The sequence below is a fragment of the Epinephelus lanceolatus genome, chromosome 17, assembly GCF_041903045.1.
Source record: "Epinephelus lanceolatus isolate andai-2023 chromosome 17, ASM4190304v1, whole genome shotgun sequence".
Taxonomy (NCBI): Eukaryota; Metazoa; Chordata; class Actinopteri; order Perciformes; family Serranidae; genus Epinephelus; species Epinephelus lanceolatus.
Genome location: NC_135750.1, coordinates 39050958 through 39312500, shown reverse-complemented (window position 1 = coordinate 39312500; position 261543 = coordinate 39050958). Strand labels below are relative to the sequence as shown.

Below are 261543 nucleotides of genomic sequence, written 5' to 3'. Positions count from 1 at the left end.
CCAGGCTAATATAAATATAAACATGGCAGGGATTGTGAAGGAGAGGTAAGAAACCCAAAGCAGCTTATAGTGAAAACCTCTCCTCCTTGGATTTCTAATCTTTTCTAATACAAATAGTATTTCTCTCCTAAACATGAGAATACAATAGACAAAAAAGAAGCAATAATAACCATAAATGAAAGAGACACATACACATGAACACAACTAATACATTTACAATGGAGCATTAGTTATATATATATATATATATATATATATATATATATATATATATATATATATATATATATATATATATATATATATACAGTACAGGCCAAAAGTTTGGACACACCTTCTCATTCAATGCGTTTTCTTTATTTTCATGACTATTTACATTGTCACTGAAGGCATCAAAACTATGAATGAACACATGTGGAGTTATGTACTTAACAAAAAAAGGTGAAATAACTGAAAACATGTTTTATATTCTAGTTTCTTCAAAATAGCCACCCTTTGCTCTGATTACTGCTTTGCACACTCTTGGCATTCTCTCCATGAGCTTCAAGAGGTAGTCACCTGAAATGGTTTTCCAACAGTCTTGAAGGAGTTCCCAGAGGTGTTTAGCACTTGTTGGCCCCTTTGCCTTCACTCTGCGGTCCAGCTCACCCCAAACCATCTCGATTGGGTTCAGGTCCGGTGACTGTGGAGGCCAGGTCATCTGCCGCAGCACTCCATCACTCTCCTTCTTGGTCAAATAGCCCTTACACAGCCTGGAGGTGTGTTTGGGGTCATTGTCCTGTTGAAAAATAAATGATGGTCCAACTAAACGCAAACCGGATGGGATGGCATGTCGCTGCAGGATGCTGTGGTAGCCATGCTGGTTCAGTGTGCCTTCAATTTTGAATAAATCCCCAACAGTGTCACCAGCAAAACACCCCCACACCATCACACCTCCTCCTCCATGCTTCACAGTGGGAACCAGGCATGTGGAATCCATCCGTTCACCTTTTCTGCGTCTCACAAAGACACGGCGGTTGGAACCAAAGATCTCAAATTTGGACTCATCAGACCAAAGCACAGATTTCCACTGGTCTAATGTCCATTCCTTGTGTTTCTTGGCCCAAACAAATCTCTTCTGCTTGTTGCCTCTCCTTAGCAGTGGTTTCCTAGCAGCTATTTGACCATGAAGGCTTGATTGGCGCAGTCTCCTCTTAACAGTTGTTCTAGAGATGGGTCTGCTGCTACAACTCTGTGTGGCATTCATCTGGTCTCTGATCTGAGCTGCTGTTAACTTGCGATTTCTGAGGCTGGTGACTCGGATGAACTTATCCTCAGAAGCAGAGGTGACTCTTGGTCTTCCTTTCCTGGGTCGGTCCTCATGTGTGCCAGTTTTGTTGTAGCGCTTGATGGTTTTTGCGACTCCACTTGGGGACACATTTAAAGTTTTTGCAATTTTCCGGACTGACTGACCTTCATTTCTTAAAGTAATGATGGCCACTCGTTTTTCTTTAGTTAGCTGATTGGTTCTTGCCATAATATGAATTTTAACAGTTGTCCAATAGGGCTGTCGGCTGTGTATTAACCTGACTTCTGCACAACACAACTGATGGTCCCAACCCCATTGATAAAGCAAGAAATTCCACTAATTAACCCTGATAAGGCACACCTGTGAAGTGGAAACCATTTCAGGTGACTACCTCTTGAAGCTCATGGAGAGAATGCCAAGAGTGTGCAAAGCAGTAATCAGACCTGGCCTCCACAGTCACCGGACCTGAACCCAATCGAGATGGTTTGGGGTGAGCTGGACCGCAGAGTGAAGGCAAAGGGGCCAACAAGTGCTAAACACCTCTGGGAACTCCTTCAAGACTGTTGGAAAACCATTTCAGGTGACTACCTCTTGAAGCTCATGGAGAGAATGCCAAGAGTGTGCAAAGCAGTAATCAGAGCAAAGGGTGGCTATTTTGAAGAAACTAGAATATAAAACATGTTTTCAGTTATTTCACCTTTTTTTGTTAAGTACATAACTCCACATGTGTTCATTCATAGTTTTGATGCCTTCAGTGAGAATCTACAATGTAAATAGTCATGAAAATAAAGAAAACGCATTGAATGAGAAGGTGTGTCCAAACTTTTGGCCTGTACTGTATATATATGTATGTATATTTATATTTTTATTAAGTGAGAGTAATCATGTTGTTCCAGAGTAATGGTCCTTTGTATTTCAAAGCATACTGTCCAAGTGCTGTGCTGTAATAGGGAAGATAAATACTGGACATCATAATTCATCAAGAGAAAGTTGGGAAATACATAATAATGTGTTTAATAAATGTTAATATTGAAAATGAACAGCAGATTTAATTTGTTGAACAGATGGGCCAATGATTCCCAACAATTTGCTGCAGTTGCCAATCAGACGAATTTCTTTTGGATTAAAATTACTTTTTGCAGGGAAGAAAGATATGTAGCCTACTGGCCCAAACGATGTTATGTATAACGTTTATGGATACATTCAACTACAGTAGAGTGCTGGATGGAGATCCCACTGAATCAAGTCTAGCAAACGCGGACGCCTGCGTGTCATACATCTATCCATCTATGTATCCGTCCATCCATCCATCGACATCAGTTTATCACCTTGTAAAGTTTTATCCACAGATGTTCAGCTGAAAGCGTGTAACGTTAACGTTACAGCCCGGTATCAGGTGCTACAGGCTGCTGAATGAGTCATATCAGCAAACCGTCGGAAGAACCCCGGTATTCACTCAGTATTTCTTCATCACTTACCTCCTTTGTTGGGTTTGCGATTAGCTACAGCATCTTTCAGAGACAGAGCTCTGTTGGGTTTCAGGACTGGTTTCTTCCCTTCGTGTCTGCTTAGCAGCTTGCTGACCTTCTGCTGGAACACGATGCCTCCCTGCGCCGCCATTTCGCTTCACTTCACACTGTGCTGTTACTCTCTAACTGTTAATCGAGTCTTAGCTAAGCGGAGAGCTGCTGTATGGACCTCAAAGCAGAGAAAGAAAGCGAACTGTCTTGCCTTTAACGCCTGTCAGTTGTCTCATTCCTTCACTAAGCTCTGCGCAGCGCCATGTTTTGCCGTATGATGCAGTGTCGTAAAAAGATCAACCAGCTACAGCCGTAAATGCTGTCGTAACTTTTTTTTTTTTTATCTAGCTGTGTTGACATTAGAATGTAAAAATAACATGTGTTCCATATTATGTGCCATTAACAGGGCCATGTTTACGCTTCACTATGCCAACATTAAAACACACCAGATTGCAGACATTGTCATCAAGTGCATTTTAATAATAAATGATCAAATGTTCAACAAATCAGGCTCAGCTGATTTTTTAAAACTCAGTAGCATTTAGTAAATACATTGATCTTTAAATATCTAACAGTCATCAAGTGTATTTTGATAAAGAGAAATTATGTACAGATCGTATAAATCTTCAATCTGGATTTGCAGACTTTATAGAACTATAGTGCAAATATGGCTAAATTAGGGTGACCATGTTTTGATTTCCAAAAAAGAGGACACTCGGCCCGCCACGAGATAGCCTACTTAAATGACACTCGCAGTTTACTCAAAGATGCCTTATAATTTTAATATATTTAAAGTTTATATGTATGGATAGAAAATTCAGTTACAAAATAATATTTCTCAAAGACAGAAATTCAGATAGGCCCCTATAGATAGGGGACACATACACACACTAGAGTGTGGCTACCCGATCCGAGCCCAACGGGTCCCGACGGTAGGCCTACCCAACGGGTCGGCCGGGTTCAGTCAAAAATGTATAAATTGTATTTGGGCTCGGGTCGGATTCGGTCAGCTTTCAGTGAAAATGTAGTGTAAAATAAATAAAATCCTATTGTCTGTCCTGTTTATTGCTTGGGCTCTGTTATTTACGTGACAACACCTGAACAGAACACACACAGACACACATTGGCTGTTTGTTTCTACCTCTCCCCTCGCTGGAAGCCTCGGACCTCCCGCCGCCAGCCTCCGCCTTGATTAAACGCTGAAAATAAAATAAAAGAGGGAGACAGGTTTTTCCTATTTTATCTTATTTTGTTATATTTCTCCCTCTCCCCTCGCTGGAAGCCTCGGACCTCCCGCCGCCTGCTCCCGTCTCAAACACGGAGGTCTCCATCTCCGCGGAGCACCCACGGCGCACGCCCGGCCTGTTAAATAGCCTGTAACCATAACAATTGTGTGACACAAACTCAGTGCTTTAGTAATTAAATAATGTCGGGCTCAGTTCGGTTTCGGACATAACAAAACCGAATGACTGTCGGGTTTGAACAGAAATATGCGGCCGTGCCGCACTCTAGCACACACACACACACACACACACACACACACACACAAGGATAACCGGACATTATCATCAATTTATAAACAACCCCAAACGCCCCGGACAGGACGTGAAAAGTGGACATGTCCGGGCAAAAGAGGAGGTTTGGTCAGCCTATCTAAATAAACCACTGTCTTGCCAAAGCTACTCACTCACATTTCACATTATTTAAGTCAGATTTATGCTGATATGTTAAATACCTACTGAGCACATCAGCATAAATCTAGCAAAATGCAAAAATCACGCTTTGTTGATTGATTTGATAGAACTGAGTACAGAGGCATATAGTAAATATGTCCAGTCCTTCAATATCTAACCAAGGCCGGTTCCAGAAAATAATGACTAGAGGTGCATCTAAGATCAGAGGGGGTGCACTTGCCCGGCACGTTATTCAACACTAAATTATACATTTTCCAGTCATTTCAAGTTGGATGATACCAGCCAAGCAAGAATATTTAAAGTGTCTTTCAAGTGCTTTATTGCAGCAATATTGTAGCAGAACAAAGAAAAGGCTACATTTAGTCTGGGCTACCTCACCCATCAGTCCATCTAGCAGCAGATGTTTCTTACCCTGAAAATAAAACATAGAAATTCAAACTAGGAATTCTATCTATAACAATCAGTGTTGTCAGCTCAAAACCATCACTGATTGTCATAGATAGAATTCCTAGTTTTAAATTTTATTTTTTATAGTACAACAGTATAATGTGGTAGGACATAGAAAAATTCTTAACTTCTTCCTACCCCTTTGAACATGACACATACCATCTAACTTACTCAACAACTAATTTATTGTATTGTTTATATGCAATATTTTTGTTATTTGTTTTTCTGTGTCTTTTTTTAAACATGTTTAGTAAAGTTGAATTTAAAAAAAAAAAAGCTCAAATAAAATAAAAATAACCTGTGTGGTCCATTTCATCTGGCAGAAACCGCCATACCACAGCAAAAGGTACAGGTCTTACAGAGTCCTATGGCTCCTCTTTGCCTAGGTCGTCGGGTGGCGGTGCTTTGGATGAGCCGGGCGCCTGCTCTGGGGCTGGAGGTGAAGGCAGCGGCTCGGGCGGGAGTGAGCAGGACCAGGCTGCTGCTTGCAGGGAACTTACATGTACTTTCCCGGGAGTTAGAGCATAATTCCTCCCGGTCACTTACCACATACTTTCCCAGGAGTTAGAGTATCCCTCACAGTCACTTAGCACATACTTTCCCGGGAGTTAGAGAATAACTCCTCCCGGTCACTTACCACATACTTTCCAGGGAGTTAGTGTATAACGACACGGTCACTTGGCATATACTTCCCCAGGAGTTAGAGTATCCCTCACGGTCACTTAGCACATACTTTCCCGGGAGTTAGAGTATAACTCGTCACTTATGTAATTTCCCAAAACTTATGGTTTAATTTCCTTATATGAATCTGTATATGTATGAAGTGCAATAAAAACAAATGCTTTTGCCCTTTGCTCGTGGCAGTTGATTCAGTCACTTTTATGTAGCCTATGTGTCATCAGGCAATTTCACCCACACTCCAGGGTTTTAATATTTATGTTTTGTTTACATTTCATTGAATGAGTTTGAATATGAATATGTCAAGAAATGGGTCTATATTCTGCAAATTGCCTAATTAACGGGCAGGCTGGAGTACAAAGCAAACTTACCTCTCTCAAGTGCACATCTCTGGAAGTCTTGTAGTGCCATCCGAGGATGAAACACAAACAATACAGTAATGTAATAATATAGCCTACATATATCTTAAAATAGACAATAATGAATCATGAAAAGTTATAAAATGTTTTTATTATTTAATTACACAGAAACCACATGGTAAGTGCTGTTCTCACATCTACAGCGTACTTTCACCAAAACTTACAGGGAAACTAGGCAGTACTTTCCACCCAAGTATATACTAACAAAAGAGACCAGGCTGGATTATGAAGTCTGCACTGTTCGCCTGTCCTTAGTCTGAAAGTACTGGGTAATTTCCCCAAAACTTACAGGGAAGCTAGGCAGTACTTTCCACCTAAGTATATACCAACAAAAGAGACCGGGCTGGATTATGAAGTTTGCACTATTTGCCTGTCCTTAGTCTGTAGCGTGGCACTCAGATGTTAACCCTTTAAAAACAGTTAGTTCAATGCTTCACAAGGTAACAATATTACCAGAAAATAATACAAAGATGAATCAAAGTGTCCCTGACAAAAAATAACAGAGTTCCACGGGTTGTCTTATTCAAGTTCAGTTTTGTTCCTTCTGTTACAAACTGTTCAGTTTAGTTTTAATCCTTTATTGTGACAAATGCACTTTTTAAGTCACAAGTCAAGTGGAAAAGCTTGTTGTGATACTACTACCACACTGGAGTGTGATGCTCAAGTGATGGAGATAGAAGAATGGATGGGCTCCTGCAGATAATAGGTGATCTTGATCCAACTCCTTGGGTCAAGGCAGAGATCAGGTTCATGGGTGGCTTGCCATCTCTCTCGTCAGGTAGAATCTCAAATCCACATGTAATTTTCCATAGGATCTCAAAAACCTCACCTGTGTGGAAACAGAACTATGACTATTTTGCATCATCAACTTCAATTGTTTTATGGCCATAATCAATATCACATAAATACATCACAGTAACACAAAGTGAGCAGATGAATAACTTTTAACTGTACAGTTTTTCTCAGCATGGAATACTTTATCCTGTCTTTACATTTCACATCATGAATTATTAGCCTATTAATCCATAATTTGTGATTATTAAGCATATTAATCAATTACAAATAATACGTATTTCCTTTGAACTACAAAGTTAATGTTTTTAACCATTTGATTAACATTTTCAACTTAACTATGAATAACAAAATCATTATTAACACACATATTTCGAAACTGTGGGCTACACCAGTACATACACTGTGTTACGCTTGACTATTCATCGTTAATAACATCCATAACCAACTGTAATAGTGCAAATGTATACAGTACACTACTAACACAAATACAAACGGCAACGACCTCGAGGCAAAACAACTGTAGCACTTTGCTATTAGGAGTAGGTCGCAACACCAAGTTAGTGTGGTATAACAGTTGGAGGGAAGCACACACTTTACACGGCAGCGGGCGCCGATATCATCTGCAGCACGAGCTAATATCGCTAGCTGCGTTAGCATTAACTCACCAAGACATTGATAAACGCGGTAAAACTCCCATCGCACAGGTCCTCGGTTCCTCCCTCACGAGTATCTCGGAGTGTTAGCTTTGTGTTTACAATACACAAATCAGGCTTAGTTGATTCTACAGAACTCACTACAGTAACATACCATAAATACCATGGTGCTGGAATTAATGGCACTGCTCTGAACTGGTTCACATCCTACCTCAACAATAGAACCTTATACGTAAACATAGGCAGACTCTCCTCTCCCCCAGCTACTCTCTCCTGCGGGGTCCCGCAAGGTTCAGTCTTAGATCCCATTCTTTTCACCATCTACATGCTTCCCCTCAGTCAAATCATTCAAAAATATGACATCTCTTTCCACTGCTATGCTGATGACACCCAGCTCTGTCTTCCCCTCAATCCAAACGACCAATCCAAACTCACCAATATCTTCAACTGCATCAATGAAATAAAGTCCTGGATGACAGTAAACTTCCTTCAACTAAATGAAGCTAAATCTGAAATTATTCTCTTTGGCCCCTCTGACAACATCAACCTGATATCCAACAGTCTTGGCAACCTGTCCACTCTTATCAAACCTCACATCAAAAACCTCGGTGTCATTTTCAGTTCTTTCTGTTTCTTTTGTTCTGTTGCTTTGATTTCAATCTATTCTATTTTATTTTTTATGTTACAATGATGCATTGATATGTATTGTAATTGTATGCATGTGTCGGACCCCAGGAAGAATAGCGGCAGCATTTGCTGCACTTAATAGGGATCCTAATAAACTAAACTAAACCTACTCCACATTTAACTACATTTACAAAGGTAGTAGTCCAGTCTGATAGATATTTGTACATGACAGGATGGCAAACTTCAGATGTACCTACTTTTATACAGGTAATAGTCCATTTTAATAAAAATTTGTACCTGAGCTGAAGACCTTCCCCACAAGTATGCAGCAAGTAGTCCATTCTGATGCATATTTGTATCTGCTAGAATGATCTACTCAACATTTATAAAGATAGTTGACCATTCTGATAGATTTACAGTACAGGCCAAAAGTTTGGACACACCTTCTCATTCAATGCGTTTTCTTTATTTTCATAACTATTTACATTGTAGATTCTCACTGAAGGCATCAAAACTATGAATGAACACATGTGGAGTTATGTACTTAACAAAAAAGGTCAAATAACTGAAAACATGTTTTATATTCTAGTTTCTTCAAAATAGCCACCCTTTGCTCTGATTACTGCTTTGCACACTCTTGGCATTCTCTCAATGAGCTTCAAGAGGTAGTCACCTGAAATGGTTTTCCAACAGTCTTGAAGGAGTTCCCAGAGGTGTTTAGCACTTGTTGGCCCCTTTGCCTTCACTCTGCGGTCCAGCTCACCCCAAACCATCCCGATTGGGTTCAGGTCCGGTGACTGTGGAGGCCAGGTCATCTGCCGCAGCACTCCATCACTCTCCTTCTTGGTCAAATAGCCCTTACACAGCCTGGAGGTGTGTTTGGGGTCATTGTCCTGTTGAAAAATAAATGATGGTCCAACTAAACGCAAACCGGATGGGATGGCATGTCGCTGCAGGATGCTGTGGTAGCCATGCTGGTTCAGTGTGCCTTCAATTTTGAATAAATCCCCAACAGTGTCACCAGCAAAACACCCCCACACCATCACACCTCCTCCTCCATGCTTCACAGTGGGAACCAGGCATGTGGAATCCATCCGTTCACCTTTTCTGCGTCTCACAAAGACACGGCGGTTGGAACCAAAGATCTCAAATTTGGACTCATCAGACCAAAGCACAGATTTCCACTGGTCTAATGTCCATTCCTTGTGTTTCTTGGCCCAAACAAATCTCTTCTGCTTGTTGCCTCTCCTTAGCAGTGGTTTCCTAGCAGCTATTTGACCATGAAGGCCTGATTGGCGCAGTCTCCTCTTAACACTTGTTCTAGAGATGGGTCTGCTGCTACAACTCTGTGTGGCATTCATCTGGTCTCTGATCTGAGCTGCTGTTAACTTGCGATTTCTGAGGCTGGTGACTCGGATGAACTTATCCTCAGAAGCAGAGGTGACTCTTGGTCTTCCTTTCCTGGGTCGGTCCTCATGTGTGCCAGTTTCGTTGTAGCGCTTGATGGTTTTTGCGACTCCACTTGGGGACACATTTAAAGTTTTTGCAATTTTCCGGACTGACTGACCTTCATTTCTTAAAGTAATGATGGCCACTCGTTTTTCTTTAGTTAGCTGATTGGTTCTTGCCATAATATGAATTTTAACAGTTGTCCAATAGGGCTGTCGGCTGTGTATTAACCTGACTTCTGCACAACACAACTGATGGTCCCAACCCCATTGATAAAGCAAGAAATTCCACTAATTAACCCTGATAAGGCACACCTGTGAAGTAGAAACCATTTCAGGTGACTACCTCTTGAAGCTCATCGAGAGAATGCCAAGAGTGTGCAAAGCAGTAATCAGAGCAAAGGGTGGCTATTTTGAAGAAACTAGAATATAAAACATGTTTTCAGTTATTTCACCTTTTTTTGTTAAGTACATAACTCCACATGTGTTCATTCATAGTTTTGATGCCTTCAGTGAGAATCTACAATGTAAATAGTCATGAAAATAAAGAAAACGCATTGAATGAGAAGGTGTGTCCAAACTTTTGGTCTGTACTGTACGTACCTGACAGGATGACCTTCCCCACATTTATGCAGGTAGTAATCCATTCTTATTGAAATGTGGAGAGAATGGCATCTTTGACATTTATACATATAGTAGTTCATTTTGATGGATATTTATACCTGATAGAGTGACCTGACCTACTCCACATTTATAGAGACAGTAAACCATTCTGAAAGGAATTTGTACCGGATGAACTACTTCACATTTATACAGGTAGTCATCCATTCTGATAGATAGTTGTACTTGACAGGATGGCCCTCTTCACATTTATTAATGTGAAATCCATTCTGATACAAATATGTGCCTGACAGGATGACCTTATTCACATTTACACAGGCAGTGTTACATTCTGATAGACATTTGTTCCTAACAGAATAGACATTTGTTCTTGACAGAATGACCTACTACACATTTATACAGATAGTAGTCCATTCTGATAAATATTTGGACCTGAGAGGATGATCATGAGGATGATCATGATGATATACAATTCAATTCAATTCAATTTTATTTATAAAGCTCAATATCACAAATCACAATTTGCCTCACAGGGCTTTACAGCATACGACATCCCTCTGTCCTTAAGACCCTCACAGCGGATAAGGAAAAACTCCCCAAAAAAAACCCCTTTAACGGGGAAAAAAAAAAACGGTAGAAACCTCAGGAAGAGCAACTGAGGAGGGATCCCTCTTCCAGGACGGACAGACGTGCAATAGATGTCGTACAGAACAGATCAGCATAATAAATAATATACAGGTAGGTGTCTATTCTGATTGATATACAGTACAGGCCAAAAGTTTGGACACACCTTCTCATTCAATGCGTTTTCTTTATTTTCATGACTATTTACATTGTAGATTCTCACTGAAGGCATCAAAACTATGAATGAACACATGTGGAGTTATGTACTTAACAAAAAAAGGTGAAATAACTGAAAACATGTTTTATATTCTAGTTTCTTCAAAATAGCCACCCTTTGCTCTGATTACTGCTTTGCACACTCTTGGCATTCTCTCCATGAGCTTCAAGAGGTAGTCACCTGAAATGGTTTTCCAACAGTCTTGAAGGAGTTCCCAGAGGTGTTTAGCACTTGTTGGCCCCTTTGCCTTCACTCTGCGGTCCAGCTCACCCCAAACCATCTCGATTGGGTTCAGGTCCGGTGACTGTGGAGGCCAGGTCATCTGCCGCAGCACTCCATCACTCTCCTTCTTGGTCAAATAGCCCTTACACAGCCTGGAGGTGTGTTTGGGGTCATTGTCCTGTTGAAAAATAAATGATGGTCCAACTAAACGCAAACCGGATGGGATGGCATGTCGCTGCAGGATGCTGTGGTAGCCATGCTGGTTCAGTGTGCCTTCAATTTTGAATAAATCCCCAACAGTGTCACCAGCAAAACACCCCCACACCATCACACCTCCTCCTCCATGCTTCACAGTGGGAACCAGGCATGTGGAATCCATCCGTTCACCTTTTCTGCGTCTCACAAAGACACGGCGGTTGGAACCAAAGATCTCAAATTTGGACTCATCAGACCAAAGCACAGATTTTCACTGGATTAATGTCCATTCCTTGTGTTTCTTGGCCCAAACAAATCTCTTCTGCTTGTTGCCTCTCCTTAGCAGTGGTTTCCTAGCAGCTATTTGACCATGAAGGCCTGATTGGCGCAGTCTCCTCTTAACACTTGTTCTAGAGATGGGTCTGCTGCTAGAACTCTGTGTGGCATTCATCTGGTCTCTGATCTGAGCTGCTGTTAACTTGCGATTTCTGAGGCTGGTGACTCGGATGAACTTATCCTCAGAAGCAGAGGTGACTCTTGGTCTTCCTTTCCTGGGTCGGTCCTCATGTGTGCCAGTTTTGTTGTAGTGCTTGATGGTTTTTGCGACTCCACTTGGGGACACATTTAAAGTTTTTGCAATTTTCCGGACTGACTGACCTTCATTTCTTAAAGTAATGATGGCCACTCGTTTTTCTTTAGTTAGCTGATTGGTTCTTGCCATAATATGAATTTTAACAGTTGTCCAATAGGGCTGTCGGCTGTGTATTAACCTGACTTCTGCACAACACAACTGATGGTCCCAACCCCATTGATAAAGCAAGAAATTCCACTAATTAACCCTGATAAGGCACACCTGTGAAGTGGAAACCATTTCAGGTGACTACTTCTTGAAGCTCATGGAGAGAATGCCAAGAGTGTGCAAAGCAGTAATCAGAGCAAAGGGTGGCTATTTTGAAGAAACTAGAATATAAAACATGTTTTCAGTTATTTCACCTTTTTTTGTTAAGTACATAACTCCACATGTGTTCATTCATAGTTTTGATGCCTTGAGTGAGAATCTACAATGTAAATAGTCATGAAAATAAAGAAAACGCATTGAATGAGAAGGTGTGTCCAAACTTTTGGCCTGTACTGTATGTGCCTGACAGGATGACCTGCTCCATATGGATACAGAAAGCAGTCCTTTCGGATACGCATTTGTACCTGATAGAGTGACCTACTTCACTTGTATACAGATAGTAGTTCATTCTGATAGATATTCGTAGCTGACAGGATGACTTACTCACATTTATAAAGATAATAGATCATTTTGATAGATATCTATACCTAATAGGATGACTTATTCAACATGTAATTACATTTAAACATGTAGAAGTCCATTTTGCTGGATATTTATAACCGACAAGAAGACCTACTCCACATTTATACAGATAGTCAGCTATACAGATAGATATCTGTACCTGACACAATAACCTACTCCACATTTACCTACTCCACATTCATACAGGTAATAGTTCCTTTCAATAGATATTCAATTCAATTCAATTCAATAGAACTTTATTTATCTTGAAGGAAGTTCTTGTGCCAGAGAATGCTTCAAATTACAGTAACACTAAGTACAGTGATCACAATTTTAACAATTCATAACCAGTAACAACTTGACAACCAGTGGGTTTCCCAGGTCAGTCACTTACTGTGTCCAGTTTTATAACAAGAGTGTTAATAATAATAATAAACTTTATTTCTATAGCACCTTTCAAAACCAGGGTTAAATATCTGGCAGAATATTAAAATATACAGGATAGAAGTGTTTTCTAGGAGCAAATGCAAAAACCAGTGCCTAATAGAGTAACAATAGGAGTATGATAAGTACAAGAGTTACTAAAATGAACTAATATGGTAGAAAAAACAGGCTGCACCTGCTAATCAATGATATATTGAATCTGATATAACAACGAGAAGTAGTATTGCACATGACTGAGAAAATGATATCGCACTACACTGACAAGTGATCATGATATTGAAGAATAATATTGCACATGATGTTGTGAAAAATATTGAATATTGAAAGATATAAGCAGTAATGTGTATCATATGAAGTAATAGCGCACCTAATGTAAGTGAATATTGTTGTCAGTGTCCTTGTATCAGCTCTCCTCCCCACAGAGGAAGGAGGAGTTATACAGTTTAATGGCCACAGGTAGAAATGATCTCCTGTGGCGTTTCGTAGTGCTCCTTGGTGGTCTCTATAGCTGAATGTGCTCTGATATGACTCCAGAGTGGCATGTGAGAGGTGTTGTCCAGAATACTGAGTAGTTTTCTCAGCATCCTCTCTGAGACCTCCACTAAAGACTTCAGTTCCACTCCAAGGACAGAACCAGCTTTCCTGATGAGCTTATTAAGTCTGTTATCATCAGCTGTCTTTACCCTACTGCCCCAGCACATTAACAGCATAGTTCCATTTATGCTGACCGGCCTGAGGCGGGTCCTCTGCCTCCTAAAATCCACCACCAACTCCTTTGTCTTTGTGACATTGAGTTGAAGGTGGTTTCTTCCTCACAACGGCAGCATCATCTGAAAACTTCTGCAGATGGGAGGACTTTGAGCAATATCTGAAGTCCATGGTGTAGAGTGTTTGTACCTAACAGGATGACCTTCTCCACATTTATGAAGATAATAGTCTGTTTTGATAGATATTTGTACCTGACAGGATGACCTACCTGACAGGATGAGGTGCTCCAAATTTATACAGATAGCAGTCCATTCTGTAGTCTGATTCTTATATTTGACAGGATGACTTACTCCACGTTGGTGGATCATTTATTCTGATAGATATTTGTACTTGACAGGATGACCTAGTTCACACTTACGCAAGTAGTAGTCCATTCTGATAGATATATGTATCTGACAGGATTCCCTAATCCCTAATCACATACTTCTTTAAATGCCAAAGCAATCTAAGAAACATATCATATTGTTTAATCTCTTGAAGAAATAACAGTGACTCTGTAACTGAATCAGAGGAAGAGTAGAATTTATAATAGAATTAATGACTTTATTCAGAAATTAGTTTGCTTATCCTTCATCGTTATCAGTTTCAAATGTTTGTCCCTCCTCTGGGAATATATTAAAACATATGGCCTCCAGATCGATTGCTGCCTTTAGAAAAGAGAACATTGTCTACTCATGGGTTCTTCTAAAATGTAGTGTCCTATTCACATGAGTAAGTCTCTTGCAGATGTATGCAGCGATTATATGCATACCATTCTGGAGCTGGTGCACCACAATGGTGCTGCTTGAGTTTTGTTATACTGAATCAGATTCAAATGCTGTATGTTATGGGTTCTTTTAACTTGTTCTAATGCTCTGTTCCTACAGTATTTTTATTGGCTTGAGGACACTCCTGTCCACCATGGTACCAGTTTTCTATTCATCCTTTTTTTGTACTTTTTTGTACTACTTTGTTACCCAACTGTTCATTTCACCTATATCTCCATAAATGTCAGTCTTTGTCACTGTTTCCTCACTCAACTTATGGAACTTTTCCCAATCTGCTTTTCCAAAGACCCACTTTGGGATTCTACCACCTAACTTGTTGTTCCTGTGGCTGCTTGGAGATTGCCTGCTTTGTTGCAACAGTGTGAGTTTTGTCCTTACAACCTGTGACTTCCTGTTAAGCAGAGACTCTTGATGTGTTGCCACACTGGTCTCGGTGTGTATGCTGCGTGAATTTTTACCTCCTGGATTATTCCTCTGCATTTCCCTGTGTCTGCTGCAAGCTTCATTTAAGTCATTACCAACTGTCTGCCTGCCTCTGAGTGCTGCATTTGGGTACTATCACACCCTGTGACAAATAAGTCATTTTCAGTGTTTAAAAAGACACTGTAATCATATTTTGGGTTATTAAAAATGAACTCGCAATCAAAATATCAATAATAAATAGACCTAAATCATTTAAAAGCATTCTGTACCTCTGAGCAGGACACAATAAAAATGCAGAACACAGGTTGTTTTTCATGTGCAGGTGTGTATTAAATGGAGAGAAAACACTGCACTACACACACACACACACACACACACACACACACACACACACACACACACACACACACTCTAATTGAAATGAAATCTCTCTGTTGGAAACAGTTTTGTGTTCAACTTCTGTCCTCAGGTTTCCAGAGGTGAACATTCACACATTCCTGCCACTGTCTGCCTGGAAGCTGTGTGGTATTCTCTGTGTCTCTGCATGTTCACCTGGAGAAAATGTGCTGTACACAGCTGTCTCTGCACTGGAAGAAATATGGTCTTGATTCTGTGCCAGGATCAGTTCATCCACATTGATCTGACACTTCTATCTCAGTCTTCACACCCAGGGAGGAGTACACCACAGGTATGAGGTATATGTGCATGGGACAGCAAAGCTTCAATGAGTGTCAAAGCTTTTATTTTAATATGCTCACACCGGGTAAAAAGGAGGACAGAGGCCTGAGTTGAACTTACACACCAGACACAGACACAGCCACACATTGTCTTAAAGAACCTTTTGCGAGGATTCAAGTGGACTGATAAATCACACAAACAGTGTTTGAGCATTCTTTCAAATGTGCCAATCAAGCAGTTTGCCCTTTCCTGTTAACCCCCAGCAGACAAATACACACTGTCACGTTTTACACGTTACTGGACTAAAACTGCAGACAAACTGAAACACACTAAAATAAAACCATTTTGTTTTTGTTTCTTTTAGGTAAGATTCAAAATGAGTCACACAATGAGCCTCGACTCTCATTAATCTCTTATACTGTTTAACATGGCCAAAATAAGAACCTATTGTAACGTCAAACAAACCCAAAGATCTAACTTCAGCTCTGATGATCTGAGAAGCCACATTATATGATATCTGACTTTTCCCTAAAAACATTAGCCAGAAGTTTATCGTTAAAGAATTATGACCTGATCCATGAAACCAGCTGCTGATGGGTCGGGTTTCAACACATTCAAAATATATCTTTATAATTACAACATAGTTTTGATAATCTTTATGTAAACAGGGAAAGTGATGTGCCTGCCAGTGTGTCAGTTGCCAGTCACCACAGAACTATTCTTCTCCTTTTACTGCAGAGCATGAAAAACAAGCAGGCAGACACAGTCAGAGCTTGTTGTGGGTTAACAACAGTCATAATGGGGATGGTAAATCATTTGTCATTTCTTTGCAACAGAGAGGCATGCTGGCTGACTGGAGTTGTCAGGTCCTGATGCGGTCAGGACCGGGACGCTTGCACCGATTTGTTACTTTAACAGCTGCAAGGAAAAGCCTATCATGAGCATTTCATTTTTTTAAGGATATGTTTTGGGGAATTTTTGCCTTTAATTGACAGGTGAGCTAAATGTGGGGGGGGGGATGACATGCAGCAAAGGGCCATAGGCTGGAATCGAACCCGTGCCGTTGCAGCAACAGCCTTGTGCATAGGGCGTTTGCTCTATCCACTAAGCTGCCGATGCCCCTGATAACTTGTTTTTAAGATATCCCGGTTACCAGTTTTTAGTTGGCTTTTTGCTAATTAGCTGTTCAGGTGTATTAAAATGAAGAATAAAAGTTTCAGATTTACTAGTTTAATAAATGTTTTGTTGGGATTTTAGCCCATATAAATGAACACATATAGAGCATGTGTGTGTCCAGTCTGTACCAGAACAACAGCAGCAGACATGGCAGTTATTTTTTTAGTGATGAGCAAGGTGTGCTGTTACGCTGATTTATGCATATTCTAAATGCCTTGTTGACCAATCAGATTGCTTGGTCGGAACTAATTGTTGTATAATAGCATATCATAACTATTAGTCTCTATGGAGTTCCAAAAGAACTACTGCAATAGGCCAGGAATCCTCATACAGTCAGTACGTTTACATGCACAGTTAAGTGGAGCTACGGTTTTAGCCCAACTAGGCCATTAATTGGATTGCTGTCCTTGTCCCGGTATACTAGCACCAGAGGGGAATTGATTTATTGACCGAAGTACAGTACAGGCCAAAAGTTTGGACACACCTTCTCATTCAATGCGTTTTCTTTATTTTCATGACTATTTACATTGTAGATTCTCACTGAAGGCATCAAAACTATGAATGAACACATGTGGAGTTATGTACTTAACAAAAAAAGGTCAAATAACTGAAAACATGTTTTATATTCTAGTTTCTTCAAAATAGCCACCCTTTGCTCTGATTACTGCTTTGCACACTCTTGGCATTCTCTCCATGAGCTTCAAGAGGTAGTCACCTGAAATGGTTTTCCAACAGTCTTGAAGGAGTTCCCAGAGGTGTTTAGCACTTGTTGGCCCCTTTGCCTTCACTCTGCGGTCCAGCTCACCCCAAACCATCTCGATTGGGTTCAGGTCCGGTGACTGTGGAGGTCAGGTCATCTGCCGCAGCACTCCATCACTCTCCTTCTTGGTCAAATAGCCCTTACACAGCCTGGAGGTGTGTTTGGGGTCATTGTCCTGTTGAAAAATAAATGATGGTCCAACTAAACGCAAACCGGATGGGATGGCATGTCGCTGCAGGATGCTGTGGTAGCCATGCTGGTTCAGTGTGCCTTCAATTTTGAATAAATCCCCAACAGTGTCACCAGCAAAACACCCCCACACCATCACACCTCCTCCTCCATGCTTCACAGTGGGAACCAGGCATGTGGAATCCATCCGTTCACCTTTTCTGCGTCTCACAAAGACACGGCGGTTGGAACCAAAGATCTCAAATTTGGACTCATCAGACCAAAGCACAGATTTCCACTGGTCTAATGTCCATTCCTTGTGTTTCTTGGCCCAAACAAATCTCTTCTGCTTGTTGCCTCTCCTTAGCAGTGGTTTCCTAGCAGCTATTTGACCATGAAGGCCTGATTGGCGCAGTCTCCTCTTAACACTTGTTCTAGAGATGGGTCTGCTGCTAGAACTCTGTGTGGCATTCATCTGGTCTCTGATCTGAGCTGCTGTTAACTTGCCATTTCTGAGGCTGGTGACTCGGATGAACTTATCCTCAGAAGCAGAGGTGACTCTTGGTCTTCCTTTCCTGGGTCGGTCCTCATGTGTGCCAGTTTCGTTGTAGCGCTTGATGGTTTTTGCGACTCCACTTGGGGACACATTTAAAGTTTTTGCAATGTTCCGGACTGACTGACCTTCATTTCTTAAAGTAATGATGGCCACTCGTTTTTCTTTAGTTAGCTGATTGGTTCTTGCCATAATATGAATTTTAACAGCTGTCCAATAGGGCTGTCAGCTGTGTATTAACCTGACTTCTGCACAACACAACTGATGGTCCCAACCCCATTGATAAAGCAAGAAATTCCACTAATTAACCCTGATAAGGCACACCTGTGAAGTGGAAACCATTTCAGGTGACTACCTCTTGAAGCTCATGGAGAGAATGCCAAGAGTGTGCAAAGCAGTAATCAGAGCAAAGGGTGGCTATTTTGAAGAAACTAGAATATAAAACATGTTTTCAGTTATTTCACCTTTTTTGTTAAGTACATAACTCCACATGTGTTCATTCATAGTTTTGATGCCTTGAGTGAGAATCTACAATGTAAATAGTCATGAAAATAAAGAAAACGCATTGAATGAGAAGGTGTGTCCAAACTTTTGGCCTGTACTGTATGTCGGACTACGTTACGATAGGTGGTGATATTCCCCCTTTCAGCTTGTTAGTATTGGACTAACCTTTTTCAATCAATCAATCAATTCAATTTTATTTATAAAGCCCAATATCACAAATCACAGTTTGCCTCACAGGGCTTTACAGCATACGACATCCCTCTGTCCTTTGGACCCTCGCAGCGGATAAGGGAAAAACTCCCCAAAAAACCCTTTAACGGCGGAAAAAAACGGTAGAAACCTCAGGAAGAGCAACTGAGGAGGGATCCCTCTTCCAGGATGGACAGACGTGCAATAGATGTCGTACAGAACAGATCAATATGATAAATTAACAGTAATCCATATGACACAATGAGACAGAGAGAGAGACAGAGAGAGAGAGAGATGCAGGAAAGATGGTAATGACAATAGCTTACAACAACATTAATGAAAATATAATTATAATTCTGGCTGTTGTGGTACAATATGTTGAAAGTATATATTAATATCTGATAGTGTACATGTGACAATAATCAGGTTGACCTATTACGTCACAGACCAAACAATCGATAAACAAGTAAGCTACAGTTAGCTAGCAGCAAACTGGTACCATGGTGGACAACTTTACAGCTCTGTACATTTTTTTTTAAAGATAGTTTTTGGGCAGTTTTGCCTTTAATTGATAGGAAAGTCAAGTTTGAAGGGGGGAGAGAGAGAGAGGGAATGACTGGCTGCTGTGGCAACAGCCTTGTACATGGGTCGCCTGCTCTATCCACTATGCCACCAACGCCCCTCAGCTCTGTACATTTTGCCCATCCAAAAATGCATGGCTCTGGATCTAGATTTTGCTATGCTGTTACTGGCTTCTTCTTGTGAATGCTATTTGGGTCAAAGCCCTGGTGGGAAACTGTGGAGTATGCTCAGAGAGCCTAAGCCAGTTTGGGTCTGATTGACTGTATACTGTACATGCAGGAAGAATTTAACTCACAATTGCATTATCTGGATTTGTTAGTCTGACTCTGAGAAATTCCAACTAATATTATGCACCGAATGGTTTGTATAATACCCTACAAATTAGCGCTCCACAAATGAATGATGTTACATCTTTACAGTAAAGTTATGTAATTAATGTAAAGTTACAGAGGTTAGATTTAAGCAAATAGAGTTACTGTGGTTAGGTAAAGGAATAGAGAAATGGTGAAGACATACCTTACAATGACTCAAAGTGCATATGGTTCCAAACACCACTGTGTTGGGGAATGTCTTGTGATTTGTGACCTTTCTACCACCCCAACCTTCCTCCTTACTGGACCGCTGATGACCGCTTCCTCCTTTACTCCTGCCAGCGTTAACATAGGCTTTTGTTTTGTAAATCTGTGTCACTGTCAAACAGCAGCTGGCAGATGGCAAGCAGCCAAGAGAAAGACAATGAGGATAAGGCTATTTACTCTGCAATAAATCAGCCGTGTTGAAATATTTTGGATTTCAGAGAAAACACAACAGACAGAGCACATGCCATACATAAACAATGATGCTCAAATATAAAACACAACGTTATGTTACCTGCCTGGACAAGTGTCTCAGTTAGCTAATTTCTTGATTTAGCTGCTCTGTTTTAACAATGTACGGCTGAAATAACAATGCAGGCTGAAATTCATCCCTACTGTTCTGTCGGGAGATGCAGTGACTTCAACCACCGGTGACTAAGAAAAATAATAACGTTACATGCAGTTTGGTAAGCTGTGAGAAGAGGGAAAATGTCCACTAGCCGCTAGGCTAATTATGGAGTGTAAACATGCTAAAGCTAATAATGAGTGATTAGGAAAAAAACAACTGCTTTGTCTCTGAACCTTGACAGTTACTAATGAGCTGAATGTTAAACTTTTGTTGAATCATCTTGTTGTTAATCTGTGTTTTATGGCTGTTTGGAGAAGTTTTCCCTCAGGGTTTTAAGCAAGATAAACCTGAAGTTTTATGAAAAAGATATTGGTTTGGGTTGAAATGAAAAGATTTTTTCCAGAAAGGTCTCTGACAGAAAGCCTTGATGGTTAATGTATCCCATTTGCTGTTTTATTGGTGTTAGTGGAGTCAGTTTAAAGTGAACTGTACTTATTATTTATGTTGTTTATGTGTTTTATGGCCAAAAGCAAAAACAAAGGGGTGGTAGCGTCCTCTGTAACAGACTGTGTTAAATGGGCATTTAATATTGCGTAATATCGATCACAGACCCCTGAATCGTACCGAATCTAAATCGTATCGTGGCAGACTTTGTAATATGCAAAAATATGGTATTGTGATGAAACTGGTGATTTACACCCCTACTTTTTAATATACGTTGTATGGAAAATGTACAACCAATCAATCAATCAATCAATCAATCCATCAATTTTATTTATAAGCCCAATATCACAAATCACAATTTGCCTCACAGAGCTTTACAGCATACAACATCCCTCTGTCCTTATGACCCTCGCAGCTGATAAGGAAAAACTCCCTCAAAAAAAACCTTTAACTGGGGGAAAAAAAATGGTAGAAACCTCAGGAAGAGGTCCAGGATGGACAGACATGCAAAAGATGTCGTACAGGACAGCCTTCAGCCGAGGTCTCTAATTAACAGTAATAAAGACATAATGGGACAGAAAGAGAGACAGAGACAGAGAGAGATGCAGGACAAACGGTAATGACAGTCGCTTACAACAACATTAATGAAAGTAATAAAATTATAATTATAGTTACGGCTATTGTGATACAATAAGTTGAAAGTATATGTCACAGAGTGACAAGGAGAGAACTGTTTGTGGGTGGGATTTCATTGTATTTTCAGTTTGCAGTGTGTGTGTTTTCTCTTTTGTTGACTCAGTTGAAATCCACCAGAGCAAATCATGCCTCCTGGGCCTAGAGGACCTCCCCCTGCAATTTAGTGCACCTGCAGATAATCACTAATCAGGAGAGGCTGCTTAAAATCACCTGCACCAAGACGGCGCGAGAGCCTGGCAGAGCAGAGGAACGGCAGGAGGAAGTGGACGCTGCACGGTGTGATTGGCGGAGGAAACAGGAAGATGATTCCACAGGAAAAGGGCCTGATAGCTAAAGGCTCTGGCTCCTGATCTACTTTTGGAGACTTTAGGGACCACGAGTAACCCTGCATTCTCAGAGCGCAGTGTTCTGGTGGGATAATATGGCACTATGAGCTCTAAGATTTGATGGAGCCTGACCATTTAGAGCTTTATAAGTTAACAGTAGGATTTTAAATTCACTTCTGGATTTTACAGGGAGCCAGTGCAGAGAAGCTAAAACAGAAGAAATATGATCTTGTTTCTTAGTTCCTGTTAGTACACGTGCTGCTGCATTCTGAATTAGCTGGAGAGTTTTTAAAGACTTATTAGAGCAACCTGATAATAGAGAGTTACAGTAATCCAGCCTAGAGGTAACAAAAGCGTGGACCACTTTTTCTGCATCTTTTCGGGTCAGGATGGGCCTAATTTTCGCAATTTTACGCAGATGAAAAAATTCAGTCCGTGAGATTTGTTTTAAATGAGAATTAAAAGACAAATCTTGGTCAAATATTACTCTGAGGTTTCTTACGATAGTGCTAGAGGCCAGAGCAATGCCATCTAGAGAAACTATGTCATCAGATAAAGAGTCTGAGTTTTGAGGCCAAGAACAATAACTTCAGTTTTGTCTGAATTTAACATCAGGAAATTGGTGCTCATCCAGGTTTTTATGTCTTTAAGGCAGTTATGGAGTTTAGTTAATTGATTACTTTTTCTGGCTTCATCGATAAATACAACTGTGTATCATCTGCATAACAATGGAAATTTACAGAGTGATTTCTAATGATGTTACCTAAAGGAAGCATATATAGAGTAAATAGGATTGGTCCGAGCACAGAACCTTGTGAAACTCCAAAACAAACTTTAGTACGTAAGGATGATTCATCGTGAACATGAACAAACTGAAAACGATCAGATAAATAAGATTTAAACCAGCTTAGTGCAGAACTTTTTAGCCCAATTAAATGTTCCAGTCTCTGTAACAGAATTTGATGGTCAATTGTGTCAAATGCCGCACTAAGATCTAATAAAACAAGTACAGAGATTAGTCCTTTGTCTGAAGCAATCAGAAGATGATTTGTAATTTTAACTAGTGCTGTCTCAGTGCTATGATACACTTTAAATCCTGACTGAAATTCTTAAAATAAATTATTATCATGGAGAAAATCACACAGCTGGTCTGCAATTACTTTCTCAAGGATCTTTGAAAGAAAGGGAAGATTAGATATTGGTCTATAGTTGGCTAACACCTCTGGATCCAGGGTGGGCTTTTTTAGTAGAGGTTTAATTACAGCTACCTTAAAACACTGAGGTACATAGCCTGTTAATAAAGATATATTGATCATGTCTAATAAGTGAGTGTTAACTAAAGGTAAGACTTCTTTAAGTAGTCTATTTGGGATGGGGTCTAAGAGACACGATGATTTAGATGAAGAAATCACTGCGGTCAATTGTTGAGAAATCGGGGAGAAGCAATCTAAATATATATTAGAGCTTACAGCTGTGTTTAAGGGCAGATAGGTACTATCTGAGGACAGGAGGTCATGAATTTTGCCTCTAATAGTTAGAATTTTGGGTAACACTTTATATTAAGGTACTGTAATAAGCATTAATTAATGCTTAATAAGCACCAATTAACCAGTTAATGAGCACTTATAAGAAGAATAAGATGTTTATTGCCATTAATAAGACTATATAAGTGTTAATTATAGCATAATTAACAGTTATTATTGCATATAGGAGCATTATAAGCACTTAATAGAAACTTGATAACAGTTTATAAAGCTATCCTAAATATTAATAAATAAGATGTCTCTTTACATTAATTATGATTTATAAGGTTTAATTATAGAACAATAACCACATTTATTATGGGTTTATAAGACACTATAAGACCCTATCAATTTAAATTAATAAGGTGTTATTAATTGTTCATAATGATCCTTTGCAGCTACCGAATCTAAAGTGGGAACAGTGTCATATAAAGGTTAATAAATTATGGTCTCATGACTCAAAACTAACGGTGTTCCGACGTCCCGGGGACTATAAAAATTGCTACTGGGACACAAAGATGATGTGTCTGGGACAACTGCGGGACAGCAAAAAAAAAAAAAAAAGCCAAAGCAATATCGAAATGGGTGTTATTTACAACGTCATTACTTGAACGCCGCTTTTGTCGCTTGCATAATTTCAATAAAAACTTATGAGCAGCAAAAATACAATGGCTTTTGCTGCACCTAATCTGGCTCCACACGTGCTCACAAGCACACACAACTCGGAACTCAACTGGCTCGCCACTCCACATCAGAGCACAGAACCTAGCAATGCTGAGATGGTTGAAACAACTGATACAAGCTCCTCCAGTGCCGCTCCAGTTGGAGTAGGATGCGACACTTGGCTTCGGGACTCTGAAGGCGTTGTTTCATCTGTTTCTGCCCCTGTGGTAAGTTAGTTTGTTAAAGTAAGCTATAGGCTAACGTTAGCTTGTTGATTTTTAGCTAGTTCTAGTTCTTTGCGATAGCTAACACTAGCAACTCAGCTAATCATGTACATGATGGCCTTACAAAGTTATAAAATGTGACTGTGTGTTCTAAATTTTGATGTTTATCATAATGACGGTAACGTTATCAGAAGAGGTGTACTCGGTTCATTCAGTCAGTAATAATTAGGCTAGCAGATTTAGCTACAGAGATGAAGGTCACGCTTGAACTAACGTTAGCAGCCAGTCATGTTTCTAAATTTCCTACAGGTAAGCTGAGTATAATGAACACCCAGATAACAGTAGTATGTGTTAGCAGAACTTTAGTGTGTAACTGTGACACTCAGAGACATTGGGCCTCATTCACAAACAGTGCGTACGTGTTGCACACTTGAGCACAAAGGAAGACTCTCAGGCGTGCATGAGTTTAAGATCCTTTACTTCTGTAAACACAGAAACACAAGCACATCAGCACGACCACATCGCGACATGCAGGCTGTCTGGGGGGTCCACTGATTAATTAGCGCTAGCTTGCACCTCACTTAAGTCCCAGTCCCGTTCCTGACAAACTGACATTAAACAAAATATGCGCTTGTGCTTAAACACTTAGCTAATACACTGATAACATTTGGCACACTTACACAACTCATATTTCAGTAGGTTACGCTTTTGATGTTGTGATTCGCCATTTACTCCTGTTAGGTGAAGCACGTTTTCATCGGACTTTTTACTCAACTTGCAAAACGCTGAACAGCAACACACATTTGCATTACAGTCTCTTATTATTACACACTCTGTATGCTCACATGTCACAACATAATATTCAACATATTTCCATACTTTCAGCTCACCTGTAAACACAGAAACACAAGCACATCAGCACGACCACATCGCAACATGCAGGCTGGCTGGGGGGTCCACTGATTAATTAGCGCTAGCTTGCACCTCACTTAAAGGACCCTTAGGCTGCCTCAAAGTGCCTGTGAAGAGCTTTACTCATTTTATACACATTCTAACCCACTGCAAATATTAGCTGATCTTGTGCACAAATATCAGATTACAAATAAATACAAATAATGACAGCCAAATAATGAGAAAATAGTACACACATAATACAAACTAAGAATGGGGGGTGTCCGCTTGGGGGGGTGTCCGCTTATATTGCCCACATTACTATGAGTCCCACATACGCACAAACTTAAACTGTGCGTATGATCGTTTGACGCACAAATCCGGGATTCATCATTATTTTCATTACCCGAATTTGTTCTTACTCTGCGAACAAATTTAGAACTGCCTCAGACCATGCGTACGCACAAATGAGGATGGCCGAACTGACTTAGAAAATGCAAACACATACCTTTTAAGTATATGCAGAGTCTAAAAAACCACATTCATTAAAAAGAGATTTAACATTTTTTTAAAATCATTAATTTACTAATATATTGGCCAAATGTATTAAATAACCATGAAATTGACACACGTTCACCCTCATCATTGTGACAATTAAAATATTAACAACAACATGAACAGAAAAAACTATCACTCCATCAACATGCAGATGATCTGTAATGCCGACTGCCATATCCTTAAGGCTGTGGCCCGCTGGCCAGGAGGCACCCACGACTCATTTATTTTGCAAAACAGTACAGTGGGAATGTGTTTGGAGGCAGGGGCTGTGAGAAGTGGATGGCATGTTGGTGAGCATCTTTTGTTCTGGTCTTTTATTTCAATTGTTTTTAGTTAGTATTTTTAGTAAGTCTCTATTCCGTTAATGCTAAAATGTTATATTGTTTGGGTGACCGGGCATATGGCCTTAAAACATGGCTGATGACACCATACGCAAACCCTGAAACCCCTCAAGAGGTGCGCTATAATAACATACATGCCCACACACGCGCCGTAGAGCGCACTTTTGGCGTGCTTAAGGGCCGTTGGATGTGTTTAGATCGGATCCAGCCGGTGGCAAACTACTTTATACCCCTGAGAAGGTGTGCAAGATCATTCTGGCATGCTGTTTCCTCCACAATCTTGCAATGATCCATGGCATTCCTGTAAGACCCGGCGCCATCGCTTCTAACAAACTGTGAAATTTACTACTTCTCTCCTCGCGTAACCGCTTCCTTCATTCATGAATCAACTCTAGGCAAGCGGTTTCCTTATATGGAGAAATGGGGGCGTGGTAGTATGCTAATCACAAATTGCGAGCACACGCCTGTCAATTTAGAATGATTCTGATTCACAAACATACGCAAGGTTGTGAGAACAAAACTGGCCGGTGCGCAGGTGTCATGAATCCCACGGTGACTTATTTTGTGCGCAAAGTAAGAACATTTCCACGCACGTATTAGTGAATGAGGCCCATTGACTTTGACCGCGATTAAAGGGTGTGTGTGTGTGTGTGTGTCGCGGCTCGTGGAGAGTGCTGCTAGAAATAGCTTCGGTAGCTAAGTGCATCGCTAATGACGTTCTAAGTGAGTGAAATGTGTGTGAAGATGCATATGGTTGAGATACAAGAGTGACAGTAAATTGTGTGAAGCAGGATGAGCAGAGTGAATGTGTTAGGAGCATCGATGAGCTGTGTGTTATGTTGAGCAGGCTAATGGATATAGGCTGCGTCATATTCATGCTAACTCCTGCTGATTTGCTAACGCCATAGCCTGACTTCATTCCTCTCCGTCAGTAAGGTTAAAGGAGCATTTCATACATTTTGGCAATTGAAGTTTGTATCAGGCCCAGTGTGTATGTGTTTTATTATCACTCTTGTGAAACCATTGTGAGAGTAATTCAGTACTAGGCTGTGGATTAAAAACAAGGGAAGTTAGATTAAATGTGTTTATGGGTTTAATTCTGAGCCTTCTCTTTCAGGAGGATGGGCTGACATTGCAGATGGTGTCAGATGGACTGCAGAAGATGACCCTGGCTCTTGTAGCCATGCAGGTAAACAAAATAAACTCCCTAGAGAGGAATTAATATGCTACGGTGTATGTTTAGCAATAGTGACAGTAAAAGTTTTTTTCTTCTGTATTTCAGACAGTCCCAGGTCAGCATCTGAAGCAGTTCCTGGATGAAGTGGGAGCTTTTCCCGGAAACTCCTTCTCTGGTGTAAAACTCAACAGGAAACAAGTGGATGATGATGACTTCCACAAAGTGAAAGATAAACTAATCAATGGCTTCTGTGACAACCTCACCACACGGCTTGGCAGTCTTGATATGGGTGTCTTGAAGGCTGCTGCCACCATGTTTGACCTAAGCAACTGGTCTGAGGACATCACTGACCTGGCCACCTTTGGCCTGGCCGATGTTGAGACTTTTGTCACCCACTTTCCGAAAACTGATGGGTTACAGGGAGCTTTGTGGAACACTGTATTCACGAACAGTCAATCTAAGTAACAAAACTTTTGAAAAAGCCAAATGAACTCAGATCTGTCATTTTTTTAGAACTCAACTATTAGGACTTCCAATCCTTTTTTCCTGTTTTTGACAATGGTGGTTGCATTAAAAATCAATATGAAAAGGAAATATGTCCTTATGTTGTGTTTTCACCACCATTGGTAGGCTGAAGTCTCATCACGAGTGGATAAAGCAGCTAAGTCTGAATCAATCTGCTCAAATGTTTAAGTTCAAATAACTCATGTTTGTCTTAGTATGCCATTTTGAGGAAATGAGATTCCCATAATCCTTTGCTAAAGAAAATAATAACAAACTAGAGTGAAAAGAAGGCATCAGAATTCTTTAATGTTGAAATAATGATTGATATCTGGATGTTGCAATAGGTGCATAATTAACAGAATTATTAACTTCAGTGAGTGCATAATATGTTTATGAATGTCAACAAGACACTGTTCCCACTTTAGATCCAGTAGCTGCAAAGATGCATTATGAGTTGTTAATAAGTGCATATTAATAATTTATTAACGTTTATATGACACTGTTCCTACTTTAGATCCAGTAGCTGTAAAGACGCATTATGAGCTGTTAATAAGTGCATATTAATAGTTTATTAACCTTTATACGACACTGTTCCCACTTTAGATCCGGTAGCTGCAAAGGATCATTATTTACTATTAACAAGTGCATAATTAAGCATTTATTAAGCGTAATATGGCATTTATATTAACTTCTTATAGTCTCATTAATGTTAATAAACACCTTATTAATTTCATCTTATAGGGTCTTATAGTGTCTTATAAACTACTAATAAAAGTGTTTATTATTCTGTAATTAACCCTTATAAATTATAATTAATGTAAATAGACAGCTTATTAATATTTAGTATAGGTTTATAAACTGTTACCAAAGTTTCTATTAAGTGCGTATAATGCTCCTATAAGCAATAATAACTCAGTCAGTTATGCTATAATAAACACTTAGTCTAGTCTTATTAATGTTAATAAGAATCTTATACCGTCTAATAAGTGCTCATTAACTGTTAATTAACTGCTTATTAAGCACTAATTAGCGCTTATTACGGTACATTAATATAAAGTGTTACCGCAGAATTTATAATAACTTTGGTATTATTACCCAATAGAAGTTACATTAGTCTCATCATAGATAAGCCTGCTTAGAAAAAAAGGAGTTAGACTTTACACCACTGCAGCTAACAGCTGAGTGCTGCTGCTAGTGTCTCCACGTTATGTAGTAATTGACTATATTGTTAGAAACCTTTTGTACTCTGCAGCTGACGTTTCCAACTTCATTCAGTCAGAGGACAGACATACAGTTGTTACCATAACATCAGATAAGTTACAGTTATCATGTTACAGCTGACATATAAGATGGCTACAAAATAAAAACTTACCACTGTGAAAAGTCCTGCTCCAGTCTTTGTTGCAAAGCTGCTTCAGAGTATAGCGGCTCGTGTTTCTTCATTCAACTTGATAATGGCGGACGGTCGCCATTGTTAGCTCAGCCACAGCTCGTTTGTGGGAGCCTCGGGAGGTGAATTCAGATAAGGTATGAGGCGTGACGTTTCCAATACACGCTCTAAGTGTTGCACCAATCACAACAGACTGAGCGAGCTGACCAATCAGAGCAGACTAGGTTGATGGAGAGGAGGGACATAAGTCCAAACACAGCGTTTCAGACAGAGGTGCTGCACTAACGAGCCAAATAATGTGTGTTTTGAACATTAAATTACATAAATCTATTCCACTAGACCCCGATATTACATATTTATATCAATATGACCCTTAAAATAAGCATAATAGGTCGACTTTAAAAACAATACTTCACATATTGAGACATTATTTGATCACATTTAGCAATGCACTGTGGACTTATTGGATGGATGATTGAGTGTTTAAAATAAAAACAAAAGGATGCCGTTCAGGCTCAGCCTTTGAACATGTATCTATAGTATATGCCTCACAGCCCAAAGACCTTAGAAAAATTATTTCTAATCTGATAGTTTTGAATATGATAAATGTAAGGTATGAAGTTAAAAGATACTCAGGTATCCCCAACTCCCTAACCTGTTATAGTCCCATTTGGTGCAATGTTCGGATGCAGTAAGACTATAGCAGACTTATAATGTATAATCACCTGAAAATAAATATTGTGGTTTTATTACCTTAGAATGAGCTGTTTTTTATCTACATATAGAACAGAGCAGGTCCCCATTTACAGAGATTGCCATGTTGCACCACCATGTTTCTACAGTAGCCCAGAATGGACAAACCAAACATCGGCTCTTGATAAGGACACTTTGGTTTTCGCATCAGCCACCTGTCACAAAAAACTTTTTTATAAATGGGAAACTGCTTTTTCAGCATTTTAACAGGTTTTAATCACTTGTTTGTCCGTTTATTTTGGAGAGGAAGGGACCTCTGCAGATAAAGGTGCTGACACACCAAACCGACATCAAAGAACTAGCTCCAACGAAGGCCAACCGTCTACGTCGCCTCATGTCGCCCTGTGTCAGTTGCATTTGAGCACACTACAAAGACTACATCCAACGGCAAAGTAGCACATACGTTCTGCACCTGTGTGAAAGAGAGAGATAGAGCGGAGTGAGAGAGCTGTACATCCTTTCAGCCGAGGGGTTTCCTTTCTGTGCAGCCGAGCACTGCAGCACCTCCACGGACTATTACATCCAGGCGGTCCCAGGCTCCACTTCACTCAGCTGCCCGACAAACCCACTGCTTCTTCCCACTTTAACCAGAATAACAAACCAGGGCTCGGTGCTCCAGTTGGATCCAAACAGAGAGCCGGGGCTAGCTGGGAAGCTAGCGGAGGCTAACTGGCTGTGCTTCCCTCCGGTCATGCTGCGGCTAACGCTCCGCTAGCCTCACAGCTAGCCCCGGTTTGTTATTCAGGTTAAAGTGAGAAGAAGCAGCGGGTCTGTCGGGCAGCTGAGTGAAGTGGCGCCTGAGCAAGAAGCATCAGTTAGCCCCGGTTTCACTACAGGCAGATTCACTCACTACAGGGGCGAGGAAATAAAACCTGAACAGCCAATCAGAGTGATCTCTCTCACCGAAAAGCTCCTCCGCCAATTCAACATGCTCAATCGGCCGAAAAGCTGCCGACGCCGAAGGTGCCAACGGTGCAGGACACACTGCAAAAACTAGGGCGACAGACGTTCACTGACGGCCTGACTTTGACCGACGGCCGACCGTTGGCTTGGTGTGTCAGGGCCTTTACACGGCTGCCAGTTAAAACCTCTTGAACCTCTGGATCAACCTCTTGAACCTCAGCATGGAGGAGACCTCTGCAGATAATTTGGCTCCCGGTTAAAACCTTCAAAACATCTGGATTAGAAAAAGGATGAGCTCATATAGCAGGTGCTGGACAAAACAGCGAAGATGAAACATTGAGTTGTAATGTGAAACTGCTTTATTCAGTGTTTTTATTGGTTTAAATCACCTCTGTGGGTAATTTGGCTCCCAGTTAAAACTTCCTGAACAATGAACACTAAAGGAATTCTAACTGGGAAAAGTTTCAGGTGGTTGTAATCTGCAGTTCTCACAGCTAGATGCCACTAAATCTCCCTAAATCCTACTAATTGCTCCATTAAATACCTACAAAAATTCATTTTTATATCCAATTATCTTGATATGCCTTCTCTATCTATCATGAAAAAGAAGTGGTAAAAGATTGTTATAGTTGAGGCTTCATTTTGTTGTTGTAGGGTCACAAGATTGCTCACTCTTGATTAGAAGCATTGAGAAAAAATGTAAATGAGGATATTCATGTCAGTGACTAAATGGAAGCATGTAAGAAAGCTCAGACCCAAATAGTGAATACACAACTGAAATGATTACAATACAAGTTGTTAATATGCACTTATATAACCCCAGTAACACTGCACAAATACAATGAAAAAATTCCACTAACACCTTATTTGGACTGTCTGCACTGTAATGAATTTCACTGTAAAATAACAGTAAAATACTGGTGTCCCTGCTGCCAGTATTTTCAGTTTTACAGTCCATCTACTGTAATTTATTTTAACAGTATATTACCGTATTTTGGATTACAATATATGACCGTAGGATAATGGTTGGTGTTGTGGTTAATTTATAGCACATCTACCGTAATTTATTTAACAGTATAATACCATTTTTTGGATTACAGTACATGATGGTAGGATAACTGGGTTATGGTAATTTTACAGCGCATCTACCGTAATTTAATTAACAGTATATTACCGTATTTTGGATTACACTACATGACAGTAGGATAACTGTGGGTTATGGTAATTTTACAGTATATGCCAGTGTGTTATAAAATCTGCTATTTTTGCATTTAATTCGTAAAAATCCTCACCAATTAAAAAAAAGTATGCAGGGCTTCTCAAATTCCCAGCTACCTCATATTCATGGCCAGTCAACATCCAAAAGTCCTACAATAAACACACAGCTTGACTTTTCTAGTATTTTACTAAGGTCTTGCCTTCCAGTGCTTATACCTTGAGCGGATCAGAAACACATTCAGCAACAACACGTATTCACCACTGTTCACCTGTCTGTGCTCAACTGAAGAAAAGTAGCAGGTCAAGCTAGCGGAGGACACGGAAGACTAGAGTAGCACAGAGTGGACAGTACAACGAGCACTCACTCTGACCCTGTTTTCAAGAACCAAGAACCACAACTGACAGAGTAGAGCACTCACTCTAACACACGCTAAATTAAAATACCATCAAGAACAGTGTAACACTGAATCAAAATACCATCAAGAACAGTGTAACACTGCATTAAAATACCATCTAGAACAGTGTAACAGAACAGACCAGCTTGAAAACAAGTCTTTTGCATGTGAACAATAAAAGTGAATGTGGAGAAAGAGAAGAGGGGGAGAAAGAAAGAGCGAACAGTGAGAGTACTTGACTGCACCATTTGGCTGGTATCCTCAGTCACCGATGACGAGAGCCTGTAAAACAAAACAAAAAACAAAAAAATGAGCAACACAATGTCTCTGGTAAAATATAAAAATATGAAAGACTAATGGAGGGAGAGAAAGAAACATAAGAATGAGGGGAGAGAAATGGGCCAGAGCAATAAACTGTTCAAGGGAGAGAGAAAATGGTTAAAGACAGGACAACAAGTGCAAAGAAGAGAGAACAGCAAGCGACAGAAAGGAGAGAGGGTGGTTAGTTGGTTGTTATAGTTTAGGGAGGGAGGTTATCTCATAAGTGGGCTCATAAGTCAGTAGAGTAGCATGTTGTTGGAATGTTATGAAGGGCTAGTGGGAGGAATGGAGTCAAGCAGAAACTAGAAACGTCTACATTTTCAGAAGACAAATTGTGTGCTTGCTTCCAATTTGAAAAAGTAGATAGTTTTAAGCATTTTAAGCAGTACTTGATGTAGTTGAGCCATTAGTTGAACAAGCTGATGCAGGCAAAACAATGCGCTCATTTGAAATCTGGCAAGACCTCATGCATGCATGTAGTCAGAGCGGTTCAGACGCTGCAGTCATTTTAATTTGGGTATGCCATTTTAGGTGTTTTTGCTACAAAATGGGGGTGGAGGGCAAGGGGTTAATAGACTGGCCTGTATTTGTAAGTTAAATTAATAAATGATAAGATAATGACACAAACTTTGCAATAAAACAAACTTTATGAAGGTCAGCAACACCTATGGCTAATTGAGCTCAAGCTAGCAACAGAGCTTGCTTCGCTTAGCCCTATTTAGCAACCTGAACCAATAAAACAGACCTAATGAAACATCTGAAATGTCAACAGTTCAATAATCATGCAGACAAAACAACAATGGACACTACCAATTTCAGGAGATAAGCATAACTTTACTTTATCTGCTCTGTTGAACTCCGCATGGACTTCTCTGGCTGGAATGATGACGAAGCTGTGCTCTCCAAAGTCAAGTTCAGGAATAGCTAATTAGGTTAGCCTACATCTTGTCACTCAAAAATGAGTAGTTTGAGGAGTTTGACCAGTAAAGAAGTGCTATCATCAAAATAGAAACATAAGACTGCAATCATCAGTAAGATGCTGATGGATAGTGACTGGACTTGAGAAGGGATGTTAGCACATGTCTCCACTGCTTGACAGAAAATACTGTATGATGTTAAATTACAGATTCTTATTGTTAACTGAGCATTAACTGTTAATTTACATGTAAGCATGAATATTTAACAGTAGTTTACAATTATTATAAAATACAGTAAAATACTGTTGTAATCCACCGTAAATTTACAGTAATTCATAACAAATACTGTTTAATGCTGTTAAATTACAGTCATCTACTGTTATTGTTAATTGACCAATTTAACTGTTAATTTACATGTGAGGGATGAATATTTAACAGTATTTTACAATTATTATAAAATACAGTAGGATACTGTTGTAAATCCACCGTAAATACACAGCAATTCGTTACAGTGTGCCTATGGATAGTTTAAAGTGTATTGTAAAATTTCAACAGCTTGTAAACTTAGATTCAGCTGTTTTACTGTTTCACTTTATTCTATAGTCGCTGAGCTGTGACCAATCTATGTACCAGTGGGGTTCACTGGTTCGAAATTATACAGATGAGTGAGAAATTAAAGGAAAAGCCTGAATAAATGAGTGTACTGTAGATGACTTCATACAGGGTACAATACCACACAAAATAGCTGATGAATATGAAAATTAATTACATGCTAAGTATAGTCACCACATCTCGACCCAACTAAACCAAGGGAGATTTTTCCACCACCATCATCAAAATACCCTATAAGGTAAGATCTTTTGGAAGAATGCTGTTCATCTATCAGCTCACCACACTTGTAACAAGGAGCACTGAAGCTGTTCTGGGGTCTGCTGGTGAGAACAGTGCCTTACTAATACAGGTCTGTATGTTAGGCATTTCTGTACTGCAATTTATTGTTACCTATCTGACTGACATTGGCAGAGGTACACGTGAGACAAGCTCAAATCAAATGATTATATTGTCCATCTAGCCCAGAGGTCTGCAACCTTTGCCATTAAAAGAGCCATTTTTGACCAAAAATAATTTGAAAAAATCTGTGTGGAGCCACAAAACATGTTTGAGCCTTATAATCAAGGTAAATAGCCTATTAAGTCTAAATTAGCGTATACTTATGGTCTAAATAAACATTTGTTAATATGTTTTACCACAAGGTGGACACTGTGCAGGGCACTATTAATAATTATCTGGTACTTAAATTTTGCAGAGCTGGCAGTGAGAGCAAACAAATCTGTCCACGCACTACTACATTCTCTATTTTATTCAATTTACTTTTTTGGATTTGGCATCCATAGCTAACCAGCCACTGCTATCGAGGTTCAGCAACATTTCCATAGACTTCTTTTCTCAAAGGCTCAAGGAGCCGCTGGACAGGGGCTAAAGAGCCACATGTGGCTCCGGAGCCACAGGTTGCCTACCCCTGATCTAGCCTATCAGTTGGCCTCTAGCTCTAATCATGAGAGTGTTAGGTTACTGATGTACCATTCTCGGAACCCATCGGCTGTATTCGGTGTCTGATTTCCGGCAGATGGCGATACAGCCTCTGGGGGCAGACCCCCGATTTTTTGGCATTCCGGTTTGATTTGGGCGGAGGAGGCGAATTTCTGTTTCCGACTTCTGTTTATATATAAGTAAATATGCTGAACCATTGCGATGGATTCAGAGTTTGCAGTGACGCCAATTATGTTCTGTCTCGTTAGTTCACTGCACAGACCGTTTAACCTGGCAACAACTGCAGCCGGCTCAAACGTGATTGGTCAGTATCACGCGGACTACAAACAGCCTACAACGGGAAACCAGGGCTCTTCTGCTCTTCTTCCGGAGGCAAGATCTCTATTCACTGAATGTAGAGTCTGTATATCCACCTTATTTTTCACGGAAACACGGAGGCAAAACAGAACGCAGCCAGCTTCCGTTTTTTTGTGCAACACTTCCGGTCCAGCACTCTTAGCACTGTGTAAATGGGAATCGCCTTGTTGTTTACCTTGCTGAGTCTAGCTATATATATGTATATATCACATTTTTCACGTCACTATATCACCGTTTAGACTAATCTGATGTTTGTAAAGTCTATAAACACAATGACTGAACAAACAGTATTTTCTCTGTGTGTAATTAATAACATGGTTATCGTAGATTAGCTGGGCTAACCGTTAGCTGTTAGCCGTTAGCCGTGTCTGTAATAACTCACTAAACTCACAAAGTGGCCCGTGAAAAAAATATTTTCTCCAGCGGATGTCTTAGTTACAACATGGTTGAGCTAATTGGAGTAGTTTCATGTCGTATCCGACAACGGGAGGCTTTTAACGGATGACGATCCTGATGTTAGCTTTGCTGCTATTGTTAGCTGTCCCTGTCAGCTGCAGCCACTGATGCTTTCTTGACATCGTGATTTCCCAAAACCGAATAAATACAACACATAGCAACACAAAACTGCTTTGCTAGCTCAGTCATGTTGTAACGGCTGGATGGTTGATGCGTACATGCTGATTCAGGTGCTATCAGAGCCGATCCGCGCATCACTATGGCTTAATGATCAACTCAGTCAATTAAAACAACCTGTCCTGTGTTAGGAGTGTATGTCGCTGACAGAAAGAAAGAAGGAAATAAAGAAAGAAAGAAAGAAAGAAAAGGGAAAAAAAGATAGATAAGCAGTGTACACCTCCCATCTTTATTTCTCACAGTTACGCACACGTTTGGCTGGCATGCAGAAGCACCGTCTGTGTGTCGAGGGTGCGAGCCGCAGCTTCAGCTGCTCAGGCAGAGAGGCTGTGTAGCCCGGTGTGTTTTTTTGCTGATTCGGTTCTGCAGGTTCTCTGCTGGTACACTGGAGACGGGGATCAAGCAGTTTGTCTCACTCGGAATAGATTGTGCTTTTTTGGTTCATAGTTTATGATTGACGTGCGATTTATTTGCGTTTAGAGGGAATAAATTTCCGTTATAACAGAAACGTGGGCACAGTTATCTATACAAAATACACAGACTAACTAACTAACTGATTGACTAACATAAACAATTGAAAAAAATTAGCTTGCACCGTTAGCTCCGGTAAGGGAAAGCATGAGGGAAAGCGGCTGACCGGAAGTCACGCACAAAAAAACGGAAGTTGATCACTATTTACTTCCATGTTTGAAAATAAGGTGGATAGAGACTACTGATGTACCCAACCTGATCTCACAGAAATACGTGAAATGACCACGACCTCTTAACACCGCATTCCGTGGTGGCAGCATGTAATGGGTTGAAATTACGTGCTGCCACCACGAAAACAATGCCAATGTAAAGTCAATTAGAGTCCTCTCCCGTGGTGGACACACGGATTCCCTGATTCAATCACGTCACGTCAACCTCGTTTTCCTCAATGATATCTTTAACATTCCTGTATACACACAAAAACGCGGAAGTGTTCTTGATATTAAAACGGCAAATACATTCCCCTGTTATAATTTCCCACCAATAATAATAATAATGATAATAACGTGATAGTTCAGCTGTTCTAGATATTTGTTATAGCCTATTCAAATATTCAATCACAAAAACGCCGTTTCTGGAGAACTTGCTAAAATATCTGAAATGAACCATCATGCCTACTTTTTCTTAACATATTTCATCTAGGTGCAGTGTCATTACTAGTTCAGCTTTACTAGACATTTGATATACTCAGTAGATGTATCTTTTTACGACCCTGTTTTACAACAAGCCGCAAAAAACCTACCGTCCCAAAAACGCCGTTTTTAGAGTACTATCTAAAATAACTACGATTAGCCAATATCCTTGCTTTTTTTCTTAACATAGTCCATCTAGGTGCAGTGTAATAACTACTTCGGCTTTACTAGATATTAGATTTATTCAGTAGATCTAGCTTTTTACAACCCTATTTTACATGCCACAAATGAACCTACTGTCCCAAAAACGCCGTTTCTAGTGTATTAGCTAAAATATCGAAAATTAGCGGACATCTTTACTTTTTCTTACCATAGTTCATCTAGGTGGAGTGTAATAACTAGTTCGGCTTTACTTGATATTAGATATATTCAGTAGATATATCTTTTTACAACCCTATTTAGAGCCCTACTTTGCAAATCAGAAGAACTACAACTATGTTGCTGATATGTATCAAACTGCATGGCGTGGTCCCAGGGAATTGTAGTTTTTTAAAAATCTAAGTGTTTTTCCCAGATTTGGAAGTTGTAAATATTGAATTGAGAGTACACTGTGGACTTTAAGGGGATGGTAAACACATTTGTGAAATCAGATTTTAAATATCTAATTTCTAAATGGGTGAAAATTAATTTTATCCATATTTTATCCATATCTGACAGCACCCACAGTTGTTGACTACACTCACATGATAGCTGAGGTCAAGAGCTCTCTATAACAGTTGGTCCCATGTCTGTACCCCCTTTCGTTGCTGAGTTATAAGCCCTCAAACATGCACTGAGGTCAAGGTTCAAAGGTCAATGGCTGAAAGCAGGAGCCATGTAGAATCTTCATACTGACACATGTCACTCTCCAGGTTGAGACCTTTCCAATGATGTATTTGGTTTAGCTCTACGACAAAGTTTAGATTTTTTTCATTTTTTGGACACAAGCCATGCCAGGTGTAGTTTCAGAGAGCACTTTGAAGGCCCTGTGTATAAAATGAGTTTTGTTTGTTTCTTTGCTTGTTTTTTTCTTTTTTTACTGTAGATAGTTAGTAAAATGAGTCATCCTCAGACAATACAATACTACTAAAAAGTAAAACCAATAATAACAATAATGAAATAAGCAAAAATAATATTAAAATCATATTGAAATGTTAAAATCTATTTACAGAGTGAAATGGTAGCCTAATAGATAACTTAGATAATATTTATTATTGTTTAGACACTTTATTATTGCTTAGATACTATTTAGCCTATTATTGTATTTACTTTTAGCATGTTCTACTTTTGAGTAATTTCCGAGAAGTTATGATAAAAAAAATTAAAAATTACAGACTATAGGAGACAACCTCTTCAATGTCTCACGTCAATTAATTAACAAGATTTGTCGGCTTTTTATAATGCCTTTTTTTTTTTTTTTTTTTTTGCTGCTGTCTCCAGTTGAGAGTGGTGATTTGCTAAATACATTCTACAATAATAATTAGATTAACATTTGGTCTATAATATTGTTGGCTATATTACGGATTTTAATTAAAAAAACGGAAGAATAAAAGAAATAAACACCGAAATAATTACTTATTATTATACTAATACTTATTATACATATTATACTAATTATTGATACTCCTCTCTGACACACACACACACACACACACACACACATTGAACACGCGAATGAATGAATGAATGAATGAATGAATGAACATTGGAAGTGGTTCAGCCGCAGTTCCGCCGGCTGGCTCACATTGAGATTACATTTGTTTTTTATTACTAACAAAATATTTTATATTGACTGTATGAATGGTTTCGTTTTCAAATAAATATTTGGAAACGAAAATATGCTTTGGTGTACTTTTACAGAGTTTTGCAATATGTATATAGCCTACCTGTATCAAAATGTATAATTTTCAGCAGCGGTTTGTGTGACAGCTGCCACGGTCGGAGGTATAACCAGCGGGGCAGCCGTTCTGTGGCACTGGCTTGGGGTCCACTCTCCCCTGGTTGAGTGGAGGGTGGCCGGGTTGCCAGGGGCAGACGGCTCCATGTGATGGTGTTTCCTCTCTGGTTCTTCCGTGCTCAGCCTTATTATTATCTTCTTATTTATTTATTTATTACTGGCGTTTGGATTCAGTTACGGCAGACGGATGGCAATCTGAAATGGAATGAAGCCCACAGACGGCAGACAGCAGCTACAAAACAGTAGTGGAACGCGCCCCATCCGCCCACAGCACAATGCTCTTAAAGCCCTACGCTATCAAAAGCTGGCAAAATACATTTATTTTATTTCATGGCCTTGACATTAACCTGTCATATTGTTGAGTTATCAAGGACACTTGATAACGCGTTTTTGTGTGTATACAGGAATGTTAAAGATATCATTGAGGAAAACGAGGTTGACGTGACGTGCTGCCACCACGGAATGCGGTGTTAATAGGTCGTGGTCATTTCACGTATTTCTGTGAGATCAGGTTGGATGTACCAACCTGTGAGCAGTATTTAAAGGGATAGTTCGACATTTTGGCAAATTCGCCTATTGCTGTAATCCCTATAGTCATATGAGTAGGTACATTACCTTTAATTGTCAGTGCGTGCTGTTCTGAGATCGGTGGGGCAGAGCTGCCCACTGAAATGGAGGTGAACAGTACAGGGCCCTCTCTCCCTCAAAACTAATCAAATACACCATCAAATAACTCCAAAACGCTCTTGTGGACAACTTGTAGCTTACACATTCACCACGCTATGAAATAATAATGTAATATTACGAGACAGAGTTGTTTTGAAGCCAAATGCAGAGCCGGAACTACATTCCGGACATACAGTACTTGCTGGGCGGAGTGATTTCAAACAGCGTATGTTTAGTGCAGTTACTCCCATCATCAAAACAACAAGTTTGTTGAGAAGAAGCCAGAATATACAGAGGAAAAGTTACAGGTTTTGGAAGAAGAGAGAGCAAGAGGAGAGGCTGAGGCTGCCAAGCAACCAGGGGCTGAGGGGAGACCCAGAGCCGGTGGTGTAAATGTGGGGCTTCATTTATTTGATGGCGTATTTGATTAGTTTTGAGGGAGAGAGGGACCTGTACCGTTCACCTCCATTTCAGCGGGCAGCTCTGTCCCACTGATCTCAGAACAGCACGCATTGACAATTAAAGGTAATGTACCTAATCATATGACTATAGGGATTACGGCAATAGGCGAATTTGCCAAAATGTTGAACTATCCCTTTAATGTTGTAGCGGTCCAGGTGGTCCAGCTAGTGGAATTTTACTCAAGGTTCAAGGTTTCTTTATTAGTACCCGAAGGTAAATTTGTTCTGCAGACAGGAACTCAGCAATCCCAATATAAAATCACAGCCACCCAACAGACATCATGACAGTCAAATCGATCACACAATAGAAAAACAATACAATCATACCAAGATACATGTAAACATAGAAGAGTGCTTCAACATCTCCATGGATCCAACTAAAGTTAATATGAACAAGATTGTTCACATTGTGGCCTTACTATTCAGCATTACAATTGCTGTGGGTACAAAGCTCTTTCTGTACTGTTTTGTCCTACCCTTAGGGACCACAAAACGACAGCCAGAACGAAGGAGCTGGAACTCACCATGCAAAGGATGTGAGCAGTCATTAAGTATAGAGCTGGCTTTATGCTGCAGCTGTGTGCCATAAAGGGCTGACATAAGCCCTTTTTAGATAGGAATTGTGCAAATTTGCAGGAAAGCCCAATCAGTCTTTTTTCAGCATTGGCAGTATAAAAACAAAATCGGGGAGTGCAGCAAATTGCCACTTACCTACTTTTGTTTATACAGAACACGCCTTTTTCGGGGAATTGGGGGGTGTGAGCAAGTAACAAAACGTGTGGCTCAGCGTGTGATGTAAACAGTGACGTGGGAGGGAAGCCGCGGCTAGTCAGGCGGTGATAGTCAGGTGGCAATTCTCTCATAAATCGGCCCGTTCTTCACCGTCCCCGTCATCTGACGGTTAATGGCCTCTTCGTTTGCGAGGACAAAGAGGGCGCGCAATTCCTTGACTCCCCAGTTGCTCATCTTTACAGTGTCTGTCAGGTTTGCATTTCCCTCTTGTTACTAGCTGCTCACTAATTCCTGCTATCAGCTGTTTCCTGTTTATCCACCGCCAGTGGCTCGCACATGAGGCGTTATCAACAGCTCCTCCCACAGGTCTTCAAGAGCCCCTCCCATTGCAGAAGGCCGCCTCGGTCTGTTTAAACTAAAAGGGTTCCACCAATATGACTACCCTACGAGGCGGAAAATTGGGCGCCTCGGATCAACTCGCCTTTCCGCCTCTGTGTGTATAAACGCTCGCGGCTTGCCGGCAAAACGTCCCAACATTCGCAGAAAATCTGGCAGTGTAAAAGGGGCTATAGTGAGTTGAGGCTCACCAATTAGCCGACCAGCTATGGAGCTACATTAGGGTCAAAAGTTTTGTACTTGAAAAAATAAAATTTGAAACTGAAAATTCATGTGTTGATCTTGAATCTTGAAAAATACAACAATGTATTCAAAATAAAAATAGTGTATGAAACATTTTTTCAGGTTAAATATAATTTTGATTCACTTTGGTAATTCTTTTGAATGAATAATTTATTTTCACGTTTCACTTCCATATATATTTTGACATTTGAGGTCTTATTTTTTTCAGTTGCATGTTTTATCTTTTCAGATTCAGATCTTATCTTTTACAGTTTCAAATCATATTTTTTCACTTTCAAATCTTTTTTTCACTTTCAGATCTTTTTCTTTTCACTTTCAAATCTGTTTTTTGAGTTTCAGACTTTTGACCCTGATGTGGCGTGGGGGGTGTGGCATCAACTGAGAGGAGTGTGGAATCATGAGTGGAACGTAGGAACTAAAAAAAATTCTGACTTAACACTTATATACACCATATTCATGTGACTGACGCAACGTAGTGTCCGCTTCGCCTGCGATGATGGCATCGGGTCAGTCAGGTAAATCTGCTGGAGCCCATACATTCACACATCCACATCATGACACATCCACATCACATTCAAAAGAATTACCAAAGTGAATCAAAATTATATTTAACCTGAAAAAACGTTTCATACACTTATTTTTATTTTGAATACATTGTTGTATTTTTCAAAATTCAAGATCAACACATGAATTTTCAGTTTCAAATTTTATTTTTTCAAGTACAAAACTTTTGACCCTAATGTAGCTCCATAACCAGCCCACCTGATGATTTGGTTCAGGGAATTTTTGTCTTGTAGTGACAGATTACCAAACCAGGACACCAGGGCGAAAGATAATAATGACTTGATAAAAGCTCGATAAAATAGGGTCAGCATAGCTAAAAAACGGAACAGTTACTCATTAAGATAGTTGAAAGGTACACTGCCTGCATTAGTTTCAAGCTAATGTCACCAAATGTCTGTGTTACTCCTCTGGGTCAGGCCCTGTTTAGTGCTAACACCAGACTAAACTGGGGGATTGAGGAATGTCTCTCAGCAACTTAGCTTTGCCTTGTTTGTGTTTCCGCCTCTCCAGCTGTCGCATAACCTTTGAACCCTTCTGTCTTTCGTTCAGTGCAGCAAAGTCTGACTCAGCCCTGAAAGCCCCTTGGCCTGCAGATCTGCAAATTTACCACCGCAGTGTGTGGTAGGCCAGGCTGGGTCACTGTTGCTTTGTTAGATCTGTCTTTTCCTATAGAAGCCACAGAGCTACTGCAGACACAGATCTCACACAAGATCTGTCTACACCAAACTAGAAACAAAAAGCAACTGTTTCATTTCATAATTTAAATATTTTTCTGACAATTATAGTCTGTAGGAACAAAACACATCATTTTATAGCTTCTGCTTGTGTTTCCACTCTCCACTCTCTGCCCATATTGAGGTAAAGTTACATCACACCCACTGCGGTGCGTTGCGGTCGGCCTGCAGGTCCTGATTTGACAAGCAGTCTCAGCAAAGGCAAAAGACAACAGCACGAGAGGTTAAATGCATATTTTAATATATTTTAAAACCAAACAAGGAAAATATATTCATGCGGTGCTCCACTCTAATAATAAGTCAGTGGGTCTTATTCATGAAACATGAGCAGTAGGAATTTGTGTGTAAACTCTTTGCAGAAGGAAATTTACATGTATTTCAGCATTCATCAATTTGTTAACAACTGCAATCTTTTCATAGGTACTAACAAAATCTGCACCTGCCTCTGACTGCTCGTAGTGCTTGTGTAAATAAGATACTGCATATAAATATTGCTTGTCATTATTAGAAATTACAATTACTGTGTTCTGTTATGTTCACAATGTCCAGATTCCTTTGAAACCTGTAAGTTAAACATGACAAAAGATTAGAAATATAACATTCAGCTAAATTAGTAGGCAATTAGCAGATTTAAGCTTCAGATTAGGTTACTTAAAAATGTGAATGAGTTATTTAAAGGATAACTTAGGTATTTTTCAACCTGGGCCCTATTTCCCCATGTGTATGTGTGCGTATGATTCATAGGTACAACTCGTTTTAAAACTGGTTCAGTATTGAGGGAGGCAGATGCAGCCGGCAGCCGCGAGGTAGATATGGGGGCAAATGCGTCCTGTATAAGTTTGCACATTAAAAGTGCTTTTTTTTTTGCCATTGACTGGTTCAGATCGCTAGTGCTATCTCTGTAAATAGCATGCTAAGCGTTTCCCTTACCTCTGGGCTGTGTGTGACGTCATCTCGCGAGAGCTTTGCTTGTTGCCGGAAGAAAACAGAGGAGCCATGCTGAGCGCCGCTCAGAGTACAATTGAGAGTTTTACTGCATCGATTGAAAACAATGGTTCGTGTTTGTGCTTATCCGAATTGCAAGAACAGGATGTCGCGCAACACCCCGTAAGTTACAGCTTTCATAGGCTGCCTTTGTCGGACGGTGAGATGCTGAAGTTGTGGCTAGTTGTGCTACAAATGGACGCTAACACTCCTGTCCAGACACTGCGCCTTGCAGACCATCGGGTCTGCAGTGCTCACTTCTCCCAAGATGACTACTGCCAGCCGAAGAAGAGAAGACATCCAATCCCGAAACACCTCTTCTTCAAGAAAACGGCTGTCCCGCGAGTAGAGAGAGCTACAGACACAGTGGAGCAAAGCTCTCACGAGATGACGTCACACAGCCCAGAGGTAAGGGAAAAGCTTAGTATGCTATTTACAGAGATAGCACTGGCGATCTGAACTGGTCAGTGGCGAAAAAAGCACTTTTAATGCGCAAACTTATACGGGACACATTTGCCCCCGTTACCATTTTAGCTCGTTTCGCGGCTCCCAGTTGCATCCGCCTCCCTCAATACTGAACCAATTTTAAAACGAGTTGTACCTATGAATCATACGCACACATACACATGGGGAAATAGGGCCCAGGTTGAAAAATACCGAAGTTGTCCTTTAAATCGACATAATACATGTTTTTTTCTCCATTTCTGACATCCCGTTCCCACTTGATTCAATCATATGAGAGAACTCCACAAATTTCTCTTCAGTTTGAGTGACGAGACTGTGGGACCCACGTTACTGACTAAACACTAAGCTATCAGTGATGGCTGTCAGAATGTACAGCAATATAACACTTAATATAACACATACATCACCTTACCTTCTGAGGTTGCTGATGACTGCTCCAGTGGAGCCATTTTGCTGTCTCTCCTGACAGAGAAGTCTCTCCGGTGATGCAAGCAATACATTCATCTGCAGCAGAAAGCTGTCACTGGGATGAGCCTCCTCCTGTAGCTGTTGTGGTTTTTCTGTGTGCACTTGTGCGGTTTTTTTTGCATCAAGTTTCTTATCGAACCATTTTCGTTTAACTTTTTTGATGGTTCTTTCAACAGAGGACAGAGTTAACAGCATCTGTTACCTCCTTCTAGGCCTTTACCTGTCCCTGTCACACCACTGCTAACAGAAAAAAATAAATAAATTCTCAACTCCACTTCACCCAAAATAACTTCAGTCGCAGCGTCAGCAAAGTCTTTCTTCCTCTCTCTTTCTTAGTTTGCTCCATGGTCACAGGTTGACAGGATGCACCTATTCGTAGCATTTATCACTTCCTTATATGGTGGCCACTGGCTATTCATGGGTAGGGATGTAGGCTATGCTAATTGCTAGTGGGAGTGCACTGTCAATTTACGATTGATTGGCATTCATGAACATACAACGTTTTGAGGATGTGCCTTAAATTCAGTCAAAGTTAACTCAAAGTTCTCCTGGGGAAAGTCCTATGTTTTGTTGCCCATCCACTATCCCAACCTGCCTCCCAATGTACTGCTTCGGACCACTTCCCTCTTTACTTCTGTCAGCACATTGGTCATGTGATCCAAATGCGTTCCAAAAAATGTGCATTATGCACAAATTACTGGCTCATTATTAAGTTGAATATGTACGAATTTTGGTGCATTACTTTTCGCGGCGAATACCATTCTTTCATTCATGCTTGTTGCCAGCGTACATCAGCATAAGAAATGAAGTGGAATGAAGCCATGTTTTTAAGTGCCACTATCCCAGTTGATAAGCATTTGTAGTTGTTTGACGGACCTCCAGTATGACTGACTGATTTTTGGTCTACATTCACTCTCTCTGCTACTCATGCCACTTAAAATTTGGAAACAAGCCAAAACTGATGCTAGGAGGAGTATATTTATAGGCCCTCGCCTTACACATGTCCACACTATACAATATAAGTTCAAATTATGATTCATGGATTATAAGTGGGCCTGATACATGGAGCTGACCATGCCTACTTATTGATTTAATAGCATGAATCCCTCATGACAGGCTCGTGTGGGCTGACTGCATGAGTCAGCTGGGCTGCATAAAGAGAGAGTTCCCTGCTGTGTATGATTGTGAGTGAGTGAGTGAGTGAGTAAGTGAGACAGAGAGACACAGAGAGAGAGAGAGAGAGAGAGAGTGGTTGCCTGTCTTTTAGAACTGAATAATTAATGGAGGCACAGGGTCTGGGGAAAGCAACAGCTGGTATAGTGTGGCGAGGGAAACAAGGGTGTGTGTGTGTGTGTGTGTTTGTGTGTTTGCCCCTTGTTGAGTGCTGGTCCACGACCGCAGCTGTTAGTTACAGAGATAATGAATGGAGTAGTATGACCCACTCTCAGTGTGTGGTGGTGTATTTATCTGCAGAGACTCTTTCCTATTTTCTGTGTTTGGATGTTTATGTACCCCCACACAAATTTGTAAATCTTATGATAGCAATGGAATAGCCCGCCTTACTCTGCCTCTGATTGGCTTACACAGACATCCTTACCCTAATCCTTACAAACCCCTCTTCTCTTTCTTCAACCTAACCAACCCAACCAACAAAGGCAACAAATACAACCCAGTCATAGGTAGAATAGGTCAGGTCAATCCTTTGCTATCCTAGATTCGCAAATTTGCTACCCCCAACGTGCTCAGGTGAGGTCAAGGCTTTACTAAAAAGCAGCGACCAGGTGCCAGACCATAAACAGCAGGCATCCATGATACACAGCACCCAAAACATGCAAATATAGTGAGGAGAAATGCCAAACGAGTGAATCTGCGATAGCTTTTACTTTCTTTTTCACTGTCAAACGTGTTTACAAGCAATAACTGACAATCCTGCATAGCACATCTTTAAGGTGACAACACATGTTGAGCTGTGAGAGCAGTCTAAGCTGTGTGACAAGTCAGTGCTGAGAGCACAGCCCAACATTAATACAGCAGTATAATCAGATGGTAGGTGACTGTATTATTACTCAATCAAAGACAACCAAGCAGACTACACTTAGTTATTTTAACTCTAAAAAACTGAAGGTATTGAAAGAAATGAAAATAATTCAAATTCTCTTTCAAATGCAAGATAAATTATCATAACTGATAAAAATGTAACAGCTGTAAAAAAAAAAAAAAGGCCCAAATTATAATAATTGTAATTATCTTTCAGTGATTGAAGTATTAATGTGGAGAGTAAACTGATATTAATAGTATTTGTAGGGCTGTCACTGCTCTCTGACTAGCTATTCATTGTCTGAGTTAGGAATGTACCCATCTGATCTCAAAGATCGGGATTGTGGCCGATCAAGCATTTTTTTTAACTGTTCGTGTTTTTTTTTGTTTTTATTAACTTTCTTGCACAGCAATACAGTGAGTGCAGCCGTCATCAACTCTCAAACTCTCCATTACTCCTCTATCCTCTCTCTCCCTCTCTCTCTCTCCTCCACTCTGTTGAGCTCCCATGCTTGAGCAGGGGTTGTGCACCACCCACGGCGAAACAGTACACACCATAATTGAGAGCAAAATGCAGAAGGAGACTGTTTGTTCATGTTATTTAGCAAAGTTGTGAGCAGTCATTTCATTTCAGCTCAGTGTGATAAACTGCTTGTTTGTCATCTATGGCACATGGTGTTTCACTTCCCTGCTCAGGGGAGAGGTGACAACAACCACATACACCAAACTCAACAAAAGCCCCACAAGCTAAAGGTAAAGGCCAGTAAAAGTTTTTTTTTTTAATTTATCCAAGTAATTTATTTATTTTTCTGTTTTTTGGTATAATTTTTTCTGTTTTTGTGAGTAATTTTTTCCCTGTTTTTCGTGGTAATTTTTTCTCTGTTTTTCGGGGTATTTTTTTTTCCTGAACAAGGAGACGAGATAATCTCGCAAGAAGCTCCCATCTGGCACCTGCAAGTGACCCCTGCATCCATGGTGACTCCTGCTCATGGATGTATTTTGCATCTGTGCTCCTGCTCCTAGACAATTTCAACTACGGGATCAATAAGGGTAAGGCACGTAATTAGTTACACACAGGGTATGATAATCTAGCTATGTTTTCGACTGCATCCTTCTAGTGTAGGCCTATCGCTCAATGTAACAGGTTAGGTTAGTAACAGGTTGTAACAACGTTAGCTGACAAACGTGTATGGGCGTGATTTCAGTTGTCAGGTTGTCAGTTGTCCTAACCTTAATTTAAGAAGTCTAGGTGATGAGAATAAACACTCAGCTGATTCAGGTGGCTCAGACTCAGGCTGCACCAAAGCAACAAACACTGGAGAATACTCTCCTAAAGGGGCTCCCACAAGACAGCAACAAGGCAGAAAAAAAGATTAAAGGGAGGATTTGCTGCTTAATACTTTATTCTGTAAAAAAAACAAAAATAAAACATTAAAAAAAAAACCCTGATCAGGACATCTCTATTTACGGTATTTAATTAACAGGTCATATGATGAGCAGCTCCTGCTGAAATTAAGTCTGATACATTTAACGCTTTCTGTCGCAGGCCAAAAAGTGCGTTACTTCCTTTCCCTCAGACTACTTCCTTTTCCACTCAAAGGCTCTTATACAGCTTTTCTCATCAAAATTAGTGTGTATACACCATTTTTTTAAACATGGGTAAACCTGCTAAAATATAGACTCCTTTCCCATTGCCAGTAGATCAGCGCTGTGTACATGGCTCTGTAGCAGACAAGTATGCCTTTCTGTGTGTGTGTTGTTGTTTTTTTGTTTGTTTGTTTGTTTTTTTGGTGTGTCAGGTTCAACATCACGGACAGGCCAGGTCAGTAAACAGTAGGAGCACAGAGACCAGTGAAAATGTTAGTTACTTCTTTTTATATATCTCTAAATTATTTGGTCTCTCTTAAACTCAGTGCTGACTGCTTTGGATCAACATTTCAGTACTGCTTGGATAGAGACAGACCTTATTTTGTGAAGGCGCATCATTGCGTCTTGCCAGTAAAGGAGCTCAAATTAACATGTTCAGCCAGGTATTGTGTTCTCATCAATGCTGATCAGAGCCAGAGGGGATAAATACCCATGAATACTGCAGAGTCATTTGACCCGGGTGTAAATGCTGATTAAAACCATTCCCACTGCATTAAAAAGACAGATGTTAGCTGAGTTTTTGTGCAGTGGGAAAGGGTGTTTAGCTTCAAATATGGATGTACTGCACATTTCTTTTTGAAAGTGAAGATTTATTTAATGTGAATAGTTACATTTAAAATCATGAGCAATACATAATGGATAAGACTGATACAATTGAAATGAAATGAAAAAGTAGCATAAAGCCTTTCATGTCTCCAGAGGGAGCTGTGTGAAGTCTGATCAGAGTCAGTGGGGTCTGAGGGTGGAGATGGAGTTGTAAGGAAGTGATCTTACCCAACCTGTTCTCATTCCTAACTTGTCAAATACCACCGCTTTGTCAGTGATCTCGGCATCAGGCACCGGCCTTTTGCAGCAGTATGATACATACCAGGTGGCAACAGTTGTTGATGCAGTGGGAAACAACTGAACAACTGTCAAACACTGCCATTTTGTCAGTGGACTTCAAACAAACTCCAGACTTTCACCCAGGAACCCACCGTTCATTTCCCGTGTAAAACCAAAAGTCAGTTTAGTTACTTTAGTAACAACGTAATGTGCTAGTATGTGTAGCATGCAACACAAGTGACATGTGACACATATTAGATTGTAAAGCCAAACCCTGTTTTTTTTTTTCCTAAACCCAACCACGTGTATCGGTTGGCCTAACATAACCACATGCGTTTGTTGTTGATGGAACAAAAAAAGGTCAACTGGCAGTGTTGTACTGACATAGGGTGTTTATTTTGAAAGAGATTGTATGCAAACTGTACGTTTCCTGTGAAAATGGAAGTGTATTTTGAAAACAGACAATGCATGTGTGGCAAAAGGGAGGGTGTGAGTGGCAGATGGAATTACAATATGCTCACAAATAATATTTTAAAAATTAAATGTTATGAGGTTGCTCGACAACGCCACCTGAGGGGGTGAAATTTCATCCCCAGGAAATTATTTATAAGGGCACAGTTCCCCAACCACAAAAGTGAAATACTAACAAATACAATTTCACAATTACTAGTTTGCTACAGGAAAACATCCAAACCACCTCAACACTGCACTAACCCAAATGAATACAGCAGTACACTGGGACAGAATTAATATTTATTCAACACAAGCCACAGTTGATCCAAAGAAACACAATGTTGAAAGAAATAGAAACAAAAGAAATTAACAAGAAAGGAAAAATTTCAGCGAAACAAATCTTTGAAATAAACAAACCAAAGCAAGCAATAAACTAAAACATTATTAACAAATCAATTTTAAAGAAAGAAAACACACGCCAGTACAATATTATATGTGTCACTGTGGCACATGTGAACCGGGCCCGGGCCTGAACACTGTAGTGTAGACAAACACAGGAGAAGCTCAGTTTCAGGCAATAATCATTGAAAGGCAGTGAAAACCTGTGGAGACGGGTCAGGAGACAAACCAGCAGAGGTTGCCAAGTTGCAGAGAGCCAATTATAGGCAGAAGCCAGAGACAATAGTATCTTTTAGAGACAAAACAGCACTAGTGTCAGACAGTTATCACTGTTAAAAGACCATAAAGAGTTACATTAAGCGAGGAGACCAGATTAAAGCTGCTCGAAATTTTAAAATGAGCCGCCCTACCTCCATAAGTGAAGCTGCATGATGCGAACAACTCCGGTCCCCATGCCAAGACCAGCAGACAGCCATGCTGCAAGGCAGAGGGGCAGAATTGGGATAATAATGTGTTGGCTTATCAGACGTCTATAGTTGCTGCCGACTAGAGGCACCAGGATACATAAGCTGCTGCTAGCATAACACGCCTAAATTTTTGACCACATTGTCAGCTTTAAAGTTGCATGGTGGGTCACGTAGGCACCAAGTTTAGTGTGTGGATAAAAAAAGACAATATCCCTGGTTCTGTTGTGTTGATTTGAATCCCTTTTTTATGCGTCCAACAATGTTACAGTGCAATGCTAAATGTTGTCACATGATTGCTTAATATGCAAATACGTTAGGGTCTAGATAACTGATTTTATTTCTGATGTGGGTATTGGTGGTGTTTTTTGAGAATCCTTGCTCTGTCAAGAAGACATTTTCTGTCAATCACAGTTAGTTATGGTAAAACATCAGGGCAAGTAACTCAAGTCTACTACAGCTTTCCAAATAAACCTCACAAATCATTTTAAATGCTTTTCTCTATATCTGACCTACAGTAAATATATGAAGTAACTCACTGGATTAGCTATTGTAGCTAACTGCATAGGGATGAATGAGTGAATCTGAATTGAGAGCAAGACCAAATAATCACAACATAAGAAAGTAAGAAACACAGAAAGAAAGAAAACAGGAGTCAGTGCTTTTGGGGAAGTGAGTTGAAGCCAAAGGGAAGTGAAGGACAGCGTGGTGGGAAAGCATCAGACTGTTTGTGGCTGTCTGGCAGACAGAATTGAGTATCCAGACAAGACCATTAGCTAATGAAGTACGTGTCTGTCTGGAGAATACTGGTGTTTTCCTCTGAGAAATTATCATCCTCCTTAGTCACGCAGGAGCAGCAAGATTACCCAACCTCATTCATGTGCAGATATAAGTGGCCACAAAGGAACAAATTGGGACAGATGGAGTGAACTCGCATTAAATCAATGAAGTTCCCTCCAATGTCTGCCTTGATGTCCAGTTAATGAATTTGTCAGCTATTTTTTTCTTAATCCAGTGCAATATTACCTTTTAATCTAGTACATACAGTTTAACATAAGGTACATACATCTCAAAATCTAATTGACTAATCGATTTGTGGCTTTCCATGGTCATTCATGCTCTGCAGAGGATGTTTTGACGACCACTTTAAATTCTTTCTTTTAGTACACTGTTTCCAAGAATAAGGAAGTTAGCAGTATGTCTTGTCATGTGGGGTTTATCAATCAATCAATCAATCAATCAATCATTCAATCAAACTTTATTCATATAGCACATTTTCATACAATAAATTGTAACACAAAGTGCTTCACAGAATAAAAAGACAAAAAAAAAAAGTTCAATATATAGATGAGAAGTAAGTAAATAAATAAGAACTAGTCCATACCCGGGGATGTGTTATGTATAGAGGAATAAGAAATCAAAAACAGTATATTAGAGGAGATGCAAAATCAGAGCACTGTAAATGCACTATGTAATAAATACTGATGTAAGACAAACAATGCACACTGTATTTAGAAACATGCTTTACGGCAAAATACATGGAGCATAGTTTTGGCTGACGGCACGGAGGCACGCGTGTGTGTGGGGCCGTGCGCGGGCGCACAGGTACAAATGCAACACGAAGAAAGAATGAAAGAAACAGTGCGAAGTGCACAGCGCAATGTTTAGTTTCTAATGTTTGTAGGCTAATGTCAGTAAAGTGAAAATACGTAACCGCTGGCTCGCACACACAGACACAGATGCGCGGACACAGACACAGATGCGCGTTCGTTCTGTAAAATAATTACCTTAGTCTTCAGCAAGTGTTGGTGCTTGAAATTGCATGTCCCAGCCATAAACTGTGGTCCGAGCGCAGGTGTTTTCCAAGTGGTTTTGATCCACAAGTGTTGGAGATAAAGGCTTCCCAGCCAAACTGTGGTCCCAGCACAGGTGTTTTCCAAGCTCGCGCTGCTAATGGTGCTGTATGAATGGTAAGAATGGGTAGTGGAAAAAAACGCGAATATAAACAGTAGAAATGTGGGAAAAATGCAAAAACGGCATCGTGGCTGTCTGGACATGACCAAGATGAAAGCCTATGTGCAAGTTCAGAGAAATAGGTCAAAGCAGTGAGGAGGAAAACGGATGATGACAGACGGACTGAGGGACAGAGGTTTCTCCATTTAATAGTAGGATAAATAGATCAGTAAAAATAAACTAAAAGCCAAACTAAAAAGGTGGGTCTTGAGTTTGCCTTTAAAAATATCCACACTCTCTGCTGCCCTCAGATCCTCTGGTAGGCTGTTCCACAGACATGGGCTCTAATAAGAAAAGGACGCCTCACCGTGGGTTTTAGTTCTAACTTCTGGAATAATTAACAGTCTACTACCAGAGGACCTGAGGGTCCTAGAGGGCTGATAGGTTAAAAGCAAATCCAATAAATACGAAGGACCAAGACCATTAAGAACTTTAAAAACTAATAAAAGAATCTTAAAATCAATTCTGAAGCTAACTGGAAGCCAGTACAGAGACTCTACAATGGGAGTAATGTGTGCTTTCTTTCTGATCCTTGTCAGAACTTGAGCGGCTGCATTTTGAACTTGTTGTAATGGTATAATGGTCTTCTTAGGAATAATAATACAATAATCAATTCTACAGGTGATAAAAGCATGTACTAGAGTCTCTGCATTGGCATTAGAGAGAAACGGAATAAACCAAGACAGTCAGTGTGCCACCAGCCATAATTGGCTATTTATAATCAGTCAATCAATCAAGCAATCAAGCAATCAATCTATCACCATTTCTTTTTCACATGGAAATAATTCATGGCACAACTCTAGTGAAATGTGATCCCATCACCCCCTTAACTTATGATTCCAGATGTTTTTTTATTATCCATAGTTTGTGGTTGTGGATTGATTTAACTGCAGTGCTGCTCTTTCTTAAAAAGTTAAAAACCAGAGGTGACAGAGCTTTTTCAGTTGTTGGTCCGAAACTGTGGAACAGTCTGCCACAAACAGTTAGATCCTCACCCTCTATAAATATATTCAAAGCCTGGCTAAAAACCCATCTCTTTGCCTTAGCTTTTGGTGATTCATCATGAGAACATTTGATATTCATCTTTTTCATTGAATTTGCTCAAGGCGAACTCTGCTGTCTTGGTTGATTATTTTTCTTGGTTGTGCATAATTGTATCCATTGTAAAGCACTTTGGTCAGCGATTGTTGTTTTTAAATGTGCTCTATAAATAAAGTTGACTTGACTTGACTTGACTAAACATGGCAGCACCGCACTGCAGTTGCTTCTGCACAGTGAGATGTTACAGCAGTTATCCACAGATGGATCAGGAGCCCCTCACATTACCACCAACACACCAGTGCTTATTCACCGTACTTATTTTCTAGCCAGTTCTCTGCTCCGTTACTCTAGCATATGGAAAAAGAGTCACCTGGTTGAATGGCACTGTGCAGGATTTAGCCAGGTTTCGGTGAATCAAGGGACATTACAGTTCCTGACAAATGTCTGTACAATGGCTAGCAGGATGCTAGTTCAGCTGGTGCCCATTCTCCTCCATCTTTTTCTTGATGTTTATTGATGTTTTACATTTGAAAACATCGATCTGCTTAGCTAGCAGCCAGCTAACAAAAGTCGGCAGGAGGAGAGAGCTGAGATTGGTGAGCTGATTTTCTCATCCTGATGATAACCTGCAGCCACACGCCCAAGAAAGGATGGCAGAGGAGATACCAGCACACCAATACAGCTGGAGTCACACGCCACCACCGCCCAAGACAAAGAAAGCACCACCAAGACCTGTAAAACAGATGGGAGAGGGCAAATTTAGCACAAATTTTATGGCACTGACAGAGAGGCAGCTGGAAGCATCTGCGTCTTTGCAGTTCTTCATTAAAAACATATAGGCCTACCAAAACTCTAAGAGTGGAAAAGGAGACGACACAGTTGTACCACAGCAGGGAAGCCAACCACCTACTGATAAAGCACTGAGGATATTCTACCTTTGAAAGAGATAAAACAAACCAAGATCCACACTTCAAATAAAAATACCACACTAATAAAAAGTGCCACCACAAACCATATCACCATCAAAAGTGAGGGGACTCCCAGCACACTGACCACACCCATGACTGGAGTGTAACACCAGCTGCAACACTGAGAGAGACAGAATTAAAACCCTATAATATGTCAAATCAAACCTAACACAACACTAAACACCTCCACATCAGTGGCCTGCATTGTACCTGCTGACAGTCAGATTCAGGACAGGCAGTTCAAAATTTTAGTTCAGTTTAAAATCCATGCAGTAAAACAAACAACAAAACCTTGTGCCCACATTACCCCCAGGGTAGGGGGTGGTCTGAGTTTGGTTCGCTTTAAGCCCACAGTGCAGTTCATTTAACCTGTGCCTTGTGAACACAAAGCACTCCAGGTTCGCTTTGCTCTTTGCCATTGTATTTAGCCCTCTGTATCACATGCTATTGTACTGGGACACAGACAAAACCACGTCAGCCTGTAATGCTTGCAAGGACGTAGCACGAGGAGTAGTTTGGTCCACAGAAGATACTGCACGTCTCCAGGTATGGAATGCAGAATATATCAAATGGCAACAGTTTACAGCACAAAGAACACTAAGGTTTTCCGCCAATTTTAAGTTCATCTGAAAGTGAGGGGCTTGTAGTGGCACTGTAGTGCCACGTCAAAGTAAAGAAAATAAACTATGTCAATATATACTATAAATAGGCTATAGTGTGAACTGAAAGAGGAATGAGGCTGGATCAGAGCTGAAGTTAACCAAAAAAGGAACAGAGTCCTCTTTCAAATGAACTGGCAATGTGAACACAAAAAGAACTGGGTCCTATTTCTGTCAGTCCACTTTTTGGTCCACTTTAAGAGGACTGAGTTCGGTTCATTTAATAAATTAATAAATTTATTTATAGAGCACTTTACATCAAAGTGCTGTACAGGTGAATTTAGTAAAAACATACACAACACTAGTAAAAATACAAACACAATTTAAAACAGGACACCATAAAAAAGAAAGAAAGAAGCAAGCTACCTAAGACTCAATACGCAGCAATAAACAAGTGGGTCTTTTCTGCTGAAAAGGACAAAGCGTTAAATGTTTTGTTCAGTAAGATGATCTTCACAAATGAACACCACTTTTATGATTTTTTAAGCCTAAATTCAATTGCCAGAAGTTAAAAGTTAACATTAGGCTATAAATGAACTACATATGGTGGCATGACTTAACACTGCCACCACAACACAGCTGTAAAGTCGTGCTCAACGTGATGATTAGGGTTGGGTCAGTATGAAAAAAAAAAAAAACGGTCCGCATCAAGTCGGTAATACCAGATTTTTGCCACTTGGGGGCGCAATTGACTCATTTAAAATAAAAAACGACCATATGACAACAGAGTGACAGTAACATGTTGTGTCTTTTATTCCTTACATATAAATTTGCAGGTTTAGCTTACTCAATCAGTGCAAACAAGGGTTGCCTCCTTTGTCTGGCTCAAAGCCAAAGTGTTGCCATATTGGCACATTCTTTGATTTCTTCGAGACTAAATTGTCCGCCATTATCGACTCCCCGTCACTGTTAAACAAACGCCAGGCTACAGTAGAGGCCTCGGCGCATGTGCACTCGCACCACCTAGCTCAGTCCCCGCCCCACCCCCACACCCCTCTCTCTCCTGCTCACTGTGCGCTTGACGAAGAGGCAGATAAATGACATATGCGGTCCGGTCGGTCTCAAAAAAAACAAAAAACCCGGTCCAAGACGGAGTACCGAACCGAACTGGTATTACCAAGAACCGACCCAACCCTAGTGATGATGTACTGCAGTCTCATTTAGCCACTGGTTGCCATTCAGCAAACACCTTTTCTAAGACACATAAAAGCCTCAAAATTCACAGTAGGGTACAAATCGTTAAAGTCTCTTAAGTTTGTATTAACCTTATTTAAAGCAACTTACCAAAAGACAATTGACTTTGAGACAAGGGAACCAGGAGTGCTAAAATGCTAACACACACATCCTAATTTTGGCCATTTCAAGGCTATTCAAAGGAGGCTGGGATACACTTTTTGACCCCATGGGAACTATAGGGTATGACACAAGCACAGTGTAACTGGAGCTGAAATGTCGGAGTTTTACAGCAGACAGTGCTAGAAATAAAGGGATGGTGTCGGCTCAGGTGCTCCTTGGGTGTGCTCGGCCTGATAGAACTTTTGGGTACACTTGTGTTGGCCAGGACCACACAAAGTAACAGCCAGAAGTGGTAATATTGTTCACACACTCACCTCACTACTTTGTTAAGTACACTGGTTAATTTTGTTTGCAGGCAACCACCCCCAAACAATTCATATCCAAATTTAAATCCACACTTCACAGTTTATTTGATTTATAATCTTCTTATTTACTATCAGCCATATACTGTTTGAATGGAGTGCACACATTTTCACAGTGTAAGGTTAGAATAAGTAATTTTGTTATATTAATAATTTTTGTCCTTACTTGTTTGAGTTACCGTGCTGGTGGGAGGTCTCTTCCAGGAGAAGCAAAGGTGTGGCTAAGGGCAGAGAGCTGCTTAATTCTGTGGCCAGCTCATTAAGCAAAACCATCTACTACCATGTCAGAGGAGGGATTTTGGTTTAGTTAGTTTTCCCCTTTGTATTTAGTTCTAGTTAAATATCCATTTTGTTTTCCCCTTTTTGTGTTAGATGGATTGGCCAAGGCACTATATATGTTCCCTCATGTTTCATTTTGTGAGGTCAGTTTGTTCAGTTAATGCCTTCTTTTGCTGGTTATTTTGAATATAGTTCTACTTTGTTGACCTCTTTTATAGGCCTAGTTATTAAGTTCTCGGTTTGTATTGTTTTTGCATCTCTAGGGTAAATCCCTAAAACCCCTATTTTTCAAACAAAGTCCTGTCTTCCTCATTGCCTCACTGCTTGGTCCCTGACAACACTCGATAGGCAGCTGATATACAATTGAATGTTGCCACATAGAAAGCATTTGTTTCTTTTATTATGAATTATTTCCAATAATTACAGAATTGTAATTATCACCCATATCTTTGTTTTTTCTACAAAAATATTCCAACCCAATTAAGGTAGTGAAATTAGTCGATCTTCCCCTATGTTCTATGATGTGCACCAGCTATTGAGCAGGTAGGCTACTGTAAGTGCAGACCAGATTTCACTGTGCATGTTTTGTACCCCAGCGCTACGTTATACGACACCATGACAGATACAGAAAAACTTTATTTATCCCCGAAGGGTAATTCAGTTCCTACAGTCCACTGACAACACATAAAACATTCACACAACATGATTTACAGTAGGTGTCAGAGGGAGCATGACATGAAGGAACCCTAACCCCAGACTTCTTCTCTTTTAACCTCCTTTGTTTTATGACTCATTCCTGGGACACTCTTTTGCAATGTGTTATGCTAGCAGTGGCTAATATATCCTGGCGCCTCTAACTTGCAGCAGAGAAAACTCAAGTGACATCACTCAAGGGCATTTATAAAACTTCATACTCAGCTCCCTCTGAAGACACCTAAAGGCCCGAACATACTCGGGCGTACTATAAGCAGAGCGGACTCCGCGAGGAATGTCTGCAGTCATTCGGGCTTCCATAGTCGAGCACACTTTCGCGTTGTAGCTTGGAGCTTTACACTACTTCTTCACATAATGCAGTACTAGTACTCCCAAGCACCTACAAACAGACTTTGATGTGTAAAGTCTGTGGATATCCCCTTTGAGAATGGCTTCTTATTGCATTACATAGAGTCAATCAAACATATCAGTCCAAGGGCTCATTCCCACTAAACAGATCCCCAATGCCTTAGATTACTCAACCTAGAATGGTAACTGTGAGTACAAAGTGATGTATCAAAGGAGCTTTTCAGCCCATATAGTATACTTATGAAACCTGAGCACAATTAGATTGTCTGCTGTAGTAATCTTATTAGCCAGAAGTCTAAGAAAAAATGTTCAGTCTCAGCTGCATTTCATTGGGTTTAGACTGTTTAAACTGCCAACTAAATGTTTGATATCCATTGAAAAATTTATTTCTACACGTAGTCAAAGGTAAAGTCCACTTTTTACAAGTCAACTGCACTTCTACTGTGGTGCTGTTTCTTCATACATGCCCATGTAAGCTGTTTAGAATGAATACTTGTGTAGTTCGGGACTGATGTGTGTGGATGGGTGCTGCTGATGCAGACTGCAGTCTAGTGTGCAGTATGCTAAACCGTGGGTTAAGAAGTATTAGGATTAAAATACCAAAACAACAGTGTTACAGCATCTTAGACCTGATGATGGTCCATAAAGATCCACACATGACCTCATGAACTAACGTCAGGGTCTACTAAATTAAAGTCTTAACTTATGCCCTAATTACATTTCCCCACATTCTCACTGCTCTCAGTCAAACGACTAGCATTCTTAAGCAAATAAAGACAAAACATAAGCAGTAAAGCTAATTATGGACATTCTAAAAGGTCATGAAGTCACATTTAACACCATTGACAGTTCAGTCAGTTCAGTGGCTTTTCTTTTTGTTACATCTGTAGATTTCATCCAACCTATTCTATTCTATTCTATTTACTGGGTCTTCCAATACCGACCCATCGTCACACCCCTCGGCATCTCATAGTGACGAACAGTACACCATTTAATATATCTATGAGATGCACAGCTGAAATACATTGTAATGTGGTTAATGTTGAGAAACAGTTAGGTTTAGACAACTACTTGGATAGGTTTAAAAAAATATATTTTGGATTAAAATAAGTATGTTTAACGTAAAATGACATAAATATGTCACGAGAACATCAGTGCACAAGCTGTTCATGCACTGTTTGTACATTTTCCTATGAAAAGTAAGGCACCACAATTTGTACATATCCCACATAATCATGAGCCAGTAATTTGTGCATAACCCAGGTATTTTGGAAGGCTGTGATCATGTGACCAATGCACTGATAAGGGTAAAGATGGAAGCGGCCCTATACGGTCCAGTAAGGAAGCAGGTTAGGATGGTGGAAGAGTTCCAAAACACAGGACTTTCCTCTAGGACTTTCCCCTGAAAACTGGTGTCCAGAAACGTGTGGACTTTGAGTCATTTTAAGGTATGTCCTTACCATGTTTCTTTTCCTACACCTAACCACGGTAACTTAACATGCCTAAACCTACCATCCGTATATTTACGTTTATTATGTAACTTCATGTTTAGGACGTAACGTCATTTGTGGAGCATTAATTTGCAGGATATCATTCAAACATTTGTGAGTGCATTTTCATAGAATTTCAAACAAACCCTTGAATGAGGATACGTTGAAGTGCACAGCGGTTATGTAACCTTATAGCATGAACTGTGGTCTTCTTGGTTTAAGTCTTATTTTGTTTATCTCATCCACCTCTATGTGGCCTTTATCGTTCTTTGAACTATGTCATTTGCTTTCAGTGTCAAATATTGCCATGATTGGGTTTACATTAGAGTTAGTTGAAAGCCCAGTGCCTCAATTAAAAAAACTCATTAAAGGGTGCCCTTGGCGTTGATATCACACAAAGTGTGTGACAAAGCGTTGGTGTTTGACGATATAAGGGTGACAATGGGCTGACACATCAAATATATCAAAATGAGATAAAATCCAGTTTGTTTTATACCACTGATAAGTGTCAGGTTGTGTTGTTCTTGTAGTGGCATATTCTAAAAGTCAAACATTTTTTTACATTTTTTGCCATGTTCAGCTGTTTCCACAGTGAGCCTTTTTAGAACGTCCAGCTCCCAACAATTCCAGATATTTCACATGGTGGGCTTTGATTATTTTGATGACTTCACCTGCTATCCTGGTGATGCATTACCTCATCCAAACTTTTCTGTGTTCATTTAAAAGGAGCTGCAGGGTTACATCATGCCTTGGCATCATAGTGATTTGCTGATAATGAAACTGGATGTAAGCCCAGTGCTGGGGTGGGGTTGGGGTTTGTGGACCACCACAGGGAGAAGCACTCCTGCTTACTGCCCTCTATGAGCAGATAAAGGTACAATCACTCCCTCTGCTGTTTAGAGAGCAAAAACAACAGAAATCCAGCCACTAACTTCCCTCTCTTTTACCTTTCCCAGCTGTAGGTTTGGCCTCCCCTGACAATGAGTATACAGTGCTGCAGAACATCAGTTTTTTATTTAATATTTTTTCTCAATTGCTGTGATGTATTTCTGTGGGTCCATACCTCAACTTCTCAGTAGACACTCTACAGCAAATTTTCATGGTTTCTATACAAATAAGATTACATAAAGCATTTTTGAAAAGTAGAACTTCTGCATGAAAGAGGTTCAGGATTTTTTGAAGACAACAGTGTTTGTTTGTTTATCATTTATGTACATTTAACAGTCTTTAGTGCCAGCAACCCATTCAAAAGTGCAATCAGTGAGGAGTGTTATTGACCACAAGACCCATAAGTCATCGACCTAATTGCTGGCTACTGATTGGCTCTGTAACCAAGGAAGTGAGGCAAGCCCTTCATTTCAACACAGGGGATGTTTCTCAAAGTCCAGGATCTTTCCTTGGTAGGATGAGTCCTTCCAAGGAAGGATCCTCCGGGGGGAAGGCAAGAGTCCTTCCTAACATTCAGTGAACACACATTGGAACAGGCTAACAAGTGTCCCCACGTGATCATTAACCCTCAGCAGACTGAGGGGGTGCAGTTACTGTGATAATTTTTGCACTCTCTAATGTTGTTGGACAGTTTTAAACACATGTATCAGTATCAGAATCACGAGACTTTTAGGGAGAATATATTTCTGGATCATATTTAAGAGTAAGTGGAGTAGCTTAATGAAGTAAAGACAACAGCTAAAAAAGTTCTAATTGATCAGTATAAACACAGACTTACTCTGTCATTTCACAGTGATCCATATTTTATGTGTGTATAACCACACACTGCGCTACAGTAATATGAACAGATCTGATCTGATGAGCTGCGCCCACGGAGGATCCACACATGCATCCTTTGAATTTCTCTGAAAGGACTCAGGGTACGTCCCAAGTCCCTTAAAATTACTGCTAACCACCTAACCTAGCCACCTTACCTAACTGTTTAGTCCCTCCCACTTAGGAAAACATGCAAGGAGTCAGGAGTTAGGAGTGAGGAGCGAGGATTGCTGATTAAGGCTGCGGTCGGAAAGTCTTTTTTGCTTAGGAAGGTTCCTAGCTGAGTGAAATGACCCGGAAGTATTTTAGTGGCCGCCATGATAAGAGCTGTTCGAATTCTCTAAACACTAAGGAAAGGAGGTTCAATGCTTCCTTTCAGATCTCCTTTAGCATAGGATACATTGGACCTTCCTAAGCGATAGGAAAGGAGATAATTTAATCCCACAATGCTTTGCGGGAGCAATATTTAAAGCGACCGACTGTTCACGGAGACCAACGAATAAACCCGAAGAAGAGGAAGAACGAAAGAAGTGACGAAAAGAAAAGAAAAAGAACAACTGTCTCTCAACATGACTGAAAAGTCATGGAGATCACCATGTAAGTCACCGTTACATGAAGCTTTGCCCATCTCATGCCATAACTTGATAATATGCGTAACGTTATATGTTCCAAACTCTCAACAATATGTTAAACCCATGCAAACTATAAACGTTACGCTACTTTTATAACATTACCCAATTCAAGTTAATATTTGAGTGTAAGATATGCTCAGTGTGCATTAATCATGTCACTATTTGAGCGTTGTTGAATCGCCAGCTTTCAGCAATATCATTCATTCATTTTTCTTCAGTCACAGATGCTGACATCTCTGCACTCATACGGGCACGTGTGCGGCTGGAGCACCTCTTCAGCGGGAGGAGGAATGCGGCCAAAGCTGGCTGGGAGTAAGTAATCATACTTGTGGGTCAAAATGTTGATATAGCCTAATGAATGGTGGCAAATTAAGCTAATCCTGACCTACAGGCAGGTGGTGAAAGAAATAGGGTTGGAGGGGCAGGTGTCACCCATGCAGGCGGCAAAAAATGGGATAACTTAAAGACAAAATACAAGGTAAAGCAAATCAGGTGGCTGGGAACTGTGGTGGGCCAGTGTCTGTGGGTATTATGTTGCACAATAAATTGCATTTCTTGTACATTTTGTATAGTATTTTGTTCACATTTCTTAGCTATATTGTAAGCCCATATTCTTTACATTTCTACCTCTTACTATTTCTCACTGTTTCCATATTCATTTATTGTTCATTGCTGCCACAACAACTGACATCTCTGTCGTGGGGCTAATAAGGGAATCTTTATTTCTTTAATGGCCAGTAACAGTTAGATTATTCCATTACTGGTCACTATACGTTTTGCCCCAACTGCCCTTTCACTAACATTGTGTTAATCATGTTAATAGGAGCTGAAAAACCCACCCACAGGCACGGGCACAAACAGGGGTGAGGCAACAGCAGCTACCTGGCCATGGTTCAGTGACATGCATGAGGCACTTGGGGGAGGCCATCCATTCAGCCTCCCACCCTTGTTGCCTCATGCTCAATGCCACACCATGGCCAGGCTGCTGCTGGAGCCTCATACCCTGTCTGTGCAGAGGCCTTGCCAGCCTCCCTCCCCCCTGAGACGGACAGTGAAGAGGAGGAGGCGTCTCCACCACCATCCACATCCACCTGCTCCCAGCCACCAACCAAGAGGCCAAAGAGGTGTGGGGGTGTATTGGTCTTCCTGAGGGAGCAGGCCCTCAAACATGAGGCGAGAGACCAGGCTCTCTATGAGCAAAATGAAAGATTCCTCGCAGCCCTGAAAGACATGCATAATAATAAAGACAAATAAAAGAAAAGTAAATTATGAATTATGTCATGGCGTATACTGATTTGGAGAGACTTCAGTTTTCATTGTATCCTCTTAATATCAACTTTGTTTTATTTGATTTATTCCCTGTGAAGAAATTTGATATGTGGGGATATGAGTTCTATGTATGTATACTCCTCAAGCTGGTGATCAAAATATGGAAAATATAAGAAAAAAATAGACTATGGCAGAGTTGTATTGGTTTGCACAGGTGTACCTGATAAAGTCACAGAAAGATCTACTATAATATGACAAACACTGTGTGAAAAAAAACTGAAGATGGGTTCATTGGGATGGATAGTACTCAGCTGGGAAGATGGGTGATTGCCCAGAACTGAATGCAGTGGTGTTGGGCCCTTAATTGCCTGATAGTAGCCTAATATCTTTGGGGAATCAACTGTCACATTACATATCCACAGTCTGTATCAACCATAATAACTTCAAGGCACAATCATGTCAACATTTCAAGGTGTTTACTGAGTTTTGTGGTTGTTTTTAAACTATTGTAAGCAAATGACAGATGATGATTGATTGGCATATTAACACAGAAGTTTGTGTTTCAAGAAAAAGGGATATGAAATGTTTTTATTTAGATTATGTTTTTAATTCAACATGTTTGCAACTTAAGAATGATATGTACAGTAGAAGATTTGTAAGCCTAACATATTTGCCTCTCTTGCATACACTTGAACATTTGTCATAAATAATCACAATGATTCAGGAGGGTGAGTGTGAGCAACCATTTTCAGCGTTTCAGTTTTGTGACTGCCTATCTATCTTTTTTAATTCAATTCAGACGTTGGTAATTAAGTCATATTTTTCACTGTGTTGTCCACGTTTATATAGCCTGCATGAAGCAACATGGTAAGTAGGCACGGGGCGGAGTATCTGAGATGCGCTTTTTGTAGTCCATCTTTGGTAAACTGTAGTTTCACCACGGTCGACCTACGTCACTGACATCCGCCGTCGCATGATGACGTAGCCCAGTGTTATTGCAGACGATATAGGAGCCAAAGGCTGCGGTTGGAAAGTCCCTCCTATCGTCTATTCCTAATCACTATTCCTTGACCTTGGTGGGAAACGTCACGAGGTCAAGGAAAGATGAGTAGGAGAATTCATAAGGACTTAGGAAAAGAGAACCGCGGAGCTGAGAGAATCCGACCACACTTACGCTGGGCTACGTCATCATGCGACGGTGGATGTCAGTGACGTAGGTCGAACGTGGTGAAACTACAGTTTACCGAAGATGGACTACAAAAAGCGCATCTCAGATACTCCGCCCCGTGTCTACCTACCATGTTGCTTCATACAGGCTATATAAACACCCCGTGTCTCAGCCTTCTCTTGAATAGCCTTGGGTATCCATGCTCTTTGCTATTCAAGAGAAGGCTGAGGCAGAGATATCGGATGAAGCGAGATACCCAACTCAGCTCACTTCCTGATTCAGTGACATCAGCACCACGCCCCCGTAGGAGACTTGCGGCAGCTCTGAATGTATTGTCGTCAATGAGGAAAATGAACGTGATCATAATTTATGGTCAATAATTGAGCCCTGTAGTCACTAAAGTAAATATTGGGTTCGTTTTGGGTTGCATTTTTCATCCGCACAGATCAAGAGAAAGTTAACTTTATTTGAGCCCTATCCATCTCAGAAAACAAGTTCTCGCGAGATCTCGTGATCTTGATAAACAGACGGTAAAATCACAGTTAGCTTACAAACAGTTATTTACCGCTAGTAATAAATAAAAAATGCCCAAGCTTTGTGCAACAATAGGCTGCAATAATAGGAAGAATGTATTTTCATTCCACCTGCTAACCACACCCACTTAGGAGACAGGAAGAGTAACCGTTTTCTTGACATTGGATAAGTCTACAGTTGGGTATCTCCCTTCATCCAGTATCTCTGGCTGAGGCACGGGGTCAAACATGGGGGGATTGCACATGCGCAGTGTAACTTGAGCTGCGATGCTGGAGGGTGACAGCAGGGGCGCTAGATAAAAAGCGCAGGATCTGCTCAGGCGATCAAGGAGTGCGCTTGGTGCGGTCTGCTTGGACTTTTGGACGGCGGCTGCCTGAAGTTGTCGGAATTGCATCTCTGTCATTCTCACCCACAACGCAGGCCACCAGTGACAGTCCAGTAATAAGCTGTAAAAATGACATGCATGCACATATCCCAGAACCAACAAAATGGAGCTAGATCAAATATACCTCTTATTTTGCTGTGTGATGTTTCCAGCACAAAGCTCTTCCTCAGACTTTTAGTTCATTTGTTATTTGTGTGGTGACTGTTTGTGTGTGAAAACGAAAAATAAATCATTTTTGTCCTGCAATTGTTCCTGTGTTTTGTGGTGTGTGACATCAAGACAATAATGAAACATATGAAATATTTGAATACTGGAATATGTCAAAATGTGTCAATAAGCTCTTTTTTCAATATCATTTTAATTTGTTTTTCTTCCTTAATAAAGTAGCTAACCTTAACTAATACCTCTGGTAAAGAACTAGGGCTGTTGTCATTGGTTTTGAATCTGAGAATCATCCTTCAGTGTAACACTAGATATTATCACAATATATTTTGCTGTAAAGAAAATTCTTGTCAACTTTGTTGAAATGAATATAAACATCTGGAATTGAAACAAGTGCACTGATCAAATAAATGACTGGATGTTACACAAACAGACTTTTGTCAGTATTTTTATATTCATCTGTACTTTTATTGATGGGTAAATTGCCTCCATAATTAACCAGTCAAACAGAAGAGTTATGTCCCCCAAAGCAGTGCTCTAAGAAAACCATCCAGCTTGTCATCCTGGTACTCCTTGTTTTGAATGCAATTCTGAGCCCCTTGAACTTTTTTCGTTCCTGCACTATAACTGCATTTACTATTGAATATATGTGTTGCTATCATTGTGCAAATAACACACCTTTGCCTTTTAATATACTTTGTTCACCGTTGTCTTTGTTCTCTATAGACTTTAAGGCAGCCAGACTACAGCACAAATTTAACAGGAGGTCGGGCGCTTTGGCTGCACATCTGGAGCGCGCGCTAAAACAGTAGTGGCTGTTTCTGTTGCGACGAGTTTCTATGTTGTTTTTTTGGCAAATATAAGTTGACAGACATGTAACGCTACTGAGCCTACAAGTGCACACTTGTACACTTGTTTTGTTACGCACTGATATTCAAATTGAGCGACGTTTTGAAACCCAAGACCCAGCGGTGAATAACACCTTGCGACCCAGGACCGACTGCGGGCACTTCAGTGACATGAAACAAACATCCCCCTTATTCCGCGGTCTCACGCCATCTACTGAGCCTTTGAGGAAGTGCAGACCAGATTTTACTGCGCATGTGCAATCCCCCCATGTTTGACCCCGTGTCTCAGCCTTCTCTTGAATAGCCTTGGTCATTTCACTCAGCTAGGAACCTTCCTAAGCTAAAAAAGACTTTCCGACCGCAGCCTAAGAGACATGAGACCGTGAGACGGCCTTACCATAGACATATATATACATAGATGCCGCACCCTGGCTTGTGGGCTGCATCAATACCGCCGCCATCTTGCCTAGGTGCTCTGACCAGTTCAGACCCGTGTCAGACTCAGCAAAAATGCCACATTTTTGCTCTGCATTTGGGTGTACGAACGAAAGAAGTGTTAAAACCAAGCAGAAGGGAATAACATTCAACAGGTAAGAAGTTGTTTTACAATATTTTACTGTTAGGAACATGTTTAATGAGATATATATCTCAAAAAGTGATCCTTCTTTTAAGCTAATCAAGTAAAGTAACTGTCCTGATCTGGTCCTAATGCCAAATTAAGCTAACGCTATGTCACACAACTTAAAGAAAAAATGTTAACATTTATATAATATTACTTATAAAATTATGATGCTTTGTCAAACAGCTATGTCGGTGTATGTGTTATTCCAAATTGTCAACTATCTGTTTCATGGCACCAACATGACATAACGCAGTATAACGTTAGTAGTTAACTTGTGGCCTGAATGGTAACTTCAAATTATGTGCAACTGCGTTTTTCTGACACACTTATTTTGTGTGTAGTTTCCCAAAAAACACAGATAGGAGACGGGCATGGGTAGCAGCAGTGAGGAGAAAGGACTTTGTCCCGAGTTACTCCTCAGTCATCTGCAGCTGTCACTTCAGACCTGAGGACTTCGACAGGACTGGGCAGACTGTCCGTTCAAGGGACGGAGTGACTCCCTCTGTATTCAATTTTCCCGAGCATCTCTGCAAGGACTCCTAAAAATACTACTACTGTACACTGTATATATTTTTGTAAATTCGACCTAATAATGTAAACAGTTCTGTGTCCAGGCTTCCATGAGCACTGTGGTGTTATACATATGAGATTAAAGCAAAATTTTGTGTAAACATGCAGCTGTAAGTCATTTATTTTCACTTGTACAAAACCAACATTTGTTAATCAGAATGTGTAACTACACTGCAGCTCAGCACAACCCTGCTGATACACTATTTTTTGCACATTGTGTGACTTAAAATGTGACCAAACATTTATAATCAAAATTAATAATTAAATGACATCATGGTGGGCATTGTACATCTAGTAAGAAAAAAGAATATTTATTACATGGTGAAAGTTTAAATGTGTTGTAGAACTAGATCAAATATTTTGGTATGAAAAGCTGCATTTTTTATTTAACCAAGTATCCTGTATCATAACTACATGTCTGTCTGACAAACCGCATGAAAATCGGTTGAGAATTCAGCGAGTAATGATGATTTTAATCATAAATAGTCTCCTGCCTCAATGCATTAACAAAGAGCATGGATACCAAGAGGCGAAGCTCCGTTGAATTTTTGCCAACAGCCACTAGGGGCACTGCGGTAGCGCTGCCGCCATTTTGGACTGTTGAGCTTGGACTGTTGCGCCCAGACAACATGCAAGATGTCAAGGAGAGAGGATGAAAAAAGTAAAAGAAAACAGTGTAGTGCAATTAACAGCAACAACTATCAGTGGAACACCCCGCACCTGGCCTTCCACCGTTTCCCTAAGGATCCCGACAGGTAAGAACTCCTGAGGTGTAAGTTTTAAGGTGTTTTAATCTCAATTTAATATGCCAGTTTTGGAGAGAAGAATATCAGAACTGATTACTGCTTTAGCATTAAAATATATTAAAATAGCCTATATATATTATTATTATTATTATTTCGGTCCCCTTACTGTACAAACTGTAAATAAATCTTTATTCCTGACTATGTGACGTCGCCATTAATATGTTTATAGTTAAAATACTGTTTTGTTTTGGTTTTTTTTTGTAGATTGGCTTATGGGTGATTTTGAAAGAGTAATTAAGTTAATCTTCTCATCAGTGGATGTAATATGTAGAGATGCCATCTCGGCTGATTTTCTTCGTTTTTTTTTTTTTTTAAAGTCTATATTTTGCTTTACAAAAACGTGAAAAAGCAGCTGTGACCAAGCTATCACGAGTTGAGTAGCATTGTAAGCATAATTAATAGCGATATACTTAAGTTTGTCTGTGTGTTTTTGTATGCAAGCGGGTCTGTTGCGGTCTGCTGACAGTCCAAAATGGCGGCGGTAGGACGAAACCATGGGCGAGTCTGTTGCTATGGGGCGTTATATTGAGCTTCGCCTCTTGGTATCCATGCTCTTTGGCATTAGGCAGCGCGGCTCCACCTGGGCAAGATGGCGGCCGTGTTTACGTATCGCTCTAATGAGGAGCGCCGTTGAATGCGGCATCTACGGCTGCATCCCAAGTCTCTTAATTACTGCTAACCACCTTATTTAGCCACCTTATCTAACTGTTTAGTCCCCCCCATCTAGGAAAACAGAGTGACAGCAAGCGCAAATCGTGGCAGAGGCAGCTAGCCGTGGCACTTCCGGTGGCAACCTCAGGTGCCGCGGCAGTTGTCGCTGTTTGCTGTGGCAACTTCCGGTGGCATCCTCAGGTCTCACGGACTTGCTGCGGCAGCTGAGGCTGTTTGAGGCACTTGCCGCTTGCCACTGATTTTTCGTGTTGTTGATCGATCTCCATCGATAGAGTACACAGTTTTTTGTGTGTGATATTAAACAATTCTATAGAGTCCGGGAAAATTTGTTGGCAGCTCTGGTTTGATCATATATTTTCACAAACTTGTATTTTAATTGTCACTCTGCTCAGGCAACTTGCGGGATAACTCTAGCTGATGAACCAATCAGATTGTAGTTTAGAGAATATCAACCAATGGCAGACGGCCTTAGGACCCGAAAATGTAAACAGGGAAAACTGACAGCTCCGTCTTTTTTTGACTCATTATTGTGTCAAAATGAACAATTTAATGTAGGTATATAATCACCATCATTAATATATGTATGTAACATGATTGTATAATCTTAGGGTCTACACAAATCCCTTTGCAGGTGCTAAAAATGGCCAGTGTTGTGATTTATTTTTCTATGTATGCCCCCGTTAACTTTTTTATATTGCTGATAATAGCGACAGCCTACAGTCTCTGCGTTGTGTTGTGATAATGATGGTGGACTAACGGCTAACAGTTAGTAACGTCAGTTGACTCCAACGAAGACACAGGAGCTCCGATGTCGATTCCATGATGACTGTTTGTTGCTTACAAGTACTTCGGGGTCTGGGAGATACAAGCCCGGTCTCAGTAAAACTATTTAATATAAATAAAATCGTAATCAAAGGAAACTTACAATACTAATAAATGATGTCAACATGACGAAGCTTAATAACCGTTAAATAACAAATTACATGGTCAACGGTCTAACTTTGACCAGGATCAAAGATCATACCTCTCAAGTTTTGGATCTGAAAATAAGGGAAATTTTCCGGCGCCCGCCGCGAGCCGTCCCACCACCCCAACCAAGCTCCAGTATCCCTTACATTTTAAGACAGGTGTACAGGAAATCTAAAATAACCACTTGTCAACCACTTACTAACTACAATTAGGTGATCAGAATCTGATAGGCCTACCTTTGTTGACATTGAAATGCTGTGAACATTCGTACGTTATAATACAGGGTTATTATGTTATTATAATACGGGAGATTTACAGGAAAATACTAATACGGGAGACGGCGGGAAAGAGGGGTAAAATACGGTAGTTTCCTGGCCAAAACGGGAGACCTGACAGCTATGTCAAAGACTTACTATATTACAAATTACATAAAAGACACTATTGATACAGATGAACCAGTACACATTGATAATCACTCTGAATGTCAATATAGTTATAATTAGTAATAAAGTCTCTCTCAGATCAGCTATACATTAATATTTACAGGTTTCCATTTAACAGTCACACACTCACCTGGGGGAAAGAAGCCCGGTCTGACTTGTTCCCCCGGTGATGGGTGATCGTTACCTTGGATTCTGTGTAGCCAAGTATTAAATTTGTAATATAAGATAACAGCATAAAAATATGAAAATAACACAAATATGTACACCTTACAACTATTAAATAAAGGTAAAATTACTGGCAAAATTATATTCTATATTACAAGATTTTGCTATTCGACAGTGACCATTTAAAGCTCAACTGATGTATTTAATGTAACATGCAAGAGGCATATGTTACATCTGCTTCTCATATTGTTCTAATACTATACAAAAGAGTAATTTTAATATATGTATATATTTCTTAATAATAGACCCTAAACTGACTAGTTTATAAGCTTCTAGAGTCTAATGAATGACCTAATAAACTACAATATACAAGTGATGAGTCTGAGTCGTTTTCTCCACTTGATTTGATTTTTTTTAAAAATGTCATCTCATTTGCATCAACCCAAACACGTTTACCTTAGCTAGCACATCTGCAGCTAAGGATGCATCCTGGAAAATATGGAGTGCTGTATGCACGTAGCAGGCAGCACAACTCCTAATAGGCTATCATATGGTTTTCAGCCGAAAGTTGGGCAGCATTTGTAAGAAGTTCTCTGGAGTGGGTCAGTTTTGATACTAAAGAAAGCCAAGTTGCAGCAATAGCTGTAGAAAAATATGAGTTAAAGGAAAATGTCTTTGTGTGCCAGCTAATGTTGGCTACCACCGAGAATGTTATATGCAATATGCCAACAGAAGAAACATTGAGAGAGCTCACAAGAGTAAAGAGAGGGCAATACAGCAGATTGGTTTGTACAACATTGTGGTTTTGACTTTGGCCAGTACATTCAATTTCAATTTTCATATCATAAATATTCATATATCATACAGTGGTGAAGTATTCAGATCCTTTTGTTCAGTAAAAGTGCTAATACCATAGTCATCACATAGTTTGATAGTTAGATAGTTTGCGTCTGATTTCCTGTCAACTCCATGGTCTCTCGAACCAGCAGGCGAGGATCAAGATGTCACACGTGTCCAGACGATGTGTAACAGCCTTTCAGTCATTCATTCAGTCAGTGGCGAAGATGAAGACGGCCCGTCGATGTCGTCCATGACAGCGGGGCCCGAGCAGTGCAGTCAGGATACTCTGAGCGTTAGCTGGGTTACTCACAGCACAGTCCGTTTATTCCTCAGGTTCTCCTCATCGGAAACTATGAACTGCAGCCTCATTAGTAAGCTGAGTTAGCTGTACTCATAGAGGCTGTACTGCGGCTAAAAGTCCGTTCACTTTGCTAGTGATGAATGCTAACAACACATCGGTGGCTAATGAGCTAATACACAACGTGAATAACTGTTCAAAACACTTCAACTAAGTTAACGTTAGAAACGTCCTAAGCTTCTCACGGAAGATATGCAGAAAATGTCCAGGTGAATACTGTCGGTTAGATAGCATAAAGACCATGAATAAAGACACAGACTACATACTTTTTACGGTTAACTCCGGTGTTGTGTCCCTACTGGTTTCCAGTTTAACTGGTTTCCTTACCGAACAGCTGCAGATGTGCTGCGCCTCCGTCAGCAGATTCGTCACAAATTCACAAACATACACAACATATTACTGGCGATCTTAAAGTCGCAGCCCACATCTACCACAGCGGATATGCTTCTGTAAGTGAGCACTAGGTACCAGCGACATTAAAAAAAGAAAGGAAAGAAAATATGATATACACAAATTTGCGTCAAGCTGGACTCGATTTCACGTCAACAAAAGACAATATAGCACAAACCGCACGTCTACCTGTGTGAGCCACTGAGACTCGAGCGCACGGCTTTCCTCAGGTAGCTATTAGTAAATTACGTCAGCATCCAGGTAACATTTTGATCTGGGCTGACCTGAGACAACTGGTTACCCTCGGCTTGCCTTGAAAGTACCCACACATATAATGTTTCGTGTTCTTTTTCCACGAGTCTACAAACATATTCAGTGCCACGTTACAGTCTGCACAACACTGCACACTGACAAAGCCTGTCATGTTTAAAAACTAACGATTGGTAGATGTGGGCTGCGACTTTAAGATCGCCAGTAATATGTTGTGTATATTTGTGAATTTGTGACGAATCTGCTGACGGAGGCGCAGCACATCTGCAGCTGTTCGGTAAGGAAACCAGTTAAATTGGAAACCAGTAGGGACACAACACCGGTCAATTCCGGTCAACTCCTCTGAGCCGTGTTTACTTCCTATTTGGGCGAATATCATTGGCACACTTCAAGTCAGATGACGCTGGAACTTGTTGTTGATTGGTGTGCGGTATAGTACGCCATAGCGTTTGCCTGATTAGTTTATCAAACATAAGTTTAGTTTTCATAAAAATATGATCGAATTGAGACTGCCGACAAACGGAAACTTGTTCAGAAAAAATATATTAAATTAATGTTAAAAAAACAGCTACTCTATGGCTGAGGATCGATCATTTCAAAAACAAAAGCAGATAGCGACCTTCGGCCCACCGCCTATACCACGGCATTTACCGACCTGCCACGGCAACTACAGCTGTTTGAAGCAGCTGCCACAGGATGAAGTGACTGTGGGGCTGTTAAATGATAGTTTTTAATAAAAAAATGATGATAATAAAAAGTGATTTAACCATTAAGACTTGGCACAAAAGAATGTAGTAGTAGTAGTAGTCTGTCTCTCTCTCTCTGTCTCTCTCTCTCTCCTGCCACGGACTTGCCACTGTCTGTAGGGATACCCAGTGCGGATTTTACGGACCTGCCACGACAACTACAGCTGATTGAGGCAGTTGCCACTCACCCGCCACGGCTTTTACTGACCTGCTAATCACTGTATCTGAAATCAATAGACAGACAAGAGTTTCAACCTTGTTCTATTTATTTATTTTTTATCATCATACATAATATGATATAGGCTACATGTTTTTCACTGTATTAAGTACAAAAAATACAATAAAAATAATTTCTCTATGGTTTATTTTTTTTTATACTGTCACTGTTAATTTGTCTTTATCTTTCTGTTTTTGTGTAATGCCAACCAACACCCATTACCTGATATTTGCTGATGCATATACCGAGATAATAGCGAGTTACTAATCAACGGCCTCATTTTGAGTCTGTCTCACCCTGCTGATTTTGGCATTCATAAATTCTAACAATATTTACAGCTCTGATTGTGCTACATTTGCACGAAGTCTTGATTAAATCAAATTTCACAATTTTATTATCATTATTTTTTATTAAAAACTATCATTTAACAACCCCACAGTCATTTCATCCTGTGGCAGCTGCTTCAAACAGCTGTAGTTGCCGTGGCAAGTCGGTAAATGCCGCGGCAAGTCAGTGGCAAGTGCCTCAAACAGCCTCAGCTGCCGCGGTAAGTCAGTGGCACCTGAGTACTATGCCACCGGAAGTGCCACAGCTGCCTCTGCCACGATTTGCGTTTGCCCTAAAGGAGTCAGGAGTTAGGAGTGAGGAGCGAGGATTGCAGATTAAGAGACATGAGACAGCCTTAGCGTCACGTAAAGCGAAGTCCTTTTCTGATGACGGCGCGACAGCTGGATCTGCTGCATAACGGAGCCATGTTAGCCGTAACCCCCACCCCCCACCGTCATGACTCTGGTCACACACTTTTGTATGTATTACCATTGTTATTGAGTCATTTGCCGAAGTTTGTCGCAATTAAAGAACGGTCCGTAGCCCTGCTATTCCACTGTCACTGTGATGAGCATCATTATCATTATTATTATTATCACTATTATTAAATCCACTCCCCATCATTCAACAAGTCAGCTGCTGAGTGAATAAGACATATCAGACCTGTCAGTCTACCTCAATCAATTCAGTTTTATTTATAAAGCCCAATATCACAAATCACAATTTGCCTCACAGGGCTTTACAGCATACGACATCCCTCTGTCCTTATGACCCTCGCAGCTGATCAGGAAAAACTCAAAAAAAAAAAAAAAAACCTTTAACGGGGAAAAAACGGTAGAAACCTCAGGAAGAGCAACTGAGGAGGGATCCCTCTTCCAGGACGGACAGACGTGCAATAGATGTCGTACAGAACAGATCAGCATAATAAATTAACAGTAATCCGTATGACACAATGAGACAGAGAGAGAGAGAGAGAGAGAGACAGAGAGAGAGAGAGAGATGCAGGACAGACGGTAATGACAGTAGCTTACAACAACATTAATGAAAGTAATAATATTAATTAATATTAATATTAATAATTAATATTACCTACAAGCTATTAAACATTATTCCACTCACATGACATGCAGGACAATTAATGATGGGCAAATGTGTTTGTGTGTGTGTGTGTGTTTGTGTGCGTGCGTGGTGTTATATCAACACGTGTGGTTCTGGACATGAGCAGCTACACATTTAACAGCCACACATCACCGACAGTCCGCTGAACAACGCAATGGGTTGTGAATGAAATAAACTTAATTACAACGTGACAGTCTTGCACGAAATATCATTAACGTTACTCTTTGTAGTCACGTAGGCATATGAATTACAACGTTTCATTGCAAAGAATGCATGTAACGGGTACACTTATACGTATTTATACGTCAGGGCCTCAAGATGAAAAAGACTTCCTGTTAGGAACCTCTCGTGTTACCTTACTCATCGCGCCTAACGCCTAACGCTAACTCCTTACTGGCAGGAATAAGAGACATGAGACGGCCTTAAAGAATGGCGGACCTCGAACGATTTCTGGTTCAAGTCAGGAGTTAGGCCTTTTCTGATGAAAAGCGGCACAGCGGCACAGCTGATCTGCTGCATAACGGAGCCAGCGTTTGGCGTACATCCCAAGTCATATTATATTCGCTGATCAAAGCCATAACCCCCACCCCCTGCCGTCATGACTTTGGTCACACACTTTTGCATGTATTACCATTGTTATTGAGTCATTTGCCGAAGTTTGTCGCAATTAAAGAACAGTCTGTAGCCCTGCCACTGTCACTTATTATTATCATCATCATTATTATCACTATTATTAAATCCACTCGCCATCATTCAACAAGTTAGCTGCTGAGTGCAATCAGGTGTGGTCTGCTGCAATGCCAGCTGAATCCAGTCAACTCATTAAATGTCAGGTACCAGGGCTATATAAGGGTCAGTCAATGTTTGACCAAAGTTATATCCACAACAACACCAAAAAAAAAAACAACAAAATGGACAGAAGAGCCAAAATGAGGTTCCTGCTCCAAGCCCATGAAACACTGAATGTGCTGGAGGAGCTGGAAGAGAGGCTGGAAGAGGAGGAATCCAGCAGAGCCAGGAGAGCTCAGCGGCGTGCAGCCATGTACTTACTACAGGTAATCATCAAACATAATGCTTCAATGAATAGTATGTAAAATTATATCATAAAGACAGCAAACACACTGATAGCTGTAGGTTGTGTAATCAGATATCATAGCACAAGCCCAGACACAAAATGTGTAATGTATATCAGCCAGGAAAATAAAAAATCCTTATAATAGGCCCACATGATTAAAAAAAAAACACTTCAAATTTTGTTATTTCATGAAGAAATGAAACATGGGAAGTAACAGTTTTCTTTATTTTGCAGATGGAAGGTGCAGGGTCACCAATACATGCACGCCTCAACCCTCATTGTGCCAGTCCTTGCTGTGTACTTTGATGGCGGGGACATTGGTGTGGTTCCACCTCGTCCAGTGAGGGGGGGAACGATGCCGACATGGCCAGTGGGACCGACCGGTAGGGCTGCTCTCCGCTCCTCGTGTCCAGCCTGTCCTTGGGGACATGAAGGCCTGGGACACGGGCCACCACACTGTATGATAGGGCATGTGCCTTAAGATCTTTTGTTCACTTCAGTTATGTATGTTCAGTTCACTTATGTATATTCCTAATTTAAATTTAGATAAATAAAGTTCTTGTTATTCTTATTATTCTTGAGTTGTCTGTATATTCCTATGTTCCCTCTAAGTTTGTGTTGTGCCAAACTCCTTTGCACATTAGGAGTTATTCTGAAAAGGACTGGCAGCCCCAGCTCCAGGGGATGATGGGCCTCCAGAGGACACAGCAGCTACATCTAGCGGGTTGCACGAGTCCATCAGGACAGGCGGCTCGACGGCGCGCCATGCCCCGATAGCCTCGTGCATCTGGGCATAGAATGGCCACGTGACTGCTGTCTCCTCCCCTCTGTCTGTCCCTGTGCCTCAGCTTCTGGAAGATATCAAAAGGGATGTGTCAGTGTGATGTAGAAATATGACATTATGTATAACCAACAGTCACAAATGCTTTATATGAGTGTGAACTGAGCTCATAATGAGTACAAAATCTCACCTTGTACTGGATTTTTAGATTGTCCCACTTTTTGGACACTTGAATGGGGGTCACCCTGTCCCCCATGTCCAGCAACCGTGTGATTTCTCTGTGAAGAATGAAACATGTACTGAGTGTACTCACAATAGGCAAGATGCATGACAATTACAGCAAACACTGTATGTATTTATTTAAAATAGGGACAATACATATTGATGAACATTTAACATGTGAATATGCAAGATTATGGCCAGCAGCTAATTTCCATCTCTAGTCCCTTTGGCAGGTTGATGTTAACTACAGGAAAACAATAAGACAACAGTGACAACAAGTACAAAGAACAAAATCTACACAATAAGCAAACAGATGACAATAAACAATGTTGCTCATGACAGGCCAGAATCTGAGGGCATGTGAATTACAGTGTTTCATTGCAAAGAATGCATGTAATGGGTACACTTGCGCTGTTTCTCCGCCATCTCGTTCAAATGAGCCAGATGTAGGGAGCGGGTATTTATACGTCAGGGCCTCAAGCTGAAAAAGACTTCCTGTTAGGAACCTCTGGTTTTACCTTAGTCATTGCACCTAACAGATCCCTCCTAACTCCTAAAGCTAACTCCTTACTGGCAGCAATAAGAGACATGAGACGGCCTTAAAGATGGCGGACCTTGAACGACTTCCGGTTCAAGTAAGGAGTTAGGAGTATAAAATTAAGAGACTTGGGACATACCCCCTGGGACGCCCTTGCTACTCTACCGGAAGAAGGAAGCAGATGTAACCATGGATACCGACAGACACTTTGGGAAAGCAAAATAGAGCAACATGCTATTAAAAAAAAAACATTTAAATATGAATTAAAATTAGTTAAATGAAAAATAAACCTGAACAAGTCAGATAAGAGTTACAGTGCAGTGTAATCAAAGTAATTCACTTGTTCATATTTCCTAGACACAGTTTACACATTCACACATGAACTTCATTCATTAATCTGGGCAATCTTACTCCCATCCCTGCTTTGCAGCATTCCGCTTTTTACTGAAGAGACTCTCATTTTTAATTCATAGAATTGCTTTGTTTTTTCTTCTGTACCTGTGAACACATAATTATATTTCTTTTTAAAAACCATGAGAATGGGATGAGGGAGTTTTAATACAGTTTTAAATAGTTTATTTAAGCATATCGACATGTAGGTTTTCATCTTTTGACACTAAACATTCTGTGAGTTTGTTTGAGACTGTAGAGTCAGTGTGAGGAAACAAATGTGTGTTTGATCTAAAATATTTTACAAAGTAGAAAGACGTAACTCTTTTATTTGTACGTTGTTTCCTCCATTGTGATGTTGCGCTTCCTGCTGGGCTCATCAGAAGCCTGCACTGATGCACACTTGCTATCTAAGGGCTGAGCAGTCCACTCGCACTCAGCAATAATTGGTTTGGGACGGCCCTTAATATGGCGCAGCTCCGCATGACCGTGCAAACGGAGGGGGAGTGGATAGGGCGAGGGGATAAGGGCCGGTTTGGGATTGGGCCTATATGCAAACAGGAGTTTTTGCATACAGTAAGAAGAGAAATATGAACATCTGAAATGATGTAATGGCAGTTTGTTTATCTGTGGTTGTAATAATGTTAATATTAAGCTAGATTTAGATAGTCTGGATCTTTTGGAGTCTAGGGGAACTGTATGAGAGCTGTTTTGTTGAAAGAAGCGTTTATTGACCCTGCTGAGGTAATTGTATATTTTTTGAATTTTTTATTTAACCAGAGGAAAAAAAAAAAAAAAGAACCTCGAGATTAAAAATCTCTTTTTCAAGAGTGCCCTGACCAAGATGGGCATCAATGTAAGCTACAGATGGATAACATAGAACAAAAATACAAAATAAAAAATATGTAGCTCTAAAACAAACAATATAAAACACAAAATGAGATTCGTAAAAGAAAAGCCAAGAAAAAAAAGGACAACTACACACGATTACAAAGACAAGCTAAAATCTAAAATACACCCTGACATTGGTATATAGACTATTGCATACAAAAATCCTGCAACAGTGCTTTGAAACAGCCGAGAGGAACCAGTGAGTGCACCTTTAAGTCCTTCTGCAGCAGATCCACATAATAAGGAGCTGCATTTATACATGATCTTGTGCCAAACTCTATATGTACCCCGAGTATAGAAAGTAACGGAAAGAAAAATTCAAGTGTGAAGTTCTGAGAATCACACAAAGTGCAGTTTTATTGAAAAGACATTGTTGAAAGACAAAACTGTACTAAAGGTCTACAACAAGTATCACACACAAGTATTTACAGAATGATAATTCACAATGGGTATGAATGTGTTTTTATGTGAGGTCAGAATGGGTTTTAGATTTTGTTGATGCTGGCAGCAGGCAGGGTGGATTTGTCTAGGTCATCGAAGTAGGGGTGAGTCATGGCCTCACGTGCTGAGATCCTCTTGGGGGGATTGTAGGTCAACATTTTCTACAGCAGAGAAACAAGACAGGGAAGAAAAGGAGATGGTCACTCAGTTATCACGAAGGCTAAATGTGTAGTACTAGACAAGTATTTGCATTGGGAAAGTGGATCTGATTTGATTTTTTATCACATATTATTAGCTTTCTTGTGATGCAGACTATTGTAGCACAAAAACATTGACGTGTTTTAAATAAACATTTTTGAGTGTCCCACTGAATCCAAACAGACTCCTGAATAGGGTTCAGTCCAGTCAGTTGTAGAGTACATAAGGTAATTGCTATAACTGCTGCTGTACACCGACACTTGTTGGCCTTTTGTACAACAGAATCAGTGATGTGGTTCTAGTGACAGATGCGATAAAAATAAAGAAATAAATCTTTGATTGTTGCAGTGGTTAGCTGGTTTATCAGTGAAGTGTGTAGACTACACAGGACACTGGGTTCACCACTACAATGACAAACAATGATGGCTTACTCATACAACCCTGATTTCACAAAGCTGGGATGCTGTGTAAAATGTAAATAAAAACAGAATGCAATGATTTACAAATCTGAGGCCAAGTTAACTTTTTTACATTTGGGTGTAATTTATTATCATGCTGCAGTGTCTCCTCCCACTTTTACGCACACACACAAACACAGTGCAGAGATGCTGCAGTGAAGACAGAAGTAAAGATAACTTCAGCGGACGACAAAAACGCCTGTTACTGTGAGTGCAATAAAACCTCCTTGAGGAAAAAGCCAATACTTTATTAATACAGTTGTTGAGCAACATGCAGAAAAGCAATATTACAGTCTGCTCTGTCCGCAGTCTGTCATCTACCACCGCCAATATTATGTAATAAACAAGCACAAAGCGCTTTCCGGCTAATGGCAAATTGTTATTAACAAGCTAAAACAACAACTGTTTAGCTCAGTCTGTCTCGAATCTTAAAACTTGCAGTGAATCTCTTCAGTAGGAGAGGGAGGAGCAGAGAGGACAGCAGGACTGATACTGACTGATTTCTGTGTTCTTTATTCTTTCTAAACTTCACTCAGTATTGTGATGTCAGGAATATGATTTATTTTATTTACTTTTTTATTTTGTTTCCAGTGAGATATTAAGTTTATATTGTGACTTTGCTGTTACTGTTGCTGCTCTAGAAACATTTAGTTATAAAATATTCTGTTTTATTCCTGTTGTGATTTTATTCTTTTTAAAAAATAATTCCTTGTAAATGTTACACTATTAGTTCTCTGAGAATCTTTTTCACATACTAGCAAAAATTGGTATTGTAACTGAAAAATCTCCAGTTGAATCATCATCGGATCAAATTGGGACCCTCTGAATCGAAATCAAATCGATTCAGGAAATCAGTGGCAATACCCAGCCCTAATCCCTTTATCTGGTTCTTGTCATGTAAGATAAAACAAAGAATTTCTATTTAATCTTTAATAGTAGCCAGAATGGAGTTGTTAAATACGTTAGCCCTAGTCCTTACCGCCAGTAGATCCAGGCCATTCTTATCCAGGTTTTTCACCATTGATGACAGGTTGCCAGACTTCCATTTAGGGAAGGTGTTTTTGTAGTCAGGCAGGCTCTCTACATCAGGCCACACTTCATTGTTTGGGGTTCCCAGAGTCCTGAAAAGAACACAAACAGACAGATGGATTCAAAGAGGGAATTGCAGGGAAGGCTAGATACACAACAGGAAGTCCCCCGAGGACCAAGACCCTCAGGATCTAAACCTGTGGGGATCCAGGGACTTAACTTTTATAACTTTATAGTTACAGTTCCAGTGTCAAAAAAGTCTCTGTCTTGAGGAACTTTCTGAAAGTTCAGGAACTTTCAGAGCTTAATGATGCCGATTGATCAAACAAAGACGCTGCTGCATGTATGACTTGTGTAGCGCTTTATTCACAGACTAAGGAAATAACCTACAGGGCAATACAGTTATTAATATGGTGATGTTTATTAAAGTTAAAAACAAAGTTAGGCTACCTGACTTGTTTAAAAGAAAAGAGAGTCCGTCCACCATTGTCTGCTTTCTCACTTTTGGATATGATGTCACATTAGGGCTGCATAATTTTGATCAATATCGAGATCACAAATCATTGTTTTCAGCAATATTTTTGTTGCCCTTCCACATTATAATAGAGAGCACTGCTTTCACTTCCATGTTGTGCTACATTCCTGCTAATGTACTAGTGCTGCACAATTTGGTAAAAAATTAGTGCTGCACGATTAATCTAATCGCAATCGCAATGTCAGGCTGTGCGATTACATAACCGCATTAAAGGCTGTGATTTGCAATTTAAAGTAAATAAATGTTAACGTGTGTGCCTGTGAACGTGACTACCTCTCCTGTAGTCGCCCCACAAGCTATTCTGGTGTGTGCTGCACGTATGGTCAGGTGACCACCCGGCATGCAGCAGTGACCAACATAGACGATGAAGAAGAGCATGAGCACGACCATGAACAGGCTGAGTTGGTGGCGAAGATAACGCAACGTCTATTACATGGCGATACTTTGGATTCTGGTACGGTGACGTTTAACAGAAAGACGTGCTGTGTAAAACTTTAAAAGTTAAAGTCGCCACGTCCCGCGGCAACACAACCAATCTATATCAGCACTTGAGACAGCACAGCACAGAGAAAAGCAGGAAGAATGCATGTGAGAGAAAGCCAAGCCATGTAACATTAAAAACAAAGAGACAACTGAAAGCCGCCAGAGCCTCATAAAACAACAACAAAGCACAATTACGCAAACATCTCTAAGTGTCATGGGGAAATCACGGGCTCCATAACAAACTACATAATAACAAATGAAAAATTAAGCAATTTTGCTCAGTTTCGGCCCACTTGACATGCTGCTGTGTTGTGCTATGGCGTGCTGGAATTTGTCATTTACGTGACAACGTGGGAGCCCAACACAGGCTCACTCCACTGTGTGTACAGTGCTGTGCTGCACTGCTGTGTGAGCAGTGTGTTTGACTGTACCCAAATCCAAAGTATCGCCATATAATAGACGCTGGTGTTTTTCTTCGCTAACTCGGCTTGTTTTGGGTCGCACTCATGCTCCTCTGCAGCGTTCATGTTAGTCACTGCTGCACGCCGAGTAATCAGGTGACCATACGTGCTGCACACACCAGGATAGCTTGTGGGCGTAATGACAACACACTCCACACACTATAGGAGAGGTAGTCACGTTCACAGGCGCACACGTTAACATTTATTTACATTAAATCGCAGCCTTTTATGCGGTTATGTAATCGCACAGCCTGACACTGCAATTGCAACTGCGATTAGATTAATCGTGCAGCACTATAATGTACTAAATGTTTGCATCAAAATAAAGCCGTTCCCAAGCCAATTTTGGTCTTTTTTCTTTCTGCTGGTTTAACAACACATTGTGTTACTGTGCGGCGCAGACATGAGTCCCATGCGCTCTTTGCACATGTATTGTTCTCTCCTAGATGTGAAATACTTCAAACAATGGATGATGATTGTTGATTCACAGATTATTTTTGTTTTTCCCCCGTTAAAGGGGTTTTTTTGGGGAGTTTTTCCTTATCCGCTGTGAGTGTCCAAAGGACAGAGGGATGTCGTATGCTGTAAAGCCCTGTGAGGCAAACTGTGATTTGTGATATTGGGCTTTATAAATAAAATTGATTGATTGATTGATTCTGTCCTTCTGCAGTCACAACATTCAGAAATTGTTTTTACAGGCTGCCGCTGCAGAGTGCAAGCATAGCAGCATGACAGCTATCCAAAAGCTATCCAAAAATTTATTCCCTCTAAACGCGAATAAATCGCACGTCAATCATAAACTATGAACCAAAAAAGCACAATCTATCCCGAGTGAGACAAACTGCTTGATCCCCGTCTCCAGTGTACCAGCAGAGAACCTGCAGAACCGAATCAGCAAAAAAACACACCGGGCTACACAGCCTCTACCTGAGCAGCTGAAGCTGCGGCTCGCACCCTCGACACACAGACACACAGACGGTGCTTCTGCATGCCAGCCAAACGTGTGCGCAACTGTGAGAAATAAATATGTGAGGTGTACGCTGCTTTTCTATCTTTTTTTCCCTTTTCTTTCTTTCTGTCAGCAACATACACTCCTAACACAGGACGGGTTGTTTTAATTGACTGAGTTGATCGTTAAGCCATAGTGATGCGCGGATCGGCTCTGATAGCACCCGAATCAGCATATACGCATCAACCATCCAGCTGTTACAACATGATTGAGCTAGCAAAGCAGTTTTGTGTTGCTATGTGTGGTATTCATTCAGTTTTGGGAAATCACGATGTCTAGAAAGCATCAGTGGCTGCAGCTGACAGGGACAGCTAACATTAACACTAGCAGCAAAGCTAACATCAGGATCGTCATCCATTAAAAGCCTCCCGTTGTCGGATACGACATGAAACTACTCCAATTAGCTCAATCATGTTGTAACTAAGACATCCGCTGGAGAAAATATTTTTTTCACGGGCCACTTTGTGAGTTTAGTGAGTTATTACAGACACGTCTAACGGCTAACAGCTAACGGTTAGCCCAGCTAATCTACGATAACCATGTTATTAATTACACACAGAGAAAATACTATTGTTTGTTCAGTCATTGTGTTTATAGACTTTACAAACATCAGATTAGTCTAAACGGTGATATAGTGACGTGAATGTGATATATACATATATATAGCTAAACTCAGCAAGGTAAACAACAAGGGGATTCCCATTTACACAGTGGTAAGAGTGCTGGACCGGAAGTGTCGCACAAAAAAACGGAAGCTGGCTGCGTTCTGTTTTGCCTCCGTGTTTCCGTGAAAAATAAGGTGGATACAGAATCTGTTTGTAGAGGTTAATTGCAATATCAGCATCATACAAGTGAAAATAAATACAGTGGTTGTAAATAGTGCAGCACCTTAGAAATAAAATGATAATATTAGGAATACCTTGCTGTTGACATCTGGTAAACATTCTTTTAGTTTAGCCATTTTTAATCAGAAAACACAGGCCTACCTACTTCAGTGCTTCACGTTTTAGTTCACAGCTGGAGGAACAGTTGATTATGGTTCTACTTAATGCATGTAGGTATGCTTGCGTGTGTCTACCTGAAGATCCTAAAGAGCTGGTCTATCTCTGAGTCTCCATGAAACAGAGGCTTTTTAGTGGCAAGCTCAGCAAAGATGGTCCCAGTGCTCCAAACGTCAACAGGGGTTGAATATCGGGGTGAACCTAGGAGGACCTCTGGAGCCCGGTACCAAAGAGTTACAACCTGGAAACAGACAGGGGTTCATTCAGCTCAGTGGTCATTTTAGAGACTTGGGGTTTGTTGGTGTTTGTTATTAAATATGCCCCTATACAGTGTTCATTCAATGCTGGTGATGCTCTACCTCTGAACATGTGTCAGTCGCAGCAGTGTGGGAATGGTAAATTCTAGAATGTACCCACCAAATGGAGTGTTTGGCCTAATCCTGCCCTGCTGTGTCGTGACTACGTGCAGTGATCTGCGCGTCAAGGTCGGAGGTGGTTTGGGCGAGAGCAGGGCAGGACTGGCGTAAATTGAATCAACACTGTAGCCTGATGTGCACCTTCCCAGAAATGTAACTACACATTCCTGTGACACAGACCTCCTGTTTTTTTTTTTGTAAACTGAAAACCATTTCCCACAACAAAGCTTTTATTAACTTTTATTTCGCAGATAACAAACAATCAATTACAAAGACAATAGAGCCCCCACAAAAATTCATTTTAAGTCTTGAGTGATTTTTCCTGGCTTCATATGAGTAGAGTAGGGTTGGGTCGGTATGAGAGGAAAAAAAAAAAAAAGGTCCGGTTTTTATAAAAAAAACAAAACAAAAAACAAAACAAAACAAAAAAAAAAAAACGCATCAAGTCGGTAATACCGGATTTTCGCCACTTGGGGGCGCAATTGACTCATTTAAAATAAAAAACGACCTAAGGACAACAGAGTGACAGTAACAAGTAGGGATGCACCGAATATTTGGTAACGTAATATATTCGGCCGAATATTGCAAAAACACACACATTCGGTATTCGGTGGAATAAGTTAAAAGCAAGGCCGAATAATAGCGGCGTTTTGATAATGCAATCAAACGGCGTGCCGTGACGGGCAGAATAAAATGTCGGTAGTGTGGCGATCTGTCCGTCACCACACTCGCATTTGCGACTAAAAATAGTTTTGAGCGAGCAAAATAGGCTTAAATCATTCAGCACGCTGTGCGAGCAGCCTACAGACCAGCAGCAGAAACTAAAGGCGAATCCCACCGACTGTGGGTTGAACGGGGGTCACAGACACAGACAGTAACGTTAATGTATACCTGAACAGCCGAGCCAGCCGAGCACAGGTATGTGATGTGTCAGAGGAGAAACGAGCCTTTCACATTTCTCTCTTTCTGGCAGTAACGGCCCACAAACCTCACCTCACTTTAGGGACTGTTCATTACTTATGAAGGGACTGTCAGGGGAGGAGGGTGGCTGGTTGATTTTTATTTTATTTATTTATTTTATTTTGATCCCCCCTATGTTAATCACTTATTGATGCTGTTTTTGAAGTATGAATAAGTCAATAAGTAATTTATTCCATTGAAATATCATTGATGTATTATAGAAAAGTGATTTATCTTTTCATAAATGACAAAAGGCACATCTGCCTCATTAGGCCCGTTTCCACCGCAGGAACTTCGGGGTAATTTTACGGGGCCGGGGCCGTTGGTGCGTGTCTCCACCACAGGAACCACCCCCGAAGGACAGAGTTCCGGAACTTTTACAGGGGCTAAACAAGTCCCTGCCTCGGGGTAGGTACTCAGAACGGCCCGAAAGACTCCTGGCTGGGGCTTGGGGTTTACTTGGTGCTGATTCGATATACTCAAGGAGGGATGTGACGACAACAGAAAGCAACAAAATAGCCGGCATTTTAAAAACTCAGCAGACGAGGGTTAGCTCGTTCATATAGCTTCCGCCGCCCGTGAAAAAAATATTTTTTCCAGCGGATATCTTAGTTACAACATGATTGAGCTAGCAAAGCAGTTTTGTGTTGATATGTGTGGTATTTATTCAGTTATGGGAAATCACGATGTCTAGAAAGCATCAGCTGACAGGGACAGCTAACAGCAGCAGCAAAGCTAACATCAGGACGTCATCTGTTAAAAGCCTCCCATTGTCGGATACGACATGAAACTACTCCAGTGAGCTCAATCATGTTGTAACTAAGACATCCGCTGGAAAAAATATTTTTTTCACGGGCCATTTAGTGAGTTATTACAGACACCGCTATCGGCGTCCCTACGTCGCCCCGGTCAAAATGATCGCGCAACGATTACGTCACGTCCAGAGCCTGTAACTTTACAGGAACCTTCCTCGTACTCCGCTCTCTCAGTGGAGACGCGGCAGTTGAGAGGGCCGAGCGAGAGGACGTTCCTATAGTAGTTCCTGCCCCCCAGATAGTACCAGGAACTTCTTCAGTGGAAACGGGCCTATTTTCGCTGTGGTATCGTGATACTACTCAGAACCATGATATTTTCATTGGTATCGCACAGAGGGTCCCAATTTTGATACCGTGACAACACTAATCTGGAGGGGGTTCATCTGCAAAGACTAATGAACAACTAAACGATGATATTCGGTATTCAGCCAAGCGTTTAATAATATTCGGCTTCGGCCGCAAATTTTCATTTCGGTGCATCCCTAGTAACAAGTTGTTTCTTTTATTCCTTACAAATAAATGTTGCAGCTCACTCAATCAGTGCAAACAAAGGTTGCCTCCTTCGTCTGGCTCAAAGCCAAAGTGTTGCCATAGGGGCGCATTCCTTGATTTCGTCGAGACTAAACTGTTCGCCATTATCGTCTCCCCGTCACTATTAAAACAAACTCCAGGCTACAGCAGAGGCGCATGCGCACTCGCACCTCCTAGCTCAGTCCCCGCTCCACCCCCCTCTCTCTCCTGCTTGCTGTGCGCTTGGTGAAGAGGCAGACACAGGTGCTCACAGACTTGGGCTTACTATAAGTGGAGCGGACTATGTGTAAAAATGTCCGTGAAAAATCCCCACGATGTGAAAAATACATGCCGAACAGTCTTCTGTGTGACACTGGTGCGCGGAGCGAAGTCTGGGCGGTTGTGCTCTGTGTGCACAGGGCTTGCGGACGTCCACTTTTACTGGGCGGACCTCCGCGGCATCCGCTCCGCGTACGTTCTGCCCGAGTATGCGGTCCGGTCGGTCTCAAAAAATAAAACCCGGTCTGAGATGGAGTACCGGACCGAATTGGTATTACCGAGAACCGACCCAACCCTAGAGTAGAGGAAAGTCTGCAAGTCACTAGGCTAATTTATGCATTGTAAAATTTTGTAAGGTAATGCTAGTAACATTAACATATTGTATATGTGGGGAAAACGTGTCTCATATAAGACAAGTGTTTTGTCTGTGAACCTTGTGAGTTATAATTAGGGATGCACACGATTAGACGTCTAAACGATTAAACATCAAATATTAGTCAGTTAAACCTATTCAGGGTTCCCACTCTTTTCTAGACATTATTTTCCAGGACTTTGCGAGGACGTTTTCAGCTGCTACAGTTTGAGTCAAGTTATCACACCGTTGAGTGTTTTATCAGATTGCTGTGTTTATTCCTCTCCCGCCTCCAGAGGTCTGATTTAAAAGATGTGCAGTCTATGGCTATAACATATCGATAATAATTTGGAATTTGGACTGTCTTCCTGACATTGTCCCTACTCCTGTAATTAGAGGACAACACACATTTGAAACAATCTATTGATGCTCATACTGACTGTTTACACAGTAAATTACTGTTCATACCTTAGCTTTTTCATATCTTTCATATCCTATGTATTATACATACTGTACACACCACATGGCACACACTTTTGGTTAGATGCTAAACTGCATTTTATTGTTCCAGTACAGTCATTTTAGGTTACTCTAGTCCTCTAAGAAACAAGATTAAGGGTTGATGACCAATATCTCTAGCTAGCACCACCGTATCATATTGAACCTAAAATACATTTATTTCTAATTCTCAGACATAAACATTGTTTGCTAGCTATCTTTTTAGTCTGGTTTTTATGTAGTGTCTTACTATTATACATTTATGGTTTATACTTATTCTATTTATCAATTTTTCATCTTTATTTGCTCTGCTTCATCTATTTTATTGTTTATATTTAAATAAATGATATTTTTATAATTAGATTTTATTGATTTACTGTTCAAGTATCCTAAATTTTATTTTGCCATATTTTATTATTTCTTTTTATCACCATTGTGGTGTTTAATATTGACTGATTGATAGCTTTAATGCTAATTTAGCCATGTTGAATCCCATTAATTTATGCTAACAACATTAGCAATAAGAACTGCCAGTGGTTCAAATGAACATGTAAGTCTTTAGTTTTCACTGCCTACCCTCCCTCTCATTTAAGGGGTGCCTCTTCCCTGTGGTCTGTGTGCATCTCACTTGGGTGCTGACAACTACTTTCATTGGAAAGTAGCTAGCTAAAAACTGCATGAAAAGTCGCTAATCTCTTCTCTCCAATTTCTTCTCTCCTCTCCGTTCACATAAGTTATACAGTATTTTAATAAAGCTGAATTCCTAATGAAGTTTTTCTCATTCACATATTTTCTGTTTCTGCTGTCAGACGATGGAACAAGTATGAAATACTGAGTGAAACGTGGCCCAGTGAGACTACCGGTTAACTGCTGCTATCTCGAAGCTGTCGCTCTCATGGTCGCTGCGGCTCTACTGAAATCAGAGATGTTTCATCTCACAGCGCACAGCCAACAGTATTAAACGGCACGACCACTACAGGTCTCTGCTGCTCCTCTGTCTGTCACTCAACAGAGGAGACAGAGAAAGGAGAGAAAAACTTCACACTCGATAAACAGCAATACAGCAACACTCCTGAACTGAAAGTCGCTAGTTTTTGGCGCTTCTTTGGAAAAAATAAGTCCTTACTGGAGTCTGAAAAGTCAATAAATCTAGCGACAAAGTCAAATGGAAACACTGGGTAGCGGGACTGCTCTGAGGGAATATGCAAATTTGATTGGCTGGTAGCGTCATGTGGGGCGCTGTGCCGGCTAGAAGCAGAAAAGCTCTGCAGCTCAATTTTGACAGCTGAGAACAGTTATGTATGCGCAAACTTTTTAACCCGTTTGCGTTCACTCACAAGGTAGAGAGAAGCAGAGGGAGGAGAAATCATTTTCCAAGACAACTCAAGCTTCTCCAGGACATTTTACTTTTTTTTCCTCATTTTCCATATCTTTTCCATGACTGGAAAATTGGTCAATTATTTTCCAGGACGCGTGGGAACCCTGCTATTAGTGTTTTATTCATGTACAATGCAGCTTAACTGTCATGCATCCGCCCACCACTAGTGGGTGCTACAGAGCTGTCAGACAGCAGTCCCCCTCCCAGTTAACCTGGAAATCCAGACGCCCCGCCCCTAGCAAATTCGAATTTGCACTGCATGGGAATCTGGCCCCAACGAGCGGAGCCCGCTGAATCGCCAATTGGACCAATCAGATCAGTCTATCTGTAAGGCTCTGGGCAGCCGTAACATGATGATGACAGTGCTGTGCCATAGGAGTCAAAAAGTAAACAGCTAAGATGGCAGCTGCCGAAGGACGGCGTCCATTCAATTTAGCTGTGGAAGAAACGCTAAGCCAGAGACTGCCCTAGAAGCCTTCGTTTCCAGGAGGGACGTTTTTGCTGTTTTGCCGACAGGATACGGCAAAAGCATAATAAATCAGTTAGCCCCACTGTTGGGCAAACAAATAGGGCTTAGTGCAATGAATACTTCACCTTGTTTTTTTGCTCTGATTGGCCATCATGCTATCCAGTTGCATGCGGCGGCATTTGAAATGCCTCAGTTAGTGCCGCCCCTCGGGTAGGAAGGGTCTATCTGTGAGGGCCAGACTCAAAATCTTTCTAGATTTGAGTCTGGATTTCCAGGCTACCTCCCAGTGGTAATGCTTGACTAATCTGGAGTTTTAAAACAGCACAGTGGGAAAATGGAGAGATGTCCTCGTGCAAAACCAGCATGGTTTGGCAGTACTTTGATCTAGAAAATGAATTCAGCAGCAATTAATCTTTTTTGAGATGTTATATTATTTGTTACCTTTAAGTGAGGTTTTGTAAGATAATGTGCAGGGTTACCTTCATACTGCACGATGCAAAATGCCTCTCATTTCAGCTGAACTTTAATTATAAATTAGACGTTGTTTTATTAACTTTAAAGAGAATTAAAATTTCTGTCAGATAATCCACAAGGTTCAATGTGCCCCACATTTCAGAGGCAATTTATTTATATTAGATGTATTTTAGTGGTTAAATTTTGACTGAGTTGCCTTCATGTTCACATTCGTACCACACGGCACAAAGTGTCTCGTACTTCAGTGGCATTTAAAATCTGACATGGTTGTGGAAGACTATGATTAAAGGCTTCAAAGGGCTCTTAAAGCTCCAGTAGGCAACACTGTTTTGGTATAATTGAGTAAAAATTTTATAATATCCTCTAAGCATAATGTAAATCAAGTGGTCTGAGACAAACAATAGGTTTCTGCACCTCACCATGGCTCTGTGTTCAGCCTCTAAAGCCGGCAGAAGGGGAGAGCAAGCGGCAATGGTGAACAGTGCACCAGGTAAAATAGCTATTCCAGCATTGGCTACAACTGCCTATACGGCTAAACAACCCAAAAAAAAAAAAAGGAAGACAGAACTCGGTTCCCCGGAGCCCCAGAGGGAGGGGAAGGGTGAGGTGGGGCCGGGCCCGGCTGGAGGGCGCGAGGGAGGGATGGGGCGGGCTGCTGCGTGGTGAGGGAGAGCCGAGGCTCCCAGAGAAGGAGAAATAGAACCAAGTAGGATAAAATACTCGCGTGCTTGTCTGGAAGGAGGGGCTCAGGGTGGAGACGAACCAAACCTAACTCAGATGAGACTCAAAAATCAACCATTTTCAGGCTTTCTACCTACTGCAGCTTTAATGCACACAATATTTTTTGGGACAATGTTTCAAATACTTAACAATAAATTGTGCTAAATTTTGTTTTCTGAGTGTTTTCCCTTTTTTAGACTAGTTGACTGGTCTCAATTAAAATTTTTGTTTAGTAGACAGGGAAATTAGTCGCCAGGAACATCCCTAGTTATAATGTAAACTAATTTTGTAACGTTACTTTTATCTACTGTTGCTGTTGTTCCTGGCTTCAAATTAGTATAGGAAAACTTTGCTTCCGCTGGGCTAATTTATACAGTGTAAAATGTCATAGGCTTATACTAATAATGTTAGCATATTGTATATGCGGGGAAAGCATGTCTAGTATAAGACAAGTGTTTTGTCTGTGAACCTTGTGAGTTATAATGGAAATTAATTTTGTAATGTTACTGTTGTTTCTGGCTTCAAATCAGTAGAGGGAAACTCTGCTTGCTGCTAGGCTAATTTATACAGTGTAAAATGTCATAGGCTTATGCTAATAATGTTTGTGTAGTTGTGTTTGATATTGTTGCTATTAAGCCATGTTTAATGTGTGTTTTGAATGAATCAATCTTAACAGCACTTCACAGAAACCCACGGTTGACTAGTGTTTTGGAGGTGGGACTGCAGAGCGACACAGACACACCCCCACAAAAGTATAAATGCAATGCACAACAATAAAGCCGCCTTATTTATTTAGCAGGGACAGTGCACATCTACCTAGCTGCAACAGAGTTAGCTATAAGCTAATTTTCATCCATAGTCCCTGGGCAGGAAACAGAGAATAATTTCCCTGCTTAACACTGTCATTCTGTGGATACATTCTAGCATCTAAAACAGTAGAAAAAAAAACCAAACATGCACATCCAACGTCAATACTTGACCATCCGGAGAAACGCTCCAGAGTAGAAAACAAATAAGTCTGCACGCCAAGCAGCTCTCATTTAGAGGGATTTTAATGCAGAGTGATATTTTGAGCCTACCGCTCTTCCTCAGACTTCAAAGACTTATTTGTTATTCTATATTCAGGCTTTTGCCTATGTGGATGGATTCTCACCTCATGGGTGTAGACCCTGACAGGAACACCAAAGGCCCGAGCCAGGCCAAAGTCTGCCAGTTTGATGACTCCCTTGTTGTCGATGAGGAGGTTCTGAGGTTTCAGGTCTCTGTGGAGGACTCGACGACAGTGACAAAAGTAAATGCCTTCCAAGATCTGGTAAAGGTAGCTCTATAAGGTGGCGAAGAAAGATGAACATGGAGATGGAAATATGTTTAGAGTTGTGAAACTGAATGGGCAGAACAAGACAAATGGCATGTTAATCTGTTTTAAACCTCGGCACAGAAGACAAAGCATTTTTTTCATGACATTGCCCCTTTATTATAGGTGGCTCATTAAGATGGTGAAATAAAAACACTAGTCAGTTCTCTGACTTTTTTTGCATTACATTTTGATTTAATGGCAGCATGGTGGTACAGTGGTTAGCACTGTCGTCTCATAGCAAGAGGGTTTCCGGTTCGAACCCAGGGTGGGCAATAGGGGTGGGCAATATGGCTGAAAAGTATATCACGATATAGCTGGTTCATATTGATCGATAACGATAATTATTGATAATTTTTTATAACCTATTTAAAATAAGGACCAGGAGAAAATAAATACATTTTAACACATTTATTTTAAACTCATTAGCTTTCTTCTGATTTCAATCACAGTCATCAGTCAAGGCACATGGAGGAAAATGTAATGTCAACACAACCATTAGAAAACACTCAATAAACGAACATACACGAGATGGTATAAAAATTACTACTCGACTATTTCCTCGATATCCGCACTCATTCTTGCTACTCACTCCACGCTTCTCCTGAAAGGGACAATAAACCTATCTATCTCTATCTATCTTTCTATCTCTCTATCTATCCATCCATCCATCTGTGTTGTGTTCAGTGTTGCCAAATCTTGGGAGAAAAACAAGCAACCAGGACCAGCAACCAAAATTACTTTATAAATACATTATATTTACTGCCCTTGAACTCTACCAAACCAACTAGCCAATTAAAAACGTGGAAAGAATAAATTAATGAATGAAAATGAAAACAAAGTAGTTGCATATAACGAGCCATTTTACTTTCACTGTAACAGTGCTGGCATGCTGAACAAGATCTGGATGATGAGTAATTATTTCACACAGAATCGGAATCTACTAGGGCTGTCAAAATTGCTCAAAAATGACGTTCAAATATTCCTTCTAAAAATAACTTATAGGTCCGAACCATTCAAATTTTTTTTTTTCGCATTATGTCCACAAGAGGGCAAACTAACACAAGGAAACATACTTGTATATGTATTAATACAAGGAAACATAACTACCTGTAGGTATTTTTATTTCAACACAAACATCTTTGAAAACATTTACATACCTACACATTAAAACACATAAAACAATTATCTATAACATTACGTTATAAACGACCGCGGACCTCTCGCTCGCCCCCCCCTCTCTGACCCATGGCCACACCGCCCATGTTAACCGATTGTGTCATCCACACCGGCAGCGCAGCGCAGCTCTGTTTCGGCGTCTGGTCTATTTTCTGCGCAAGCTGCGAGCAAATGTGTCAAGCCGTGGGGTGACGGAGACAACAGCTGGGAGCAGAACCTCTTGTCGACCAGCAGCACTTCCACGGGTGGTGTGGCCCTGGCGTTTATGCAGTGCGTTCAGTGCAGCGGCCCAGGCCAATGCACACTCACAAAGAGGACAGCTGCGGTGGTGTTTTTTTTTCTCTCCACAATCGAATATCAATTTTCACATTCGAAGGTCCATTTTTTTTTCAAATTTGAATTTAAATTCGAATTTAGAATATTCGTTGACAGCCCTAGAATCTGCACACTGCCTTTCAATCGCCCCCCTCTTGAAGTAGAATCCTCTCTTTCTATATTTCGCCCACTTGTTAGTGAAATGGTTAAAGGAACACTTACCTTTCTGGAAATTTTACACTTTTCTTTGTTTAGGTTAAAATGCTATTAATAAACTGATGGCACACTAAAATGTAAGTGAATTCCACCAGAAATAAAACTCATAATTAAACCATTCTCATATGGTTCTAAGAAAACTCCAACCAACCATTGCATTTGGACAGAATGCAATGATTGGCCAAGCGTCCTGTCTGTCTTCCCCAAGTGGAGGCCTCTGGCCGACGTAACCACTCACATAACATCAACAGACTCCGGTGTTGAGCTAACGGGGCTAACATTACATAGAGCAGACAGGGAGGCTGCATCATCTGGTAAGCTCCGTGGTGGCGGTGTGGCAATATACACAAACAAATCATGGTGCCGTGATGTGAAGAGGATTTCCCAGTTCTGCTCTCAGGATGTGGAGTTTTTGACTGAAATGTCGACCCTTTTCATCTTACTATTGCACTGTCTGTTCTTTTTTATATGTTGCACAAATTGCTTTTAAATGTTTTGTTTCTTTTTGCTTGGGGTATGCGAAATGTCATTTCGTATTTGTGCTGCGCATTAAAATGACAAATAAAGAAGTTCAGTTCAGTTCATAACGTTATATGACAACACAGCATCCAGTGCTAATGGCTAACGTTAGCCTACTGTAGCGTAGCCTCTGAAACATTGTTATCTTCCTTGTGCGTTTCCACTTACTAGTAACGTTAATGCTACTATCTAACGTTAGCACTGTAACTTTATTCTAAAACTCATCAGTCTCTAGGCTATCGTTTTATCGCCCACCACTAGCGGGGGAGCCCTTCTGTGCGGAGTTGGCATTTCTCCCCGTGTCAGCGTGGGTTTTCTCTGGGTACTCCGGCTCCCACAATCCAAAGACATGCAGATTAGGTTAACTGGCGTCTCTAAATTGACCATAGATGTGAATGTAAGTGTGAATGGTTGTCTGTCTCTATGCGTTTGCTCTGGGATAGTCTGGCGACCCGTCCAGGATGTATCCTGCCTCTCGCCCCAATGTCAGCTGAAATAGGAATAAAACCAGCTGGACAGGAAAGAGATGAACAACCTCAAAGCAACAAAAGAGCCCAGAAATTCAGAGCACATGACTATTGTTACCATCCAAGTATTTTAGGTCAACTGCAGTAACACATAAACAGTCCTAAGATCCCTAAGATAAACTGCTTAGAGAGTTTAATCATCACAATCACAGTTACCTTGACCAGCATAGGGTCCATGTATTGGCCAGAGGGGATGGAGTCCAGGTACTTTTTCAGGTCCATGGACAGGAACTCAAAGATGAGGTAAAGACGAGACTCTTGCATCAGGACATCCAGGAGTCTGGGAAACACACACAATTTATATATTGCTCTTGTTTTGTACGGTTTACTTATTACATCAACCTGTGTTTTTCTTTTTACTGATACGTACTTATATAGTGCCTTGTGTGTTTTTTCTACTGAGGCTTCATGTTTGCACTATTCCTCTGCTGCTGTATTGTTGCAAATTTCCCCACTGTGGGACGAAGAAAGGATTATCTTATCCTATGTCTTGTTTGCTCACATACCCTATGTTGAGGGTTTGGCTGCATATTTATACTGGAAGCAGTCGTCTTCAGTGAAAGTTGAAAACAATATAGGGGCGGGAATGTTTGTCTCAAAATACCATTATAAATGAAGCATTGTGACACTACAGAGATGCCCCAGCCTACAAATCACATCCCAGATGCAAGGAAACATTCTTGTTTGGTACAGACCCCAGCAAAAACTCACATCATCATCTTTTTTTTTCCTCAGTGAAAATGAAATGCAAAAATTACCATTTCCCCTTAAGTCAAGACTCATTTAACAATCACAATATCTGTCAAAATAACAACAAGCATGGCTGACAACGAAATTATTACGGACTCCATGGTGGTTCTAAAAAGAGGAGCAGCTTCAGTAGTGTGGATTAAACTGTGGCGTCCTGAATGTGAACAGCAACTTCTCAGACACTTCTGGCAACTTACCGCTCAGAGGGAACTCATTCAGCGGCTCCTTATCACTTATTTTGTTGCAATTCTATGTTGTTAAAATTAATGATACATTTTTTATTTTTCAGTTTCACTGAGATAATTTAACATACCATACCATTTCATCAGCTGGAAATTCTTATTTGACTTCTCAAACCCTTTAATCCCATTCTGCAACCCTCGATACTCAACACAAAGTCAGCGCACCTTACAACGTTGGGATGATTGAGCTCTTGAAGCAGAGACACTTCTCTGACAGCAGTACTGGGAACCCCCTCCTCCTCACTCTCCAGACGGATCTTCTTCATGGCCACAACTTGCCCTGTGGCCTTGTGCCTGCCCTTATACACCACCCCATAGGTACCTGCAACAAGTTAGCAAATGATTGGTTATCACATTAAGCACAGCCAAACAGTCACTGAATAACATCACAGTCATGACCTTGTTGAATAAAGTACAAACAATGACAATGGATGGGTGCTGAGACAATGACAATGCAATTTTATTTCTATTAAAGGGGAACTACATCTATTTTCAAAATTCATACATATTACTTCTATGGTCTAAGACAGTTCATAAGTATTAGTAAAGAACTCTCTCCCAAATCTAAAAATTAAAGTTCTAAAACTCAAATTGGTGATGTCAAAGGGTATAAAGTCTGGAGCTTCTCCATAGACAATGACTTGGGAAAGATGTTCTCGATAACACTAGCCTCTTTTACAATGCCTGTTTAAGGTGGGAATATTGCGCTGTTATGCTGCCTCACCGTGCTGTATATAAGGTACAGGGCTGTACAGTGCAACATATATGTTGCACATGCTGCACAAAAAAAATCGGTCCATGATATGAAAGAAACTATCACCACAGCACCCATGCTATACAGCTTTGCCCTGCGTGTGTGAGACAGAGTTGCTTGCTTGTTTAAGATGAGTGTTTGCGTGTGAGGTGAATCGATCGTGCATTACTATTCTACTACTTTACGAACATCTGGCTGTTTAATGCAACAGGAACGGTAGTCACTGGTATTTATCGCCTCCGGCTCCAATTGGCATTGATGGGAACAGGACACCTGGGTAAACACGCTAATTTTAGCACCTTTAATGGCAAGATGCAGTGATGCACCATCACAAAATACCGTCCATCTTCACTAGGGCTGGGTACCGAAGTTCGGTTCTTTTATAGCACCGCACTGCTTCGGTGCTAATGAGTATCGAAAAATGCCTTGTCTTTCGGTGCCAAGCTCCGGTACCTAGGAGTCACGTGATCGGAGTCACTTGATCTGAGTCACATGACTCCTAGTGATCAAGGTCTGATATGCTGCCGGTGATTGGCTGTAATGTTACATGTAGAGGCAGGGATGCGTATGTGGTCAGTGTTGCCAACTTAGCGACTTTGTTGCTATATTTAGTGACTTTTCAGACCCCTCTGGCGACTTTTTCAAAACAGTGACTAGCGACAAATCTAGCAACTTTTTCTGATGTTATTGGAGACTTTTGGAGACTGACATAAAAGCACGTATTGTTCTTATTCTTCTCAACGAGCAGCGGATGCTGCCATGGTGCCCTTCCCTCGCCCCAAAGCACTCATAGGCGGCCGAGTCCTCCTTCCCAGCTGCAGTCAGAGCAGGAGATGGCGCATGCGCAGAACCGCCATTGGCTGATCCCGACCTGTCTTACAGTCAGGGCAGGATGTAAATGTAAAATTTTCTTTGTATAATATAAATCACTAAAAGAAGGTTCATTTGTAGTTCTAAACATATTCAGGATGTTTTTTTTTTATTCAGTTTTTGTCTCTCCCACGAACCGGTATCGAAATCAAGGTATCGATATCGAAATTTTTTGAACGATACCCAGCCCTAATCTTCACCCAAGCAGCGTTCAAACTAGGGATGGGCATCAATTTTCGATTATCGATGACTGATTGTTAAGGCTTTTGATCAATCACAAATAATTTTGATCGATAGTCGCAGTGTTTCCCCTACAATGCCTGGCATAGGTCCAACGAGCCAGCGTGCCCACGAGACCCCCCGCCCAGCGAGTCGCTGTGCCAACGAGATAATAATAATAATAAAAAAATAAAAAAAAAATCAGAAACAGACGGAGGCTCTCATCGCTCTCCAAAGCCTCGGCGGCTTCCCTTGAGGCCTCTGAAAACACTATGCCATTGAAAGACGGAGGTTTTGCTGAAAACTGAAGCCTGTAACTCTCGCTGGCAAAGGTTGTAAACACCCAGGGGTGAACTGCGCATGCGTGCCATTCTTCCTCTTTGGCCTGGGGGACTGAAGCTCAAAACTGGGGCAGCTGCGCTCTCTTGCGGCGACAGTCTGCACTGCACTCTTTTGTCTTCTCTCTTTTGAAATACTCGCTTATCAATTAATCGATAATTGATCGTTAATTTTTTTGATGATCGAATAATGAATTTTGATCGTTTGCCCATCCCTAGTTCAAACATTGATCCAAATTAGTTTGCACTAAGTTGGAAAGAAAGACTAAGTAAGTGAGAGATAAAAAAGAAGTAGCCACTGTAAAGTTTTATTTCCCCTGTGCTGCTGTCTCAATAGTGCTGTCTTGTTTACCTGTTCTCTGGACTGTCCGTGATGTTGATGTGACACACCAAAAAGAAAAACCCACACACAGAAAGGTTTACTCATCTGCAGCAGTCATGTGCACAGCTCTGGTCTCCTTGCAATGGGAAAGCTGACTATAACCTATTTTAGCGGGTTTACCTATGTTTTCAAAACCCAAGTTACACGTGCAATAATTTTGGTGGAACCAGGGTATCAGTCCACCATGTGAAAGTGAAATGGTGCCTGGATGTAAACAGGTTTGTTTACAAAAATGCAGCAGCGCTGTGATGATACAGACATTTCATACACCAGAGGGGTATTCCAGGTAGGAGGTTCAACAAACTCTGAGTCTAACCCTGAACTCTGAGTTGATTTACCCTGAGATGTGAAACTCTGAGTTACCGGTTCCAGAACAGCTGATTTGAGTTAGTTCAGTCAACTGAGTATGTGCACTCTGAGTTAAGCCGACAATAAAAAGCCATTATCAATGGAGTTCCGACTCAACGATTCACCGTGGCAACGGGTAAATAAAAGACAGCGCCTCCATTTTAATCCAGTGGATGCAGAGATATTAATGCATGTGTAGCAGACGGTGCACATTTATCTTAAAAGAAGAGCCTGAGTCAGAGCAAGGAAAGTGTAAGATAACCATAAAGTTAATAAAAGTTTTATTCAGTGTTGTCCGTTTATTCATCATTTATCAGACTTACATAATTCTTAATGAAGATAAAGTGGTGGAATCTGACTGTGTATCAGGCTGTAGATACATAGGCTACATTATATTAATTATATACAATAATATATTTGTTCAGATTTAATCTGATGGGAAAAAACACAGGAGGCAGCAACTGAAAAATAGGAAGATTTAAAACATATAGGCTAGGCTATAGATCAAAGACATAAAGACATGACTGTAAAATCACAGTCTGACCCAGTAATAATACATTTGGTGATTTGCACTTGAAAAGACGTTGAGGTTAAAATACAGTAGATTTTAAAATGTTGCACATCTATTTGTATTTTGACTCAACAGCATTCAGTGACTTTATTTCAGCTACAAATGTAGTAAATTTAAAGACACTGAAATGCTGCACCATTGCTCACTCAGAAATATTAACATATAATCCCCAATATTAGGCTATAGGAATTATGTTCCATCAGTGCGACCAATGACATCAGTGATAGAGATCATTAGTCACTGATACTACGTGTCTAAATCTTCATTCCGATTTTTAAAATTTAAATAATTAGACCTACACATTATGTGCAATAAACATTTTGGAGCTGCTCTAACAGACTGACAGTCTGATCCTTGTGCACAGTGTTATAAAAAATAATGAATATAAAAAGGACAGAGGTTTGATTCTGAGCTGAGGGTGAATTCTCGCTGTGTAATATTTGAATGTAAAGACAAAAACCGATGTCCAAAGAAATGATTGATGTGCATAAATTCAGTAACTTAAGACAGTCCTGAGTAACAAACTAATATCCAGCAGGATTTAGACTGTGACAGATGGTAAATCTCCGCTAATTAATGCGCTTCGATACAAGCTTTGACACGGACTGAATGAATGAGGAAATGAAACAGCGTGCAAGAGGGAGGAGACAGAGAAAAACTCAGGGTTTATTGAAGAAAACCTGTCAGCGTGCAAGTTATGTTCACAGAGTCTGTTACCATGGTGACTAACTCAGAGTTTCAGTTACCTCTCTTTCTGGAATGGATAACTCAGAGTTTCCCTCATCTCAGGGTTAACTTACTCTGAGTTTTCACATAACCCACTTTCTGGAATACCCCCAGACCTGTAACCTTATATAACACTGTAAAGTGTAAAGAGAAAACACTATAGTTTTAACAGTACGTTTAAACTCTTTTTAAAAAATTGATGTTATTTAATAATACCTGGTTTTAGGGGATGCTGCAGCCCCCTCAGCACCCCAACTTCCTGCCTTCATTCTATGTGCATAAACAATATTAATAATAATTTATAAATAGCCTAAGCATAATTAAAACAATGTCTGCATTTTTTCAGTACTATACTCATTTGAAAGGTCATAGAAAATTACTTTTAAACTCCCCATAACACTGACTTTGAATAGTCTCAAACTACAATGGACTTACTTGATACTTTTGTACCTGTGTTACAATTTTGTGGCCTGTGCCACAAAACTTTCAACCTCTGTGACACCAGGGGTATATGCAAAAAAAGTGAATGGTACAGCCCTGAGGTACGATCGTGGAATGGTAAGTTAGAGTTGTCTTGTCTTTTAGTCACCACAGGAGGTAGTGACAGCGCTGAAACGATGTCTGTATGAACGAAAAGGCAGCAGGGTGGGACCAAGGGCAGGACGGGTGTGATGTTTTGTGTTGTGTGTGTGAACCAACAGGGAAGATTTATAAAGTAGGTGTTAGTGGCTAACTCAAAAACAGAAGAACAGCAGCTGTTAATGTCTGCAAATTGGAAAAACAATGACATTCAGGAGCTCCTTACCCTCTAAGCAAAGGACGAGATCAGCCGCAATATGACAGAGATGATAAATGTTTGTTATTGCCACTGTTACTGTTTATAAAGCACTGCAGATGCGTGTTTTATATCACACTAGAGGCTGACACTGTTATGTTATATGTTACGCCCATCACACCTCTATTGCTTCCTTGATGCCGGCATGCTTTCCAATATCACACACTGGAGCAGCATGATGCCACTGTTGTTTGTCCTGTGTAAAAATGCAATGGAGGCATAAAGAAGGGACTTTGTGGCTGCTCCGTAACACGATCTCTGTGTGAAAAGGACTACTTAGAGCAGCAAAGGGAATATTCTGAATATATGAGTACATGCTGTTTGAGAACTGAGAACACAACAATAGAATAAAGCTCATTCGAGTATAAAAAAAGAAAACGAACATTCAGTGGGTCCACAAAATCAGGCTCCCATTCATTGTCTATGGAGCAGCTCCAGACTTCATACCCTTACATCTCTTTGAGAGTAGTTCATATTTATACAAGTTGAACTATAATTAAGCAATATCACACTCGAGCTCGTGATGATGTACTGTGATATCGTCACGGCTGTGATTCAGTCGTAGGCACGAGCGGCCTCGTGCCGTGACGATATCACCGTACAACATCACGAGCTCGAGTGTGATATTGCTTTTATACAACAGTTCAACAGTTGAAATAACCGTGATGTTGTACTCCAATATTATCACGGTTTTACTGTCTCTCGACCAATAAGATTGCAGGGCCGGAACTAACTGTTGTATAACATAACATAACATAACATAACATAACATAACATATTGGAATTCTTAATTTTAGTGGTGTTCTCTTTGAAGCCGAAACCTTCCATACTTTAGCGTACAGTTGGTGCATTTTTTTTAAATAACTGAGATAAAGACAAGAAAACAAACAGACAAACCTTCTCCAATTTTCTCTATCTTCAGGTAGTCTTCCATTATTGCCTGAAAAACAAACAATCAACAACAATACTGTCATGTCAAGTGTTCTGTTTCAACAGCTGTCATTACTTTACAGTAACATTAATAGTTACCTTTTCATTTCAAACTTAGATTTTATTAACCTACTGTCACATTTTAGCTAATGACATTAAGTTGAAGTCACTGTTTTACTTACAATGTAAAATGTGGCCTAGCAAGGCTGTGAAAAGCGAACAGTATGAATTAGGCACATCATGTTCACTATAAATTTAACTAATACTGTTTAGCTACAGCAATGAATCACGGCAAATTAACGTTTAAGTTACGATGCCTAAATAATGCTGTTACGCTACTTAAAATATAACAGTAACGTTATCCTAGATTCATGGCGAGCTCATGATGTTAACTTACCTCCTCTAACACTGAGTTTTAGCATCAGCTGTGGACAGTTCATTAACGTTAGTGTAACTTAAGACTGTAACTTAAACCTGGAAAGATGAAAATGATATAAAGTCAGCGTTGCCGTTATTTCCTTGCTAACGTTAAGCGAACAGGTTAAGATCACTGATGTTAGCTTTACGTTAGCTCATGCTAAATCCACAAGGCTACTTTCTGTTGATTTTCTAGTTGCAGCTGACTCGCCGTCTGTCTGGATCAATGGGTCAAAGTGTTCAACTGACCTGACAAATCACTTAATTCAGTTTTCAGTCTGTAGAAAGTAAAATAATACGTTACTCACCTGGCTTTGCCTCCTTTCGTATCGTGCCTAACGTTACTGTGGTGCACTGACTGCCGCTGGAATGCTGACAGACTCTTTTGAATTGACCGCAGTTGAACAGCGGTTCAAAGACAGACCAATGAGTTTTCGTAATGTGTTTCAAAACCGCCAATCAGGGAACGGGATGCTGTCACATGGACTGAGCGGGAGAGAACGCGCCGTCGTAGCCAGGAACAGTTATGCCCCGAGTGTCGTCTCCCAGGCAGAGACCATCGTCTTCTCTATCAGTCCTGTAAGCATCTATTGGATCAGTCTTGTGTGTTTTTAAGCTGGTAGAAAGTGTTGCGGAGGGACAGCATGGCATGTTAGTATTTAAACATCCATAATCTTGCGTCTGCATCTGGTTTTTCTTTATTAAAATGATGCTTACACTCCATAAATGGTCTTTACTCAATCTGGTTGTAGAATTCCATCATTGGAGAATATGGATAGAAAGGCACAGCAGCATGTTTTTTTTAGGTTTGTAAAGACCATTTAAGAAACACTGTGGACCAGGCTAGTGGAACAGATTCAAAGACTGAATGACACCCAAGCAGATGATGGTTAGTAGATCCGCTTTAAACCACACAGCTGAAGTACAGATGGTGGACAAGTGAAATTACTCTTTGAAAGGTCCTACATGTCAAAGTTGTTGGTAGTACAGACAGAGCCTTAACATATAGTTGCTCTGTGCATAAAATGATGAGGTCTAAGTACACACAGATTCCACTGAGTGTTGTGGAATAAAAGATTTTTTTTTCTTGTAACATGATTAAATAACTGGATATTCACTGTGAAAATACGTCATATTCATGGATGAATTACTGAGCGGGCATACTGGGAATAGGCCCAGGGGCCCAATGTCAGGGGGCACTTGCAAAATGTCACTCAAATGAACACCAATCAACCACGAAGAGACCACAAGAAGACACAAAAAGACCCCAAAGAGATGCTAAGGAACTGCAAGGAGAATCAATATAACTACAAAAATGGGCAAAAAATGGGACACAAAACAACCACATGGAGACACAAATCCACCACAAAGGGACACAAAACAACCACAAAGAGACACCAAATGACTACTACACGGCGTAAAATGATCAAAAAGACACAAAATGACCCAAAAGAGACCCAAGCAACTGCAAAAACACACAAAATGATTAAAAAAAAGACTAAACTAAAAAAAAAGATTCCTAAAGACTACCAAGAGATGCAAAACATTACAGTCAGTGGGTCTTGCCCTTACGTAGGAGAGGAGGTAGCAAGGTATGCAAGTACAGTATAATACAGTGTTAAAACCTAACAATAAATTAAATTCAAACCTTCACGTGTCTGATATCCATATACTATACTGTGATCAGGTTAGCCCATGTTTCCCACAGGTTCACAATGTATTTGTATTGGTCGACCACAGTGGGTTCAGGTTTACATGTACTGATGGGACAGGAAAGTATGACATTTATTACAACAATTATTACATTTAAGAAACTTGACTGCATTTTAGCTAGTCAATGCATAATTTAAATGCTAATTTAATAAACCATTTACAATAGCACATTCATTGATTATTTGGTATTAAAAATCTATAATTATAACAGTAGCACTCCAGACTTGATAGGAAAGAACACTGAATTCATAAGAAAACTCCTGATAAATAATTAAAAAAAAAAACTCCCTTAGAATGAAAAATATAATTTTAACACCTAAGTATTTCTTTATGTTGGTTAGTGTCAAACTAGAATTACCACTCTGTGCTTGTATGCCTTGGTGAGTCAAGTCAAGTTGCAGTAACTTTGCATCTATATCTGTGGACACCTGGACACTTGACACACATCTGACCCCCAGCAGTACAGAAGATCTATACAATCAACACAGTTTCAAGGTGGACACCCAAGATAAGTGTCACCAATTTAGTATCTGACCAAATGTCTCCCCTTCTGTTCTTGAAATATGACAAAGGATAATTGACAGAAAAGTGTTTGTGCAGAATATTATGATGCCACAGTGAAGTTGACCTTTGACCTTTTGGATACAAAATGAACCTCAGATTTGCAGATTCTTAAGTCCAAGGGGACACTTGTGATAGAGATACTGCATTTAGGAGAATGTGACAGAGGCAAGGTCACAGTAAACTTGACCTTTGACCACCAAAATCAGATCATTTCGTTGTTGAGTCTGAGTGAACATTTGTGCCAAATTTGAAAGAAAAAAATACCCTTCAGACAGATGAGGTCATGGTGACCTTAACCTTTGACCACAAAAGTCTAATCAGTTTATTGTTGAATCCAAGTGGAAGTTGTGCCAAATTTGAAGAAATTCCCTAAAGGCATTCTTAAGATATTGTGGTTAGTGAGAATGGGACGGACATATGGACAACCTGAAAACATAATGCCTCCAGCCATGAATATTATTGGTGTGGAGGCAAAAAGTCCTTAATCATTTTCACTGAGGTTAAAAGTATGAACAAGGTTATCCTGCTTATGTGAAAATAATAAATGAAGACGAGTGAGAGACAGCTGAGTTGAGCTGTGTGTAGCTGACCTTACAGCTCCAAACCTTAATTTATTCAATTTCAACATGTACATATAAGTTACACCCACAGAGATTCTTAAATGAATGGAACACTATTGTTTGAAGTGTTTTGTTAGTGATTATAGACTACTAACAACAATAAGCTTTTACAGCCTCAAAATGATGAGAAACCTGTGGATTTGTCTCATACTGTCAGTCCTGTGATGAAAAACTCAATCAGCTTCAGAGTAACAACAGCCGTCATTTATCAATCCCTCATTAAGTGCTTCAAAAACTTAAAAAGGAAGAAATAAAACCTTCTTAGAAATACAGTAAGATTCAATTTCTGCAAGAGACATACAAACAACACCAAAATGATCAATAATTTAACTAAGTGAGATTGATTTGTCAAAAACTTTTCACACCTTTTCATTAATTACACATTATGTACAAAAAGCATGCCTTATTCACAAGTGTGATGGATCTCTGCGTACTTAAAGAAAGGCTTGGAGTGATAAAATCTGCATGTTCAACATGAAAAACAGGATGGACTGGAGACAATGTGCTTTTTGTTACTGTGCCCAAACATCTGCTCTGATTTTAGGTGGCCTATCTATTCACATATTTTATGCAAAATCCACCAAAAATAATCTTGTATGAGCATCAGATTATAAAATAAGGCATGCAAGAAAAAAAGTTTAATATGACAAAGCAAAAGGTCCTTTAACATTATGTAATTCGTTATTTTACATGCGTAGTGCAAATAGGTATATATTTGATATTGAAATGAGCATAAGCTTTTTCCGCACAAAGTATTTTAAAGGTACAACAAAGAATTGATACAGACTGTTTGAAGCTAGGATCAGCCTATTCTTATGGAAGGTGTGCATTAAAATCACAGCCAAACTGGAGAGCTGCTTGGCTCTACTTTGACATACGTGTACTGGTCTTACAGTAGTTGTGCACTTGATTGTAAAAAGCAGTGCATAATGTGTAATAGATGGTGCATTACCCTTGCATTACCACCGGACTAAAACCTGTCTTGTGTTAAGTTGCACTATGGACTCAAATGTAATGATAAGCACAGCAGTGCTCAAATCCCAGCAGGTATGCTGATTACTAAATATTCCGGACAGAATCGATGGCCCAAACTTTAGAAGATTCCTTAAAATGGGCCCTTGAACTTGGTAGAAAACAACGTGTCTTCAGTGGTGACCTCATGTTGCACTAGTGAGTGTGTTGAGTCCAACCAATAAAGCCATCCCAGATTTGAAAATCCAGCCTTTCTGTTCATCCTATCAGTATATTGGTATATCCATTGGTTTACGTTTATAGATTGACCTGTCACTATGTTTCGAGAATAAAGAAGAAATACACATGAAGGATATAATGATAAGAGGCAGCTTTAAAGTATTGACTGAAATAACCTGGCACCAAGTCGTACTGAAACGTGTTCAGTCAAACGATACCTGCTTTGGATCCTTTTGTGCCGGGGATCTGATCCCACACTGGGCCAACTTCCCACTGAACAGTGTTGGGCAGTGACCTGTTGCTGGTAATGTATAACAGTAATAATATTACTTTTTTTCAGTAATGAGTAGTGTAACTAATTACTATAAAATTTCAGTAATAATATTACAGTTACCCCAAACCAAACAACTTGCAACATTACTTTTGTTATCACATCACTACAGACTTTAAATACAACATCAGCGGACTCATTTTAGTAATCGTCGGGCTGCACAGGCACGTCACAAAGCAGCAAGCTAGTTGAAAACGCTTACCTTAGCGGCTGTAAATAATCCCATTACTTTGATTTTGTCAGGAAGAAAGATGACAAGAATACTGTTGCTGCAGGTAGTCTTACTAAAAGTAGCAAGTAGCGCTACACTGGCTAAACAACCAAAACTTGGTTTTAATCATGGGTAGCTGCAGCTACAAGTAGTGTGGCAAATTACTGTTGGCACAGAGTAATAAGTAAAATCTTATTACTTTTGAAAAGAGTAACGCGTAATGAGTAATATCTTACATTTTTAGAGTAACGAGTCCAGCACTGCTGCCGATTAAGCAAACTTTGTGTTGCTGTGTCTCCAGAGCTGCTCTGCTCGGCCCAGTAAGCCGTTTCTGAAGCAGCTGTCCCCTTGCGAATCTTAAGTTCAAAGTCTACCTGGTTAGCACAAACTAACACAGCAGCAGTAGCTAACATCCAATACAGAGCTGTTAAACAGTCCCAACAGACTCACACTGACATTGAAACGGCTCGACTCTGTTGTTAAGCCTGTGAAGTAATGTTAGCAGTGTGATACTAACAATTAGCCCTGTCACTGTGTGTGTGTAGGTGGACTCTCTGTACCTGGCATGGAGCTCACACTCCCACAGCAGCAGCTAATGTTTACAATCCATACAAGTCTGTGGTGTGGTGAAGTCGAATGCAGTGTATTTGACTGAGTTGGCAGTTCAGCGTACCGAGGTGCCACCAAAACGATCAGAAGTATGGCTATACTCCACTCCACTCCATTGATGTCATGGGTACCGAATGAAGTACTCTATCGGTATCAATTTAAGAGTACCGGTAGTGGTACTGGTATCATAATTTTTTATGAGTCACACTTTAATATTAACTAGGGGTGGGGGGAAAATTGATACAGCATAATACTACGATATTTTTGCGTGAAAATATCTCATTGACACACAACGCCAAGTAGTATTGATTTTCTTATAATGTAAATTAATAATATTGAAAATACAAATGAAACTCTTTGTAGCCTACTAAGATAATAGAATGAGTTGCTTCATCAGTCCATTAGATACATTTTGCTGCAGTATAAATGACTGAAGTGAGATGGACATACTGAAAACTTTTTATCCTATTAGATCAAACAGATGTTGTTAAGGTAGATAAAAGGTAATAATTTGCAATGCATTTCAATATATGTTATTGCAATACTCAGCAACATGTTTAAAATCACAATAAAATTGTACAGTGGCTCAAGTATGGTGATAATATTGTATTGTGGGGCCTCTGGTGATTCCCACCCATAATATTAACAGGTTGATGAGTTAGATCAAATATTCATACCATCCATATATATATGGACTATATTTAGGCACAGGCAAAATCTGGTCTCAGGCCCATTACTTCTCTAACATGGTTTTTGGCTCAGCACATATTAGGATCAATATTGAGGGAGGAAATCAAGCTGAGCTCATGCTCAGATTCTGATGCCTGACTTGCCATGAAGACATGGTGCTTTCACTTTAGGTTTTAAACAAACACATGTCCACCAGTGGGATCTTAACAGTAATCACTGAAGTTCCAGCACCTCTAATATGTCAATAAGCCACCTGTTGATTTGTGAAATGGCTCAGGATGGAGTCAGAAAATGATTCATTTCCATGTGAACAGCAAATGATGCTGCAAAAGGAGCACATACAAGAGGAAGTGACAGGAAGCAGCTGACTGAGACCCTAAGAACTTAAACCCACCAACATTTATCTGCATTCTATTTAATGGAAATCCAGCATCTAAACTGTACAATGGGAAGAGCAGGGCCACCGACACTGCTGCAATTCTACTCCAGTCCACAAATTCAATTGCCTTCCACCTTTAAAACCAAGCCTCAGGCTGCTGCTCTGATTGCAGTGAACTGGCACAGTTGATGACTGCACTCAGTAATACCATATGTCATCAGTGTGTTTGGCGTGGTCACTCTGTTGTGGCCTGTTGTGTTATAAATGCGTAATTCTACTGACAATTTTTAACTTAACTTATGCATACATGTACAAACATAATGCACAGACCCATGGGCAAAATCAAATTCAAACAGTCACTGTAATATTACAATGATACCATGTGAGTTAAATACTCCTGCAGCACATACGAGAGATAAAAAATATAAGATTGTATATACACAATACTGAGTGACAAAGAGCTATCACAAGTTTTCAGCCTATGGCATTTTTTAAAATATTGAAGTGACACTATTTAAATCCATTCTAAATATGTTCAGGTCACAGCAAAAACAGAAAATCACAACCTTATTCCATTATTTTAGACAATAATGGAAGACATGATAATGAAATACTCAGATTAATATAATGAGTTTTTTTCTAGAGGCTGATGAAACTTTTGTGAGATAGCATTATGTTGAGATAAATGTTAGTAGTTTACATAGCCAGTGCATGGACTACCTACACTGCTCATTGTTTATACATATTAGCTCAACCTGGTCAGTGCAATAAGTGTGCCTTGACATCTCTCTTTGGTACTACCAGTAACATGTAGTGCCTCTGCCATCCAACTAGAAACCTCAAACCCTGCTCACAGCCCCATGAGGCTGTCATTTCATGACACCCCACAACTTACAAGACAGAATAAAAAAAAAACACAGTAATAACTTAATTATTCTTAGAGCTTTACAAGAAGTGTGGCTGAAAATGTAAAACTTCTCCTGAGGGTGTTGCTAGAGAAAAGGCCGTAGAAGCAATAAAAAAAGGGTCATCTCAGGAATATGAATGTGAATAGGCAACTTTCATAACAATCAGCAGAAATATCGTATACAAAGTTGATTTTCTGGCCTGAGGTGGCGCTAAAGGGAAGAACAAAAATGTAAAGAAGTTATCTTCTGAGGAGAATTAATGTGCTCTGTGAATGTCATGACAATCTGCCTATTAGAGTTTGATATTTCTTATGTTCAGGTTAAACATTTGGTGAAGGTGGGAATGATGAGAGTATGGCTTTAAGAAATAGCAGTAATATTTGAAAAAAGATAAGAATTCATCCTCTTGCAAACATGAATATTCATGCCTGCCTATATTTTTCAGATAGGGGAGACTGGGGGTTGGTTGGCACACTTTTCACTGTCTTCCATATTTCTCTGGCATAATTTAGGTAAGAATATTCTAACCAGCAGCGAATGAAAGGTTAAGGTCTCAGTTGTAAATATATATGATTTAATGTCCACTAATGTTTTCCAACATTAGGGAATCTGTGATTAAAGTAATTTTGTGTGTTTGTGCTAACCAGCCCAGTAAGGGGGCACACGTTATGGGATCAGTTGGCATAATGTTAAAATGCTATAGTTACAACAAAACATTATGTTATGGTACAAGTGGTCCACATGATGGTGAAAAGGAATGTTTGTTGTATCTTTTCTTTTTTTTTTTTTAAAAAAAAAAAAATACCAATATCTGAACTAGCGGACTGTTTCTATTGCAGTTTATCAGTAATTTATCAAGAACTGTCAATTACTTTTGCCATTGACCATTCAAAATACACTACTACTACTACTACTACTACTACTAATAATAATAATAAGAAACCTTGCTCACATTTGACCTAACTTTGTGATGTTAGCCAAATTTATACAACGGTTAGTTCCGACCGAGTAATTTGATTGGACGAGAGGCATTCCGTGAGTGCTGATATAGAGTGCATCACTGGGACTTGTAACAGTAAAATCACTCCGCTCACAGGTGTTATAAATATAAATACAACCGTTAATTAACCAACTGTCACACTCGCTACATTGACGCAAACTGACACTATAGCGTTACATTATATATACTGAATTATCAATGATCATCTGATGAGGTACTGATGAGGATGAGGGAGAGTGGAAGCTGAATCCGGCTGTGCCAACATCCAGGTTTGCCAACGTTTCATCAGCCGAACTGGACGAAGTTACACAGTTGCAGATCAATGTAAATACTAAGTAGGCTAGCTTGTGAGTTCCTGGCGTGTGTGCTGCGTTGCCTGGCAACAGACTGGGGGAACTGTTTTTTTTTCGCGGAGCTACATAACATACTTAAATAACTGATTTCATCACCTTTTGTTAACATTTCCTTACTCTGTTGAACTGTTGTTCAACAACAGCTACTTAAGCAATATCACACTCGAGGTCGTGACATTGTACTATATATCGTCACAGCTGTAAATGTCTTCGGCACTTGGCCTGCGGCCTGTGCCTTCGACCAAATCACAGCCGTGACGATATACAGTACAACATCACTGCCTCTCATGTGATATTGCTTAAGTAGCTGATTCCTTTGTCTATTAACCAAAAGTAACACTTTTCCAATATCTATATCTAACACAGTTTTATATTATGTTTAGTCCACAGACCAGTGTATTAGTGACTTTTAGATGTATCATCGTAGTAGATCGGTGCAGTGAAGAGAGCAAACATTTTTGTTTCTGTGACTTTTAAAGGACCAGAAAATATCTGTGTGCCAACCAACCCAAGTCAGCCCTGCCATGTCAGGTCGAAGTGTTGGCTGAGAATTCTGACCTCATGCTGGTGGTAGAGGTAAAGTCAGGTCAGAGGGTCACCAAAACCTTTGGAGTCTTCCTCTGGGGACCATGAACATCCACAGCAAACTTAACAGCTGCTCGGTGGTTGAGCTATCTCACTCTCGGCCAAACAGTGGGGAGAGACACCTTTGTCCCACGGCTTCACTGCTGCCAGGGTAAAATGTTCATGTAGCACTAATGAACCCTAAATGAGAACTTGTTCAATGGCAATGCAAAATAACACACTGTATTCATCTGCTTTTAAACATTAAAATATGGTTTAAGTCGCCATGTGCAAAAATGATGATGACATCCAGTTTGTACAGTAAATTTCTCAGAGTGTCTGTCTGTCTGTCAGTCATTCCATTCAAGACTTCTGGGACAAACACATGAGCAGTGTCCTCCAGACATCCCATATAACAATATAAACATATAATTTGAGTATTTTAGACGGTCACTAGTCTGTCAGCTTGTTGAACTTTATCGGATGGAGGGGTGATGGGTGTGTGTTTGATGTTCAGTTTGGAGAAAGTGACAGTGTCTTCTCTCTCTCCTGAGTGCTTTCCTTCCCATCTTTATCTCCTTAAAGGCCACATCTCTCTCTGATTCTCTTCCTCTTTTATATATGTCTCCTCCTCATGTCTGTCTGCCATGGTCCCTCTCCGTCTCTCAGGTCAGAGGTCAGCCTTCATCAGGCTCAGCAGCCTCTTCTTGTGCTCTGCAACCTTTTATAGATGAGACGAGGTGGAGAAACACAGTTTCAGGGTGTATGGGTTGGACCCATCTGTAACCAAACACACACACACACACACACACACACACACACACACACACACACACACACACAAACATAGTTAGTATTAGAGGCTGTATTATAGCCATTAGCCCACTCTGTCACAGATATAGGGGTATTAGAAATGAGAAATGATAGCAGGGAGTGCAGTAAAGAGATTTTATACAGCTAAAACAAGTGTTCATTGAACTAAAATGGGAGGAGTCTTTATCTGTATGTCTGTCCTCTGATTTTCTTGACATCCGATCATCTGATTGTCTTCAACATTTGGCGGGTGTATTCCTGAGAACTCAAGGACCCTTTAGATGGATTAAATTATACCAGAAGCATGAAAAAAGAAAAAAGCGATCCGCACACCAAAAGAGCTCCCGTATGCAATTTTTTATTTTGCGTGACGTTTCGAGCTTGAAACTATGCAAAAAAAATTGCATACGGGAGCTCTTTTGGTGTGCGGAACGCTTTTTTCTTTTTTCATGCTTTTGATACTTTGTGATCCAGCACCCAACCCAGTGGACTTTGGGGATGTGCGTGTCCTATTTTTTACTTAAATTATACCAGCACAAAAATTCACTCAGATGGGGGGCTGTGCTAATATCATCGTAGTATGTTGCATCAATAGATGTCTGACCAAAACGGGCTTGCAAGTAAGCCCGGTTCTAGGCAGGCATATATGAGGGGGCAGTCATAAATGTGAAGGGGGCATCATGCTCCAGCACATTTTTGCCATAGGTAGAGCTGACAAATAAAGGTCACTCACTCACTCACTCACTCACTCACTCGCAGGATGTGGGGACGCTGTGTGAGTGCCCTATAGAGGGTGTTAAAGCACCGTGGTCTCAAATGTGCTTGCTGCTTGTTTTGTTGTTGATAACAGTGTTTTCTACATGGAATTGGGTTGTTGTTAGCTGTGTGTCCAACCCCCAACCTAAAGAAATGGATTGCACTTTGTCAGACCTCTACCCTAAGACCTGTCCAACTTGGGTGTCCCACCTGAAGACTAAGCTCCTGCTGGTATAGCTCTTAGGGTCACTGAGGCACGCAAACCCCCTAACCACGATAAGGTGGCAATCCCTCAGGGAGGAAAACTGAAAAATAAAATAAACAAAAAATAAAATAAAAATTAAGAAAAAATAAAATAAAAATATCCTTCATCCAGGCACAACCAACATCTTAACATTTATCTTATTGGATGGCCATTAGGCATCTAGACATATGAAATAAATTTGAACATAATAATCACAATAATCTCACTATAGCCAATATTTACCAAAGCTAGTCTTATAAAAAAAAACTTCTCAAACTAACAGAACTAACAAACACAACAGATATAGGCCAGAGCAGAACATTTTATATTTTTTTGTTTTGTTTTGTTTTTTTGTCATTTTTTTTCCCTTCACTCCACTCTCCTTTGAGCTGCTGAAAGATGCAGGAGTGAAACGATAATAAAAGCTTTGTAAAAATCGCTGTGCAGAACTAGAGGCTGGGCGGGGCTTTATGTATGGGTCTGGCACACACAGGGCATTTGTCCTCAGTATGTGACATGCAGCAGGCACTCATCTCTCGCTGTGCTTGTGTGATTGAAGAAACGTTCGCACTGACAGGCTCACACTCTATGCTCACACAGCTATATTTACTTGTTTTTTGTTGTTAACTATATATTAAGTATCTCACGACACGAGACGCTACGACGAGTTTAACGGAGCTTCACATTACTGCTGCATTCTGCGTCACTGAGACGAGAAACCTGACGCCAATGCATCTTGGCTCATTTGCATACTAAACAGTGATTGGGTGTTTACTGGGGAGAGGGTCTCTGCCGACTGCAGACAGTAACATTAGATCACACACAGCCGGCACACAGCGTGGAGTGGAGACAGATGAGAAAACTTTTCCGTTTTGTGGCTTTTTCGGCGGATTTGATTTGAAGGGGCAAGATATTTGTTTAAGGGGGCATTGCCCCCTCTTGCCCCTGCGCAGAACTGGCCTCGCTTGCAAGACACACTAGCAGTTTCCATGTGTGTGAGACCACATATAATTATAGAAAACATGAACAGTATATTCTGTATTCACACTTGCCATGCATCACATAAACTGATCCCATATTGTATGTGTGTATTATTCAGTCTAGTTTACCTAATTTTCCAAGTTTTAGAAATAAATTAGAAAAAGTATGCCTCCACCAACCAGTCAAGTTGCAGTAAGAGTTTACATCCATGTCTGTCCAAACTCATATGTAGCCATGACAGTTGATAATGCTTCAAATATGGACGTTGCTGAAAAGAAGCTACATACTCATACAAACATGGATGCTTCACATGAACCCAAGATTAATATCACCCATTCAGTGTCTAACCAAATGTCTCCCCTTCTGTTCCTGAGCTATGACAATGAATAATGGCCAGAAGTGTTTTTGAAGAATATTATGATGTCACAGTGAAATTGACCTTTGACCTTTGGCATATAAAATGTCATCACTTCATCATTTTATTCTAATAGACATTTGTGTGAGGTTACAGTGACCTTGACCTTTGACCAACAAAATTTTGATCACTTCATTCATTGTTGAGTCTAAGTGGAAGTTTGTGAAAGTTCTCTAAAGGGCAGCCATAGCTGTCGCTGGTGCAGAGCCATAACTAGCCCATACTTTGCCACTCACTCCAACTTCTCAGTTTCATAAAAACAAATTAATTCATGATTTTTGCCCTGCCTCCTTACAAAGGTGCATGCTGGTATCCCATTATGAAAATGAACTCCGAGCACAGGCTAAGGCGGTGCTACGTCCTACAAAACCTCAGGCATCCAGGAGAAAAACTACATGTTTAGAGAGTCCCTCCCGAAAATAGCCTGCTCCCATGGCTAGCTGTTAGCAAATGTCGGGTACCATGTCATGGGAAGTTGTTTGGATGAGTGGTTCTCGAAAAAGCTGTTCTGAACAGGCATGTTTTCAAAGGGTACCGCACAATTAAAGATGAATCATTCATTGGTTACAAGTAAGTGAAACTGTAAGATATTCATTCAACCTTCAGGATACAGGTGCTGCCTTTATTTAATGATGATAAGAGTAAATGTAGCATATTGTAGTTCTGATTCAAATGCTAATTCTAGTGTAGTATATTCTAGTCTTGTTGTTTGTAGTTGTTTTTAATACTAATTTAATTTCTAGTAAAGTTTAAAGTTCAAGAAAACCTTATATTTGTTGTTAGTGTAATGTTTACTTAGCAGCTGTGCACTGTCAGTTTGGTACAAATCCTGTTCCCAATTCTTTAATAACCAATTTAAGGGACACTTATCAAAATGTTTTTATATGTTATGTGAAATGTAAAACACTTAATAAAATAGATAGCATATATTGTGGTATTATAGTCGGGTATCACTGAGGAAATTGGTCATACTGTATCTGTATAAACCACTGCTCATGTTTGACATATGACACTCTGCCACTTTGGACATTGAGTAAATGAATGGTTGTTGGATAGAAAATGTCTTTCAGACAGACTTACTGGGTATCCTGATCTGGTAGTGGTTAAGAACAGTAAGGACCTCCACAGCCTCCGTCTTACTGTCAAACTCCAACAAGCCAGAGATGGTCTTAGACGAGGCTAAGAGACAGATACACAGTGTGAGATCAAAAGAGAGCGGTAGATAAATTGAGAAGGACAGACAAAGTAGGAGTAGGAGGAGGGAGTAACATGTAATTAACACAATTGCTTTCAAATTCATCAGTTAACACAGAGCAGTAAAGAATCCTTTCACAGACTACAAAAGGAGAATGTGTACTTAATAAACATTAATAAGAACCTGAGTTCAAATTTTACTTACGTTTGGCATCAAACATCTTGAATTTGACGAAGCCAGGCACATCATGCTCCGTACACAGCTGCCACAAAAACACACAGCAGCTGATAAATAAGTAAAGCTCTGTTACTCTGTTAGGTTAGATGTAAAACTTCAGTTATCATGTACAGGAGGGTTTCATCACAGACAAGTCTCCATCTGTCCTCAGCAAGCAGCAACATATTCAAGACATTTACACACCGCTCCTGTCTAGATCATGACATTTCTCATCTCAGTGCATCTAAATATGAAATATTACTATCCTCATTTGGTTTGATGTTGAACCTGCAAAACATGGCAGTTTTTCAGGATGATATGTAAAAAAATGAAGAAAAGAAATATGTGAAAATATATGAACTGGCCAGTGTGAGCATGCAGGGCACTGCTGTCGGCCGAGCAGTCTCATTGAGGGGGAAGTAACCGGTATGCAAGAGTCGGGGTTGAGCAGGTATCTTTATTATCTTTAAATCTTTGCTTTTCTTTATTTTTGTATGATGCTGTGACATTGTGACCTGAGGTTAATGGGGTGTGATTCCTTTTAATTGCACAGGATGACGCGAGTTACCAGATCCAGGTCCTGTGTCGTCTGTTGAAGTGTCTACAATTAGTGCAGCGTAGGGAGGTGAGTGTGCACTGTAGCTGCGATTTATGTAAATGCATTTTTGTATTTGTTATCATAATTAATGGTATGATTTACTGTATAATCATTTGTCTGGTGTTGACAGTGACCCTTGAGTTGGAGCAAGTAATCTGCTCCAGTCCACTGTAGTGCATTTATTCTGAATTTAGTAGCCCTGTGAACCACACAGCATAGTTGTACTTTATACATCTTGTGCAATAGTGTCTATAATTGAAACGTTGTTGAAGATCCAGTTGGTTTCCTTTCTATATTTACTTCTTGTATTTTATCTATTTTTCTGTTTGGATAAATTGTAATGTAAGATTATTTTCATTTTCATAACTTTACAGCCTGCCTGCTGATTCTTCAGAAGTATAGAGTTACTGCAAGTAATCTTATCACAAGGTTAAAGTTTGGTGCTGTGAGCAGGGTCTACTTTGTAGAATACAGCAGCCTGAGTGGTAAAAGAGACAAGCTGGGTTTTGCATGGTGCTTGGGGTGTATGTGTTAGGGGTGAAAGTGGACTGGAGCAGTGCCGGTGTTGGAGTCATCACAGCAGGAGAAGCAAGATCAGCCATCACAGCAGCCTCCACCATTGTAACAGGTGTTTGTCTGCCTGCCCGGTGCGTCTGATAGGTAACAATGTCGGATGAGTTACAACAAAAGGTAAAAGCCCTTAAAGCCAGAGCACAGCTGGATAAGGAAACTATAGCTAAGCTGAAGGATGTCAATGACACTTTAAGAGAAGAATTAAGGGCTATGAATAACGCTCTTAACGGGCAGGCGGCAGATACTGGGAGCACATCGGCTATCTGCAGAGAGCGTATTAAGTATCTGCCTAAAGAAAAGAAATGTACAACTTTCACTGGTGGTACAAGTGCTACATTTTATGAGTGGTTGGATGAGTTAAATGCTACTCTGAGTTATCGCCCCTTTACTGGTGCCAAAAAGGCAGCATTCATTCATGAACAGCTGGGGGGAGAAGCTAGGCAGGAAATAAAGCATCAACCCCAAGCGGTACGGTACGGTCAGATCCAGACCAGGTGTTAGAAATTCTTAAAGAGATATATGGGCAGCCTCCATCGCTCACTAAGTTACAAAAACAGTTCTTTGACAGAAGGCAAAAAGAGGGTGAGTCACTGCGTGAGTACTCTCATGCGTTAATGGCTATCATTGGAGGAATTATGGAAGTAAAGTAAGTAAGGCGTGGGCTGGAGTGTTAGCTCTGCGGGACCAATTTGCTGAGAACATGTGTGATATTAGCCTTCGTAGGGAGCTTAAGACAGCAATTAGACAACAGCCTACTATATCTTTTTGTGATCTCCTTAAGGAAGCTCTCCTGTGGGAGGAGGAGGTTGAGCTTGGGGCAGAGCGACAGAAGAAAACGGTTCACTCCTGCAAGACAGAAGCTTCAGCAGGGGGGCCAAGCATCGTGACCGCTGCAATGGAGGTTAAACCTGACCCCACCCTTGCCAGGGTTTTAGGTATGTTAGGTATGGGGGGTGAAGTTCAAATGTTTGTTGGATACAGGGTCAAATATCTCCTCTGTTACTGCAAGCTTTTAACAACCAACATCTGAAACCAAAATTAGAAAAGGGGCTAGATGACTGTAGCTGGTTGCATGCCCAGGGGTTGGACATTCCATACATTGGTTACTTTGAAACTGACATCGAGGCAGTGGCACTGGGCAAGACTATACCAGGGAGAGGTATAGTAGTGGTAGAAGATCTGGTTGGCGAAATTGCACAGCAGCACAAGCGAATGGTGCCAGGCCTAATTGGTATGAATGTGATTAAGAAGTGTTATGAGCTCATGCTCTGTGGTAAAAGTTCTGGCCCACTGCTATCCTCGGTGTCTGGTATGGACTGGGAGTACGCTTTCGCAGCATGCCTGAATGAGCAGGCAGTATCTTTTGAGAGTAAGTGTTAAGCGTCTGCTGCCTCCCCACCCTTGTTCCCGCTGGTTCAGTGTGTTTTGTCTCAGCGTCTGCACCCAATAGCAAGTTCTCCTCCCGGTCTTCTATGTTAGTCGAGCCTTTGGGGTTTGAGGAGGGGAGCTTGCCCAGAGGCATAGTGGTCTCCAGTGCATATGTGGAGGTTAGCAATGGCCATTTGGCTGTCCCAGTTATTAATGTTGGGAGCACTGACGTAAGGTTGAAAGCTTATACGCGCCTTGCGTCACTGCAAGCTGCTGAAGTTATAGCTGGGGAAGACATTTCAGTTTGTTTTGAGCGGGTGGAACCACAGCAAGAGCAAGTTATGATCAGGGAGCAGCAAGAAGCCACAGGGGTTCGAGAAGTGCCCCTGGAGATAGCCAAATTGTGCTTCCCTGGGCTTTCTGACAGTCAGGCAGAACAAGCTAGACAACTCTTTCACATGTTTTTGCTTCTTCTGATAGTGACTTGGGGTGCACCAATCTTATCCAACATGAAATCCCTGTGGTTGACGAAGCACCTGTGTGTGAGAGATATCGGAGAATCGCCCCTAGCCAGTATGAAGAGGTGAAAAATCATATCAAGAAGCTTTTAGCGCAGGGACTGATAAGACAAAGTAGTAGCCCATACTCTTCCCCCCTGGTGATAGTTCAGAAAAAAGATGGGTCCATCCGTTTGTGTGTCGACTACAGACGGTTGAATGCGAAGACTCGAAAGGATGGGTATCCACTTCCACACATTGAAGAATCCTTGGACTCCCTGAGTGGCACGAGGTTGTTTTCTACACTGGATTTGGCAAGCGGACATAACCAGGTGGAGGTGGCGGAGAAAGATCGGCAGAAGACAGCATTCTGCATACTGTTCGAGTTGTACAAATTCAACAGAATGCTGTTCGGTTTGTGCAACGCACCAGGGACGTTTCAGCAGCGTATGGAGCGTATCTTGGGAGATCAGCGGTTTCAAGCCTTGCTGCTCTATTTGGATGATGTTGTTGTTTTCTCTTCAACATCTGAGCAACACCTGCAGCGATTAGATCTGGTCCTCTCACAGGTCGAGCAGTTCAACCTAAAGGTGAAGCTCGGCAAGTGCTCATTCTTCCAGTCAGAGGTGTTGTATCTGGGTCACATAATTTCGGCACAGGGGTTGGCAACTGACCCAGAGAAGATTAAGGTGGTGGCAGAGTGGAGAAGCCCTCGTTATGGGGCTGAGTTGCAGTCTTCCTTGGCTTCGCAAGCTTCTATAGACAGTTTGTGAGGGACTTCGCAAGCATAGCTGCTCCCCTTCACGCCCTCTCTGCCTTGGGCTTATTCAAGAAAAACCAGCAGTGGCAGCCCCTACCGGCATGCCTATTCGAGCAGCACTGGCGCCCTGCGTGTGAAATGGCATTTCAGACCCTCAAGCAGAGACTAGTGTCCGCCCAGGTGTTGGCGTATGCAGATTCTTCCAAACCCTTTACCTTAGAGATTGATACCAGTCACCAGGGGCTGGGAACTGTCCTGTCTCAGGAGGTCGACGGACAGAGGAGGCCAATAGCATACACAAGCAGGGGGTTCCGGGGAGCAGAGAGGAATATGGAAAATTACAGTGCCATGAAGCTGGAGATGCTGGGCCTTAATTGGGCTGTTACAGACAAATTTCGAGATTATTGTATTGGCAAGAAATTCACCATTCTGACTGATAACAATCCACTGAGCCATCTGCAGACTGCAAAATTAGGAGCTGTGGAGTAGTGGTGGGTCTCAGAGTTGGCCCGATTTGACTATGAGATAGTGTACCACCCTGGCCGGCAGAATGCAGCAGCTGATGCTTTGTCCAGGGAGTACTCAGAGCCACTCTCGGATGAGGGGGACCCCCACTCAGACAACTACTCTGCCCTACTCGCCCTCCAGCTTATCAAGTGTGATGAACAGGCAGCAGGGCCCTCCACCCCAGTACTTGAGGAAAGTGGCCACTTCAGGATCAGCCTGTTGTAGTCTGGCTAGAGACTGTGCACTACAGAGCAGGAAACTGGTGGCTTTCCTCAAGTACTGGGTAGAGCAGAAAAACCCAACCATGGAGAGCGGCTGGGCGAATCGTCAAGAACATTAGAGCTGTTGCACCAGTGGGAGAGGGTGGTAGAGTGTGATGGGGTCCTGTATCACCAACAAGAAAAGCCAGGGGAGGGCCCACAGAGATTAGCCCACATTATTGGCCAGGAATGTACAGAGATGTTAAGGAATTTTGTAAATCCTGCGAGAGGTGCATTGTCTCTAAGGCGCCCCAACCCAAGGTTGTGACATCTATGGGCAGCTTGTTGGCGTCCCAGCCGCTGGAAGTGGTGGCAATGGACTTCACAGTGTTGGAACCCTCTTCGGATGGGAGGGAGAATGTTTTCATTTTGACCAACGTGTTTTCCAAATTCACAATGGCCATTCCAACCCGAGATCAGCGGGCCACCACCGTGGCCAAGTGCCTGGTTAAGGGGTGGATTTAACCCTATGGCATGCCAGCCCAATTGCACTCAGACCAAGGCAGATGTTTTGAAGCAGAGGTGGTGCAGTTGCTCTGTAAGTTGTATGGAATGTGGAAGAGTCGAACAACTCCCTACCACCTGCAGGGAAACGGCCAGTGCGAGAGGTTTAATGGAACACTCCACGACCTGCTACGTGCTCTCCCTCATGAGAAGAAAAGGAGGTGGGCCGAGTATCTCCCAGAAGTGGTATATGCATACAACACGACACAGCATCAAAGCACGGGATATTGCCCTTACTTTCTCCTGTTCGGGCGGGCACCCTGCACACCTCTAGATATCACTCTGGGCTGAGGAGAGGAGCAATTTGGCGGAGGAGTTAAGGAATGTATATACAGTACAGGCCAAAAGTTTGGACACACCTTCTCATTCAATGCGTTTTCTTTATTTTCATGACTATTTACATTGTAGATTCTCACTGAAGGCATCAAAACTATGAATGAACACATGTGGAGTTATGTACTTAACAAAAAAAGGTGAAATAACTGAAAACATGTTTTATATTCTAGTTTCTTCAAAATAGCCACCCTTTGCTGATTACTGCTTTGCACACTCTTGGCATTCTCTCGATGAGCTTCAAGAGGTAGTCACCTGAAATGGTTTCCACTTCACAGGTGTGCCTTATCAGGGTTAATTAGTGGAATTTCTTGCTTTATCAATGGGGTTGGGACCATCAGTTGTGTTGTGCAGAAGTCAGGTTAATACACAGCCGACAGCCCTATTGGACAACTGTTAAAATTCATATTATGGCAAGAACCAATCAGCTAACTAAAGAAAAACGAGTGGCCATCATTACTTTAAGAAATGAAGGTCAGTCAGTCCGGAAAATTGCAAAAACTTTAAATGTGTCCCCAAGTGGAGTCACAAAAACCATCAAGTGCTACAACGAAACTGGCACACATGAGGACCGACCCAGGAAAGGAAGACCAAGAGTCACCTCTGCTTCTGAGGATAAGTTCATCCGAGTCACCAGCCTCAGAAATCGCAAGTTAACAGCAGCTCAGATCAGAGACCAGATGAATGCCACACAGAGTTCTAGCAGCAGACCCATCTCTAGAACAACTGTTAAGAGGAGACTGCGCGAATCAGGCCTTCGTGGTCAAATAGCTGCTAGGAAACCACTGCTAAGGAGAGGCAACAAGCAGAAGAGATTTGTTTGGGCCAAGAAACACAAGGAATGGACATTAGACCAGTGGAAATCTGTGCTTTGGTCTGATGAGTCCAAATTTGAGATCTTTGGTTCCAACCGCCGTGTCTTTGTGAGACGCAGAAAAGGTGAACGGATGGATTCCACATGCCTGGTTCCCACTGTGAAGCATGGAGGAGGAGGTGTGATGGTGTGGGGGTGTTTTGCTGGTGACACTGTTGGGGATTTATTCAAAATTGAAGGCACAATGAACCAGCATGGCTACCACAGCATCCTGCAGCGACATGCCATCCCATCCGGTTTGCGTTTAGTTGGACCATCATTTATTTTTCAACAGGACAATGACCCCAAACACACCTCCAGGCTGTGTAAGGGCTATTTGACCAAGAAGGAGAGTGATGGAGTGCTGCGGCAGATGACCTGGCCTCCACAGTCACCGGACCTGAACCCAATCGAGATGGTTTGGGGTGAGCTGGACCGCAGAGTGAAGGCAAAGGGGCTAACAAGTGCTAAACACCTCTGGGAACTCCTTCAAGACTGTTGGAAAACCATTTCAGGTGACTACCTCTTGAAGCTCATCGAGAGAATGCCAAGAGTGTGCAAAGCAGTAATCAGAGCAAAGGGTGGCTATTTTGAAGAAACTAGAATATAAAACATGTTTTCAGTTATTTCACCTTTTTTTGTTAAGTACATAACTCCACGTGTTCATTCATAGTTTTGATGCCTTCAGTGAGAATCTACAATATAAATAGTCATGAAAATAAAGAAAACGCATTGAATGAGAAGGTGTGTCCAAACTTTTGGCCTGTACTGTATATATATATATATATATATACACACATTAGGGCTGGGCGATATGGCTGAAAAATGTATCACGATATAAGTGTTTCATATCAGTCGATATCGATAATTATTGAATTTTTTAAAACCTATTTGAAATAAGGACCAGAAGAAAAAAATGTTAAATTTGAACACTCTTATTTTAAATATAACCTTTCCTCAGTAATGAACAAACGAACACAGGGGAAAAAGAGGTCAACATAACCATGAAAAACAGTCAAATAAATAAATATATTGGTTAATTATAAAATCCGAAGTTCTGCCAAACTGGCGAACTGACCTTTCCTAGACAGAGTCTACTGTATATTAACATTTAAAATAACGTGTACAGATGTGAAGCCCTGGCTGTATCTGACTGACCCTTAATGAAAGCTGTTGTCTTGTATTTTTTTTCCTCTGAAAATATGAACCTTATAGTCAAACACAGTGTATTCAGCCTGTGTAGTTGAGGGGACAGGTCAAACTGATATGATGCTGATTTACAGGAGAATTCATGTCAAATGGAGGTTAAACCATGAACATAAACTACAGATCACCTGTAAAGCATTTTAATAAATTAATCTATCATAATTAAAACAACTGGAGACTGAAAACAAACTGACATACGGGTCTGATCACTTTTTTAATGAATTGACATCATTCCAGACAGGATGTTAGTGTGTCTGTGACTTCCTGTACGGACCGAAGGCTGCTGGAAACTGTCAGGAAACTGTCCGACTTCACCGCGGCTTTTTGTCACCTCCCCCCGATGCGGCCGCTTGCTCTCGTCTACTTGAAGTGGATACTATTTATTACAGTTATAGCTTTGCTTAAGAGATGCAAAGAGATGTCACAAGCTAGCCTTGATCTAGCAAATCAACCTTTTCTTAATGTGAAGAGAGCAATGCAGAACTTAAAACTGTAAAACCTAAGAGCTGTTTAAGTTTAGTTGCAAAGGGAGAGGGGCTGGCAACTTGGAGGCAAAGTATTTTTTCCTTACAGAAAAACAGGACATTTATCAGACAGAAGCTGCATACCCTCAATAAATGGTCCTGTGATATGCATGGAGGAACGTTGTAGTAGTGTAGCACTGCAGATGGAGGCTGGATGATGTTTTTGGAGGCCTGTCCGGCACTGCTGAAGCGGTTGTTCCTGGTCATGGCAAAGTCCTTATAGCTGCTGCTGCCGTCCTCTAATTCAAACACCTGACTGGGGATGACTGCATGCTGCTTAGACACACTGCACACAACACAACACCTGTGTTACCACATCCAACTCAAGTCAAATACATGAATTTTACATTGCAGAGCTGAAATACTAACTAAACCTGAAGAGCATGTTACACACATGCAGAAAAAAGTGATTGGGTTAATTTCTAATAATTAAATACCCAATAAAGTTTACTGTTTCAGTGCACTAATGTCATTTATGACAATTTGTGACCTGGCTGCCATGTTGAATACCGTTAACAGGTGTACTAAGCACTTCCCACCAGTCAGACCAACTTTTACATTTTCCAGCTAAATAGTCACTAAAAAAGTTTCTGAAAACATCTGGAGAGAAATAGGCAATGCAGTAACAGAATCTTGATTCATATTTGATCAGCGCTGCCTAGTTTGAGTGCAGTATATTCATTCATTCAGTAATTGACATGATTGACAGCTGTGTTAGCGACTGCTCTGCTTTGATTGGTTGTTGCTGCCCCACTGAAGTCTGATTTTAGTGAATGCCATTAGAGGTGGTATGAAAAAGGACATGATTTTTTTTTCCACAGACTATCTGTGTCATGTACTACTTTCAGAATATAGTGCCAATTTCAGCAAATATGACACAAAGTTATTTTCATAAGAGTTACTAACTGGAGCTTTAAGGGCAGAATAACGAATTAAAAAAATAATGAAGAGACTGACAAATCTATAAAAACAAAGGTCCTATATGTAAGACTTTAAGTCGTGCAGTAGATCATTTCTGGCCTTTCAGTTTGCCAGATAATCAGTAACTTTCTCTCTATTTCTAACACTGATTAATGTGAAATATTCAGCACATTTACATTTGACACACATGGTGAAAGATATGGAACTTTAGAAATCATAGAACAATGTGTGTGCATAGATGTACTTCTCACCAGACATTGAGTCTCTTGCCAAACACCTTGATGCTGTTGAGGTGTGTGATGGCTCTGTCCACAGCATACTCATCCCCCATCTCAACCAGCGCTGTGCCAGGAACACTCTTCATAAACTTTACCTACAGACACACACACACACACACACACACACACACACACACACACAGGGACACACTTAACACTTAACCTAACAGCTGTCTTACATAAGCAACATACATTAGTCACCTTTACAAATGTAACACTTGTAAACACTGAATGGGTTCACAAAGTTTGTCTGGTACCCAAATGGACACTGAAACAGGTTTGGCTTGCGGTAATTATTCCTTTATACTGGACTTTAAAAGAATATTTCACCCCCTAAATGATCATTTGTATGTCAATGACTCATCACGTTACATTGAATGTGGAAAGAAAACTCTTTTTCTCGCATGCCTCGATGAACAGTGAACAAGAAATCCAATAAAGGCGAACATTCTTGATGAATTTAAGTCACAGGGATCCACATTTATCAAAAGCAAAACTATATCCAAACATCAGTTTACAAAATCTCACACAATTCCCGCAGTACAATCTAAATCTTATTTATCCAGTCTTATGCTCAGTACTTCCCATAAACAATCTCACTCACAGACAAGCAGCACAGACGTAGCATACCACAGAATAAATGAGACTTGGACTATACTGCAGGGGTTGTGTGAAAGTTTGTAAACTGATTTTGAAATAGTTTTGCTGTTGTTAATCATGGACCCCTTTGACTTCAGTTCATCAAGAAATGTTTGCCCTTTTTGGATTCCTTGGAGACATGCAAGACAAACAAGGTTTTCTTCCTGAATTCAATGAAACACAGTGTGAGTGATGAAAAATGAGTATTCCTTTAAGAGCAGTGTTGGGGGTAAAGCATTACAAAAGTAAGGCGTTACAGTAATACATTACGTTTTAGCATTAATGAAGTAATATAGTGCGTTACCAACAGGATTTCAGGTAATAATATTACATTTACAAAGTCATGTAACGCGTTGAAATATAACAGTTTATTGGAATCAACTGTTAATTGTTTTCATTTTTCATTTATCCACAATGATCCATCCGCCAGTGCACCACCAAAATTAAAATAATACCCCGAACGTTGTTGTGTGTTGTTATGTGCTACAAGAAGGGTGCTGCCGGTGATCGGCACATTTGGGTCATGCTGTGGCGTACTGTGTGTTATCATATTCAGTGTGTTTCAGATACCTGCAACATCTACAATGTACCCTGTTCTGTTTCTGTGTCCTACGGCCGCCTGAAAGCAGCAGGGATGAGGAGCTGGCCTACGTTTGTTTTTTCCTCGTCCCAGTGATTGGCACATCTAGGTGATGTTAGTGTATGTTGAATGTTAACTTTCACATCCCCTACAACTGCAGAGCAACACCGGCACAAAGTCCCGTTCTTATGCATAACTCTCTGGTGCTGCTGTAGCAGACCAGCACACCAGGAACCGGCAGGTGGGTCTTCCAGCTCCGTTGTATTAACTTGCGCTCCTCATGGTGATTTACTCACGCACCATTCCGTTTGCTGCGCTACCCTCAACATTTGTTTATTGTGTTTCATATGATAGGCCCACACATACAGTACAGGCCAAAAGTTTGGACACACCTTCTCATTCAATGCGTTTTCTTTATTTTCATGACTATTTACATTGTAGATTCTCACTGAAGGCATCAAAACTATGAATGAACACATGTGGAGTTATGTACTTAACAAAAAAAGGTGAAATAACTGAAAACATGTTTTATATTCTAGTTTCTTCAAAATAGCCACCCTTTGCTCTGATTACTGCTTTGCACACTCTTGGCATTCTCTCCATGAGCTTCAAGAGGTAGTCACCTGAAATGGTTTCCACTTCACAGGTGTGCCTTATCAGGGTTAATTAGTGGAATTTCTTGCTTTATCAATGGGGTTGGGACCATCAGTTGTGTTGTGCAGAAGTCAGGTTAATACACAGCCGACAGCCCTATTGGACAACTGTTAAAATTCATATTATGGCAAGAACCAATCAGCTAACTAAAGAAAAACGAGTGGCCATCATTACTTTAAGAAATGAAGGTCAGTCAGTCCGGAAAATTGCAAAAACTTTAAATGTGTCCCCAAGTGGAGTCGCAAAAACCATCAAGCGCTACAACGAAACTGGCACACATGAGGACCGACCCAGGAAAGGAAGACCAAGAGTCACCTCTGCTTCTGAGGATAAGTTCATCCGAGTCACCAGCCTCAGAAATCGCAAGTTAACAGCAGCTCAGATCAGAGACCAGATGAATGCCACACAGAGTTCTAGCAGCAGACCCATCTCTAGAACAACTGTTAAGAGGAGACTGCGCCAATCAGGCCTTCATGGTCAAATAGCTGCTAGGAAACCACTGCTAAGGAGAGGCAACAAGCAGAAGAGATTTGTTTGGGCCAAGAAACACAAGGAATGGACATTAGACCAGTGGAAATCTGTGCTTTGGTCTGATGAGTCCAAATTTGAGATCTTTGGTTCCAACCGCCGTGTCTTTGTGAGACGCAGAAAAGGTGAACGGATGGATTCCACATGCCTGGTTCCCACTGTGAAGCATGGAGGAGGAGGTGTGATGGTGTGGGGGTGTTTTGCTGGTGACACTGTTGGGGATTTATTCAAAATTGAAGGCACACTGAACCAGCATGGCTACCACAGCATCCTGCAGCGACATGCCATCCCATCCGGTTTGCGTTTAGTTGGACCATCATTTATTTTTCAACAGGACAATGACCCCAAACACACCTCCAGGCTGTGTAAGGGCTATTTGACCAAGAAGGAGAGTGATGGAGTGCTGCGGCAGATGACCTGGCCTCCACAGTCACCGGACCTGAACCCAATCGAGATGGTTTGGGGTGAGCTGGACCGCAGAGTGAAGGCAAAGGGGCCAACAAGTGCTAAACACCTCTGGGAACTCCTTCAAGACTGTTGGAAAACCATTTCAGGTGACTACCTCTTGAAGCTCATCGAGAGAATGCCAAGAGTGTGCAAAGCAGTAATCAGAGCAAAGGGTGGCTATTTTGAAGAAACTAGAATATAAAACATGTTTTCAGTTATTTCACCTTTTTTTGTTAAGTACATAACTCCACGTGTTCATTCATAGTTTTGATGCCTTCAGTGAGAATCTACAATGTAAATAGTCATGAAAATAAAGAAAACGCATTGAATGAGAAGGTGTGTCCAAACTTTTGGCCTGTACTGTATTTATCCATATCTCAGAATTATGAGACTTTGATCTCTACTGACCCTTCCTGTTTTCAAGGCTATTCATTTATTTAAAAAGGTCTAGGCTATTCAATCGTTCTTTATCATTTTTTTCACGTTAATACAAAGTGGTAACCACTGTATGTGAATGCATGAATGGATCAGACCTGCGCCGCACTGGATTTGGAATGAACTGTAATAAACTAGAGCTTATTTGATTAGCTGCTGTGAAACAACATGACCCTCATCCATTTAAAATAAACATTAGATCTTCTAAGCTCATTTTGGTTAAAGTAACGCAAAAGTAGTGTAGTAAGTAACTTATTACTCTATGCAGAGAGTAATATTGTAAAGTATTATTATTACTTCCAAATGAAAGTAACTAGTAATATGTAATATATTACATTTTGAAAGTAACTTGCCCAACACTGTTTAAGAAATCACTTCCTACTGTGCTTCCAATGTACGTGATGTGGACAAAATCCACAGTCCTGGTTCTGTGTAAAAACTATATTGGATTGAGGATGTCCCCAAAAATGACATAAAGCTCCAGTCTGGATTTGACAGGTGAAATAGTCCTTTCAGTGAAGTGACAGAGTCTACTCATATACAGTATTCTGATAACAATGTAGGGAAGTCGAGAACATAATGGACATGAAACAGCAAAAGTTGTTAAAGACACACTTTAAAGTAGGGGTGTCACGATATATATAATAAATATATAAATATATATACATATATACATATATAAATGACATACTGATATCAAGTTAATAATACATATATGGGGGCGTCGGTACCGTAGTGGATAGTGCCGGCGCCCCATGTGTAGAGGCGATGCCTTGCTGCAGCGGTTGCCAGTTCGACTCCGGCTTGCAACCCTTTGCTGCATGTCGTCCCCCCACTCTCTCCCTCTCCCCCATCTTTCACACTGTCCTGTCCATTAAAGGCAAAACGTCCCAAAAAAAAATCTTTAAAAAAATAATAATAATACACATATGATAATATTCTGTAAATAATCCAGTACCTCTTAAATAACCTCTGTTGCTTTCCATTCTCACTTTGTCTCCCTCTCCACCTCCCTACACTAGTATTTTAAGCACAATTCATTTGCCAAAAAATAGTCAAATGCACAATAAACAACGTTAAAGATAAATCTGACTGATGGCATTTTGTAATCCTAGGTATTTAGGGTCCGGGCAGCTAAACTGCCAGGACACTATTGTAATCCCAGGTATTCTTTGTCTTTCTTCTTTCTTCTTCCGAGGAAATCATACTTCCCATGGGTTTTCACCCATGTCTTTGAGGTTGTGAGTTCAAGCCTCAGCTGATGCAAAAGGCAGATTATGTTGCTAAATTCCTAAATGTCTTCCAATTCTTCTGCTTGTTGCTCAGAATTGCCTAAAAATGCCCGGACCCGACCCATCGCTGCGCAGCAGCTATAATTAGGGTCCGGGCAGCTAAGCTGCCAGGACACTATTGCAATCCTAGGTATTCTTCTTCTTCTTTCTTCTTTCTTCTTCCGAGGAAATCATACTTCCCATGGGTGAATACTCATCAAACTTTGCACAAAGGTCCAGTCTCACTCAAAATTCTAGAGTCATGGTAGATGATGTGTGGCAAATTTCAGAATTTTATCTCAAAAATGAATGAATTTTTGACAGCATTTTGAATTTTTGACAGCATTTTGAATTTTGCTCTAATGTGAACAATTGGAGTCAATGTAAAAATGGCAATTTTAAACATTAGTTTTTCACTTATGGAGCAAATCAATCATTGTTACAAACAAATTACCAACATCTCCATGCTGTCTAGATGCAATATGTGTATTTTCAGATTTTTGTCTTAATAACTGAATTTTTTACAGTGGTTTCAAATCTGCCTTTCCATGCATGGATGGCTGCTTTCCTATACAACAGTGAATGGTTTACTCAATTTGTGAAGCCACTGTTGAGTTGCTACTTGCCAATTAGCTCAGAGCGGTAGATGACCGTTTTAGGTTCCAGAGGTTGCGGGTTCGAGCCTCAACTGGTGCAGAATCCACATTGTAATGTAATCATCTTCTTGTGCTCCAGCTTATTGCTTAAAATTGCCTGAGCCTGACTCATCGATGTTCAGCATCTACAAGTCTTCTTCCTGCTAGAAAATCTGCCTTCTCATGCTTGAAAATAAACCAAACTTTGCACAAAGATCCAGTGTCAACACTTCAGTGTGAAACCATCTGAGGCTTCTCACTTTGCACATAGCTCAACTAGTTAAACATCAGTTTTTCACTTATGAAGCAAATCAATCATTGTTAAAATAAATTATCAACATCTCCATGCTGTCTAGATGCAATATGTGTATTTTCAGATTTTTAACTGAATTTTTTACAGTGGTTTGAAATCTGCTTTTCCATGCATGGACGGCTGCTAAACCTGCACGTCTGGCTTAGTCAATTTGTGAAGCTACACATGAATTGTCACTGACTAATTAGCTCAGTGAGATAGAAATTGATTCTTAGTCTCAGAGGTTGTGAGTTCAAGGCTCAGCTGATGCAAAAGGCAGATTGTGTTGCTAAATTCCTAAATGTCTTCCAATTCTTCTGCTTGTTGCTCAGAATTGCCTAAAAATGCCCGGACCAACCCATCGCTGAGCAGCAGCTATAATTATTATTGTATTTTCTCTAGATATAATTATAGTACTCTCTTTAATTTTTTTTTGGTCCAGGATAATCATTCAATGAAGATCTGATATCATTCCATACCTACTTAAAGATTTACTATGCAGGAATTGTTGGATACCAAGCACATGCACAGATAGACCCCAGGTGGTGCTCAAGCACCTGCCCCTTTGCCCTCTGACTAGACAAGAACCTTTTTTGCAAGACATGTTTTTTCTGTTTCTTTCACTAATTCTATATTTTAAATTTTAAATTTGGCCCATGGTATCAATTCTCAAATACTGCTTATTATATGCTCAACAACTGCATTTGATTTCTAAGTCTGCCAGACTTCAAAACCCCCTTCCCCTTCCTCTTCAACGTCCCTTGTAATTACCGCCAAGTTAATGCGTGCAAATCAAGCACCCTGCAGAGCAGCATCATGTCTCTCTGACCTGCCTTCATTAACAGCTGAAGTTAAAAGTCTCTGCGTTATTTTGGACAGCACCCTCTCATTCACATCCCACATCAATAACATCTCACGCACAGCCTTTTTCCATCTCGCAATATCTCCAGACTTCGTCCCTCCCTAACCCAGCACTCCACTGAAGTCCTCATAAATGCTCTAGTCACTTCTCGCCTGGATTACCACATAAACTCATTCACCGTCTACAATCCATCCAGAACTCTGCTGCCAGAATCATCACTCGTACAAAGTCCTCGGACCACATCACACCATTCAACTCCACTGGCTCCCTGTCCAACAACGGATACAATACAAGCTCCTGTTAACATTCAAAGCTCTCCATAACCAGGCTCCCCCATATCTCTCTAATATGTTACACCCTTACATCCCACCCCGTTAACTCCGTTCCTCATCTGCTGCTCTGCTTTCTACACCTCCATTCACACTCAGTTCAATGGGTGCTTGGGCTTTTAGCTGCTCAGCACCTAGACTCTGGAACTCACTCCCACTACACATCCACATTCTGAACTCTACTGACACCTTCAAGTCCCACCTCAAAACACACCTTTTTAAAATGTCCTACTCCCTATAATACTCTGTCCCCCAACTGTTTTATCCTCCTTATCTATTCATTTAGCCACATTGTATTTTCTTTGTTTTTTTTAAAAATATATCTCTTGTGCTATTGTATTTTATGTCTATTTTTGCTATTGTTTTTCTCTGTAAGGTGACCTTGGGTGTTGTGAAAGGCACCAACAAATAAAATGTATTATTATTATTATTATTATTATTATTATTATTATCATCACCATTATCACTACAGCCAGGTAACGATAGTGTTTGCCTTAAGCCTCAGCATCATTTGTCGCTGTTATGTGATTAGACTACTATTAAAATATCTCAATACAGCCAGCCTTATTCAGGCAATAACCCACCATTAAGATTATCTAGTAGCAGTAAGTAAGCTAGTCTGGCATAAAATCACACCGTCTCCCTCAAGCTCTGGCTGATTCCAGTTCACTGCCTGGTGTGAGCGGAGACAGACGCCAAATTTCTTTCATGCTTCCATTTATCTTTAAAAACAACCTTAACTTGAAAAAAGGTTTAAGTTTTCCGCTCCTGATATTTCATTTAAACAAATCTGAAATGTGGTTTGGTGCTGCACATGCTGTGTGCCCTGAGCACAGAGGAGGAGCTGCAGCTGCTGCCGGCATCTGTTCTCCGGAATTCTTAAAGAATATTAAAAGTGTTTTCAGAACACAATTATAAGAATTAGTGTTAACTAATTCTTAGGCGGTGGACTGAATTTTAAAAACGTGAATTTAATTTTATTTCTAAACCAACTGGAAATAAAGCAACATTTGACTGGGTCAGAGTTAAATTAAAGAGTTCTGCAAGGAAAGTAAGAACAAAAGAAAAAAAAAGAAAAACAAGCCCTTCAACAAGGCATGTAGAAAAGAAACATGTTTGTAGGGGGCTGAATTTAATGTGAATGAACCAAACTTTGCCCAAAAAAGTTTATCTTAAGCACTCTGTGGATTTCATGTCTAGCTGAAGAACTCTGAGACAGAACTCATCCTCGGTGTGTCTGTGTGTCAGAGCAGCTTTTACTCTGTACATCCAGAGCCATTTCAATCTCACTGCAGAACACAGTCACAGTAAAACATGTGTTGACTCAGCAGGAATAACAGTAAATTTGAAAAGTTGATCTATTGGAGAATAAACATCTGAAAGCAATACAGAATGCCTGAGAGTCTCAAACGACTGCATTATATTCCGTCATATGTTTATTTTGAATTGTCACCTGCAGCCTGAATTTTGTTTTCCTTTACACAAATTAATACATTTCCACTATAAATTAATGCAGAAAAATTCACCAGAATGCAGGAAATGAAGTGTCTGAGGCTCAAAATTTCCTGGGGAGGACCCCCAGACCCCCCAACTTAATATCTGACCCCTACAATTTTTAAACAAAATTACACCCTTGTCTGCATCACGGCATGGGTATTGAAATAAATTAATATATATATGTAAGTCAGTAAAAGATGTGGTACTGTGTGTAACTTTATGTGTTTTGTTTATCATCATGAGAGGGGGCGCTTTTTTTTTTTTTTTTTTTTTTTTTTTTGCTTGAGCACCTGCCCCCAAAAATGTCTGTGTACGGCACTATTGGATACTGTTTATAAAAACTATCATTTACATTAAAGTAAAAGCCAACCTCACATTAACTCTGGTTTTGAAACAAACTTTGTCTGCTTGGCATCTCCCCTTGCTATCTTTGTGTTTTTTGGAGCTGTGTCCACCATTTCCATAGCTTCCTCATGGATGCCTGCTGCTTACAGTCTCACACCTGATCTCTACCTTTTTAAACGGTCCTAACCTCACCTACACGCTGTGCCCAGGGACGTCCCCAACACAGCACAAAATAAGAAAATACAGGCAGGTTCAGAGTCTCTGCAGATAAATACATCACCACACACTGAGAGTGGGTCAGTGATTGAGAGGGATTACTTCTGTACGAGCCCATACATTGTTTTATATGAAACTCCTGCACAGTATGCCTTTAAGAAAACAAATATACCTACCTTCTCAATGTTGCCGTAGAGGCAGAAAAGGTTGAAGATGCGGGTGCAATTCATCTTGGAAGAATGGAGGCCGCTCACCATGGCAACAGAGCTGGGGGCATGGCCCGAGTATGAGGAGGATGACTGGGGCAGAGGGTATGACACCATGTCCGGAACATCCACTGAGGTGAGCTTGTACCTGCTGTTGCCAGGCAGAGGCAGCAGGGGGCAGGGTGGACCTGAGGAGGCAGAGACAACAGAAGCTGAAATGAATGCCAAGAGTACAATACTGCCTCTGTCTGTTTTTATTGTTAGATGTGTTAACTTAACTTAACTCTTCTATTATATTATTTACGGTTCTCATCCCTGTGCCACTCTAGAGGAAAAATGGTTCTCCTCCATGCGGACGGGACGCATGCGCAGTGGGAGTTAGTGAAACGAATGTAAACTCTGAGGTTGTACTGGTACTGGTGGCTATAACCACATGTTGAGTCAATAAAAGTGACTAAAAGAAATAAACGTCGTGTTTATTCAAGTAAGAGTTAAGATGTGTCTTTAAAAAAATATAGCAATCCTTTTAACAGGAACCCCCTGTCATGACCTAAACTAAGAGTAACCTTAGTCAGAAGTGTTAAAACTGTACATTCAATTCCAGCACAGCAGACAGCAATGATTAAGAGAGAGTCTAATGAATCACATTAGGTTCAATTCCTCTCTCGAGATTCAAAGAGTCCCACATTGCCCTCTAGTAACCATTGAATATGTAACAATAGTTGTCTCATGATGTACATTCATCTTTTTATGTTATTTCTCCTTTAATGTTGCCATTACTTTAATATTTCTCCTTGCTGAGCTGCAGCAGAACATGGAAACACAGAGAGAATTTTGTACTTAACAGATTCCCGCTTGATTTGGCTGATAAAGCTCAACTTCACTATGCATTTTTACACGGAATGAGGACAATTTCTTGCAGTATAGTCATGCTAGGGAGGGAAAACTCAACAGCCAATACTTTAAGAAGAGGAGGAATCAACATACATATGATTTACAGTGTGAGTTTTGTATTAGTTTTTCTTTTTTTAAAGATATTTTTGGGGGCATTTTAGCCTTTAATTGATAGGACAGTCAAGCGTGAAAGGGGGAGAGAGAGAGAGAGGGGGGATGACATGCAGCAAACGCCCACAGGCTGGAGTCGAACCCAGACCGCTGCGGCAACAGCCTTGTACATGGGGCACCTGCTCTACCACTAAGCCACAGACACCCCTGAATTAGTTTTCCTTGATTACTCAGACACATTTCTTGAAATCATGCTCAATTTCCCAAAACTCTAAACCATAAACTGCACACACATCTTCACAAACTTCAAAATTCACTGTCAGAACGAAAATACATCTTACATCTTACATCTACATCAAACAGACCAGGCCAACTTGTAAGGGCAACTAAATGTTTCTAAAGCAGTAACAGTGATATTAAAACAGCAAAGTCACTTTTTTTTCATTGAAAACAAATGTAAAATGTCAATAAATCATATTCCTGACATCACAATACTGAGTGAAGTTTAGAAAGACTAAGGAACACAGACATCAGTCAGTATCAGTCCTGCTGTCCTCTCTGCTCCTCCCTCTGCTGTTGAGGAGATTCTCTGCCTGCAGGTCGCATTACCGTTGGTAAGTGTTAAGATACGAGGCAAACTGAGCTAAACCATTTGACATAAACTGTTGTTGTTGTTGTTTTAGCTTTAGTAACAATTTGCTATTAGCTGGAAAGCCTCTGTGCTTGTTTATAACGTAATATTAGCGGTGCTGGATGAGGGACTGCAGACAGAGCAGATTGAAATGTCACTTTTCTACATGTTACTGATAAGCTGTATTGATAAAGTATTGACTTTTTCCTTGCAGAGGTTTTATTGCACTCACAGTAACAAGCTCAAGCTCGTCAGGGAGCTGTCTCTGTGTCAGCTCCCTGACACAGAGACAGCAGGAGGAGAGGCTGCAGCACCATCATAATAAATTACACCAAAACATAAAAAAGTAAGCTAACAGTTAGATATTTAAAAAATCGGTAATGTAGGAGCTTCTCAATACTAAGGTCCTTAATAAGTTAGCACCAGGGCTTGTTTACTACTAGCAAGATTAACAGGGTTAAAGCTTCACGCATCTGTGGGAAAAAGCGTATATTAGATCAATCTCAGATTTTATGAATTCACATCGGGTCATTCAATGAAGACTGATTTGAATCAGATGAAACAATTATTTTAACCCAGCCCTAATTTTTACCCCCAACACAATGGAGGTCACTTGAGGCCTTTTTATGCTCTGATGCATGATGGGAATGTTTTGAACGGGTGAGATGTGAGTCAGAACAAGTGGTAATTAGAATGTGTCATTTTGAAGGCTAGTATTTCCAGGTGACCAAAGTTTGCTAAATGATGTGATTTGTGCTTAGAGTTTTGCAAAAATGTGATTTAAAATTTCTTTGTTTGTGAAAACAGTGAAATTGTGCTCATAGTTCAGCAGTCTAGAGTCCTGTTGTTGATAACTGAGCTTTGAGTTGTCAGAATTGTGTGCACAGCTCCTTTTTTGTGTGTGAACAATTAAGAAAAACTATAAATAGCTTGTGTCTGTTTGAAAAAGAACACAATAGATAGGTAGGCTTCTGATTGAATGTCTCTAGTATCATGTTTCTATGATCAGTTCTGCACACACATTTCCTTCCTCCATTAGTCTAAAAATTGATCAGAACACACACTTTATCATTAGATGGCGGTATCTGAAACTTGGCCATCACTTCCTCAAGTACTGAGCCACATTGTGGCACCACATCTTTTAGTTTGGTCATCTCAGTGCTGATGTCAGGCTGAGGGAACACAACTGATTTACTGTTATTTGGACAGAAACACACAGCTGCATTATGACAAAGGGAACATTTTTTCAGTTTTACCTTTCTGCTTACTCTCAGTAGCCTTGGCCTATAACCTTTGAATTACCAACTTACCACACACACGTGCACAAATGTGTACTAAATGTGCACAAACAAACACACGGGCATGTTGGATTTGAATGACTCTCCTCACTCTTCTCAGGGTGTGTATGTGTGTGTGTGTGTGTGTGTGTGTGTGTGTGTGTGTGTGTGTTGTGACACAGCTTAAATTAACGAGTGTAATTGGCAGGCATCTGTTTCCACAGGCAGGTAAAGGTATACCTACTGTAGTAGTTTGTGTACACCCGTACTCAGGTTTCACCTCAGAGGTATGGGGAGTGTAGATTAAGAAGCAGCACTGTGTGAGGCAGAAGTTTCAGTTATTGCTCTGTGGGTGTGTGTCTTACCATAGCCGTTATCACTGTAGGATGACGGATGTTCGCCTAAAATGGCCTGTCTCTGCCTTCCCTTTCCACGGTCTGAAACACACACACACACACACACGCACACACACACACACACACAATATTAGATTGCGTGCAGCACCCACAGTAATTTACCTCACAACAACAGGCTTCTTTCACAGATGTAGACTTTGCTTTTACTACCTCTGAAGACCCTGCCATATAAAATAGTTCTAAAATGAGCACTGTGGGCTGGATAATTACAGCGTACAGTGTGGGGAGTGATGTCACTGTTTGCCTTTGTTTTCTATTCAAATTAAATTGGACTAACCTGGGCTTTTGATTACAACCTGTCTGATAGTCTGACTGCTTTGTGTTCCTTGACCAATTGGACCTAACGTTAGTAGGGATGCACCGATTGTGAAATTTTAGGCCAATGCTAATGTTTAAAATTACAATTTGGCTGAAAACCGACACTGATGTTTTTTTTGTTGTTTAGTTTGTTTTTGTTGTTATTTATTCCCCCCTTTGTGCCAGGGAAAGAAAGAAATCTTCTTATAAAAAATAATTGAACTGTTTCAAAGTCATTCAGTCATCATTACACTCCCTTTGAATGAGTACAACTTTTATACACATTAATAACAACCCTTAAAATAACCTTCTTTTACATTAAAAAAATAACTGCTTCAAATGTCTTTTTACTATATACAGTCAGGTCCATAATTATTTGGACAATGATACAGTTGTCGTCATTTTGGCTCTGTACACCACCACAATAGGTTTTAAATGAAACAATGAATACCTGCTTAAAGTGCAGACTCTCAGCTTTCATTTAAGGCTTTTTTCAAAAATGTAGTATGAACCGTGTAGGAATGACAACCATTTCTTCACACAGTCCCCCAACTTTAAGGGCTCATAAGTATTTGGACAAACTAACATAATCATCAATTAAACAGTCAGTTTTAATACTTGGTTGCAAATCCTTTACAGTCAATGACTGCCTGAAGTGTTGGACACATAGGCATCATCAGATGCTGGGCTTCTTCCCTGGTGATGCTCTGCCAGCCCTTTACTGCAGCTGTCTGCACTTCCTGCTTGTGTTTTGGGTGTTTTGCCCTCAGTTTTGGCTTCAGCAAGAGAAACGCATGCTCAGTTGGATTCAGGTCAGATGATATGACTTGGCCGTTGCAGAACATTCCACTTCTTTGCCTTAAAAATGTCTTTGGTTGCTTTTGCAGTATGCTTCAGGTCATTGTCCATCTGCACTGTGAAGCATCATCCAATGAGTTTTGAAGCATTTGGTTGAATCTGAGCAGATAATGGTGCCCCAAACACTTCAGCTTTCATCCTGCTGCTCTTGTAAGCAGTCACATCATCAATAAATACAAGAGAACCAGTTCCACTGGCAGCCATACATGGCCATGACATAACAGTACCTCCACCATGCTTCACTGATGAGGTGGTGTGCTTTGGATCATGAGCAGTTCCTTCCCTTCTTCCTTCTCTTGTCTTCCCATCATTCTGGTAGTTGATCTTTGTTTTATCTGTCCATAATATGCTGTTCCACAACTGTACAGGCTTTTTAGATGGTTTTTGACAAACTCTAATCTGGCCTTCCATTTTTAAGGCTAACCAACGGTTTGCATCTTGTGATAAACCCTCTGTATTTATTCTAGTGAAGTCTTGTCTTGCTTACAAGAGCAGCAGGATGGAAGCTGAAGTGTTTGGGGCACCATTATCTGCTCAGATTCAATTAAATGCTTCAAAACTCATTGGATGATGCTTCACAGTGCAGATGGACATTGACCTGAAGCATATTGCAAAAGCAACCAAAGACATTTTTAAGGCAAAGAAGTGGAATGTTCTGCAACAGCCAAGTCATATCATCTGACCTGAATCCAACTGAGCATGCGTTTCTCTTGCTGAAGCCAAAACTGAGGGCAAAACACCCAAAACACAAGCAGGAAGTGCAGACGGCTGCAGTAAAGGGCTGGCAGAGCATCACCAGGGAAGAAACCCAGCATCTGATGATGTCTATGGGTCCAACACTTCAGGCAGTCATTGACTGTAAAGGATTTGCAACCAAGTATTAAAACTGACTGTTTAATTAATGATTATGTTAGTTTGTCCAAATACTTATGAGCCCTTAAAGTTGGGGGACTGTGTGAAGAAATGGTTGTAATTCCTACACGGTTCATACTACATTTTTGAAAAAAGCCTTAAATGAAAGCTGAGAGTCTGCACTTTAAGCAGGTATTCATTGTTTCATTTAAAACCCATTGTGGTGGTGTACAGAGCCAAAATGACAACAACTGTATCATTGTCCAAATAATTATGGACCTGACTGTATATCATAATTCCCTCTCTAATATGTATTTTACATTGCTGTGAAAACATCAACAAATTTCTCCTTTGAACAGCTGTATTTATCCAAGTTTCTCAATAAACACTACATTTTACAAGATAACATTTGAACACATCGTGATAACCTTATAATTTACCTTCGCCCAATACCCATTTTTACAGAATAGAGCTTGAACACATTATAATGTAACTCACTGTAACCTCCATCAGCAGTTATTCCATTTGTACTGTGAAGTTCACATTTTTGAGTTCCCAGTCAGAAATTTCAACTAGAACACCCTGACGTTGGATTTTCAGCTTGGAAAGTTGAAGGGAAAAAAAAAGTCTCAAAATCCAATATGACTGATCTGCACATTAACGGTAGTGAATGCTTATGTATTGTGCAATTTATTAGCACTTCTATCTTACCTGCATCTCACTAAAACATTCATACTCACAATCCTGTCAAGTTTCTATTAGTGGACATGTTGCTAAGGTGTTTATATGCACAAAATACAGCTTTCTTAACATCTGGTATTGGCTACAATGGCTAACTTGGGTTGACCTGGTTTGTCATCAACAGTTTTTTCCAACTTGTTGCACTGGAACGCGATCAGCATGAGTGTGACGTCATCCCAATCTCCAACCTCTGACTTACAAGGTAAATGGAACACAACATTAGGTGTGGCCACCAGCTGCTTAAAGCTGACATTAGCTAGCTCTCTTCCTGCTGATTTCAACACAGATTTGTTGTTCAGAATGTAGCATTATCAAGGAAACAATAGGGTGCGTCCCCTGATGTGTCGATAGCGAGTTTATTGCATTCTTTCGTCCCGACGGCATCCCAGGGAAGAGCTCTGTTCATCCCATACGCACTTCCTATGAATCCTGTGACGATGGGACACTGTTAGTCTTGAGCCCTGGTCTTTCGTATGTGCAAAATGATTGTGATGTGACAAAGAAAAACATCAGCCACTGCCATTGGTGAGTCAGTCAACAAGGCGAATATCAACTGTTACCGATGAGTGGCTGATAATTTGATGTATCCCTTATCTCTAGCAATGTTGTTGTTTCCCAGATCTTAGCAATTAACTGTGTTTTTACAATATTCACTGTTTTAATGAAATAACATACAAAACAACAAGAATAAGACGTAAGATGTAAAAAATATTTTACGGCATACCATCTAAACGACAGCTATAAGTTTACACCACAGCAGCACAATGCCACAAGATCATGCTTGAGGTTGAATCTTGAAGGGAAACTTATGTTAGAGCGGGGAGCTGTCAGTTAATAGTCAGGCTCTATAGCATAGAAACAGACCCCTGTAACCATGTTATCAGATTATTGTGTTCACCCTGTCAGGGGTTTGAGGTGCCTCTGGTGGCCAGAGGTACAAGGTACATTACAGAATTTCCTTGCTCATGTGCATTGTGCAAAAATACATAACATTAAAGGGATATTCCAGTTTCATGTAACTTTGGTCTTATTTTCATTGTTTTGTCATTTCTAAGGAAGGTAGTCCATACATCCTTCTCCCCAGCCATCTACTTGAGTTCTTTTTGGGGATCCCAAGACAATTCCAGGCCACATGGAATACAAAATGTCTCCAGAGCGTTCTAGGTCAGCCCTGGTGTCTCCTCCCAGTTGGACATGAAAACCTCTTCAAATCAGATTCCGAAACCATTTCAATTGGCCTCTTTTGAAGTGAAGGAGCAGCAGTTCAATCCCTAGTTCCTTCCAGATGTCTGACCTCATCACCCCATTTCTAAGGGCCCTGATATACCAAGACAACAATCAGCCGTAGGTCAATGTTGGGCCATCAATGTGCATCTACTGCGCTAATTTTCGCAGTGTGTCCTGCACTGCTGGCACCAGTTGGCCCTTGGTGGCTTTTTCAGCATTCTCAACTGGCATCAGAGAAGGCTGAGCCAGTTGCCTCCTCGCCAAGGGCACTGATTTCCTCTGCTTATATTAACAATGTCATTCATTTGGTCACTAACTTAAGCTCATGACCATAAGTCAGGGTTGGAACATAGACTGACTGGTTGTTGAGAGCTTTGCCTTCAGGCCCCCTAGTCCCCCCACCCCCCGCCTACCAATGACCAATATCTGTACATGCAAGAAAAGCTCAAACAACACACAGAAACAGGCCAGAGAGCTGTCACAACCACCTGTGTGTGGATGTGAGGGGTCTGCTGCTTCACAGTAGTCTGCAAACCACCTGCATACGAGGAGGTCACAGATCCGTGATTTAACATCATCTGCAAAAAGTGGAGATGCAAAACTGAGTCCACCGAACTGGGTATTCTCCAGCCTTGACTCCACCCATATCAAAGAGAATCGTGACCAATATTTAAATTAAAATGCATTTTCTTCTTCAAGACTGCTCATTCTTTCACTTAATTAAAATGAAAAAGAAAAAGACATTTGAGATTTAATTTTCAAAATATGCCCCATCAAATAGATACCAAAATTCAATTTGAAATGTAAAATTTGAAAATTAAAATGCATTTGCAGAAATGCTTTTCCATTTTAAGAATGTGGCTGCATTATTTGACTCATAAATAAAATGAATAATCAATCAACCTATTTGCATTTGCATTTTCTTCTTCAAGACTGCACATTTTATGCCATAATCAAAAAGAAGACAAAGAAGACATTACTATTTCATTTTCGTGGTCTGCCCTGCAAAATAATGCAAAAATAGTGCCCATAATTCGAAAATGATTTGGCAATCTGAGCGGCGCAGGAGAGTGACGTCTGTAGCCGCTCTTCTTCAGCTCCGTGCTGACCATGGTGCTACCAGAGATACTGGATGAAGGGAGATACCCAACTGTAGATACCCAATGTTAAAAAAACGGTTACTCTTCCTGTCTCCTAAGTGGGCGTGGTTAGCTCTCCCTCCAATCAGAGCCTGTTGACGTCACTGAATCAGGAAGTGAGCTGAGTTGGGTATCTCGCTTCATCCAATATCTCTGGTGCTACCCATCTAATACGATAGGGGGCGGTGTGCACATGTGATATATGGATGCATCACAGATCATGGCGCTCTCTGAGATTGTGCTTTCTAAATATCGTAATTTCCCAGAACTGAATAAATACCACACATAGCAACACAAAACTGCTTTGCTAGCTCAATCATGTTGTAACTAAGATATCTGCTGGAAAAGGTATTTTTTTCATGGACTGTTCATTGAGCTATGGAGTTAATACGTCTGCTGACTTGACAGTCATTTAGGCTAGTAGCAGCTTATACTTGTACAGCTTATACTTTGTAGACATCGTGATTTCCCAAAACTGAATAAATACCACACAGTCCAGCAACTTTTCCGGGGGAAACCCTGTGACATTGACACGTTAAATAATTTTCATACATACAAAGCTGCCTAATATAATTTAGATCTGCCCTGTAAAAGTGTGTGTATAGCGCATTGAATGAGTGTTTGGTGCGAAGAGGACCTTACAAGTGAGCGCATTGTGTTTTCTTATGACAAGCAGTAATAACATCTTCGCATAAAACACTCATTCAGTGCGCTATACACACACTTTTACAGGGCAGATCTAAATTATATTAGCCTAAATATTTAAGATGATCACTTACGTATGCAATGATTTATTGATATTAAATTGTGCTAATATTTAGATAAATATATAGATAATATAGATAAACATACAATCCAACAATTCCTCTGATCAATGGATATTTTTTTGCTTAAAAATTTAATGCAGAAAAGCAAGATGGCATGATGCAATTTAATTTCTATCATGATCAAGATCATGCTGAATTAATAATAGTGTAAATATATCTATGAAACGTATACAAGTTTACAAGGGTCTTTGTTGACTGCAGCTTGTTAGCTATGGCCTCCAGGCTTATTACACACTGATGTCAATAGGTACTCCATATTATAATAGTTAATCTTAGCTGTGCATAATTTATTAATTTCACGATGCAGCAGATTCAATATTTGACAACCATATTTTATGGGTTAGAATCAAACCAAGGCAGCTTTGTATGTATGAAAATTATTTAACGTGTCAATGTCACAGGGTTTCCCCCGGAAAAGTTGCTGGACTGTGTGGTATTTATTCAGTTTTGGGAAATCACGATGTCTACAAAGTATAAGCTATAAGTAACTTACAAGTATAAACTGATACTAGCTTAAATGACTGTCAAGTCAGCAGACGTATTAACTCCATAACTCAATGAACAGTCCATGAAAAAAAATATTTTTTCCAGCGGATATCTTAGTTACAACATGATTGAGCTAGCAAAGCAGTTTTGTGTTGCTATGTGTGGTATTTATTCAGTTCTGGGAAATTACGATGTTTAGAAAGCACAATCTCAGAAAGCTCCATGATCTGTGATGCATCCATATATCAAATGTGCACACCGCCCCCTATCGTATTAGATGGGTAGCACCATGGTCAGCACGGAGCTGAAGAAGCGCGGCTACTGACGTCACTCTCCTGCGCCGCTCAGATTGCTAAATCATTTTCGAATTATGGGCACTATTTTGCAGGGCAGACCACGAAAATGAAATAGCAATGTCTTCTTTGTCTTCTTTTTGATTATGGCATAAAATGTGCAGTCTTGAAGAAGAAAATGCAAATACAAATAGGTTGATTGATTATTCATTTTATTTATGAGTCAAATAATGCAGCCACATTCTTAAAATGAAAAAGCATTTCTGCGAATGCATTTTAATTTAAATACTGGTCACGATTCGCTTCACGATTTGCTTTGATACACCTAGAGATTCTGTCCCTGAGGCAGATGGCAAGGCAGAGCTCAGTGTCCACTGCTAATGTTGTTCTCACTCAAGCAGCAACCTCCTAGGCTTGCAATGTGGCAATGCAAAAAACTACAGTTCATTGAATGGCAACTTGAGGCTGGCTCCAAACCAGAATACAGTAACTCCCTATGGAGCCTCATGTTAAACTGCCCAACCTTACAGCAGAAATAAACATGTTGACAGACTGGTACAAAAAACTGCTTTGGTCTCTTTAGCTAATTTCTCCCTTCATGACAAGTGTGCAGGGGTTGAATTTTCATGTGACTCACCTGTTTACATTTTATTTAGGCCCAAAGTTCGCATATTAAAGGTGTGGGGCTGCTTGAATGACAGGCTGTCTGGTGGCCTCAAAACGGAACTCACAAAAACCAATGGGTGAAATATCGGTAGCTTCGTCCATTATTTTTACAGTCTGTGTTCTCACCTAAGCTAATAGCTGAGATCTGAGACACAACAACTCAACACAACACAACACAACAGGTGATGATGCAACAGGAGTGGTTTGAGATGTTTTTGTGGGTGCTTTCATGGTTTAAAAAGTTGTTAAAATTGAATCCATTAAACCAGTTTTGAATCAAGCTGATCACGGCCTACATTCTCTGTGGTGGAGCAAATGACAATTTGTCATTTAGTTATGCATTCTGTTTGACACACTTAAGAATATTTTGATTAAAAAATTCGATGAAGTTGACCCCTAAAATACTGCCCTGACAGAGACTGATTTATTTCATAGCTTTTATAATGTACAGAAAAGCTAAATAAAAAGACAGACTTCTAAAGAATGTGTCATTTCTGCCTCTGTGTTGTCAGCTGTCATTTAGAGATCAGGATTATAAAACAAATGGAAATGGCCCGAAGGTTATGCTGAAGAGGAGTGTGAGGGTTGCTGCTTCAATTAGCAAATGTTCAAAAGTCTTCATCACACAGCTTGTTTTGTCAGTTTTGATGGTCAGTATGTGAGTTGTGAGCTGTGAGTAGAGTCAAATTACATTCATTTCTATAAACCACACTCATGGGTAACGATTCTACACCCCAGAAACATAAAAACTTCAATACACTTTGTGGCAATGATGGAAATGAGTAAATAAGAACTAAACCGCTTTAAGGTGGCTTTATTCAGAGAGGCAGGTACAATGATATAGAGGCTATGTGAACAGAGACGTGAAAGAGACAGTACCTGTGAGGCATCAAGCTTTCTCTTTTTTCCCCCTCAGCACGAAAGAACATCAACCTGCATTTCATTATCATCATAATAATAAAAACATCACCATCATCACATTTACAGTGAAAGCATTACATCCTGCAGTATATGCATACAACATATAAGTTATACACTATCCTGGAGGTGCATTGAAATGACACTGACCCCCCCCCCCCCCAGGTGTTCTGTGCTGATGCATTGCAGTGCTTTGTGCTGAACACACACACACACACACACACACACACACACACACAGATGCTACAGCAGTGAAAAGTGAGATGGCCAGGAGATAATCCAGACAGCATGATGGCTGTCCACACTGACCTTCACACCACAGATTAGCAGCACACACAGTCAGTGTGCATGTCTCTCTGACATGTTCAGACAGTCACAGTGCTAACTGTTGTACTACTTCTATGTGGTGTGAATCCATCAAGACCAGACAAAATACTGTCACTAAGTGTTTCAACTCTTCAAGTACACAGTCATGAAGGATACAAAAGGCGTACTTTGTCAGGTGCGACTGATGGAACCAGGTAAACCACACAAGTGCAAACAGAAGCTCCTTAAAACTACTCTTACCTTTCTTGCATTTAACACAGCACTTAGAAAAAAATTGAACATCCACAACTCCACCTCCCTCCAAAGGCCTACTCTCCCTTCCTCCATTACATCCTCCATTACCTCTATGGTAGATGTAGGCATTAGCAAGGTAACATTAGATACACGGAAGAGGAGAGCGAGTGTATCATTACAACCAAGACAGTCAAATGCAACCTCGGAATTTTAAAACTCAACCAGAGTCAGTGATGACTGATGAGTTTTACAATAAGTTTACAGTGCTAATGTTAGATAGTAGCATTAACGTTACTAGTAAGTGGAAAAGCACAAGGAAGATAACGTTAATGTTTCAGAGGCTACGCTACAGTAGGCTAAGGTTAGCCATTAGCAACTGGATGCTGTGTTATCATATAACGTTATATGTAATATTATAAGCAAACTAAACATAACATTACGTGTCCTGCACAGTCAAATGCAACCCTGGAGTTTTGAAACTTATCCAGGGTCAGTGATGACTGATGAGTTTTATAATATAACGTAAACACTAACGTTACAGTACTGATGACTGGCAACAAACAAGGAAGACAATTCTGAGGCTCAGGCAACGTAGGCTACAGTAGGCTAACCGTTAGCAATGCATAACACTATGCTGTGTTGTCATATATAACGTTAAAGCTTATGTTACATTAGAGGCAAACTAAAAATACCTGTCCAGCAGAAACTCTGCGACCATCTCATCCCTTTTAGCTCAGGATGAAGCTGTATCAGTCTTCACCATCGCTCAAATGATTGGTTGGAGTTTTCTTAGAACCACTTGAGAATTGTAAAATTATGAGTTTTTATCTCGGGTGGATTTCACTTACATTTTAGTGTGCCATCAGCTTATTAATAGCATTTTAACCTAAACAAAGAAAAGCGTAAAATTTCCAGAAAGGTAAGTGTCTCTTTAACAGCCACATGATGCCATTTTCAATGTTTTGCACATACTGTGTGGAGGAATGGATGGAAAGAAGTAGAGTGTGCTGCAGTACAGGTGTGCTTTGACCCGGAAGTCGAATAGCATTAAATGTGTAAAAGAAGAAGAAAGGTAAACAAAAAAGCAAAGCCTATAGCATGTATGAAACGCACAGAGCTGTAAAGTTGTACCAGTTTGCTGCTAGCTAACCGTAGCTAACTTGTTTGTTGATTGTTTGGTCTGTGACAGAAAAGGTCAACCAGTGAAAAAGGTCCAATATTCACAAGCTGAAAGGGGGCATATCGCCACATATCATAGCGGAGTCTGACATACTTTGGTCAATAACCTACACCCTCTCCCTACCCACTTCCACTTTGTCCTAATCATATGGCTGCACTTCTTACATGTGCGGCTATGTGACAGGGCAGGGGCTTCTATATAATTGTGTTGATGTTTTTCTGGATTTTAATTGACATTGACATTGACATCTAGCAGGTAGGGGGAGTGGCTTATAAAACCCTCAAGCAGCAAGCCTGCATCAATGTTGACTTACTGAACATGCACAAAGCCATATTGTGTTTGTCACTGAAGATGATCTATACAAATGAAGTTCCACAATGCAACCCTTACAAACTGCTAAGACTAATATAGCAATTTATATTATCGTACAGATGTTACCATCATAAAGGTTACATTGTATTTAGGATCAAATCTACCCTTCTCTCGTCTCAGTCAAGTTCATTTGATTGTTAAGTTTTGTATATTTACAGGAATGGTTGCAGAAAAACAAGCAGCATATAAGCATCACAGTGAAAAATGAGAAGCTGTTTAGGCTACAGAAAAAAAGAAAATAAATGCCATCAAAAAAGCTTATAGTCAGGTTCACTATGTCCTGATTTCAACCTTGTTCAAAATATTTGGGGAGCTTATAAACTACATATTTGGAAAGTTCAGAGTCTGACAAACCCCAAAACCAATGTTTCCATTTTTTCAAAGTCTATGTGCTGGATCCCTAATGATAAATCAAATGGGTTCCGTGTTTATCAGTTAATTACATATTTTTCAAGCCAAAGAAACAAATGAAACATTTCCAATACATTAAGAATTGAATCTGATGCTGCGTCTGCTTATAATGTGTTGTATTAGGCAAATAATTGCTGTAACTCGTGTTATTATACCTTTTATTACTACACTAGGCAACTAGTAGCTAGGTAGCGTTAGCAGATGGCTTTAGTAAAACAACAGTAAAGATAACCTGAGTAGCTAGTGTTAACCACAGGTTGACATACCAATCTAATATTAAACACAATAAGTTATTTAGCAGTCATCAGTTGAGAACTTGCTTAACAGCTACAACATAAGCACAGACTGACAGCGACATTAAACCAGGTGACTCTTTCTATTGATCTGACAGAGCAGAAGACTCTGGTGAGAGAAAGGGATAAGGTGTGTGCTTCATGGTAAATAAGGAGTGGTGTGACAATATGAATGTGAGGTGCTGGCAACAGAGCAGCACTCCCTGTGTACAGGAGGAACAACAATATGTAAACATACTTCATCACATCCCCCAGTAACCTGAGATGGAGCCAATCAGAGGATAGAGCACATTCCAGGACACCTCCATCAATGTCATCAATGAATTCATTGAGTCTGTGGTTGATTTAATTTGAGAAACAACAGAAGCAACTTCACCCAAAGCTACAGTTAAATCACTCCACAACCAGAGACCATGGATTAACAGGACCATCCAGGATGCCATAAACACACACACTGCAGCCAGTCTGTAAACATGGATAATTATAAAACAGCAGCCTGCAGCTGCAGCCACTTCAAATTTCCCAGGCCTTCCGAAAGCCTTCCAGAAGCCTGCCAATGTCAAATATTGGCCAGCCAAATATCATTCCCTCCCACCTTTCTGGGGGTGTGCTTAGATTCCACTGTAACACACTCATTTATTCAATTACAAGGTGTCACCATGAGATGGCGCTTCCCTCACAGAAACACAAAAACTAACAAAGATTTAGAGGTGCTTGTACTTTACCTAGTAGTATTTCCGATCTATGCTACATTATTTATCTACTCCACTGTCTCAGATGCAAATATTCCAGTTTTATTGCACTTTTATTTTAAAGATTTAGTTTGGCCTATTAGTTACAGTACTTTTGTGCAATAATATACATTTATTGCTAGGTTATATTATTACAGGTTACAATAAGCCACCCAGCAGTATTTAAGTTATTAAAATGACCACCTTTATCTGCTGCAGCATCAGAGATATAAACACATTAGTTATTCAGGAAAACCTAAAATGTTGTTACAATTGGCCCAGGTCTCCCATCTGAAAATATTGAGTTAGTCTCTCAGAATAATAAGAAACGTTCTGAATATAACTTCATGCCTGAAACTAGTTACTTAAATCATATCAAAAAAGTTGCTCATTAAGAGACATTTTAAAATAACATTAACATTGATTAAGAGACAAAATCATTTTTTTGGTTTATAATGTGAGGAGTTATAAAATGTCACTTTTATGAGGTAGTTCAGATGTCAACAGTGACCATGTGTTGTTGAATGTTTGCATCAAAAGTTCATACAGCCCACTCAGTGTGATGATCTGAGGGACTGGGAAACCTATTCAGATGGAACACTCACCCATTAAGTAGGAGCAAAAGGTTCATCGTAATGCTAATCATGTGATAAATTGAAGAGCCGAGGAGTCATTTTCACACTATGTAAAACAGCTGAATGAGCGGCGCGTTGTGAAATATCGCTTCCATGAAACGGTTTACGCCTGGGATCCACTGCCGTTTTTTTGTGTCCGCTGTGACGCTTATGCCTATTAATTTCCTATGGATTGCGTCAAACCATTGCTGACGTCCCCGCAAAGCATTTTGGGTAGGCAGTGCGGCCGTTTGAGCAGCTCCGGCGCGTCCAAAAGTTGAGCGCGACTCAACTTTATGCAAATTAACCCGTCAGACGCGAGGACACTATCCAATGGGGAGCAAGCTTGGTGGTGGTCTGTCGTGACGTTTCGTTTACTTTCCCTCTCTGGAACAACATGGCAATGGAAGATAAGCTAATCGTAGCAGTGGCAAGCTTTCCTATCCTGTATCTGTGTGATCTGAGGTCCCACTCGCATCAACAGGTCATCAAAAAGCTCCCTGGTCAACCTGAAATATTGCTGAAAACGGTCTTCATCCAGTCGGAGCTCCAGTACCAGACGGTGGTATTCCCCATGCTGCTGCCGGCCAAGCAACAGCATGGCCACAAATCGAAGTCTGGCAAAAAGTCAGCCATTATTCTATAAATCTTTCATAAAATAAATGAATGAACTTTTCAGGCTACTGTCCGGTTCTGCCTTCCAGCTGTTGCTGCTTGTTCTTGCGAGATTTCAGGCACGGTATGAGATCACTGCTTGTTCTCGCGATATATAGGGATTTGATTTTGCAGAGTTTGATGGCTGCCCTTATTTATTTGAGCCAGAATACACTGACGAAGAGCTTCGTGAAATTGAAGAACGGAGGAGGAGAGAGAGAGAGAGAGGCGCAACAGGTAGAGGACGAGAGAGGAGGAATGGCTGCTGCAAGGCTGCGTAGCTCTGGAGATTGGTGGTGTACCTGTGGATGCTGTGCCCCAGTGCCCACAGAAGAGGAATGCCTCTGTTGCAAGGAATGGGACCGGTTGCAGCCTTATTTTCAAGGTCTGGATGTGGCCGAGGATGAGACACCTCCACCTGGAGTAGTATCCAGCTGGGCTTTATTTAGAGCTTGCAAGATATATTTCGGCCGCGCTTTGGAAAGCAGAGCTAAATGGTACCGGTAAGGTAAGACAACACGTTTACACGTCGTTTTCTATATGTTCTCTGACATTTATCCTAACGATATGAGGTGGTCTTTGTGGAAAAAAAGCTTGTTTAGTGGATTAAATTTGCACTTGAAGTATGCCCGTTCACTTACGTTTTAACAGGTCTGACGCTACTATGCGCCCCAGCTGTATCTAGGCTAACGGCTAACATGCTAACTATTATTTTTATGTCACTAGTCACTTGAAACAAATTTAGGACAATAGGAGACAGGTTGAAATAAACCGAAATTTCCCTTTAACAACAACGCAAATATATAAATATGATTTCTCCCTCCAAAATACGAAATCAAAGAGGGAATCATTGTGGTTGGTCTGTGTTTTATGGTGTTTAGCATATTCCTTGCTGCTACAGTAGCCACGTCCATCTGCATTTCCGCTTATTTCTGGGCTCCGCCTCCAAAGCGTCCTTTTCAGGGTAGGCGTTGCGTCCGGCAACGATTCTCGGTGACGCCAGTGGATCTGAGGCGTTAGACAGACAGCAACAGATCAACGAGGTGAAGCCGTGCTGCGTGTGGCAGGCAGGGCGTGTGCAGAGCGTTGCACAGTCCATCTTTCGCACATTCTGTAAACGGAGTGGGGTGGTCTAACAGCAACCTAACAGCACCATAAATTACATTTATATAGCCATAATATATATATATATATATATATATATATATATATATATATATATATATACACACACATATATATATATATATATACAGTACAGGCCAAAAGTTTGGACACACCTTCTCATTCAATGCGTTTTCTTTATTTTCATGACTATTTACATTGTAGATTCTCACTGAAGGCATCAAAACTATGAATGAACACATGTAGAGTTATGTACTTAACAAAAAAAGATGAAATAACTGAAAACATGTTTTATATTCTAGTTTCTTCAAAATAGCCACCCTTTGCTCTGATTACTGCTTTGCACACTCTTGGCATTCTCTCCATGAGCTTCAAGAGGTAGTCACCTGAAATGGTTTTCCAACAGTCTTGAAGGAGTTCCCAGAGGTGTTTAGCACTTGTTGGCCCCTTTGCCTTCACTCTGCGGTCCAGCTCACCCCAAACCATCTCAATTGGGTTCAGGTCCGGTGACTGTGGAGGCCAGGTCATCTGCCGCAGCACTCCATCACTCTTCTTCTTGGTCAAATAGCCCTTACACAGCCTGGAGGTGTGTTTGGGGTCATTGTCCTGTTGAAAAATAAATGATGGTCCAACTAAACGCAAACCGGATGGGATGGCATGTCGCTGCAGGATGCTGTGGTAGCCATGCTGGTTCAGTGTGCCTTCAATTTTGAATAAATCCCCAACAGTGTCACCAGCAAAACACCCCCACACCATCACACCTCCTCCTCCATGCTTCACAGTGGGAACCAGGCATGTGGAATCCATCCGTTCACCTTTTCTGCGTCTCACAAAGACACGGCGGTTGGAACCAAAGATCTCAAATTTGGACTCATCAGACCAAAGCACAGATTTCCACTGGTCTAATGTCCATTCCTTGTGTTTCTTGGCCCAAACAAATCTCTTCTGCTTGTTGCCTCTCCTTAGCAGTGGTTTCCTAGCAGCTATTTGACCATGAAGGCCTGATTCGTGCAGTCTCCTCTTAACAGTTGTTCTAGAGATGGGTCTGCTGCTAGAACTCTGTGTGGCATTCATCTGGTCTCTGATCTGAGCTGCTGTTAACTTGCGATTTCTGAGGCTGGTGACTCGGATGAACTTATCCTCAGAAGCAGAGGTGACTCTTGGTCTTCCTTTCCTGGGTCGGTCCTCATGTGTGCCAGTTTCGTTGTAGCGCTTGATGGTTTTTGCGACTCCACTTGGGGACACATTTAAAGTTTTTGCAATTTTCCGGACTGACTGACCTTCATTTCTTAAAGTAATGATGGCCACTTGTTTTTCTTTAGTTAGCTGATTGGTTCTTGCCATAATATGAATTTTAACAGTTGTCCAATAGGGCTGTCGGCTGTGTATTAACCTGACTTCTGCACAACACAACTGATGGTCCCAACCCCATTGATAAAGCAAGAAATTCCACTAATTAACCCTGATAAGGCACACCTGTGAAGTGGAAACCATTTCAGGTGACTACCTCTTGAAGCTCATTGAGAGAATGCCAAGAGTGTGCAAAGCAGTAATCAGAGCAAAGGGTGGCTATTTTGAAGAAACTAGAATATAAAACATGTTTTCAGTTATTTGACCTTTTTTTGTTAAGTACATAACTCCACGTGTTCATTCATAGTTTTGATGCCTTCAGTGAGAATCTACAATGTAAATAGTCATGAAAATAAAGAAAACACATTGAATGAGAAGGTGTGTCCAAACTTTTGGCCTGTACTGTATATATATAACTATATGACATTATTATCATTACCACTGCAGATAAACTCAGCTGCTAAGACTGATGATTCAAACGCAGTTTTGTTCTTGCTGTACTATCACTCGGTTCCCAGCCATATCACTTTAATTCTCATGCAATTCTTCTGAATAACAAAACGCTGAAGCATACTATTTATGACCTATGATATGGTAGCCTGATAATCATTAAACATGCTCTGTGGGGGAAGCTCTCTCAGTAATAGGTAATAACTCATTAAACGGTCTGTGAAAAAAATATTTTTTCCAGCGGATATCTTAGTTACAACATGATTGAGCTAGCAAAGCAGTTTTGTGTTGCTATGTGTGGTATTTATTCAGTTTTGGGAAATCACGATGTCTAGAAAGCATCAGTGGCTGCAGCTGACAGGGACAGCTAACACTAGCAGCAAAGCTAACATCAGGACGTCATCTGTTAAAAGCCTCCCGTTGTCGGATACGACATGAAACTACTCCAGTTAGCTCAATCATGTTGTAACTAAGACATCCACTAGAAAAAAATATTTTCTTCACGAATGAGCACACATTTGATAAAACGGAGTTAAATCTCTCGGCATCCGTTTTCAAGCTCTCTGTGTGTTTGTTTCCTTGCGGATGAGAAAAGGGGAGCGCACATTTCCGAGAAGGCGTGTCCTTTTCAAGAACGCGAGAGGCGTTGCTTTGTTGCCGGACGTTTTCGCCGGTGTGTTAAACACACTTTAGAAAGGAGTGTCCCCAGACTATCCGAAGGCGGAGATCTCTGATTGTCTGGTGGCGAGACTACTACAAATTAAACTTAGGGGCGTTACCAGACGACCCGTATTTGCTACGTCATGGTGGGGGATCTCATTAGAGCTACAAGCCCAGCCAGGTGACGACAGGGACCTATCACGGATCGATCAGGGCTCTACCACGGGCCAAACGGAAATTTGAAGTGGCTGCATCTGTACAATGTAAGAAGAAATGACTAACTTTCAATGCATATGCTAAAGGAGCTGATGGGATCACATTTCAATGGAGTCATACCGTGTACGGTTTCATGTGCCAACTTTCCCTAAGTTAGTCACATCACCTAAACGTCTGGTCGCACAAAGAGCAACAAAGATGTTGGAAGCCTCAGCAAAAACGATGAGAACCTTGATGAGAACCACCTTCATGATGTGCTCTGCTGTATCAACAGCAAAACAAAAATCGGCAGATGTTCAACTTACTTTCTTCTTTTCTGACACAGATGTCCTGCTTTTGGCAATGGCCAACTATGACTTGTTGGCAGAGAACACTGCAATCTTGATGGTATCAGGTGCTTTGCAGATCCAATCATTCTGGAGTATTGTAGGTCCAGAAAAGGCAAAAGCATTATCTACACTACTGTGTATCTGACTGTACGGTTTGCAAGAGTCGGTTTAAGCTCAGTTCACACTACACGACTTCCAAAGTACTTTTCACACTACCCAACTTGTCTTGTAATTGGGAGTCTTGAAGTCACTGTGGTTTTACACGCCATGACTGACCAGTAACACCAAGAAGAATCTCAGATGAATAGGCTCATGTCTTGTGATGCGTGTTTCAACTCCTGGTGCTTACAAATATCATAGGTAATTAAGAACTTACAGAAACATTACACATTAGTATACATTGTATGCAATAGTCCACCTTCTCTGTCCCTCTCTCTGTCACTCTTTCAAAAGATACTCTAAAGATACCAAAAGATACCACATTACAAGTTATGCCAATGGTATGAATTGGTATATACTTCCAGTCTTCTAAGTGGGTGTGGGCGTCTCTCCACCGCATACCCCAAGCTCATTTTGAAGTGTAGTGAATGTCATGTGGATGGATAAAAGCAGATTCAAAACATTACAACACACAAAATGCTTGTTCAACACTAAGATGTTCTTGTAGGTCAAAAGACTTACGATGCACTGACCTTAGCTTTTGCAGTAAACAATGTGAGAACGATGAGGACTCAAGATCTAAAAACCAGGATTAAGATGAAAGTGATACTGAAGATGAAGAATGACATTTTAAGTTTACAGGCAGTCACTAAAACTACAGTTACCGCCACATGGTTGTATGCCTCCGCGCACCAGTCAAGTTTCTCTTACAGTTTCCATCTATGTGTGTGAACATCACACACAGAAGATCTGTACAATCAGCACAGTTTCAAGATTAGAGTCCCCAATTCAGTATCTGACCAAATACTTCCCCTTCTGTTCTGGAGATATGATGCTGAATAATAGACAGAAAAGTGTTTTATGCAGATCATTATGATGTCAAAATGAAGCTGACCTTTGACCTTTTGGATATAAAATGATACCACTTCATCATTTTATCCAATTAGACATTTGTGTGAAACATTAGCACATGAATTCTTGAGTTGTGGCCAAAAACATGTTTTATGAGGTCAAAGTGACCTTGACCTTTGACCACCAAATTCAATTAATTTATATCCAAGTGATAGTTTATGTTAACATCTGAATAAATGAAATGTATATTGGGACAAGGCTTTTAGTTGATGTTTTATGGTACGTTACATGATCAGCTTCAGAAAAGAAATCTGCCATTATGTTACATTACGTGGAAGGTTATCCACGGAAGATAATTGTGACAATTTTAATTACACACAACTAAATTCCATGACTTTTGAATAATTTTCATGACCATGGGAACTCCTACCCTGTGTGAAGCATAAATGTGGCTTTAGTAAATAAGTAAACACCTGCATGGCTTTGAACCTGACTGGCGTTTCGAACATTCACTTTCACAAATCCAAAATGGCCACCATGGAGAGTTTTTAAAAAATGGAAACATCAATTTTCATATTCCTCATATTCTAGCGATTCCAAAATTGTATAGTTTATCAATCCCCAAAAATTCTGAATAAAAATACATAAGGAACTAGACTATTAGGACTAAGTTTTATTTCTACTTATTTAATTATTTATCAAATTATTCATTTATTTTAATGAAAAAAGGATTATATACAAAACTTAAGGTAAACAACAGCGGCACATACAGATCAAATTTAAGTACTACAAATACATAAGAAGAACATAAAACAGGATTTAGTTTTATTTTTTTCCATAGTTATGAAAAGTTACAACAGTTCCTTTTTCTGCCACAGAGTGGGAAGTTTGTCCTAAAGCTCGCTGCTTTTATTTATGCTTAATTCAGCTGCGAAGGCAACTATAATAGAGTTACACTCTATGACAGAGTGGGAGTGGGTAGGTTCCAGTTTTTAAAAGGCCCATAGAGTAGTACTACATCTAGAGTTAGTCTATTCTGAATAACATTACAGAATTCAAATCTAGCGGCAGTCCTGAGTCTATTCAATCCAATGGGAGAAGTGAACTTAAGCACAGACTATGACCAATTCTTTGGCTCCGTAGTCACTGAGGTAAATATTGAACCCATTTCTCACAAGCCCCAACTCTTCTAAACATTCTGACACCAAACAGGCATCTTTCAGACAAATAGCTCAGGAGTAGTAGGGTTGGGTATTAGGGTAGTAGGGTTGCAATGGTACAGGTATGGTACGGTACAGTAACCATCTCAGAAAATATCAAGGTTTTACGGTATTACGTAATTTATTTTATTATCAGTCAGAATGACCCTTAAAGGAATAAAAACGGAAGGTTTATTGTTGGTTGAACAAATGTTTTATTATTGAAACTTGAAAACATTTTGTTAATAGAAGTTTGCGTAAAAAGTCTCCCCTTTAAAAATAACGGCAATAAAGGTGAGATTCTCCGTACAGTTGCAGTTTTTTGAAATCGTAGATAAGCAAATGTACACAGTATGATACCATCAACTTTTATAACACGGTATACCTTCAAACTGGTGATCATTGCAACCCTAATCAGTAGAAAATTTACTTCTTTTTTTTTAGACATGTCTCTGTCTCAGCAATACACTGTCGCTACATCTGGCAACAGCTGACTTGATCAGTTGTTGCCAGATCAGCTGCTTCTTACTGACACTCATTCCTAAGTGTATGTAGACAGTCCTTTATTTTCTGTTGATTAATACATGTACCTATTGTCAGCAGGAGCATTTGCAATGCATCTGCAGTCTCTAGTTTACAGCTAACACAGCATGGGTATCTTAATTATTTAAATCTTCCGACACTGCAAGGATCTATTAGTAATTGACCTTCTCTGCTTTACACTGTGAGCTGTTCCACACAGATGCTACATTTATACTATCAGATTTTCTACTATTATATTTAGTACATTCTGAGACTGTCGTGACCTCCCACTGAGTTTGCTTAATGAACCACAAAAACAAATCAAAGCAAATCCCTCTTAGACTATGTCTGCTGGAAGTTTGATTAGTTACCAGCCACTCCATTAAGGTTAAATTAAAATCTACTGCAGTCACTTAGCAGCTCCGGTAGACACAGAGGGAGTGGCAGGTACCTGCAGACCTGCAGCTGACTGTAGGACAAAATACAACAGCACAAGGTTTCTATGTGTCAGGATGGTTGGATTCTTCTCTGTCCTGAGTGGTGACCTTGTGCAAACTGATCTGAAGCAACATGAGCCATGCAATGTGTTATCACACACACACACACACACACACACACACACACACACTGGATGAGAAGAAGAGCAAAGGCAGACAGAGGGGGACAGGAGAGAGCGAGAAAAGATAGACAACTAAACATAGTATAGAAAAAAACAGGAGTAAAAAGAATAAGACAAAGAGCCGCAAGAGGCAATTCTGGGGTTCAAGCCAGCATAGACATTTAAAACTTGAAAGCTGGGTAGAATCAAGACCTTTGACAGTTCAGGATGCCTGCATTAAAGATTACCAACAGGTTTTATGATAATCAGACAGATATATGTGTACAAATCTTTACGAGGCCATACTCTTCTTTGGCGGCACTGTCGCTTCCTATTGGTCAACTGCAGAAATATTTTGGGGACATGCTTTAATGGCTTAACTAAAAAAAGTCCACCAAGTTTGGTGATTTTTGAATCAATGAAGGTTGCCTCATTGATTATGGCCCTTATAAATCATGACTGCTGGCAGCTGGTCAGAGATTCCGGTGTGTTATACTAGCAGCAGCTAACATAGCAAATGAGCCTCTGTCCTGCAGCAGAGATGAGCAGCAGGCTACAGAGGTCTGGTGAGCTCACTTCTTTCTAAATCCAAACCTCCACATTTTTTTATTTCATCACTCGCGAACATTTATTAGACTCACGACAGCTCCCTCTGGAGACACTAAAGGCTTTAAACTACTTTTTCACAAAGGCAGGAGAACCCCCCAACAACTGGAAACACACTTATGTGTACAATTGTTAAGTTTCTCTTTAAAGCATTATAGAGTCTGAAACTTCTGGTGTTTCATGAACACATTTTCATGAACAAAATTTCAAAACAAGACTTTTTAAGGACCTAAAACAACTTTTTTACAGATGAACACAGATTAGAGCTACTGTAAAACTTCAATAAATAGCCTCCATCCATCCATCCAGCCGCAGGGGCAGCAGGCCAAGCAAAGCACCCCAGACGTCCTTCTCCTCAGCAACTCTTTCCAGCTCCTCCTGGGGGACCAGGCGTTACCAGGCCAGATGAGATATGTAGTCCCTCCAGTATGTTCTGGGTCTGCCCAGGGGCCTACTACCAGTGGGACATACCCGAAACACCTCTAACAGGAGGCGCCCAGCAGGCATCCTGATCAGATGCCCAAACCACCTCAACTGACCCCTTTCGAGGTGAAGGAGGTGTGGAACCCAGAGAACATCCTCGGAAACTTTTAGTTCCTACAACACATTCGTTCCTACTTCAAAACAAGCAGCAAGCTGTCAGACTGCTATGTTCAGCCTGAAGTAGCTCTGGAACCTCTCCTCATCCAGCTGCAGCTCACGCACCAGCTGATGGTATTCCCAAATCCTGTTCACAGCCCCGGAGGATATCGTGAACCCAGACCCGACGGCGGCTACAGGTACCACACGACAGCACAAATTACAAAAGTGTCTTCTTCCATGTTGAATCGATACACAAGTGTGGACAAGCGCACGTACTTATACAATTTTTTGTGTTCTGGAATGCTTGTTATTAGCAGGAATGCAATTAATTTGCTCTCCTTACCACCAGTTTAACTAATCGCACTGTAGGCACTCGAACCCAAATCATTGACAGTGTTTCCCCTAGGTTTACAGCTTTGGGGGGGGGGGGATAACAAATCAAAAAATGTTGCTCGTGTTGTGCTACGGTGTATTCAAGTAATGGAATTTGTTATTTACGTGACAGCGCCTGAATGCAACACAGGCTGTGTGTGTTTACTGTCAGACCTATTTAGACTTTTTATCCTGTTTTCATTGTCCAAACATGAAAGTTTCTGTCCTCAGGCAAATGTATGAAGTCCCATTTCTGTGCTCCAACCAGTTACCTGCTTTGCTGCTCCTTTAAATTGAGAAGCATAATCGAACATTCAGAATTTGACGTCATTAGCGACTTGAGCTGCTTTCGCTGCCCCAAATATTTTACCAGCAGCGCTGCTAGAGCGAATTCAGCTATTTTGCAGCTCTGGCAGCTTTTGGTGTGAATGTACAGTAAAGCTGAGCCCATGGAGGAAAATCATTTCAGCCGCTTGTATCCACAATCTCATTCTTTGGTCACTACCCAGAGCCCATGACCATAGGTGAGGGTTGGGACATAGATGAATCAGTAAATCTAAAGCGTCCCCTTCTGACTCCACTCCCTCTTCACCACAACAGTGCGGTGCAGTGCCTGCATCGCTGCAGAAGCTGCGCCAAATCGCCGATCCATCTCACGCTTCATTCTACAGGCATAAAAATGGGTCAGAGGTGAAAAAGGTGAGAAGGATACGAGACCCGGCACCTGCTAGGGGGTTCCAGGGTTATGCTCCTCGATTGTTTTGTTGGTGAAAAAATGAGCTTCCAAATGCTCATATCTGATTTCTTTTAAATTTAATCTAGTGGTGGTCACATGCAGAATTACAAGATTGCACAGAAACAAAAGTATGAATGTATAATTAAGTGCAAATAAAGTATCTTTACATGTTCACATATGTTGTATAAGAGACGAGACCAGGAGCAGACTGGGACACAAATTCAGCCCGGGACATTGAGGCGCACTGGCCCACACACAGGCCCACACACCGACCCACACACCGACCCACACGTTTCTACCTATAATCCTCTATATGGTCATACACACAACACAAACGCTGTCCTCAGAATCAACTGCATAAGAAAATCAGCAGTTACTGTTTAATTCCAGACTATAAAATAAATACAATAATGAATTGGCCACAAATGGCGATGTGCTTATCATTTAACTTAAAATAAGAGCATATGACTCTATCCTAATGCATCTAATTTTATGCACAATATAATTGTCTGCCCTTTTAGTCAACTTATTTCTACAACGAATAAATCCCACTTAATACTACTGTTGCTCAGCAAAGATCGGGAAATACAATCAAACTGTTCATATAACCCAGTAAGAATAGTACTAGTACTATTATTAGTAAAAATTAGGCTTCAGATAACATCAGTTATGAATCATTCATTTGATCTAGCTCCAACAGACAGTGCATGAAAGAGAGAGAATAACAGCACTTGAGGATTACAGCATGTGGCATACCGATACAACACCACTTTATCCTGTTAAAACAATACTCACAACTTTGATTAATTTTTATGAAAAACACCTTTGATTCTTTTGATCTGAGGACCCTTACAGACTAAAGGAATAAGAATAACTTACAGGGTAAGCAAGGGACACATAATTTGAGGTAGCAACAACCTGGTTTTAGACATCAAAAGAACTTAGGGGAAAAAAAATTAATTAATTGGGACGAGGCTTTTAGTTGAAGTTTTACAGTACGTTACATGATCAGCTTCAGAAAATAAATCTGCCATTATGTTACATTACATGGAAGGTTATCCATGGAAGATTATTGTGACAATTTCATTACACACAACAGAATTCCATGACTTTTCAATAATTTTCATGACCATGGGAACCCTGTCCAGAATAGATATCGTGGTGAGACTCCTACCTCGTGTGAAGCATAAATGTGGCTTCAGTAAATATTCCTAAAAGTGTCTCCCATAGAGAGAATATACAGTATATCATGTATTTGGTTCATACCCTGGGTAAAAACCTCTCCCTCCCCTCCTTTATGTCTGTGATATACTTTAATTCAAAAGAATATTATCCTTAAAACACTGCTGTATGACCAGTGATTCCCATTGCTACTCAAAGACAATGTTCTGTCTGTGTCTTTGCAATGCACCTCCTACAGAACACTGCAGATATACATTTATTAAGTGAATATTTCGTCTGTAACAGAGCTAAGACCAGTTCACAATGTTATCAATCATTTCAGGATTTTTTTTTTTTTTTTTTTTTTTTTTTTTAACCAAGACAGTGTTAGGCCGCATTAGCTATCGCTACAAGCATCAGTGTTCAACTACACCAAAACAGCCCTACCTTAAAGGTTCCCTGTGGAGTTTTGACCTCTAGTGGTAATGTGGGGCAAATTCTTTGTACGTGGTTCGGTCAATGGTGCCACACTATTCTGGTGATCATGCCAAGTTATGCTGCAATGCACCAAAAAGGCAGGTAGGAAAAAGACTGCAAGCAAGAAAACATGAATGTAAACAATGTTGGATACTTTAAAAATGTATAATATATGCAAATGTATAATGAGGAAGGAAATGTTCTTGTTCATGGGAGGATGACATGCAGCAAAGGGCCACAGGCTGAAGTCGAACCCGGGCCACTGCGGCAACAGCCTTATACATGGGGCAGCTGCTCTATCCACTAAGCCACCGACGCCCCAGTATTTCCTTTTTTTATTTTGATGCTCACCCTTGTCTCTTGTTTCAGGTACTTTACTTCCTGCCCCTGTGTGTTTCCCTTCTGTGTGATTACCTGCCCTGCCCTGATTGGTTTCACCTGTTCCTCATTACCCCTCCTCCCTTGTGTGTTTAGTCCTTGTGCTGCCCTGTGTCTGTTGCCAGTTGGTTCTCAATTGTTTGAGTGTGTTCTAGTCATTTTCCCTAGTGTTCTCTTTGGATTTGACCAGATTTTTGCATTTTTGACCCTGCTTAAGTCTATTGCCTTTTGACACCTTTGTTTGTGTTTTTGGACTGATTATCTGTGCACCAAACCCTTTTTTTCAGTACAAAACCCAGGGTTTTTGAGTCCTGCGTCTGAGTCCTTTCTTTGTTGACTCCAGTCTGACAGGTACTGGTCCAACAATATTGTGGAAAAGGAGTACTGAAACAGATTCAAATACTCAGTATCAATATGTTTCGGTAGATTGATATTTTGACAGCACTAGTAGCAGCTTCAGCAAAGCTTCTGGATTATATTGGATGCGCTCTGCTGCCAGCATGTTGTGGCCAAGCAGCAACATCTGGGGCTGAAAAATGAAGCCAACACGGAAGTGCCAAAAACTGCAGTTCCTCCTAATGGGCACTTAGATCCCCATTTTCAAATGCCCAACTTTACAGAAATAAACAGGTTTACAGCCTGGTAAAAAAACGTTTTGGTCTCTGTTTTTTTGTAATTCACCTGTTTACACTTCTTGCTCCAAAAAAAACAATATGGCAATGTCAAAAATGCCAAACTTGAGGCTACAAAACAGGAGTCAACAAACCAATGGGTGACGTCTCGGTAGCTTCATCCATTATTTTGACAGTCTGTGTATTTGTGTCAGTGTCCTATGTATTGCAGCCACAACAATGCATATAAACATGACTCGTGTTTGTGTACAGGAAAACTCCACATGGCACCTTTAAAGCTGAATATGGTAGGTATGTTCTGAGGGTGGTGCTAGAAAAGATTTATACTACTGAAACCATACATTTTAAGACAATCTGCTGATTGAGAGAATTCAACAAGAACAAGAAGTTATGCTTGGTTAGATGTGTCACCAAAAACATTATGTATTATACTTTATGGACCATGACTACCCATAGCTATCCCATGATGGTCTGGAAAGTAGCTGTTAAAGATATCTCACTCTGGACTAGTGTCATCACCATCCTTGGCCTTACTTCTAGAGGAACAAAAATGTGGAAAAACAGGGTGTTTTGATTATTTGATTATTGATTATTAAGCCTTAGATACCACAGATATTTTGATTTATCTTGACAGAAAGTCAATCTAATTTCCTGAATTGATTGAATCAAGAGTGAGCTGACCCTAACATTACTCTCATCGCACAGCTTAAGACTTTTCAGAAGGAACTTCAGCTACACACCAAATACAGTACAAAGAATGCAGCACTGCTAGTAATTGACTGCACAGAGGACCGTGCATAGATAGCATGTAATGACATTGGTCATATTACAGTAGAGGTGTTGTTTGGCCTTGTTTTAAACAAGGTACTGATACATTCCAGTCACTCTTTGTACCAAAAATCCAATCAACATTCTCTAAGAGCTACATTATGTGAGAGGTACATCCATGCACGCGTCTTGATGTACAGCCACTGTGATCAGGGGTGTCACGATATACTGCTTTTCACCATTATCACACCATTTACATAAGTATAAAGAATAACGTGTCGTGTTGTCAAACAGTACGGTAAACGGGTGCTGTTTCTCAAACTTTTTCAAGCTTGAATTGATGTCTCAATTTTCTTAAAAATGGATTCCTCCACACATAGAGGCCTTGAGCAGAGGGGCAATAGGGCATTTACTAGTTGGTGTCCTTGCCAACATCATATCAGTCACATATATGATATTGTAACAGGGAGAAAAGTTTCACTCAAGAGAACACTGTTAGCTTGTGTAAATCAGTTCCTGGTATGTACTCCCCTGACTGAAAGTAGTTGCACTGCTTGACTCTTGAAGCAAAGGAAACATCTAGCCTCTAGCCTCACAGCTACTCTCTGCAACCATAATCCAGCTGCATTCCAATAAGAGAATAGAGCCTGATTTATGCTTGGGAGCTCAACACTTCTTTTAAGTGTCTCTCGACAGATTAAACAGTTATGTGATTTTTTCTACTCATGCATCACCAAAAGGTTTTAAGTCATCTCCATGGTAACCAGAAACCCCCTGCATTTACAGTCTAGGTCTGTTTCTGTTGCATTACTGAAGCCTAATCTGCACAGACAGCTGTTTAAGTCAAACAAATACCACGCTGTATATGTGTGTTTTTGTTTATTAACTATCTGATCTGCTACCAGTCTGTCTGTGAGCGGCAGATTTGATCATGATGGTGAGCTGAGACACTGCTGTACAGACTAGTTATTGATTTCTTCCTGTGGAGCTGAAAACTACACTGACCAAAAATATAAACACAACACTTTTGTTTTTGCTCCCATTTTTCATGAGCTGAACTCAAAGATCTAAAACATTTTCTATATACACAAAAGACCATTTCTCTCAAATACTGTTCACAAATCTGTCTAAATCTGTGTTAGTGAGCACTTCTCCTTTGCCGAGATAATCCATCCCACCTCACAGGTATGGCATATCAAGATGCTGATTAGACAGCATGATTATTGCACAGGTGTGCCTTAGGCTGGCCACAATAAAAGGCCACTCTGAAATGTGCAGTTTTGCTTTATTGGGGGGGTCTGGGAGGGTCAGAAAACCAGTCAGTATCTGGTGTGACCACCATTTGCCTCACGCAGTGCAACACATCTCCTTCGCATAGAGTTGATCAAGTTGTTGATTGTGGCCTGTGGAATGTTGGTCCACTCCTCTTCAATGGCTGTGCGAAGTTGCTGGATATTGGCAGGAACTGGAACACGCTGTCGTATACGCCGATCCAGAGCATCCCAAACATGCTCAATGGGTGACATGTCCGGTGAGTATGCTGGCCATGCAAGAACTGGGATGTTTTCAGCTTCCAGGAATTGTGTACAGATCCTTGCAACATGGGGCCGTGCATTATCATGCTGCAACATGAGGTGATGGTCGTGGATGAATGGCACAACAATGGGCCTCAGGATCTCGTCATGGTATCTCTGTGCATTCAAAATGCCATCAATAAAATGCACCTGTGTTCGTTGTCCATAACATACGCCTGCCCATACCATACCCCACCGCCACCATGGGCCACTCAATCCACAACGTTGACATCAGCAAACCGCTCACCCACATGACGCCACACACGCTGTCTGCCATCTGCCCTGAACAGTGAAAACCGGCATTCATCCGTGAAGAGAACAGCTCTCCAACGTGCCAGACGCCATTGAATGTGAGCATTTGCCCACTGAAGTCGGTTACGATGACGAACTGCAGTCAGGTCGACACCCCGATGAGGATGATGAGCATGCAGATGAGCTTCCCTGAGACGGTTTCTGACAGTTTGTGCAGAAAACCGATTGTTGCAGCAGCTGTCCAGGTGGCTGGTCTCAGACGATCTTGGAGGTGAACATGCTGGATGTGGAGGTCCTGGGCTGGTGTGGTTACACGTGGTATGCGGTTGTGAGGTCGGTTGGATGTACTGCCAAATTGTCTGAAATGCCTTTGGAGATGGCTTATGGTAGAGAAATGAACATTCAATTCACGGGCAACAGCTCTGGTGGACATTCCTGCAGTCAGCATTCCAATTGCACGCTCCCTCAAAACTTGCGACATCTGTGGCATTGTGCTGTGTGATAAAACTGAACATTTTAGAGTGGCCTTTTATTATGGCCAGCCTAAGGCACACCTGTGCAGTAATCATGCTGTCTAATCAGCATCTTGATATGCCACACCTGTGAAGTGGGATGGATTATTTCGGCAAAGGAGAAGTGCTCACCAACAAAGATTTAGACAGATTTGTGAACAATATTTGTGAGAAATTGTCTTTTGTGTGTATAGAAAATGTTTTAGATCTTTGAGTTCAGCTCATGAAAAATGGGAGCAAAAACAAAAGTGTTGCGTTTATATTTTTGTTCAGTGTATTTATGTCCACTAAATGTCTGCTGTCAACCAGCCTGGACAAGGCAGCTTGGCAGAACAGCCTGTCATAAAATATCAAGGTGACAAAAACAAGAAGGACTTTTACAGGTCAAGTAAGACCTTGTTAATGGAATAAGATGAAAACATATTTTTTTGGTTTGCACTGATGTAATCTTCCTTTTAAGATTCTATTGTTTAATTCAATGTTACACATTATATGATTGGTGTGATTTGTAGATTCATAAATTAATCAATTCAAATCAAAAAACATCAATACTGTTTTACTGAGTAACACAACAGCTGCTTTGTTGTTAACTGGTTTGCTCACACACACACACACACACACACACACACACAGAGTTCACACGTCCTCTTGCAGAACCAGCGTGGTTTGGCAGTACTTTGATCCAGAAAATGAATTCAGCAGCAATTAATCTTTTTTGAGATGTTATATTATTTGTTAACTTTAAGTGAGTTTTTGTAAGATAATGTGCAGGGTTACCTTCATACTGCACAATGCAAAATGCCTCTCATTTCAGCTGAAATTTAATTATGAATTAGATGTTGTTTTATTAACTTTAAAGTGGGGTGCTGTCATTTCTGTCAGATAATCTGCAAGGTTCAATGTGCCCCACATTTCAGAGGCAGTTGATTTATTTTAGATGTTATTTTAGTGGTTAAAGCTATAGTGTGTAACTTCTACAGGTCCGTAAATGTCCGTTTCACCCAAGCCACTACTAGAGGAGATGACACAATGCTGATTAAGCCGATCGGCTCCTCTAACATATCGTGGTATTTTTCAATATATATCATTATTAGTATGCATGTCGACCGGCGACATTCCCGCGCTGGCACACAGGAAATGCTTCCTTACAACAAGAAGGGAGGGGGAGGAGAGTGTCATAGCAAGAGGTGCACAGACGGTCAGAAAAATGCGGCCTGAGCCGTGCTCTTGTGTGCTCACCTGTGTGTGTGTGTGTGTGTGGGCGCGCGCGCACGTGTCTGTTTGTGTGTGTGCGCATCGGGATCGAACTCTGCTGTCCATGATACAGAGAGCAGAGGAGGACTGTAAAGGTGCGACCATGGAGAGACAGAAATGACATGCCGTCGTGTAAACAATATAAGTTATCACGTTATAAAGTGAAACGTTTCATCGTATAACACGATAAATAGTATATTGTTATGTTATTATATGAAACGTCTGTCGCTCAAAATAATATAACTTTAGTTTATGAAGAGATAAGACAGAACCCTCTCCTCTCCTCTTAAATGCTTTACTCACAAGTGTGTGAATTGACCTGGATATGAAGCGTCCGTAGCGCCAAATATATAACAGTAGTTTCTAAAGAGCTAAAGCAAAAAAAAGAAAAATAAATCAGCAGCGGTGGTCATATTTCAGCAGTGGAGCACCACCACTGCTAGTTGCATATAGGGAAACACTGTTGCTCAATGGATTTGTTCGTTTTTGGAATGCACAGTATTCTTCCAAATTAATGTTAGTGTATTTTAATCAGAGGTGGAAAAAGTATCCCCATCAAGTTGTTGGAAGTAACTAAGTAACTTCTACTTTAAGTACATTTTAAACAAACTACTTTTTACTTTTACTTGAGTAGATTTTTAGAAGGGTAGCTTTACTTGTACTTAAGTAGAATTTCATCAAAGTAAAGGTACTTTTACTTGAGTAGGAGTTTTCAGTACTTTTTCCACCTCTGCTTAACAATAAATTGTGCTAAATTTTGACTGTAAATTCTGAAGTGTTTTCCCTTTTTCAGACTAGTCAACTAGTCTTAATTAAAATTTTTGTTTAGTCAACAAGGAAATTCATCGCCAGGAACATCCCTAGTAGTAACAGTACTGAGACAATATCTGTATAAGAGGGAGAGCTGGTAGGACGGGATTATATGCAGCACAGGTGTGACGTTTTGATGACAATAGCAGTTAGCAGCTTATTCAAAGAAGAACAGTGGCTGACGATGTCCACAAATTGGGAAAACAATGAGGTCCGGGAACTCCTCACCCTCCAAGCAAAGGACGAGATCAGCCGCTATATAACAGAGATGGTAAATGATTGTTATTGACATGTTAAGCCATTGTTATTGTTTATAAAGTGCTTCTGACGTATATGTTATATGTCACACTAGAGGCCGACGCTGTTGTGTTAAATGTCACGCCCATCATGCCTCTTTTGAATCCACGATAACGCCATGCTGTCTAAAATGACACACTGGAGCAGCCTGATGCTGTCATTGTAAGTTCTGCGTAAAAGTGTAAAGGCAGCATAATGATGGGACTTCATAACAACCCTATGGCACTATCTCTGTGTAAATAGGGCTAAATCTCTCCAACTGCCTCTTTAATTTAATGTATCTTTACATTGCATTTTGCTCTGATGTGTGTTTGAAATTGGCGATGATGTGAAAAAAAGTTTAATATTATCTGAAATAATATTTAAATAATGTCTCTTAATATCGTTATGATCTTTACGGTATGGGGATATTATCATTATTGTCATACTCTGTGCCACAACAGGAGTGTGATGAAAACGTGATATCGTGACAGTCCTGATTCAGATGAAGTGACAGATCAGATTAGGTCAGACTTTTATACTGTAAACTCACATAGCCAGACTTTTGACTATCAACATGTCTGGTCCACAGTGTTGAGCTTTTAACCATTACGCCCTTCTAATTAGATTTTCTGAAAACAAATTTAAAAAGGCAATTTAGAGGATAAAGTCAGTTTTCCGGCATGATCATCACTTAAGAAAACACTGAGAGTAAAATCTAGAATCTAGAGGCTCAGAGGAGCTTAAGGTGTTGTGTGGACCAGACATCAGGCCATGTGAGACTACTTCTTCAAACAGAGGAGGAGATTACAATGTGGAGCAGACAGACAGAAGGAAGTGCTACTGGAGTCCTGCAGACAGAGGTGGGGCTGAGGCCTTCTGGGCATGTTGAAGCAGCAGCTGCATGGTGGTCAGCAGGAGTGAGATCCATCTCTTTTTCTCCCTCTCTCTTTTTCTTTTTGCTGGGTTGCAGAAGGTGAAGATGGAAGAAAGCTGCAGTGCATGGTCAGCCTGACGTCCATCCCTCTTTCTCTGCTCTCTCTCTCTCTCTCTCTCTCTCTCTCTCTCTCCCTCAATGTTTCGCCGAGGTGCAGGCTTGTGAGAGGCCGGTGATTGGCTGGTGTGAAAGTGTTTAAACTGATGGAGACGGGAGGAGGAGGAGTCTTGGTGTGTTGGAGGTCTACCGTCCACACTTTTTATAACTACACTCTCAGTCCACGATGACTGAAGATCTCGACACAGTTTCACATATGACTGACCTTTTTCATCTAGTGGTTTAACCTGAATCAAGGATGGCTGCAGTGGAGAGAAACATGCCACGACAGGGAATTCAGACTGAAAACAGAGTCCTACCTTTCACAGGATCCTCCAGATTGTGAAACAGTAGGGACACCTCAAATGGTCCAGCGGTCATAGTGTGCCTTTAGTTAAAATATGAAACTGAGACAAAAAAGAAAGAAGGAGACAGTGTATGCCTTACCTCGCCTGACAAGGTACGGTTTAGTGTAGTCCCAGCTCTCGTTGTCATTCTTAATCACATTCAGACGTGTTGGCTGTTGACGAAAAGAATTCAACAGGATCCAGTCAAACACAGCACAGTAGCACAGATATACAGGAGCTGCATTCTTCTTATCCATTTATATACATATAAACATATATATATATATATATATATATATATATATCTATATACACACACACACACACACACACATGTGTCACTCTCTCTTCCTCTCACTCACTCAACCACAGACTTGCTATGCAGCAAGCTTTTCCTTCAGATGAAGTTGACAGGTGAGGTAGTGATGTTGAGACTGTAACAATGTGTGAACTCAGGACCCTTTAGGCAACTGTGTCTGCAGTGTGTCTTGTTTTTTTCCCTCAAACCAGTATAACCTGTAGAAGCAGACTCCCTCCTTCTCTGGTTATCACTCTATGCTACTGTAGAGAGCAAAGATAATTAACACTGTTTTGTAAATGGTCAATTAACTGTCAATGCATAATAACCTACTTTTTGCAGATTGGATTCTTATTTTACTATGTCACTGTTACAACTTAGAGAATTTCCAAAATAAAAGTCCCACATTTGTCCAGAAGTCCTCATTACCTGGAGACCCACCCAGGTAAATAATCACCAGCTGCCTCTGTTTATAAACAACTATATAATGTTCAAATAAATTTATATTATCTATAAATAAGCCATATCACACAAGAGGGAGTGCTGCTGTTGTCATATTGCATATTTCTTATTGCTTTTTGCTAATGCGATACAAGTTGGATTTAACACCATGATGCCTTTAGCACAGGTTACTGATGTAGGCTACTTGTTAATTTGCTACAGTGTGTCATAATGACAAATGACGGTTCAGCTGGTTTGTATAAAATCCAACCAGTTTAATACCGTCCGTAAAACCGGAAATTGGCCAAACTCTAACCATTAGGCTCTATCACCTGCAAACTGTTTCTGTGTCTGTTCCTGTTGCTAAACAGATGACGTACAGTTAATATACCCCAACTTTACCTAAAGATCTGAACCCACAATCTTGTAAACTTCAGAAATTAGTGAGTGGATGGCTTGACATTTTCTTCAGTTAAAGGACAAGGACAAAACAGAACTATATGTTACAGGAAGAGAGTCATATCTTACTCCACACTCCTTTAACATTACATATATGCCTAAAATCTAGGAGGCTATCTTTCATAGTGATCGGATTTTGAAACACGAGGGCTGTACCCAACTCAGAAATTTTGTCAGTCAAATCATTTCAAACGAATATTTAATGATTCAGGTTTTTTTCCTTTCTAAGTTGTAAGGGGGCTCAGTAGGATGTTCAATGTGACAGTGGCATTGATGTAATATAGTGAACAAGCTAACAGAAGTCAGAAATGTGTAACTTTTTTTTGCACTAGATACCAAACAAAAACCAGAGACTCTGTTGTGTTGACTACCTGTGAGCTGTAAATTCACAGCTCCCAAGCAGAAGAGAGAAGATAATGTACTGTAATGTAATCTTGGAACCTTAAGGCCCGAACATACTCGGGCGGAACATACGCGGAATGGACTCCGCGGAGGTCCGCGCGGACTCAAAGCGGACATCCGCAAGCCCTGTGCGTGCAAAGCTCAGATTTTACGACTGTGCGGACCCCACTCCGCGCACCAGTGACTGCTCGGCATGTATTTTTCACATCGCGGGGATTTTTCACGGAATGACTCCAGGCTTGTGACTGCTGAAGTGTTTATTGTCTCTTACCCTTGCATATTCAATCTTAAGCGTACAGCAGCCAGCATAGATGTCAGCTCCGTTCAGTGCAGCTTTGGCCTTCTGAGCACACTGAACTGACTCAAACCTGAAGAATGGGGTTAAGGAGAGGATGCTGTACATTCCAGCACACAGGTTCACACAGCATGCAAAGACACACACATTAACACATATCAGGAAGGATATTCCACCATGGCCTGGATTCCATTTCGTTTAAAGATGACAATCCTCAGCACACTGCCAATGGGGTTGCACACTGTGTACAGTACATCCTGGACCAAAATGGAAAAAGAGACAGAAATCCAACATTCAACACATTCTTAAAGTTTCTAATGCTGCAGTGTGCCTTAACCTGTATTATCCCCTCATGTACTTATTGGCCCAATGTCCTGACAAAAACTATTGCGTTAAATGTAAATATACACTACCACACTGAAGGTGCTTTGGTGACTACATTTCACACTTAGCAACATTTAAAAGGCAGGCAAAAAGTCCTTGGCAGTCATTTTGTCACAAAACTATATATTGAGAGGCAGTATAGACAGAGACAGACAGCCTGATGGAGGGTTATGAAAACCCTCTTAAGAAGAAGTCTAGACAGACAGACACTGCTTTTAAGAGAAGATGAGTGGATGCAGTTTGTTTGAGAGGGAGAGACTGACAGATGGGCATACAAGATCACTCTGCATCTTTCAGTGCATTTACAACAAATAACCAACTAACGTCTTTTCAGACTTTTCGAAGGTTTTTTTCGCAGCCATTGAAAATCAGCTGGGAGAGACAAAAGAGATAAAAGTTATATCATCCCAATGTAGTGAAACTTGACTTGCTCTTGAAGGCAGTTAGAGCATGCTGATAATCAGCTCTATGACAAATTTGACACAATTTGACCTATAACAACTGCCTTGCAGTTGTATGCTCCTGCGAACCAGTCAAGTTGCAATTACAGTTTACATCCATGTCTGTCCAGACCCGTATGTAGCAATGACAGCTGACAATACTTCAAATGTTGCTGCAAAGATGCTAAAACATGGATTCTTCACACACATCTTCCAATCCAGCAGCATACATGTAGAAGATCTATACAATCAGCACAGTTTCAAGGTGGACACCCAAGATTATTGTCACCAATAAATATCACCACCAAATATCTCTTCTGCTCCTGAGTTATGGCATTTAATAATGACCACAAAAATGTTTTTGCAGAATATTATGTCAGAGTGAAGTTGACCTTTGACCTTTTGGATATAAAATGTCATCACTCCATCATCTCCAGTTATGACCAAAAACAGGGTTTTTTGAGGTCACAGTGACCTTCGACCACCAAATTCTAATCAGTTCATCCTTGCATCCACACTGTAAACCCAGATTTTGTTTCTAATTAAACTTCAGAGTAATCATTACTAATTCTTTCATGTTTTGTAAAAACATACTATCATTACTACACAACATTAGTTGCTTGTACTATTTAGCTGAAAGATTTATTACACTAATCATGTTAAGCAGAGTGACTTGGTATGTTAACTTTTTGTAAGAAAGGGGAGGGGCTAATTCAAAATTCTGCCTGGTCACGTGACGAGGCCTGTGAGATATCATGTTCACAATGGGACAGACGGATGGACAATCTGAAAACATCATGTCGGCGTGGAAGCACAAAAAGTTTAATGTACATGCAGCATATTTTTTATAAGTGCATTATAATTAGATTTATAAGAAAAATTCCACAAATGTTATGAAAAAAATAATTCCACACAGAGAAAAATGTATGTGCGTGTGTGTGTGTGTGTGTGTGTACCGTGGTTATAGGGTAGAGGGGGTTTTGTATGGACAGCAGGAGGACCTTGTTGCCACTGTTGGGGTTGTCAGCGTTGGTCGGTCTGGTGATTCTCTTGGATGTTGAGTAATTAAAGTACGCCTGTTGGCCTGATGAACAGATGGACAGAAATATAAACACTTACAATACTCTGCATACAAGCATGTGTAACTAATCCATCATATCAGAAAGTCTTTACAATGAAAAGCCTGGGAATCAAACCTGCGATGTATACAGGCTCCTTGGCTCCACAGGACACACAGCGGTCAGCACTCTCTACTGCAGAGAACTCCACCAGGGCCTGACGCTTGAATGGCATCATCATTACATAACTGAGAACACACATGCAAACATTCAGATAGGACGTACACATGCTTTTTATTCAAATCTTTTCCACTGAATGAGCTTCCATTTCACTGGACACATTACCTCCTCTGCCAGCCTCTGCCAGCCACACTACATGTCCTCCACTCTTTGTCAAAACCTTAAGCCTGGTAGACACTGTGCAAGTTTGGGTTGTCCCAGATGAAAGATGACTAACATGGAAGAAGCGTGGTGATATCTTTGGTCGTGGTTCTAAAATGGTGGTCCTATGTCGCACAGTGAAAGAGGTTCAAGGATGTCTACTGTCACAGACTTATGATCAAAGACAGTCTGGGATAAAATTCTGACAGTGTCAGAAATTTGGGATGACCATCGCACTGTGTGACTGCTGTTACGGTTACAAACCAACCAACAGAAATGCAACATGAAATGACGCACTGGCACTAAACCCAAACAAACAAATAGCAGCTTGCCATGGAGGCAAAACACACTAAGAGAAATGTGTGGGATTCCAGCAAAGAGTAAAACCTTCTTGAGTTGTGGCAGCAGAAGCCTTGCCTGTATGATATGTCCTCCAGCTCCTACCATGACTGCTTAAAGAAGGACAAAGCATAGAAGGAAATAGCGGCGGAGCTGCAGCTGCCAGGTGAGCAACCTAGCAGCTAGCAAACACACACACGGACACACTGCAGTATAGTGCCCACAAAACTTCAGGTTATTTAATAATGTGGCCCTCTATGTTGTGCTTCACAGTTGGAGAAGTAATAACCTGTGCAGCATCCTTGCACACTCAGTATGGAAAGATATTACATCGTACGCTGTAGCCTGCGATTCAGTAGGAGCTGTAATTGCACAATCTGCATACATCAAACTTGATGTCATACCTAAGTTTATTAGCTTGTAGCTTGCACTAATCTTAAAAGATTGCTAAAATCTCACAGTCTGAAGGAGGCCTTAGAACAGCAGATTGTGTTTCAATCCTCAGCACTCATATCTTAACAGATTTGAATAGAAATGGGTCATTTTTGTGCTGCTGTCAACTTTGAACCGAGAATATAAACCCTTCAAACCCCATTAAAGAAGAAGAGTTCACTGCCTTCGTTTCATTAAAGACAAAAGTGATCTGCCAAATGAGATAAGATAATATCTGTGTGTGTGTGTGTGTGTGTGTGTGTGTGTGTGTGTGTGTATGTGCGTGTGTGTGTGTGTGTGTGCGTGTGTCTTTGACAGTATGCTTTTCCCTGCAGCGTGGTTCAGGTAAATGAGAGGTTAATCAATACTGCAACATGCAGGGAGTGTAAATAATGGAATAGGAGTCGTTTAGAGTGGAAACTGCAGTATCACAAAATGTTTCCTTTAATTATTCAGCACCTGTAACTATCTTTACACTAAAGCTCCTGAAGCCCACTGCAGGAGTTTGTTACACCAAATCACTTAGTACCTGTAACTTTATGCGATTTCATGTTTTACTTCATGTGTCCCCTTTAAATATTGATTCATGTTCAAATGTTCACGTTGTTGCTCTTTAAAAGCTAGAATACTGAGTAATACAATGTTTAAATATTGGTTATAGTGATGAGTGAGGTGCTTGTGGAAAACCTGAAATTGTATCAGAGTGTATAGAGTTAATTCTGTATTTTCAAAATTGTCAAAAAACTTTCTCCATGATTCATAAAACATAAAAAAAACAAGACTGGGTCAAAACCTAGTGTATGGCTGGACTGTGTATAAAACACTGAGGGGCTTTTTTAAAACAAGGGCTTTTAATTTTAAACAGAAAATGGCTCCATCCAACACAACCCTCACCTCTACAGTTCCAATTGGTGAAGTAAGTTTTTGCCAAGCTGAGCGTCAGAACTCTCAGAGTCAGAGTCACTCACACCAAATAATTTGTCCTGTTTGTACACTCTAATTTTCACTTTCATATGCAAGTGAGCCCTGCCAGTGTCTTTCTGTTCTCTCTAGTGCTGATATGGACCTAGAGAGCTCACCAAGACTTATCATGTCGCTGAATGTGTATTAACAGATGGTAGTTTAAGGGCCTGCAGTATGAACTCTGGAAGTATGGCTGTGTCTTTTCTTTGAAAACACTACAGCTGGGCGATATGGACGAAAATTCATATCTTGGTATTTTTAGGCTGGACAGTGATACCAAAAATATATCTCGGTATTTTCTACAAAAAGGGCTACATGTTTTCAGTTGCAAGCCAAAGCCAAATTTGAGATGTCACAAGCACCTTTATACAAACACACTGTTATCAAATTAAAATGCAAAGACAGGATTTTTTTCTCTGTTTGAAAATATGCAGCAACATGTAAGTGAAAAATTATATAAACAGCGGGGCTGTACATTAACTTTTTGCACATAGCACTGGAGCTACAGAGGTTTAAAGGTTTGCAGTACAGAACACAAAACTATAACACGAGTATAAAAGTATCAAGTAGACATTAATCCATTGTAGTTTGACACAATTAAAAATCTTTGTGGGGGGAGTTAAACAGCCGTTTTCCATGGCCTTTCAAATTAATCTAGTGCTGGAAAATTATTTGAATATTTTTTATTTTTTATTAATCTTATTCATGCACTTAGCATCGACAGAGAGGCCGTGGGAGGGAAGGAGCGAGAGACACTTTAGCCCCGTTTCCACCATGGTACCTTTGGAACCAAAAGTACCCTTTAGACATGGTACCTAGACCCTAGCGTTTCTACTGCAAACAGTACCTTTAAATGTGGGCGGGGTTACTGTCACTCACTGCTCTGTCCAACACTCACTGTATTTCCTCATTATCGATGACACAGAGGAAAGTCTGCACCCCATTTGTCGTCCATGGAACAAGACTGCACGCCAACATTTTCAGAACAAAATAGCTCAAAACAAAACAGGCTGCAGTGAGAGTCTCTCTTCATGGGATATATAAACAATACCGGGTTTGTGCATTTAGTCCTTCTCAGGCAAGCTCAGGGGTTTAGTGTTGAGTTGGCCAGACGCTACGCGACCCTTTTCTTTTCTCCAAGTGAGGATTAGAATATATGCAGTTCACATGACCCCGCCGAAATTAATACATATAAACGCTTGAAGATCCACTCATTACTAAAAGTGTATGTCACATAAAAACTAAAGTAATGGTCAAAGTTGTAATATACAATATTTAAGGTGTGTTGATTGAGTCACCTTGTCAGCTTGTGCATTGAGTAACATTACGAGTTAATGTTCCATAAATCCCGGCAGATGGCCCAGTGAATGAAGTCATTTTTTTCTCAAACTCCGGCTGCAAACATCCTTTCATTGCATATTTACAGTTTACTAATTAAACTCTTCATGATATGAACAGTGGCTTCTCACTGATAACCAGCCACAGCTCAGCCCTGAGCAAAGTGACAGTCTGCTACTGACCAATCAACGGACTGCAGTGTTCACAGCTCCACCTTTTAGTACCAGATCTGTGTGCAAGGTACCCCAACAGAAGCGGTACCAAAAATGGTAATGCTTAGAAACAGTTCCATCGGTACTATCCACAACTTTTCGCAGTGGAAACGGAACAAAAGCATACCGAACTGAACCGTACTGCTGGGTGGAAACAGGGCTTTAGTCCATGTTATATGTCTTGTATATAAAACATCTGTGTTGTCCCTGCATTTTCCTGAACACATCTGTTGCCTGCATCCAGGCGCTGTCTCAGTGTCACACAATAGACTACAACTACCAAGAAGAACAGGGATGCCCTATGATCCTCAAACAAACACAAACTAGTTAACAAATGCTCGCCTGAAAAAATCAAGCAGCTCTGTCTCCCACATATGCAGAGCAGCAATGAAATGCATGTGTGCTCCTGCAGTAATCTCATTCATCTTACAAACTGATTCAGCGTAGCAAGTGCAACAAACAGTGCAATGTCACACTGTAGACTAATCAACAGACAGATTAAACAGAATAGCAGCTCTGTGTCTCTCTAAGTGTTGCTGGAGAAACTTGTGAGTGAGTGGTGCAGTGCTGTGCGGAAAGTGTGAGAGGAGAGATGGACACTGGACACTTCAATATATCCTTCATAATTGTTATATCGCCCAGTTCTAGATAAGAATAATAGATTTAAGGAAAAAACTGGCTCAGCTATAAACCATGTTAAGTGAACTGGTGAACTCTGTCTGTTGGTGTAAATGTGTCCCTTCTTCTGTTCTGCACAGATGTGTCCAGCCTGTGATTAACCTGTTCATGGTGTACACTACCTGTCATCTAATGCATGTAAGTTCCAGACCCCCACAATGCAGAGCAGGATAACAAACACGCATGCACACGCACACGCACATGCACGCACACACACACACACACACACACACACAATTGTTGCTTTCTCACCATATGGGTCCAAACTTTTCCAAGGCATCTATCAGGTCTGCTTCTACCACAGCCTCACACAGACCCCTGACATGGACCACAGGGCTCGGAGAGATACGATGGGAATCCTCACCATTATCCTGCAACACAACACACACAGTCAACCAAAGTTACACATCAATCTGGTCTGTAGCACACCAGACTTCCCAATACTCGAGATGCTGGGTCAGGAAAATTGTGCACATGTAGACATTACAAACAACATCATGCAACTGTCCCCATTGCGCTTACCTAAATGAAAGATCAAATGATAAACCACAATGATACATTTCCAGATGTTGAAGCATCAGATAAACCTTAAGACACATCATCAGTAAGTGAAACTGGACTCACTTGATCATATCTGATCTTCTCATCTGTACTGAAACGACATTCCACAAACACAGCCCGTAGTGCTTTTGTTTTTGAATACAACACTGCTTTCTGTATCAACCCCGGTTCTGTCACCAGTAGTAGGATAACATATAGACCACACTTAAATGACTGGCACTAAAAGCTGTGATGTGTTACAACTCATGGCTGTTGAATTTTTTCGCTGGGACAGATTGAAAACTGATGCGAGTGGGTAAAATGTACATCGCTAAAGTAACTATGAAAAAGGCCATTTAAGTTGTTACCGTCTCTTTTTTAATGTTTTGTCCAGTGCACCGTCAAACAACTTTGCACAACCAGTCATAATATCCCTGGAAATTACCTTCATGGCCTTTTCTGTTAGTGTATAAAATGCTGGAGCCAACTGATACCCCTTTTCACAAAAATTAATGCATGTATGCAGGTTTTTTAAACACAGGAACACCTGTTAAAAAGGGGAATAGACTCCTTTCCCACTGCCAGTAGACAAGAAGTGTGTACACAGCTCTGCAGCAGACAAGTATGCCTTTGTGTTTTTGGTTTTGTTTTTTTGCTGTGTCATGTTCGACATCACGGACAGGCCAGGAAATGGGTTTAGTAACAGTAGAAAGCAGCATGGAGACCATTGAAAATGTTAGGGTGGTTACCTTTTTCTTATATTTGTTACTCATTCTGTTTTGCCAACTAAATTTGGAATGATGTCCGAGCACTGTTTTAATGGAGAAGGACATTATTTTGTGTTGGCCTGTCGTTGGATTTCACCAGTAAAGGGGCTAAATTAAGTGCTCACCTGGTAGGGCTGCATGAAAAAATGAGAATCACGATTTTTTGGCTTATAATTGAGATCGATTTTTTTTCCAGCATAAAGATTTATTGTGCTTATTTCCTGATACAAAAGGAAAAGTAACAGTAACAAAACCTATGATTGTGCCTGATACAAGAGACACAAGGCACATAAACTCTGGTCAGCAGAGAGGGAACACTCCTGTTTTTAGCTCAAATGCAACAGCTGACAGCCTGACACTGACCGTAAAAACAATAAACTTTAGTCTCTTGTCTTCTCTTACAGCTTTTGAACAATTTTAACAATAATATCAATGCTGAACAACATTTTTCTGAGGTAAGTATTCCAGGCCTGGAATTATGTCATTTTTAGGGCAAGGCCACTTTGGCCTTTGATAAATACAAATTTATTGGGGCATCACGGCCAAAATGTGGGCCACCAAGGCCAAAACCAATGGCGCAATAACAATATGTGCTAATTACATTGAATGAAGACAAAACAATATGTGCTGAAAAACAGTACTGAGTTTATTAAAACTGTAAACTCAACATTTGACTTTTCCACAAAATGCTGTGTGATTAATGTTATTAAAATTAAATTCAAATGTGAACAATTCATAATATTCATTGTTACTGTTATGATAAAATAAAGTCTAAATGGACTAAGGAAGATCAAAATTAAATGTTTCAACACAATGCATTTGACAGAAGTATTCACCTAACATAGCCTACCTATCTTTAATTATATAATTATTTATATGTCTCTACGTATATTTTTACATAAATCCCCAATATTTTATTTGCCTTTAAAAAAAATCCTCTTCCTTCATTTAATTTGACAATGTTTATTGTACTGTATTATATGTATTAATTCTCTACAGGATTTTGTATGTTCTTTAAGGTGTGTTCAATTTATTAAAAGAAAAAAACAAAAAAACGTTTTGGTGAACCCTGCAGCAAAGTGAGCCCTCTTCCTCAAAGAGGATCTTTGCCTCCCAGTTTGTTCCTGGTGGCAGAGCAGAGTGAACCGTCTTTCTTCTCAGAGGATCTTTGTCCCATGAGAGCAGACACTCAGCTGCTCTCCGTGTCCACAGTGTAAACATCTTTCGCTGGCAATTTGACAGTCACTAGAAGCACATTATGACCCTTTGTAAAAGTTTCTGTGTGGTACCTGTGTTGTACATGAGCTAACGTTAGCGGCTAAGGACTGAGAGGCTGTCTGGTGTGTGTGTGTGTGTCTCTCTCTGAGGAGTGTCAGTACGTTAACTTGTAAGGGGTCCTCCTCATGTTGTCGGTTCTCTCCTGCTCTCGCAGCTTTCCAAACTGCCGGCCGGCTGCCGCTCTGCATCATGTGGTATAACGGTGCGTCGTTGGGAGCGCTTGTTTTCATGCAGTTGATGTCCCGACTCCCGGCATGGGCGGGGCTGGCAGAATCGCCGTCATTGAAAAATTAGATCGCTTATGCATATGAATCGAGGTCACGATTTTATTACGATTAATCGTGCAGCCCTATCACCTGGGTGCTGAAAATCCATCACTGTGGATTGAAGCTGATAGGTCCTTCAACATCTGCCAGACAATGCTGAGAGTGTTTTATTAGTCTGTGGTGGCCAGTGCTTTCCTCTGTGCTGTTGTGTGCTGGGGCAGCAGGTTGAAGGTAACAGAGGTCAGCAGGCTCAACAAACTGAACTGCAAGGCCAGTAACATTGTGGGGGTTAAGCTGGTGGCAGTGTCAGAGAGGAGTATGCTGTCTAAGTTACATGTCATCTTGTGTGCTGGGGCAGCAGGTTGAAGGTAACAGAGGTCAGCAGGCTCAACAAACTGAACTGCAAGGCCAGTAACATTGTGGGGGTTAAGCTGGTGGCAGTGTCAGAGAGGAGTATGCTGTCTAAGTTACATGTCATCTTGGACAATGTCTCCCACCCACTCTGCTAGTCAAACACAGGAAATTCAGTGCTAGACTCAGGAAATCATTTCTGCCTGTGGCCATAAAACTTTTCAACTCCATCAGACTATCAGACACTCTGAGTCAACAGACAAGCACTTGAACTTAATTCACCCATCAGCAGTTATAATTCCATAATTTCTTTATTGTATTTCACCTGTGCAAAAGTGACTAAAGGTACAATAAGTCTTCATAACACTGTCTTATTCAACTGCGCAATATTCTTGCAGTATGCTACTTTATTCTTACCAAAACCACTCTTGAATGGATAGTTAACATATCATGCACATATTGTACATACTTATAATTCTTATTGCTATTTCTGTATATGTTTTGAACTAAGCCAAAGAAGTTCAGTGCAACGCTTGCTAAATGGGTGGCAACTGACTGTAGACCAGTCAACATTATGAAAGACTCGGGTCGAAGGGACATCCCCAGGTTGACATGTTGTGTCATACTTTAACAGGGAACAATAGTTCTATTTCATCCTTCCTGACCGCCAGAGGCCGTGCATAAGCACTGAATGACTCCGTCACGCGCATGCGCAGGTTGAGTAGTTATACCAACAAAGTCACCTGTGAGCCCCTGATGACCCCGGACAGGCTATATCTTCCGGTGTCGTCAAAAGATCTGTTCCTTTTTTCCTTTTTTCTTCTCGCTGTCGCAGGTATACTACGGTCATAGTATCGGCTTAAGCTTATTGTCCTTTATACACTATAGCCCGCTGTAGCCGAAGCTAGTGTGTTAGCAGCTTGTTGCCGGTAGCCTTGTGACCGCACGTCGTCGGTTGGAGCTGCAAGGTGCTCGACCTCCAAGGGCTGTAGCAAACTGTCCCTCTGGGACGCGACGTGTAGCTGCCTCATCAGCATCATGGACACTCCTACCTTCAGATCATCATCCTAGATGAAAGGTTGGTCACGCAGCTGGTTAGGTACCATACTCAAAATATATATTATTACTTTGTTGGTGACGGCAGTGTTTCTGCTCCCTCTCCCAGCCTAGGTGTGCTCTGTTCGGCCTCCAGAGGCCAGGGGGCCAGGAACTGAGGCCCTGGGGCCGGTCGTCGGCTGCTTTTCCCCCACAAACGCTGAGAGCTCCAGCATGGGATCTGCCCTTGGTGCTGGATGCTCTATGCTTGCCTCCCTTTGAGCCACTGGCACAGGCAGATCTGCGATGGTTGTCAGCAAAGACTGCCTGCCTCCTCACCATCACTTCATCAAAGTGTGTAGGGTGGCTTCTGACCTTGTCAGTCAGTTTTCATGTCAGAGATGGAACTCTGACGGCTCAGGCGTCACCTTACGGCCGAATACTGCATTCCTGCCTAAGGTTTTGTCGAGCTCGCACCTCAATCAGCCCATCCAGCTGGTGCGATTTGACCCGCCAGAAGGGGAAGAAGACGACAAGTCGGGGCGCTTATGCCCTGTGCAGGCTCTGAGAGCATATGTGGATGGTACAGCGACTATACGCCAGTTGGACCAGCTTTTTGTGTGTCATGATGGTCCTAAGAAAGGTTGTGCTCTCTCCAAACAGCGTTTGTCTCACTGGATCGTGGACGTCATCACCTATGCATATAAGGCAGATGGTCGCCCCCTGCCATCTGGGGTGAGGTGCCACTCTGTGAGGAGTGTCTCCACATCATGGACCCCTGAGAGGGGTGTCCCTGGAGGCCATATGTGCTGCGGCCTCGTGGGTGTCGCCAAGCACCTTTGCCAGGTTTTATCGAGTGAATAAAGCCGCTCCTCACCCACTGGGCGTTGTCCTCCTACCAAATTCCTCTGCTTCCACTCAATGAGGTATGTTTTTGGGATTCCTCATGACTCTGTTGGTATGGGTCATCCAGTTCTTATGCACCGCCTCTGGCGGTCAGGAAGGATTAAATAGAACGAGAGTTACATATGTAACTACGGTTCTATGAATCCTGGATGACCGTCAGAGCGTTCAGTAACTCAGAATCCTTGTTGCCCCGCAAGAAGATTCTGCAGGAACAGATCCTCTGACGACACCGGAAGATATAGCCAGTCCGGGGTCATCAGGTGGTCACAGGTGACTTTGTTGGGATAACTACTCGACATGCGCGAGATGGAGTCATTCAGTGCTTATGCAGCACCTCTGCCGGTTATCCAGGATTCATAGAACCGTAGTTACATACATAACTCTCGTTTCATGCATACAGGACCTGCATGAATCAGAGGAAGTAACTAAACTGGAACTCCTGGAAAGTACAGATGCAGTGGCATTAACCACGGATCATTAGACAACACTGAGTAATCATTCTACCACCAAGTCATGGTTTCAAGTCCACACTGTTGTAGCAGTGCAGCATGAATTTGAAAGAAATAAATCTACATATAAAGATCATAAAGTAAATTTCTTTGCATTCTTTTGATTCCTAATCAAGACACTCTGGTATGAACTGCTTCACCCTGTAATGGGAACTTCAAATCTGTTTTGAAATGCAAAATAATGCAATTTTAAACATTTGATTGAAAATGTGATTTATCACGATTAAATATTGAAATTCAGTGATTAATCAAGGTTAAAAAAAATCATTGACAGCCCAAATGCACAGCATTTATACATATTTTTCTATCTTTAAATATTTTAGATACAAGTGTTATACATTGTAGCATGAAACATATATTTTTTTACACTTTTTTTTTTTTTTTTTTTTTTTTTTACAAAGTTTTGCCAAGTTAAAGTGGGCTGCAGAGGCTTCGTAGGCAAGTTAACTATCAGGCTGTTTAAGGAAATGGGAATTTGAGGCCAAGCCCAATGTCAGGCCATCAAAGCCCTCTCTGGCGCAGCTGGACAGGCAAGCCGGTGGCTTTGGATTAAAAGGAAAGACACCACTTGAGCCCCAAAATACCACTAACAACAGCAGGGTTCGAGAGAGTAAAAGCAGAGGGGGGTGCACCTGGGACACCAGGCATTGCTGATGAGCCCTCTGGAGGTGCTGTAGGCCTATCAATGAAACACCAGTGAAGGAGAGTACCCACCTGATGACCCCAGTGAAGCAATGATCTACCTATGCGCTTTCCTACTTTTCTATCCATCTGACCTTAATCCTTTAGAGCCCAGTCAGAAACCCCCAGACGGCACTATCACTCCCACTCATAGTTTCAAGTATGTGCATCAAGGGATTGTAACATCTAGTCCTAAACTGTACTACATATACACGTTACATATTAACATATTTTATTTATATTTATTTTTACATACGTCTTATTTTGACTTTCTTATAAATGTCTACGTTATACGTTAGAGGGACTGTAACATACAACAATTTCCCCCTGCGGATCAATTTAGTATTTCTTATTCCTTTAGGTCTACCCATCTTGTAATGGCTCCTCCCAGCAGTTCACTGTACTCCAAAGGCCTCAACAGTAGAGGAGCTAATAGAGCACCTTTGAGATGTGGTGGAACTGGAGATTCACATCCTGGATGTGTGATGGTGTCGTGTCGGCATGGAGCAGAATGTTTCCAGTATCTTGAATCCATACCACCAAGATTTCAGGCTGTTCTAGCGGCAAAGGGTGGTCCTTGTCAGTATAAAGGTGTACCTAATTTACTGGCCACTGAGTATAAGCAATGTGAGAACTACTTCAGAAAACGTTTTTTCTGTCATATTATATGTGCGGAGCCAGGCTAGTGCCAAACCTTTGCTAAAGAGTTGTTCAAGTGAAGGTCTCCCAGAAAAGTCTGAAATGGATGTAACTTATTTTGTCAGTCAGCTTAGAATGCACAGCAGAACAATGGACCTCTGTCTGTAAGAAAATGAATCAATGCAAGTTTGAAGGAGTTCCAGTTCTCCCAGTGCTACAGCTTGATATTGATGACAGGCAGGAAATCAGAGGTCACAAAAGAGCAGCAGTGCTTTTTTGGAAGTTTTTTGGAGAGTCAGTTGTGAGTTTGTGTTATTATTGAGGACTCAGAATCAGGACATCGAAATGGAGGCAGGAAAGAGAGAGGGAGAGAGAGAGAGAGAGAGAGAGAGAGAGAGAGACGGGGAACGGGGGGGGGGGGCAATCCTCACACTTTTCTCTTTTCTCATGTTATCTTGTTTAACCCCCTCAGATATTCTGTCTCATTTCAACTTTAATCTCTTCCCTCTTCTGCTTGTTTCGTTCTCTCTCTACTATCCATCCCTGCCCCCATCTTCCCTCTTTTTGTCCTTCTCATTCACATTGACATTCCTTTTAGTCTATTTATAGAGGCAGATGGCTCATCTGAGTGTTTGGAGGGGAAAATGACATGAGACTAACTTTTCTGTCTCTGTTGACCAGGCTGCTTCTGGCTTCTCTATTTCAGATATGTTAGCATTATTTCTGTCCATTTATGGTGCATACATTGTGCAGACTTTTAAAAAGGACAACACCTAGCATTCACATTTCTTTGGAAGTGTGTTCTGTCTGTTATGCAAAGCTATAAATTGAGTTCTTTGATGTGTTGCTAACACTTTCTGGTACAGGCTTATGTGGATCTAATACCATCAGCACGGCAATGTAAAGCTGTTCTTTATGTAATATAAAGTCTATTACATGTTCAGCCTTCAAGGTTGAGTGTGATCAAACTGGATACCATGTTCTATGATGGTGCCCTTTGTTTTCCAGTGAAGCTGTTAGGTTTTCAATGTAGCTGGGAGGGGGGGATTTGAGTGGGTCCCCCAAAAATTTGTGTTGTTTTAAACTTGCGTTTGATGTTATAGATATGGTTATAGTAATCATTCTACACACTTTTTTCTAGGACTGGGGATTTCTGGACGATACGATATCATCACGATACTTACGTCACATTACGATATTATATTGCAATGTGCTGAGTATTGTATCAAATATATTGCGATATATTCTGATTTATTACCTCTTTCTCCAACTGCAGAGCCATGTTTGCTTCGGTTTGACCTTTGTGTACTGCTCTAGTTTGGAGAACGTGAAACAGCAGTCGCCTGTCCTCTGTGACATAATGTGCTGTTACAGTCACATATGAATCCACTGACCTGAAAGTCCAGGCGTCACAAGTTAATGCTACCCTTCCTCCTGCACTCAAAGATTCCTAAACTTTATGCTTCACTTCTCTGTAGAGCCTCGGTACAGCTGTGTCAGTGAAAAGATGTTGGGACGGAGTCACATAGCTGGGTTCAAGTGTTTTTTGCATGTAACAAAAGCCTTTGTTTTCAACAACACCTTATGGACGCTGATCTTTGCACATCACATAGGTGATTGACTGTGTTATTTTCTTAACTCTCTCAGCGTTGGATGGTAGTTTTGTGTGTCGAGTGTCAGTTAATTTTCGACGGAGCGGGTTTAGCATTATCTTGGCGGTCAGCGGCTAACACTATCTCTGAATGGTGGCGTGTGAGGTGAGCCCTCATGTTCGTAGTATTCCCAGAGTATTTTATTGTAATTGTAAATCACTGAAAGCTTCTTGCACCACTTAGTTAAGTTTGATAATTAACTTGTGATCTCTAGATAACAGCATTTACAGAAATAATTGGGAGGGTGGCTGTTCTCAGCTTCTGCAGATAGCATAGCATATATGTTGAAATAACTTGTATTTTATTATTTCAGATATTCCTCCATGTACCACTAAAGGTGCACTACCGTAGTTTGAGAACCAGTGGTCTAATGCACTCTCTGCTATTAATTATTGAGCAAGTAATCATCTTTTTTTGGAGGGGTTGTTTTTCCCAGCAATTCCACAACAATATCAACCATTTCACTACACCTTTATGTGCATTTTATAAGAAAAAGATATGACCACATAAGGATGCATTCTTTTCATGTTTTGACCTTTAACTGCGGTTTTGAGATCGTCATTGTAACTCTGAAAATTCCAGGAGACAATGGTGACATGCATCATTGATCTAGTTTGTGTGTGTGTGACAAATCTTCATACACCAAACACACCATCCTCACACTAATTTCATCAGCCTAGTCACTGCCTCATGACCCTCCTCATTTCTCTTCTGTGAAAAAATGAGTTTGTTTTTTAATACAAATATGTGGAATTTAATTTCTAAATATTCACTGAAGCCCTGACTTTCAACTGACAAGAATTTTGTATTTTTAGAAACAAGGCCTTTTTATTTAGAGGCATTTGTTTCCATGACCTTCTTGTCAGTGCTGTATACCAATGTATAACATGTAAATGGATCTGTAGTGCCTGTAAGCTTTAGATAATGTTCAAATAGCATACTAATAATTTCAAAGCATAGACTGTGTAAAATAATGGAAATGGCTACTCTGATTTTTGTTGGTTTGTGGTCTCCCATTTTGAAGCCTTGAGTTCGGCACTTCAGCCGTCACCATCTTGGATTTTTGGAGCCAGAGGTGACCATATTTGGACAAGAGGGTGGAGCTGTGGAGGAGCAAGAGGTGGATCTCACTTAAAGAATGTAGCTACACCTTGCAGACAGTCTGTCAGTCAAGCGTCCCTGCCCTTAAATATACGTAACTTTAAGTCTTAATAAAATGTAAACATATGAGTTATGAACCCTGTAACGCCCGCCAATGTAATAATGTCCACAAACGTAATAAACTACAAACGTAATAAAAATCTGCAGCATCTAATGTAATAAACCCACAAATGTAATACATTTTCCACAAACATAATAGCCGCTGCCTACTACAAATGTAACACACGATTTCCCACAAATGTAATAACTATTACGTTGGCAGGGATTTATTACATTTGTGGGGAAGTGAAAATCTTTATAGTATTAACTTCCCACAAATGTAATAATACAATGAATAATGGTCGTTGTGGTTGTTGTTTGTTTGTTTGCCTATACACCTACTAATACTACTGACCGTGGGTGCAAAATCCAGCTGCCCACTCTCCGCTCCGCTATTACACAACAGATCCCCCGCCCGCCAATGGCACCACCAGGGGGAGGCCAGGGGTGGCCACAGCCCCCCCTATAAATTTGCTGGCCACCCCACCGGACACCCCACTCGCCTGTGGGGACCAGGCGTTAGAGCGACCTCCCATAGGTCTGACTACCCATAACTCTGACTACCCGCTAATCCGACCATGCAGGTCTAGGCGAGATTTATCGTTTTAGTCCCATAATGTCGACTGACCATTAATCCGAACATTTTAATGCCATTATTCCGACTGTTTGATTTCATACCCAGTAGTCTGACCGCCAGTTAGTCCGACCACAGCACTTCCAACATGAAGCAGTCTGTGCATTTCTCCCTCACTGCGCCGGCACGGACTATGAGGACAGTAGCGTTTATCTCACCGACGGGAAATCACATCCATCTGCTATATGTGACGCACATGCCCTTATTTGGATAACACATCCTGGTTTTCCCCACACATAAAGCCTATTAACAGCGTAAAGCACTCTGGCTACAGATGTATATTAAGCATTGATCCGTTCTTGCAGCACGTCTACAGAAAGTATTTTGTTAGAGACAAACCATCCATTTGTCTGTCATCTCACCTGTACTAACGTTTTGCCTAGCTTTGACCAGCGAATTCATCAGCTTGTAACAATTCGCCAACAACAGAAACTGAGGCTTATGTCACAACGCTACTTTTACAGGTCATGGGAGGCACAGGTTCACGGTGCCATGCTGAAACCCCTGATATAACATGAAACCCCAAAAAAACATAACTCTTTTTGCTTTCAAAATGCAGCAATAAATTGTATAAAAACAAAAAGGTATCTTATGGTTAGTTTAACTCAACAACTTTAGTGTAATTAAATTAAATCAAACTCAAATTAACACGCGTCTGGCTCGGACGATTCACTCAATTAACACAGCGCGTCATGCCAATACAGAAAACAAATAACCCCCACTGTGCATTTACTGCTTGTTTATTAATTCCAGTCACGTTTTATGTATGTGAGATCCTGCTTGTGTGTGCGTGCACCTTGAATATGTGAGGCTATTTCATAACTAAAATGGTGGTGAAAATATTTAACTTTGCTAGACGGCATTTCTCTGAGCCATTCCTTAAAAGGAAATAATTTATTTGCTGTAGAAAGAAGGCAACATAATGCAGAATTATAGGTTAAACAATCTTTGCTTCCTTTAATTTAGTCTGGATAACAGTAGTAGCCTAATAGTAGCTGCAGCAGCAACAGCGTTAGTTGCCAACAGCTGTCTTGTTTTTATTTCTTAATAACCTCCACCGAGGAGGTTATGTTTTTGCCGGCGTTGGTCTGTTTGTCTGTTTGTTTGTTTGTTTGTCTGCAAAATAACTCAAAAAGTTCTGAACGGATTTTGATGAAATTTGAGGAAAAGGTTGATAATGGTACAAGGAACAGATGATAAAATTTTGGTGGTGATCGGTTGAAGCAAAGTGGATAAAATAATAAAATGGCGGGAAATCCAAGCTGCTTGGCGGAGGTCTGTGCTCTCTGAGTGCTTTTCTAGTTACAGATATGCGACGTTATTTGGCCATGGTGATCACCATTTGCTGTTGGTTTGCAGGACTTCTGGTTTTCTGTTGATGTTGTTTTTTTTTTATCTATGTACACTGTCTTGGTTCATCATGTCAGAGGTAGTGAGTTTTGGAGTATAGACATTTGTTTGTTTTTGCATCTTCAGCACCAAGGACAGCGCTTAAAGTGATTTTGTTATAACCGCTGCCTGCAACAGGCTCGGGGACATCTTCAGCACCAAGGACAGCGCCCAAACTAGGTAGTTCTTGTCTGCTTTTGTCATGTGGTAAATTCTACGGTTGGCCTCCTTATGGAAAAAAAAATTGCATTTGTTAGAACTTCCTAATGTTTTATTTGTGTGTAGCTTATGGCAGCCAGTCAGCAGCTTAGTGAGTGGCGATGTGCGATGCGCTATACAGCAGGAAAAAAAATACAATGATGTCACTCATTCATTCATTCAGTTGGCAGCCCCCGTTACTTAAAACATCTTCCCGTGTGCGGGGAATACCAGGATGTGTTATCCAAATAAGGGCATGTACATCACATATAGCAGATGATGTGATTTCCCGTCGATGAGATAAACACAACTGTCTTCATAGTCCGCGCATAGAGACATTGCAACTGTTTAGTGGTACCGTTGCTCTGTGCTTACTGAAAGGGGGAAGTTGCCTGGTCCCCCCTGAAATGTAACTTTACTGCAGTCGGATTTTTGGGCGGTCAGACTAATGGGATTCAAATACTAGGTCAGACCTTTGGGAATTTTTTCTTGTAAATCTAATTCTTTTTGTATTACATTAAGCAATGATATGAGAGTTTGTTACACATACTGTATAGCCTGGTAATCAGAATCAGAGTTGTGTGATAGCGGAGTGAGCAGCTAGATTTTGCACCCACGGTCAGTAGTATTAGTAGGTGTATAGGCAAGCAAACAAACAAACAAACTACCACGACCATTATTCATTGTATTATTACATTTGTGGGAAGTTATTACAATAAAGATTTTTACTTCCCCACAAATGTAATAAATCCCTGCAAATGTAATAGTTATTACATTTGTGGGAAATCGCGTGTTACATTTGTAGTAGGCAGTGGCTATTACGTTTGTGGAAAATGTATTACATTTGTGGGTTTATTACATTAAATGCTGCAGATTTTTATTACATTTGTGATTTATTACATTTGTGGACAGTTATTACATTGGCGGGCGTTACAGGGTTCATAACTCATACGTTTACATTTTATTAAGACTTAAAGTTACGTATATCTGCTGTAAAGTTGGGCATTTTAACAAGAGAGTCTGTAAGGATTCACTCACTTTTGGGGCCAGCCTCAACTGAACATTAGAGGAACTGTAGTTTGGTGTTGGCTTCATTTTCAGGCCTGGAGGCCTTGATGTAAACACACTAGCTGAAACGGAATTATCTAAATTATCTATCACAGGTGACCTCCACCTTGGCTGTTGCTGTCATTCGACGCAGCGCTGAAGGACGGTCTCCTCCTGCTCTCTCTACCTGATTAGTGTTAGCTGTGTGTGTGTGTGTGTGTGTGTGTGTGTCTCTGTCCCAAAGACAAAACTCTGGTTCCCACAGCACTGGTCTTATGATAAACAGAGAGCAAATCAATACACTGCATGCAGCTCTACAATGAAATACAATATGACAAGTTGTGAATTTTCAAATTTGCAGTAGTTGCGATTATTGGACAAAATTGCAAGATCATACATAGAATTCACAGAGAATGGCTGTGCGTTAACTGTTGCAATCATGACATTGCAACATCCTGGAGGGACTGAACAATGGCCAACAAAAGGACAGGTGTGTGGGAGCCCCTCTGTGCAGTTTGCATGTTCTCCCCGTGTCAGCGTGGGTTCTCTCCGGGCACTCCGGCTTCCTCCCACAGTCCAAAGACATGCAGACTGGGGATTAGGTTAATTGATAACTCTAAATTGTCCGTAGGTGTGAATGTGAGCATGAATGGTTGTCTGTCTCTATGTGTCAGCCCTGCGATAGTCTGGCGACCTGTCCAGGGTGTACCCTGCCTCTCGCCCGATGTCAACTGGGATAGGCTCCAGCCCCCCCCGTGACCCTCAAGAGGATGAAGCGGTTAGAAGATGTATGGATGGATGGATGAATTATTAGACAAAGAGGCTTGTGTTTTTTTACTCATTTTTATTTCATCTGTTGTTTTTTGTTTTTTTGTAAACTGCACACACTACACATGCCTTAATGTGTCTTTCCCACACATTAATTGAAGGAATGAACATCCCTAAGTAGCTCATCTATCTTCTAATTAACCTCTAATGATCAGATGACATCATTAGAGGGTGTGTGTGTGTGTGTGTGTGTGTGTGTGTGTGTGTGTGTGTGTGCATGTGTGTGCGTGCATGCATGCATACCTGAGTGCGTGGAAACTAGACAGCATGCATGTCATGCTGATTACACAGCAAGGTGATACCACCTTCACTTAGGACTTGTGCATGCATGCATGTGTGTGTGTGTGTGTGTGTGTGTGTGTGCCAATCTGGTACCCCTGCATCCTGTAATGGTGAGACAGTGAGAAAGGAAACACAACTACCTAACACAGTGTGGTTGACAGCGATAGCCACACGTACCAATTACGTGGGGAACATAAATTAGGCGTCACACGGAGGCACCAGTTATGTAAGGAAAATACATTAGGGCGTCACATGGAGGCACCAATTATGTTGGGAACAACAATATTAGGCCTCACCAAGGGGACACCATTAATGTTGTAAATTGGCTATCGGAAATAATTAATAATTATTAATAATTATGTTAAAGGGGCAATAAGCGAAATCGTTTCACTGCTAGGTTCGCTGTTGTGCACTGCCTGTAGAGCAAAACAAAGTGTATCATGAGCCACTCCTCCCTCTACCTCTGCTCTCCAACAGCCAGCTTATTTTAGCAGTTAGCGATGTCTTTCACTCACTCTCGGTCTCTGCTGTGTTTGGCTATTTCCCTGCTTTCCTGTTAGCGTTAGCACTACTCGGCTACCACGCTAACGCTCCAACTCCAACTGAGCCGGGAGCCGGGCTCACAGTCTCACGGAGAAGAGCTAGAACGTTAGCATGGCAGCCCATTAGTGCTAATGTCCCTATGCTTCTCCGCCAGGCTCAGTGAGTCGGAGACGAGAAGCATGGGGATGCTAGCGTTAGCACCAGTCGGCTGCCATGCTAACGTTCCGGGAGCCTGCTTCTCGGCTCTGGCGAGCTCTAGCATGGAGCCTGGCGGGCTCACGGAGAAGAGAAGAATGTAAGCGTTAGCTCCCAGAGTTAGCACTAGAGCTACTACGGCTATTGGAGTAGCTTGCAGCTATGGAGCGCTTTTACCAGCTCTTCTAGTCACTGAGCCTCGCCTCCATTTCAGCAAATATATTGCATGTTTACAGGGACCATCATCATTGAAGTAGGCAGGGGAATAGCTAAACACAGCCGCCAGGCTGCCCGCCGGGCTACATTTTACAATGCTAATTGCAAATGTTAGCTGAGCTGCCGGGCTACTCACCTAACACAACCGTAACGCCTGACCCATTGCTGGGCCGAGTTCTGTCCCTTTCTTTATCCGACAACTTGTTCAACAACAACTGTTGTTTCTTTAGAGGTAATGTCAGATCCTTGTCATCTTCAGGTGGATGTTCCGCTCTCTGCCATTTCATTTTGAAAATACGCGCTGCCATTGCTCACCGGCTGTGGGGGGGGGGGGGGGGATTCACATGAACGTACATGAACGCGCAGCCGAACCGGCTTGTAAACAATGGGCTGGAGATCAACACAGAGAGAGGGTGTGTGAGGTCATGCTATACTCACATAGCAATTTTTTAATTCCTTCAATCTAGAAATGATGAATTTCGCTTATTGCTCCTTTAAATAATGTGACTTAATTAACATTAAATCCAGTGTTGGGCAGTAGCGTCACTACAGTAGCGGACGTTTGTAGTTTAACTACATTTCTCAGTAGCTTGGTGGTAGCGCCACTGTTTTCTGAATCAAGTAACTTCTCAGTAGTTAAGCTCTTTTATTGATCACTTAGCGCGGTAGCGTCCACACAAGCTACATTTCCAAAATCATTTCTGATGCTCAAACGAAGCGGGGATTTCTGTTATGGACTGAAATAAAACTGTCACCGCTACCACACAGAGTCACTTCTGCATGAACCTGACGGGGGACAGCCCTCCATTCTGAAACACCGCCGTTCCGAACGACCCCCACTCCGAAACTGATTTTCAAGTCCATATCCAGTTTCCTGCACCAAACACTGCCGCCCGCTCTCTGGCCGCACTCGCACAATTCTGAAACTCGCTGTACTACAAAAGCTTGAAATGAACGTTCAACTTATTGTTTTTTATTGAAAATATGTCACTGTCTTCATTTATTATGTATAATTTCGCTAGTAGCAAACACATTTAAAGGAGATGCTTTTCAAGTCTTTTTACGCGCGCCGTCCGTAGTGCTGAAATCCCCGCTGCAGCCGCCGCTCCTGCTGACAGCAGACCAGGGGAGAAAAAAAAGACATTTCTTTGCTCTGTGCTTTCAGAAAATAACCAGGGTTAGGGGAAGAAAGACCAACGGTCTGTACAGCAGTCCCACCGTGTTTGCCAGGGCATATCAGGCTGTGTGATTATGCACAAAGATTGGTTTAACGCATTGGAGCAATTTCATACAATTTCGGACATTTAACGTGATAAACTAATTTCAATTCAACATGGTCATTTGCTTAGAGGATTCAGCTGAAGCATAATGAGTGTTATATGTCATTAAGATGAAGTATTTGCTTGTTTTGTGGTTAATTATGCACATGATCCATTTGACCCCATCATGAATGGGATTTATAATCGTTCCTGCAGACAGAGGCAAAAGGATCAATGCGCAGCCTCCGTTTCCTTTGCGTCCGTCTCGTTCATTCAAACTTTGTAAATACGATTGGGATTTGTAGGGGACATACATGTGTATGCTGCTCACTGTAAAATGTGTTTACTAAAATGTGTTTACTAGCCTCATTTCTAGTCAAAACAAATCTCTTTACACTTAAAAAATACTTGTTTCAAGCAACTTTTCACTTGAAATAAGTATGAAAATCTGTCCATGGAGCAAGTCTTTTTTTTTTTTGCTTGCAATAAGAAAAAAAAACTTGCTCCATTGACAGATTTTTTTTCTACTTATTTCAAGTGAAAATTTTCCTGAAACAAGTGAAAATTGTCTAAAAACAAGTTACTTTTTAGGTGATGAGTCTTATTTCAATTGTAATGAGATTTGTTTTGACTAAAAATAAATATTCTTGGTAAGGTTTTGAGTTTTTGCAGTGTACATACACATACATACACGCATGTACGTTTTTGACCATGTTGTGACTGTTTGAAGAAGGTCTTCATTCTTGCTGTTGTGGTTTGAGTCATGTTGGGAGTTAGTGCAGCTCACTGTTCAATAAACAATTGAACTTAACTTTTTTACCTGCCTATCTGTTTGACTGACAGTTTTATTGATCAGTAAGATAACACTGACTTGGCACAAAGTTGGTTCAATTTAGTAAAAAGCTTGGATGTAGTTGCACTAGTTACTTTCATTTTGCTGTAGCTTAGCTTGCTACATTTCTGAGGGTGATAGCTTTGATGTAGCTTAGCTCACTACACTTTCCAAGTAGCTTGCCCAACACTGATTAAATCACCTCGTGGGGCACCATTCCCGGAAAGGGTAAATGATAGCCAGTTAAAGATATCAGTCTCATAAAATACGCATTTGGAATTTTGATTAATAATTAAATAATAACCACAACCAAAATTAACAGTAAAGCCTGAAGGATTTCGGAGTTCTTGACGCAGCAGAGATTGATTCCAAAATTATATTTATTCATAAAGTAGCAAAGCAAAACCAAACACACAAATTCTAACTAAAAAACTAAATACAACCTTGGTGTGTACGTGTGTGTGTGTGTGTGTGAGAGAGAGAGAGAGAGAGTGAGTGAGTGAGTGAGTGAGTGAGTGAGTGAGAGAGTGAGAGACAAAGGCAGATGTGGTGATCAAAGGGCCGTTTGGCCTACAAAACAAAATGGCTGTTAACAGAGAACTACAAGATGGCCGAATCAAAGCTGGCTTCAGATCGGGGGATGTGTTTGTCTGACCGTGTGGTCAGGACAAAGACAAAGGAAAAGAAGCAGGAACTTTGAGTTGCCTCTTTGGGTGTTGCTCTGTTGAAAGCCTATTTGTTAGTGAGTCTATGTGAATGTGATTTGTGTTGCAAACGGTCTGGATTAGTGCAGAGATTGTTTAGTTGTGTGCAAGAATATGTCTATGAACAGCATTAGCAAACTAAACAATTAGCTTTGGTGAAGCCAACTAACCAATGACCTAACTGCAAACAATCACAACAATAACTCAATGACAGCATTAAATCACATACAACAAGTTAAACAGTCTTGCTTAGCCTGTAAAGCTGTGACAAAGCTATGCCCAGTTGTTAAATCACCATCCAGGCCCAGCAGAAAAGAGAAAGACTCACAGAGGGGCACTGTCACTGGAATTTGTTATTTAAGTCACAACACCTGAACGCAACACAGGTTCCACTCCATTGAGTGTGTGAACTGTGCCGTGCTGTGGGTCCAGGCCGGGCTCAGTTATAAATGTCTCAGACTCGGGTTTGGGTTCGGTCAAGAAAATGCGGCCCGAGCCACGCTCTAGTGTGCTCATCCATGTGTGTGTGTGTGTCTGTGTGTGTCTGTGTGTGTGTGTAAAGGTGCAACCATGTAGAGACAGAAATGACATGCTGTTGTGTAAATAAGATAAATAACATGAGGCTATTTAGTTCTTTAATAAAAGGACAAGGTATAGACCTCTTCTATAGGAAAGGTAACCTTAAATAACTTCTGTTGTGACCTGGCGCTATATAGAAAATGAAATTAAATAAAATTAACTTGATCTTCAAGGGGGGGCGGGGCGCCCCCCTATTATAATGGTAAGGGAAACACTTATAAAATACATAAAAGCTGATATATTTGAAGGTAACAGAGCTATCAAAAACACCCCATGTTCTCTATTACCATACTGGAACTGGCCCCCAATGCTCCACATTACAAGTGAGTGCACAGTAGCACAAAAAAACTTGAAGAAGAGCAGTTTCAGTTACTGATATGTCAGCAAGTAGCTGGAAGCAGTGTGAGTACAGTGACTTGCACTCCCTAGTAATGGGGCAAAGCCATGTAGATCCCTAGAAATCAAACAAACACACTTTATGATTTTAGTACCCACACAGGCTGGTTTGATGCACTATTCATATGTTTTCCTACTTAAAGTTATGCACCAAAATTCATACATATTCCATGTAATGATGATCCAGTGATTCCTGCATGACCCACAAATTTTTGAAGGCTGCAATCACATGACCAACGTGTTGACGAGAGTAAACAAAGAAGAGGTACCGAGCAGTCCATTTAGGATACATTAGTAGGCAACCTGTGGCCTCGGAGCCACATGCAGCTCTTAAGTCCCTCTTCAGTGGCTCCCTGTGGGCTGGAATTGAACACAATTATGTTTTTTAATATTTTAATTTTTGTTTATCATTGTTGTAGGCCTAAAGAAATTCTTACATTCTTACATTCTCTAATTGTAAACATGTGTAGCCTATTGTGAACAGACTTTCTTAAAAAAAGTTTTTAACATTTTGTCAACTACAACTACAGCCCGGCACCTTTTCCTCTGAATGTTACTGAGGTCATGTCTAAATGAACCTCAGTAGTAGTGGCTAGTCTTGAATCTCCCTAGCGATGCTTGCTATGGACTCCAAATCTATAAATGTAAAAGTCTCTGAGAAAAATAGAGACATTAATAATCATTGACTGACCGTCACCTGTGTGTGCGGAGAAGGAGCAGAGCGGAGGGAGTGGAGCTGTGGAAACATCCTGCAGTCCGAAATACTATCACGCGTTTAAATAACTTATTAGATGGGTATAGAGAAAGGTGACATTTAGAGAGTAGTGCTGCACGATTTGATAAAAATGTGCGATTGCAATTTGAGTGGACAATATCGCGATTTGCGATTGCGATTACAATTTAAAAAAATGGTATCATGCGTCTTCTTGCTTGATTCAGTGTTTCCCCTACATTATATTAGGGGAGCACTGACCTGACCTGACATAGTTATTGTTATGGACAGTGTGTAAATGACCATCAACAGACTGAGCACAGTCAAACACGCTGCTCACACAGCAGCGCAGCACGGCACTGTACCTACAGCAGAGCGAGCCTGTGTTGCGTTCAGGCGTTGCCACGTAAATGACAAACTTGAGCACACCATAGCACAACACAGCAGCATGACAAGTGGGCCAAAACCAAGCAAAATCACTCAATTTTTCATTTGTTATTATATAGTTTGTTATGGAGTCCATGATTTGCATTGATTTGAATGTATGCGTAATTGTGGTTTGTTGTTGTTTTATGAGGCTCTGGCGGCTTTCAGTTGTCTCTGTCTATAACGTTACACAGCTTGGCTTTCTCTCGCATGCATTCCTCCAACCTTTCTCTGTGCTGTCTCAAGTGCTGGTATAGATTGGTCTGTTGCCGTGGGTCGTGGCTACTTTAACTTTTAAAGTTTTACACAGCACGTCCTTCTGTTCAACGTCGCCATACCTGAATCCAAAGTATCACCATATAATAGACGTTACGTTTTTTTCGCCACCAACTCAGCCTGTTCTTGGTCCTGTTCATGCTCTTCTTCAGATTAGATTAGATTATATTAGATAGAACTTTATTAATCCCTTGGGAAGACTCCCTCAGGGAAATTAGGATTCCAGCAGTATTGGATAGCAGCACACAGGGCATCAAAATGTAAAAAAGGAGAAACAATTTGTAAAATATAAATATAAGATATATGATACAGATATGATATATACAGAGAATGGCTTCTGGTTACTGCTCCTTCCCGTCCTCTGTCTTCCTGTTACTCCTCCTCCCCCTGAGTAGGGCTGCACGATTCTGGAAAAAATGAGAATCACGATTTTTTGTCTTATAATTGAGATCACGATTCTCTCACGATTTTTTTCAACATAAAAATATATTGTGCTTATTTCCTGATAAAAAAGGAGAAGTAACAAAAATTATAAATAAATAATAAAAAAATATCATTAAATAACAAAGCCTATGATTGTGCCTGATACAAGAGACACAAGGCACATAAACTCTGGTCAGCAGAGAGGGAACACTCCTGTTTCAGCTTTAGTCTCTTGTCTTCTTACAGCTTTTGAACAATTTTAACAATAATATCAATGTTGAACAACATTTTTCTGAGGTAGGTATTCCAGGCCTGGAATTAAGTCAAAATTAAATGTTTCAACACAGTGCATTTGACAGGAGTATTCACCTAACATAGCCTACCTATCTTTAATTATTTATATGTCTCTATGTATATTTTTACATAAATCCCCAATATTTTATTTGACTTTAAAAAATCCTCTTCCTTCATTTAATTTGACAATGTTTATTGTATTGTATTATATGTATTAATTCTCTATAGGGCTTATATGTTCTTTAATGTGTGTTCAATTTATTAAAAGAAAAAAAAAAGAAAAAAAAAAACCTTTTGGTGAACCCTGCAGCAAAGTGAGCCCTCTTCCTCAAAGAGGATCTTTGCCTCCCAGTTTGTTCCTGGGGACAGAGCAGAGTGATCCGTCTTTCTTCTAAGAGGATCTTTGTCCCATGAGAGCAGGCAGCTGTTCTCCGTGTGCACAGTGTAAACATCTTTTGCTGGCGATTTGACAGTCACTAGAAGCACATTATGACCCTTTGTAAAAGTTTCTGGTGGTACCTGTGTTGTACATGAGCTAACGTTAGCGGCTAAGGACTGAGAGGCTGTCCGGTATGTGTGTATGTGTGTCTGTCTGTCTGAGGAGCGTCAGTACGTTAGCTTGTTAGCCGTAGCCTTGCTGTTTGTCATGTTAATGTTATCGTCAGCAGCCCTGAATAGCTTGTAAAGCTTTAGCATAGTTAGTTAACACATTTGTTATCGGCCCATGTTTTTACTGCTACAGAAAATTAATAAATCTAGCGCTTGTTTTCATGCAGATGATGTCCCGACTCCTGGCACGGGCGGGGCCGGCAGAATCGCCGTCATTGAAAAATTAGATCGCACATGCATATGAATCAAGATCACGATTTTATTACGATTAATCGTGCAGCCCTACCCCCGAGTGAGGAGTTGTACAGTCTGATGGCCTGAGGGACAAAGGAGTTTTTCAGTCTGTTAGTCCTGTACTTGGGAAGGAGCAGTCTTTGGCTGAACAGACTCCTCTGGTTGCTGATGACGGTGTGCAGAGGGTGACTGGCATTGTTGGTCTTAATTTTCACTGTTATGCTGACGACACACAACTCTACATTCATTCCAAGATATCAGACACACTCCCACCATCCAACCTGATAGACTGCTTAAAGGGCCAGTGTGTAATATTTGGCATGGTTTATTGTCAAATCTGAATCTGAATCTGAATATTCTACCCATTAATATGTTTATATAAGTGTATAATTATAAATAAACCAACGAAGACAGCGGAAGGAAGGAAGAAGGAGGAGGAAACAGCAGAGAGTGTTAGTAGTTCGTCGATAGAGAGTAGTGAAACGTTTTTTTAGTTATAGTTTGCGAATGGACCACACTGACCACGCAACAGGAGAGAATGAACCCGAACCGTCATCTGCGAGGAAAAGAAGTCGCAACTTCACTCCTTGTGATGCACTCTCTGCGGCGCTTTTCCTCCTGATGATATATCTCTCAAACGATGGTAGCACCGAATCCCATTCTGTGCAGCAAAATGGGAGCGGAGGATTCAGCCTCTCTTCTCGCCCGCTCAGCATCCAAGTTCCTCATCTGTATGCTCCGGCTCAAACAGGTATGGCTCTGGGTCTGTGTCCGCTACAAGAAACTCTTCAAAATCGCGTTCAAAGTCGTCCATTGCAGCTACTATAGTCCGGAGATATTGCTAGGCTAAATAAACAGCTGAGCTCTGTTTACAGGCTATGCTGTCAGTCAGTGTGTGGGCTGGAGATTGGTGGAGCAGAGAGGGGAGGGGGCACCCGCTAGGTATTGTAAACGAGTATGTGTGCATGGAGTGTGTGTGTTACGCTAGAAGAGTCAGAGTTTGGGACGGAGTCTTTTACCCCCTGGAGTGTTACCGGAGTTTTTGGAGTTCCTTAAATAAACTGGCCTTTTTCCCGAACGCTCCTCTGATCTCCTGCTCGTGAGTGATTCATTACAATATCGTAACATGGTTTAGATTTCTAAATAAACATTCACCTTGTCGCTAGATAGACCTACTCCTGAAAAACTCTTGTCTGCGCAAGGCTTTTTGTCCCTACGAGGCCACCGTCATTTACCCGACGGGAGGGGTGAGCAAGTGAGCCCTGCAATCTAGAATTTGACCACTGATGTCACTGTTTTCAACGGTTTTCAACCCATTTTACACAGTGGCCCTTTAAATGACATAAACACTTGGATGACCTGCAACTACCTCAAACTTTACCAGGATAAATCAGAAGCCATCATCATTGCCTCCACATCTACACTCGATAAGGTCTCCCACCTCAACTTTAACATCCCTGGGTTCATCACTTCCTCTGTCACTGAAGTCAGAAATCTTGGTGTTATGTTCGACTCCACCCTCTCCTTAGACACACACATCAAGAACATCACCAAAACTGCTTTCTTTCACCTGAAAAACATTTCACGTCTCCACCCCTCTCTCTCCCAATCTGTTGCAGAAACTCTCATCCATTCATTTGTTACATCCCAGCTAGATTATTGCAATTCACTTCTCATTGGTCTACTCACCCACAGGTTAAACAGACTTCAGTATGTTCAGAATTTAGCCGCCAGACTTTGCCACACACGGCCCTGGGATCACATTTCACCTGCTCTTCAACAACTGCATTGGCTCCCAATAAAATAAAGCATCCATTTCAAACTACTCCTTCTGGTTTTCAAATCTGTCCACGGCTTGGCCCCTCCTTATCTGTCCGGCTGACTGAGCGAACATTTGTCATTATGACACTTTCTAGCAAATTAATCAGCCTACATCAGCAACCTGTGCTGATGGCGTCATGGTGTAAAATCCAACTTGTATTGCAATAAGCAATACAACATGTGATGAACATAATGTTATGTTTATAAACTGACTACTGGAAACAACAGTGTCTCACAGGCTGTGAGCCAAGCATGGCAACATGAAGGGGATCAAATTTTAGTAGAAATGCGAGGGGCAGAGCTGCGCACGCTGGGTTTGTTTACAAGAACGTTAATGTGATTTTTGGGGTGATGACATGGCAGAGTCTCTCAGGAAAACCTGATCACCAAAAAAAGATGCTTCCTGCAGGTAACTCCCTTGAAATGACGATCCTCGGATCGGGTATCGGCCCTGATAACCTTATTTTTACAAAATCGGAATCGGTAATAAAAGATTGGAGGAATCAAAACAACAAAAATGGCCAGGTTTTTCATCTATGTCGTTCATTGTTGCCTCCGCTTTCCAAAGTATAAAGTGTGGCAATCCTGTATATTTTATAAATATATTTTTTTAATAAGACAGTGGTTATCAGCTGATGGCTTGCTCACCTCTAGATACACTAGGCTTGTGTAGGGGTGTGCGATATGGACAAAAAATAATATCTCGATATTTTGGGGGATTTTGAAGATAACGACACTTAGACGATATTCTTTTAAATATGTGTTTTTAACAGCCTGAGTTATAGCTCATTAATTGTTTCTCATGGATGATATTAATGGAAAAATGTTCTTAACATTTCTTGCTGCTTTTTCAAATGCTCTCTCTGTTTGACTCTAGTGACGGCCTTTTGTAGCGTCAATTCCGGGTCCATTTGCAACTGTTCAGATAGGCGTTTGTCCCGCAGACTCACCACAAGCCTGTCCCTCACTAGGGGTGGGGGAAATTTCCGATTCTTAGATGCATCGCGATTCGGACGTGGACGAATCTGAATCGATTCACAAATGTCCAAATTTCGATTATTTAAATCTGTTAATTAGAGTAATACAGAAGGTTCTAAATAATGCGTAACTAAGAAGCGCGGTACGCATCATCTCCGGGACACTTTGGGATGCGCACCTGGAGTGGACACGCTGACACGCGCACAGAGGAAAACAAACATGGCTGACTGCCACCCACCTCGCAGTGAGATCCGAACAGCTCCTTCTAATTTAAAAGCAGACGTGTGGAAACACTTCGGCTTCTACAACGTTGACGGCGGAAGCGAACTGGACAAGAGCCACGTTATATGTAAGCTGTGTCGTGCTAAAATAAAATACTTTGGCAACACAATGAGAAGCTATGTAACTCAATTCCACCCAACAGAGGAGTCAGGGAGACGGCAGGCTGTTGTTGCTGCGGCTACTAGTGGCGCTACCGACCAGAGAACAATCGAGGAAGCAATTAGAAAGCTGCCACCCTCATCGCAAAAGGCGAAGCGAATTACGAAGGCCATCGCAGGCATTTATTGCCAAGGATTTGCGTCCTTATTCTGTCGTGGAAAATCAGGGATTTCGAGCACTGCTGCATACATTGGAGCCCAGATACACCATCCCATCCCAACGCTATTTCACCGACACGGCCATCCCGACACTCTACAACCAAACCAAAACAGAAGCCATGGCCTCGCTGTTGAAGGCAGGTAGGATCACAGTTACATGTGATGCGTGGACGTCTGTCGCCACCAAATCATTTGTTACTCTAACTGCGCATTTTATCTTGTGATTTAAGATACCTGTTGTTACCTTTGGTTCCATACAACGAAGTTGTAACTCTCCAGTTTGCACGCATTTCCATTTATATGTTTAATAAAATATAATGGAAATTAATTCAACTGTTTCTTATTACAAATGCACTGTTTTTAAAAATTGCAGGGGTTGAATGCTTATTCAGTGAGACAAAAAGAAATGTGTGTTGTGAAAAAGTGCATCAACATACATAAATTAAAGATGCATCAATAATCGTTTTATAATCGAATCCTAGCCCCTGAATCGTAATCGTTATCGAATCGTGAAGTGCCCAAAGATTCCCACCCCTATCCCTCACCATCTCATCATGTAGAGCCCCGTAACCGCAGTGCTCCGCTAGGCAGTGCAGCGCTGTAATGAAACTGTCGGCCGTCTCGCCCGTTTCTTGAAGCCGCTGATTAAACTTTACTCTCTCAAAGATCACATTCCTGCAATTCTCTTCTGCTTGGGTCTCCAATCCAGAAGCAATGCGGAATCTGTCAAAGCGTTTAATCCATTTAGACCAGTCTTCAGCTTTGAAGGTGAATTTTTCCGGCGGGGAGACTTGAAACTGTGCCATGTTGCCACTTCGTTCAGCTAACTGTGGCTAGGCTAGGTAGCTCCGTAGACGGTCTTCCGGTACTGCAACTTTAGCCTGACAGGCTGGGACCTATCACTACAGTTGACCCACGTCTTCCGAAGCTGCTGGAGCATCCGTGGGCGGTGTTGCTATGTTGTCTCGCTAATGTTTGTTTAGCAGCAGCCTGACGTGCCGGGAAGGTGCCAGTGAGAGATCATGTGACCACGTAGGCGTACTGCGGCATGCTGCTGCACACAAGTTATGTAACTCTTGTTCAGTGAATGTGTGGGGTTTCAACCTTTCAACGTGTGTTTTCAGTTGTTTTTGTGAAGTCATTTGCATACTTGATAACATAAATTTGCACATCGTTAAAACAACAATGACGATATCGTTAACGATATATATCGCCCACCCCTAGGCTTGTGCCGATTTCTGGTTTAACCGGTTCAGTCCGGTTTAAGAGCTCCACCCGGTTTAATTCTCGTCAACCGGATAAACCGGGGGGGGGGTGGTTCTGCTTCTTCTTCTTCTTGTGTAACCTTGTGTGTATTGGCGGTTAATACAGCATTACCTAGTGGTTTGGAAGCACATTACAATGGGCTTTTGTTGGGAAAAATAGCTCAAATGCGACTCCCAGTGGTAAAATTAGGTATATAATTTGATATATTGGTTCGGTTAGATATTTGGCTTTGAATCAAACCGGTTGGAAAATTTTCAAACCGGTACAAGCCTAAGACACACCCACCGGTGCTATCAGCCAGTGGGATGGCTCGATCAGCTGAGCCCAGGTAGATCAGTCCCTACATTATGCCAGCGAGTGAGTAATGAGCCAGAAGTCCTCTACGTATTCGGCCTACCACGGCATTTTACACTGCTCAAACAGGTGCGCTTCCCTGTGGAATATCATCCATCCGGCCACCGGCCTCACCTCAGATTCCCCGCCATGGATATCAAGGGATCCTACGGAGCCTCCATGCCCCGAAACAACGCCGGAGCGTTATGGCATTCACCCACGGTCCCGTGAGTTGGCAAACGCCGGGGCTTACTTTTCGTTTCATTATTCCTTATTTGGAACCTTTGGGCCGGGTTGATTTATTGTTTTAAAACTGAACTGAGTCAGAGCAAACGTTGGATTTTCTTTACTTCCTTGTTTACGAGAAAACCTGGGGTGGAGTTTTCTTTTGTTTAGCGAACTGTGTGGATTGAACTGAACTGTGATATGTTATTTGGAAATCCCGGAGTGGAGTTTTTTATTTGAACTGGATTGAACTGACTGAACGGAACAGAACATTTCTTTTCTTTGGTGAAAATAATATATACTTTCTTGAAACTGGTTAGTTGTGTTTGTATTTTTGAAAATTGAGTATAATTCTTTTGTTCTACAGAAACCAGGTAAAAACAATTTAATTTTGGTGTTAAGGGACCTGTTTTATGGGTTTTATGGTTTCTTTGTGGGGTTTGACTGAGTAAAAGAAAAATATTTGTTTCATGTGTCAAACCGCTACAAAAGATATAGGCCTATTTTGTTTGTTGAAGACAAGAAGAAGATACTGAATTTGTTTACATTTTGTGCTGCTGAACCACCAATAAGCTTTTTGGATACTATTTAAATAAAAAACAAACCTTATGGGACAACTTGGATGCATTCTTTGTTTTTCTTTCTTAATGCTTTGCAAGGTATCAGATCGAACTCGGTATCGGATTGGATACAAAACAAATGTGGACATCCCTAGTTCGTTTACAGGTTATACAAACAAAACATGAAATAGAACGTGTTCATTAGAGAGCTTTAGAGATGTTAGCAGGTGTATGTTTGAACTGTGGACAGTAGGGCTGTAGTCTCCTGGTCAACTAGTCGATTATTTGGTCGATATGCTCTCCTTTGACCAAATTTCTATTGGTCGAATAATCACCGTGTTACTTTCATAAGGAGAAAAGTACTACATCAATAGCTTTCCAGGATCCAGGCGGGGGGGACAGGCTAAATTACCTGTGAAAATGGGGGTGCCCATTGTTGACAGAAAGTTGAACTCGCCCACCCTAACGCTTAGCGTCGCGGTGACGCAGACCTCCTGTCAGTTTCTGTATACTGAAACCATTTCCCTCAGTGGAAGCGAAGCTTGTATCTTACTATGTAATGACAAAAACTCTGTCTGTCTGTGGGTGTGTCTGTGTGTGTGTCTGTTCCACGTTTTTCTCCTCACTGACTTGGTCAATCCATGTGAAATTTGGCATAGTGGTAGAGGGTCATGGGAGGATGTGAATGAAGCAATATTACATCAATTAGCCGAAGGGGGGCGCTATAGCAACCGGTTGAAATTGCAAACTTTGAATGGGCATATCTCATGCCCCGTATGTCGTAGAGACATGAAACTTTGCACAGAGATGCCTCTCCTCATGAGGAACAAATGTGCCTCAAGAACCCATAACTTCCAATTATATAGATTTTCTGCCATTTTGAATTTTTGGAAAAACACTTAAAATCAATCTCTTCCTAGGAAGTTTGACCGATCTGCATGAAACTCGGTGAACATAATCTAGGGACCAATATCTGAAGTTCCCTCTTGGCAAAAGTTGGAAAAATTACTAAAACTGAGCTTCTATAATGCAATAAATATTGCGGAGGGCGTGGCTCATCACATAAAGGTATATAACATCTCAAGGATTTCACCGATCACCACGCAACTTTGTAGGCATATGACCACACATAATCTGAAGGGACCCCTCCATTATTGACCCGATCAAACAAAATGGGGGTGCTAGAGAGCTAATTTCTTCAGGGTATATGCAGGAATCCTGAGGTTAATTTCAATACCTTTTTAAGACTTTTTTAAGACCTTCCAAAAAACCTTAAGACCTCATCACCACTTCAAGCTGTCGTTAGCAGCAACATGTTTAATTTACTAAACAGTTGTAGTTTGCAGTTAAATCAATGGAGCACAAACATACAATAGAACTCAGATAAGATGAGAAGGAATAAAGCTTGAAAGAATAAATTAAACCAAAGGCAGGTTTATTAAAATACACCTTAGGTCATAACAAGTAACACAGCTCTACAGCTCAACATCAGCTATTCAAGGCCAGCTTGCTGAAAACAACAACCTTATGGCTAGCCCCTTGCATGTGGGATTTAGGGCTGACCCACAAAATTCGAAGCTTCGAAGCTTCGTTCGATGGCACAGGATTCGATTGTGAAAAAAAAAAAAAAATCAAATATTCTGCCTTTTTTTTCTCCCGTTTTTTTGGGGGACCTTGACTGCAACACTAATCATGCTGTCCGTTTACGGTTGTTTTTTTTCCCCTTTAGCCATATGTAAATTCAAAGAACAAGAAGCAATGTCTGTTAGGCATATAAGATTTCATGTTCCAGTTCCAGTTTGTGTTTTTAATTGATTGATTGTTTTTGGTTGGTTGACAAATAAAGGCCGGCCCCATTAGGCCGAGTAAAGAAGTCATCTGGTCTGATTGTTGCATGAATTGCTTAAAAAAGTTTCACAGTAAATCAGAGAACAGGGATATTATTATTGCCATGGGTTATTTGAAATGGATAAAGGTATTCTTTACTGGTGAGTTAAGGGAGAATAGCTATCATGTAATTAAAAAAGAAAATATCTCCGACAAGGAAATAGAAAGCCCATCATGCAATGAATGGAGACCTATTATCCTGCTTGAACACAGACGACTAAATTCTTTCAACAATGTGACTCAAAATAATGATAAAATAGATTTTATTGATGTAAAATAATATGCTGATGGTGACATTTTCCACCGGTCCACTCAATGGATATGGACTAGTTTACTTGTATTACACAGATAAGAAACAATAAATTGTGAAGACAGTAAAGCCTCCACTAATATAGCATTTCAAGTCTTGTGTGTGATTTATCCTGGCTTCATATGAACAGAGGAAATCTCCGCTCGTCGCTAGGCTAATTTATACAATGTAAAATGCCATAGGCTAGCGCTAATAACGTTAGCATGTTGTATTTGTTTGGAAAACGTGTTTAGTGTGACTGTTGTTTTGTCGGTGAATGTCCTCAGTTGTAATGGAGCCAAATTGTGTGAGGTTATCTTTGATAAATGTTGCTGTTGTCCCTGGCTTTATATGAGAGAAGGGAAAGATCTATATATATATATATATATATATATATATATATATATATATATATATATATATATATATACACAATATTGTAAACATTTGACAATGCTAATCTTGAATATTTGAGAAAATCTAAATTTACATTAACTGTCACTCTATAGTGAATTAGAAATGGCTCACAAGACGGTTCACAGTCTCAGAATTTATTTGCACATTTCAAAAATAACAAAACCAGCCTGAAGAATGATGTGAAAAACTAACTCTAACCTGAAAAGGCTGGAGGCGGTCACTGTAGCGGCAGGTGTGGTGGTGGTAGCAGCAGCAGCTGCAGTTGTGGTGGCGACAGCAGAAGTGGCGTTGCTGGTCATGGCAAAGAAATTCGGCACAGTTAACTGCTGCCTGCCTTTAATTGCCGACTTGTGACTATCTGACAGCATGTGTGATTTCATCGCATTGACGCCCATTGTGCAAAGTTTGAAGATCTTTTTGCACGCGCTGCAAAATGCCTCTCCGGGTTTACCGTCGACGGGCTTCAACCAGGTTCTGAATAGTTACTCATCCAACCACTTCTGCTGAAGCTTGCATTTTCTCATTTTTCTGACATTTGCTAATATTCCCTCCGCTCTTTCGCCACAGCATGAGCACGCTCACAGGACGTTGCATTCCAAGCATCCAGTGTTGTGACTTCGTGCACCGGCCGTAAACAATAGCCAATTAAAGGGTTCCGCCTGTCAATCATCACATTATACTTCCGATCAAAATTATTAAATGTTGATATAATCAAAATAAATCGTGAATAACAATGGGGTTTTTTTCCATCAAGTGTATTTAATTTTTTAATGCCTCTGGACATCGAATTTAATGCTTTTTAATGCCATTTAAGGCCTTAATTTTCGCAAAATCTATTTAATGACTTTTAATGCTTTTTAATGACCCGCGGAAACCCTGTAATAACATTAGCATGTTGTATTTGCTTGGAAAACTTGTTTAGTATAAGACAGTTGTTTTGTCGGTGAATCTTGTGAGTTGTAATGGAGCCAAATTATGTACCGTTACCTTTGTTAAATGTTGCTGTTGTCCCTGGTTTTATATGAGAAGAGGAAAAGATCACTAGAAGCTAGGCTTAATTTATACAATGTAAAAGTGTTTGTCTGTCAATTCTGCAATTTATAGTGAAGCCAATTTGTGTACTTGTGTTTGAAATTGTCTCTATTAAGCCATATTTAATGTGTGTTTTGAATCAACTAAACTTTACAGCGCTGAACAGAGTCCTCCCATCACCGACTAGTGTTTTGGAGTTGTAACTGCAGAGTGACACAGACACACTACCACAGGAGTAAAAATAATGTGCTTTTTTTTCCCCCATGACTAACCGATTAGTTGAAGATTATGTACGACTTTAGTCGGCCAAGATTTTCTTTGGTTGACTACAGCCCTAGTGGACAGATCCAGGCTGGCTGTTTTCCCCTGCTTCCACACTCCAGAGAACATGTCACTCTCAAGCCCCTTTTATACTGCCAGATTTTCCGCGAATGTTGGGCCGATTTGCCAGCCAGCTGTGAGCGTTTATACACACAGAGGCGGAAAGGCGAGTTGATCCGAGGCGCCCAATTTTCCGCTTCGGAGGGTAGTCATATTGGCGGAACCCTTTAAGTTTAAACAGACCGAGGTGGCCTTCCGCAACGGGAGAGGCTGTTGAAAAATTGTGGGAGGAGCTGTTGATGACGCCGCACGTGCGAGCCACTGGCGGTGGATAAACAGGAAACAGCTGATAGCAGGAATTAGCGAGCAGCTAGTAGCAAGAGGGAAACCTGACAGACACTGTAAAGATGAGCAACTTCGCAAACAAAGAGGCCATTAACCGTCAGATGACGGGGACGGTGAAGAACAGGCCGATTTACGACAGAATCGTCGTCTGACTACCGCCGCCTGACTTAGCCGTGGCTTCCCTCCCACGTCACTGTTTTGTCTATTGCTCACGCCCCCCATTACATTCTGTATAAACAAAAGTAGGAAGGTGGCAATTTTCGGCCCTCCCCGATTTTGTTTTTATACTGCCAATGCTGAAAAAAGACTGATTGGGCTTTCCTGCAAATTTGCACAATTCCTGTCTAATAAGGGCTTCAGAGAGAAAGCAAAAAGGTGTATTTCACAAAATGCTCCACTACTACTCAGCAATGAGGCAAAAACATGTGAACTGGACATCCCCATAAATCAACCAAACTTATAAACTGTACTTATATGTAGAATTTTGGACAGAGAGTTGTGTTTGTTACCCTTATTGATTGATACAAGTACCATTAGGACCTGTATTATTAAACCCTATCTGCCACTACCACCAGTATCCACACATATTGCCAAATCACCCCTGAACCAGTTTCAAACAAATTTGCGACATGAAAGCTGGGATGTGCAACATGAGATATTTTTGATCAGTGACGTGTTCATTATAAAACAATTCACGGATCAAAAAGAAAACATACTTGCACACATATGATGCTGGCACCATGTTCCCACAACGTGCTTCTGTACAACAGGAGCCTGGTGAGCTCAATGTACCATTTGGCTCTCTATAACCGTCTGGCCCCGCTGCTACCCCAAACACTTTCAGTGGGCATGATAATTCACCTTGACAGACACACTCATTTAGCCAATTAGCATAACAAAAACACCAGGGAACATCTTCCTCATCACCAACAGAGCCAGCTGATAAATCAAGTTTTTGCCAAATCCAGTCAGAAGTAGGGTTGTCACAATACTAAAATTTCAAACTCAATATCGATACCCAGGAAAATATTCAATACTCAATACCATTTTCGATACAGCAGCAAAAAATTAGGCATGTCATTTTTTAAATAAACATCAGAACAGTAACAACAATGATAACAACAAAAAATCCCCCCAAAATAATAAATAACCAGAATAAAAGATCAGTCCATACAAATGTATTTATCTACAGCCCTGTTTATTTTCTGTGCTTCTGGTGAACTGGCACCATATTTTCATTGCTGATCAAATAGAGTTGGTAGTTTAGGCTCAGGAGGCTCCTGTTTCTACCTCACTATGTGATAAGAGAACCAGGGGTTACGGGAGAAACCAAACGTTTTTTCAGTTTCAATCTGTGACTTTACAGTTAACATAACTTTTCAGACACACATAATTGTGTTGTCCTGTTAAACTAACATTGTCTATTAATGTTACAGGCGGGCATGACTGATAAAGTTTTCTGCTTAGCTCTCACATTAACTTTAGAAGTTATATTTTAGTTTGATGCTGGCGACACCAGCTGCTAGTGAGGGGAGGGGCTGTACCTGCCACCTGCAGCGTGCTGTGTTCACTTCACTAAATATTTCCAAAGAGCGCTTTTTCCTTTATCATTTTTGACCAAAACTGGCTGCTCTGATCCTCCTGCAGCCGCGCTGGCCATATTACAGCAAATAAAGTTAATGCATCACACCATCATTTCAAACTCAACCCTTCCTGAATTGGTTTCAAATTAAAAGCTCCTTATGACCTCAGCTGAGAGAATCCCTCCACTAAATAGGCTTTTATTGTGAAATATTTGTAGGAAGTTGTTGTGGAGGTTTCAGCGGCTTCTACGTTTGCGTATGGTACTTCAAATGAAGCTCCTGCTGTCTGCTGGCGCTTTTTAGGTGACTACAACAACATTTCGGCTGGCACATGAACAGACACAGTGAGTGAAATGATAGTAAAAGTAATAAAAATAGGACAAGAATAACCCAATGACATTACACTCGTCATGAAAGACGACCGGGGATAACTGGTGTGGACCATAGTGTAGTGTTTCATGTCTGTCGGCCAGGTCACGGCACGATTTTAGGACCCCACAATTGTATAATGTGACATAGTGACTTTCAGAACGGGCAGAAAAGTTGTGTAGTGTGTACCAGGCACAGGTACACTCGCTGTATAATTGTGGGTGGTGGTCACGGAGATGGCTCATCAAATCTCAAGTGTTACCCCCCTTCGCGGAGACTTCTTTTCTGCATTTTCTGCAGACAGGGTGACTATTTTTAATTAGTTTCCCCTCAGCATCCTTATAAATTTCAAAATATGTCCAGACTTCAGACCTTTTAGAGGGGAAAAATCTCCGGAGCACTTTCCTTGCGGGTGCTTTTAGCCATGTGTCAGAGGCCAAGCATTGCAAACTGCGCATGCGCACCTGCGTCTAAGGGATTGCTGCTGCTTTTCAAGGTAATGAGCAATATCACCGTGAGTTTTTCAAAGTGCGGTAATCAAACACGGTTTTAATGATAATTAAAATCTGAAACGGTAATACTAACCATCAGGAATTTTGCCTTTTTTTTTTCATTATTTTTTTTCATATTTTTCATCATTTTACCGGTAATCGTTGCATCCCTATGTGAAGGGAACAACTAATCACAGCCAGTAGATATCTTTCCCTTCTTCTGTAAATATCAGTCTGTGGTAAATATGGAGAAGTTGATCACTTTAGAGCAGGCCTACCCAGAGCTTTACACCTGTCTCACAGACAATATTTTAGGCCTCATACACACACACAAAATAACATCTGGAAGAAGATCAGCTCTGCACTCAGGATTTCTAGTAAGTAGGCTATGATATGGTGTTGGTTATGGTCGCTTAGCAACGTCAGATGCAACATACGTCGTGCTTTTAAAAGTAGGGACCAGGTAGGCATAGGAGTATCACCCAGTGCCTGAACTCACGGTTTTCAGGCACCTAAAGATGCGTCAAGTGTCCCGGCCCCAACTCTCCCATGTTGGTGAGCTGAGAGGACCCACTGATATCTGCAGTATAACAATATCAGGGAGAGGAACTTTAACCAAAATAACTGAGCCAGACCTGGATTGATTGATGTAGAAGTTCAATTTGTGTACTTAAAAGAACATGAAAATTCATCTAAAAAGTGGGACATAATCATGAATGGATTACTGAACAGGCCTACTGGGCACAGGCCCAGGGGCCCACACTGTCAGAGGCCTCCCCTGGCCTTCATCTGCAAAATGACATTCAAATTACAAATCAGGAAGAGATTCAAAATTACCTCAAAGGGACACAAAAAGACCAGAAAACGACACAAAGGAACTAATAATAGACACAAAATCATAACAAAAACGGGCAAAACTACCATAAAGAGACACAAAATCACTTGTGAGATGAAAAATGACCAAAAAGGCCACAAAATTACTTCAACTAGCAGCTGCGTAGCTTACCTTAGCACAAAGACTGGAGAGGGGTTTAACAACTAGCCTGGCTCTGTTCAGCGGTAACAATACCTGCTTACCAGCACCATTTGGTTCACAAAGACTTTGTTACCAGCAGCTGATTACACTGCCTCTTCAAGGAGGGAATTTCATGTCATTATGCCACCCCGCCATTCTGTGTAAAAGGTATACTTGCAGAATTAAGAGACAGAGTTGTCTCACCTCTAAGCTGCTGTTGGAGGTAGTGACAGCGCCGAAACGATGTCTGTATTAATGAAAAAGCCCTCAGGGTGGGATCACGGGCAACACAGGTGTGATGTTTTGATGATGTGCTAAAGATTTCAAAAGCAGCTGCTAGCAGTTAGCAGCTGAGTAACAAAAAAAAAAAGCAGCAGCCAAAAATGTCCGGACATTGTGAGAACAATGAGGTTCAAGAGCTCCTTACCCTCCAAGCAGAGGACGAGATCAGCAGCCATATAACAGGGACTATAAATGATTACTGTTGCTGTGTTATGCCAGTGTTATTGTTTAAAAAGCCCTGCCAACAGGTATGTTATATGTCACACTAGAGACCCATCTGTTGCGTTACATGTCACGCCTGTTACACCTCTTTTGCTTCTGCTATGTCTGCATGTTGTCTAAAATCACTCACTGGAGTGGCAAGACGCTTCTGTTGTTTGGTTCTGTGTAAAAATGCAAGGGAGGCACTAGGGTCGCAGCGATACACTAATTTTAAGGTATACTGTGTTATAGAAATTGACTGTTATCTTACTGTGTACATCTACTTATCTACGATACTGGGGAAAAAAAATCCAACTGGACGAAGAATCTCCCTTTTCTTTTAGTTATTATCAAACTTTTTACACAAGCTTCCATTAAAAAATGGTTTCAAGTTTTAATTACAGTAATAAAACATTTGTTCAACAAAAATAACCCTTCAATTTTCATTCCTTTAAGGCTCATTCTGATTCATGATAATATAAATTCTGTAATGCAGTGATACAGTGAAACCGTGATATTTTCTGAGATGGTTATCGTACTGTGAAAATCTTATACTGTTGCAACACTAGGAGGCACGAAGAAGGGACTGCTTAACAGCTCTATAGCACCATCACTGTGTATAAAGGGCTAAAGAGACACAAAACCACAAAAAGATGGCTAACAACTTAAGACAGATGCAAAACAACAACAAAACGAGGACAAAGTCTGTCTTGCTCCTGTGTGGGAGCAGTGGTGGGGCCTTTAACATATCTGTGCCTAGGGACTCCTTATCTGATAATCCGCCCATGGACATAATGCATGTGGCAACATTTCCAATTCCATATTAACAGTGATTAAATTGTCTCATATCAGTAAATCCGAAATTTGAATGCAAAAATTGAATTGTTACTTGTCATTTAAAACAGTAGCCTGGACTGTCCGGCCTACATCCTGTTTGTGATGAACACTGCTGACATAGAATAACCTGTGGTGTGTGACAGACAGGAGATGCTCACTGACACAATGACAGCGGCAGCAAACACACGGGCGCGCGCGTGCGCACGTAGACGCTTGTGATGCTTTGCTGCAGGGTAATGTTAGATAATAATTTTGCACTCCTTACCTTCCGTCCTGCTCCGTATTGGCTGGCGCTCCACCGGGCCCGGTTGTCCACCGCTGACTCTACGTTACCGGGCAGCGAGCCGGAGTCCGAATCCTCCCCCTCCTCCAGCTCCTCTTCCCCTTCCTCCCTCTCCTCCGGCTCCGTCTCTCCCTCATCCGTTTTCAGCCGCTTTGCCGCCCTTCCGTACTCCCCTTCCTCGCGCTGGCCGGCTCCTTCAACCGTCGACATGCTCGCGGCTGTAGTGGACCTGTTGGAGAGAACGGGTCGGGGTATGGTCAGACTGATACGTCCATGTCAACAATTATCCTGTATTGTCTCCTCGTGAAGCAGCCTCCGTGTGTCTGTGTCTTTTTGTATCCCTGTCCCCGTGTCGCGGCTCCAGTTTGTCCCTGTCTGTCTCTGTCACTCTCCAACACCAGTGATTTTCTATGTGTGGAGGCGTGAGTGGACTGGACACATCCCGCCCCGTCCTTTTCTCTCATTGGTCAGTTTGGGCCTGCATTTCGAGAGACGGCGTGTGATTGGCTCGTGACGATGCGTCAACAGACAGCTCTCCATGCTCTGCAGAGGAGTGCGGAAAGAAGGAGCAGAGAGAGGAATGGTGGGCTACAGAAAAAAAACAGTGGAGACAGACTCTGAATTGCAGAGCGCAGGAAAACAGAGGGAGAGAGAGAGAGAGAGAGAGAGAGAGAGAGAGAGAGAGAGAGTGTGTGTGTGTGTGTGTGTGTGTGTGTGTGTGAGCCTATTTGCTGCATCATTACAAGACATAGGTTGGGCTTGCCAAAAACTAACCTTGCTGAAAGCTCTTTGCATATTGTTCAATATAGATTTCAAAAACGTTCCCAACAAAGGCCACGCCAAGTTGTGACAAAGACAACGATAGCCGTAGCCTACATTGGTGTGTTGTTTGACATACATCTCCAAAAATGTGGGGAATTTAGCTGAAGGCATGGTGATTAATGTGTTCTAAGTAGCATTATTCATATGGTGTGGGAAAATGAAAGAGGAAGAGAATTTAGGGTGATTGGGACATACAGTCAAATGGGACAGTAACTGTACAGGGTTTATTTTCTCACCTGATGAGTGAAAAAAACAATTTTTGCTTAGCTATAGCTTTGAAACCTCTTAATCAAAATTGCATGCCTTCAAGACTTAGTTTTGTTGTCTGTTCCTAGCCCATGGACTGAGCTGGGAAAAAAGCTCTTATGTGCTCTGCTCCTCTCACTTGAAATAACCTTCAGAAAGAATTGAAATTAGGTGAATTGGTCTCTCTGCCTGATATTAAAGCTCTCAGAAATATAAGGATGAATGAACTGGTATGTTCCTGTCATTGTATGTATGTTTTAAAATATCTCTACATGTTACTGTATATCTTGTATGCTGCTGTCTTGGCCAGGTCTCCCTAAAGCAAGCGATCATTAATCTCCGTGGGACTGACTGGTTAAAAATGTGTTAAATAAACAAACAAACAAATAAATAAATAAATACATAATGTCCTTAATATCTGAAGTATCTCCAGAAAACATGTTGAAAACCTCCTGAGATGAAATTTCTGTGTGCATAATCAATAAGATGTATTATAAGCTCATTGTATCATTAGAAAATCAAATGAGAACAATATTTAAACAGTGTTTGCCCTGTTCATTTTTCTGGGGACACTCAGATCCATTGTCCATTCCAATGGATGGATATTTTTTAAAATTCTAAGTAAAAGCTATAAATCTGTAAAATGATATTTTGACCAGTATAAGTGATATAACAGCTCATGTTTACTTTGAACACAGTCTAAATACAAATTATGTACTTAAACAATATGATTAATAGACTGAGGGTGGAGTCACATGACAGTAATCATAGATATAGACATCCTAGAAAAGTTGTGTCCATTGGAATGGACGGGGGATCTGAATGTCTTCAGACACAGAAAGCCTTCAAAACTTGGGGTATTTACTTATATATTTTATATTGTAGAACAAAATGTGAAAGTCTCTTCCGCTTGTGTTAACCACAGACCTATTTTCAGACATCTAACCAAAAACCCATTAAAAAACCCACTGTCTTTGAGACAAGGGGAGCATGAGTGGTAAAATGCTAACTCATTTCAGGGTTTCAGGACTCATTCCTTCACTCTGTTTGAGAGGAGGTATGGAAGAGTTAAAATTCCATACTTAAAGAAAAGAAAAGAAAAGAAAAAGCGAAATACAATTCCCATTGTTATATACATTTCCCTTTCACATATGCATTAAAACCTATTTCTTAGGCATTATAATTAATACATATGTTTAAAAAAATTAGCTTTTTGTCTTTAATAACTGAATGGATTGTTTTTCATTGTGGCATGAATTTCCCATACCACATTAAAACACATCATGACATGGAATACAAAGGGAGAAGGTTTACTGCATGTCAGTGTTTTCCAGAGAAGTGCAACCTGCTAATATCAAAAGTAAACCACTGCCATTCATTTTCATAAGGGGGTGCAAAGGAGATTTTTCTTTGATCTAAATGTAAATGCATTGTCAGTGTCAAATGAAAACCAATCAATTGTCCAATCATGGCCTGAGGGCAGGACAATGGGCAGAGCTTATCATCACTGCCACAACCTGGTGGCAGCCACAGCAGACAGCCTTTCATGTTAGGGCTCATTTAGGCTCGATGTTAGATACATATACAGAGCCTTCTGTCAGTAGTCTGTGTTCATTTTGTCCATACTTGTGCACATGGTCTGAAAGCTTACGGATTCACACAAAACAGAGCAGTACCACCAGAGTTAGGGAAGGCAGTGTAGCTTAGTTCAAGCAAGATATGACCACAGGAGATGACAAAGACATTTCAAAAATGGTGGAATCAAACAAATCGATAACATAGTGAGAAGAATTCTCTGTGCACGTCATGATGTATTTAATGGGCTCACAGACCACTGCCATCTACAATGCTGCCTCTGTTTAAAGACAACCTCCTCCACTGTCGCCTCATTTTATGTTGTGTGAGAATCTGCCCTCTAGTGCCATCTATGGGATGTATATGTCATCATAAATGACGCATCAAAGTATGTGGGCAGTGACTTTGCAATGGTTGAAAGGGACGTATGTATTTCTGTACGTAAAGGGAGTATAAATGAGCCTTTAACACAGTTTACTTAACTCCTTCTTTCCACTTACATAATAATGGAGATGAGTCAACAGGAAGTCCATTCATTACTTTATAATGTGGCTGCGGAACTCCTCCCCTCCGTAATATTTTGGTCTGGATTTTGCCTCGAGTACATTAAAAAAACTGAACTTTTGTGGTGGATTTCGGAGAGACCATATGACAGTGTGCTAGCTAGCTAACAGGATATTTCCTTCAGTTAAGTTGCCTGTGTTGATTGTCAAGTGAGTTTTTGTGATTAAAAAGAACTTGTTTTTCTAGTTTGAACTGTGAATCTGAATAATGTTATTGTGCTAAAATATGGTTATACATTATATACAGTCAGATTATCAATAACTCATGTACTTATTCAGCAGTTCATGTATCTTTTTAATGAAATATTTAACAAAACATGCCACGCGCCTGGCAGGTCCTGTTTTTGTCCTGGTAATGTTCTAAGTGTATTCCACGCTACTGGATGGCAAAAAAACCCTGACAAATTTAGTCTATCCCCCATGGCTACACATAGTTTCTATCAGGTTTCTATCCATCCATAAAGAAATGCACTTCCTTGCAGTGGACACTAGAGGCATCTGTATATTTACGAATCTACAGACACCAGTCACATATGTAGGAGGAAACAAGGCATAAGGCTAACCGGCACATTACCATTGACTGTCTAATCACATTTGTGATTGACTGACTGTCTTGCAGCCTGGCATTCACCTCTTCACTTTGCTTTCTGAGTTGTGATATGAATTTAATGTGGAATAAAAAATTATTGTCCCTATGAAAATTGTCCTTTTAACATTTGTTTTTAATTTAACCATAATACAGTAAATGTACACATTAAAGGAAATGTATGCACACTGTATTGCACTTTGTTATTTAGTTTTTTAATTCAAAAATCTTCCATAGACCTGCAAGGGACAGATTTTATTTTATTTTGAAAGAAAAGAAGGGTCAAAATTTAAACAGCTGCTTTTGCACAGCCATGTTCAGGCATTGAAATGGGCAGTTTTGAGCTGTTTAAACTGACTGTAGAGTTACAAAACATTGAACTAATGTTGCACTGTTATTTTGTTAATAATTTTGTATTTGCACAACAGTTTTCTGGCATTGAAAAAAAAACTTTGTTACACTTTATTACATAATTGTAACTGTTAAAAATAAACCCACTGTCCCCATATGAGGACATCATTTAAAAAAAACAACAACTACTTACTGTTCAAAGACAATGCTTAGTTTTTTATGTTATCAGGTCCTACTAATCTAAGTTAGGAGAAATAAAAAATGCATACCAAACAAAAGCTGGGGTCTCAGGAGGGTAAAGAAAAAGAAGTCATTTATTTATATCCTTAAGGAAATATTAATTTTTTACTCTTTTGTTTTGTCTTTTACACATGTGCCAGAAAATACATGCACAGGGTACATATGCTATGGAAATGCATATGTTGAGAGATGTGGGCTGCAACAGCATACCTGGAGAGCGCTGTCAGTGCTGTGGACTTAAACTCACCACCCTCCAATTCCCACGCCAAGTCCCTACAGACTGCACTGCTGACACCCTGATAGTGCCCATATCTTTCAAACTTCCCACTTTGTAACTTAGGCTTTCCTGAACCCCTTATATGACATTTGAAAAACAGGTTCACCTGCTGTTTATATTCTCCTCTGCAACTTATTATGAGCACATTTGTAGCTTTTATGGTTTTTAATGATAGATTTAATTGTTGTCTTATGAATGTATTACAAGTAGGTAAAACATGCATGCAACATCTCTGTCTAATTTAACTGTGTTTTTCAGGAGTCAGTTCCCCAAAACAACAACAAAACAGATGTTCTCACTTCTCTATAGTACTATCTCACCATGCGATACTTTTGGTTTTACTTGTCCAGGTTTTGCAATATCTGTTTCTGAGATTTCTGCCTCCACTCTGACATAGTAGAGGTGAATGGAATTTCATTTGTGTTGCTGCTATTGAAAGCACATCTTTTTTTTTGATAGTCTCTCATTCGATAAGACACTTTAGAAAATTAAGGATTATTTCTTTGGAGGAAAGTAGTTTGGTCGAAAGGGTTTGTAAATCAAGTTCAAGCAGAGCCAGTCTGCCTGTTGTTCAGTATGTTTACATGCACAGTTAAGTCGAGCTATATGGGTATAGCTCAATTACGCCATTTAATTGGACTACTGTCCTTGTCCCAGTATACAAGCATGGGAAAGGAGTCGATTTATTGGTCCAAAGTATGTCAGACTCTGCTATGATAGGTGGTGATATGCCCCCTTTCAGCTTGTTAGTATAGGACCTTTTTCCTTTGAATTTTATTGAATTAAACCCTGCAGAATTAAGAGGCAATGCACCTGTGTAACACAACAGGGCATTCAATGCACCACTGTTTCTGTTTAAATAAACATTTTCCTATGTTTCTTCAGAGCTGAACGCAGCCCTGGAAAACACAATGGGTGGGCATGGTAGCTCCTATTGGTTCAAGTATGGTGTCACTCAGAAGGTCAGGAGTTCATCACTAATTTTACAGCAAGGAGTCAGCATATTTACATGCAAACGTAAGAAATTATGGATAATATGTGAAGAAATATGAATGTTTTAATTGATGCAACAGGAGTTTGTGGATAACTATGGATGTAATAATGTGTTTGGACTGAATATTTCACTGAGTTTAGATTGTTTGGACCTTTGGGACTGTATGAAGACCGTATCAGCAGCGTTTTTGTTTGGGTATTATCGATTTGCAGTTTTCGTCTCTAGCTAATTTCAACATTCACAACTGTACAGTGGGTGATTTTTTTGTTATAACTCACCTATTTAGATTTTATTAAGGCCCTAAGTTATGCATATTTAAGGGCGGGCCGCTTGAGTGATAGGCTGTGAGTCAGATCCACCCCTGTGAGAATGAGAGAATGAGAATTTACAAACCAATAGGTGACAACACGGTAGTTATGTGCATTATTTATTTGGCCTATGGTTGCTCCTCAGGCTGTGAGCCTCAGCTCTAGTGTCTCAATATCCCCTGTGCTATTGGTCAAATGCATTTTATCCTGTCCGAGTAACATTTGTTAAAAACTGCAGAGACCAGATGATTTAGGAAACTACTTAAAATTTGCATCTGCATATCTGTGAGTTGTTCTTAAAGATTTACATCCTCACTGGGAACCAATGGGCTGAGCTGAGAGCCAGGAAGTCAGACAGATTGAAAGACAGACTTACACATTGTTGCCTTGGGTCTTTTTGCAGGGTTTTTTGACAGTGAGAACAATTTTGCATATTGCTAGTGTAATCCTTTCTAACTTCTGACTGACACGCAAAACAATATGAAGAGCTTGTTTATTATTTAAGGCAAACTGAGTGATGCTAATCATGATAAGTGAACTGATCTAGATGTGAGAATTGAAGGGTGCTCTTTTCAGAAAAAAAAAAAACTCTTGACCAACCCATGGAGAAATCTTGCAAGCTTAAAGTGTGTCAGCTATGCAATATTTCAACATGCTTCAAGTTATTTAGTGAAGCTACAAACGGAATAATGCAATACAGCAGAGCAACTTCCTGTTCCTTCCTGTCCTAGCCTGCAGACACACTTAATGTTCCTCTGGTCTGGTCTTTCCGACACAGCCTGTTTTCACACTGACGCTGTGATTCAGATCAGCTTTCAGGCAGCTCGGCCTGTTGGACCAGACTGCAGCTGAAAGATGAGATCCTTTCACTTAATACTCTTAAAAGGGTGTGATCCATACACACACTTACAAATTCACATACACACTTTAACAATGGGTGGGGAGTGGAGCTGATAATGATGTCAAAACTAAGAAGTATTAATTATTCTAAGCAGTTAGTTAGTTAGTTAGTTAGTTAGTTTACTTTTATTTCAGTCATCACACACAGTAATTATAAACAATGAAACATACACATTCTATTATACAGTAAATTCAAAACAATCTGGACTGCACAATTAATTTTTGTGTGAATTTAATAATGACTGAAAAGGCACAGGTAGAAGCATAATGCTTATATAAGCCTGTCCTGCATTGTTCAATTTAAGCTACCTTCCAAACCTTTCATCAAAACAAAGGATAACAATAATGTCAAATAAGATCATTCATATTTGTAACCTTCAATAATAGCTTTGTACATCATTCTTTTAAAAACCAAAATCGAGTTGCACATCCTCAAACTAATATCGGCACTGTTCCACAGCTTAACTCCAACAATAGAGATACATCTTCCTTTAATCCCTTTTTTTAGCTTTTTGCACTGTAAATTTACAAACATCTCTCAAATCATATTTACACTCATGCACAGAAAAAAAACCTTTGTACAGAGTCTGGTGGGGACTTTGATTTAGCTTTAAACATTATTTGCATTATTTTATAATACACCAAATCATTAAATTTTAAAGTATTGGAATTAATAAACAGTGGGTTACTGTGATCATAGTAACCAGCCTTGTTAATAATACGCATGGCTCGTTTTTGTAGTAGTGTTATTGAATTTATAATTGTTTTAAAAGTTGACCCCCACAGTTCTACACAGTAAGACATATAAGGAAGTTAAGTGAACAATAAATAATACTAGTCCATACCCGGGGATGTGTTATGTATAGAGGAATAAGAAATCAAAAACAGTATATTAGAGGAGATGCAAAATCAGAGCACTGTAAATGCACTGTGTAATAAATATTAATGTAAGACAAACAATGCACACTGTATTTAGAAACATGCTTTACGGCAAAATACATGGAGCATAGTTTTGGCTAATGGCACGGAGGCATGCACGTGCGCGGGGCCGTGCGCAGGCACACAGGTACACACATACACACACAACACGGAGAAAGAATGGAAGAAACAGTGCAAAGTGCGTTCGTTCAGTAAAATAATTACCTTAGTCTTCAGCAAGTGTTGGTGCTTGAAATTGCATGTCCCAAGTGGTCTCTGCGCATGTGCAGCTTGCACTGCTATGGTGCTCACAGTAAGAATGGGTAGTGGAAACGCGAATATAAACAGTAGAAATGTGGGAAAAATGCAAAAATGGCATTGTGGCTGTCTGCACATGACCAAGATGAAAGCCTATGTGCAAGTTCAGAGAAGTAGGTCAAAGCAGTGAGGAGGAAAACGGATGATGACAGAAGGAAGGACGGAGGGACAGAGGTTTCTCCATTTAATAGTAGGATAGGATAGTAGGATACAAGGCCTTGTCATTAATATATCCCTAGATTTATACAGGATTGCTATAGACTTCGAGATTTTACCTCTAACATAATCAATCTGTTGTTTCCATGTCAATTTATGATCAATCACAACCCCTAGAGATTTTGTCTAAAAAACACTTTCAGTTTGTTCATAACCAATCTTTAATTCAATCTGTCCATCTATTTCCTGTCGATTTCCAAATACCATAAATTTAGTTTTCTTAATATTAAGAGACAATTTATTAACATCAAACCAAATTTTCAGTATTCCCAGTTCCTTCTCTACAGCCAGCACAAGTTCCTGTAAATTCTTCCCAGAGCAAAATAAATTTGTGTCATCCCCAAAAATTATACATTTTAACAATTCTGTAACATTACATATATCGTTAATACACAGTATGAAAAGTTTTGGACCAATCACAGATCCCTGGGGTACTCCACAGGTGACGTTTCTGAATCCTGACCTAATATTATTAATTTCCACACATTGATGCCTATTTTCCAAGTAACTTTTCATCCAAGAGTAAGCTACACCTCGTATCCCATACTTCTCCAATTTTCTCAATAACTGGCTGTGATCTATTGTGTCAAAAGCCTTCTGCAAGTCATTATAGATACCAATAGAGCACTCATCATTTTCTATCACTTTTGTTATTTCTTCAACCATCTCCATTACTGCATAAGTAGTAGTAGTAGTAATAAAGGGGCCACACCGCCGGATCACCTGCCGGAGGAGGTCAGGAGTAGACCAGCTACCAAGGGACCCTACTGGCGTAAGAGGGGCAGGCATGGAGGCGTTGGACAGTGGCTACGACGAGGGGTAACAAGCCACCTCTTCCCTCCATTATTCTGAGTAACGTGCGCTCATTTTGCAGTAAAATGGATCAGCTAAGGCTAAACACACGGCACTGTCATGAATACAGGGAGTCGTGTCTCATGGTTTCAACTGAGTCGTGGCTCCGTAAGGACATTCCTGACTCCTTGATCCAGCTAAAAGGCTTCTCTTGTGTGTGTGCGGGCGGACAGGGAAGCCTCATCTGGGAAATCCAGAGGTGGAGGAATATGCGTATATGTAAGAGACACTTGGTGCAAACAACTAATGGTTAGAGAAACTTTTTGTGACCCCAACCTCGAAATGATCTGCATATCTATGCGTCCTTTTTATTTACCCAGAGAGTTTGGGAATGTCATCATTTGTGCAGTATCTGTCCCCCCCATTGGAAACGCAACCAGAGCTGCGTGTCGCTTAGATGACTGTGTGCAAAATCAACTCCTGCGCACCCCGGGGGCCCCTATTTTTATTCTTGCGGACTTAAACCACTGTCGTCTTGATCCTGCGCTACCTGGTTTTTATCAGTATGTTAAATGTGGCACCCGCAATAACAATGCATTGGACAAATGTTATGGGAACATCTTTGGTGCTTATAAAGCTAAGGCTCTCCCATCTCTTTCTAACTCTGACCATCTGACTGTCCACCTGATGCCCACATACAAAACGGTGCTTAAGTCCAGCAAGCCCCAGTATATAAGACTGTGTTGCAGTGGATAGATGACAGTGTAGAGACTCTAAGAGGCTGCTTTTCTTGTACAGATTGGAGTTTCTTCCACAACCTGGAGCTTAATGTGGCCACTGAGACTATCACTGATTACATTCATTTCTGTGTTAATAATGTTGTCCCAAAAAAGGAAGTTGTTCACTTCCCTAATAATAAGCCTTACATCACTAAAGAGGTCAAAGCATTGCATCAACAGAAAGAAGCTGGCTTTCAGAAACAAGGACCGGGTGGGAGCGGCTGCTGCACAAAAAGATCTTAACCTGTTGTTGAGAAAGGCCAGAGAAAAACATTGGGACGCAATTGAACAAAAGCTTTAACTCTATGGACAACAAATCACTGTGGGACTCCATGAAAAAAATAACCAATATGACCTCTGTAAAAATCAGCTTGTCATTTTAAATGAGCTAGACAGAGCAAATGAACTTAATGACTTTTTTTTTTAAGATTTGATTCACAGAATTATTGTTGCTGAAGTGCATAACTTTTACGGGTCCGTAAATATCTGTTTCACCCAAGCCACTACTAGAGAAGATGACACAATGCTGATTAAACCGATCGGCTCCTCTAACATCTGGCTGTATTGTTCAATATATATCATTTTTAGTTTGCGTGTAGACCGGCGACATTCCCGCGCTGGCACACAGGAAATCCCCCACAACAAGAAGGGAGGGGGAGGAAGAGCGGAGAGTGTCACAGCAGGTAGAGTGCAGGTAGAAAGTGAAAGTAACATGGCGGAGAAGCGGCCGAGACACGGTTCAGAAGTGGATCCTACCACAAAGAAAAAGCCTGGACGTTCAGCTGAAGGTCTATTAGCAAAGAAGGAAAGTGACCGACGGAGAAGGCAAACAAGGATTTGTATTGGCGTCGCTTTTCCTCGGTGGAGAGCCCTGAAGGAAGAAATTGGGCTGAGGGCAGACACGGATGTTGCCTTGCTGCTGTTGGATAAGTAAGTGACTTGGTTTATAATTATATTATGAGTAGTATGAGTTGCTGTTACATGTACTGGACCTAGTAGGCTACTTTATTATTTTCTTGGAAATGGTGCTATGAACGTAATGTAATGTTAGCAGCCTGGTGTTCGCCACGTTGTGCAGCATTGTGTACACGGTGTGTAGCGAGTGTTACTCTGTATACACGGTGTGTGGCGACTGGTGAGTGTTACTCTGTGTACACGGTGTGTGGCGAGTGTTACTCTGTGTACATGGAAGTGCCGCCGGCTTATTAGTTGGAATAACGTATTATCCGCTGGTAGGCGACAGAAGTTACGCACTATAGCTTTAATAGCATAAATATTCACACTACTGCGCACGGGGAGACAGAGACCTACACTGCTCCAGACACACTCAGCACCTTGGACAGCACGGCGCGCCTGACTGTTGTCAATGTGTACATGTTAATTTGATTTCAATCATTTTGTTTTAAATTTGGACATGTGCAGGTGGACTCAGCCAATGCTAAGAAAGGTCCTATGCCTGCCTGTTGGAGAGATAGAGAGAAGATTAAAGCGTCAAACTGCGGTAAAAGATGCTGTATAAAAGACAGGCTACAACTTTTTTTCCTTGTCCCCCCCTGGAATTATTCTCTAAAATGTTACTGTTTATTCCCCCCCCCCCCCCCCCCCCAACTATGAAATGGGATTTTCACCCGTGTGATTGGGAAATGCAAGTAGATTTAGGGGGAAAGCTTGTTGTTCCCCAGGAAATAGTTTGTATCAAGCAGAGGCCTGACATAGTGTTGTGGTCAGTGAGTCAATGGATAGTTTATTTCATTGAGCTGACAGTTCCTTGGGAAGACTCAGTGGAAGAAGCCTATGAAAGAAAAAACTTAGATATGCAGACTTAGAAGCAGAAGCTGAGCAGCAAGGATGGAAAACTAGGATTTGTCCAGTGGAAGTGGGGTGTAGGGGATTCATAGCAAGATCAGCTGTTTTGCTCCTGGGGAACACGGAGTGCGGGGACAGAGTTTGAGGAAGACAATGAAGGAAATGTCAGATGAAGCAGCCAGAGCTAGTCAGTGAATTTGGATGAGGAGGAATAATGTCAGTTGGGGGCCAGCAGGGGGAACTACTAAGCAGGGTACATAACTCCTTGAGATCAGGTGGAGAGATCCACCAATCAGTCCTCTCAGGAGGAAATCCAGGAAGAGGAAGGTTATTTAAGTGTGGGAGTGGCCTATTTGAATCCCTTTTGTTTGAGACCATGCTGCAAGGTGAGTGTGTTTGCTGATCCTGTGAGTTTATCTTCTCTATCTCCTTTAACTTTAGCTTATATTGGAGTTATGCTATGTAATGTGTGAAATAGAGTATGGTGAATGTGCTAGGATAGGTAGTATCGGCATTGTCACTACCTGGAGCTAGCATGTATGGAGCCTGGGTTTGATGAAGGTGGCAGTGCTGTTTGGGCTGAGAAAGCCGTGTGTAAGTAAGGTAAAGGGTTGGTGCGGGGAGCAGTGAGACCTGGCATTAGGGGAGTGTCACTGGGACGCCAGAGATCACTGTCTAGCCTCCTGGAGGTGTCGTGGGACCAACTAGACGAAACACTGGTGAAAGGAGGTTCCCACCTGATGACCCCAAAGACATGTTAGTTATCACTGCTCACTGGTCTGTATAGTTAAGCCTTGCCATAATAGCTTATCATAGGGCTTAGGAGGTTATTCATTGAGTGCTGATCCTTTCTCTAGAGCACAAACTTCTTGTGTTCATTTGAATATAAGGTCCATTTTGAAAGCCTCAATTCTTTCTGGTGACCTTATTCTTATTAATTTACAGGAAGGTTCACCCCCACCTACTGAACATTTTACCTTCAAATTATGTAAGATCACAAAAATAGGAAGATGATCACTGATACCACTTAAGAACAAACCACTTGTTGTTTGATCTTGGACATTTGTAAAAAATATTGTCAATAACTGTGGCACTATCTTTAGTTATCCTGCTAGGTTTGTCAGTAAGAGGCCAAAGACCAAAATTAAACATTGTATTACAAAAAGCTGTTGGATGGAGTTGCAGGGCGAACAGAAACTCATCTATTTAGCTATGGCTACGTAACGGGTTCAGACATAAAGAGTAGAATTAGAAGGAGGGTGTCACACACCAGAAGACTCAAACACAGAATCACATGACAGAGACAGGAGTAAGGCAAAACAGTCACTTTACTTAAAGTCTCAGGCAGAGCACAAACCGTTCCAGAGGTTGAAACCAAAAATACAAATAACCAGGCAAAAGCACAGAGACATCAGGCAAAGGGTCAAAAACAGGCACAGGTCAAAAAGGATCCAAAAAGGCGAAGATACAACAGCAGGCTGGAGCACAATCTATGATCTGGCAAAAAACAAAGGCCAACTGACTAGTATAAATGCTGACAGGTAAATGAGCTAACAAGCCACAGGTGTGGCAGAATGAGAAGGCTGACAGACACTGCAGGAGGAGTGTCAGTGGGCATGGTTGGTGTAGTGGTGGGAAAAAGCTGGCAGATCCTGACTGGAGACTGAGAAGAGGGGTGTGAGCAGGAGAAGCTGTAGGAGGGCGGGGATTAAGGGGAGCAGGAAGCCTCAGCAGTGTCCATGACAGAGGGACGGCAAAAGAAAGAGGAAGAAAAAGAAAAAATTCAAGTAAAAGAAGTAAAAAGTAAAAAGGAAAGAAAGAAGAAAGTAAGTAAGCAAGTAAGAAGGAGTAAAAGTAGAAGAAGGCGTAAGAAAACTGAGAAGATGCGCCGAGCTCAATAGTTTTATCCCACTAGCTTGAGGGGGTGTGTCCGAAGCAGGGCGGGTCTCTTAGTCTAGACATTACTTTATTTCGGAGGAAACTTAATGAACTTTTAATGAAACTTTAATTTGTGAGATTATATACTTAAGCATCTTACGCGCGATAGACACATACTCTTCCCATTATGGTCAAAATCGACTCTTAATATCAAATTAAATTTGATATAATTATTATACCGCATATATCAGCGGAACACAAGTATAAACGTTTTTGTATACACACACTCTAGACTAACCTGCGGTTGCAATAAAACAAAATGAGAAGGCACATATTCATTAAAACAAGTTGATTAATCAATCCAACTATATTTTAACTCTAAATATAATATGGGAGTCTTTAAGGGAACCCTCCTTAATTATCGTCACAAGATGGCAGTATGGCTCCATGTTAAATGAGGAATTAAAAACATGAACTCATAATTCACTGATGATTTGACCCACGAGAAAAAAAATCATTCAACTAACAAACAAGGATTATGCACATTTACAATGTTAGAACATGGATAAAATGTATAATTTTACTTCCAAGAAACATTTCAAGTTGGTTACAAGAGAAACTTGGTAAGAGAGGAGAGGATGTGGTGAACTTAAAAGCAGGGTCAACGACCAGACCAGTCGTTAATCTATGTCAATTTGTGTCACCCCAAGCTGAATTCTTTTAAGATGTGCAACATCTGGGACATGGAGGGGTCTCAAGTGACCTTTTTAACTCCTCTTCAACCAGGATGGCTGAAAGGAGCGTTTATCAAGACGGGAGTGAGACTGGGGGCAGGGTCATAAACATTTGACCCTCTGAGTGGCCTCTCATTTGTCTGTTCACTTATAATCCAGGTTCTGGAGGAGTTCAGAAGGGGTGTTCCTCCTACACCATCAACATGTATGCACTGCCAGTCATCCGATACCTGGCTGGGATCATAAGCTGGCCAAAGGAGGAGGTAGAAGCCACCGATATCAAGACAAGAAAGCTCCTCACCATGCATGGAGGGTTACACCCCAAGTCCAGCAGCCTGAGGCTATACACTAAGCGGAAAGTGGGAAGCCAAGGACTAAAGAGCATCAGAGCCACAATCTAGGGTGAAACATCCAAAATCCAGGAGTACATCAAGAAGATGGCCCCAAAGGATGAGCTGCTAAGTGAATGCCTCAGACAACAGAAACCTGATGAGAGCGAAGAGGTGGAGGAGCAAACAGCATGGAGGGACAAGTTCCTACATGGTGTATACCACCGTCAGATAGAGAAAGTGGCTGATATCAAGACCTACCAGTGGCTGGAGAATGCTGGACTGACAGACAGCACGGAGGCACTAATCATCGCAGCACAAGAACAGGCCCTCAGCAAAAGGGCCAGAGAGGCCAGGGTCTACCACAGTAGATCAGACCCAAGGTGCAGGCTGTGCAAAGATGCCTCTGAGACGGTCCAGCACATAGTGGCAGGGTGTACAATGCAAGCAGGATCAGCATACATGGAGAGGCACAACCAAGTGCCTGGGATAGTGTACAGAAACATCTGTACCCAGTATCGACTCAAAGTACCCAAATCCCAATGGGACACACCACCGAAGGTGGATGAGAACAACAGGGCTGAGATTCTGTGGGACTTCAGCTTCCAGACTGACAAACAGCTGCTGGCTAACCTTCCAGACATAGTGGTGGTTGACAAATACCAGGAGAGGGCAGTGGTGGTAGATGTGGCAATACCAGCCAACAGCAACATCAGTAAGAAAGAACACGAAAAGGTGGAGAAGTATCAATGGTTGAAAGAACAGCTGGGACAGATGTGGAAAGTCAAAGTTGATGTGGTCCCCGTGGTAGTAGGAGCACTCGGGGCAGTGACCCCCAAACTGGGAGAGTGGCTCTGGCAGATTCCAGGGACAACATCTGAAGCCTCAGTCCAGAAGTGTGCAGTCCTGGAAACAGCTAAGATACTGTGTAGAATTCTCAAACTCCGAGGCCTCTGGTAGCTTAGCAAGCTTGAGGATTACTCAGGTACCACCCTAAGAGGTTGAGAGGGTGATTTTTTAAATATATATATATATATATATATATATATATATATATATATATCAGCTGATTATGGGTGTTGGCTCTTCCAGTTCAAATTTTGCCACCATCTCTATCAGCCAATCATGTTGCTGCTTTCAAACTTTAAAGTCTGTTCTCTTCTCTCCTGCTGTCAGCTGTAACTTAAGGTGTAATCGTCATGCCCTCCTCCACCTCTAGAGCAACCTCCAAATCAAAGTCCACTTCTCATCACATCCACAGCCTCAGCTCCCTCTTCATCTTACCACCACCACCACCACCACGATCGTCTAGACCAGGGGCCAACTGGCCCCACCAAGAGGTCCAATCCGGCCCACTAGAGGACTTTGCACACCTGATATTGATGCACTTGTGAAGGCTGAGAGACAGGAGCAATTTAAACAGTGAGTAGGTACTTCATGTAAAATGTTGCCTCAGAGGCTTTCCACTCAGACCAGAATACAGTTCTCTGAAATAACAATGAATACTTACTGTGGTCATATTTAAAGATATTGAACATTCTGCAAAATATTGTCAATCAGCAGCTACAGTACAAAAGAATCTCTATCAGACTTCTATTTTAAAACAACATAGGTGGAACCCTGTTGCTAAGGCACTGACATAACTTCAGACTATAAATGGTTTGTAAGGCAGGCGATGACTTAACCTGCTTCTTCAATAACCTCCACTTTAGAGGGAGTGGGAAAAAAAGCATATGTAATGAAAGTGAGTTGTAGACTGATTGAATGTGGAATAACTGTGACATACTGGTAAATTTTCACATATTTTTCTTAGGATATTGTGGACTGCTCATCATTTGTTTTGTAAATAGATGAATGTGTTTTAGAATGTACTTCTTTACACTACGGCTGCCTTCTGTTTGCTCATTGTATGCTTCTTCTTCCTGCTGCTATTGTTATTGCTCTGCCAGTTGCTATTTGTTGTTTGTCTGTTTGTATGTTTGTTGTTTGTTGCATTGCTTGTTTTGTTTTTTGCTGATGTTGCATTGTCCGTCCTGCTGCATGTGTGCGCTATTTTTGTTGTTGCTATGCTGCGTGATGCTGCTCTCTGTTAGCCACTTTATGCTGTTTGTCTTTTATGTGGTGAATGTTGTATGTGTTGCTGTTACTTTTATCTTTTGATACCCCTCTAATCCCTGTCCCCTTCTCCTCAAGAGGCTCTTGCCTTTTGCCAGGCCGCCATTGTAAATAAGAATTTGTTCTTAGTGACTTGCCTGGTTAAATAAAGGTTACTCAGAATGAGCCTCTCCTGATTGAAATAAATTTACATAAAGGTAGGCAGGTTGCGTAACAGGGTCAACTGTCTTTAAGCACTGCTGTTTGTGCACATCTTCCTACTGTCTTGTAGATGATCAAATTACTAACTTCTCAAACTAGTGCAAGATGTTCATAATGTTTCTATCAATCTTTGAAGATGTGTAATGCATTGTGAGAAGTAGGGAGTGCCTTGCTAATTTAAAGGTCCAGTGTGTAGGATTTAGGGGGATATACAGATCCTTTTACTGTTAGTAAACACTATAACGTTTTTTGGTGGGCAGGGCAGACATTAGCTAGCACTAGCTAAAAGGTTCTGTTGGCTTGTTTTCGAGAATGGAGGAAGATGATATGCGTCTCTCTGAATAGGATGCATTCGGAAGTATTCATTTGCACTCTGGCACAAACTGGACCATTCGTAAATTCAGAGCACTGTTGGAATGAATCGTTCTGTTATCCAGAGCACTGCACTCTTGGAGTGGCAGAGCGCACTCTGGGCATTCTGTCTGGGGAGACGGCACAGCAGAGCACCGAGTTGAGTGAATGCGTGATTAACTTAATCATTTGTTGATTCATGTAGAAATATAATGCTCCCTTTCTTAGACCAACAGGGCTCACATTATAGTGCTCTTATGGTGCGTTCATAAATTGAGATTGAATTTATGAATGCATCATGTCAGACCACTTGCTCTCCGGGATGGCAAGTATTACTTGAATAAGTAACCACTGACCTACAGGATGAGACTGGCTGACCCGTACCCTCTCATTCACTGGATGGATAATTTGACAGGATTGCCGAAGGGGGGATGGTTGGCTTTGTGGTTGATTACTATGCCAAAAGAGGGGGAACACTTAACAGTTTCCACCAGTTTGTTTTGCTAGCGAAGCTAATGTTAGCTAATACACTAAAAAAATAGCAATGTGGAGAAATCCAATATTCCTCTTAATGACGTATGCTTTCTTTAGTGTATAATCACCTGAAAGTAGGAATGGTTGTGTTTTCATTACCTGAAACCAAGCCATTTATATCTGCATAGTAAGTGGGTCCTCTTCTGTTGCCAAGTTGCAATTTGATCGCCATGTTTCTACGGTGGCGCAGAATGGGCAAACCAAACACTGACTCTAGATAGGGCCATTTGTGTTTTAATGCCTGCCGCCATAGATAGCAGCCCCTCCACAATGAGTTTAAAAAAAAAAGGCCAGTTTTTTAATTTGAAACTGCTTTATTCAGTCTTTTTACCAGTTTAAAGTACCGGGTCTGTTAGTTTTGGAAGAGACCTCTCTGGATAATTTGTCCCATGTTGAAAACCTCCTGAATGTCTGGATCAGAAATTAAGTAAGCACCCATTGCAGGTGCTGGGTGAGTGGACTGTCTGCACTGTGCCAAACAGCATAGAAGAAACAATATTCCCTTTTACACTGCCAGATTTTCTGCGAATGTTGGGCCATTTTGCTGGCAAGCTGTGAGCGTTTAGACACACAGAGTCAGATTGGCGAGTTGATCCGAGGTGCCTAATTTTCCACCTCGTAGGGTAGTCATATTGGTGGAACCCTTTTAGTTTAAAAAGAACGAGGCGGCCTTCCGCAACAGGAGGAGCTGTTGATGACACCGCACATGCGACCCACTGGCGGTGGACTAACAGGAAACAGCTGATAGCAGGAATTAGCGAGCAGCTAGTAGCAAGACGGAAACGCAAACCTGTCAGACGCTGTAAAGATGAGCAACTGGGGAGACAAGGAATTGCGCGCGCTCATCCTCGCAAATGAAGAGGCCATTAACCATCAGATGACGGGGACGGTGAAGAACGGGCCGACTTATGAGAGAATCGCCGAAGGACTGACTAGCCGCAGCTTCCCTCCCAGGTCATTGTTTACATCACATGCTGAGCTACACGTTTTGTTACTTGCTCACGCCTCCCATTGCCCCGAAAAAGGCGCATTCTGCATAAACAAAATTAGGTAGGTGGCATTTTGCCACACTCCCCGATTTTGTTTTTATACTGCCAATGCTGAAAAAAGACTGATTGGGCTTTCCTGCAAATTTGCACAATTCCTATCTAAAAAGGGCTAGTGATTGGTAATGTGAACTGCTTGCAGTGTTTTTACCGGTTTCAATCACGTGGTCTGTTTGGTTTGGGGAGGAAGAGATCTCTGTGGATAATTCAGCTCTTGGTGAAAATCTTCTGAACTATGAACACCAAAGAAACTCTAATCAAACAGTTTCTAAAAGTTTCAGATGGCTGAAATCTGCAATACCCACCGTTAAACACCAATAAATCTCCTTAGATTTTACACACTGCTCCTTTAAGTGCCATGTCAGTCTGAATGATTTCTGGTTTATTTGCAAAAAGCTAGTTTGAACAGGAAATGGCCCCAACTGTTCTGGACCAAATGAACTAATCTACAGGTGTGAAGCCTTACAGTTTTACCGGCAGTATATAATGTAGTTTGCAGGGGTGGAAGTAACGAATTACAAATACTCACGTTACTGTAATTAAGTAGATTTTTTGGGTACTTGTACTTTTATGAGTATTTCTTTCAAGTGAGTAATTTTACTCATACTTGAGCACAATTTACACCATGTAATCTACTTTGCTACTTTTAAAATCAGAAGTCGCTACTGAGTACGCCCACAATTAATATTCAAACCTTTCACCTGCATCTTTGTAGCCAATAAGGCTGTCTGATCACGAACGCGCCAATTAATCTATGATGTAAGGAAAGGACAACTCCGCTGCAGCAGGCACAGGTGTCTGGCGGACTAATTTATGGACTAAAGATTTGGAGACAAAGAAGCCAAGGGTGAGTGTCCATGCGCTCCGCGCAAATCCTGTGAGCTCTGCGCCGCAACATAACGGCTTACCGGCGACAGAGAAGTCTGACTCCAGGTCCAGTAATTTCCTCTTTCGTTGGTGTCATGACTGCCCAGTAGTACCTGGACAACCGAGCTGTGGCGGCACACAGGTATGTGGCGTGTCAGAGGAGAAATGAGCCGTTCACATTTCTGTCTCTGTGGCAGGTAACGGTCCACAAACCTCACCACACTTTAGGGACTGTTCTTTACTTATGAAGGGACTGTCAGGGGAGGAGGGTGGCTGGTTGATTTTTATTTTATTTATTTATTTTATTACAACCCCCCCCTATGTTAATCACTTATTGATGCTGTTTTTGAAGTATGAATAAGTCAATAAGTAATTTATTCCACTGAAATATCAGTGATGTATTATAGAAAAGTGATTTATCTTTTTAGAAATGACAAAAGGCACATCTGCCTCATTTTTGCTGTGGTATCATGATACTACTCAGAACCGTGATCCTTTCACTGGTAACGTACAGTGGGTCCCAATTTTGGTACCGTGACAACACTAGATGTCACAACCATTCCATTCAGAGTTGCACAGTGAGGCGGCTCGGGTGCCTTTTGACTTTTGGGAGTGGGGGAACACTGCTCTCTCAGAGGCCCAAAGTGTTCCCCTACTTCTAATTTTACAAATTAAGCACTGGTTATTAGTTTGGCTAAGATAAGTCTGCAAAGATATTGTCACTGCCATTGGTTTGCCTGATATTAAAATAAGATGGAGCTAGCTAACGTGCACGTGCCTGCATGCATAATTGAGCTACAATTCTTAGAAATGTTCTAGCTTAACATTTGGACAACCACCATCATTACATTAAATTAAATCTGTAGTCATTTAATACTCACAGGCCTACATTCAGCAGGCCTATATTTTGTGCTAGAGTGACGCTATGTTATATGAAACATTAACCATGAAAATTAACCATGTCATGTTAGCTTGTCGGTAAGGGGGATAAATAGTGCTCCAAATTTAGGCTAACGTTTAGCATGGAAAACAGCGCACGAGCAAGGGGTCCCTCTTACTTCAAGATACCTGAATGAAAATGTTTTTGTATGATAAGCGTTACCCCTTTACAGACACATCCACTTCACTCTAATCCCTTGCAGTTTTATGCAAAACCCACGCGGTTATTTTGAGTGTGGTATTTATGTAATTTCGCCTATTCTATTTTATTATTCCTGCATATTGGGGTCCTTAAACAGTATTACAGTTGGATAATTTGGGGCTGACTGGAAAGCTGTGACTCTTGTGGAGTCAGTGAGTCCCTTGTATTCATGTGTGTACCATGTGTTTACACTCTTGCCTCATAATAGTCATATCATTGCAGTAATTTCACTGTATAAGGTGAGCTGTTTTTGATATTTTATACAGGTGAATCGAATCGAATGCCTGCTATTGACGACGTAATAAAACATCCATTGGTTAAAAGTAATTAATACTCTGAGTAGTTTTTGAGAAGAGTACTTTGTACTTTTACTTAAGTATTTTTTAAACACCAGTACTTTTACTTGTAATTGAGTACAATTTAAGCCAACCTGATCTCACAGAAATACGTGAAATGACCACGACCTCTTAACACCGCATTCCGTGGTGGCAGCACGTAATGGGTTGAATTACATGCTGCCACCACGAAAACAATGCCAATGTAAAGTCAATTAGGGTCCTCTCCTGTGGTGGACACACGGATTCCCTGATTCAAACACGTCACGTCAACCTCGTTTTCCTCAATGATATCTTTAACATTCCTGTATACACACAAAAACGCGGAAGTGTTCTTGATATTAAAACGGCAAATACATTCCCCTGTTATAATTTCCCACCAATAATAATAATAATGATAATAACGTGATAGTTGGGCTGTTCTAGATATTTGTTATAGCCTATTCAAATATTCAATCACAAAAACGCCGTTTCTAGAGAACTTGCTAAAATATCTGAAATGAACCATCATGCCTACTTTTTCTTAACATATTTCATCTAGGTGCAGTGTCATTACTAGTTCAGCTTTACTAGACATTTGATATACTCGGTAGATGTATCTTTTTACAACCCAGTTTTACAACAAGCCGCAAAAAACCTACCATCCCAAAAACGCCGTTTTTAGAGTACTATCTAAAATAACTACAATTAGCCAATATCCTTGCTTTTTTTCTTAACATAGTCCATCTAGGTGCAGTGTAATAACTACTTCGGCTTTACTAGATATTAGATTTATTCAGTAGATCTAGCTTTTTACAACCCTATTTTACATGCCGCAAACAAACCTACTGTCCCAAAAACGCCGTTTCTAGTGTATTAGCTAAAATATCGAAAATTAGCGGACATCTTTACTTTTTCTTACCATAGTTCATCTAGGTGGAGTGTAATAACTAGTTCGGCTTTACTTGATATTAGATATATTCAGTAGATATATCTTTTTACAACCCTATTTAGAGCCCTACTTTGCAAATCAGAAGAACTACAACTATGTTGCTGATATGTATCAAACTGCATGGCGCGGTCCCAGGGAATTGTAGTTTTTTAAAAATCTAAGTGTTTTTCCCAGATTTGGAAGTTGTAAATATTGATTTGAGAATACAATGTGGACTTTAAGGGGATGGTAAACACATTTGTGAAATCAGATTTTAAATATCTAATTTCTAAATGGGTGGAAATTAATTTTATCCATATTTTATCCATATCTGACAGCACCCACAGTTGTTGACTACACTCACATGATAGCTGAGGTCAAGAGCTCTCTATAACAGTTGGTCCCATGTCTGTACCCCCTTTCGTTGCTGAGTTATAAGCCCTCAAACATGCACTGAGGTCAAGGTTCAAAGGTCAATGGCTGAAAGCAGGAGCCATGTAGAATCTTCATACTGACATATGTTACTCTCCAGGTTGAGACCTTTCCAATGATGTATTTGGTTTAGCTCTACGACAAAGTTTAGATTTTTTCATTTTTTTGAAACACAAGCCATGCCAGGTGTAGTTTCAGAGAGCACTTTGAAGGCCCCGTGTATAAAATGAGTTTTGTTTGTTTCTTTGCTTGTTTTTTTCTTTTTTTACTGTAGATAGTTACTAAAATGAGTCATCCTCAGACAATACAATACTACTAAAAAGTAAAACCAATAATAACAATAATGAAATAAGCAAAAATAATATTAAAATCATATTGAAATATTAAAATCTATTTACAGAGTGAAATGGTAGCCTAATAGATAACTTAGATAATATTTATTATTGTTTAGACACTTTATTATTGCTTAGATACTATTTAGCCTATTATTGTATTTACTTTTAGCATGTTCTACTTTTGAGTAATTTCCGAGAAGTTATGATAAAAAAAATAAAAAATTACAGACTATAGGAGACAACCTCTTCAATGTCTCACGTCAATTAATTAACACGATTTGTCGGCTTTTTATAATGCCTTTTTTTTTTTTTTTTTTTTGCTGCTGTCTCCAGTTGAGAGTGGTGATTTGCTAAATACATTCTACAATAATAATTAGATTAACATTTGGTCTATAATATTGTTGGCTATATTACGGATTTTAATAAAAAAAAAACGGAAGAATAAAAGAAATAAACACCGAAATAATTACTTTTTTTTATTGATACTCCTCTCTGACACACACACACACACACACACACACACACATTGAACACGCGATCGAATGAATGAATGAATGAATGAATGAACATTGGAAGTGGTTCAGCCGCAGTCCTACCGGCTGGCTCACATTGAGATTACATTTGTTTTTTATTACTAACAAAATGTTTTATATTGACCATATGAATGGTTTCGTTTTCAAATAAATATTTGGAAACGAAAATATGCTTTGGTGTACTTTTACAGAGTTTTGCAATATGTATATAGCCTACCTGTATCAAAATGTATAATTTTCAGCAGCGGTTTGTGTGACAGCTGCCTCAGTCGGACATATAACCAGTGGGGCAGCCGTTCTGCGGCGCTGGCTTGGGGTCCACTCTCCCCTGGTGGAGTGGAGGGTGGCCGGGTTGCCAGGGGCAGACGGTTCCATGTGATGGTGTTTCCTCTCTGGTTCTTCCGTGCTCAGCCTTATTTTTATCTTCTTATTTATTTATTTATTACTGGCGTTTGGATTCAGTTACGGCAGACGGATGGCAATCTGAAATGGAATGAAGCCCACAGACGGCGGACAGCAGCTACAAAACAGTAGTGGAACGCGCCCCATCCGCCCACAGCACAATGCTCTTAAAGCCCTACGCTATCAAAAGCTGGCAAAATACATTTATTTTATTTTATGGCCTTGACATTAACCTGTCATATTGTTGAGTTATCAAGGACACTTCCGCATTTTTGTGTGTATACAGGAATGTTAAAGATATCATTGAGGAAAACGAAGTTGACGTGACGTGATTGAATCAGGGAATCCGTGTGTCCACCACGGGAGAGGACCCTAATTGACTTTACATTGGCATTGTTTTCGTGGTGGCAGCATGTAATTTCAATCCATTACATGCTGCCACCACGGAATGCGGTGTTAATAGGTCGTGGTCATTTCACGTATTTCTGTGAGATCAGGTTGATTTAAGCAATGTAACAGTACTTGTACTTGAGTACAAATTTTCAGTACTCTTTCCACCTCTGGTAGTTTGTGTGGAAGGAGCCGCTGCCAGGGCTGAATGATGATGCTTTAATTTCACCTTTATTTCCACAGTTTCACAGCACAGGTAGTGCCAGTAAAATGATTTGTAGGCAAGTCCAAGGGATGTTATTACCAAGCTCAACTTGTTTGCGGTCATGAAACTACTGCTCACACTCGTCATGCAGTTTCGGTGAGTCAGCCCACCACAGGAAGGATGTTACCAACAGAAGATTAAGTGTAGCATTGGTTTTACTTCACAAACAAACCAAAAAGTTCCTTGCTATCAGCAGAATGCCACTGTCATTTCTCTCCCATCTCTACTGGCCTTGACCTCTGCCCTGTGACAGGCTCAGTTTACAAAGAAAGATTATTTGACACTTGGCAATCAATTAGTTACAAATGACAACCTGTAATGTTGATGCCACGGACACTTTGTTGAGAGCCGAGCTTTTTTGGTTAGGGACACTCTGATCACACTCATATTTCTACACGGGGCCCCATTCACAAAAGGGAAAAATGATAGCCAGTTAATGATATCAGTGTCATGAAGTTCACTAAACTATCAATTTGGAAGTTAGATTAATAATTAAATTAATAACTGAAGGATTTCTGATTTCTTGACATAGCAGAGGATGACTATTCATTCACTCTTGTGCAATATTAGACAGCAGTCAGATTCCAAATGTATTTATTCTTCACAAAAGCAAAACAACAAAACAAAATTGCAAAAATTCTAACTAACTAACTTACAAACTAACTATATACAGTACAAGCATGGGTGTGTATATGTGTGTAAGAGAGAGAGAGAGAGAGAGAGAGGGAGAGGGAGGGAGATGAAAGGTGTGTGTGTGTGTGTGTGTGTGAAACAAAGACAAAACAAAATTGCTGACAACAGAAAACTACAAGATGGCTAAATTAAAGATGGCTTCAGATCGGGGGAGGTTTGTTTGACCGTGTGATCAGGACAAAGACTAAGGAAAAGCATTAGCAAACTAACATCACCTATCTTTGGTGAAGCCAACTAACCAATGACCTAACTGCAAAGAATCACAACCATGACTCAGTAAACAGCAATAAATCACAATTGACAAAGTTAAACAGTCTTGCTTGGCCTGTACAACTGTAATAATGCTATGCGCAGTTGTTATATTACCAATCCTCAAATGGATGGAGGGGACTGTTGCTTTGTGGCGTGCTGCTTTTATTAGCCAGCAGATGAAGGCTTAAAAGAACTGTAGTTCCAGAAGCAGTCTTTGCTGTGTCCTTGTTCCAAAGGTGCAGATCCGAGGATCTGTGTCCTTGCAGGGTTAGACGTTGAGGTTCTAACTAGACTTGATTCTCCTTGTTGATGGAAAGTTAGTTGAAAACCTTGTGTTTGGCACACTAATTTCTCTGGTCTCCAGGTTTTGCTCCTGCTGTGGGCATGCAGCAGTGAGAGAATGGGGGAAGGGCATAGCAGGCCCCTGTGTGTGATGTACTACCTCTGCAGAGGTTTGAGAGTGGTGAGCCTGTCAGCTGCTCAGGAGAAAGAGCATCAAGAGTCTAGGTGCAAGAGCCAGTCAGCGGCTCAAGAGAAAGAGCAGCCAGAGTTTGAGAGCAAGTGTCCCCTTCAACAGTTAGGAGCAAGAGCAGCAAGAGAGTAGAGGATTCTCCTTTAATTTGCCTGGTGACATCACAGAGTGACATGTCACTGTGTCAGTAGTGCCCTATCAGGTTTGAAGGCTGGTCTCTCACTTAGGTGTGAGAATGAGGCATCCTGTGGAGAAATGGCTGTTCTTTGTCTGAAGAACAAAGAACATTGGTCTCTGCCACCATTTCAAATGGCAAGGCCCAGAGAAGAAGCCTTCACATATCCAGTTTAGATTTTAACAAATAACAAATCATCTGTGGTCCAGTGAAGTGAAGCTGAGCTGATCATTTCATGTGTGATTTTGCATACATTTGCCATGTCATGATGATCTTTATGTCAATGGCAGAAAAAAAACCATTTTATAATGGTTTCAATACTGGCCTAATGCTACCACATATCTCTGTTTGCTAATGTGGTGGGGAATACTCCCCTAGTGTTGGTATGTGTGTGTGTGTGGCGATTGTGAACACAGCCTGAGGCTGACTCCTTCCCCCAACCAACTCCCTAATCAGGCCAGGCTATATGAGGCACCTGTGTGCCATTGTTCAGTCAGTTGGTCGTCTGCTCTGTCCCTGCTGTGGCTGGTGTCCTGTGCCTCAGGTATGATTAGTAAAGAAACCCTCATAATTCCCATGTTAAGTGGCTTTTTTCTTTGAAAGGTTGATTTGTTTGTGTTTAGACTGCCCTTAAAGTGACTTAATGCCCTAGCTAGAGGTGGTGAGTAGGAGCACAGTTTTAATAGTTATAATAATTTTTAATGCAATTTGGGCCTGGTTAATAGTTTGTTCCTTCTTCCAGGTTCTCCTGCCCTACCTACTGCTGCTTTGTCCCCTTTTGTGTTCATTAATTGAGTCCCTTTAGTTACCTTATTTTTTCATTTTGTTAGGGTTTAATTTAGTGGGTTTTCTTTGATTTTCTTTAAGGTTCAGTTTCCTGGGTTATCCTCTTTAAATATCTGTTACAATCAAATGGGATAGATAGATAGATAGATAGATAGATAGATAGATAGATAGATAGATAGATAGATAGATAGATAGATAGATAGATAGATAGATAGATAGATAGATAGATAGATAGATAGATAGATAGATAGATAGATAGATAGATAGATGCAACTTTATTGATCCTGAAGGAAATTTAACAGTGATCAGCTGCTCACACACACACATAAACATACATCAATAGAAGAAATCCAATAAATAAGTTAGTAAAATAAAATAATTAAAAATGTGACATTAAAAATCCATAAAGTGCTGTAGTGCTGTTATTCACAGTCAATCAGTCAATCAGTGCCCCTCATCATCTCCCTCCCTCCCCCTCCCTGCCAGAGAGTTGTGCAGTCTAATTGCACGGGGGACAAAAGACTTCCATAGTCTGTCAGTGGAGCAGCTCTGGGACAGCAATCTATTGCTGAATGTGCTCCTTTTTAGTGTGAAGGCAGAGTGCAGAGGGTGATTGGTGTTGTCCAAGATTGCCCTGAATCTGGACAGTGTTCTCTGCTCTGTCACTGTCTCCACAGAGTCCAGCTTCAGCCCCACCACAGAGCCTGCCTTTTTAATTTTTTTATTCAGCCGGTGAATGTTCCTCTTGCTGGTATTGCTCCCCCAGCAGACCAGAGCATAGAGGAGCACGCTGGCAACCACCGACTGATAAAACATCTGAAGCAGCTTTGCGCAGATGTTGCATGACGCCAGTCTCCTCAGGAAGTACAGCCTGGTTTGCCCCTTCTTGTAGAGGGGGTCGGTGTTCTGAACCCAGTCCAGTTTATTGTCCAGTAGGAGCCCGAGGTACTTATAGGAGGTGACTGTCTCCACCACCATCCCTCCTATGCAGATTGGTTGTGGGGGAGTGGGCTGTCTCCTGAACTCCAGTACCATCTCCTTGGTTTTTGCTATGATGTGATAATCATCCAGCAGTTGATGGTCCGGTGCAGGTGGTGCAGGTGAGGCTGGAGTGGGGGAGGAGATGGCAGGCATAGAGCTAAACCTGTTGAAGTTGTTTGGGTCATTTGCTCTCTCTATGCTTCCCCCAGTCGTTCCAGCCTCCTTTTTGCAGCCGGTAATGATCTTCATCCCATCCCATACCTCCCGGATGTTGTTCTCCCTCAGTTTCCCCTCCAGCCTCTTTCTGTATGACTACTTGGCTTCCCTCAGGCAGACTTTAAGCTCCCTCTGCACTCTTCTTAATTCCTCCAAGTCTCCATTTTTAAAGGCCCTCTTTTTCCTGTTCAAGACCATTTTCACCTTGCTGGTGATCCGGGGCTTGTTATTAGCATAACAACGCACAGTCTTGACAGGAACCGCCGTATCCATACAGAAAGTCATATAGTCAGTTAGGCAATGAGCTGCTCCCTCTATGTCCTCCTCGTGAGGGTCCAGCAGCACACTCCAGTCTGTACAGCTAAAACAGTCCCAACAACAACAAGTCTCTGTCAGTACAGTCAGACAGCTCTCTGGCTACTGACCAGTGCGGACAGCTCGTCTGTCTTGTTTGTCAGGGCGTTCACATTCCCCATCAGCACAGAGGGAATTGGAGGCTTGTAGCGTTGCCTCTATTGTTTCTTCGCCATAGCCTTAGCCTTTAGCATAGCCCCGGCACGGCAGCCACGGTACTTCCTCCTCAGCTCACTTGGAATATGGTGGTTTATTCCAGCTTTGTTTTTCCGTAATTCCAGTAGCCTTGATCTCGAGTAAACTATCTTACTTGTGCCGGCTGGTTTAATGTTAGTAGGAACAAGCATTCACACAGTTACACACACACACAGAGTAGCAGACCGGCAGCCCTCCTGCAGTGGCGGCACCATACTACATAACACACAGTATCTTTTACATTGTTCATTGGTTTATTTCCTGGTTACTTTATTTCTGTGTTACTTTGTTTACTGATTTGGTTGGGTCCTTTGTTTACTTTACTGGGTTATTGTATCCAGTTATTTGAATACTTTAATTAATTTTGACTATTTTGATTACTTTATTCTATTACTTTATTACATTAATTGTTTAATTGATTACTGGGTTGCTGCATTGTATTTCCTTTGCCTGTTTATTGGTTATTTGTTTCTGACCATTTTTTGTTTTTATTCTTTTTCTTTCAGGAGCAGAGTGGCATATTGTTGGGGGGGGCTAAGCACTCGTGCTGAGGTCCCTTCACTCTATGCATGTGAGTAAATGCACGGGGACACCCTAGACTGCACTATTTGTTTGCTGTGAGGATTGCTGTGAAGGTTGCTGTTAGGTTTGCTGTGTTGCACCTGAGGTGAGTAGTGGTAGCACCCTGGACACTCCTCCATGTAGTCTGCCTCTCCACATGTGGCCTCTGCTTAGTTTTCTTTAGTTATGTTTAAGTTGGTTTGGGTTCTTATACAGACTTTTTAACAACTTAACTTTGATAACTTTGATATTGAGGCCTTATTTTAGTGAACTGTAATAAAAGTATTTTATCTCCCTTACCAGCTTTAAGTATTTTCCTTTGTTCATTTACATTCCTTTTTCCTCAGCAGCTCCAGTCCCTGTTTGCTTTATTTTTGATCATTATTATTATTACAATAAAAACATTTGAGTTATTTGGAAAAATCACGTCTCTGACTCTTCAGTAATGTTCCTGTGCGCCTCCTTATCTATTCCTTCAACATTATTCAAATTCTAAATAGTATTTCCTGGGGTGTAAGTCCCCAGGTGGCGTTGTCCGGCTTTATTCTAATCCTCCCTGTAGTGCCCCTCGTCACACTAACTTGTTAGCCAATAATTCTATGTTTACTTCAGGCAAACATAGCATTTATTATGTTTTATGTCCAACTGATGTATTTACCCTGTAATCAATCCTGAGCTGTTAGATGCTCCTCCATATTCACCATCGACTTGATATCATACGTGCTGACGTATTGCGGTAGGCGTGTTGTGTCATTTCCGGTGTTTTCTGTGACAGCGTCTCTGTGCTGCTCTAGTGAATTCTACTAGCCTGCTTTCTGCTTTTCTCACCTCAGTTTCTTAACATCTAATTCAAGTCTTAACCCACACTAGTTCTGTTTAAGCACTTAAAGCTCTCCTCCTTTTACGACTTTCTTGCTAATCTCTTAGCTGTTGTTTGCACGTTACTAGCCCTATTAGCTACATTAGCTTAATAGTTAGCGATGGCTTCTCCCTCTGCTCTTTCTTGCTCGGTGTGCCAGATGTTCAGTTATGCCTCTGCCTCCTTTAGTGACAGTGGTAATTGTAACAAGTGTAGTTTATTTGCTGCGTTGGAGGCGAGGCTCAGTGAATTAGAAGCGCAGCTCTGCACCATGGAAAATCATTCGGTAGCTGCGGTAGTTAGCCAGCCTCCTGTAGCTGGTGCGAAGCCACATAGCATAGCCTCTGCTAGCGGTCCTCCGGTAACCCCCGTGCAGCCGGGAGGCTGGGTAACTGTCCAGGAGAAGCGTAGCTCCAAGCCGAAGCCCACGGTCCACCACCAGCCTGTTCACGTTTCTAACCGCTTTTCCCCACTCAGCGACACACCCGCTGAGGACAAAACTCTGATTATTGGCAGCTCTATTCTGAGGAACGTGAAGTTAGCAACACCAGCGGCCATAGTGAAATGTATCCCTGGGGCCAGAGCTGGCGACATTGAGTCAAATTTAAAACTGCTGGCTAAAGCTAAACGTAGATTTAGTAAGATCATTATTCACGTCGGCGGCAATGACACCCGGTTACACTAATTGGAGGTCAATAAAATTAATATTGCCTCGGTGTGTGAATACGCAAAAACTATGTCGAACTCCGTAGTTTTCTCTGGACCCCTCCCAAATCTGACCACTGATGACACGTTTAGCCGCATGTCATCATTTAATCACTGGCTGTCCAGGTGGTGTCCAGCAAACAATGTGGGTTTCGTTAATCACTGGCAAACTTTCTGGGGAAAACCTGGTCTTATTAGGAGAGATGGCATTCATCCCACTTTGGATGGAGTTGCTCTCATATCTAGGAACCTGGCAAATTTTATTAGTAATTCAAAACCGTGACAACCCAGAGTTGAGATCAGGACTCAGAGTCGCAGTCCTATACGCTTCTCTGAGCTTCTAGTGCAGTTACCCACCCATAGTTTTATACAAATGGTGTCTGTCCCCCGACCACCTAAATTATCTAAATCTAAAATCAAACAAAGAGGAGTTGTGCATAACAACCTCATAAAAATTAAAACCTCTTCTGTGCCAGAAAGACAAAACAGGAGAATTAAATGCGGACTGTTAAATATCAGGTCTCTATCATCGAAAGCAGTGTTAGTAAACAAATTAATATCAGAAAATGATATTGATTTACTCAGTCTCACTGAAACCTGGCTGTGTCAAGATGAATATGTTAGTTTAAATGAATTCACTCCTCCCAGTCATAATAATACCCACATTCCTCAAGGCAGCGGCCGAGGAGGGGGAGTTGCAGCCAATTCATTTGAAAGTCTTGTTCTTAGTCTTTTACATCCGACCTGGAAAACCTCAGAGCCACTTTTATTTGTTATAGTGTACCGTGCTACTGGCCTGTATTCTGAATTTGTATCTGAATTCTCAAAGTTTTTATCCAGTTTAGTTCTTAAATCAGATAAAGTTATTATTGTAGGCGATTTTAACAATCATGGTGACGTTGATAATGACTCCCTGGCTATCGCGTTTATCTCATTATTAGACTCCATGGGCTTCAGTCAGGGTGTACATGAACCCACTCACTGTTTTAACCATACCCTCGATCTAGTTCTGACGTATGGAATTGAAACTGATAACAGTCTATCCACAGAATCCCTTGATATCAGATCATTATTTAATAACTTTTGATTTCTTTTTACTCGATTACACGCCACTCAGCAACAGTTACTATAGGTGTTTATCAGATAGTGCTGTCGCAAAATTTAAGGAAATGATTCCTCCGTCATTAAATTTAATACCATATCCTTCAGTAACAGAGATTTTACTTTAACCTCTCCCGAATTGATCATCTTGTCGATAGCGCTGTAGACTCGCTGCGAACAACACTCGACTCTGTAGCTCCTCTTAAAAAGAAGTTAACAAAGCAAAGAAAGTTCGCTCCTTGGTATAACTCGCAAACCCGTAAGTTAAAACAAACATCGCAAACATTTGAAAGAAATTGGCGATTAACCAAACTGGAAGAATCTCGTTTAGTCTGGGCAGACAGTCTCAAAACGTATAAGAGGGGCCTCCGCAATGCCAGAACAAACTATTACTCAGCATTAATAGAAGAAAACAAGAATAACCCCAGGTTTCTTTTCAGCACTGTAGCCAGGCTGACTGAGAGTCACAGCTCTATTGAGCCTTGTATTCCTTTAGTTCTTAGCAGTAATGATTTTATGAGCTTTTTTAATGACAAAACTTTAACTATTAGAGGCAAAATTCATGACCTCCTTTCCTCAGATAGTACCTATCTGCCCTCAAACACAGCTGTAAGACCTAATATATATTTAGATTGCTTCTCCCCGATTTCTCTTCAAGAATTGACCGCAGTGATTTCTTCATCTAAATCATCAACGTGTCTCTTAGACCTCATCCCAACTAGGGTACTTAAGGAAGTCTTACCTTTAGTTAACACTCATATAGTAGATATGATCAATATATCCTTATAAACAGGCTTTGTACCACAGTCTTTTAAGGTAGCTGTAATTAAACCTCTCCTAAAAAAGCCCACCCTGGATCCAGAGGTGTTAGCCAACTATAGACCAATATCTAATTTTCCCTTTCTTTCAAAGATCCTTGAGAAAGTCGCAGACCAGCTGTGTGATTTTCTCCATGATAGTAATTTATTTGAGGAATTTCAGTCAGAATTTAGAGTGCATCATAGCACTGAGACAGCACTAGTTAAAATTACAAATGATCTTCTAATTGCTTCAGACAAAGGACTTGTCTCTGTGCTTGTTTTATTATATCTTAGTGTGGCGTTTGACACAATTGACCATCAAATTCTGCTACAGAGACTGGATCACTTAATTGGCCTAAAAGGTTCTGCACTAAGCTGGTTTAAATCGTATTTATCTGATCGTTTTCAGTTTGTTCACGTTCATAATGAATCATCCTTACGTACTAAATTTGTTTTGGAGTTCTGCAAGGATCTGTGCTCGGACCAGTCCTATTTACTCTATATATGCTTCCTTTAGGTAACATCATTAGAAATCGGATGATACACAGTTGTATTTATCGATGAAGCCAGAAAAAGTAATCAATTAACTAAACTTCATAATTGCCTTAAAGACATAAAAACCTTGTATGCTGTAAAGCCCTGTGAGGCAAACTGTGATTTGTGATTGGGCTTTATTAATAAAATTGATTGACTGATTGATTGACCATTGTCCATCTGCTGCTGCTGGACAGGTAGGGTGTGTGGATCATCTAGACGACCAACACAATGAGCTACAAAGGCTAACACTTCATTACAGCCATAGAACATAGTATTTTGGAGGGCTGACTGTGCTTTATCAACAAACTAGCTGAAAATCACTCATCGTTAAAAGAAAGCTGGCAGGACTGGCCGAGTGGTGAAGGGAGAACACACAGAGAAGGATGTTTTATTTGTAGTTCACATAAAGCCAACAAGCACATTAGGCTAATTTTGGTGAGGTTGTGGGAAAAGCTATTTACCAAAATGAAAACAAAACAAACAAACAAAAGAAAAATACACAACCAAAATAAAAATAAATCCATAAAGTTTTTTAAAAGAACATTAAAAGATCCACTAAGTCAACAAGAGAAAACTTGGGCTACAAAGCCATTGGCAGCTAGCAGAAAGTCTCCAGCAGGTCTGCACCGCAACTGAACCAACTTTCTCTATGACCTTGCCTTCCCCTTGTAAAGCCCAGGGGTGTTAATATAGACAGTGCAGGCAGTGCGGTAGCTCTGGGGCTCATGGGATGGAGGGGTCTGATTGCTACCTGGAAATACGCCCGTGTTCAAAGAAGAACTCACGTTAAATGAAAAACGGTGCGATTTTCTATCTATGACCTTAAAACTCAAACCCACATTTGTCCAGGTTTTGTTTTTGTATTATAGTATCCATCTATAGCAAAATATGCTTATTCTACATAAACTGTATAATACTATTTTTGATGCCCCTTCAAAAAAGTTACGTAAATGTCCCTACACACATAAATGTGCTCATAAAAACTCAAACTATAGAAAAAATTATAAATTTTTTTTTTTAAATTTCTTTTTTAATTTAAATCAGCATCAGTCCTAAACATACATATCAAATATTAGTGAAGTTTTATAATCTTTAACCCCTTAAATTGCCAAGTTTTTGTCATGATGCAACTCCGTTTTATTGTCTAAAAAACACAATACATTTTTTTTTCAATATACTTCATGCAAAGTTGATTATTTATGGTTTGATGATTCCAGCCTGCTATATGTGAAATATTAGCAGCGACATTTATTTATATGCATTTTTTTTTCGGTGTCACATTTCATAAACTACGCACACTAAAGCACCTTCACACATAATTGTGCTCATAAAAACTCAAGCTATAAAAAAAAAAATCATAAATCATTTTTTTTCTTTTTTTTTTATAATCTTTAGCCCTTAAAGAGGCAACAGATAGCATCTTTTCCTAAATATATCATTATGAAAATAATGTGGGTTGCACAGGGTAGTGGCCACAGTAAAATCAGACTATCAGCGTTTACATAGGTTACTTAGTGGCTTTGCAAACTTTGTAATAAGCTTCTGCCACCGGGGGCAAATTTCGCAGAAAAAAATCTGCTTTACAGCAGGAAACATGTCACGTATTGCAAAACTGGTTGGTCAGCCAATCACGGACTGGAGCTGGTCCTTATGAGGAGTTGGGCATGAGATAGTTGAGTCACGAGCACAATGGCAGACGGACAAAGTTTGGAAACAAGTGAAAAATGGCCTAGCCAAAGAAAACGAGCTCCTCTGTCTGAGGAGGCAAAGAAGAGCTAAAAGGAGAGTGATAAAAGCAGAGGAATAACAAGAGTAAACCTCAGTCAGGCGTTCAAGAGATGGAGGGAGCTCCGTGACCAAAGAGGCTTCAAAACCGATGTCCAGCTAGCTTTCTTTCTAATGGATCATTAAGTAACACGGCTAAATGTTAGCTAGATGAGAGAGGACTGTACTAGTTAATTACTAGCTGACCAGCATCGCAAATTGCTGCAACCAGGGACCGGGTAGCGAGAGTTGGTCGGCTGACATCCTCGTTGAAATTCTATGGCAGCCCTCGGACAGTGATACCCCCTCCCTTCCTTCTGTTCTCTTCTCATGGAGGCAGCTATCGACGGACATCGCCCAGCTAAGTTATGCCCAGCTAAAGTGAACACTGGACTTTTCACTGCAACGGCCTTAGACTGAGGTGCATCAAAATCAGTTAACGTTAGTCCACACAGCTCTCCCAAGCTGGGCTGGAGAGCAGGGAGATCATGTCGGTCACTGGCCATAAATGTGAGGGCAGCCTTCGCAGCTACTGGGCACCCAGCATCTCCGACTGGGAGAAGTGGAGTAAATGTCAATACACTCTGCCAGCAATTTAATAATATTGATGCCAGTTGTAACATTTGAATGTTTTAGTAGTAAGCCATGTTCTAAGCGGCATAATGTATAGTGATCCGGTGACAGTTGAAAAATAACTCTGTTGCTCGTCGGGGTTCCATTCCCCCGTCAGGAGTTATTTCTGTATAACTGTCACCAGCTCACTATACATTATCCCTTACGTGTCTGCTGTTGTTTGTACTGATACTGTACATATTGATATAATTTACTGTGAGTTGTTTGTACTGGTACTGTGCATTCTGGTATAATTATTTGCATTATTATTTGTTTTTTTCTTCAGATAAATCTGATAATTGTTGCTCGGTCTCCTTACTCATTTATTTAGTAGAGTGTCCACACACCTTCTCATTCTACATATACATAGAGGTATACTGGTGGCTTTACAGCCTACATTTTATTGATTATCTCTGATCCCCACGGTCAATTTGGTCGTTGCAACAGTGCGAGCAACACCGCTGACACTAGGTGGCGCCAAGCTAAAAACCCCCGAATCCTATCTGTTGACTCATAAAATTGCCAAGTTTTTGTCATGATGCAACTTTGTTTTATGGTCTAAAAAACACAATAACTGATTTTTTTTTAATATACTTCATGCAAAGTTGATTATTTATGGTTTGATGATTGCAGCCTGCTATATGTGAAATATTAGCAGCGACATTTATTTATATGCATTTTTTAATTTTTTTTTTCCAGTGTCACATTTCATAAACTACACACACTAAAGCTCCTTCACACATAAATGTGCTCATAAAGACTCAAGCTATAAAATGTATTTATTTTTTTAAATCAGCATCAGTCCTAATCAAACATATCAAATATTAGTGAAGTTTTATCATCTTTAATCCTTAAAGTGATTGTTCAGGTTTTTGGACATGAAGTTGTGTGAAACGCTGACCATCTGTAGCTGTAGACGGTATCACCACTGTCAGAGCCTCCTGCTCTGAGAAATGTCCCGTAGCTTACTGGAGAAAAAGCAGTTCTGAAGATATAAGGGGGACACATAACCAAAAGGTTTTAAGCTACAAAAAAGTATGCATTTTTTTTGTTAGACTATTTCAATAATTTTAAAACATCCCCGCATTACGTCAGACCTTGCTATCAACTGGGACTATTTTCTGGCCAGTATCACTCCACTCAGCAGGCCCGCAAGACAGCACGCCAACAGAAATCAATTAGACAGTTCATCACCACGCCGTGCAGGTGCGCAGGATAGCAACGGCTAACGAAAACTTCATTGGCTGTTTCCAACAGAGAACCAGTAGGCTATTATTAGTGAGGAAAAAGATGTACTAGCCCTATATATACCTACTACTACAGCACAAACACCGGCTCAGGCTCACGACACACCCTCGTCAGCTGCGCTAAGTAAACAGAGGAATACCAAAATGGTGTGAATTTGTGATTTCCCCAGCTGTGGGAATAAAAACATCGGCGGCTCCCAATTCCATCGGTTTCCTGTTACAGATGTAACCCATAGGCAACTTTGGCTAACCCACCACCAGAACAAAGCAGAGACTGGTCGTAATCACATATGAATTCACATTTCTACGTGATTGATTACTCATGTCATGGATTTAGCAGTTAGCCTAATATAATAAACTAAATGCCGACGGTAAAACGAGGCCGCGTATAATGTACTCTCCACAACACAACAGGCTATTAGTTCAGTCAGACATTTTGTTTTACAGACAATCAGTTACAGACATCGTTATATAGACTGGTATTAGGTAATATAATAATAATAATAATAACTTTTATTTATATAGCACCTTTCAAAAGCATGTTACAAGGTGCTGTACAACAGAAAAAAATCAGGAATAAAAACATATCAAATACAATTGCCTGACAACAACAACAAAGAAAAAAAAAACATAATAAAACCACCAAGAAATAAAATTGGAATTAAAATTTAGAAAAATTAAAATCACGCATCCTCAACAAGGTAATCATGCAACGATAATAAAACAAAAGGCCAATCGATAAAAGTGAGTCTTTAGAAGAGATTTAAAAGAAGTCACTGAGCTAGCCTGCCTGAGATCACCGGGCAGGGAGTTCCAAAGCTGTGGAGCGCGGACAGCGAAGGCCCGGTCACCTTTTGTAATGAGACGGGACCTCGGGACCATAAGTAAAGCTGTGCCGGCGGATCTCAGGCAGCGTTCGGGCTCGTAGGGTAAAAGCAGGTCACGGATATAGGCAGGAGCCTGACCATTCAGGGCTTTAAAAACAATTAGTAAAATCTTAAAATCAATTCTAAAACTCACAGGCAGCCAGTGGAGAGCAGCAAGGGTTGGAGAGATATGGTCACTTCTCTTTGTACCTGTTAAAAGCCTGGCAGCAGCATTCTGAAGTTGCAATCTACGGATGTTTCCCTTGCTGATCCCAGAATACAGGGCATTACAGTAATCTAATCTTGAAGAGATAAAAGCATGGACAACCTTCTCCAAGTCGGTGGAAGAGAGGAAAGAACGGATTCTTGTTAGCTGTCTCAGCTGCCCAAAACAGGATTGCACTACCTTGGTTACCTGTGAATCAAAAGATAGCGCAGAGTCAAAAAAGACACCAAGATTGCGAGCTTCTTTCTGGAAACCAAGGCTAGAGGGGAGACTGTCGGGAATGCAGGTGCTGGAGGTAGATGGGGGGAAAAGGATAACCTCTGTTTTTGAATCATTTAGCTGGAGAAAGTTGTTGGACATCCATGTTTTTATATCTGCTAGGCATGAGAGAATATGGGAAACATCTGAAGAACCAGGTTTCAACGGTACATATAACTGTGTGTCATCTGCATATAAATGAAAATTAATGTTGTGCCTTTGAATGATTCTCCCAGGGGTAACATGTAGATGGAAAAAAGGATGGGCCCCAGAATTGACCCCTGGGGGACCCCACCGAAAAGGGGAGCATGAGAGGAACAGGCATCACCAAGAGACACAGAGAAGGACCTATTTGATAGATAAGACTTTAACCTCTCGAGCGCCACACCACTGATGCCAATAAAATGTTCCAGACGGCTAATTAGGGTAACATGGTCCACCGTATCAAAGGCTGAGCTGAGATCAAGTAAAATTAAAATTGAACAGAGCCCCGAGTCAGCTGCCAGCAACAAGTCATTTGTGACCTTGATAAGAGCAGTCTCAGTACTGTGCTGGGAGCGAAAGCCTGATTGGAACTTCTCAAACAATTCATTGTTGTCTAAAAAGGCAATCAGCTGAGTAGAGACGACCTTTTCTAAAACCTTTGATAAAAATGGCAACTTGGAGATCGGTCTAAAATTATTCAAAACTGAGGCATCCAAAGTGGGGTTTTTTAAAAGTGGATAGAGCAGGGTGTGTTTAAAACAGGATGGAAAAGTGCCAGTGGACAGAGAGAGGTTAACAATGGCTAAAACATCAGGACCAACCATCTGAAACACAGTTTTTAAAAACCAAGTGGGCAAGCAATCTGAGAGGCAGGTGGAAGATTTTGATGCTGCAACTATGCGCTCCAGGGAGGACAGGGAAATTTTGTTAAAATGAGTTAAAGGAAAGTGGAGGTGTGAGTCTGTGTCAGCTTCTCTAAGAACAGTGCCAAACTGCTGTCGGATCTGCACGATCTTATTTACAAAATGAAGAAGAATTTCTTCACATTTCTCTGGAGAGGGGTCAGGAGCCTGGCTGGGTGCAGGTCGAGTCACAGAATAAATAGTTTTAAAAAGTGCTCTGGGATTATGGCCCTGGTTAGCGATCAGGTTAGCGAAATAAGCGTTTCTAGCCACTTTGACAGCATGTTGATAAGACGACATGAGACTTTTAAGGGAGGCGAGGGAGCCACTCTGCTTGTCCTGTTTCCATTTTCGCTCTGCTTTCCTGCACTGTCTCTTTAAAAGCCTAAGCTCGTCACTTAACCATGGACATGAAGAAGGAGTTTTCTTTCTGTACCTTACGGGGGCAATAGAGTCTAAAATAGTAGTGCAGGAGTTATTGAAATCACTGACCAATTCATCTACAGAGAGAGGGAGTTGTAGATGGTTACTGATAGCACCACGCATTGAAGAAAAGGCATGGCAAAAAGTTGGAGCAGAGAGTTAGCTAAGAGGACGAGAGCGGATTTGTGAGGTGGGTGTAGGGACTGGAGAGAGGTGAGGGGCCTTGAAAAGTACTGCGTTGTGATCAGAGGCCACAAAATCAGTCAAAAACACATCCTCCAAGCAGAACCCGTTGGAGAGGACCAAGTCCAGGGTGTGTCCTTTATCATGGCTTGGTTGCTTTACAGATTGAGTCAGATTGAAAGAGTTTATAAGAGTAATGAAATTAGAGATTAACGAGGAGGCAGATGGACAGCAGACATGAATATTAAAATCTCCTAAAATCAGAACTCTGTCATGTTGTGACATAATGAGTGATAAAAGATCTGAAAATTCCTATAAAAAACCAGCAGTTGATTTAGGGGGCCTGTAAATTAAAACATAAAAATGGCAGTTCGTTCTTTAAAATTAAGCTGAGACACTGGAAAAAGAGCCCAGCGTGATGGGGGAGCAGGTAAACCCACTTCTATGGATAACAGCAAGCCCCCCTCCTCTGCCTGTCATTCTAGGCTGGTGGAAAAATGAGTAGCCAGGAGGAGATGATTCAATGAGGCAGGCACGGTCATCAGGATTTAGCCATGACTCAGTGATCAGGAAGAAATCAACATTGTGTGTAACAATAAAATCCTGACAAATAAAAGACTTGTTGGAGAGAGATCTTACATTAAGTAAGCAGAACTGGGCTGAGCTTTTGATGGGGACTGGGGAGGTGATATTAACTGCAACAAGGCTGGACCTGTGCGGAGAGCGCACATTTGATTTTACACACTGCCTCTCAGAGATCCTCACAGGAATAAAAGAGCTGGCGGAATTAAAGCTGGAGCTTGCTGTTGAATTGGAACGGACACTAGTACCGGCAGGGCCCACATGGTCAAGGGCGGAGCTAAATGAGGCTGAGCCAGAGTGCTGAGTGGGGACCTGCTGGGAAAGATGTCAGTTCGAGCAAAAGGCAATAAAATCAATAAAATTTGTGGTCAGCCTCCTTGATCCCTTCCTGTTAGGATGCAGTCCGTCTGCTTTGAAGAAGTCATGTCTGGACCAAAAAGAGTCAAAATGGCTCACAAAACCAGGACCAGTAGCTGAAGAAAAGTTCTGCATCCACAGGTGGAGGTTGAAGAGATGACTGAAACGTTCCGTGCTGCCCTGCAGGGTGGGAATGGGCCCAGACAGGACACAGCGCCTCCCCAGGCTCTCAATTGTGTAGGACAGGGACTCCAGCTCTGCCTGCAGTTTTGATGATTGTCTAGACATGACATCATTTGTGCCAGTGTGAGCTATGACTGTGTTGACAGAGGGATGGAGGTCAAGAAGTGCAGGAATGAGCTCGAAAAAATCAGCTGTCTTGCCACCTGAAAGGCAATAGGTGATAGCACCCGGGGGTTGGACAAATCTGATGATTGAATCGCCAATTATTAAGAGTTCTGGTTTTTCAGTTCCTAGGTTATCATTGTAAACTGCTAGTTTCAGGTTGGGAATCTTGGGAGGCCTTGGTGAGATGGGAGAGCACAGGGGGGCATGGCCAGTGATTACCTTGTCCACGGTTTGTGTGGGGGGAAGTGCCGGGACAACAGGTGGTCTGGATAAGGTGGAAGGGGGGGTCATCCGCGTCCAGCGCCAGAGAAGGGGACGCCTCAGCAGGCAACGTAGGAGGACGCCATGTGGACCGCAGGGGTGAAAGACGGGGTCGTTTGCAGCCCGGAGATGCCAGTGGGGGGAATGCTGAGCCCGAAGGTGAGGAGACACTGGAGGGCGCGGAGCGCTTCCGAGTTCAGGCTGCACTGCGCGCTGGTGGGGGAGAGACCGGCTCAGAGTGAAGTTTCGCCAGCGGGGAGAAAAAGTTTGCCAGAGTGACATCGTTGACACCGGGGCCGAATGGGTCGTAGAGGGGCAGAGAGCGCTTTTTTCAGCCTTTAACGACACAAGCCCAGGATGGAGTGGAGGTTGAGCCGGGAACATCAACAGGAGCCGCCGCCGCGATCGCAGCCGGGGCCGTAGACCGCCGAGTATCCGGAGCCTCGAACGTTGCCAGCCGGGAACACAGCATGGACTGCCGCTGGAGGAGCTCGTTAATGAGGTGTTCTATGGACTGGAGTTCAGTCTTTAGGTCCGTGAACTCTGTAGTGGGAGCCATCCATGAGCCGTGAGCCATGAGCCGGGTAAGTTTGGCCTGGGTCCAACTTTCCATGTCTCCCATGACTCCATATCTCTCTTTGGGCACAGCAGTGCGGAAATTGCGTTTTCTCTTTCCGTCGGGATCTGTGGGCAGCTGAAGTGAGCTTGACATACGTGCAGTTGCCTCACCCTCACCAGCTTGGTAGCGAGGTTCATCCCAATTGACACAAGCCAAAGTTGCCTACGGGTTACATCTGTAACAGGAAACTGATGGAATTGGGAGCCGCCGATGTTTTTATTCCCACAGCTGGGGAAATCACAAGTTCGCACCATTTTGGTATTCCTCTGTTTACCTACAGCAGCTGACGAGGGTGTGTCGTGAGCCTGAGCCGGTGTTCGCGCTGTAGTAGTAGGTATATATAGGGCTAGTACATCTTTTTCCTCACTAATAATAGCCTACTGGTTCTCTGTTGGAAACAGCCGATGAAGTTTTCGTTAGCCGTTGCTATCCTGCGCACCTGCACGGCGTGGTGATGAACTGTCTAATTGATTTCTGTTGGCATGCTGTCTTGCGGGCCTGCACGGCGGAGTGATACTGGCCAGAAAATAGTCCCAATTGATAGCAAGGTCTGATGTAATGCGGGGATGTTTTAAAATTATTGAAATAGTCTAACAAAACAAATGCATACTTTTTTGTAGCTTAAAACCTTTTGGTTACGTGTCCCCCTTATATCTTCAGAACTGCTTTTTCTCCGGTAAGCTACGGGCCATTTCTCAGAGCAGGAGGCTCGTTGACAGTAGTGACACCGTCACATCAGAGCTACAGATGGTCAGCGTTTCACACAACTTCATGTCCAAAAACCTGAACTATCACTTTAAATTAATAAATAATAAGTTTTTGTCATGATGCAACTCCGTTTTATGGTCTAAAAAACACAATAAATGTTTTTTTTCAATATACTTCATGCAAAGCTATGGTTTGAAGATTGCAGCCTGCTATATGTGAAATATTAGCAGTGACATTAATGTGTATTTTTTTTGCACTGTCACTGTCATTTATAAATAACCGTAACTTGAATAACAATAACAATAACAATATCAACAATAACAAAATAAACATAACAGAACGATCTGTTCAGGGGAGGCAGGAGCTGCAAACTGTGCCATTATGTTCCTTGCAAACATGTTTCTTACAGATCTTGCATGTGCAGAACACAACTCTCCGTGTGGGGCAGAGCGCACACTGCCTCCTCACAGTTGTGGTGGTTGGTGCTGGTGCTGGTGGGGTTGCCTGTGGCAGCCTAAGGTTCCAGGATGAGGCTGAGGGCGCCTGGTGTCAGTGGGAGGCGTTCCCTGCGGGCCACCTGGGGGTTGACTAGTTTCCTCCCTAGCTCCTCCAGGAACAGCCTCCTTCGGTGGGGACTTTCCTCGGTGCCATGCTGGATCAATGGCCATCCACACAATGTACACGTTGAGGGCACTAATGTCCAGCAAAAAGAAAGAGCCAAGGGCCACCGTCTGGTCCTTCTCCTGCAGCTGTATGTAGAAATCATCTGCAAATCACAGACAGAGACAACGATGATGAAAAATGTTTTCATTTCTAACATCTCAGACAAGCATATAAATTTCGAAAAAAATATGTGTATGTATATGTTTATGGATTGCATTAAAATACCTCGTCCATGGTATCCACTCCTCCTTTGCAGCAGTTATAGTCCAGTATGATCTGGGGCTTCCTTTTCTCCTCGCCGCTGATCTCCAGCGCCCGGTGTTTGGTACTGAGCAGGACAACGTTTTTGCCCCTCTTTGGGATGTAGGACACTAGGGTGTGAGTTTGGGTGAATGCGAAGATGGAGGAGAGGACCTCTCTCCTCCGTACCCTCAGGAGCTCAGGGGAAAGCTCTGGTCGGCTTTTATGCATGGTGCCAACCATGGCGATCTTTCTGCGGAGCCGAAGGAGAAAAAGAAACTGTCGCATGTCACAGTCACCCCTCTCAGCCCCTCTGTCATCTCCAACACCACTCCGTCCTTGGTTTCGTTCTGCCGGCGCACTAGCTTCTCTGCTGGTGTAAACAGACACCCTCCATGCATATGACGTTTGTACGTCACAGGTGACCCACATTTTGAGGCCATACCTGGCTGGCTTCATGGGCATGTATTGCCTGAATTCGCAGTGTCCCCGATATGGCACGAGCTGCTCATCCACACAAATTTCCACACCTGGATTAAACATCAGGGGGAGCCGGGCAGTCCACAGATCCCAGATTTCCCGGACTGCAGCAAGCTTGTCAGCCCCCCGGCGCTGCGGTCTGGACAGCCAGTCGTCAAAATGCAGGATTCGGCTTATCAATCCAAACGTTTTGGCCGACATGGTCGCCCTGAAGACATGCTGGCCCGTCTGCTCATTCCACAGGCTGCGGGTTGCTTCACCGCGGGACCGATACACGCTGGCCAGCAGAAGCAGTCCAAAGTAAGCCCGCACGGTGGTGGCATTGAGGTCCTTCCAGTCTGGGACCGTCCTTCTCCCATGCAGGTTGGTGTAATCTAGGACAAGTTTCGTGAACTCCGGGGTGAAAAATAAGTGAAAACTGTCTATCACTTCACCAACTCTGGCCACGGCATAGCGGGTGGGTCCGTGCATAATCCCTGTGCCCGAAGGGTTAAATTGTAGGGTCTCTGAGTGTGTGGGTGCCCACTGGATCTCCCTGTTTTTGGACCTCCAGGACAGGTCCGGTGGCGTCTCCCCTTCCCCACCATCAGATAAGTCGGGGGAGCTGGTGGAGGATGAGCCAGCCCCCGGGAGGTACTCCTCATCCTCTTCAGCTGTGTCGGTGTCGGATTCGGAGGTTAGATCGTTGTGTTCCATGGGCTCTGGATCGGGCTCCACGATCATTTCTAGTGCCTCTTTAGTGCTGTAGTGTCTTGTCATCATGCCAGATAAGAAATGAGCACCTCTCCTCCTCTGTACTCATGTGCACCGTGCAACAGGTGCACCTATGTAAACAAAGTCGGGGTCTGTTTTGGTTTTCACGGCAACTGTACATTTGTTGTGCTGGGAAAGGTCCTGCATTCCAGTTATTTCAAAGCTGTGCATGGGGGCCTGTGTAGATGTGTGTTTTACGTATTTTATAATAAAAAATGTTGTGGTGCTTTTAACTTTTGCAGAAGAGTTGCACATGAAACGGGGGATATAGAAAAGCGGCCACTTGAAAGCTAGGCTACCTGCGCTTGTACGCATTCGGTCACACGGTAATACAATGTGAAAGCTGGAGACATGCATGTGCACACACGCACACTCACATGCATACTTTCCCACACACACAAACTCACACACTCACACAAACTTAATGCCTCAGATCTTGTGTGGAGAGTGGAGGGAGAGGAGAATAGTGCCAGTTTCATCTATCGGAAAAAGCAGGTATTTCCTCCATTTGCCATATATGGTAAAAATGATGTAATCTAGAAGCAAATCCCTCAGGCACACACTTACAAGCTTCAGGCTTCAAATGAAGCAGAGAAATGAGAAGATGCATGTTTTATACTTTTTATTCGAGCAGGATGAAAAATAGTGATTTGAATGGGTTTCAATCAGCACATTTATGTGTGTGGGGTCTTTAACGTG

General features: G+C 41.0%; 4 protein-coding genes and 2 long non-coding RNA genes across 8 annotated transcripts in view; 3 read left to right on the top strand and 3 right to left on the bottom strand.

Moving 5' to 3' along the window:
• Positions 1-3099, bottom strand: part of chchd1 (coiled-coil-helix-coiled-coil-helix domain containing 1) — a 26772-nt gene extending 23673 nt beyond the window's left edge. Inside the window, exon 1 of the mRNA XM_033612371.2 lies at positions 2767-3099. Coding sequence (XP_033468262.1) covers positions 2767-2908 — 142 coding nt within the window. The 5' untranslated portion in view covers positions 2909-3099. The remainder of the gene's footprint in view (positions 1-2766) is intronic.
• A 64134-nt stretch (positions 3100-67233) lies between these two features.
• Positions 67234-68391, top strand: LOC144458350 (uncharacterized). The gene is made up of 2 exons (XR_013487843.1): positions 67234-67688; positions 68062-68391. It is a non-coding gene; the product is annotated as an uncharacterized LOC144458350 (long non-coding RNA).
• Positions 68392-76455: 8064 nt separating this feature from the next.
• On the top strand, positions 76456-77258 carry LOC144458357 (uncharacterized). The gene is made up of 2 exons (XR_013487851.1): positions 76456-76667; positions 76922-77258. It is a non-coding gene; the product is annotated as an uncharacterized LOC144458357 (long non-coding RNA).
• A 91-nt stretch (positions 77259-77349) lies between these two features.
• Positions 77350-216765, bottom strand: LOC117248295 (heterogeneous nuclear ribonucleoprotein L-like). Of its 3 annotated transcripts, XR_013487850.1 has the most exons (15): positions 216174-216765; positions 179410-179528; positions 174953-175062; positions 174713-174840; positions 173104-173189; positions 172909-173005; positions 171138-171210; positions 138637-138708; positions 135329-135546; positions 126396-126517; positions 125308-125509; positions 117229-117286; positions 116910-117008; positions 77659-77746; positions 77350-77538 (listed from the first exon to the last, which is right to left on the bottom strand). XR_013487850.1 is itself a non-coding variant. In XM_078160652.1 (14 exons), the coding sequence occupies exons 1-14, from the start codon at positions 216399-216401 to the stop codon at positions 113345-113347; spliced, it is 1668 nt and encodes a 555-aa protein (XP_078016778.1). In that variant the 5' UTR covers positions 216402-216761; the 3' UTR covers positions 106331-113344. The 3 variants fall into 3 exon arrangements, 2 of the variants coding, with proteins under 2 accessions (XP_078016778.1, XP_078016779.1); XM_078160652.1 differs by lacking the exons at positions 77350-77538; positions 77659-77746 and adding an exon at positions 106331-113400 and having other exon boundaries at positions 216174-216761; XM_078160653.1 differs by lacking the exons at positions 77350-77538; positions 77659-77746 and adding an exon at positions 113943-114494.
• On the bottom strand, positions 79835-103916 carry cdk1 (cyclin dependent kinase 1). Its single transcript, XM_033612406.2, has 8 exons — positions 103796-103916; positions 103038-103080; positions 97263-97419; positions 96262-96385; positions 93149-93319; positions 85202-85365; positions 81586-81727; positions 79835-80111 (listed from the first exon to the last, which is right to left on the bottom strand). The coding sequence occupies exons 2-8, from the start codon at positions 103072-103074 to the stop codon at positions 79995-79997; spliced, it is 912 nt and encodes a 303-aa protein (XP_033468297.1). The 5' UTR covers positions 103075-103080; positions 103796-103916; the 3' UTR covers positions 79835-79994.
• A 14166-nt stretch (positions 216766-230931) lies between the features above and the next one.
• On the top strand, positions 230932-231783 carry LOC144458442 (uncharacterized). Its single transcript, XM_078160942.1, has one exon. The coding sequence runs from the start codon at positions 230932-230934 to the stop codon at positions 231781-231783; it is 852 nt and encodes a 283-aa protein (XP_078017068.1).
• Positions 231784-261543: the final 29760 nt, after the last annotated feature.

Bases quoted from the DNA above. Each gene is read 5' to 3' on its own strand.
- LOC117248295 (XM_078160652.1), bottom strand. From the start codon at position 216,401: ATGTCGACGGTTGAAGGAGCCGGCCAGCGCGAGGAAGGGGAGTACGGA. The intron at 135,547-138,636 runs GTAAGACACACA...CTGCCTCCTCAG, and splicing joins CTACAGTGATAACGGCTATG to GTCCACCCTGCCCCCTGCTG. The intron at 113,401-116,909 runs GTAAGTCTGTCT...GTTTGGTTACAG, and splicing joins CTACCAGATCAGGATACCCA to ATGGGTCCAACCCATACACC.
- cdk1 (XM_033612406.2), bottom strand. From the start codon at position 103,074: ATGGAAGACTACCTGAAGATAGAGAAAATTGGAGAAG. The intron at 96,386-97,262 runs GTGCGCTGACTT...TGTGTTTCCCAG, and splicing joins AATCATCCCAACGTTGTAAG to ACTCCTGGATGTCCTGATGC. The intron at 80,112-81,585 runs GTAAGGACTAGG...TCTCTGCTGTAG, and splicing joins ATGGCCTGGATCTACTGGCG to AAAATGTTGACCTACAATCC.
- LOC144458442 (XM_078160942.1), top strand. From the start codon at position 230,932: ATGGCCCCAAAGGATGAGCTGCTAAGTGAATGCCTCAGACAACAGAAA.